The sequence below is a fragment of the Labrus bergylta genome, chromosome 9, assembly GCF_963930695.1.
Source record: "Labrus bergylta chromosome 9, fLabBer1.1, whole genome shotgun sequence".
Lineage (NCBI taxonomy): Eukaryota > Metazoa > Chordata > Actinopteri > Labriformes > Labridae > Labrus > Labrus bergylta.
This window is the reverse complement of record NC_089203.1, coordinates 10,703,420-10,958,931: the sequence shown is the minus strand read 5'-3', so window position 1 is coordinate 10,958,931 and position 255,512 is coordinate 10,703,420. Positions and strand designations below refer to the sequence as shown.

The 255,512-nt window shown below is 40.0% G+C and overlaps 13 protein-coding genes across 24 annotated transcripts; 7 read left to right on the top strand and 6 right to left on the bottom strand.

Annotated features, from left to right (window-relative positions):
- Positions 1-26,617: 26,617 nt before the first annotated feature.
- On the bottom strand, positions 26,618-36,221 carry si:ch73-43g23.1 (serine-rich adhesin for platelets). The gene is made up of 2 exons (XM_020639392.3): positions 35,872-36,221; positions 26,618-35,305 (listed from the first exon to the last, which is right to left on the bottom strand). Exon 2 carries the CDS (start codon positions 35,224-35,226, stop codon positions 27,127-27,129), a length of 8,100 nt encoding a protein of 2,699 aa, XP_020495048.2. The 5' UTR covers positions 35,227-35,305; positions 35,872-36,221; the 3' UTR covers positions 26,618-27,126.
- A 2,874-nt stretch (positions 36,222-39,095) lies between these two features.
- Positions 39,096-45,838, top strand: rmnd5b (required for meiotic nuclear division 5 homolog B). Of its 2 annotated transcripts, XM_020639420.3 has the most exons (10): positions 39,096-39,237; positions 40,719-40,895; positions 41,034-41,176; positions 41,252-41,389; positions 41,572-41,672; positions 42,036-42,202; positions 42,493-42,658; positions 42,824-42,926; positions 43,013-43,167; positions 44,909-45,838. In XM_020639420.3, the coding sequence occupies exons 2-10, from the start codon at positions 40,757-40,759 to the stop codon at positions 44,970-44,972; spliced, it is 1,176 nt and encodes a 391-aa protein (XP_020495076.1). In that variant the 5' UTR covers positions 39,096-39,237; positions 40,719-40,756; the 3' UTR covers positions 44,973-45,838. The 2 variants fall into 2 exon arrangements, with proteins under 2 accessions (XP_020495076.1, XP_020495077.1); XM_020639421.3 differs by lacking the exon at positions 39,096-39,237 and having other exon boundaries at positions 39,255-40,895.
- A 1,744-nt stretch (positions 45,839-47,582) lies between these two features.
- On the bottom strand, positions 47,583-72,089 carry n4bp3 (NEDD4 binding protein 3). 3 transcript variants are annotated; one of them, XM_020639473.3, is made up of 10 exons: positions 71,825-72,089; positions 52,588-52,868; positions 52,327-52,498; positions 51,676-51,888; positions 51,307-51,428; positions 51,002-51,197; positions 50,738-50,848; positions 50,411-50,662; positions 49,956-50,214; positions 47,583-49,358 (listed from the first exon to the last, which is right to left on the bottom strand). In XM_020639473.3, the coding sequence occupies exons 2-10, from the start codon at positions 52,833-52,835 to the stop codon at positions 48,988-48,990; spliced, it is 1,944 nt and encodes a 647-aa protein (XP_020495129.1). In that variant the 5' UTR covers positions 52,836-52,868; positions 71,825-72,089; the 3' UTR covers positions 47,583-48,987. The 3 variants fall into 3 exon arrangements, with proteins under 3 accessions (XP_020495129.1, XP_020495132.1, XP_020495130.1); XM_020639476.3 differs by having other exon boundaries at positions 50,756-50,848; positions 71,825-72,082; XM_020639474.3 differs by lacking the exon at positions 71,825-72,089 and adding an exon at positions 63,973-64,120.
- On the top strand, positions 70,412-74,182 carry LOC136180004 (uncharacterized). The gene is made up of 2 exons (XM_065959053.1): positions 70,412-70,434; positions 73,822-74,182. The coding sequence occupies exons 1-2, from the start codon at positions 70,412-70,414 to the stop codon at positions 74,180-74,182; spliced, it is 384 nt and encodes a 127-aa protein (XP_065815125.1).
- A 287-nt stretch (positions 74,183-74,469) lies between these two features.
- LOC109988091 (platelet-derived growth factor receptor-like protein) lies at positions 74,470-80,975 on the bottom strand. Of its 2 annotated transcripts, none has more exons than XM_029278377.2 (8): positions 80,759-80,975; positions 80,537-80,588; positions 80,171-80,337; positions 78,024-78,166; positions 77,746-77,897; positions 77,309-77,602; positions 76,255-76,394; positions 74,470-75,001 (listed from the first exon to the last, which is right to left on the bottom strand). In XM_029278377.2, the coding sequence occupies exons 1-8, from the start codon at positions 80,783-80,785 to the stop codon at positions 74,777-74,779; spliced, it is 1,200 nt and encodes a 399-aa protein (XP_029134210.2). In that variant the 5' UTR covers positions 80,786-80,975; the 3' UTR covers positions 74,470-74,776. The 2 variants fall into 2 exon arrangements, with proteins under 2 accessions (XP_029134210.2, XP_020495103.2); XM_020639447.3 differs by having other exon boundaries at positions 80,537-80,678; positions 80,792-80,974.
- Positions 80,976-81,690: 715 nt separating this feature from the next.
- On the bottom strand, positions 81,691-88,091 carry LOC109988081 (cationic amino acid transporter 2-like). Of its 2 annotated transcripts, none has more exons than XM_020639428.3 (12): positions 87,901-88,091; positions 87,216-87,589; positions 86,102-86,257; positions 85,856-86,021; positions 85,614-85,750; positions 84,819-85,041; positions 83,430-83,566; positions 83,230-83,332; positions 83,007-83,140; positions 82,740-82,906; positions 82,541-82,649; positions 81,691-82,460 (listed from the first exon to the last, which is right to left on the bottom strand). In XM_020639428.3, exons 2-12 carry the CDS (start codon positions 87,583-87,585, stop codon positions 82,330-82,332), a joined length of 1,833 nt encoding a protein of 610 aa, XP_020495084.2. In that variant the 5' UTR covers positions 87,586-87,589; positions 87,901-88,091; the 3' UTR covers positions 81,691-82,329. The 2 variants fall into 2 exon arrangements, with proteins under 2 accessions (XP_020495084.2, XP_065815047.1); XM_065958975.1 differs by having other exon boundaries at positions 87,216-87,629; positions 87,901-88,090.
- Positions 88,092-94,414: 6,323 nt separating this feature from the next.
- anxa6 (annexin A6) lies at positions 94,415-106,274 on the top strand. Of its 2 annotated transcripts, none has more exons than XM_020639430.3 (25): positions 94,415-94,836; positions 95,792-95,848; positions 98,195-98,279; positions 98,435-98,529; positions 98,619-98,732; positions 98,822-98,912; positions 98,992-99,071; positions 99,162-99,218; positions 99,461-99,554; positions 100,206-100,301; positions 100,403-100,461; positions 100,602-100,724; positions 100,817-100,875; positions 101,163-101,241; positions 101,862-101,943; positions 102,037-102,131; positions 102,277-102,390; positions 103,017-103,107; positions 103,202-103,281; positions 103,498-103,551; positions 103,666-103,759; positions 103,866-103,961; positions 104,046-104,104; positions 104,306-104,428; positions 105,814-106,274. In XM_020639430.3, the coding sequence occupies exons 2-25, from the start codon at positions 95,846-95,848 to the stop codon at positions 105,871-105,873; spliced, it is 1,983 nt and encodes a 660-aa protein (XP_020495086.2). In that variant the 5' UTR covers positions 94,415-94,836; positions 95,792-95,845; the 3' UTR covers positions 105,874-106,274. The 2 variants fall into 2 exon arrangements, with proteins under 2 accessions (XP_020495086.2, XP_020495085.2); XM_020639429.3 differs by having other exon boundaries at positions 104,306-104,443.
- A 4,554-nt stretch (positions 106,275-110,828) lies between these two features.
- Positions 110,829-122,811, top strand: tnip1 (TNFAIP3 interacting protein 1). Of its 3 annotated transcripts, none has more exons than XM_020639410.3 (18): positions 110,829-110,979; positions 111,984-112,166; positions 112,677-112,820; positions 112,922-113,007; positions 113,215-113,274; positions 113,955-114,164; positions 115,135-115,229; positions 115,602-115,764; positions 115,999-116,091; positions 116,214-116,279; positions 117,935-118,066; positions 118,196-118,324; positions 118,414-118,548; positions 118,786-118,911; positions 119,036-119,119; positions 119,696-119,821; positions 120,430-120,514; positions 121,132-122,811. In XM_020639410.3, the coding sequence occupies exons 2-18, from the start codon at positions 112,019-112,021 to the stop codon at positions 121,242-121,244; spliced, it is 1,995 nt and encodes a 664-aa protein (XP_020495066.1). In that variant the 5' UTR covers positions 110,829-110,979; positions 111,984-112,018; the 3' UTR covers positions 121,245-122,811. The 3 variants fall into 3 exon arrangements, with proteins under 3 accessions (XP_020495066.1, XP_020495064.1, XP_020495067.1); XM_020639408.3 differs by having other exon boundaries at positions 119,606-119,821; XM_020639411.3 differs by lacking the exon at positions 119,696-119,821.
- A 153-nt stretch (positions 122,812-122,964) lies between these two features.
- Positions 122,965-126,378, bottom strand: gpx3 (glutathione peroxidase 3). Of its 2 annotated transcripts, none has more exons than XM_020639434.3 (5): positions 126,223-126,378; positions 124,629-124,779; positions 124,420-124,537; positions 123,802-123,901; positions 122,965-123,496 (listed from the first exon to the last, which is right to left on the bottom strand). In XM_020639434.3, exons 1-5 carry the CDS (start codon positions 126,295-126,297, stop codon positions 123,266-123,268), a joined length of 675 nt encoding a protein of 224 aa, XP_020495090.1. In that variant the 5' UTR covers positions 126,298-126,378; the 3' UTR covers positions 122,965-123,265. The 2 variants fall into 2 exon arrangements, with proteins under 2 accessions (XP_020495090.1, XP_020495091.1); XM_020639435.3 differs by having other exon boundaries at positions 124,629-124,776; positions 126,223-126,354.
- Positions 126,379-128,549: 2,171 nt separating this feature from the next.
- On the top strand, positions 128,550-138,333 carry dctn4 (dynactin 4). Of its 2 annotated transcripts, XM_020639423.3 has the most exons (14): positions 128,550-128,739; positions 129,433-129,503; positions 129,637-129,815; positions 130,042-130,085; positions 130,624-130,731; positions 131,948-131,968; positions 132,544-132,617; positions 133,358-133,470; positions 133,563-133,672; positions 133,770-133,843; positions 134,298-134,352; positions 134,568-134,675; positions 136,782-136,879; positions 137,028-138,333. In XM_020639423.3, the coding sequence occupies exons 1-14, from the start codon at positions 128,605-128,607 to the stop codon at positions 137,245-137,247; spliced, it is 1,410 nt and encodes a 469-aa protein (XP_020495079.1). In that variant the 5' UTR covers positions 128,550-128,604; the 3' UTR covers positions 137,248-138,333. The 2 variants fall into 2 exon arrangements, with proteins under 2 accessions (XP_020495079.1, XP_020495080.1); XM_020639424.2 differs by lacking the exon at positions 131,948-131,968.
- Positions 138,334-166,022: 27,689 nt separating this feature from the next.
- LOC109988078 (synaptopodin) lies at positions 166,023-182,870 on the top strand. Its single transcript, XM_065958621.1, has 4 exons — positions 166,023-166,147; positions 169,789-171,040; positions 175,389-177,400; positions 179,766-182,870. The coding sequence occupies exons 2-4, from the start codon at positions 170,878-170,880 to the stop codon at positions 181,017-181,019; spliced, it is 3,429 nt and encodes a 1,142-aa protein (XP_065814693.1). The 5' UTR covers positions 166,023-166,147; positions 169,789-170,877; the 3' UTR covers positions 181,020-182,870.
- Positions 182,871-184,460: 1,590 nt separating this feature from the next.
- Positions 184,461-202,431, top strand: tspan17 (tetraspanin 17). Of its 2 annotated transcripts, none has more exons than XM_020639406.3 (8): positions 184,461-185,031; positions 193,565-193,615; positions 195,363-195,509; positions 196,246-196,416; positions 196,930-197,055; positions 198,760-198,807; positions 200,449-200,565; positions 200,805-202,431. In XM_020639406.3, the coding sequence occupies exons 1-8, from the start codon at positions 184,945-184,947 to the stop codon at positions 200,868-200,870; spliced, it is 813 nt and encodes a 270-aa protein (XP_020495062.1). In that variant the 5' UTR covers positions 184,461-184,944; the 3' UTR covers positions 200,871-202,431. The 2 variants fall into 2 exon arrangements, with proteins under 2 accessions (XP_020495062.1, XP_020495063.1); XM_020639407.3 differs by lacking the exon at positions 184,461-185,031 and adding an exon at positions 185,421-185,770.
- A 26,902-nt stretch (positions 202,432-229,333) lies between these two features.
- mchr2b (melanin concentrating hormone receptor 2b) lies at positions 229,334-235,200 on the bottom strand. The gene is made up of 2 exons (XM_020639396.3): positions 234,558-235,200; positions 229,334-232,394 (listed from the first exon to the last, which is right to left on the bottom strand). The coding sequence occupies exons 1-2, from the start codon at positions 234,959-234,961 to the stop codon at positions 231,755-231,757; spliced, it is 1,044 nt and encodes a 347-aa protein (XP_020495052.1). The 5' UTR covers positions 234,962-235,200; the 3' UTR covers positions 229,334-231,754.
- Between the last annotated feature and the right edge of the window lie 20,312 nt (positions 235,201-255,512).

The window sequence follows — 255,512 nt, the reverse complement described above, 5'->3', positions numbered from 1 at the left end:
TATCATTGCAATCTTTCAGTTAGAGATCAGATTTGGTTTCAAATTGACAGGTTTATATGCTTAGGACCCCCATATGATAAAGTCTGCCCCTGCTCCACACTGCTGCTTTCTATGTTGGTGGTTTTAAAAATGCAGCTCAGCTCAGATGTGTCCTGCTGCCAGCAGGAGTTGGGCAGGGATACCAGCAGATTCCCCTCTGCTTATGTCACCCTGCTGGACACACACTTGTTATGTACCATGGTCACACTATTAAATTCTCACTGGGGTCTATTTAGGCTCCGAGGAGGCTGATGGCAGCATCACATTACCTGCTGGGTAAGAGGAGAAGAGAGAGTTAGAGACAGGGAGAGAGAGAGGGACTGGGGTTGGCTTAAGAGGGGATCAAGGAAGGAGGCTTGGGATAGGACAGGAAGAAACTGGATGTAATTGACCATTCCCCCATCACCAATATCACTACCACACACACACAAAGCCGCACACACATAAAAAAAGTCAAACAAACAACAGCATGCCGGCAAACAGACAGGAAGACTGAATGACTGCATGCTTGACTCATCTGTTTTCTCTGCCCCATACAGTTCTCTGAACTAAAAAAAAAACCCCTCCTCCCATATCCCGGTGTGTGTATGTGTGTGCAGAAGCAGGCACATAATGGTGGTTTTAGAGGATCAGCCGAACGCGTGCTGCCCAGTTGAGCTGTCTGACACCACAGCTTATGACAAAGTAGAGGCGGACGGATGTCAGCGCAGACGGCAGCAGGCTCTGGTTACCGCAAGGAGTGGGCTCCAGGCATTCTTCTTCTCTGTGTTTCCTTTGTGGTCGCCTGCTGTTGAAATTGAAAAAGAAACACCTCACCCCCACCATCCCTCATCCCCTAGGCAAACATTTTAAGCAATCTTCATTTTTCCAAGTTTGATCTTGAAAGGGTTGTTAGGAAAGACTTCCCTTAAGGAGAAATACCTCTGTGTGCCTGAGATATTAGTATTTGAAACACAGGCAGAAGAGGAATCTCGCCCCTCCAAAGAATCACAGAAACAAGAATGGGCCTTTCTATTTCTCCTGCCAGGGGTCAGATGTAATCACGGAGCACTAATCTTACTGTCCAATAATACAACCCTAAACAATCAGTCTGGTAAATGTAGGAATGCTGCTATGCAGTGCAAAGACTCTGTGATGGTGACAGAGGTTTAGACAGCATCATGGCTGCTTGTGTCTGATTTCTGATCCTCGTCCTCTCTGAGTGGTGTGTACATGTTTGTCACCTTCAATTGGTTCGTTGTTTTATTTTTTACTTTTTGGCTTAAAGATGTCCTTGATATTAAGTTATTTTTGAGTGAAAATAATTTTGATCCATCTGCAGTGAAAGGCTAAAAGCTCTGGGATAACCAATAATTCCTCTTGATGGAACATAAAAGTATACAGTATGTGCCAATTATCCAAAACCTCACTCAAAACCGAACATGTTAGTCTGTTAGTTATTAGAGGAAAAGTCAGACTACATCCTCTGAGAGCCATGGCTCTATGTACCAAAATGTATGAATCCATTCAATAGTTATGTTAGATTAGTTAGATATTTCAGAGTTGACCAAAGTGGTGGACCAACCAGGCCTTGCTGCAAGTTTTTAAGTGTTGACTTTTTGTACAAGCCTTTAATAATCTGACAAGCTGTCAAGGGAGTTTCCCTGCCTCCCACCGTAAGATGGGACAACCATGACCGAAAACCCCAAAATTAAAAAGAAATGGACGATTTTCCATCTTTTGAATTCACATTCATCTGCCTTCATCACTCTGACTCCCATACAGATTTACATTCCCCCACATGAGGCCTCCTGAGCAGCCCACAGGCTATTAGTGGGGTCTGTGACCTCAGCAAGACTTTCCCTTCTGCTTCTCTCCGTCTGTCCGTCTTCCCACTGTCCCTCTGTGTGTTCCTTCTCTCCCGCAACAGCCTCGAGACAGTGTGGGAGCTGTTCAGAGAGCAGGAATGCAGAGGGAGCGCTCAGAAGCTCAGCCGCCGAAGGAGAGAAGAGGGAGGAGAGACAGGCAGGAGAGGGGGATTTTTCCTTGGATGAGGTCATGGATGATGGCTTCTCTCAGAGCAAAGGCTGAGCTCGTGGCAGACGCGCCCCTGACCTCCCTCTGCCAACATACACACACACACGCGCGCGCACACACACACACACACACACACACACACACACACACACGCACACACACGCAGACACATGCACACACACTACTAGAGGGAGAAAGGGCTGAGTTCATGGAAGCACTCGGTCTGCAGACAGATGACATCTAGTTTTCATCGCTGCCTATTACACCACAGCTAATATCCAGATTCATTTGTTCTGTCTTTAGCTACACAGCCAGTTTTGCACAAGTCAAACCTCAGCGGGCCACTTTAGCGTACTTAGCCATGTGATAAGCCCTGCTAAAATCTGTCCCATTACTAGCTGAGAGATGGAGGTGATTAGCAACACACTACAATTAGCGTACTCAGCACACACACATGCAGCGACACAGCTGATTCAACATTATTGTCTCATCTTGACGAGTGATCTGATTCTGTATTACTGTACTGATTGGGTAAGGAGTCCCGGTTAGAAGCAACTGTCGAGACGGCAGGATGACGCTGCTTATTATTGTGATTACTCAGCCCCTTTTCCTCCCCATGTGTGAGTCACGCAGGCCGACGCTCTGTGGCTTTGTGTCTCAGTGTGAAAAATATCACTCCTTCCCCAAGCCCCCCCCGCTCCCCAGCGTGGATTTCGGGAATGTGACATAGCACCAAAGCTTTGTCGGGGGACAATAGGGCCCCCATCTGAATGTGACACATCCCTGTGGGAGCTGTTGCTTTTATACCTCCTCTGATCCTAGGCCTGTGAGCTGGATTAGTTGGAGTCACTCTCACAACCCAACCCAAACTGTCAAAGTCTCAGTGTGAGAGAATTAGAAGTTTGACTGCAGCAACACTGAGCACTACTTCACACTTGTGTCAAAAACCTAAGAGTCCCTGCACATCAAGCTAACAGTGGACTGTGAAAGGATGTTGGGCAAGGTTTTGCACTGTGACTGGCACCATCTTCTTGCTTGTAACTGTCTGCTGTTTTGCCAAGTGAATATGTCAAACTGCCAACACCAGCTGATGTAGTTCTCTAGAGGAAGATTTAGGTTTCTTTTTGAGTTGAAGTCAAATATTGCCCGTTTAACATTTCACAACAGCATCATCACGAAGATCCCAGCCTTTATACTTTTTCTTTTGTACTTTTGCATTAAATCTGCTGTGGCGTAATATTAATGTGTGATTTAACATTAACATGTGTGATGGGCATTACATACCAAGTGGGAGGCAACGGCTGTTACGTGTTACAGGACAGTATATGCAGACAATAATCAACTATCAGTGATTTGCCCCATACACCTCAGAGAGACTTTTTCTGAGGATATTACTGTCCTTGATGGCATCAACATGGCTGGCAACCTTCAGCTGGTCCAAATGGCTGCAGCTCGTCGAATGACTACAACTTGGACAAGAGATCACATTACTCCTGCGTTGGCTTCTCTGGCTTCTTCCCTGGCTCCCTATAAAATTGTGAATACAGCTCTTAATGGTCAGGTACCATCATACATTGTTGCTAATGATACCAGTAAGCTTGTACCAAAGCTAACCCAACAAGGTTAGCCTAGCCATCGTAGCAAGTCAATATAATTGATGGCCGACGTGCGCATCATACAAACTCATCATATGTACGCACGATAGAAACCTCCAACACAACAGCTTTTAATGGCTAATCTGTTGATATCGACACAGTATTAACCATTTTTACTAGCATTTACTGGAGGTTTCAATGATGCCAAAAAGCATGCAGCCAAAAGTGCATCACAAAAGAACAACAGACAAGAATTAGAACATACATCGAAAACTATTGTTAAAATTTTAAAAAAGAAAACAAAAAAGAAAATGTAACAAAATAAAATTCAAGAAATGAACAAATAAATATTAAAAAAGTAACGTTAAAACAATAAAATATTGGAGATACATAAAATAAATTTGAATCAGTAAAAAGTCAATTAAGACAAAATAAATAACAGGGATATAACTATCATAGAAACATCCATAAAAACATTGACCGTGGCTAAAAAAATCAATCCAAGTGAAAAGCTAGATTAAAAAGATTTTTTAGCTTTTTAGAGTTTCCCAATCTGACATCCATAGGCAGTAATGCCAGAGTAAAGGTGCTTAAAAAAGAAATGTCTCTTATTGGTGCTTGCACGGCAAACACAAGGAACATTTAAAAGAGAAGCAGTACAACATTATGGCTGCATTTGAGCTTCCCACCTTGAGCACGAGGAAATATGTTGAGCGGCATCAACAGGATGACCTGGTATCATGAAAACAGATCGGGACTTTTAGTTTGCCTTTTCAACTACACACAGTGGTTTTGAACAGTGAACTCTGGAATTCTCTGAGTCCACCCCACCTGTTTTGATTTTCCCTTTATCTCTCACACAGACACACAAACACTGAGAGACACACACACAGGCTGCCTCCCCATACGGCCTCAGTGCTCTAGCCTAAGACAGTGATGTGATTGTTTCAGAGTGCAGGTGCGTATGCAACTCCGGGAGTTCCTGCCCACTAATTACAGACTCCTCTCTGACATATTTAGTGTCACTGGATCCCCTCCCTCGTCAAACACTCCCTCTGTATCTATGTTTTGTTATTAGGTTTTGACCCAACATTCAGGTCAGGAGCTGCTGAGCATTCATGTCTCAGCGCTGCAGAATCCTGAGAAGGAAATGAGTCTGGTAAACCGAGTGGCCACACTACAACCAACCACAACATCCTCCTGCTTCTGTGCTCATTAGAAGCCCTCCTTCCGACCTACGTCCATCCCAGTGGGGTATCACCTCGCCCCCTCGTCCACCAGCAGAGACCCCACATCAAACAGAGTAATGGCCTGCCAGGATGTGACATCACCACACCGCAAGCCTTTGTTTGAGGGGCCTGGTTCATCGTGGACTTACTTCTTTCCCTGCTGGGTTTCAACGTGAGGTGTGGTTGATGCAGAGTGAGTCGGCACTGGCTACTGTCCAGGGCTGACATTCTTGTCACTCCTCTGTGTGTAGTCCTCATTATACCACCTTATATAGAGAATACGGAGAAAGTATGCCACTGCTAGTGCATTCAGTGATTTTTGAAATGGTGGGAACTCTATTTCATCCTAATTTGACCAATGTATCAAACCATCCTCCAGAGTCTTTCTCGTCCATCTCTATACTGACAGCAGTGCCAAGCAGGGAAAACAACATCATAAAAGTAAATTGCTTCTTCGCTTTACAGTCATTATTGGATTCTATAGCAGGGTGGGTGGGAGTAATTGATTGCAGATGTTTCCTTGTGAGACTGAAAGAAGCATTTTGTGTGTCACAGCAGACTTACAGTAGACACTTAGGATGAGGTTACACTGTTCCTGGTCAAGGTTAGTCAGTCAGCTTCACGAGCTCCCACACCCATATTTCCAATAGTGTCTGTCTGTTATCATTTTGTAATTGTGAAAGCAAAAGATAATATTCCCTTTGTTCTGCTTTTATTTCTTTGCATTCGTCATTTTCCAGTTGCATTACAGTATAGATGTGCGTCAGTGTAGGAGTCTATGTCCTACGACAACATTTCTAAAAGATATGATGCACAGCAGACTTAGAAAACTATTCATTTCTAAATCTTTTTTTTTTTTTTTGTCTTTACTTGACATATATTACATTTTTGGGGGATTTGGTCAATTTACAACATATCCAATCAACACCTTTATATTAACAAGGGATCAAATATACAGCAATTTCTTTTGTTTTCATCTTCTTGTACAGCCTGCAACTTTCTTTCCCAATGCTTTAATCAACCTTGTTTGTTTTTGACCAAAAAAACAACAAAATAAACAACAAATGTTGATTTGGTTTACAACCAAACATTTTCACCAGCAGTGAGGGTAAAACAGGACTTTTGAGGTGTCCAAAAATAAAATAAAATAAAAACAATCCTTAATATATGCCAATATTTCTCATTGTCTGCTGATTGTCTAAATAGGCAGATGTTTGTTAGCACGTTAATCATTTCTCCTGGGATCTTAGGTGTCACAAACAAAAGTTTATCTCGACAATTGATTGAACACAGCTTGAACACAGCAATAAGCACACAAACTGTTAAACTAAACTAAAGAAGGTTTCCGATGCTTTTTAATTATTATGAAAACCAGTCTTTTTTTTTTTTACTTTAAAACACTGACACTTGAAAAATGACAAATATAGATTCTACATCTATGATTTTAAAATAATAAATGGCCTACTGCACATGCAGTCAAAGAATGTGATTGAGCCTTTAAAGTTAACACCCTTGGAAAGATTGTCAACACAACCCCTGGTACAAACTGTGCATGGAATTTATTTTTGTTTTAGTGACATTTATCTCACCCCTCCCAGGCATCCACCCTGCACGTTTCTCCATTTTGTCCTCTCCGACACAGTTTTCCATTCTCTTATCTCCATATCAAGTTTGTGTCAGAGTTGGTAAAAATAACCCTTCTGTCAAGACCAATTGTGTCTATTCATACTGTAGTAAACACAGTGCAGCACTGTTGTCTCACTTGTCTGTTCAGTTTGGTGAAATTTTTCATTTGCTTCTTCCTGGTATTTTTGATTCTTTTGTAATCTAATCCCACACATTGTTTTCTTTAGGCGGGCAAGTGAGGCCTTGCATGCATGTGTGTGTTTATTGTGTGACAAAAAGGGCGGACCCTTAGGCTAAGGGGAGATACGCTGTCTGCACATGGACAGGCTCTTCCTCCTGGCTGATTACTGCACAGTCATAAGGGCCACAAAAGGAAACACAGACAGGCGCACATAACACACACAAACACATACACTGACAACACACTGCTGATTACAAACCAAAAAATGGTTCTTTGTTTTCCTTTTTTTTTCCAGTACCCTGTACCTCACCAGGGTTTTATTCCATGTGCCTGTCAGTGTAGTGCTATTTCAAGAGGCTTTCTGTGACTGTGGGTGCTACAGGCCCAAAGAAACAGCAAACAAACTATAAATACTAAATTCTAAATGAACTAAAAATAAACAAACAAAAAAGGGAACAGGGGGAATAAGAGGATGTGGAGGGATACAAAATGTCTGAACATTATTGTGTGTTATGTTCAGAGTCACAGCTGTCATCTGTCTAAATAAGGACAGAAACAGACAAACACAGACACAGTGTATTCATGCTAGTTAGAAAGGAGTTGTTTCATAGTTATTTTTTCAAGAGAACAAAAAAAAGGAAGCCCATTTAGAAGTAACTTGTGATTCATAAAACGTTGTCATTTTTCTAAGCAGTCAGTGTTGAAGAAGTCATTGGACAAATTACTAATATGACATTTGCAGAATCTGCTTCTATGTGATTTTTGGTTATAACCTAATTCATCACATATTGCTCTTAAGCGTTCTTTTTTCAGTCTCAGGATCAACTGTCTCTATGATGGATCATATGCAGTGAAAACAAGTTTGTTTCTTCATCATGGTTCAGCATTCCACTCCCTTCTGCATCATAAGGATGGTTTTGAAAAGGTCTTGTGTAGAATTAGCGTACTATAACATAAGTGACTGTGACAAAAAATTAAGAATTTAGCTTACAGGGTAGATCTCCAAATCACTGTGATATTTGATTTGCTTTTCAAACAACTATAGAGTTAAAAACATTCATGTATTTCTTAAGTTCAAACATTGTGATCTCCAAGAATCACATCAAACACACTGCATACTTCCAGACTTCCAAATCAGGCATGCCCACATGCAAACATCAGCACTGGTGCGTTCTTCTCACAGAGTAAAAAAATGTGAGTCTTCGGCCATCAAAAATGTGCATAATCACCTGTTTTTTATGCCTTGCTCAATTTTGCAATGATCAACCTCTACCCAACCAAAACCTTCCAGCAACTACTGCAGATGAACCCTGTATTTAGTTTAAGGTGAGTGGGCCCTACTATTAAAGTTTCAACACATGGCCTCTTTTTTTTCTACATGGCCTTTCCAACTTTCCATCTGTCCACAGAGCCTTTATTGTCATTGTCAGGGGCAACAGCCACAAACATTAGAGCACAACTTCTTACATGAAGTTTACATCTTTCTTTAGAGGAGATGGCATGTTTCAAGGGAGTATCTCAAGAGTTTGAAGTGCAGATTCTGCATCTTTAAGAAAAGATGCATATCATGCAAGAAACACGGAAGAACCAGCAAAAGGCCTCATGTCAAAAGGGGTTGAAGAACTCTGTTACTTGTTCTGTTGTTCCTGTTGTTACCATTGTGTTTTGTTGTTGTTGTCACACCTTGCTAGAAAATGAGACATAGATGTAGGGGAAAATTCTTAATTGCTGCTTTCTAGTTAATAAATTATTACTTATAGACCCAAAGCCATTGTGTTTTTGAAGTGTGATCCTGGTGACATGGTTCCCTGAAAGTGCCAAAGGTCCAGTGTTCTCCACATTTACTACTTTTTGTTTCCCCCTCAGAGTCATAAGTTCACAATGTGACTTCAATCCAGTCTGTAAATATACACAAACTGCAGATATTATGCATCCTGGTGTGATAAGATGACAATGTGAAAGACTCGTGGTGGTTATACACTCTCATCACATGACACAGTGGTTACTTTATCACAGATACATGAGATATATTCCCTGTGACACTCTGCAATGAAAACCAAACAAGAAAAGCAGGAGCAATATCAAAGCACTTTCAATTTGCGCAGGTAGAAATATCTAAAAAAGAAAGAAAAAAAAAAAGGACTTCTCAATTTGACCCTTGATCAGCCCTCAAACCAAAAGCAGGATCCTGAATCAGTGTTAAGATAGAAAACGACGATACAAACACACACCTATAGGTAAGATATGCATACTGTGAAAGCTTGTGTGCACAAATGTGGCCTTAGCCAAAGTCTCCCAGCAGCTCATTGACACGTATCTTCCTCCCCAAGACCTTTTTCCTCAGTCTTTCCACCTCCTCTTCTGTTAATTCTTCTGTGTCCGAGTGGGTGCTCTGTCTGTGTCATACTGCTGTGACACCACATTCCTCTTTGACCAGTTCCTGTGCCACTTCAAAACTGTACCAGCGAGGGAGAAGAAAAGAGCGGAGAACAGAGCTAAGGCCAAAAGTAACAACAATGACAAATGGAGAGACGTCAACAAGAGGGTGGCCCAGTGAGGTCACTCCTGCTGTGATGCCATGGAAATGCTGGTGGCCTTAACACAGGCGCTGCTTGGCCATTTTCAGCTGAAAACATTTAAACCTTTAACGACTTGCGATTTGTACAGACTGTTTGTGCTAGAGTAAAAGTTAAGAGCAAGTGGCCTCAGTAGCTCCCCATAAGACACAAGTTCTTAAGTTGAACCAAACACAAAAAGCTGAAATAACAAAGTGTTTGAAGTGAGGAAGTCTGATTGTTGAGAGGATAAAAGGGAAGAGGAAGGGAGCTTTCAACCTGCTTTCTGGCTTCAGGCCTCCTCCAAGAAATCTTTGTGAGTTTTACAGCAGAACTCTGGACCTTGACAGAATAAATGGAAGCACTGCCTGGCACACTCATAAACATACACACAATGCCACAATGAACAGGGAGCCACTGGCATGGTAGTAACACTTTCCCATAATCCCCCTGGGTATGGGCACAACCATTGGGAAGCTGCTATTTCAGTTATACATCAGTATTTTTACACATACTGTGGGAGTCAGAAACACACTTCCTGGTTGTTTTTTGGTTTTCTTAGTCTGGAAGAAAAAGGCGTGTGATTTCTAAATGTTGTAGAGCTTTTCTTCCCGTCACAGAGAGAGTGCTTTACGAGCTTTTGCTTTGTTTCTATGGTATGTGTGTAAAATCCTGTGAGGGCCTTACTATATTGTAAAATATGCTCCTGGCTCAGCCAATGCACTGCTGGCATGCCGAGCATTACTAAGAGGCATTACTATGTAACATTGTTATGTTCAGAGACGACCAGGCACCAAGGCTTTCAGACCTGGATGCATTAATGATAAATTTACTGTGCAATTACACTCTAAGATAAACTCATACAAATGGAAAAAATGCAATGGACGCTAATAGGCATAGTCAATATCAAACTGATATTCCTTTTTGTTTCAAGATTGTAGTTGATGGGGTTTTCTTGAAGTTTACAGCTCATAGTTTAACATCTACATGTGTGTAGGAGACATGTGTGTCAACATTGATGTATTTTGCCGAGCAAGTTATATTTTTATTTACTTTTAAGTTCAACATCAAGTTATCTTGCTACAATTAAAGCTCCTGTGAGGAACTTTCAGTCAGGAGTTTGGTGTAGCAATAAATAAAAAAGCAGAACAGTAAGGAAGAAAAAGTTGAAGCGTCATATTGAGCAGCCAAATGTGATTACACCGACAAAATTATATATTTACAGCCTTGATTTTTCTCTTTTTCATGAGTTTGAATATCAGGAGGTTTGTTCAAATTGTTTTACATTTCTTAGCCATCAGAGTAATTCATTATTTTGTTCTTTAAATCAATGTGGCCATGTTCTGAGACCTCAACAATAGACTTTTGGCATATAGTGCTTTAAATGGAACATGTTTTTCTGATTTCAAACAGAACTGGCAGGATTTATAGTATGCAGGATATTTGCTTAGAGAGGGTGGATAGCTCACCTCCATAACATACATTCAACACAGTAATGCACTGGGACATTTCCGTTCAAATACAGGTTGTGACAGGAACACACAGGAATGTGATCATTGAGGCGTGGAGGCAAAGAAAGGAGGGATAAAGGGGAAGTGTGCTAAGTGTAGCCTGAGGCCACCTTCTTTTACCTGTGTACAGGTATCACCCTAATTGATCATAATTTACACAAGAAGGGCTGACTCACAGAGACGTTTTGTTTTACACAGCTGTTGGCCTGCCCCCTTTCTCCCTCTCTCTCTCTATCTTTCTGTTTGGCTCTGTGTGTGCAGAGCAGATAGAGTAACCTGAGTAAACGTATGACGAGGCAGCAGCACGCAGGTACCTTCAAAGCTCCTTTTCCAACAAACATATCGTGTTTCCCTCTCGGATTGTTCCACTGGCCACAGAAATGCTTTTAGCAGCTTTCAGGCCGTGTTTTAATTCTTTTTATCTGACATGAAAGAGAACCAGCGGTGAATCCTTTGATCGCTGTTAACACATATCTGTTTGTTCAGACTCTCCAGGGTGGCAGGTGAATGCCCTGTTGTGGTCATGTTGGGCTTCATTGAAGTTTGATCTCTCACTGAAGCATCTGGCAAATTTAAAGGATAAACTTCATGGCCTAAACAAGATGTTCATGAGCATTTTCTATGACAAAGAGCAGAGCACTCATGAATGTCTTTTATGAGGATGAAATATTTGTGAAGCTTACAGCATTCCTCTAAATACTTAGCAGAACAATCCCTGGATTATCTGAATTGTTTCCATAACATGTGTTTTCTCAGGCCTTGTAAATGCATGTCAGGTATGTTTAACATTTGAAAACCCTCATCACTGAAACTGTGACCAAATAAGCTTGAACCAGACTTCTTGATGATACTGGCAAACAGCAAGTGAATCACTGTCATTGCATCACAACAGAAACAAAAGTATGATGCAATGTGGGGACAGTTAAGAAAGTGACATGTCACAATCCAATAAATACATAGCAGTGGTGAGATACAGAGACAGAGAAACAGAAAAATGAGAGGTGGGGCAAACACTATTTCATTTCCATCTGTTTTTCATCCATTTCTTAGTTGCACGTTTAGAATAAAACCAAAGACTGCTTTACGGCTTTTAGGTCTGGTAAAGTGTGAAGAGATAAACAGTAAAGGACACTTTCTTTTCAACTATAAACACAAGTCCTACATATTTCAACTTTATTTCATAGATACAGTGTTTGTTAGTTCTACATAAAAAGGTGAAATTTGTCATCAAAGTAAGCAATTTATTTATTTGGATAAGAATGCAATTAAAGTTAGAAGCAAAGTGAGAAGGCCAAAGTCCCGGTGTACTTGTAGCATTTATCAAAAAATAAGCAAAAAAAAGTAAAATCCACCCATCCTAATCAGTAGCTTCCATCTTTTTTTTAGTAAAAATGTTGTTTACTGGATGTCTTTTTATTTTTTCCACAAACTTTTTATTTTTATTGTTTTTAAACCCGAACACAAAGACATTTTGTAGTGCATTACCTCATCCATTGTACTCATGAGTCAACCAGGGGAGTTTTCATGCCCATCAAAGTTTTGGAAATCTTCCAACTACCAGTCACCTCACATATTTTAGCTGGGGGAAAAAAAAGCTATACTTAAGCTAAGAAACCCAGCTCAATGTAAATTCATATAGCATTTTGTATCAGTGAGTGGAGGCCAAATGAAAGCAAACCCACAGTAAAGTCTGCTCCAGGTGCAGCTATATGTCACACCCTTAAAGGCCTGTGGATAGTGAATATTCATACAGATGCTACACAACAGGTCTAGGCTCTAACTGTTGTTAGCTGTAGAGAAAAACCAACCTCACTTTTTGCTCCATCAGTTTACAGTTGAGGGATGGGTTAGGAGAAACAGGACGACCCAGTGATTCAGGTAGTTTTAGTGGATTCAGGCACACCCACTGGAAGCATTACTGGGCATACCTGTGCCACAAACAGCTATCTCAGCTTTCTAGATAGAACTATCTATAGAGCAGCCCAGAAATTAATTTGGCCATGTGTCCATTTACAGAGTCTATTGCACTGGCAGTGCCCATAACCTCAATTACTGAGCGCTTCTCCCCTGCATTTACTGTTGCTAGGTTACGGAAGCTGTCTCTCTGGGCACTTGTGCTTCCCTTGGTAGTGACCTTTAAGTCTGCTGAAAAAATGCTCTTTATGGTTAATACATTCTTTTAATTAATTGAATGTAACAAAATAAATAAATAAAAACAAGTAGTAGGTTAGTTTCTTCTACGTCAGTTTTGTCGACAAACTTGATAATGGAAGTCCCGCCTTTATATCAATGCTATGTGTAGTTCATCGGAATCACACTATCAACAAAAGAGCGGAGAGCAACATACTGACGACCAGAAAAGGTGCACACTGTTTGCGTGCACACATACAGTTCCTCAGGCAAATATCAGGAGTTTTTCAGGAGTTTTCTGCAAGTGTGAAGGCCATATAATTGATGAGGCCTTCCTTGGAAAATATTTACAGTCAACCTGCTGCCAACGTTGAAATGTAAAGGTGGGAATTTAAAAAAATCAAACACTGTAATGATAAACTTGATCAATGGGTGGAAAGGCGTAGGGGATCAGAAAAGAGGAAGATACTGTCCTCCACCCATCCATCCAATTTCTACAGTATCCGGGGCTAAGCAAAACAGGAAGATGCTGAGGAAATAAAAGTGAAAGGTTGCTAGTTGTGGTTACTTTGGTATTGCCTTGTATCTTATTTTAAATCTCTGCCCAACATGTAGTTTCATTTCTTGAAAAAGAAACCTTTTCAAAAGGTTACAACCACTTCCTTATTCTTAGCTTTTGTAGCCATGGAACTTTGATTTGTTTTAAGACTTTTCTTTTTTGTTCTTTAAATCCACTTATTATCAAATAAGCCCAGTAACCACAAACATATCTGAAAACTGACCTATGTAACACTGTTTCGTGGCAGCCTTCTTGGGCACATACCGGACCTTGCACCATTGGGGTGTTGTATAAATTCACAGAACTGATGACATCAGCAGGATTAGCTCATAACACAGTTTCTGTATTGGAAAGTCATGTTGCATTCCTGAGACACTAAAACTATACTACCCCACTATAGTTGATACTTAAAAGAGGCAGTATCAAGAAGTCAATTTTGATGGAGTCTGTGTGGTCCATTAAAGAAAGACATCACCGATATCTCTATGTCTTACTCACTTATCTCAGATCTGTCTGAGAGGAAAAAAGTCATAATAAGATCAGAACCTAAGTAGTCACCGTCTCTCAAATGCTCTCTGTTCTTAGTTCACACACACACATGCACACACACACACACACACACACACACACACACACACACACACACACACACACACACACACACACACACACACACACACACACACACACACACACATACACAAACACATACACACACACATACACAAACACACTCCCATGCAGAGACATTTTTGACTTTGAAAAGAAGCATTGTGTGAAGGTCAGGAGAGTCTGATCTATCGTTGTGACATTCTCTGTCCTTTGTGGAAGGCTGGACAGTCAGCTCCAGTTACACAGGCACAGGAGGAGAACTGGATAAAATGCAGAGAGTGTAAGTGTGTGTGAAAGGGGGAATCCCTGAGACAAAAAGTGTTTTTCACAAGCCCAGCAATTTAATGGTGCATTTTGCCAACATAAGCATACTCTAGACTTTGCAGACTTTTTTGGACAGTGTGGTTTCCTTTATTTTATTTTACAAGACACAATAAAATAAATGTATGGAGCACAATTGTGTGGAAATAGAAGGGGAAACATTTTTTTTTTATATTAAGACAAGTCTGTCTGCCTGTGGTTCCTTGACTGAGTGGTGCCTCCCATGATGAAAAGCAACGTTTATTTTCTATCATAGACCACACTCTCGTCCTGCAGGGAGGGAATATGCCGGAGGTCTAAGCTGCACCTGAATGAATTATGTGAAAAATGTGGAGGATGTGTGGAAGACAGTCATAGTCTGTTTGAGGTGAACGATACTGGAAAAAACAACAACAATCCCAGCAGACATTCTGATGAATAGCTGACACACAGGAGCCAACCACAGGGATGAAGCAAGTATGGCTACCGCATTCAGATAATATCAGTGTTTATATTTGACACACAGGACATTTTACGAGTTTAAAATTTTTGATGTTATTGGCCCCCTGTAGTGACCCTTTAGATGAGCAGCTTTACAACAAGACCAGTTTTGACCAGATCTTAACAGCCATGCTCTCCAGGTGCCAGCTCTCCATCTGTACACCAAGTTAAATGTTAATGTCAGCATGCTAACCTGTTCATCATATGGACTGTACAAAAAGATGGACGACACAGCAGCTAACCTAAACTGAAGCCAAAACATTTGGAGTGGCCAATTAGGACCACCAATTTGCAAAGAGTCTCCCACCTATGCTGGTCACTTGTTGTCTTGAATTTTAGACAAACCAGCACTCCACAAAGTTTTTATTTCTAAGACAATATATCACTGTTTTCTTTGTAAGGATTATTTTGACATAATGAGGGATAGAAAAGATGTTAAAAAGTGACACATGCAGCACACTTCCTATAGCTACCATCCCAGCATGCTTGAAAGTTGCAATACACAATGAATGAGCAGGTATTGACAATTTTAACAATCTTACTTTACTTACTTCTTAAATCTCATCTAAGCAGTTTCCAGAAGGCTTTTAATGCTAAGCATTTAATTTAGCATAGCAATGGAAATTTGCTAGCAAGACTCTCTGGAGTGACAGTCCCCCCCCCCCACTTGAATCTAAGAAAAGCTGACCCCCCCCCAACACCCACATGAAAAAAATGATACATTGCTTTCAAAAATTAACATAAATTTCAAGTTTACGTTGATAAAATCATGTCAGAATGTGTCTACACATTTTTTCTTTATAGAATATCTTAAATATGTTAAATATGTATAAATATATAATAATATTAGCAAAACGTGATCATGAATATTAGTAAAAAAATATATGAATTCATTTGGATCCTTCTTACAGTTCTTAAGATATTCTACACACACAACAATAAGAAACTCAGATTTTTATGGAGTAAACGCAGGACATCCTCAAAGTCAATTAAAAAACTTCTCCAGAAAACAAAAGTTTCTAGCAGATATTCATGCTCATCGATGTTAACAGCTGTCAAGAAAAATTTAGAATATACGGCCTTTTAGCCTCACTCATAAAAAAAACTTGTAAAATCATTAAGTAAGACAGTGTCATAAATGGTTACCCTGCTGTTCAAATACAACTTCATCAATCATATCCGTTTCTTTCATGTTTCTTGAGTAACAATGCTGTTATCAAACTAAAGCTTCATTGTGGAAGAAATAAAACCTTCCTGTCCAGGTTAATGTGTGTGGTGAGGTGTTAACATAGGAGTTCTGCCTGGACATGTACATGAGCAAAACCTATGAACCTGTCATGACATCACACTGAATGATTGCCCCTCTCACAACTCAGGAATGCAGCGAAGGCTTTCCCGTCTTCAAGGAACCACAATCTGGTACTTTTCCAAAGCACAGCTGGAGTAGCTTTACAAAGAAATGCAATGGGGAAAATAACAGCTTGAATAAAAACAGTAAACAATAAACTTCATACACTTTTTATTTATATCTTTTCTGTATTTTTTCCCCCTCGTGCTTTTGCTTCCTGAGACGGCGAGAAACACCTCACAGATTACAGCCATCAACACATGCACGATTTATAGCACCTATGTATCTGAGCCGCTGTCTCTGTTCATAGCCCTGAGGCCATAAAACACAGTACTCACCGGGTGGAGCAGCTGTGGCTCAAGTTTATTGCCAAGACTATCCATGGTCTTTATATGTTACATTCACATTTTTTTGCCACAGAGCATCTAAAAATAGGCAACCTGCTCTGCAGTTTAGCAACGAAAAAGCTAAAGAACTATGCACTCACAGACAGTCCATTAAAGGTAGGTGTACTTAATAAAAAGATACCTGCGAAGGGAAAAACCATAGTAGATAGTATAGTGTGCATGCAAAGCCAAACCCCCCCCATACTCTGCTTTTAGCAGCTATACCCCAATGACAAGCCAAGAATCCACAGAGCGTCGTGACCTCACCATCAAGCAGGCTCGTTCACATGGTCAGGAACGACGGGGTAGCAGAGGTGTTCATTTACATGATGTCATTACACTGAACACACAGACATACCCTCATCACAGCCCAGACTTGACCCCAGCATGAACGTGAACCCCATGCACTGTGTGCAAAGAGTGTTTTCATCTTGAAGCACAGTATGCATGCAGCATCAATGTGCCTTTCAGACTATCATGACCCAAGTATTTGGCATGCAATGATACCTTTTATTAGCACTCATCAGAATAAAAATTAGCTTGAGGTCATTGTTTATCAGAAGTTGGACAGGAGTGAGCGTATGGGCGTGTTATTAATACCCCAGAGGGAGTCAGTTGGGAGGATTTGAGAGGCTGCTTGGGTTTCAGTGTTTCTAAACTCACAGACAAATGTCCCTACATGGCAGGTTTCTTCTCACCTTCTAATGTGCTAACGACTTGGCCCCACACGGAAAATGCCGAGCCATCAGAGCCCCACGCTGCGAATGCATTGATGCAACAAATACAATCTGCAGCCTTTGCCAGCAAACATGCGCGTCCACACGTAGTACCACAGCCATGCAGCAATTTGTATGCAAACTTGGTGCTGGATTAGAAGCTAACTTGTGACTGCGATGTCTGGGGTTGATGAGACCACTGTCATCTAAACTGACAATAGTTATTGTGGTAAACAAGGTACTTAAGCCCCCAACTGCCCCATTGGGACTGTTTGTGGTCAGCAGCAGAAGACTGTGGTTGTCCGGAGCAGCTCCCAGACATGAACTTGTATGCGCAGCAAAATTTTCTTTGACAATCACCCAAGAAATAAAAATATATGCACAAAAATGACAATGAAATTGGATATGTGGTCGCATATGGACACATTTTATTGTTTGAAGACGTTTTCTGCTCCATGTCTACCCTTTCAAATTATAAAAATACTACAATGCACTATTTTACTTTCACTGGCCGGGTAATAAAAAATAATATTTGTTATTTGAATAATGATTTACCAAGACATATACCATTGTATGGATCAATCATCCATCCATTGCAGTCTACCACATAGCACCACACGTTGTGACAAACACATAATGCAGGTTAACAGTCTCATTGCCCCTCTGTTTCGAGCTGTGACACAGCATGTCAGGATGTCTGTCGGTCATTCTCTGACCTTGTGCCTGTCTGTCTGTGTACTTTAACACTATCTGTCATTGCAGGCTGCCTATCTGTCTAGCCATCTATTTGGAGCATCAGACTGTCTATCCCTTCTGTATTTGACAGTTGATGTGTTATTTTGTCTGTGTGTCTGAGTGATGTCATTCAGGTGCAGTGTGCCAGGGCAGAAAGCCCAGGTTTTATCATCAGCTCCCCCCCCCCCCCCCCCCCCCCCCCACACACACACACACACACACTTCAGACATGGTCAATTCTGGGTTTCCAGGAATGCACGCACATGTGCATGCTAAAAAAAATACAATTAGATGCAATTAGAGCACAGGTATAAATTTATGATTATTAACGAATGCTGTAAGTAATCAGCTGTTTAACGCTACCCTGTAGGTCCTGTTGCAGAGAGTGACCTGTGGCACTGTTGTGGTCATACTGCGAGGTGATTTAAATAGGCAAGCCCTGGGATTGGACAGTGGTGATTGATGGGCCACACTTTCCCTTCCTTGCTCTCTGTCTGTATGTGCTTTTGCACTGCGATGATGGATGCCCAGGCCTCTGTAAATATAGGCCTGCCCCAGCTAGTTAGCATGGTTGGCATGACCCGGGCCGGTGTTCATGAGCTAAATATACATCCAAAATAAATACTTCCAGATTCAATTCACAACAGACAGGGTGTAGAATATATCTTACATAGAAAACGAGTTAGAAAACATTTTGCAATGAGAGGTGGTCTAAACTTACAAGTCAGAAAACTTTAAAACTGTAGAGAAAAACGTTTTTGAAAAGACCAGTGGAGAAAAACACTGTGGTTCTGCAGCCGTCTACAGAAGCTTTGCCCAGCACTGTGGTGACTGTACTGTGGTGGCGAGTCACTGCTGTTGTAACAAGTCATTGCCATGGTTTCCGTCCAAACTCTAAATTCTGTGTCTAAATGCACTGATACTGTGGAATGGAGGTTGTGGAAGGAGAAATGGAGATGGCTGCCAGTTGTGACCGCAGTATGTGACGCAAGCAGAGAGGCTATGATGTTAGTAGTGCAATGGAGAGTTTACTCAGGTATTTAACTGAACCACCACACCTGCCTCATGTGGTGCAGACAGGAGAACAATGGCAGTTCCCTCAGGTGACCTGTCAACACAGACAATTCATTTAGATCAAACATGTGTCAATTTAAAGTTTAAAGAGTACGGGACATTGTGCCACCATCAAATCTGAGAGCTGTTGTCTGAAAATAGACTACAGAGGTATTCAAAGGGGAGAAATCATTTTGATCTGGCAGAACAGGACAAGAGACTCTTTGAGAAAAGTTCAGAAGAAGCCTATCATGCTGCTGCCGTGCTGGTAGAATGGAATCTGACTGTGTGAGAGTTTCTATTCACTCCATAACAAAAGGAAGCCTTCTCTGACTCGCAGCACAACAATCACCCAAACAAATCTTCCGTTTTTTTCTCCAATGCTGCTGTTTGAATTTTACCGCACATTTTCACCTACAAAGACAAGTGCATTGCAAAGTGAGTTAAGCTAACATCTGACAAAAGTCATATCTAGGGTTCCTTCAGTATTGATTGTATGGTTACCTTGCTGCAATTACCCACTGACACATTGCCAAGTATTAATGATATAAATGCTTAATTCATGATATGCTAATGTGGCATCTTAAAGGGCATATTGTAGTTTTTCATGTCTGTATAAAAAGTGTTTTCATTCAAAAATCATCCTTGAAGTCTACAAAACTTACAATTATGAAATAATAAAACATTACAAAGCATTTTTATAACACTAATGCTATAAAGTTCAAATCAATGTGTTCTTTTATATCATTCCTTTGTCGACACATTGCTACACCTTTTGTTTCCGTGAATGTTTCAGCTGCCAACTTGTCGATCAGTGGTATGCCATGAAGGCATCAGGAATTTTAATCATGCAGCCTGCAAGCTCCCATGCATGCATATACTTCCTTGTATGCATGACTGGTACAAACAAACTGCAGCCTGCTCACAAAAACATTGCTCTTTAGCAGAATTAGTGGTCAACAACTTCACAAGGTACCTTTAAATATTTGAAATAAGACAACATTTACTTCCCCCCAACATTATACATTTTAACTTATTATTGTAGGAAATTGGAAATATGTGCAGTCAACTGCAATCTGTGAAGATAAATTGTATGCATCCTCGATTTTGTTTTGACTGTTGTTTGCCACCCAGCAACCATGCTTCAAGTAAGTCACCAAGATCTCAAACATTTTCCACAAACAGACTTGTTTGACTTCTAATGTTGTTGATTTTCCTAAGTTGGACCTAGATGACCTATCACTTCATATCTTAGACTTGCCTTGGCAATCCCGTTTAGTACTGAAGGGAAGGTATGACCGAGAGCTCATTAATCTGTTATCACAACGTACCTCCGCCCATTAACATAATAACATACCTGAAGACTTGTTAGAGCTGACTTTTAACCATGAGAGGTTTTCCATTCTATCTTGTATGATAACTGTGGAACTTCTCTGTTTATCTCAAATTGGAGATTATGGGTGACTTCTTAAGACTCAAAAACAACAACACACCGTGTGTTCGGTTCACGTAACAAAATTCATGTGTTAAATACTGCCTGGAAAAAAGGCATCAGCCTAGCTCAGGGTGGAAAAAACTACTTGAAAATTACACACACAACTATCTGATACCTACCACAACAATCCATGGGCAACCACCTGCATGACAAATTATCCAGACAACAAAACTATTAAGTTGATGTTCCTCCTTATAACAATGTTTGTTACTGTTCCTGCTTGTCTAGTCTTGTTAATACTATGGTTACTAAGACCACCAGGATCACACTGGCTATTCGATACAGTCCAAAGGGATCACACCTGCAATTAAGGTGCAGAAATCTGGAATTCAGAAAACCAAGTAAGAATGAGCCACCATTGAGTGTTGTAAGATAATAGTATTGTATAAGAATTTCTACTATGAACCCAAATGGAGTTTACAACCATAACACTTACAACAACAAATCTATGTATCTGTAAGATTGATAGGAAACTACAGATGTTAAAAATAAATGTAAAAAACCTAAATATGTCTACTTATTTGAATCAATTTAAAAGAGTATATTTCTATTGAAATGGATGAAATTACAGTATTACAGTATGTGAATTCTAAAGTGTGTGCATTGAGAATGTCTTCCACAGTTCTTCAGTTCCCCCTAGTAGTTTGGACATGTCCACGGCAAGATGATTATTTTATGCCTGATTACTTAAGTTGCATGATCATTTTCTTGGAGGAAAATAAAGCAAGAAGAAGAATGACACAACTCTCCTTAAAGAAAGCTGGATAACTGTATCTTCAAATAAATGTCCTATTTGTAAAAAAAAAAAAAAATTACTGTTTCACAAACGATCCATTTTTCAGAAAAAACAAACTTTTTCAAAATGCTTCCCCAAATAACTTTGGGATTAAAATCCAAAATTGGTTTCATTTATATAAAGTTAGAACATGGACATTCCACATTGTGGGATTCACAAAATGTTCTACCTGTAAACTTTGATCCACTTAATCAATCATCACTAAACATGATGAATAGAGCTAACAAATATTACATCAGCCTTTGTACCATCCCCTTACTGGAAATTTGTCACTTTCTATCCCTGTTTCTTGAAGCATCTCTGTCACCTGTTTGGTGCTGCCCTTGCATTGACCTGTTGTGACGCTGCATAGTTTCCTGTACTGTACTGCAGGATCTCAAGTCCTCTAAGCATACCATGGATTTTTCAGACCATGTTTGAGATTCCACACACTCCACTTGATGCTAAAGCAGCTATACAGTTAAAGAGACTAATGCATTAAAGTGACTGCTTTCCCTTCTTATGTCTAATAGCTGTTTTATTAACGTCTGCAGTCCGTGAGGCCTAGGCCACCCTGCTGTGACTCATTACTTTCACGTCATGCTTGAAGAATCCAGTGACCCATACACACCAACTCATAACGGACCTAATCACAGAACGAGACCAAAGGTTGATTCCCAGGAGATTCTCTCACTTTAATATCTGCCAGACCTCTCTGAAGTTGGCGGCAGCCTCTGTGTGTAATATCTCTTTCCAAGTTGAGCCAAGAAGCAGTATAGCAAATAGCTGACATGGCTGGTATCAATAAGAGTTGAGACATGTCATCAGCTCTGAGTGATTCAGGATGAAAGCAGTAAAGAGCCTGTCCCTCTCGATAACTCAGTTTTCCCTCACACGCTCTCACTCTCTTCTTCATTCCTTCCATTCCTCATTGATCTGCTACCCAGGTCCTGCGAGGAAGAGGACGACGGCTAAAGTGATCATGCTATGACATCATTATCTGGCTACCTCATCCTAGCTCTGGATAATGCGAGTGTGTTTTTGTGTATGGTGTATGTGCACCCTGGTCTAAGACGAGCAAAGACTCATATTCCAAGTAATAATTTCCTCCCTAGACATGAGGGGTCTGGGACACTAAAGGGACTAGACTAGTCTAGACTGATGATTTCCACTATGAATGAAAACATCTCTTTCTGAGCTTCTTTCAGTCAGTTTATATATATGTTGGTTATAATCTAGAGCTTCTCACTGTGATTAAGCCTTATGCCAATATCAATAATTACAAACACATGTAGTACAGGTGAGTCATGTTGAACTTGATTATTAATGTCTGATGAATATCATTTACAAGTGTTTTGGCTGAAGCAATCTCAGGACATGACGTGCAATCTACTCATACAGACAGGTAGGCACACCACCTGGTGGAGAGAGGGAGGTCTATATGACACACAGAGTCAGATCACGCAGTAACAGTACTTGCAACACGGAGTCATTATTATGGCTTGGTTTGCTAGGCAACAAGGTGAATGCCAAAGGTTTCAGGTGTACAGCGCCATCTCACATAGCGCTCCTTTCTCTTATCACCACTCCCATTGCTTCACTCTTGGGCTGTCACAATCAGCACGCCCATGTAACCTGTGATCCCCCTCATTTCCTGCTGGAGGAAACCCTTTTATGGGCATTAACCTGGGCGTGCAGGTGAGGCATCGCTTGAGATAAACAGGAGTGAATCTTTGCTTACTCTCTTTTGTTAAATGGCCTCTCTATGAGTCTTCTTCCTTTTTATCGAGTGTTATGGTCATAAAGCCACCGTCTGTATTGGGTGGTAGTCAGGCAATCAATGTGTGGTATACAAATGAAGGAAAAGGTGTGTTGGTAGACATCAAACAAGAAAGAAAAGCTGAACACTCTTTGATCTGTTCAGTTATTTTTTTCAAAATGTCAATTTTTCAGACTGACAATTTGCTACTCCTTTTCTTCTTCCAACTGCAAGATATGCAGTGAAATGTTTTCAATGTTTGGAAGATAATAAATCTGAGGGTTGTAAAATGCTAAATGTTTCAGAAAAAAAGCATGATTTTATTAAATAATTGACTTTGTCAATTGTGGGAACTTTTTTTCTTTAATCCTATTTTGTTCCTGTGAAATAAATAGTGGCCAACAACCTATTTCACAGGAAGGAACTGCTTAGTTTCAAGAATTCAAACCCAAGAGTGAAGAGCAGAGTTTTAAATAAGGTATTTGTTAACATGTGGCCCATATTGCTGATTGACCTCTCTCAGGACACAATGGGACCATAAAAGTTTCCACCCAGACAGAAATGACTAATATCAATGTCTGACAGGTATCCGACATCCACCTCATGCTCAGTTTGATTGATACATCGCACACATTCATAGACAGACACAATGACCTGCAAAACACTCTTTTAATTCTCTCTGAGTCATTCTTAGAATTTCACCTTTACAAACTTCTGTCCTCTCATCTGTGCCCACACACTCAGAGGGTACTCACTGGAAAGCGTCAGGAAGCACATGGCACATATTATTCCAAACATACTTATCATCACCTAAAACTCTGTTATCTGTTATCTGGCTGCCAGGCCCAAGCAACCCACTTTATCCACAATCTCGATACCGAAAGACAATGAAGAGAGGACTTTTCCGTTGACCAATCAGCCCCCCCCACACACACACTCACACACACTCACACACACTCACACACACACACACATACACACACACACACACACACACACACCCTAGTGGGTAGACTTCAAACGTGGCATTGGAATCAAACTCACCCACTCATCCCAGGATGCTGCGTGGATGAAGGACTCTTACAGAGAGAGTGTGTGTGTATGTGTGTGTGTGTGTGTGTGTGTGTGTGTTTGCATTGGGGGGGGGGGGTTAGAAAAGTGGTAATTTCATAGAATTATAACAATAACAGAAACACTGGAAAGAGTCAGGAGCCCTCCTAATGATGTCATGCTGTCTGTTTTGTGTGCATATTCGACTGGAATTCAACATAGTCACACACAAGAGGTGGAGGATGTGTCTGGAAAATGTGCATCAATCTTAAATTATTATTATTACGAAGAAGCTCTACTGATATTCTTATTGAATGTTCGCTCGTTAGACCTCAAAAATATTTGAGAGTACAATCAGATTGGAACGATCCAATTGGGAATGTCATTAAAACACACTGATTTTAGACATGGGCTCTTTGGCAGTATGGTCTCACATTGTTTGGAATTTGAGTGAGATCAAGCATTCTGAACAGTAGAGCCAAACTCTGCTGAGACCTATTTGAAGTAGCAGGTTTGCTTTGTTATATACATATATATATAAACGGACAGGTCTTTTATACATCACATCTGTGTGGATTTTGGAACAGGCCCAAGGTGTGTGGAAGGGATGTGTGGTTTGTCTGGAAGTGATTTAAGTGTGCTGGGGGGTTAAACAGATTAGTGTGTGTGTTCAAAAGGTGTGTCTGTAATCATTATTCAGGTTGTAAACAGGATCATGACAATAAACTTCAATGACATTGCAGTCCACTATCTGTGTCAGAAGACAAGAAGAGGAATGTGTCGATTGTTTGAAACTGTAGGCTAACATTGGAGTCATTTTGAATTTGAATTAATTGGTATTCCTGTTTGATATTACTAGTGTTTAACTGCTACATGTGGTTGCTTTGAGTTCTTTTGGCAGCACCCTTTTCCCTCACTTGTGTAACTTGGGATACTGGAAAAGGTTCAGTTTCCTTGTTCAGTAACTTGTTGGCTCTTGTTGGGATTAAATCAGCCTCCTTTTAATTCATAGGACATCACATCCTCCCTTTTTGTATCAAGTGCTGTCGAAGCAGGTCTCCAATGCACAAAATCTACCACATTGATTGCCTTCACACAGCACTTGCCATGTGCTGTCAGTGTTCCCCTCCAGATGTGAACGTACTAACTCTTATGTTTCCTCTTCCAGATGTTTTGTTTAATCATGCACGTGCGCATACATAGTCACTCACAAAGACGCTGAGGCCCCTCACAGCTACTGGTCAGACCTCTCATTAGTTTAACTGTCATCAACATCAAAGAAAAAGAGAGATTTGGTCCTTCTGGACTAACACATAAGGTCCTGGTTTCAGTTTAAAGGGTGAGGTTTTGATTAGGTAGTCATTAACTGTTTTTTACTGTGGCTGGGTCTTCTCACGAGAGGTAAGCATTCAGACATACCTTCATGATGGGACTTCCTGTGCTGCTTTAGTGGTCTGTGGCACCCTCCAGTGGTCACAGTACAACATTGTTTTACACACAAATTTACAGCAGAGAATAGGGGACACATCTTTGTGCTGAAAAATAATGTTTACTAAGTCTAAATATAATAGGGAGTAAAATGATTACTAAAAGGTTGAGAAGTTGGTTTGATTTAACTAAAGCTAGGGTAGGCAATTTATTTTAGAAGCATTTTTGTTAAATTTGATTAAATTCACTCTAACCCTGATTGCGTTTATTGATTTAAAAGCATTGTATGAATAAAATTAGAAAAACGGTTGTTATCTGTGTGTACATGCCTATAATGACTCCTTCAAATCAATGTATTTAGATTCAATCAAATGCTTAGATAGCTAATAATTCTGTCTGCCTAACTGTCTGCCTATCTGCTGGCCTGCTGCTATTGGGATGATTGCTCATAGGCAGTGTTCCACAACAAGCTAACTTAAGTAAGCTAGTCAAACTAGAAATCAGAGAAAGATAGATGGTACTGTTGTGCATGTGGCACTCACTCATGGACATTTCCTGCAATACAAGTCTGGCAGATAATTTTCAGGTGTGGGGATTAGCTTTGGCATTTCTTCATTTGGAAAATTATTTTTTTAACTTACATCTGCCAGTTGCTCTTAAGTTGCTTTCCCCAGCTTCAAAGTTTATTTATATTGTTTCTCACTGTCAATTGAGACCTTACGTATTAACATCTAAAAAACTGCAATGCTTGTGTCAAAGCAGGAGCTGGCCAACAGTTAATGAGGAGCATGGACAATTTCAGTGTAAATGCAACTTGTTTTTACAAAAATACTAAAGATGTTACAAAGTACAATATTATTTCATCTAAGTTCTTGAGAGACTGTTTAACCTAAAAGTACAATGACAGTAGAGTTTTACTCACATAATCTGACTTGTAAACAAATCATGGAATGGTTCATTTATTTTAAAATCTAAATAAAAAGTGATTAGGGCATGGCAAAAAGAGCAATACATGTGAAATATTTGATTTGATTTATTTTTGAAAACATCACCATTCAATATAACAGACACATAATAATAAAATAAATATGAGGTTCTTTTTTAATAGCATTTTCAAGTTTTTGGGAGATATTTGTTGCAAAAATAGACACATCAGTAAATCAGTAAACATGTTGATTTGTTGTGCCTGTGCATTGCATCTGTGTATGATGTTCTTACCCTGTATCAAAAAGGACAACATTGTTATGAATCATTTAAATTAAGGTAATGATCTTAAGAGCACACACAAAGAAAAGGCTAATTCTGTTGACTTTTCAAAAAACATTTACTAAGAATCATTTATATTGCTCTCTTAAAGCAGCCTAGGACAGAACAGGAAGCAGCAAATGATCAACAACCAAACTATTGCTGTCTTCAGTTGCTATGTGAAAACTCAAATAACATTTCAGGCTAACATTAGACAGCCCCTTTATACTCTGTGTATTTAAAACCCAACAGGCTCCAGGAAGGCGACCTCAATCCTCTATTTCAGGATCTTTTCCCCCCCGTTGGGGGTAGGTTAGGGGGATGTTTGTGGTAATAGTCTGGTGGGGTTGTATTGGGGCTTGCATTCATCCCTGTAGGGACATAATACATACTCTCTAGGTAGCTCTGGTCCAGTGGTGGATGGTTCTGGGGCTCTGGCTTGGACCCCTGAGCAGAGAGATTCCTGTAGCTGACCCCAGGTCCACCTGGGTGCATTGTTGCTGCAGCAGAGGGCTCCGGATACCGAGGTGGATGAGGTTCAGTCTGGGGGTGAGCTGGGGGAGGAGGAGCTGCATAGGGCATGTACTGTGGAGCAGGGGCATACATGTTGGGGTTGTGGAGAGATGGGTAGGGAGCTGCTGAGGGAGGATACAGGCCTGAATGTGACATTGCTTGCTGTGGGATGAGCACTTCCACATATTGGCCAGTCTCTGGGTCAAACAACATTTTCCTCAGTGGCTGAACAGGCACCTCAATATAAAAGTACTTCCCTGTTTCAGGATCCAGGAGCACTCTGCGAGGTGCTTGTCCATAAGTGCTCTCTGAGTATAAACTGGAGCTGTCACCCCCGTAGTCAGAGCCATAGGAGGGCCCCAGGCTTTGAGGGCCACAAAGATACTGGGGATCCATAGGTGGAAGGCCAGGAGAGTGGCCATGGACAGGATCACTGTAAGGAGCCCCAGCCATACCGGGAGGCTGTTGCTGGGGGGATCTGTGGACAGGGGCTCTTCGAGGGTCAATGTGCTGAGATGGTTGCAATGTACGTTCCGCAGGGCAAGCATGCATTAGTGAGGGGTGGGGAGGACAGGGAGGAGGATGGTGAAGAGGCTGATACATGACTGGTGGCTGACATGGACCAAGTGGACTTGATTTTGGAGAACCAGGCTGATAGGTCATTGGCTGAGGGTCAGGTCTGCACTGGTGTGAACGGAGAGGGGGCTGAGCAACTGGGTAGGGTAGTGCCTGGCCAGGAGAGTGTGTAGGGGCAGGAGGGGTGAGGTTATGGGGGCTGCGGTGAGGGGGAGTGAGACCAGGGTGGGAAGGGCAGCCAGCAGTGCAGGAGCAGGGAGGAGGGCGGGTGGAGGGTTGGTATCGATTTGTCCTCCTGGTGGTCAGATCTGGGAGCATTAGAGGACTGAAGCTTTCTCTGTCATCGTAACTAGGAGGATCATCTGAGGCATAAAAATGCATTTCTTCTGTCCTGTGTGCGCGCTCATGTGAGAGTGAGCGTCTGTATGTCTGGTGTGTGTATCCTGGCACTTGTGTGGTGGAAAAAGGAGTCAGTTGTTTTGTATTGCTTGAAGCTACAGGCATAGCTTGTTCATGAGCATGTGCCGTTCTGGGTTGTGGTGGTTGGATATCTTGATCCACAACAGCTGGTTGGTTTTGCTGGTTGGCTCCAGCTGGGACAGGTGCAGGGACTTGGTTTGCATGTGGATCAGAAACTGCCTCGGGATCTGAGGTTAAACCTGGGTCAGTGGATGATGTTTGAGCTACCAAGGTTGTGGCTCTTTGCGTATAACTAGAGCTCTGAGGGGGGGCTCTTGGCAGTTGATCTCTGTCAGTAGATGCATCTGTCTCAGATGATGCTGATGACTGATTTGAGAGATTGGTGATGGTGGTGGCCGTTGTTTTGCAAGGTGGAGGTTTGATGCTAGACACTGCAGACACTGCTAGCTTTCTTGTACTGTGTGATGTTGATGTGGCCTCATTTGAGATTTTTCTATAGATTGTGGGTGAGGACACTACTATTGTTTGAGGCCTGTCCTCACCTTGTGGCTTTACATTGGATGTTGTTGCAGATGGTCTCTCTGCATCATTTGGTATTGCTCCAAAATCTGCAGGTTTAAATTTGCAGCTTGGTTTGGGAGGCACAACTGGCTTTTGTGAATTTTTTGCTATTGATTTAACTTCTATGGTTTGAGGTCTGTTGTTTCCTGTAGGATTTGTGGACATATCTTGCTTTTGTGTATCTTTAGACAATGACTTAACCTCGATTGTATGAGGTCTGACTCTCCTTATAGCGGGGGACCTTGGGGGAAAAGTTGGATCAAGTCTTTTCACTGCTTCAAAATCTCCAAGTTCCTTCTGTTTGGTAGGATGCCGTGTTTGCTCATGCATACTCAAAAGCAGAGAAGCACTTTTCTGTTTAGCTGCATCCTTTACTGTAGGCTTCATGCTAACCCCTTCATCTTCTGTGGTCTTTGTTAGGCTGTCCGCATTTTCAGACGCTGCTGAGGGGCCAGACATGTTCGAAGAGGATGAAAAAGTCCTTTCTCTGTGATACTGGATCTGACCTTCATCTGAGGAAGAAGGAGCTTGAAGGGGGATCTCAAGGCAGTTTACATGCTTATGGGGAACTCCTTTACCTCCAGCTGCATTCTCCTTGTCACCTACCACCGCTCCAATGTCTGCTTGGTAGCCTTTTTCCTTTAATAGCATGGAAACTGAGTGACCAGGGGTACTGCTAGGGGTAGCAGGCCCAGGTGAGGGCGAAGCAGCTGGGGCTTGGCTTTTTGTAGAAATATCTTCATGTACTGAAGTTGCAGATGCCTTGGTCTTGCTGGAGCCATCCCTTATCAACACTACAGCAGTGGACACCTCTCTTTCCTTACTGGGCTGTCTGGGGAGACTTCCCAGCATGGGAGGTTTTCTGTCTGTTCTAACAGGTTTGTCCTCATTGGCTGTCACTTTATCCATTATTGTCACAGTCTCTTGTCTCACTGACGCCATATTTTGATCATCTTGACATGGAGTCAAAGTTGCTGTGTCTCTCCTTGAGTAATTCTGTGTGTTTTCATTTGATGACATCTGTGATTCCCTGCTTACCTCCATGGGAAGTTTTGGAGTAGCCTGAGATTTGTCATCAAGGCTCCCTGAGTCTTTCTTGTTGCAAGATATTTTATTTTTCTCATCTTTAGAGCACACAGCCCTATATTCTATTTGCATTGGCTGAGGACGAGACAGAGGATTTCTTCTTCTCTGAAGAGGCAGTGATAAGGTTGAGTCTTTCACTTCCTCTTTATGTTCCATTTTCCTCTGCAACCTGAACTCTTCTTCCCTGTCTTCCCTCCTCTCTGGCTCTGATTCAACCTTTTCCATCCTTTCCTCTTTCACTCTGTCCATTTTCTCCTGATTAAAATGTTGCATCTTTTCTTCATTCGCAGTTGAAGGCACTATAGGACCAGTTGCCTTGAAGGACAGATTATATGTGTTTTTTACAAGCCGCCTCACATCTCTTACTTTGTGAATGGGGACCTTTACTTGATTACTATCATTTTCTTCCTCTACTTTGTCATCAACACCGGCCTCTTTCCTTTCCTCCTTTTTTTGGGAAGATTTATCTGGTGAAGGACCCCTGGGCCTGTCGTCAGCCTCAGGGGTCAGGCAGACATTTAGAGAGGCTTTCTTTTTCTCCATAGCTTTGAGTGTGATCGCCTGTGTGTTTGATGTGTATGCGCCCTTGTCACCCTGTTGCAATTGTTTATGGTCCTCTGTGTTTTCACATTCCTGGTCTCTATTTGTCATCCTGGCCTGCATGCTGGTGGCTCTAGTGACAGAAGAAGCTACTGTATTCCTGGCAGTGGCATTGGCTGACTCACCACTCTCCTTTTCGTCCCATGTTTTACTGTCGTTCAATACTGCAGTTCTTGAATGTTTACTATTAACTTTCACTTCTGACTTACTTTCACATCTTGAGGTCGCATTCCTGCTTTCAGAATCAGCATCTTCACTCTCAGACTGTGAGAAAATCACACTTCTGCTGCTGCAGGATGAACTCGTCCTAATACTTGAAATCTCTCCAAAGCTTTTTGTTGTTTTAGCTTCATCCTTTATTTTTGGTTCTCCTTTCACAGAAAGAATCTCAGATGAAATACTGAAATCTGACTGAAGACTTGAACTCAGAGTAGGTTTTGGGGACTCTTTGAGCGATGATGCTACAGTCTCGGTTGGTGGGCTGTTTTCCTCAAAGGAGGGGCTTATATCTTCACCCACCAGCTCATCCGGTTGTTCATCAACACTTTGCATCTTCTTGGACAACACACTTTTGATAAGACACGTGGCCAACTTGGTTTTAGAACATGACTCATCCAGAGAAGCAGATTTCTGGAGTTTGGAGTTTCTTTCATGTTGTTGATTGGGCTCAGGACTGCATTCAGAAGGGTAGCATTCTTGCATTGCTGCTGGTGTAATATGCTGTCTCATGCATGTCTCACTAGAATGACTCTCTAGAGAGGGGCTTTCAGTCATAATAGGTACCCCAGGACTACTATTTTCACTGCTCTCATCTTGCTTCCCTTCAGCATTATTCTTTCTTTTCAGTTGGATCTGTCTCTTTGGCACTCCTCTTCTCGCCTTCCTAGAGTCTTCTCTTTCCACAGCAACATCTACACACTCAAAGCTGCCCAACTCATTGCGCCTTAATGGATCGAGGCCATCTGAGAAGTATGTATATGGTTCCTGGAAGGAGAGTTCATCATTATCTAGCTTTTGAGCAGAACCCCTGAAGTCAGCATAAGCAAGCCAGGCAGCATTGACCCCAGCTGGGCTCTCCTGTGTAGAAGGTTGAGAAATGTTGGTAGAGGAACGGTGGCTGGAGTTGTACATGTCAAGGTAATCTATGTCAGGGCTTGACAGGCTGCTGAAAGCCACATCTGTTAACCACTTAACTTCATTATCTGCCTCATCAAGCTCACTTCCCATGCTGGAGCTGGAACTCCGGCCGGGCCTGTTTGAAGCCACACGTCCTGGGGTAGTCTTCTTGCTCTGCAGAGCGGAAGGTTGAATCCGTCTGCTAGGTCCAACACTCCTTGGATCTTGTTGGGAAGAAAGCAGACTGTGTTGCTGTTGTCGTCTTGTGGCAAGCAAGCTCTCTGAATAGGATTGCACTGTTGGCAGTCCCTGACGAATCTCTCTGCTTGTGGGAGCTGTTCTGCGTGTCGCAGGCCCTTTTCTATTCCTGGCATTGAATGACAGCTCAGCCTGTTCCCCTCTGTAACTGGCGTCCCACTGCCAACCCTTCCCCTTTTCAAGAACCTGCTCCTCCCTTTTTCGCTCTCTATCCATCTCCCTATCTTTGAGCCTTTCCCTAACAACTTCTCTATCTTCCTCCAGTTGTATTTGCTTCTCCATCTCCAGTGGTGCTCCTAGCCTGACCCAGTGAGCCTGGCTATTATTGTCAATAGGGGCAACATTGGGACTTTCCCTTTTTGTTACCACTTTCTTTAAATTACCACTATTTGAAGATGTAACAGCCTGAGAGGGGCTACAGCTTCTGTTCTGCCAGTGTCTGTATGGTTTTTCAGGGGCTAGGATGTGGACAGGTGTAAACCTGGTGAGTGGGGGAGAGGGAGTTCGCCTTCTGTATTCATGGTGGGCCATGTCCTCTGTTAACCTCAATTTGTTTTCACGTTTTACACGGTTTGAGATCTGTTTTCTTGTGTGCTCAGGTGTACAAGCTGATTTAAATGAGCTGATGCTTTCAGAATTCAGGGTAGTGAATGTAGGCTGTGGGATTTCCAGTCCTTGTAGAGGGGAGTTAGAAGCAGCACTGTGCACAACAGAAATGTTTGGAGTCCCACCTTGAGATATGATCAGATTAGGTGAAGGAGACCTTATTCCAATAGGAAGGTTATAAATTTCTTCTTTCTGAGAAATAGTTTGTTTAACCTCAGAGAGAGGAGGTGTTTCCTCTCTCTCTGAGCTTTGGTGTTTTGGTAAACTATCTATCTTTCCCTCAGCTAAGAAAGGTGAAATAGATTCAGGTGAATGAACAGCAACAACTGGTGACCGGCTTTTGTTTTCAGCCACAACTGATTTTTCTCCGCTGTTCAATGCAAAGAAGGGTGACACACTCTCTTTTTCCGAATGTGTTGTGTAAAGAATTTCTCTAGAATCAGCTGAGGAGGAATTCTCCTCAACATCAGGTATATTTTTTAGAGGAGAGGTGGGCTGTTTATAATGAGGGTTATTCACTGTAGAGAGGTTTGCTGGTGAAAGCTGATGATACTTCAGCTCAGGAGAAGGGGCAACTGGTGATGGATCTCTACTTCTAACCCTGGGGGAAAGACTTTGATACTTGTCAGGTGAGGGGGTTTGAAATCTTGCCTCAGGAGAGGATGTTGAATGCTTTGGCGAAGATGTTTGGTACCTGTGTTGTTGTGTTACTTCAGGCTGCAGGACAGAGCTTGAGAAGCCTGATATATGCGGAGAGTCTTCTGGTGTACCAGTGGGTTCTGCTATACTGCTCAGTAAACTGTTTCTGCTTGTGGTAAGGCTTGCTTCTGGGGACACAAGTGTCCTATCAGGCTCAGGGGTGGAGAGACGCTGGAGTTCCGGAAATAGGGGACTGTCCCTGTCCTCAGGCTGAATGACAGAGTAAGAAATTCCAGTGATATGAGGGGATGAAGTGAGGCTTCTCAATGAGGCCGAACCAAAGTAAGACTCCTGGAGGGGAGAGGCCGATGTTGACTTCGACTCAGAGGAACGCTCTCTCCTACTGAACTCCGGTGAAGATGCTGTAATCTTGATTTCAGGTGAGGGACCAGTATGTCTGAGCTCTATGGGAGAGCAGTTATAAGTAACTTCAGGTGATGGTGATAAACTATAACTTATTATAGGTGAAGACACCTTCGTCTCGATTTCAGAAGGTGTTGAAAGGTGTCTTATTCTATGAGAAGGGCCAGGAGAGGGACTTCTTGATCCAGTCTTAGTTGGAGAAATAACACCAATCAGGCAAGGTGAGGAAGCTGTGTTTCGTACTCCAGATGAGACACTACTCTCCACAAGGTCAGGATATGTTGCTGTAGAAATGATAGGTGAGGGAGGTGTATATTGTGGGGCAGGTGTAGACACAGTACTGATGGGTTCAGTGAATAACCTTGTATCTTGGCACTCAGTAGTCGTGTCTCTTCCTGCAGTGGGAGGATTTGGAATCAGCTCAGGAGTTTGAGAAGAAGCTTCTCTATCTGGGGTAGAGCCTCGGCTGAATAGATCAGGCAAGGAGATCCTCCTTCTTAGCTCTGGAAAAGGAGATGATGCTTGGGTATCAGGGGAGTAGGACCCTTCTCTCTCAGGAGACTGAGCTGATGAAGCTCTTGAAACGGGTGATAACTCTGTACCACTGAAAGAAGGCAAAGGAGATGAAATGGTGGCGCTAGATTTTAAGTCTGATTCTGAAAGATCTGGAGAAAGATCTTTGAATGTGGGCTCAGATGGCTCAGATAAAAGACTTCTGTTTTGACTAAAGTAGTTGCTTTGTGGTTCAGGTGAGACTAGTGCTACTGTGACCTCAGCTAAAGATTGGGGATTTGATGATTCAGAGGATAAGTTGACACAATTTATAGGCAGAGGGGAGGAACTTGAAGATAAACACTGATATGAGGGATTATTGAGGGAACGGGTAATTCTACTTAATTCATCTTCTGAATAAACTTGCCTGGGATTCTGTTGTGATGTTGAATATCTGTTTTCAATTGAGGGAGAAGATGAGGATGATGTACTTCCAACTGGACTAAGTGTGAAGGAGCTGTTATGTCCAGGAGGTGGGGTTCTCTCACCATTGGTGAGAACTTCAGATGATGGGCTAACTGCACTAAGCTTGGGTAAGGGGGATTGGCTTTTTGGTTCTAAATTTGGGTTACTGTCCACAGAAACTTCTGGATACCCAGAGTTCAGACCTGGGCCCTCTGTCTCTGTCTTTTGCAAAGACTCACTCTGCAAAGTGGGGCTGTAAATCCTTTCTCCTGAATCTTCAAAGCCTTCCTCTCCTTCACTGGAGCCGTGTGCAGTGTGATAAGAACCTGACGAGTCGTTCAGATCATCCACCAGGGGTGATGCAGCAGCTGTCCCCTCCACCTCCCTCTGAGGAGGGACAAGAGGCACTACAGCAGGGTTGCTTGAAAGAGAGGGTGGCTCACAGTCGTCTCCAAAAATGTCACACAGGCAGGTGGTCTCTGAAATGACACTGCTTTGATTTGGGACGTTAATGATGTCAAAGATTTCAACGTGGTTAGGGGTACCGTCACGGTGACACAAGGACAAAGTACGGGGCGCAGTGCGCAGGAAGGAGTAGCTGTCCCCCTGGAGAGTCCAGCTGTCCATCGCTTGTCCACCAGCTCCAAGTTATCACCGTGGCCGATCCAGTCTGCTCTTCTAGTCTGCTCTGGGCTCTGTTCCTGGACTGGAAAAAGATATGTTCACCTAGAGTGTGTGTAGCTTAGTCATTTATATAATCAGTAACAGTGATAATATCACTACAAGTCAAAACTTGAGTAAAAGCACATGTAAATGTTAAACATTTTGAATTTTTTTCTGGGTTGTTCGCTTTCCAATAACAAATTTAGCTTAAATCATCAAGTATTTGGGAATACCTACAGTTCAAAGAGTAACTGTAAACCTCCAAAAGGTCTTCAGAACATTGATATAACTATGTTACTATGCCTTAAAAGGCAGGAGCTAGCAATTTGAAAGGGAATATACCAAATATACTTAGTATTAGTACTCAAAATGCACTGTACCTACACATGTGATCTCATCAATTTATGTGATGTGCAACTTCTTTTGAATGTCACTAAGATTTTTTAAATCTAACATATATCCAAAGTGACAATTTATCTAGATTATCTTTAACAACCACATACCCTGATCTGAACTTTACCAATAGCATAACCTTGGGTTAGAACTGACTAAAGAAAGACAGTCTGCTTCTTGTGCTAATACAGAAAGACAGAATGATTGGTACTGTACCTTTGGCCGATAGTGGGGCTTTCCTAAGGGCATTGAGTTCCTCTAGGTTGCAATATCTGCTCCTCATTCAGGGAACTGTCTCTTAACTCCACAGCTGAATCCAGGACTGAGCAACTTAACTCACTCAAACAGTGCAGCAGCTCTGGCTGGACAACTTCAGAATGCAAAAGACAGTGCCATGTACCTCACTTGAATAGAAAAAGCAAAGAGAGGCATCTCGCTTAGGCCCATTTCATCCTCCAATGCTCCCATCTCTATTTCTGCCCCTCCCTTCTGAGCTGGGCTTAGGGAAAATGCTTACCGAGTCTAGCCTGAATCTTTTTTCTTCTCCAGACAAGAGTTTGACTGGACATTGGCTATCCTGTGTGTGCTGGGCTGGTGAGCAGCGATGGGGGTGGGTGGGCGGGTGGGTTTATAGTTAGCAGCAGGTGCTGGTCCAGCCAGGATAGATGAGTGCGCCAGGAATCTGACACTTACAGCAAGCTCAGTCACAGGGCACCTCTATATTTAGACCCATACTATCAAGGCCAGATAGCCATAGCTCTAGCTTTTTGCCTGGGCCTGGTGGGTAAAGAAAGGGAAAATACCCAGCTCTAAGAATAGTCCACACATGGCCACTGATATTTTTGTGTTTAAATTTTAATTACTCTGGTTTATTTATTTGTGTATGTGTATGTATACTGTTTACGTTAATACGTTTTGACGCAAAGGTGTAGCTGAAGAACAACAGGTCAAAGGTTGACACAGACCATCCGACTTTGACAGCTAATATGCAGAGCTCCTGTGCTTGCATGGGAGCTGGTATAACTTTCATAAGTGAGGTTTAAAGTCACTTCTTCTTTCTTTTCTTTAATGTTTGGATATTTTAGCTTCACAGACTACAGGTAAAAAGGAAAGAAAAAAGCTTCCCTATCAAATGGCAAAAATAAGAACAATACTACAAGGATGGTGATCATGTTATTTTACTGAACTAATTATTTGTGTGATTATAACAGTGCCCTTTAGCCACGTTGAGGCTGTCTGGGTATGTCTGATTGTAGTGAGTTTTTAGATAAACCCTCTGTCCCTCACCTAATACCTCATGGGATTACCATTCATGCTCAGTGATTAAATATTTCAGAGCAAGCCGTTGGAAAATCTTTGATTGCATTCCAGACTGAAAGTTGCACAAGGCTGTGACTAAGGATTTATTATACTGTAATTTCATATGAAAAGGTTGAAAGATCACTCGTCACTGTCAACAATCTCTAAGATAGGTTCCATAACAATTACCTCTATTTGCTGCATTTACATTACATTACATTACAAGTGCAATGTAAATGGCTAGCTAGACACTGAGTCCTTACCTTGGTGGAGTTTTGCATTATGACTCATTTCACAGAGTTATAAAAGCTATACTTTAATAAACCATGAACTCAGTATAAACTCATAGCATTAATATACTCAAGAGACCCTTTCAATATGCGCCTAAATGATTTCATGTTTCACTTGAGGCTCTGATGGCATAACAAACATGAATTATTCCTCTGAACAGTTATTAACGATCTATAATTAGGACTTATTGGTAGTATAGCTACATGATTTCATTATGTGGTTAAAAATAAACAATAAAATGACTTAAAGAAAAACCTGATATTTAAGGAGAATAAGGTTGGGAAAGGTTGTGCAGCATAATTAAATGCAAATATATAAGTGGTAGGCTGGTAGGAGATAGTTTGAGCTGAAGTGTAGGGAGATTGAATAAATTGAGGAGGAGGACTCAGAGGGAAAGAATGATGAGCACCTCAGCAATGGGGAGCTTTAGTCCACATCACTGATAGATTAGTCAGCCTGCGCAAATCCAAAGACCTCACCCACCCTAACCACCAGCAATGCAACACACATTTCAGCGTAAGCAGTGCAAGATAAATGTTGCATGGATTTAAGTGTTCAAAAGTATTAAACCTTCTGAGACAAGAAGCTTGGTAGAGATGCTGATGTTCACTGTCCCCATGCAGAGCACAGGTAAATGTTGTCTTGCAAAGAATCTCCTTCTATGTGATAAAAAAAATACATGACTTACCATGTCACATGGAGAGACCAGTTTCACGATGTTGACGTGCTGGTTATTATGGCAAACAGTAAAAATATGTAATCACATTACAAATACATGTTTTTTTTTTAATCTGACCTAGTTGCTCTCTCAGGTTGTGTTTGAGTATTAAGTGGCCACGCTCTATACAAGTTGAAGGTCTTATATTACTGCATTTTTTTGTTAGTTATGAGTAGAAACACGATTAAGATACCTAAGGTAGGCTATGTTTATCACGGGCTACTTTATACTTAGGCTTAAAATTTCATCTGAAAATATCCACTACTAACTCTGGACTGACCTACTTACAAGTTGCTTTGTAGATGATAAAGACTTAGCATACAAAACATGACCGACTAAAACATTGTGTTTCACACGTAAAATAGTTAACATTAGCTTTGATTGATTAAGTTTATTTCAGACATATCAAATAAAATCAAACATATCAGAAATACAAAACAAAATGAAAAGCACAAAAATACAAAAAACAAAAAACAATGTTCAAATTATTTAGCAAAAAAAGGAAAAAGAAAAAGCAAATTACATATATTCAATTGATATGCCTGAAAAGGAGCAGGAAGAAGTATAAAACTTATTTAATCCTACCCCTTTTCCACAGTTCAATAATTAATATTTATTAAATTAAATTAACTTCCTGTGTTCCTTATAATCTAATCTATCTATATACAATTTGCTATACTATATTTATGATATTATATTTGATATTTACAATCCAATGATTTTCCATACATATATACAACTTGATATACTATGACTTTTTTTTAAATAATTTGTATATTATACAATCCATATATCTATATCTATACATATCTATTTGTACAATTTGATGTACTATATTTACATTTTATATATTTATACAATCCTTATATCTATAAAGTTTGGTACAGTATGTTTACAATTATACATTTGATACAATCTATATCTATATATACAATTTGATATAGGCTACTATATGTACAATTTACATATATATAATACACATTAACATACACCTGTGTATACAGTAATTAAGACATTACGTTTTGTTTACACTCTCTTCCCACCAGAAAGTATGACATATGACAGCATGCTCATGACAAAAGTGTGATTTACTAAATGAATCTGATGTGATCATACTGGAGAGCTGTCTGTCTTACAGCAGGGCAGAAAGCTTTTATTTTGAAATATCAACGCACAATGCGACACAGGAAGCTCCGCATTACGACTGCTGCTCAAGTGTTGCCATAACAGGCAAGCGGCTAACGCTAATGTTTGCTAACTAATTAGCAGAATAGGTGAGTGGTATTTGTTTAAACATTTCATACATTTACGTCAAATGGTGAAAGCTGCCGGGCGTGTTAAAACAACAACAAAATGGTGATGGCAAGCGGGTTGTCACTCTTTTCTATAATTATTTGGGCCTTGTCAGTCAGCTACTGCCCAAAACCTACCAGCTAGTCGAGCAGCTGCTAGCCTTTGTAGCTAGCCAGCGACTGTCATAGCGTTTGTTTATGTTAGCTGTTCGACAGCTGGTGTTATATTTATAAATTACATAATCTAATTAAACTGCGTAATTAATAGCGTGCGGCTATTACAATGTGCATTATCTTTATTCAGTAGACTTAAAAGCGTTTGGTTATTTGTATTAAAATGTTAGCTGTGTTACGGTCTCTGTTAGCTGACTGAGTCAACTCTGAAGCGCTGAGTTTATACGAATTGTATTTACAACACGAGATTAGGTGTTTCTGTGATCACACCAGTGGCTATATAAAGTCTTAGATTAACATAATGTTTATTTACCTGATGATTACCTTGATTTTAGAGACGGTAGTGGAGAAACACGGAGGTAAACAGCAGGCCACAGAGAACACAGTGTCCCTGCCTTTCGTGTCGTCCAGGCCTTGTTAGTTGTTAGCAGTGTTACAGCAGGCCAAACTTTTAATCTGGGCGGTGTTGTGTTGTGTTTTCTCTCTTCATGACACCTTTTCTTTCAGCTGTTAAAGGTCATTTTTAACATTGCACCTTAGACCTTGGGTTGTCTCGTTCAAGAAACATCTGTATCTGTATCATGAGTGTCAATATTAAATCAGTTCAACCAAACCCTGCAGGACACTGATTTGTGACCATGATGTAAGAGGATCCGACTTTGTCATTAGGTCCTCAGTCTATTTTTACTTTTTTTTTGGGGTGATTATATTGCTGCAAACTACAGACTTAATAAAAGAAACATTAGGTGGTTAAGTCTGACATTTCTATTAGATGGGCTTATGTAAGTAGTTGAAGATTTTGAGGTTCTTTTAAATTATTTGTCACATAGAGGGCCCAGAAATGTGTTTTTCTAGTACTTAGTGACTATTTCATGTAGAAAAATAATTTGTTATGTTAACAAATGAGAGGAATCGACCGACCAACAATATAATTTGACATCTAACTATTTAAAATAAAGTTTTCTTTTATTAACTTTGTGGGCGAAATTGACTTACTACTTCCAGCTGGTCAATTTTAAGAAAATTAAAATCTTTCAGTTTCAAGCTGTTTGTCAGACAAACCAAACAAAAGGAAGAAATGGCAAAGGGGCTAAATGTAACTACAATCAGCATTAAACATTATTTAAAAAATACAACTAATTGTTTTTTCCCAACAAATTTTAAACCCCTTTTAAACCCTTTTATTTGGTATGGATTTTTGCCTCAGAAAAGAAGTATATCTTTGGCCATTTAACAGTTTCGGGATTAGATCTTTTTCCTTCTTGTTGTGTTTTCTCTTTCATGTCTAGGTGTTGTTGTTGTGTGCGTGAGTGTTCCAGTCTGAATCATGGAACAGTGTGCATGTGTTGAGCGGGAGCTGGAGAAAGTGCTCCATCGTTTTGTAATATACGGCCACCAGTCTGAGGAGAGGCTAGACGAACTCCTGCGCAGTGTTTGTGAGATACGAGGACAGCTAGTTGCTTTCGGTAAGGCTACCTGACACATTGATATCATATTTGGGTGGTAAAATTATTTATTCTCATTTTATTGTGGTTAACATTTTCTTTAGACATAGAAGTTGTGCTTTGTAATTGATTTAGTAGAATCTTTTTTCTCTTCTTTAGGAGTACAAGATGCAGACTTATCAGTGCTATCTCAGACTATGGCACAGTGTTGTAAGAATATCAAAGAAACAGTGCAGATGTTAGCCTCCCGACACAAGGACATCCATGGCAGCGTGTCAAAAGTTGGCAAAGCCATTGACCGGGTAAGGACAGTTGACCACTTTACTTATCATTTATCATTCATACCATGTGCTAACTTTTGATATTTTTCTCTGCAGAATTTTGATGCAGAAATCAGTGCTGTGGTCGCAGAGACGGTGTGGGACACACCAGAGAGACAGAAATACCTGAGTGAAACCATTGTGGAGCACCTGTACAGACAAGGGATGCTCAGTGTAGCAGAGGATCTCTGTCAGGTAGACGACTTCAACACCTGGTTTAAACATAACCAAAATTGGCATTAAGATAAATTCTGTTTTGAAATGTTGAAATGCAGAACAATTAATGCAACTTTTCTGATTTTCAAACATTATACTTTTTTCTGTCTAATTAATATTGCAAGTCCTGATCATTTAAAATGCCCCTGTCTGTTTTCTAGGAGTCTGGTGTAGTTATAGATATGAGCATGAAGCAGCCTTTCCTGGAGCTCAACAGAATCCTTGAAGCACTGAGGATGCAGGACCTCAGGCCAGCACTAGAGTATGCTTCCTTTTTCTTCTTAGCATTACCTTGGAATAGACTGTCATTATCTCATTAGGAAGAATAAAATAGCTTGACTTTTTACACACATTGGCACAGATAAATATATACTTTAAGTGAAGATAAACATTCACCATCATAAAGTTACTGTGTCAATGTTCTAAAAAGCCTGGCAAACTCCTCTAACTTTGGGGACTCTCAGGCATCATCGTAGAAGTTACCTCTTCTATAAAAACCAAAATAGCTGAGGCATTTGAATTGAGAAATTACACATTTCCCACTACTTACACCCACAAGCTCTTGATCTTATTATGTCTATTTCAACATAGTTAACTGTACTTATTTACTTCTGTTATGTCTTAGGTGGGCGGTGACGAATCGGCAGCGGCTTTTGGACCTGAACAGCAGTCTAGAATTCAAGTTGCACCGCTTGTACTTCATCTCCCTGCTCGGTGGCGGAATCAGCAACCAAATGGAGGCCCTGCAGTACGCCAGGCACTTCCAGCCATTCGCCTCCCAGCATCAGAGAGGTACACAATATACTGTAAAAAAAACAAAAAAACAAAAAACACAATATATATATATATTGTGGTGTTTCAGATACAAGCACACAGGGATGCTAAACCTGAGATGTGTTTAAATTGTGTTTCTTAAACCTGATATTCTTTGGGCCCTTTCTACAGCCCATACAACACTTGGCTTTATATAAAAGCAATCAAGTAGGAATGGAATATTCATTACGCAAATGCATGGTTATTGAGCCCAAAAAATAGTTTTTTGGGGGTAATATTTCAACACCTGTACTTTTTTGTCTCTCTAGATATTCAGATCTTGATGGGCAGTCTTGTGTACCTGCGTCATGGCATCGATAACTCTCCGTATCGCAGTCTGCTGGAGACGAATCAGTGGGCAGAGATCTGTAACATCTTCACCAGGGATGCCTGTGCTTTACTTGGCCTTTCTGTAGAGTCTCCACTCAGTGTTAGGTTAGAACACCATGTACATCACAGCACACATCCCCTTTGATTTCCTTTGAAACTCTTTACATTTATACCAGAATTGATCATGAAGTACAAACAGTAATGCATAAGTTTCAAGCCTGTGTTCTTGATTCAAAGGTGATCAATGCTGCTGTGTCTATTTCTCTGCAGTTTTGCATCGGGCTGTATGGCCTTGCCAGTGCTGATGAACATCAAGCAGGTTATCGAGCAGAGACAGTGCAGTGGAGTCTGGACGCACAAAGACGAGCTGCCTGTAAGGCCATCTGAAAGTCCAAAATTGCTCTAACACTTCTTATCTGTCTCTTCTGCCATTTAATTGACTCCTGTCTGGTTATTCAGATCGAAATTGACCTCGGGAAGAAGTGCTGGTACCACTCTGTGTTCGCCTGCCCGATCCTCAGACAGCAGACCTCAGAGAGTAATCCTCCCATGAAGCTAATCTGCGGACACGTCATCTCCAGAGATGCCCTCAACAAGCTGACTAATGCTGGGAAGTAAGTCAGCAATATAGCCTCAAATATTAATGATGATCATAATAATGGGAATGTGAAAATCATGGATCACATTTAAGTGTCAAAATCTAAATCATTATACATAAAAAAAAAAGATGTAAATGACAATACACTAATATCGAAAGTCAGCAGCCAAATTAGCATTTTAACCAAGATCTACGTAGATTGTAAAAAAGAGTCTAGAATGCAAACACGGAAGTTTGAAATGTTTACTGAAGTGAAATTAAATTAAGAAACAAATTGAAAAACAAATAATTAAGGTAAAGAGCCCCCTTTTATTAAAAGTGGTTTCATGCATTAAACTATTGAAGCACACAAAGTTACTGTGGACACTCAGACTTTCCAATGCCTTTTTAAGGTTGTAGACATACACAGATCAATCATAACATTATGACCACTGAGAGGTGAAGTGGATAACCATGTAATCTTATCACACTAGCACCTGTCAGTCGGTGGGATAACTTATACAGCAAGTAAACATTTTTTCCTTTAGGTTGATGTGTTTGAAGCAGGACAAAGTGGGCAAGGGTAAAGATGTGTGCAACCTTTATGGGCCAAATTGTTATGGCTAGACAACTGTGTCTGAACATCTCAGAATGTGCAGCTCTTGTGGAGTGTACCTGGTCTGCAGTGGTCAGTACCTACTAAAAGTGGTCTAAGGAAGTTCTAAAATGAAACAGTGACAGTGTTAGGGGCGCCCAAGGCTCATTGATACGGGTCGGGAACAAAGGCTGGCCTGTGTGGTCAGATCCAACAGAAGAGCTACTGAAGCTCAAATTGCTGTAAATGCTGGTTCTGAAAGAAAGGTGTCAGAACACACAGTGCATCACAGTTTGTTGTTAAAGTCGCTGAATACCTGCATACCACTCAGGGCGCCCATGCAGACCCCTGTCCACTGCTAAAAGCGCCTACAATGGTCTTGTGAGCATCAGAAATGGACTGCAAAGCAATGGATGAAGGTGGCCTGTTGGAACACAACAATAAGTTCAAGGTGCCAATAGAGCATCTGTGGGATGTGCTGGACAACCAAGTATGATCCACAGAGGCTTCACGTCACAATCACAGGTCTAAAAAGTTTCTAAGACCTGACTTCTTGGTGCCAGATACCACAGCACACCTTCAGAAGTCTAGTGGAGTCCATGTCTGGTCAGTTCAGGGCCGAACATCCTTGAATTGACGAGATAGGCGCCTACACATTATTAGACAGGTGGTCATAATGTTATGGCTGATCGATGTAAGCACCAACTTTACAAACATGCTCCACTCCTCAGTAGCTGCCCTGAGAAGGGCCTCTATGCTATGACAGTTCCATACAACTCCTTAATTAGTGCTTTACATAAATCCATAGTAGCAGCTACCTTCACTTGTCAGTACTCGGAGGATCAAGTCAAAATGTTCTAGCAGCGTCCTCCTACAAGCTAGTTAGCCCTAACCCTAACCTCTATGATAGCTTGGATTTCAGCTCAATAAATGCCTTCAACGTTGCAAATCAACTGGATAACCCTCTTTTGGGGGTATCTCATAGCTGACTGTTTATACTTTTAGCAAACAGGGTGAGGAGGGATTGCCTGTGACCTGTCTCTAATTATTTGTCATTGTGATTAATAAATGGGTAAAGTTTGACCGATTTAGTTTTTCTGTTTTGGTCCAACTGAGGTACTCAAGAACTCATGCCCCCTCATAACATCCCGTTCCCTGTTCCCCTCCCTATTCTCGTCCTCAGGTTGAAATGTCCATACTGCCCCATGGAGCAGAATCCATCACATGCCAAGCAGATCTACTTTTGATATCGCACACTCTCCTCCTGAGTAAGGATGAAGTTCCCTGGAGCTCTTTGCTTTTCCAGGACCATTTGCTCTGGCCCTTTTTCTTCTGTCCCTGGCCTCTTGGCCTATTTCTGTAAGCATTAAGGTTTTATCCCAGTGCTCCTCTGGACAGCCTTGGCCACCCTTTAAACCCACCTTGGACCATCCAACTTTGCGTAGTATACAGAGAGAGTCCAGCGGGGAAGGTCCAACTACAACATTGTAGTAGAGTGAGGAGTGTGTCAGTAATGAGAACCGCCTCACAAAGATGCACCACTGAAAAAGGATCATTCATTGAAAGTCATTTGCAAATGCCTGGAAAGTTATAGGCTTATCTTTTTAAGGTGTGTTCTACTTTGTGTTTGTTTTCTTTGCTTTAGCGACTGTTTGAGTTGAATGACTGCTTCCTTTTTTTCTTTTGTTTTTGTGACAGAAGCAGTTGAATGGTTATGGATGGGTGAGTGTGGGTATGAATGGCATAGATCAGCGGTTTCTGATTTCAGAAGGTAATAAACTTCTATTTAACACAAGGAAAACTACAGAGAACAAATGGTGTTGAAGCTGTATTATTTGCAGGTAAAGGGACATGTGGAGGTCTATCTTGAATTGAGCTCTATTGTGACCCTGGTTACTTAATGTTATAAAGGCCTCACGTAGCTTGAAACTCACTGATGGAGGATGTTGAATAGTAGAAAAATTCACTCATCAAAGGTGGAACAGCTTTTTTTCTTTTTGGACTGACTGCACCAGCAAGATTTTCCTCATTGTAGATGCCATTTGTCTTGTTCCATGTATGTATTTAACAATGACTAAAAGGAAACAAAAAATATATACTACTGTGAAATGTGCTTTGTTTCTACTTTTCATTGCAACTGCCACATGTAAAATAGTCAATTAAACTCAACAGCAAAATACATTTATCAACCCCACTGCGTAACTTTCGCAATTAACGACACGACAGGTAACGACTCTGTTGTGCGATCACGTCACACTGCCCCGCCTTGTGTACCCTAAGCTTGCACACCATGTGATTTGGAGATGTAAAGTGGTGTGATGGTAGCCGTATGGTCTGACTTGCAGTGGCTGTAGGCTTGTGATTCAGCTTTACTCGTCGTGGGTGGGGACGTCCTATTATCATTGTGGCTGTTGTTTACTAATATACTTAGAAAATGCCTCTGCTGCGTAGGTTTTTGCTTTTATTTGAGAGCGAGTCAGAAAAGAAACATAGAAATCCATACATTTCCTCAGGGCTCATTGTTACAGTTCATACCACACTTTGCAGTTAGTATTAAAGGTGTAGATTTATTTAAGGAACACAATAAAACAAAGATTACACAGATTTTACTATAAAGGCTGATAGTTTGGGTGTTACAGGACTTTGTATATATTATTCAACTGGTGATGTGTATGCATACACTTGGGTAAAGCGTGTCACAACGTCTAAGGCATTTGTCTGTAGAATACTTGTAGTGCAAGTTCCTGTTGTCCTCTTTACAATCGTGATGTCAACTCACACTCTAGTGAGGCTCATTTGTTCAGCAGTGCACCAGCATAGCTCACACAGACGATGCAACTTCACAATAGGTTTAAGTTCAGAGTTTAGCAAAAGCCTTTTATCTTGGTTTCATTTGGAATGCGTTAAAGCACATGTTTTGTGTGGACTTTCACTGAATTTCCTCTGTTTTTCCTTCTTTCTTTGACAATCATTCATCGCTTCTTCGAGTGAGTGTTCCTTCAGATAGACCGCTAGCGCTTCATACTTCTGGCATTCATTTTGTTGAATGTTTTTTTTTTTTTTCTTTCTGTTTTTGTGTGTGCAACTTTTATTGTAAATATTTATCCTCTAACATGTTTCATATACTTGCATCTGAAATTAAAATAAAAGTTTATACTCCAAGGGGATATTGGAGGTGTGTACTGGCATTTGGTGGTGGCCTGCTATGACCATAACTAAGTGACCTGCTCCGTTGTGGGTGAAGAGCTGCCCAGCTCTCCTTTCATCACCACTTGGTGGCACTATTGCTGTATTTTTCACACTCTGACCTAATAGCCTTAATGTCTAGTAGATATCAGGCCAAAGGGTTTGAATTTGAATGATTTAAAAATGGACATTTGCCACATTTTGTAATACCTGACTTCAATAACCACTAAATTGGATAAGCATGTTGATTTATCAGATAAACTGCACTGATGGTATTTTGCACTGCATCCCTCCTACATAGTGAAAGATAATGTGAGGTTTTCTCATCCCACTTCTGAGGACTTGGGGGGCGTGTAAAGCAGGGAGGGGCCCTAGGGGGAGGCTGAGATAAGGATTGAAGGCTAAACCTCTAAAAGCCACATTAGTCCCAAAAGCCTCCACTGCTCTGTTCAGTCTGTCATAAAGCTTCTGTCCTTAGGTTTTTTATTGGCACGCTCTGTGGAGATTTTAAGCCAACTCAGTGCAGCCGAATGTCTGAGCCTCAGGGTCAAAGCCCTCAGTTACACCTCTTCCATACCTTTTTGTACAACAGTGAACAGAAAGGCCAACTTCTGAGCATTGTGAAGCCTTGATTTACACCAAAAAATGAGACAGGAAAGCACCCACTTACATATTTACACCACTTTATAAATGTTTATTTTGAAAACAAACCAAACATATATGCATATACTGTACACTTTAACTTTCAGTAAATAGACAAGAGTCACAGTATGTCAAAAGGTCGATTGGGAGCTGGCTTTTAAACGTTCATATGTTAACAATAAACAACAGCGGAGAACATCTTCATCTAGGTCATGCACTGGATGTTATTGGCTGGACGCGTGCAAGAAATTGCACCAATAGGAAGAGCAGTCATGTTCATCACCTATTGATCGCTTCCATTGCAATGGAAAGATGCAAAAATATACCCACTTAAATAAGACAACAGTGTGCTTAGAGTTTATGGAAAAAAGGCCAATAAAATCAAAAAGACACTTTGTACATACTATAGAGATCTGACCTGACACAGGCAGAAAACCAAATGAAAAATAAAGTTACTTTAGTAGGGTGCAGAGTTGTCTTAATGACAAACAAATAGTATTTGCACCTTGGCACCAGAAAGCTCTAATCCACAATACCCAGAGATGCAGCCTTCCTCCATGAGTCCAGGTGGATCCTTAATCAACAAAACCTCCTGCATAGACTGAACAGGTGCTAAGATGTAATACATCCCTTTGAAGCCTTTGGTTACTGTCAAGACCGTACAGCAGTCCAAACCAAGAAGTAACTCAAAATGAGCACACAAATTGTTAGCATATCAATCAAACATTTACAGGTTTATTACAGATAGAAGTCAGTCCAGGGGCCACTTCTCTTCTGCTAAGGAGAAATGAGGCAGAAACAGTATTTCTGTGCAGCTTCCCTCAGTAACAAGAGCACACTGCAGAAGGTTATTGGTCCGCTCTTTGCAGGATAAGGGCTTCACACAATCAACAGGGGTGCAAGGGTAGAGAACTGCAAAAGGAGAGGAACCTATTAAACCCATTTTAACAAGGGTTTTGAAAAAAATATGTTATATGATTAAAAAATAAGAATAGTCCTCAAGTAAAAAAAAAAAAAATTAGCTTAAAATCAGACATTTAATTCAACAGTTTAAATATCTCTTGATTGGATGAGTTCTAGTTTTGACTTTGAGTGAACAGTTTGACTTACAGTAGTTTCATGTTGCTCTGCATGTTTGATTTAGTAAATCATACTTTCATAAACCTTTTTTTGTAAATTCTAAATTTAACTTATTCTTGTAAAATTAACAACTTCTATTCATCTTTTTAATATAGATTTTTACCTAGTGTAATCTTGTTTCCACATTGTTGTCTTGGTGAGTTTTCTTTTATACTTTTTGTACTTATTTCAAACTACTTTCTTTCGCATGGGTCTTAACTGTGAAATAGTTACCCTTTTTTTTCTGGCACAAATGAGCTTCCGTAGAATCCATACTACAGGGAGAAAACAGTTTGCATTGCAAATCAGTCACATTCAAATTTCCGATGATTCAATTCTCTCTATCCAGGGCAAACCAGAGGCAGGTCTCTCCTCTTGTTTTTCATCTTCCCTCTCAATCCTCAGGTCCGGTACTTCTTTTTCCAGTGTCCCATTTCTGCTCCCTCCTGCTCCTCCCCGCTCTCTGCCTACACTCAGCTGTTGCAGATCTTTCTCCAGCTCTTCGTTGCGGTAGTACATGTCTAAGTAGCTGGCCTGCAGCTCCTTCTGGTAGCGGATGACCTTATCCTTCTCTATCTGCCATGTCTTCCTCTCTTCCTCAAAAGCCATGGCCTGGGCCTCGCTTTGGCGTCGCTCCAGCAGGAGCTCAGCGCGCAGACGCTCCTCTGTAGGGCCCCCGCATCCTCCTGCAACAAAGTTCACATGGCTTTAACTTAAAGTTCAACAGAGCCTTAGGGAAAATATAATGAAAGACACGGGCTGCTTTTTAAAAGGGCGCAAAACTCTGCTCCTGACCTGGTTGGTGAAATAACCTGATTTAGATCCAAGTATGTAGACACCAAAACTCAAAATAGTTCAAACAACCTCCTGCTGTGTTGATAAGAAGCCTAGATTAGATGCCTTACTTACTCTGATGCCAGACATGCATCTGTGGCATATTATTTATGCTACAGATCACTTATTTATTTTAATTTTCCAATGTGTACAAGCTGGGTTTATGCCTGGATTTATTAGGTCTTAAATAGCTTAGTGTTTGGCAATGAAAAGGCCTCAAAGATTGTTTTTTTTCTGAATGAACTCTGATCATTTCAATCTTGCTTTAATGATAAGTCTTTGAATCTTGCTTTATCTCGTTCTGTCTCGTGCTGTATCAACAAATGTTCAAACCTTATCTTTGACCTCTGCATGACTAATGTACGGTGTATTTATTTCAAACATCCAAGCATGTGACTGAAACATGAACAGTGTGGATATGTACACACGGGTAAGAGACGTTAAACTACCTGTCGCCCCTGCTGGATGACTCTCATCAGATCCTTTTTCATTGTCATGTGCAGTCTGAGAGGGGAGTCTGCGCCGCTGTGTCCCCTGCAGGACCAGCTTCAGTGCATCTACCTGGCCCTCCCTGTTGCGCAGCTCTGTGCGAGTCTCCCTGAGCTGTGTCTTCAGCTGAAAAAGCTCACTCAGTTTCTGGGTCACCTCCGCCTGGGAGTCCCTCAGCTGCTGCTTCAACAGGGAGATCTCTCCTGACTTCTGGCAAACCTGCAAGATGAAATATATGGGGAAAAAAGGACTAAGGAATGGAAGAACATACATTTTTACGGGCCTTGATTGGATAATCTTTAAAAGGACAAACAAGTAAAGAATTCAGTTATCTCCACTGTCCCCTGTAATTACTACTTTTTAAGTGCTTCTCCAGCCATAAACGTCTATTTCCCCTGACTTTCCAGGGCCTCACCTCCCACTGCGTCTCCTCCAGAGTGGGACTGGTTGGCTTTACCGTAGCTCCAACCTCTTGGCTCCTTTCCCTCGTCAGGCTCTCGAGCTCCTCTTGCAGTCGGGTCTTTTCCTGCTGGGCCTTGAACAACTGCAACTGCAGGTTGCGTTGGGAACGCTGTGCATGCTGGGAAACCTGACGCAGCTTGGCAGCATATAGGCGTTTTAGCTCCTCTACCTCCTTCTCCCACAGACGCTGTTTGCCTTCAAATACCTGCATGTGACAAGCAGATGGGGGTCAGACTTCAGAAGGGAGACAGGTGGATGTCTAGATTGATGATTAACGGACCAATAAAATGGGATCCACCTGAGCGATGGCTCCTTCACTCTCATCCAGGTTTCTTTTCATCTGCTTCAGCTCGTGCTCTTTCTCCACCAGGCGCTCTTCAAGATCACGCACCTGAAGGGACAGTGTAAATGATTTACCAATCTTTAAATCATACCCTCCTGCCATCCATCCATCCATCCATTCATTAAGTCCTCAATTCAGCTATCCATCCATACAAATCCACCTGTCCATATCCATCGATGTGTCTGCCTGCCATGCACTCACCACTTCCTCCACGGACATGGAGAGTGTCCATTCATAAGGGGGTGGAGCCTCTCCTCCATATGGAGCCAGACGACTCAGAGTTGCCATGCTCCGACAGGCCATCTCTCCAATGGCCATGCCCCCTGACCCAACGCCTTTCGGGCTTAGACAGGTTCGATCCAGGGAGCCGATGGTGTTGATGTGGCCCATAGATGCACTTGAGAAAAAAACAGAAACAATTGAATGTCTTAAATCATCACTTCCCACACAGTAATTAAGTAGAAAAAAGTCAACACTGAATATGAAGTAGAGCTGCAGTGGCAGACCTGATGTGGGTCAGGTGTGGGCGGAATGGAGGCCTGTACGGCGGCAGGCTGTTCATGGAGTTATGGCCCGAGTCTGACAGGTTATCATCCTCCTGGCTTATCCCACGCACAGAGGACACAGCCTACATGTTCAAAATTATACAGTTATGATTCACTGTTAGAGAAGTAGACTGAGAAAAATAAATAATTATCACAAATTCTGCCTGAGTAAAATGAAAACTAATGAGCAGTGAACTGCTTTGCCTCTGTTCTCGATGTAACTTAATTATAACATATTTATTCCGTGGGCTAAGGCTCAGTTTTCAACTAGTTTTGTTGAGGTCAATGAACATTTTTTTTTCTTGTGTGCTATGACAAATGTTAGGCTACCTTGTTACCACTGGATGTCGGTCCTGCATGACGGGAAGGTGAGGATGAGGAAGAGGACGTGGACACAGCTTTAGTGACATGGGCGTAGCCTCTCTGCAGGCCGTTGGAGAGGCCATGGTCCACATCCTCTGACTTGGAAGACGGATAGAGGTTTTGCATGGAGCTGAAATTTTTGGGGGTGACAGGCTTGAAGGCAGAGGACCTAAACCGAGCCTGTGAAGAAAAAAAGAAAGTTTAGGGCAATTGAAGTGGATGAAAAGATAAAACAAAGTAGCTGAGAAAATACCTTATTTTCAGCAAAGGGGGCTGAGCTATGAAACATAAATCTTAATGTTTCTATGAAATCAATACTGTTCGACTCTGTGTTCTTAGTGTTGATCAGTTCAAGAGAAAAAGGTGAGATTTTATTGCTGCAATAAATTAAGAACACAGCTAGTTATAGATTCTCAATCTCGGCTGGTGAGCTGGAGGAGAATAAGGTTGATTTATGCTGGTGAGATGTTGTACTGTGTGGTTGCTGCATCACACTGCCAAAGATGTATAAATGTGATACTGAACAATTTAACGGCCTCAGCAGTATTATGGAAAGTCATTCAACTGAATTGGTGTATGTTGCGTTAATAAATTACAAGAGAGTAAAACATCATTCACCTTTTCATACTTGCCAGAACCTGGCAGTGAATTTTTAGTCAAATCCACTTCAGTGCCGTCTTTATTGTACACTTTGGCGTATAAGTTCTCGTCCTCCCGGCCACTGGTGGAGCTGAGACCAGAGATGATGTCCTTCTTACCGTCGCTGCTTTGGCTTGCTTTAGGCTCTTTCCTGTTGCAAGCACAGTAACTAAGGTCAAGCCCTGCCATGTTTTAGAGTACCTTGTAATCTGAAGCATGCTTCTTAGCAGCAGTGCTCACCTGGTGATGTTGAGGTAGTTGAGTAGCTCTCTCTGGGTGAAACCTTTCTTCAGGAGGCCGTTGGTCTGTTTGGGTCTCACCTGGGGAACTGCACGGCTGCCTTTCGTCGGAGAAACATCTGGCCGCTCCACCAGACTACCTACACTTCCCATGCCGCAGCGGGACGAGAGGGACGAGGCTGGGAAGGGGTTACGGAAGTTTTTACTGGGACCACGGGTCAGAGGAAGAGTCTGGACTGAGGTTGCCATTGGTTACAGGACTCTGTGGGGGGGTGAGGTGCTCTGTGAAAAAAGTAGAAAAAGAACTGTGTGATTAAATAATTAGTTGACAACCATGCTTCTTTTGGCAACATACAATTTTAGTCATCTGCAAGCTGTTTTCAAAACATTTAACTTTTTAAATGAAAGATAATTGTTCATTCTAGACTCTTCCATTAATTGCAGCCCTTAAAATGTCTAGAATCTACTACTTGATTTACTTGTGTAAATCAGTGTAGTGATACAACAGAAAACTCAAAGTACTTGGTCTTTTTCGATTCTCTGATTTTTTTTTTTGAAATTTTCAAAATCCAAAACAAAAAACGCCAACCAGAATTTACATTTTTAGACACTTCAAATCCATTATTACCCCTTTACCTTTTCTGAAGATTATTTCCTTTTTAATATAGATGGAAATGGAAATAACAGGAGCAGCATGTACTGTTTCATACTGAAACATTTAGAAGTGACACAGTGACTGCAGTGTTAATTTCCAATCAATCTGATGATTATAATCTTAATTGCTTAAGGAATGTCACAGCTGTAGTAAAATGGCTGTCACAAAGCTCCCAAAAAGACTTCTTTAAATGTCTTGACTTTACATCACCACACCTATACATAGATAGATATAGCGAGCCAAACAAATGATAAAATGATAAACCACTAATCTGTAAGGTTTGCGACAGTCATTTAGTAAAGATGCAGAGTCTACATCAATGCTAGCAGCTGTGTGAGGTTGTACTGACGCACAGTCTCCTTTGAGTTTTATTCTAACATCAGCATGCCAACATGTTCACACTGACGTGGCTAACTTGTGGAGTGTAGACGGATATGTTTAGTATTTGTTTTATATTTAAGTGTCTGAGCAGGCATTAACCTCACTGGGTTTGCTAATTAGGACTACACGGAGTAAAACATGTTTTTTCATCACTAGGGGACCTTGAACATTCATACCTAGCTTTGTGTCAATACTTTTACAGATTTTGAGACGACTGCCCTGTTAGTGCCAAAAGACAAAATGCTATTTGCTAACCATAATATTTAGGATTCATTCTTTGGGTGCCTAAAATATCTGTAACAACCCATTCAATGGTTTTTCCTCTTGAGACTGTAAATGTTAGTGCAAAATGTCATGGCTATCCATGACATAGTAGTAGAGGATAGAGAAGTTAATGTAGTCTGGACCCTAGAAAGATCCCTATCCCACTTTGCTGAAATAAACTCTACTTTGTGCCAGTTTACCACCCTGGGAGGATGTTGAGCTGACGTTTCATCAGCTGTGTTTCTCTGTACAGACAGCTGTCTCAGAGCACAGCTAGAACAACTCTGCTTCTCACAACACTACAGCTTTGCAAATGCACACAGACTGACCTCAACCAAAGCCCTGTTTCACCCAAAACCATCCCAATCCAAAACCAATTTTAAAATGTCTGTTTTTAAGAAGCAGATGTTGCAGCATCGTGTCATTATTTCTAAAGGGCAGATAAAAAGACTACAGGGTCACTAAAACATGTACTCAGTGATGGTTTGTTTTTCTCTGAGGATGGGCAGCATATGTCCCATCCCAATCCTGTTACATAACTCTTATCCAACTAGGCTACCACAGCAGGTCCCATTTCCTTTACAAACCAGAGAACAAAATCAGACACAAGTGGTTCAGTAAGCATACACATTATGGACGATTTAATCAAGTTCTGTGACGGCTGTTTTTCTGTGCAGACTTCCTGTCTCCATCGATAATGTGTGTATCCAAATGCACCATATACACAGTGTGCCCAAGTCTAGCATGGCTTGAATACATTTTTAACTTATTTGATGTCTGGCTGTGTGAGATTAGGTTTGCAAGCTGTCAGAAAAAGCCAACATTTTTAAACATTTTCTTTGTTGACCAATAAAACTGAACCAATTTCCAAGTTACCCCAACACGTATCTCAGAGGCTTCATAGTTTATTTTGTCTTTTTTTTTTTTGTTTGAGCCTTTTCAACTCTTTCTCTACTCTTCACCTCTATTCAGAATGGGAGAGACTATATTAATCCCCGGGGGAAATGTGTGAAATCTGTAATCATCCCCATATCCCCTCCCTCCCTTCTTTTCAGACAACCTCATTAAGGATCACTATTGATTTCACCTTTTTGACCCTCTCTCTTTCCATGCATAAACACCCCCAGCAGCCATAAAACCTTCTTGAGACCATAAAACACACAAACACGCCGCAGCGCATCGGACTATAAACAGGACCAGAGGGAGGCGACGACTCATTTTGTGCTAAACCAGTTTATGTGGCATCTATGGAACAGGTAGACATTAAAGGCAAAATACTAAATATTAATGCTCAGTGCCAAGCATTTCCAAAATATGTCTTTGTTGTTTAATATTTTTGCAGGCCACTATTAATTCTGACTCATTTAATAACACGATCAAAATAGTTCTATAGTAATAACAATAATCTGTCAAAAATATTTTTTATCAACAATGTGTGACATTTTTATTTGTGCATTCAGGGACATTCAACTTCTTATGTCATGTCACGATCCAACTTGAAAGATTACAAATGTGCTAAAATGAAAGAAGTCAAAGGTGTTAAAGATACAAAAGTGTCTCAAGATACACCAACAAGATGAGCTCTCAACACTGTTAACTTCAAGCGAATTTCAGGTCATTTGGAAAAAAGGTTGTTATTATTTGAAAAGGTTATTAAGTCCGCTTACCCAAAGTTAAATTGAAAACACCATGTGGCTGTCTGGAGGGTAGAAAACCAAGCTTTGTATATTTTAGAGATGATTTAAGGGATAAAAATTGCAATAACCCCCAGAATGGGAGAGAGTCTTTTGGCAGGTGAATGACTTCATGGGAGATCAAACCCGGACTCATCCAAACTAATGACTGGGCCTTCCTGCTGCCTCACCATCAGCTCACAGTATGTGCACACTCATCATGACACACACACTACCTTAAAGCAATCTCTCTCTCTCTCACTGTCACACCGATATATATACATATACACTATGTATGAGCACACACACCCTCGGTGACACTCTGGCATCTCTTCCTGCTTCTAATACTTTCCACATTTATCAAGTGTTTTGCGCTGCCGGCCTCAACAGTTATAACAATTATGCAAATGGTTGAAATAGGCAGAGAGAGCTGTGCAAAGGCAGCTCCAGCCCACTCCACTCAGGGCTCTCCGCCAGGCTGAGATCAAAGCAGCCCAAGTTGCTCATGTTTGTATTCATGAAGTACTATTTCCCCCTGATGTAAAACTTTCCACTCAAGCATCCGGCTCTTAATAAGCCCATATCATACAGCCAGAACAATGATCATTAATGTAATCAAATAAAATGTTTCACTCTGGGGACTTAAACTTCCTCTGACCAGGAAGTCTTCCTGTCTCGCTGTTTCCCGGGTCAGAGTAAGACATGATGGATACGGGTTGATGCAGGTCATGCTGAGTCTGTATGTGTCTGACACCATATGAATAAACCATGAGTGTGTCAAACAAAATGGCCACTGGCCAAGGTCTGATACAGTATCTTTAGGTACGGTATTTTACTCTGTATATGTCTTGTTTCTATCTGCAAAAGACACGAGAGGCCAATCGATGTTTGACGTGATGCCGGGGTGGAGGAGAGGGCGGGTGAGGCAAAGCAATTCCTTTCGGGTAGATAGGGGAGTAAAAATCCTGTCAGGGCTGCAACCACAAATCTTACAGGACTGAAGAAATCTTGCATCCAGTTGTTTTCCATAATTGCCTTCTAGTTTATGGGCCAGAGTAAACCAGGAGACACAGCGAGATTTACAGCCCAGTCTGACTGATCAAGGGGCCCTGAAATGCAACACACCTCCTTAAATCACACACACACACAGACACACACATGAACACACACATGAACACACATGCATCAAAGCAGTGTTTCCTACCAGCCTTGAACAGTTACTGTCTAATTGAAAAGTGCTCTGTTCTTGATTTACGCTCCTCTCAAAGCAGTGACGAGCTCTTTCAGAAGCTGCTACCTTTCATCACGCATAAAAAGTTTAGGATCAGTGGATCAAAGTGCTGCGTAGGTAACAGATGAGCCTCTCTCACCTTCTCATACTGTCCACTTCTACCTTCAGCTGCAGAGCGAGTTTCTGACAGCCTCCCAGCAAATGCTTCATTTGCTGTGAACTGGACCTCGAAAGTCAAGTCAGTGCATGGATGGAAAAGTGTTTGTGTTTGTGTTGGGAAAAGGCTTTCAGTGAATACAGTAAAAATATTTTTTCTCCAGTCTGGTGGAAGTATACTCATGATATCTTCCAAAACATGATGTTTTTTAATGTAATTTTCTTGTTTCTTGCATCAGACCTGTTTTAATTTCAGTATAAGGGTGTCTAGCATTTTCCCCCGATGCATCCACTCCATATGCATCGTAGATACTCAAGACTTTGCTAGTGATCTAGAACAGTGCATACTTAAAAGGAAAGATATAAACTTGCTGCTGGGAGTTGTGCGTCTCTAAAGGCTTGCTTTGAAGCTTTACAGTGAAGGTCTTGGCTTGAGTTTTCTCAGGATGATGTCCTAACTCAAGCTGAAAACCATAAAACTGCCACTTCAATGCAATCACAATGAAAACAAAGCATTTCACCTTCAAGTGTAGGATTGTGAAGGGTGCTCTCTCCTTAAATATTGTAATCAGGTGTCCTGTAGGGAAAACAAAGCTTCCAATGAAATGCTTGAGCGTGCAGAGGGGACATTTCAAACCCTCAGAGACACACAGGTCAGCGCTGGGACTGAGACGGAGGAGAGAAGGACGAGGGAGCCAAATTCCAAAGATGCTTTGCACAACACAAGCTCAGGCTCGTCCGTTTTTTTTTTTTTTTTTGATGAACAAAACGCTCACTCCCACGGACGCTCACTCACACTGAGGGTCACACAACACAGCCCCGAAAAAAGCCTATACACGGCTCACAGCTCTGGATGCTCTGCCCTCTTCCCTCAGCGCTCTCTCTCCACGGCTTCACGATCAAAGTTTGTTTACGTTTGTGGGGTAACTTTGCAGGTTACATCTAAAACCTCCCACGCATCGCACACTCTGTTACATTATATAAGCTCTATCAAAGCTGTGTGTGCTGGTTTTCACAGCTGTTAGTTGTGTAAAGGACTATAGAGCGATTACCGATTCAGCCATTGGCCTTCTTTAATCTATTCTACAGAGATCTGCGGTATTATGCTTACAGACTTACCAACCTACACTGTCATTTCTAAAGATAATGTGGCTGAAGAGGGACAATTCCAAAATATGGATCTAATCTGAATTCACAGGCTGTATCATGATAATGATGAGTAATCCTTCATCTGATAAAAACTACAAAAATAGAAAAAAACGTTAATTGGTTTCACATTTTCAACCACATGAGCAAAGGTCCAGCTCTCTAGAGTGCAGCAGGAAGCTGGAAGTATCATTTCTAGCCTACAGTGGTGCGTTTACAGTGATTTTAATCAATTAATATTATTCTTGTGAAGTATTAGAAAATAGAAAAGAGTCATCATCATCCATGCCTTCTAACAAGTAACACCCAGGCAAAAAGTACATGATATATCCAATGTAATCCTTTGGGGCAACTGAGCCCTATAAAAGTACAAACTTGTTTTGACTCAGATGTTAGCATGCAGCTACTTCCACCCAGGCATTACAGTCAGCATGGAATTTCCTGCCGATCCCATCATATTGTGAAACATAATCTGAAATCAATTTTAGCAAGCTACCTAGCCGATGCTAGGCACTGACATGGCTGATGCCAACATTAGCTGTTGACTAATGATAGCTTATGAGATATAAACATAGTTTTAATGTTGGCCAATGTTCCTCCAGCCCAGATGAACTTTTCCGACATTTTTTTCTTTTCAGTTGTGGATCGATCAGAAAATGTTTACTGACACAGAATGTCAGATAACTTTTTAGTTTATACAACTAACTACTGACATAGCACTACAACTTATAATAGAAATCGATTAACCCTGAGCTTGAGGTGAGAGAATCATGGCTACTGTGTGCAAATGGTGAATTGCAGCCCATATTACAACTGCCAGCTGAACATTTAGACTTCACTCAATGTAAAACTAGCCCCTCAGTTTTAAAATACCAGAATCACATTCTTCGCCGACCAGTGCAAACTTTTCAGCATGAAAAAACAGGGTTCTCATTGATCATCCTAAACAGTGATGGATGTTCTGTAAGATCTATTTCTGGCACAGAGTGCACAAAATCCATTTCATACAAAACCAAAGCAGGGCTTTTATGTGATACCATGCTGTTTTCACTATCGACATTCGTCAGCAGTAGCAGGGTGAGCCACACCAGAGGCCAAATGGGAAAAACCATCCAACAAATAAAGAAAAGGAGAGCTTCACTCTCTGACTTTTACACTCTAGCGTGTAATGAGTGAGTGTGTCTCTGGCTGTGGGGCAAGACAGCAGAGAAGTGCTCCGCAGCAGACTCTAATTGTTGGCAGATTATTCATTATCGATGGGAGACAATCAGGCAGACAGACCTCTTTCCTCTCTTCAGACCCCGAGGCCTCTCTGAGAACTCAAAGTGTTTAAAAGCAGGGTCATGAAATGCTCCTTCTTCTGTGCACTCTGAAGGCAGTCTGTGTGTCATGTAGCGTCATAAATCTACCAAATCTAACAAGACACAAGACACACTCAAGACATGGAAATCTGGTCTGACGCCTCAGGCTTCAATACCTCAAGGTGATTCTTGTCTCCTGTTTTCTGAACGAGAGCAGACAGAATTGTGCATAAAAAGGCTGACTTTCATTTCATGACACTTGAGCGGAGGAGCGATCACTTAGTGAAATTTGGGACATAATTCACTCACTGTTGGATTTGCTGGAGCTATAGCTGAAGACTCAGTGTTCACACTCACACTGTCTCCATTGATGACCAAGACTTTAGCCTTTAGGGAGGTCAAAGGTCATTTTTAGTCATGGTGGTGGATACAGGGCGCTATTCAACACACAGACAGTTCAGAGGAGAGGCAGACGATTTAGTGTGCGAGTTCTGACAAGGGAGAAATTACACATTTGTGGGAATATTGGAAACGCTGCAGTTGCTAAACAGCTTTCCTACTTCGACAGTTTCATCACATCACAGGACCTACCTGTTCAAAATGAACTGTCACACAGCCTGTGCAGAGCTTGCTTGACTGAAATAAAAGTGCATCTGTTCTATCAGAAGTGTAAGACAGACGGGCACAAATGCTGTAACTAAGCAGTTGTTTTTTCTGCTTCAATGTATTTATCATACTCCCAGGAAAAAGAGATGTAGCCATCAAGTCCAAAACTTGCCAAATACCATAAGCAATGTTGTTTACAAGTAAACCTGCAAATTACGAGAGGATTATGTGTTGTGCGATCGCATTGTTCAGTATTACTACAACAATATGAAGTGTGTGAAGTAACACAAATTAAAGATTGCATATTAGCTTTAGCTTACACTTAATCTGTCTATCTGCTGTTCTTCATATTATACACATACCTGTGTTTGCAAAATGACGCTCCTGAATCCAAAAAGCTTATTTTTTTTCTCACCTTTTTTTTGCTTTTGACAAAATTGGCACCATTTAATCTGAGATTAGTTGACAGCTCGTGTAAATGATGTGAAAATATTGCCAATATCTTTTGTTCATTGAATGTAATAAATTCTGATATGTTTTGGGTTTATTTTTAATCATTTGCTTGTGCAGCCCTAATTCAAAGCCAATACTGACTGTCACAAAGTGTTGTTGAATTTATAAATGCTACTTTATGATTGTAGTTATCAGTATCTAAGAGAAAAGCACACGATACGCACAGGTTAACATGTGATTCTTGGGCACATTTCCAACCTCTTAGTCTCATGTGCCACAATTTCATTAACACAAGCCATTTCCCTTCAGTTTCATGGAAAGATATCCCTGCATATGACTTACATTTTGTAATAACTATCCATATATAGAGTGCCTATTCAATTTTCAATGTGTAAAAACTATTCAAATATCATCCTTCATTTCTTTCATGCCTGTCATCCATATCACTACCTTAATTTCAATAATGTTTCTTTTGAGATGGATATGGCCTGACTAACTACCTGTCCAAATGGGTCTTGTTGTTGAGAAGATCGATTTCACTTTTTTATTTGAAAACTAAAACTTTTAATTTCCCCAAAGTTTTAACAATTACTGATCCAGAAACATTAAAACCTCTAGAGGAGTTACACCAGGTTGAACATGTAAGAGTCTTACAGTTCTGTTCACTTGTCTCACTGCCCTGATCCTGACAGGCCACACTCCCTCAGAGGTGGGCTTCCTCACTTATCTATTAGCCTATTGATGGTGGTCTGCAGTGTGCCACTGGCCTGTACTCTGCTGACTTAACAGTATTGTATTTCTGCTTAGAATTCAGTTACTGGCCCTGACTACAGTAGCAGTGTTAGGGTTAACTGGGGTGACTGGCTGCACTGGTGTTTCATGGAAGCTTATTGATCTGGATCTGGCTGATGTTATGTAAGTCAGTGGGAGAAGATGGCATGCTGAGGGAGTGTGCTCAGGAGGTCATCCCACCAATGTATTAATACATGTGTTATTAATGGGGACATTTATTCAACAACAACCCTAATCCCGTTCTCTTCGAGCAGAGAAGAGAAGATTGAATTTGTTGTGTTTAAAGGGATTCATTGCATAATCCCTCACGCTGTTTCGATGAATGTCTGTGTTGATCCCACTGTGAGGTAACAAGTTCAACCTCTATAGATGTGTGTGTTTGTATGTCTGTCTGTGTTCTATGTGTGATAGAAGGATAGAGTGGGCTAACAGCAGCATATAGGTGCCTGACCTCAGTGTTGTTTTTAGTGACATCCACCTGCACTTAACTCATCCTGCACACACACACACACACACACACACACACACACACACACACACCTCAAGTGTTAATATGTGATAAGTTCGTGGCATGATGTCAGTGCTAGAATGTACTCCAACATGTTTACTTCATTTAAGTTTTAGCTTTAACCATGAGCTATGTTAAAGACTTGTCAGCCCTGTCTGAGATATCAAACTGGATAAACACACATCACGAGTCTTCCCATGATGCTATAAAGGAAGTCAACAACTCTGATAAATCAGAAATATTTTTTCACCTCACTTCATTGGAATTCGTGAGAAAACAAACAACAGAGTGGAACGGTATTCATTTCCCCCCTAATGTCTAATCCAGTTCAAGTTCCCTGTTTGGTTTCTGTTCACCGTGTTAGCTATAGCACAAGTACAGTGCGCAGTGTTTGCCAACTGCTGCTATCAGCAGACGTGTTATAATTCAGAGCAGAAGTTCAGAGTGAAGAATGAACAGGGAGAGATGTGAGGGGGAAAATGCGCATTCCTTACATTGCTCACTGGGTAATTATTAATGTGCCTTCACATAATATATACAGCAGTGATATGGGTGAAGTGGAGGGTCCCTGATCTGCCTGAATCGCTGTTGTGTTGTTTTTAAGAAATTAAACAACAGTGTCTATTGTTAGAATCGCTTAGTTCCCATGAGAGTCTTGTTGGTAATATTAGACATTAAATGGCTAATATCTCATAATCAGAGCTTGGGAGTCATTAGAAGTTAAATTGAGCTGATAAAGACAAAAGCAGAAGAGCTAGCTTCTAATTAAACTCATTATAGTGATGATGGGGTGGGCTGAGCAGAGACTCTCTCTCTCTTTCCTCTCTGTGGCTCCTTTGTTTCCTGAAGCGGTTCATGTAGGAGTCACCATTTGTGATTACAGCCATACAAAAATCGAGCTGTTCCCACGTCGACCCACACCTGAACTAGTTCCACTTAACTGCTAAAGTGAACGTGAAAGCATCTATCCTAACACCCTCATCGTTCGACCATACACTCAGCACAAACGCACACAGGGAGAAGTGTGCACTGCAGCTGAAAGATTGATTGGGATTCAGAGAAACATGCAGGTAGGGGTTGATCCAAAGCATGAGTGCTTGAAGTTTTAATGCTTTCAGATTTAGGCTGAAGTGAAACGCACAAGTTAAAAAAAAAAAAAAAAAAAGCTTTACTGATCACATCCCAAACATTTTCTTTGATCTCATCTACACTCTAAGACCAGAAGAAGAGCAGAGCGGGCTGCGTGTCAGGTAGTAAACACTGATGCTGACGCACGCTGACACCCTGTCAGAGCATCAGCACTTTTTCCTCCACTTGAGTTTCTATGTAAATAAAGCGGCTGTTTGGTGTTTGTTAGTGCTGAGAAGCAGAACAGTGGGAGCTACTTAATATCAGCTTGTTCGGCCAGCTCAGGTAACACATTTACTGTTACCACTGACCACAAGGCAGTACGGCTCTGACATTTCTCCTCAAGTAATACAATTGATAAAAAAAAAAACACAATGTGTAAGAACAAAGTCATTCCAAAGAAAGCTTGTTACCCAGCATGAGTACAATCTTGAGCTGTAAGTAGTCCTTAGGGGGAATTCCAGGGACACAAATAGACCATCAGACCAGCAATCATTGGCCAAAACAAAAAGAAGGCATGTAATGGAAAGAGGGTTTATTGAGGAAATCAAGAAGTCCAGCTCAGCGGAGCAAATAATCCTATATATAGTTCTTTAAGCACAATGTGGCTCCATTCATGCACGTTCAATAATTAGCAGATAATTAGCATAATCGTTCTGTGCTGGGAGTGAAGAAGAGTCTGAGGATGCTGCTCAGTGTGACGTCTCTTACTCAGGAAAAAATAATTCGTTAAAAAGTTAGCTAATTCCAATGCAGCACCACTGCAAACAATCAAACCCTGTGGGCTGAGTAATTAACAATCAGGCTGCCTTCTTCTTCTTCTCTCTGCAGCTTTCTCCTGTTTTTGACAATGCAGCCTTAAATCACTGCCAGTTCAGAGCATTTTGAGCGTTCTTGCATATAAATAACCCAATTTGTCCCAGCAGCAAGCTCACTGATGTCTGAAGTAGTTGCAGACAGGTTAGCTGAGTGAATTCCAGATACCATTACGATTATTTGACTGACTTTAAAAGGACAATTTCACAAAAAGTAAATAATACCCTGAGGCAAACAGACATAATCTAAAGTAGGACAAGGAAAAGACATATTTACCTGTCTGTTTGTCCACCTGAAACTTCCCTTCTATACCCCTGATGCTCACTCTATTTCTCTTTCTTATCTGCCTCATACTCGCGATACTGATTATCATGCCACATGACTTCCTGTTTCTCAGTCTCAGATGGCAGATGGGAGGTGTGGACTAGAGGGAGCTGCGTGGTCCTAACCGCTGACCTGCAGGCAACGACAGAATGACTTTGCATGGATCTAAATAGACGACTAAGCTGATCCTAAGCTGCGCGTGAGGATGGCACCAATACAGGCAGCAGCAACACTGGAGATATACCTGGAAACTGGCAGAAATCACTAAGTTGACCTCTGCAGCAGCAGATAAAAGTCTGTCTATAAACTCCCTTGACACTTTCTGGTACTTTCCCGCTCACACTTAACCTCCTTTTCCCTTTCCCTGTCTCACCTGCTCATCTCTTTGTGCACATTGAGTTTCTCAGGAGCCTGTGTTGTCAGACCTGTTCTCCCAGTTCCAGAAACAAAAACCCTGCATGTGAACCAGCTTTGAGGCAGTCAATCCAGACCCTGTATTGACATACGAGAGCCAACGTCACCGGACAAACACCAGCAATGCAATCTGTGTTGTTTGTTCACGGATAATACAACAATGATGAGGAATCAGACCTTGGTTAAAAGATAGACAACTTGGACACAAGTGGAAAATGAGAGCATGTGGGGGTTGTCTCAGCGTGGACCGTCTGGACAATAGTCTGAGTGTAAGTCTCCCTTCCTGGAGCTGGGTTACTGGACTGGTTCTGCACAGTGTCACATTACATAACTCAAACTAGACAGTCTTGCATCAGGGGAGGGAGAAAAGAGAGGGCATTGTTCTAGGCTCCTTGACCAGGGGAGAGAAACTCCTTGATTCTTTCACCCCCATTAGATGTAGGCTGAAGACATGAGGGGAGTAAAGGAGGTATCTGGACCCCTTAAAGCTGGCACCAATAGGTGGGCACACAGGAATTCCAGCTAATAAAGCACCTTGCCAACCAGAAATGCACAATGTAGAGATTGGCAAGCTTGTAAAGGCATTCCAGAGCAAGTATGTGTTTTCTGTGGCTCCCTTTGGCCTGCCCGTGCAATTCGAAGAACAGTTAGCTAAAAAAAAATTTAAAAGAGAGGATAACCCCAACAAAGTCTTGCAGCCCAATCTAACACATGAACAGGTGCTGCTGTACCCCTGTCATTACCTCTGGGCCCCACAGGCATGTCCAGGCTCAGATTCCTCAGATTCCCAGTTGTAAGTCTCCCAGCTGACAGACACAGCAGCTCCAACATGAAAGCTCCGGAGGAGTTGTAAAGCGGGTGCAAGTGTGTTAAATGTATGGGAAAATGTCAGCAGGAGGACAGGGTTACAAGAGAGTAAGAATTTGAAGATCAACGGATGGAAATGCAAGGCAGAAACAACGGAAAGACTGTACCTCTCTGACCCGTCAACTAGACAGGACGACAACCTGGGCTAGACTCATTTCCTCTGCCTAAGCTCTTCAGGACAATAAAATCACAGGAAGCAGCTACGGGAGGCACACTGGATGTCTGGCTCTTGTGAAACAACCTTATCTGGGGGGCGGGCAGACACTTACCTGAGCTCAGTGTCTCTAAATTTGGCCAGTTCTTCTTCAAAAACGGGAATTCAAATTGATATTATGTCACTGCGGATTCAGAAGACGATCGCAAGAATAGCTTTGTTCAAAGAGACAGAAAGAAAAAGAGAGGATTTGGTTAAATGTTTTTCAGGATTGGAGAGACAGATAAAGAAGATTGATGCTACTTTCATGTCCATGCTATAAACATAACGCCAATTCCAGAAAAGGTTTAGCACAAAGAAAAGAAAAGTGGTAAAACAGCTAATTTTGCTTCATAAAAAAATCTTCCCACCAGCAAATCTAAAACTCACTAGCTTTAAAAAGTCCAACTTAATTTGTTTGATCTTTTTTGTTAAAAAAATGACCCTTTCTATGTTAAAGTTTCCAGCTTTTGTGTGTGCTAAGCTAACCAACTGTTGATTGTATATACTTTATTTAAAAATATATTTGAATGAGGTATCACAATTTTAACTCACAGAAATTGTGTAAGTCCAAAATTGTCAAATTATGTCTTTAAAAATAAACTAACTAAACAGACAAGTAAAAGATGAGTAAAGCTGTTTTCACATATGCACTGCTGAAAATGTATAGACAATCTCAGGCAGACTGCTCATGAAATCTTCCAGAATTGGTTGTTCACACACGCACTTCACAGCCGTAGACTATCCCTGTTGGACGGGAGGGAGGAGGGGGGGTCTCAGGAGGCAAGACATGAAGTAGGAAGAACGACGCAGAAGTGGCAAATGTAGCAACAGTCTACTATTCTACGCTTTATTATATATCTTTTTTTGCTTAATATCAATGCTACCTGTAGTTAGACACAATTACATTAAGTCTGGGCAATATGGACCAAAAATCAAATCTAGAAATATTTTTTCGATGAATGCCGATAAACAATGAATCAATATTTTCTTCTATAAAAATAAAAAAAGTCACCTATTATACCAATCCACCTGGGTCAAAGATATGAACTTGTGTGCACAAGATATATATTGCTTTACTTTTTGGGACTTCAGGGCCTCCGTAGCTCACCCCGACTTTACGTGGAGCATTTACTAGGTCACTAACAGGAAAAAGTCAGAGTAAAATAAGAGTGAGAAACGTGGCTGTTTGCGTTCACGCATGCAGTGCACCCCGAAAACTTCATGAACGTTTTCATGAGTTTTGTGAAAGTATATTAAAAGGACCAGTAAGTGTTAAGTGTTGCTCCACTACATGAGTGACCTGTGTGAGACATGCATGCAGCATGTTAACTGGATGTAACCTTTACATCCAAAGCATTGATTTGACGTAAAAGAACACGATGTGACAGCAATATGAAATGTTGTTTAAGAGAATAGAGCTGCTGCTGCCTCGATGACTGCTACTTGTTCACACTGATAAAAATAAACAACAATGCCCACTCACAGAGGAGGGCTCCGACTCGTGGCCTTTTGTACCACAACGCTACAATTCTTCAGACTAAATAACAGAGGAAAGGGCCAAGTACTCTTCACACACATAATTCTTCCCAACACACAGACATATGCACTTACAGGGTAACCATTGCTGCGGATAGCCTATCTATAGAAGGCAGGTGAGTGCGGGCGCTCCTCACGCGAGGAGATAAGGCCGATCAATACACAAGGAAACGATACGGCTGAGCTGAGGTAAACACGAGGGAATAACACTACGTTCGCTAACAGGACAATAGTCCCAAGATGAGATGTTGTTCCAGTTAGAGGGATAAAGCGGCTATTTCCGTCTGCCCTCTCAGTTTGTGACACTCGGAGACAATAGTAACAGCAGGGGTCTGTCCACCCTCCTGCACTCACAGACCTTTCCCCTCTGAAGGTCAGGGGGTCCCACCTGTCCCACAAGGTTCAAACTATTGTTCAGCAGCGAGGTGTGGAGTCAGACAATCATACACTCGGAAACAACCCAGAAAACACTAACAGTAGACTGTGATTAAATATTAAGTATATGGTCCCCTTGGTAGAGCATGACATTTTGATTGACAGGAATAAACATGTGGGCTACGAAGCTTTTTCCTCTTCAGGCCAAATCCACCCATGCATATTCACACCTACTCTTATATAGCATCAGTCTGTGATGCTTCAAGCTTTCCATGAGCTATTTTGTGAGAATATTCAAAAGTAGTTACTTTTTCTTGCAGATAATTTAGCTACAGTTGAGCTTCATCTACTTTTTCCCTTATAAGGGGCACTTCAAATCATTAAGGTGTTAATGTAATAATCCAACAGTAGCTTAATTACAAACGTAGAATATACAGAGTGACATTAGCATACATGTCAAGGTCTGTTTTGTGCACTTAATGAAAATAGGTCCATTATTCATTCACCTTCTTGTTTGGTCTCCACCAATTCCATGTGAGAAAAAACTAGCTTGTGGCTAACTGTGTCTACAGTTGGGTGTGGGCTGGGCTTGTTTCTGAGAAAAGCATGGCCCGCTTGAATCAAAGCTGTAAAATTATGGACCTAAAATCAAAAACGAGCAATCAAAAATGCCAAAAGTCTTCGTGGAGCTGTTTTATAGCTGGTTCTTCTTCGTGGGTATTTCACAATGAGCATCTCTTTCTAAATAACACAAAGTCGAATTAGAAATTGTTAAAACAAAAATATTGATAATTACGTTACACAATTTTAAGTGTCTCTGGGACAATAGCTTCTCCTTTGTTTTTAATTTGTAAAGAGGCATGTCCTTAGTGGAAACATTTCCTCAGAGATAACTCTGCATCCATAAGGAAACACCTGCCACTTTAAGGTAATGATTTACTGAGGTGTGTTCTCTGTCTTGACATTTGAAAAATAACTCTGCTTAAGCCTGTGAGCTCTGCATCTTGACCCAGCTAAATTTGTTTGTAGTAAATCAATGTTTTACCAAGGATAAAGAAACCTCAGCTGCTGTCAAACTCAAGCCTGCATAAACATGTCATTCTGTGGAGAGTTCCTTCAGTTAAACGACTGATCACCTTGTTCAAAACTTTATAAGAAATATGTATGTGTTAACACTTTGATTCTAGTTGTTTTAATGAATGTGATGTATTTATTGTCATGGCATTGCCACTAAACAGCCTCATATCAGACAGTGGCAGAATTCAGACAGGCAACCATGCACGCCCAGCCAAATCCCACAGTGATTTTATTAACCGGGCCAGGCTTTAATCGCAGCGACAGACGGCTCAGAGAGCGTATCAGGCCAGCCACAGGCAGAAGGATGACCGCGTAGTGAAAGCTCGAAGTGTAAGAGCATGACACTTTCTTCTTTGAGCGATCAGGCATGACCTTGTCTATAAAGAGTCTATGTGATGAGTCCAGACAGGAGAGAGAGAAAGGGTAACAGGATAAGCCTAAGATTGGGAGTGAACAATAAGATAATTGTGGAGAAAGGGGGAGATAATCTAAGAAGCTAAAGAAACTGAGTTCTAGAGGGGAAACAGACCAAAGCAGTGAGTGCAAGAAGGGCTGATTAGTGTTTGATTAGCTGGTCTGCCTGAAGGGACCGGCACAGAGCCTTCACAACTGTGCTCTCCCTGCTGCACCATCTGGACTGCACCATGCATGACTGACCTGCTTTTCACCTACACGCAACAAGAAAAGAGCAGAACGTATTATCTTTATTTTTGAAGGTGTTGACAGTAAGTTGGCTTTTATGCCTCTGAGAGGTCAAGCTATTTAATGGAACTTTTATCTAAGTTTCAAATCAGGCCATGAAAAAAAAAAGGGTGCTGTTTATGAAAATCTCTGTGCCTGATGGAAATGAGTTTGTTTCCTCCGCTCTTTATGTAAGCAACAGTAAGCAAATGGTCAGCAGACATCCAAGCAGAATTAGTGTTTCATCAGCTGCCAGAGATTTAAGGAGATGCAGTATGCACACACATGCGCACACACACACACACACACACTCACACAAGCACACACATTGACACACTCACACACACACACACACACACACAGGAGTGTCAACCCCCTGGGAGCTCAAACAGCTGAACGACTGAAGAGCAGGGAAGAGACGCTGCTAATAGGTTGTTGTCAGAAATTTTCCCGCACTGCTTTTAGCGAACAGATGGTCTCGGATACTTTTACAAAACCCCTCACCATGACGCTGTTAAATAATATCACTGTTTATAATGTGACAAGTATCATACATTAGCAAAGTAAACCATACAGGAGCCCATTACAAAATGTTTGAGAATTATTAAGCCATAGTTTATTTTGCTTTATTTCTCTGAAACGCTCCAAAGGGTGAAATATGGCTTTCACAAGTAATCACCAGCTGTAAACTTTATCATGTGTTGCTGTATTTGTTTGATAAATGAACTCTGCACCAAACAATCTGCAATTCGTTTTCTGTAAATCCGACAATCGGGTTCATCAAAAGAGAAGGCCTTTTGGGGAAATTGTCAGTTATGCTTGTGAGACAAAAGTTTTGTCAGATGCTAAAACTGATCATTTTAAAGAAGTTACAACAGCTCATTGGATTTACTTGATGCGAACCCAAAGGGCCATTACACCGATATTACAATTATAACAGATCAGCACAATATGAAAAAGGTGGACTGTGTGGTTTCATTGTTCAATAAAATGATAACAATATGCAGTGCGATAAACAAAAATATAGCTTATATTCAAGTCATATTTGCTTTCACTACATTTTTGTCAACCTGCTGTTCTTAATGTTTCACAAAATATGTGTTTGCAGCATGTCCCCCCTGAATCCAAAATAAATCCAAAGTATTCTTTTCCCGCCACTAATTGGCATCAAATAATCTGAGGGTGTTTTATGACTAGATTGACCTTTGTCTGACATCATCAAAATGGTATAAAAGTATGGCTGTAATGCCTTCCTCCATGGGCAAAATGTACACATGCTGAGTGAGAATGCATTTCATAAAATCACTTTTTTTTCATCGTGATAACTGTGATTTTTGCAATATGTTTAAGCAACAACTCATATCCTGATAAAAAATGAAGCTGTGACTCATTGCACAGCCCTTGGTTGTGCCAAGAAGATTAAAGTTACGGAAGATGCTTAAACTGATCATTTTAAAGAAGCTTGAACAGCTGATTGGATGTATTTGAATGCAGACCTAAATCAGTCAGTGTATATCACAGTTATATCATCATTCGATCATATAACACTAACTGGATCCAGCCAGATTCTTGAAACGGCTCAGTCTCTGCACTATTTGATTGGGTTTGATACCTTTTCGCCTTTAATGATGAAGGAGAGCTGACGGCACAATCTCCTTCATCTCCTCCTCTCAGTCACCCCCTGTGTCACAGTGAAGTGGGCTGGACGAGGTGGGGGAATGCATTTTTTGTGTGGTGACTTTAACCATAAACAACACTTAAGCTGCCTCTGTGATTGCCGTGCAGTGATCGGTCAAACACATTGACATGACAGCAGTATATCACAACACTGCATCCCCTCTTTGAATCCTCCAATAATCCATCCCTCACCTACAGGAGCGGTTACCATGAAGCCTCCAAAAACAGCTCACACATCTTCTGTGTCTCTATTGTCAGACAGGCTCCTTCACTTACGTCAGCACACACACATAACCACAATACTATAGGTCTCTTCCTGCAACGCTTCATGAGTCCTCAGGTCAGAGGTCACCTGTGGCCTCTGGTCTCCAGGACAACAGTCTGGAAGTCCCCAAGACTGGGCTGGTGTCTCCCCCCCCCCCCCCCCCCCCTCCGTCCACCCACCCACACACACTAGTGACTCTCACACACATAGAAGCAGCTTTTGTCCCTTAAATCTTGAGCACCAAAGAGACCCTGGAGTGTGAGCGTCAACCCAAACATTTACAGCCAAACACTTCTCAATACACTGCAGTGGAAGTTAAGGAGACCACCATAGCTGCAGAGTGGCTAGGTATTCATAAAAAAGATTGTTCATCCATCAGTTTTCTTTTTTTTTTTTGTCTCCCTCACACACTCAAACGCTTTAAAATCCCAGAACAGTGAAAACTAATTCTAAGGATTAAGACCTGATTTCGGGACAAACACATTGATCCATCCAAAGCAACAGTCTGGCATTTGGCATCAGGCTTCTATGATTCTATTTTAACACAGTCTAGCATCTTAATAAGTTAACATGTTCAGGCATACTGTGCAGAAAGTTTCGATCATGCCATCTCCATAGATCACAAACCCACACAGTAGTTCTGACACAGATTCCGGCTGCATGTGCACTGCAGACAGAGAACAGTTCACGAAAAGCTTAGAAAAATTGGAGCTCACCATGTTCTGCATGCAGGACATCTCTCGGACCAGCTCTGGCTCTTTGCTGCAGTTTGGTCTCTCGCTTTCGTTATATAACAAAATAAAGTGAGTTTACGTGGCTCCGCAGGATATTTTTCCAGGACTTAAAGCGGAGCAGCAGACAAGGATAAGAGCTGCTGGCGGCGTGCAGAGACAGCGGCACACTGGGACGGCCTCCTTTCCCTCTCGGAGATTTGAACAGCTCCAGGGGCAGAGTGAGAAGAGGGTGCGCACGAGAGGCAGAGGCACATGTGCCCCGGTGACTGGACTGACACACTGCAGAGGATGAAGAGAGACAGCGCCATCTAGCGACCAGGCAAGATAGTACACTCACTGTAAATACAATTAACAATAGCACTGAAACACAGTTCAGATACTAGTGTAGGAGCCAAGTTACATTCATACATGTTAACGTGAATAAATAAGCAGTGCAATTTTGAGTTAATCTTTATTATAGGGATTTCATTGTATAAGTTAAGTTGTAAAATGGATTAAAAGTCAGCTAAAGGTAATTTGATTTAATTCATGTGGATTTTCTGTAGTTAAAAAGCAGTATGGTATTGCTGTTAGAGCAGTGAGGTAGGTTACTTTAAGAGAGAGAGAGCTCTTTAGTGCTGGGGGAGGGTTAGACCGGTTTCAGGCAGTTGAGGATCAATTAAGGACCGAGCCACATGGTTTCTTTACCGTAGTATAGTTCATTGATTAGGAGAACTTGACTTTGAATCATCCAGTAAGATTGTTTAACAAAACTGTGGATTAAATGAATTTGTTTGATCAGTTTTACTTCGGAGTCCTGTGGAAGTTTGTTCCTCTTCAAGTGAACATAGACGAGTAAATCCAAGGCCATTTGATCTTCAACCCACCACTAGGACCCATCAAAGATCCCACAAAATAGGTTCATCACCTGCCTGCATTTTTGGTGATTTGATGATTTATACATTTGAAATTACGAACAACCAAGATATCATAAAAATGATTTAGCCTTCTACATTTTTTTTGCAATATTACTTCTCATTGTGTTCAAATAGTAAATTACATCTTAAGAGACAGCTTTAGGGGGCGGGGCTAGACTGTAGGCTAGTGTGTCAGGTCAGGCTGCTGATTGATTGATTCTGAGTAAATCAAGAAGCTGTTCTTAGTAGCCTACTTTGTTCGAGGCTGGAAAGTAACTTTAAGTGACTGTTATTTAAAACAAGTGGACCTATTTCCATTTTTGCTTCTTCTCCACCAAGGCTCAAAGGCACGTTTTGTAATTAACAACAAAACATTTATTTGACAACTTTAGTTTTAGGGCTTCGGAGTAAATAGATTGTCAATACAACATTTAGGCTATTTGAAAAGTTCTTTGCGTTTTAAAAAGTTCCACTCGATAGTCCGTTATTTAGGCTATAGGAGTTCAGTACTGAATCAACAGCAAACAGCTGTAGGCCTACATTAACAGATATTCTTTTATTTATTGGAGTTCAGAACAGAATCGTCTGCAAGCAGCTGTACATTTACATTTTTAAAATGGAGCCAGGAGAAGCTTCAGTTTTAAGATTTACTTTTAAGATTTACTTTTATTGATCCCCGCAAGGGGAAATTCTGTTTTTTACACCCTGTAAGTCATACAACACACACACAGGCTGAAATATACACACACATGCACAAACAGGATCATATGGACATGCACTAATGGAGAGATGTCAGAGTGACGGAGCTGTCCACAGCGGGCGCTCCTGAGCTGGTGGTGGGGAGGGGGTTTGGTGCCTTGCTCAAGGGCACCTCGGCAGTGCTCAGGAGGTGATCTGGCACCTCTCCAGCTACCAGACCAACTTCCAGATTTGGTCTGCACCTGGACTTCAGCCGGCGAGCCTCCAGTTCCCAACCCAAGTCCTTACAGACTGAGCTACTGCCGCCCCCCCCAATTTTTTGATACATTTACAAGAGTGTACGGACAGTGGACCTTATCGCTCTCCCTCTCTCTTGCTCTGAAGCCCAACGTCGGGATCTCACGTCAGCCCAACGTCAGGATCTGACCTAAGCCCAACGTCGGGATCTGACGTCAGCCCAACGTCCGGATCTGACGTCAGCCCAACGTCGGGATCTGACCTCAGCCCAACGTCCGGATCTGACGTCAGCCCAACGTCCGGATCTGACGTCAGCCCAACGTCCGGATCTGACGTCAGCCCAACGTCGGGATCTGACCTCAGCCCAACATCCGGATCTGACCTCAGCCCAACGTCGGGATCTGACCTCAGCCCAACGTCGGGATCTGACGTCAACCCAACGTCGGGATCTGACCTCAGCCCAACGTCGGGATCTGACCTCAGCCCAACGTCGGGATCTGCTATATAAATACATTCCACTGAAATGTGGCTGTTAACTGAGTACTTTACGTTTTGAAACAAATGTGTAGTATTTGTGTTTTTATACTGTGATCTTCACATTTTAATTTATTAAACATCTTTCTAGTTCTTTGGTCAATACACAGTTCCCAAAGGGTTGGGGTCAACAGGGGTCAACTGTGGACAATCAGCAAACTGTTGCCACTGGACCCCAGATCAGACAAATACACCTTTACCTTATGTCTGAAGACATAAAATAACAATATGTCATAGAAAAATAAACAATTATTTCATAACTTTGTTTTATTGTATTTTTATTGTCTACATCAACATCTTTGGCAGGGTCCGGCACAAAAAGAACTCATTAGAAAAAGCAAGAACTATCCTATAAAAAACATATAATACACAAGCTTGATGCACATTACTTAATATACATTCATCTACACAACAGAATCTCTATTATCATTTTATGTTTCCATGACTCAGACTGACAGAAGATAGGTTCTGTAACTGTCACTCATAACATGCTGTTTAATACGGCGACAATGCAAGCTATTGCACCTGACCCCCCACCCCACCAACCCCTTATTTCCCCTCAGTATTATCATTTAGTTTTGTTGGTTAGTGGTTTCTTAGGTTTGACCTTTGGGACCACTTTAACTGTGGTGGACACTGATTTAGCTCCTTGCAGGTTCTGGGCGGTACAGGTGTACATTCCCTCGTCCACGTCCCTCGCTTCATCCACTAGGAGGACAGATTTAGACTGCTGTCGGGCCGATCCTCCAGCCACTGGACTGATGTTCTCCTGTGTGTACAGAGGCCTCCCAATCTGCAACCAGCACAGGAGTTTGGTTCAATTAAAAACCAGAATCATATACAGCACGAGCGATGTTGAGCTTTTATGTTGAGTCATTGATAAATAGTTATAGGCCTGGATCCTCAGCAGTTCATAGGTTGTAAAATACAAACAAACCAACTTATATATATATATATATATATAACAAATAATGTTTTCAAAGCCCCAGTGTTATGGCATGTGTTATTCAATTAATTGAATTCAATTCAGCCTTCTGTTGAGAGGAGGTATGAGATGAATAATGAGGTGTAGAGAGATAGAGGAAGTGCATCAATACCAAATATATTTAGCTGAGTTTTTTGCAGGTGGAATTTCAGGTAAAAGTAAGAGTTGATAATATGGTAAACATGGGAGGAGAGTTTACTGAAATATAATATGTGTATGTCTAAACTTGAAGCCATGGGGGTCTGTGTTGGCAGACTAATAGAATACATGGTTGCCTTAGTATTGCTGACTAAGAAAAATCAAACATTTACTGAAACGAATACAGGGCCCACCTGATGCTCCATAGCTTGACTTTTTATTATGACCCTATAGTTGTGCTCCTTACTGTCTTCTTGGAGAGGGTTTCTAACTGTATTAGCAGTGACCCACAGTACAAAGCTAACACCTAGTTCATTGAATGTATAATTCATTAACTGTAATCTCTGTTTGAACTACCTGTAGTCGTAAGCTTGTTTTAAATATTTGTATCTTTATGTTCATCTAACAGTGTCACAGAAGTTGTCATTCTGGGCCTAACATTTTATAAATATTGCCCTTTGGGATTTTCTTTCTGCCTCTCTAAAATCCTCTAATTGCATAGTCCAGTGTGTCAAAGGCAGGGATGAGCTCTAAACCAAGGTAACCAAACTTTAGGAGTTGCCACAGATGGTGGTAAATTTAATAGTGGTCAAGGGTTATCAAGTTAGTCGTATAAGGCCCAGTTTATTAAGTAGGGGTTGAACTACAACCTGTTTTAACCAGTGGAGGAGAGCTAATGATATAGAGAATGCTCATTTACGTTCCTATCAACAGCTCTCGCAGTAACTTTGTTGAAACAGCATGAAGACAGCTGGTAGCAGTTTTTAATGGAAGAAATGATTTCAATGAGAAAGCCAATGGAGAAGTGTTTGGTTTGCATGCTCGTCTTTCGAGTGAGGCAATTGAGTCACAAATAAAGCTACAGTATTGACTGACCAGAGTGAGTGAACAAACTGTTCGTTCACTCTTCCAAAGAGTCTGACCTGTTGTCCTGGGTATTCCCAGATGAACTCAACGCCCACGTCCTGCTCTCCAATCACAGAGCAGCTGACCTGCAAATTGTCCCCCACACCCACCGACCCTGATGAGGCCTGGATCACTGGAGCAGGAGGAGCCATGGGATCTGAAATAGAGATTACAGGTGAATTATACTTTTTAATAATTTCAAAGTGACTCTTTTTTTCTTGTGCAATTTAAAGTATGCATATGAAGGAGGTATGGACTACTGCCCTCTTCGAGTATTAAAGTGGTAGACCAGCCAACAGTGATAACACAAAGTGTCACATCTAGAGCAGTTTTTAATAAATATATACTTTGCAAAGTCTATAAAATTGTGTGTAACAAAAGTGCAACCAAAATGCTATCTTCCCGGGAAATAAATTGCTTTTGATTTTTCTGTTGAAAGTGGAAGATGTGGTTGCAGTCTAACTACTAATCCTAAATGAAACTGAATTAGCATCTTAAAATAGAAGTGCTGAATTAGGTTGGATAGTTAGTTTAAGTTTAAGTGCTCAGGGAAACTGAAACAGTATAAAAATGGTTGAAGATTGACCTAAAAAAGTGTTAATGTCAAATATTTAAATGCAATATTAAAATGACTAGAAAGTCATTTCTCTCCACTTGAGAGAAATGAATGCCAGTAGTGCATAAAGAAACAACAACCAGTTCAACTTTTAGCAGCTGTAAGTATTATTGTTTAGTTGTTTTTACAGGTAGCTTGAAAACCTTGGACTTGAAAGGATTTGTAGTGAATGTCAAAGAGTAAGCTTTGCTATGATTACAATGTAGATGTTCTGAGCCTACAAATGGTTGGTCTGTTTGACTGTTATACTCGTGGGAGGGGAAAACATGCTATTTTACTCAGTTGTCATCCAGAATAGTAAGTTTTCACTCCTGCATGTAAGATGGGCAGACTGCAGTCTCTAAATGGTTTGATCCTCTATAACTATATGGTGCTGGTTTATGTCTAATGCCAAGAGAGGCTTTGACGCAGAATAATAAAAGACAACGACGGGATAACTTATTGGAGGCACTCACAGTTGACATAAATAAGCATGTATTTGGTGGAGCTCTGCCTCAAGTTGCCCAGACTGGCAACACAGAACAAGGCTCCTGCGTGATAAGGCCGAGGTCGATGAATGGTCATGCCCTTCCTCACATTAAAGGAGATCTCCGTTCCATCCACTGCCACCTCCGCTGGTGGAAACTCCCTGTGCAGAGTTACTTTAGCCTCAGGTGATGTCACCTGGCAGGGGAGGACTGTTGGCCAGTTAGATCTCAGCTGAATTACCTCGTAGTAATCAGATGAAGGAACAAACAGTTCATGTGGGTCTGATTGGCACAGGGAGAAGATATGGCAGATTGATGATAAGATAAGTGAACGTAAAAAGGCTTTCTATCAAGCTTATGGCAATATAAAACTTGTGATTCTGAGAAGTGTGTGTGTAAGCATCAATAAAATGTGTTCACTGTACCGGGAAAGAAGACAAAGACTTTATTGGCTTTTTGATACTCCTTCCTGCAGTCTGTGTCTTCACAGTACATAGGAAAACATGTGTACTCCCCTGTGTCTGCACCAGTAGTGTTGACTAAAGTCAGGACACCATATCTCTCCTGTTGGACAATTCTGCAGAGCCAAAGCAGGAAAGTTTCAAAGAACATATAACATATTGACTTTCCAACAGATCGTGTAAATCTGAAGACTTGAGAAACACATCATGTATTATAAAGATCAATAGACCGTGGAGTTTACCTTAGCCTTCCATCATCATCCTCCTCCAGGTACGAGGGGACGCTCCACTGCACAGGTTTGCCTCTGCACCTCAGCTCCAGAGTGTCTCCTGACTGCACACTGATGGTCTCGCCGACCCTCTTAAACTTCCCTCTGTTTAGCACCTTAAAACATCAGATACATGATTATGCAGTTGTGTATAGAAAAAATCATCAAAGCCACCTCGGCAGTGCTCAGGAAGTGAACTGGCACCTCTCCAGCTACCAGACCAATTTCCAGATTTGGTCAGCACTGGGACTTGAACCGTCGACTCCCTGCAACACAAGTCCTTACAGACTGAGCTACTGCGTCACATTAAGTTGTGTGTGTGATAACAAAAGAGGATGGAAGCAGCAGATTGTTTTTTATATTTTAAGTTCAAGCATGTTGGATCTTATTTAGGAGGGAAGTGATGAGTTACATTTTTTTATCTTTAATAAGGAAACAAATAAATCCAATGTCCATTACATAATAAGCTTATGTGTTACATTGTATAATTGTAGCTGGAATTTATAATGTTTTCAAAGCCCCAGTGTTATGGCATGTGTTATTCAATTAAACTAATTTGTTGCCACACAGTTATAGTTACTTAACCATACCAAATCTGAATTTATTTTATTGCCTGTCACTTAGTAATTCAGCCTTCTGTTGAGAGGAGGTATGAGATGAATAATGAGGTGTAGAGAGATAGAGGAAGTGCATCGATACCAAATATATTTAGCTGAGTTTTTTGCAGGTGGAATTTCAGGTAAAAGTAAGAGTTGATAATATGGTAAACATGGGAGGAGAGTTTACTGAAATATAATATGTGTATGTCTAAACTTGAAGCCATGGGGGTCTGTGTTGGCAGACTAATAGAATACATGGTTGCCTTAGTATTGCTGACTAAGAAAAATCAAACATTTACTGAAACGACTACAGCACCCACCTGATGCTCCATAGCTTGACTTTTTATTATGACCCTATAGTTGTGCTCCTTACTGTCTTCTTGGAGAGGGTTTCTAACTGTATTAGCAGTGACCCACAGTACAAAGCTAACACCTAGTTCATTGAATGTATAATTCATTAACTGTAATCTCTGTTTGAACTACCTGTAGTCGTAAGCTTGTTTTAAATATTTGTATCTTTATGTTTATCTAACAGTGTCACAGAAGTTGTCATTCTGGGTCTAACATTTTATAAATATTGCCCTTTGGGATTTTCTTTCTGCCTCTCTAAAATCCTCTAATTGTATAGTCCAGTGTGTCAAAGGCAGGGATGAGCTTTAAACCAAGGTAACCAAACTTTAGGAGTTGCCACAGATGGTGGTAAATTTAATAGTGGTCAAGGGTTATCAAGTTAGTCGTATAAGGCCCAGTTTATTAAGTAGGGGTTGAACTACAACCTGTTTTAACCAGTGGAGCAGAGCTAATGATATAGAGAATGCTCATTTACATTCCTATCAACAGCTCTCGCAGTAACTTTGTTGAAACAGCATGAAGACAGCTGGTAGAGGTTTTTAATGGAAGAAATGATTTCAATGAGAAAAGAAAGGCAAATAGAAAGAAAATGGTCAAATTCTGGTAGACGCTTCATTCCATTAACGTATGGCAATTATCTTAATGAAGGGAGACATTTCTAGCCTAATTAATCTTACAAAAAACTAAGAGTAAAGTCCAGAAGTATCACACACCATGCTCCCCCATTTCTCTTGAATTTTTGTTCTTGGCTAACACTTAAATATCACTATTGTTGTTTCTCTTGTATTGTATCTCTGTTAAGAAGAGACGAGAGATAGAAGGGTTTAGTGTTGAATACAATTCTTGAGAAGTGACAGCCATAGATATTAAAGAAGCTCAAAGGCCCGTCTTATCTGTACTTTTAATTATTTTTTATGGAGTCATTGCCAATAGATCAAGGGTGGCTGATAAGCCAATGGAGAAGTGTTTGGTTTGCATGCTCGTCTTTTAAGTGGGGCAATTGAGTCACAAATAAAGCTACAGTATTGACTGACCAGAGTGATTGATTCTTAAGTGTTTGAAGATAAGGAGGATTTCATTTTGGAGAATAGTCAGTGGAGTCTTAAGTGCAGGGATGAATATTCCTGCAACATATCCTGTAACATATCAAATTTTAATTATGGTCAGTACCTGTGTGAGTACAGTCTGTGCTGGGGCTGCAGGAGAAGCTTTGATCTTAGGTTTGCCTGTTGCTGCTCTTGGTCCTTTATCTGTGGATTTCCCGAGTTTGGGTTTGTTTTGCTTTGGCCTCCTCCCTGGAGTGGTCTGCTTTTGCTGGGCATCTTTTTGACAGTAAGCTACACAGTGTACAGAGCACATGATGACACATAGATTATTACAAATAGAGATATGGTTAAATGTTTACTGCTTTGACAAGTTAAAGAAGGAACATAAGAAGGAACATAAGAATGTTCTTAAGAATGGATTACACCAATATTGCTAATTCTAGGAACACTTGTTTACAGAACTCCTCAGCAAGTGAATAAAATCACTTACCTAACTCGAAGATTAGGCCACAAATAAGGAGAGCGCTCAACCTCAGCCTCCACTGTGACCCAAACATTTTCACAAATAGAAGGATAAATCACTGGAGTATTACAACAGTTTGGGGATTGTACGTTCATGCACAGAGAACAAACTGCAGAAACCAGTAAGAGGCAAAGAAAGAGAGAGAAGAGTTAGGGGCAGAGCTTGCCAAGTGAGCGGTCAACTGTTTACCACAAATTCCTCCTCTGTGAGCGGCATTAGTACCTCAAATTCCTCCAGACTGGCTCAATGGAGGCTTTCAAACCTGTCCGGACCAATGAGGGTCCAGACATGAAGGCCTCTCCATGTGGAATCACACAGCCATGTTTGCTTAGCTGCTGGACTGGGAGTGTGCTTGCAGTGTGAGTCTGGTCCCGAAAGGAACACCATGCAGCCCAGACGAAGCCTGTGGCGTTGTTATTACAGGCATTTGGTGCCCAATAAACCTTCTGTCGCTCATTAACTGACTGACTGCCCTCAGGTCAAGCCAATCACAATCCTGAGCAGCTTTATATGAACATAAAATGAAGAAGGTCATGCATTAAAAATGCTTTATTTACTGGTAATCTAACTTTTGACTTCCCTTTGGAGATTTATCAATACATATAAATATTGAATATTAAATATTCTTAATTTTCATGTGCTGATTCAAACAGCCTCTTTGCCCTGTTAGAGACTGACATGAACATCAATACTTTTGTGTCAAACAAATCTGTGCAAACATAATGTGAAAATCCAACAACTTAAAATAGTTTATTTTTCTTTTCTTTTATATAAATCCCCTTGGTAAAAATCTACAATGTTGACTTTCTTTTTAAATGGACTAGCCTTCACTTCTTGGCATATACTAACAGATTATTCTTGATGGAATGATGTGGGACAAGAAGGAAAGGTACATGTATGCAGGGTTGGTTCACTTTTTCAGACTTTTTCCCAGGAAGAACAATGTAAATCTTTTCTTTCGAGTGCCTTGAAAGACACAGTTTTGAACATGACAGATAAGCTGCTGTGAAAGGTCATTTTGTTCTCAGTGAACTCCGAGTAATGAGCCACCTCTGGCTCTTTATCCAAGATTACAAATGAAACTTGAACATTTTTGAATAAGACGCCTCTCAAAACATCCAGAAAGTAGTAGGCTTTTTAATTAAGGAAAATATTTACAATATACAGTATATAATTAGAAAACATGTACAGTCTCTTTATTTACATTGATCCAACATCTTATTAACAAAGTACAAGTTAAAACAGAGCAAAGTATGACATTTCTCTATCTACACTGTAAATACTAAACTCTATATTTTGACATATAGAAAAAACAACTGTTGTTATCATAATCACACTTTGTTAGAATTGTACAAAATTACAATAATTCCTAATTTTACAATGGATATTCAAATCTTATACTTGTCATTGAGATGTCATAAAACAGTTATCAACAGGAAAGAGTCTGAGCCCTTTAATACAGGTGATACCAAGTGCTCTGATAGAAGATTTTAAGGCTCCAGGACAGCATCACAGGAACAGGTACAAAACATGTCTACTATCATTTCAATGTTTGCAGTAAGAATAGGTAGAAAAGATATAAAGTCCATCAACGTGTCATAAAGTGTCAATGTGGAACAAAAGCTGAGAAAGTGGCCCATGTGTCCATGTTTTTCCGATTCATCACGGAACAGGTGAGCATGTCAGCACTGGTACATTTCAAACATTAGTTAAACTCTTAAAGCTGTATCTCACTGTAACATCTCAATCTTTTTCAGAGCTCAGAATCTTTCCTCTTTAATGACCATGGTGTCTGTTTTTTCGCTGACAGTTTCAGTGTTCATGTGGCCGGCCCTGATACGCTTCCTCTGGACGCTGTGACGTAGACCGTAGCCGAAATAGATTAATAACCCTGGAAAAAAAAAACAAGGAGATCATTTAGCAACAAACTCAAAAGGACTCTGAATCTTTCAGTCAGAAACACGGCCTTACCCACTGACATCCAAATAGCATATCGTAACCATGTGTCTGCTCCTAACTGGACCATCAGGTATACATTGATGAATGTGCTAACTAAAGGCAATGCAGGGAGTAAGGGCACCTGTGAAAAGAAAAAAATATTGATGTCTGTTAGCTCTTAAAGACAAAATGTGGGTCTAATATTTTGAATTCACAACTGATATATCCTAACCATAAAAGTAGCCTTTGTTGGATTTTGTGGGTGCCTCCAGATGATCAAAGTGTTGACCAGCAGGATGAGCGCGAGGATGCAGACGATGGCCACACTCCATCCTTCCAAACGAGACAGAGCGTCTAAGGCTTGGGTCAGGGTGACACACAGTGCAACCACACATGCAACTGCAGAAAAGGAAAAGTCAATTGTTGGTGGTCAAGGAAAAATTACAAACACATGAGACTGAAATCTAACAAGTGCCTCATTAATGTTAGCTGTTTGTACCTGAGAAAACAGTCAAAAGTGTGACTGTTTTTGAGGTGGATGAATTCGGGGAGGAAGGAGGCTTCAGGATGTTGAACTTCTTTGATTCTGCGATCTTCAGGTCGCACTCTGAATCAGATGGACTCTCTTGGTACCTTGAATACAAAATGAATTACAACATGAATTAAGTTTTTGTTCAAGTCGTTAAAGCTTTGTGTCAGTGAAAATGGATAAAGTAGCCTACCTGAGTATTAAGATGCATATGGCAACAAGTGTGTAAGCAAACAAAGTCCCGATGGACATCATTTCCACCAAAGCTTCCAGGTCAAACAGCAGAGCCATGATGGCTGAAGGTGACAAACAGAAAGAAAGAATTACTTTATTTCTATAAACCTTACAGCATGCATGTATATAGAAGCATGTGAACAGCTGGAGCTTCTGTACCCGCAACGACTCCTGATGAAATGGTAGCTATAGCAGGACTGCCCTTGGCGGTGACTTTGGTCAGGGGTGTGAAAAGCAGGCCATCTCTTGCCATGGCGAACAACACTCGGGGCATTGGGAACATTGAACCCAGCAAGCTGAGGAGAAAAATGCAAATACGGTCTGTAAAGCCACATTCATTCTTTTAGTATCAAGCCAACACCATTATGTATTTAATTTAGAGACCAACAGACTATAATCCTTGAAACATAAAATGTCATTCTCTCTTTACTAGGCCACAGCTCTGGACTGACGATAAAATCTGCATCTGACTCGGACTGCAGTCTAATCTGAGAAAACACAAAGGCGTTTTTGTTGTGCTGATTGATGGCCTGTTGGATTCCTGGCCTGTTAAATAAAATGATGTAAATGAATGTATTTCTTTTCAATTTTTGATTTGAACAATCTTTTATACATATTTCACCAATGTAATGGCTAGTGAAAGGAAGAAGAGTTTCCTTCTGCTAAGTGAAGTCTCCTAACTGCTCTTAATTGTGAATAAACTACTTCATACTCACAAGTCATGGCAATCTATGCACACAAGAAGTAGAATCGTTTTCTAGCAGACAGCGCTGCCTTTTGGGGTTTGTTTGTTTCACAAGGTTTTTAAAAATCTTTCAAGCTTGGGTAGAGCCTTTGCATTAACTAATGTAAAAGACTGAAACAAAGGAGGCGATCATCTTATCTTAAGCTGTTAACATTCAAATATGAGTCTGTGGATAAAACTATTATGAAATATAGAGTGTGGAGAGTGCAGCTTGTCTGTACTCTGACACATTGTAGCTTTACTAGCACCATGCTTATATGCTTAAAAGGACAAGCATAATGTTGAGGTAGATTAATGTTTACCATAGCATGCTATGTTTTCTGATAGCATGCTAACATTTGCTAATTGGTGCCACAAAAGACAGTGTGAATATCGTTACAATTATAGGTATAAAAAAATTATGTTTGGGGTGCCGGTGGCCGAGTAATTAATTTGCCCCATGCACAGAGGCTGTAGTCCTCGAAGCAGGCAGCTGGGCTTGACTGCGACCTGTGGCTCCATTCTAACTCTCTCTCTCTCTCTCTCTCTCTCTCTCTCTCTCTCTCTCTCTCTCCAAATTCCAAATCTATCCACTGTCCTTTTCTCTCCAAGAAAGGCACAGAAAGCCCAACAATAAATCGTATTTAAAAAAAAGTACAAATATGAGATTTGACCTTAATATATTAAGGTCAAATAATATTTACTGTAATATGTATTTACAGAGACAATTCTCTCATATTTACACATTTCTAACTCATGATGGCACAAAAAAAAGTAGTTGATCACAAAATTAGCTGGGAATAATCCCATGTGTTGTTTCATACCTGGTGGACAGAGCACACAGAGATCCAACAGCCACAACATATCTGGCAGGACCCCAGCCCACATATTCAAATGCCACTGGCAGGGGGCTTTTTTCACTGAGCATGTAGTATGGCATCATCAATGTGAGAGCAGCAGACACAGCAAAGTAGGCCACGAAACAGATCAGAAGAGAGGCCACAATACCAATAGGGACAGACTTCTGAGGGTTCTTCACCTCCTCACCTATGAAAAAAGATGGGAAAGTTCATTGTACTTATATTTATTCCACTTTTTTTTGATTAGTTAAGTAGAAAAGTGAGAAACACTTCATTAAATCAGTGTTCTGATTAAGATAGCACCCTTCAAAGGACTTTTGTGTCTTCTACAACACAAGTTGTAACTTAAATGTCAAACAGAGGGTCAGGCTACTGTATCATACCAGGCTTCTTGCCAGTTAAGCTTGAAGGTTGAATACTGAAGTTGTAGTTAGACAAAATCACATACATAAGTAGGGAGGATTTCAGGAACTTTAAGTCACATCTCATGACATTCATCATCATCATCAGCATCATCATCATCACCATCAGACTTTAAAGGAGCAATATGTAACTCTGACATGTAGCGTTTCAAATTGTCATGGGAAAATGTATTAACTGTATTGATAAATGTCTGCCTATGGGCTTCCGTAGATTTCTAATACTTGACAAAAGCTTGATTTTATTGGTGAATAATGAAAGTGTATATTTCTTTCAATTTGTACAATTTCTGGTGTTCTACTTGGCAAACGTTGTAACGTTTTGAAGTGGTTTTCTGACCTGTTGTTGCGATGCAGTCAAATCCAACAAAGGCGTAGAAACACGTTGCAGCTCCAGCCAGTGTTCCACCAAATCCATAAGGGAAAAATCCCCCTTCTCCAAACACACTCGTCACATTGGCAGTGGTGCTTAGGTTTCTGCAGAGAGGAGAGTGCATTATCATCATTCTTTACACATGTTACTTCATTTGTGTGAGACAGGCTACTCCACACAGACAAGATCGTTTTACTCTATGTCGTTACTTGAGTTCTGCGGTGGCGTTAATCAGAGCCTCCTCACTGATGTTCCAGTTGATGATGTCACCCTTGATGAATCCAGAGATGGTCACAAACACCAGCACTAGGATGTTGATTACTGTGAAAATCTTGTTGATTGTTGTTGACTCTTTAACTCCAAAAGCCAGAACACCTACACAGAAAACAGTGTGATTGGAAAATGTTTTTATATGCAATACTGCCACCATTTAAAACCATTTTCAAAAGTTTTACCTGACAGAAGAAGCACCAGAACAGCAGCAAACACATCCGGGTAAGGAGCCAGGCCAGTGAGGGCCATGGGTGCATTTTCTTCAAAGAATTTGGATATGACGCCCCCAATGAGATCATCAAAGGTCCCACTCCATGCCAGTGCAACACTAGATGTCCCTGAGAAGATAGTGAGAGAAAGAGGCAATGACCTTATCAGCATGAGTCACCACTTTACTGTAGCCATAAACATTAAATACAGAGATGTTATTTCCGTCCTTGCCACTATCACACTTTATGATTCTGTTGTGCAGCAACCCTGTTTTATGGGATTATATGTGCTATCAAGGTGTAGAAAAAAAACATTAAACATACTATTTTAGAGGAAACAAATTCCTTCTAAACTGTCAACCTAGTCTTTCACTGTTAAATGAGTCATTTTTAGAATCGGTTTCTCCAGCAGGTAAAGGTCACTAAAGGCTCCCATGTTGATGGTTGATCATTTATGGGTTTTTAGTGTTCCATGTGAGAAAGCATGTTACAAAGAAGTACATTAGTCAAAGAAAAACAAAATCAACACAACAAAGTGACACAATGTTCTTTCCAAAATTAATCTAAGAGACCTTGACTAATTTAAAGCTTCTGAGCTTCTTTGCTGATGAGGAAAATGTAAACAACAGGCTGTTTCTGACTGTTTTACACCTACCCCACGGTCGTGTTTACAAGCAGAAGAACAACTCTTTAGAGATCTGTGGAGGTTTTCAGTCATGGTTGGCCAGTTCAAGGTTGATCACAAGCAAATGATCAACATTTCTAGCTCCGTCCACCAGTTAGTGTAGAACTGAAAAAGCCTTTCAGAGCAGAGGTATAACGTCTTCAAGAACTTCAACCAAGTCCATTTGCCTTTGGATCAAGCTTAGAATTAACTATATAGAAATAATATATAGGCCTATATATTTATTTATCTATTTAAGCTGATGGTCTGCTTTGCTTTTGTAGATTTACTGAGGCATCAGTATTAATTTAATCTGTTTTATAACCAGCTAAAAAAAAACTCCTCACAGTATCTTTAATAATAGAAAATGGTTATTGATTGATATTGAAAATATATGAAAAATCCATGCAGTTTCAAACTTACCTATGACGTAGGAGAGTAACAGATTCCACCCGGTGATGAAAGCCAGCAGCTCCCCAACAGTCACATAACTGTACAGGTATGCTGAGCCGGTTTTAGGAACCCGGGACCCAAACTCTGCATAACATAACCCCGCAAATATGGATGCCAGAGCCGCTATGAAGAATGATATGATGATGCTGGGTCCAGCTGTGTCTCTGGCCACCTCTCCGGATAAGACGTAGACCCCGGCACCCAAAGTGCTCCCCACACCGAGGGCCACCAGGTCCAGAGTGGTCAGGCATCGGTTAAACGTTGACTGCTCCCCGTCTGGCTCCAGGGGCTTCCTCTGAGATATGCTCCTAAGAAAAGACTTCACCACACCGCACGGCATGTTTCTGAAGAGATTATGCAGTGAGTGACAGGTGGGAGTGCAGGCTGATGTTAGTAAGAAATAAGGAGTGAGGGGTGAGGAGTGAGGGAGAGAGGGCGGATCAGTGAATAATTGTCAGATCGGAAGAACATTTTCTCATCAAAGAACAGTATTTGTTGATATTAATGAACTACACTGGCACAAGAAACTATTTATTTAGAAAATTAAGTTAACAAATAACCATACAAAGTTGGACAAATCCAGTTTTTTTAAATGCTCATGTGATTAAGTGTAGAGCAAAGAAATCAAAGATGAAATTATACTGAAATCACTCACCTCTGCTGTGTTATCTCCTGTCTCACCTTTGTGCTATGAAGAGATAAATAGGATTCTTCATTCACTTATAGTTTTATGTTTTCATAAATGCTTGTCTGTATCATCCTTCTGATATGAGAGTGCTGACGTCTGGAGTTTTCCTCGCTGCTCCCCCGGCACAAAAACAACTGCACGATTGCACTTTACTCAACCTTCAGGTACACGCACTGCCGCTTCCGTGAACAAGTCGCAGGAGTGCAGGATAATCTTATGCAATATCTTGTCATTATGGAAGTAAAAAAAAATGTTTTCTTACCTTATCAGAGTCATGTGAGAGATAACCCCTCCTTCCTGCTTAATTTAGAGTGATCAATCAACAAATAAAACAATTATAGAATTAAAGAGCTTTGGCTGCACAGGTTTATATACTGTTGATATATGGTAAGTGATTTGGCAATTCAACCACACATTTCCTATCTGATACATCAGGGATAAAAAAATTAATAAATGAGAAAACAACTAAAGAAAACCTTCATCAAACAGGATCTGTTTCACATTTTTTTCCCCTTTTTTGTTTTCCAAGCAAAAATAGGCGTAGAAACTTGTCACATGGTGAATTGTATGTAAAGTTATGAAATAAGGCTTTTCCTGATTATGCCTTCAATATAATACAAGATTTAGCTTTGGATTGTGTCCTTGAAAGAAAGGATCAAATGAAAACAAATCGTCCAATGTCTGACGGACATAAAAGGAAACATGATTGTCATGATAAAATGTATGTATGTAGAGATTTTAAATATAACTTCCTAACTGTATGTCCTAAGAGTGTGCTAACTTGTATGTGTTGACCTCTCTACCTGGAGGTTTGTGCCTGTAGGACCTGTGAGTTAATGACACACAGGAGGACAAAGCGGCTTTCATGGCTCATGAATGCATCAGTCTACAAACTACACTTTTTGAGAGGAAAAGCTTTCTCATTCACTACTGCAATCAAGGGATTTAAGCTCTCTTAATCCCTCCTGGCATCTTCTGCAGCCGGAAAGAGGCGAGCGTATGTGGACGCTCAGAGTACCTTTGACTGTATTAGAAGCCCAGACTTTGTATCTTAAGATCTAAATCATGCAGATAGCGTTTTCAGAGGGAGAATAGAGTCACGCTAATCTTAACTCAAGCTACTACACACGTGATGAACTCATGTGCTTGTTCATGTGTTTTTATGGCTGTCAGTCATGTATTTAAATAAACTTCTCAAATGCAGTGTTACAAGTAAATATTTCTTATTATTGCATAAAACTTCACAGATCTAAGTTAGAGGTCAGAGATTTAAGTTTGACATCATAGAAATCTTAACTTAATAGATACACAAATGTCTTTACCTTGCCTTCAGTTCCACAACAAGGGACAGGTGCCTGTGTGCTGAAAACAACATAAAATATCTGTGCTGGTGACTCTGATGAAGGAAACATGATTTCTTCTGCGATATATACAAGCCTGGCCTGTGTGACCCTCCCACTCGACAGAATTACTCACAAAGTAGCCTTTCCAGAGCAGTTTGGATCATAATGGGTTCATTATTGTAACGAAGGCAAAGGGTGAGAACTGTGAACTGCAAATCCCATTCAGAATGTCAAAAATGCTTTTGTGCTTGCTTAGTTTGATGTTTTGTTTTCATAATTTTTCATTACATTATTTAAATTCACAACATTTTTGGAAAGATTTTAGGGACTGCATCCAGTTTCTTGGATTGAGCAGTCCCAGGGGAACAGTTGAGGAAAAAAGAAATAATCAATCTGTTATAAATAAACTAAGTCTTCACATGCCTTGAAAAAATAAACAATCACTAATCAGTTTCACTATAAATGTGTGAGTTCAACAACCAACAAGAAGACTGAGATCTGATGGATGCAATCTAAACCTGTTAGTTTAAATCATAAAATGTGAGAAAAAAAAGTGGTTTAGTATCGAATAGACATTCTCTGTTAATTATAGTGACCGTATTAGCTATTGGATGTTACTGACACAATTATATTAATTGTATATTTAAAGTGTTGGTGTGATCCCAATGAGATTCAGAACTGACCTCGGAACAGAAAATGGGACAAGGCTCGTCAAGCCACAGTTACGGCTCATCAACAGGGAATCAGCGTAGCCAGTCCTGGTGGTCCTTTTTCAGAAGAGGAAGGTATGTAACTATGTATTGCCTAGTGATCAGATCAATTATTCAATATTCACTATTATGAATTATTGTTTTCAGACCTCTCTTTAAAATGCTGATAACATTCCTCATCTCAGCCCTCTAGATTATTCAATCAATTCAACATTTCTCCTTGTGTGTAAAAAAACCCAAAAAACAACAACTTTGCATTTAATGTATTCCTAGGTCTCAGTTTTGGATGGACCTGTTTGGAGACCTAAGAGACTCTGGACACTTCAACGGTTGCCATGAACACCAGTGCTTACTGAGATTCTGCTTCAGTAATGTTCTGCAGAAAGACCTGGATGAATGTACGGACCTCTGGAACAAGCACAGGATTCGACCATCCAGACTTGCCTCATGTCCTGGAGGGATTCCAAACAAACTCTTTTTGTTGCCTCACAGGTAATCCACATCAACTCAGAGTTAAATGATCATAAACTGAATATTGTATTTTAACAAATTGCATTGCACTCGTTATGGTAACTATATTTGGATTATTGTATATTTTTGTAAATTATAGTATTTAATATAATTTATAGGCTAGTTGTCCTGCCTTTGTTTACTTTCACATTTCTGTATCAACAAGCAAACACATCTTATTAACAATGGCCATTTCAAACTACATTTCTAATATCTGGTTAAAAAACCCTTTCATGATTCTATAATTGTCTGAATTTGCTTTCTTGAAGACAGGAAGACAGGGAACTAAATGTGTTTCCAGAGGCCAGGCAAACAATTGATTCATGCTGTGACCCAGACATTCAGGTTTATCTACAACAGGCTGTGGAACAAAATAGATTACAGCAGCCACAAAATAACTGGGCTATAGATGTGGACTATACTGAAGCCCTTACCACATATTCCATGTTACAGTAAACCTATAGCTGAGAAAAAGAAAATTCTGCTTTAGCAGGAGATGGCTTTACATTACATACATTACTGATTGGACTGTAAGTGCTTATATTTTGGGAACTGAGTCTTAATTGTGAACTGACATATAAGTGGCATAAAGGGTTTTAATTGTTAATAAAAGGACGATCTACCAAAATTCTCAAATGTGGTACTTTCAATTTTCAGGTTTGGTAACTGGAATTCTTACAAGCACAAAATATTTTATTCTGCGTGAACTGATATCACTATTTACACTACATGTAGAACATCTAGTAGTTAGTTTCCTTGTATAGTATGCCATGTTAACAGCAGATACTGTGCATTAATGCTACAGAAGTCACAAGCTAAATAATTCACAACAAATTACACAATTGACATCTGTACACACCAGTATTTTACCCTCATAAAGGTATTTGTTTTATTTATTGAAAACCAACATATGTTGCTGGAAAAAAATGCAGAATACATCATATTTGTTAGTAAATAAAATGTCATAGCATTTTTTTTTTATGAGAGTAATCCATGAAAACAAAGACACAGCAAATTAAAAAACAAGGAGCTAAAATCAGGACAGGAACCATGAAGTGTGAACCGTCTCCAAGGTTTGAAAACTTCTAAATACATTAACAGATCTGGGGCCCGTTTCTGAAAGAAGGTTTTGTGTAAACTCTGAGTCAGTTAACCCTGAAATGAGGGAAACTCTGGGTGTTCTGTTTCAGAAGAGGAGATCACTCAAACCTGAGAAAGAGGGGTAACTCCAGCCCGTTTCAGAGGGAGAGGTTACTTTACCTCTGAGTCAGTTACTATGGTAACTGAGTCTGTGAACCTAACCTGGTCGGGAACAGGTTTTCTTCAATGATCCCAGAGTTTCTCTAGGTCTCCACCCTCTTTCAGAGCCAGAAACGCCATTTCATTTCCTCATTCTTTCATTCAGTCCGTATCACGCCGTGTCAGTGAAGATTCGCTGTTTGTCTGAATAAAAATCCAGGTTGTTTTAATATGATATGTTAGGGTGGCAATAGCCTACTACAGCGTATAAAACAAACTATTTCATCGAACATGGCATGTCTTTAAGTCGGTATGAAGGGACTGCATTACTCCGCAGGGAATTAGAGCCTAGGCTGCATTAACGTCGGGAGATGTTGATTTATAAACTAAACAGGATAAAGGTGAGAGGACATTTAGCCTATGTGTGTGAATACAGCTTTATGTTGAGGATAGAGTTAATGCACATTCAAATAAACTCTGAATGAAGTTAACTTTAAATCTATATGAGTCTATTATGTTATTATATTTCATTTTGAGCTGTTTAAAAGTCGATTTTCTTCTGCTGGATTGCATCTTGAATGAATGAAAATAAATTGTATAGGTTTAATAGCCTACCATTCCATCAGTTTTGACCTGCAATATTATAATTCTGATTAAATATTACATTTATAGACTTTATGAGCAGCTGTTTGCTCTTACACCACTTTTCTCTCCTTTGCCGCTCCAGCAGTGTTACTTTTTTTTCCCTTCTTAAACCTGTTCATATTCACCGTGGCTTGTGGCCACGTGAAGATATTGATATATTTCGAGATGGTTAAAGTAGGAGGATCTCTTTTTTGTCACCTGTTGCCGTGGTGAATCGTAGTATCGGGGCTCCATTCATGTTGGCTTTTTATCGTTGTGGTGCATGCGCTGAACACCGAGTGGACCTACTCAGAGTTAATTTAACTTATTCAAATCTGCTGATCTGAAACCGAAAACTCAGAGTTTCCCACCTGAGAGGAAATCAACTCAGAGCTCAGGGTTAGACTGAGGGTTTGTTCAACCTTCTTTCAGAAACGGGCCCCAGGTCTGTAAGTGACTGCCTCAGAGTCAAACAATGTTTATCAGCAGTCACAAGGGATAATACAATCACTCTTAATGGATGTAAAATCTCGTAAGCTCTTGCCACAACCACTGCAAACCACGGTCGCAAATTTTCTGGGAGCTCTTTGCCACAATTTGGGCAATACATCATGAATTTTAAATCTCCACTTACTTCATTGACATTTCTCTGCCTGGCTCCAAAGGCGTATGAAGCATTTACTTCATTACGCCTTTGGCACAGCACGTCTCACCTCGGCTAGTGGAGAATAGTTCCGTCGTCTGTACAAACCTGCTTCTTTTAAACGTGCGTACGGATACTCATATGAATGTTGTGAAAGGTTGACAGCATATCCAATATCACCTCATATGTATGGCCTGCATCAAAATATTCTCTGAGAGTAGAGAGTCTGATTCTCCGGTGTCGCTCATGTTTTGAAATCAACTCCAATCAGCGACGATCCTTGTCGACTGCAGGTACCTACCTTTTCCGGTTTAAGTTAATGTCATCGTGTTTTCTTATTTGTTGTTGTGTTTTGTAATTTGTGGTTGTGTTTTCTTATTTGTTGTTGTGTTTTGTAATTTGTGGTTGTGTTTTCTTATTTGTTGTTGTGTTTTGTAATTTGTGGTTGTGTTTTTTGATTTGTGTTTGTGTTTTTTGATTTGTGGTTGTGTTTTTTTCTTTGTTGTTGTGTTTTGTGATTTGTCGTTGTGTTTTGTGATTTGTCGTTGTGTTTTTTTATTTGTTGTTGTGTTTTGCACTTCTGGGCCACCGTAGCTCAGTGTGCAATGCATTTAAAAAAACAGAAGAGGTCAGTATACAACATGTAACACTCTTCATATGTTGCTTCCCACCTTAATATCTGTAATGTATATGTCTTCATCTCACTCTGAACAGTGTGGGACAACAATAAAGCCTTATCATAATGAAGACATTAAATAAGGAGGCAAACAAATAACCATATTTCATTCATAGTGGGTTAATGAAATAGACTGTTCGAATAGAGGCTTAAACAAAAACTGTCCTTTGTGTTTTTACAGTAATCTAGGGTCATGTCAAGGGAACACTGATAGTAACCACAAATTACCCATGAAGTAAGTGACGCATGAGATATCTCCGGTCAGAATGAACTGTATCCTACTGAGTCATTCTTCTATTTTTGGCTCTGGACTGTCAGTAAACTCTTTACTTCCTAGAAGCTATCCTTCCTCTCATCTTTCTGAAGCCCAAAGAAATAATTGCAATAGTAAGCTTTCATCAAAAATGCAAGAATTGCTTAAAAAATACTCTGTGCATATACTGTCACAGAAACTAAACAGTTAAGACAGAATATTCTTCCACTTAAAGGTAAGTGTCTTATAATCATAGGTAGGCTTCGTCAGGAAACCAGTTTGTATCAGTGTTTGTTCCACCACTCTTTGAAGCTGTGAGTTATAGTCTGTGATTAATTTGTTTCATCTTTTCACTTTTACACTCTGGCCCACAATGCTGACATGCCCCCCCCCCCCTCCTCTGAAGTGCACTGCTTTCTCTCCCCTCTTACTGGAAGAGACGCCTGACTCGACTAAAATAGAACAGACAACTCTCACATCAGTGCCAGCAAAAAGAGCCTCACATTTTAACTTTCAGTCATGTGACACACATTTGTAAATTCCGACAAACTACGACAGTAAGAGCCTAGTCTAGTCGTGATAGTTTATACCTTTAGCGAGATAAAAGCTTACATTTGAAAAAAAATAATAATAATTGCACCGCCTGAACTACTTAGGACTAAATGTTCCCCGGTCAAATACCTATCTTAATAGTTTTCGCTTTGCGGTAAGACATTTCTGTGGGTCTCTCCCACACGCGCTGCAGAGACGCCGCAGTCATTACGTCACGGAGGACACGTAACGGGACGGTCTGAGTCTGACGGAGGATCCACACAGACGGAAAGACCGGGTGAGCAGGGACAGGCTAGTAGACAGCCGGACCGGACTACTCTCACCGGATACTACAGACTTCCTGCACAGTAAAGGTGACCACTTTGACACATTTTCTGTCCGAAGATAAACTTCCTCTGTAGAAACTGGCCGATGGGCCCTTATTAAATGTGACATTTACATTACTAAGCAGGATAGCAAGAGATGAACAACACCGTTGTAATTAAATCAAGGGGATTAGTAACTTCAATTTACTGAGACAATGTATTTGTTCTGGTGAAAGAGCACAGTTTAAAATTTGAGAAACAGCAGGTTAGATATTAAGGTATAAAACCTGAGAAGTTAAAACTGTGTGGTGGGTGCAGGGTGTGGTTCAATAGCGGCCCAGTCCCCCCCCCCCCCCCCCCCAGACCTTGATTCTGCCAGAAGTTAAACTGTGCATGCTATTTTGGGAGAGCTTCACTCCTGTCTTAAACAGTATGGCTACGACGTTTAAAAGCTTTTTAAAAGAAGTTTTATCTTGTGTCTCTAGAAAAGCTAAACGAATAGGCTAAAAGTCTACATTTATCCTTTCAGCTATTTCTCATCTTGCCTTCATTGTGGCTTGTTGTGTTGCACTACAATGCTGAATTCAATTGTATGGTGGGCCTAAGTGAGTGAACTAGTTTTTAACAGGGCTTCAACGTGCTGCCTTTGTACAGTGTATGAAAGGTTGCATTATAGGTTAGGCAGTATGGAAAATATGACACTACAGCTTTCCTGCTAAACTCAATGATGTAAATTCTGATCAGCAGCATGACATTTTAGCTGAATTTAAAGTCTTAAGTGTCTCCCTGTTCTTTTTCCTGTGCTGTTCTGCAGAATTGCTGTAGGATGTGGACTGTCAGGCTGTAGACTGAACAGCCTGCCTCATTAGGTTTAATCAGGAAAACGAGGAGGGGTCATCATTTTGAATACTGTCTCTTTTTGACACGAGGACACCTTCACTAAGACATGGAGGCTTTGTTTTGCTGCTAACCAACCTCTCATCAGCATTTCCTCTCTCTTTAGGCCACACAACTTTTGATTCCTGCCCAGTGAGGACACAGAAGACCAAATATAGAAATGGTAAGCGGACCTTTCTGATCTTGCATTATGTAAGTGCTGTGAGATATTCATTGTATCGTACTGCTGAGCAACATGGAGGGTTTTGTGCACCTTTGAATGAGGTGTGTGGATAGAGAGAGAGAGAGAGAGAGGTCATTTTCCTGCCACCTGTCACCATGTGTCCTCCCCATTACGAAGGCAGTAGTGTAGGGTGTCAGTGCTACATGTGGCCCCTGCACATCTGAGAGACGCACTTCACAGCATCTGTCAAAAACAATAGCTTTGTAGAATTATCAAAGGCAGGCATCCAAATGTATTGTCCTGTTTGTAAGTCAGTGCCCCGTTGTCCTGGTTTTCCCTGAAGTGAAACACACACCTCTTCCTAATTAAACACTGCAAAACTGTGGCCTCAGCAACAGAGGAAACATGCAACGCCTACTGTACTTAGAAAGACATTAAGCCAAATAAGACATTTGCACTTTTCCCAATCCAAAGAAAGTCAATTACTTTGGTTATAGGCCTGTTGTTAGGGGCTTTTATTTGTGGTTCTGTTGATATGTGGGTGAGGCTTTCCAGCTGTCGTGAGGAGTGATGGTTGCTGTAGCGAAGCAGACGATCTGAGCATGTGCAGTGGCCCCTCAGCAGGGTGGAGAGCATAATTTGGCTGACTGCCTCAATGCAGTAATCTTCACTGGAGCAGCTGCAGTTTGAGTTTCAATATGAAAGGCAGAGCTTTTTTTGTGTGACAGGGCCATAATAGAACTGATGAATGTCTTCGTTTTAAACACTGACTTGTGACAATGTTCTCAGAAAGAGATTTTAAAGTTAATAAAATACCCTGTGCATTTTGTATGTATTTGGGGGACAGACCCCTGCAAAGGGCGTGACCATGTGTGCAACCTGAACCCACACTGCTGATACACACCTACTGCCCCACCCCTACACAAATGCACTCGCACACACACTGCAAGATTCAGTCTGATCCGCTGGCAGTGAGACAGGCGCAGAAAGTCAGCTGCTGTAATCCCTTGGCATCACCTCCTCTCCCTATTTTCTAGTCAGTGCCACTTTTGCTAGAGTCTACTTCCCATACTGCTTGTGGGTCAAGTCAGTCCACTGTTAGAAAACCAAAGTGTCATGTGAGTTGAAGTCTTCTGACCCTTGGGAGGGTTCAAATCCAACCTTATTTCAACTTTTCAAGCTGGTTGTGTTGACGTAAGCAGCAGCTGCAGGGTCATAGCAAATGGCTCAAGCAGCAGGCGCTGATAATCACTCTGCTAAAGAACAAGATTACAGCCATACTAGAAGGCTGTTACAGTGATGCTTCGAAGTAAATGCTAAAGTCAGCACGCTAACATGCTCACATTGCCTCATTCTATCATTTTGATGATCAGCAGGAATAAGTCAAGAGAATCACAAAAACATGTTGGCTTTGGTGTTTGGAAACCATGATAGTTTACACCAAATGTTTATTGTAATACATTTAAAGGGTAGAGAAATCAAGCCAACCCTGGAGAATTATGTGGCAAATTTTTTTTACCCAAAACAGTTTAGCAAACACTCTCCCAAGAAAAACAAACACGTTGCTTTAAATGAGGGCTGTAAATATTCATTTTTTGGTGTCTTTTTTTGTTTGCCCCAATTGTTGTTGGTGGTGCTTTTAGACTTTATTGTGCTGTGGCTACTCAGCTCATTAGCCAAATCCTAGCTACCCAATGTCAACAACAGTACTACACACACCTAGAGGTAGGACTAAGAAATCTAGTACACTGGGTTTTTTAAAAAAACATTCAAAGATGCTGGTATATGTTATTTTTAATATTATGGTTGAGAACTGTTTCGACATATTGTCAATTTGTACTAAAAGACTGTACCGTAATATACATACACATAACACACAACAGCCACACTAGAAGCTCTTTAAGACACTGCTGTTTTGAGCTTAATGCTATTGCTAACGAGAGCATGCTAACATGTTTAAATTGACGCTGCTAACATACTGCTTTAGAGGTTGTACATGTACCATGCACATCATCGTTTCTGGGCTTTTTATGTGACAATGGGATAACTAGCATTAAACCTATAGTACTACTTTAATATCCAACCAAAAGATGTTAAGATATTTCCTGTACTGCAGTCAGTAAGGATGGTCAATCGACTAGTTAAGCCAAAAACATGAAACTGTCAAACCGAATTTGTGTTTTTTTATCAATGTATATCATTAGTAATAATAATAATAATAATATCATTAGTTTACTTAAATCAATTAAAATCTGCTTGCAATAAAAGACTTTAGATGTCTGTGTATTTTTTGTTCTTGAGTTGTCCCCATGTGAAAAGCCACTCCTCTAATATTGTCTCTTACAGGTGTTCAGAGGCACAATAACAGATGCTCCGGACTTTGATCCAGCTGCTGACGCTGAGACCCTTTACAATGCCATGAAAGGCTTCGGTGAGCCTTTTTGACCGCAGTGTCAAAATCTTTCATCACCTGCATAGGATGAATGATCATTCAAATACTTTAACGCTCTAGACTTGACAGTGATGCTATCAGTTAATAAGTTAATGTGACTGAGGTTGTTGAAAATGTTGCTCTGTGTTCTTCAGGCAGTGATAAAGACGCCATATTGGACCTGGTCACCTCGAGAAGCAATGCACAGAGGCAGGAAGTTATTGAAGCATACAAATGCAGCTTTGGAAAGGTGCAAGACTACAAATCCTCACCTCATTCATTTTTTTGTTAAAGGTTAAATTGTGGCTACAACTCACATTGTGTCTGCTTTCTCCTCAGGACTTGATTGAGGATCTGAAGTATGAGCTGACGGGCAAATTTGAGCGTCTCATTGTCAGTCTGATGAGGACACCAGCCCACCATGATGCCAAAGAAATCCATGATGCAATCAAAGTAAGACATAATTAAGATTCTTAATCAACCTTTGACTACATTTAATGAAAATAAAATCCTCCACATTTCACTTCATGCTTTGTCTTAAGGGAGCTGGAACCAATGAGAGATGCCTTATTGAAGTGATGGCATCCAGGAACAACAATCAGATACATGGCATGGTTGAGGCATACAAAGATGGTATGGCGTGTTAAAGAGTGTTCTCAATAAATGTAGTATTATTTAATTTCCTTAAACATTTGAATATCTTTTTCCTCAGCCTATGGAGGAGACATTGAGGAGGATGTGATCGGTGACACTTCAGGTCACTTTAAGAAGATGCTGATTGTTTTACTGCAGGTCAGTGTACTGAGGAGTTGAAATTAAGACCATTGACATATCCATAATCCTTTACAATCGGACCTTATGAGTGTGTGAATCTGGTTTCAGGGGACCAGAGATGAGTCAGGAGTTGTGAATGCAGACTTGGTGGAGCAAGATGCACAAGTGAGAATTTACATTAATGATTAGTGGAAAAGTGTAGCATGATTAGGAATGCTGACAATTTATGGCTTTAATTAAAAAACTGAAAGACTTCTAGATATCTCTGACCTTTTTATGGATATTGAGCAATAGATGACACTTAAATGGCCTTATTTGAATATATTACAAAATAGTACCATGCTGTTACTTAATCCCTTTTTTATTATTGTTTAACTTGTCAACATTCCTTTCTTCCCTCTGCGTAGGACCTGTATGCAGCTGGTGAAGAGCAGTGGGGAACCGAGGAGGCCAAATTCATCATGATCCTGGGAAACCGCAGCGTGACCCACCTCCGCATGGGTGAGAACAGCGCTCAGGGAAATTAACAAGAGAGTGAGGCATCCACACCTTCCCACTGTGACCTCAAGTCTCTGAAAAGTTAATGGCACATTAAAAGCTTGTTGGATTGTTGCGAAATGTAATACCGTAACACCCCTTTAACACTAGAAACAGTCTGAGGCTTGCTGTTCAAAACTGCAATTTATAAATGGGCAGAGATGAGTTCAAGGCAGAACAAAAATGCAGGTTGTCCTATATGACTGTTTCTTTGAGAGAAGGTTTGGGGAAAATGACATGGGAATAAGTGTAACTGACAAAGCTTTTTTTATAGTTCTAGTGGAATTTCCAACATACTGATGTTTAGCAGGTGATATTGACAAGGTCTAGCATCTCGTGTAGCTTGGTAACATGCTAAAATAAGCACCAAATACTAAGTACAGCTCAATTTGTATGAAATGTCAAACATGTTGCTGATGACTGGTCTAGATTTGAAGTTAGAGGATTTATAAGTTTATACTTTAGCAACCTTCACTATCTGAGTAAGTGGAATACTGCACAGCTGAACTTAACATTTCTACTTACCTGTCATCAGCACAACATTAAAGTGCACATATGCTTAATCAAAAAGCACTAAATAATACACTCACTTCATGTTGTCTTCTGTTTGTTTAGTTTTTGACGCATACGAAAAGATCGCCGAGTGCTCCATAGAAGACAGCCTAAAGAGTGAGCTGTCTGGAGACTTTGAGAGGCTGATGCTGGCTGTCGGTAAAAAAAAAATACACACACACAGAGACAAATTGCCTTTATGAACACACACTCAAAATTTCAATTTGATATAAGACTCTTTTTCTGTTATTTTCTCACAGTCCAGTGCGTAAGGAGTGTTCCCATGTTCTTTGCCAGGCGCCTTTACAAATCAATGAAGGTAAACATACTCTGTGTAAAAATGGCTGTAACTAATAGTCAAATATTACAGTCTAAAATGATATATGATATTTGAGATGGATTATTATTATTCATAATCAGTTTCCTGACCCTCACACTTGTCCTCACCTTCATTTTTAGGGTCTGGGTACAGCTGACAACACCCTGATCAGGATCATGATTTCCCGCTCTGAAACAGACATGTTGGACATCCGCGAATGCTTTCGTTTAAGATATGAGAAGTCACTTTACAACATGATTAAGGTTGGTTGAACACTATAGGCTTTTAAAAAAAAAAACTTGATAGCACTTGATAGCACTGTTAGACTCATTCTGTGTGTGTTCAAACCTATCAGGATGACACATCAGGGGATTACAAGAGGACTCTGCTCAATCTGTGTGGAGGAGATGACGAGTAAGTTAATATATGACTGCAAGAATAAGCAGCAACCAGATGAGGGCGATAGAGCCCAGATTTTCAAGAGTTTTCGTTTCTAAAGGGACTATAAATTTCATTGGCCTAATGGGAGGGGACTGTTTTAGTACAACAGTAAAGAAACCCATGAACATTTTGTTCAAGTTAATGTGTGAAAGTAAAACAGCAATGATTAATCATAAACCCATGTTCTTAAAGATGTTCCCACTCTGTTCTGCTTCGGGCTTTGCTGAGTGTGCTGTCTTCTGTCAAACTGATCATTACAGCTTAGCTGGAGAGTTCTTCCCTGAAGCCGCTCAGATAGCCTACAAGATGTGGGAAATAAGTTCCATGACCAAAGTCCAGGTTTGGGCCCCATCTGCTCTCACATTAGATGTGTCGTTGCATGTTTATCCTGGCAGTGGCATGCATCCTATTTACCTGCTGACCCTGCAATGACCAGCTTCTTGCAGTGCCTAAAACTTGTGCTGATGACAATGCTATGTCTCCACAGTGAAGGCTTTGTTTGTGTAGCTGTGGATAGGTTCAGAATGCTTTTCTCTCAAAAACAAATCGTTTTTGTTATACTTCCCTCACCAAAACCCTGTTTGCCTCGCTTTGTCGCAGGAATGAAGGTCAGAAAGATCTCAGCATTTGGAAAACAAAAGCTTGTCTCTCTAACTCTCTATAAAACTGAATAGTTTTTCAGCCTACACACCTTTTCATTGTTGGTGGTGTCATGGCCTCTAACCTTGAGAGCGTACGCTCCCCCGCAAATGTCAAGAGATTAATATCAAATATCTTAGTCTGCTAGAATTTTGATATTATTGAAATGATACCTCTTGTTGCATAATAGTTTACAAGGAAATTATTTTTAATTTAACATGAATTAATACAAGCAATATTCTTAGTCTGCTACTCTGGATTATGTGTGTGTTTAAAGGATTGACTCTCACAATTCTTACTGTGTCATCTCACTACCTTAGCTAAGACCAACATTGCGTCCTGCTTCCAATTTTGACCCTGCTGCTGATGCACAAGCGCTGAGGAAAGCTATGAAGGGATTTGGTATGTGACCGTAAAAAAACGAAAGGTAATTTACACTGCTAAAGTTTTAGAAAATGTCGTTTTTAAATGTTACCACCTTTTTACTGCCTACAGGAACTGATGAAGATGCAATCATTGACATTGTTGCAAAAAGAAGCAATGCTCAGAGGCAAGAGATCAGACAGACCTTCAAATCCCTCCTTGGAAGGGTGAGAGAATAAGATGATTGAAAACAAAAAATGTTTTATTCACAGGGGCATCTACCCCGGGGTTATGTTAAATATCTTACAGGCCTTTTGCTTTCAAACTTCTTCCTGTAGTGAGCAAGTAACAGCTGTGTGTGTTGGTCCTCAGGATTTGATGAAAGACTTGAAGTCTGAATTGTCCAAGAACTTGGAGAGGCTGGTCATTGGGCTCATGTTGACCCCTGCAGAGTTTGATGCCAAAATGATGAAGAAAGCAATGGAGGTATGATTCATACAAATGACCTAGTTGTAGTAAACTTTTGTCTTGTTCATCTTTGCACACAGTATTTATTTAGTAGAAAGAGAAGCTCATGGTTAAAATTAACCCTTTGCTTTTTTTTAACATATTTCATTTGTTTCTGTGTTTTACTCTGAATGCTGTGCTAAAGAGGCTGGTTAGAAGCTTCAGAATATAGAATATATAAGAATCCAAATGACTTGCCTTTTAGGTGTTAAGAACACATCAGACATTAGTTAAACTTCCTTATTTAGAAACTAGTATAATACTTAACTCTGAACTGTGAAGAGTGCTCGAATATAAACTCACTAATGCTGTGATATTCAATATTTTTTCACATTTTGAAGGCCTTCCATATCAGCACAGTACCTCCTGGTTTGAGTTTTTCTTCTGTGTATCTTGAATAATCAAAAACACTCTTTGGTTAAGTTTAGACTTAAATAAGTCATGGTATCCCTGTACTTATCTGTGAGTCAGCCTATTAGGGTGAAAAGATATAGCATATCTGCTGTTAAAATACAAATGGATATTAAAAATTAGAAACAAAAACTGTAAAGCATAGTGTAAATTAAATTCTTCCTTTCCTTGCTGTGTGCTCTTCATTCCCACAGGGTGCTGGGACTGATGAACATGCTCTGATTGAGATCCTTGTCACCAGGAGCAACGAGGAGATACAGGCCATGAACGCAGCTTATCAGGATGGTGAGTTGATACTACACTAAGGCTTAAACATTTATTTATTTGTTTGTTCTGGAAAACTTGATCATGGAACTATTTATGTACCCACACCGTACAGGGTATAAGACGTCTCTGGAGGAAGCCATTCAGTCAGACACATCAGGCCACTTCTGCCGCATTCTTGTTTCTCTTGTGCAGGTAAAGTTCATCACCATGAGAACTTACACTGTGTATAATTTCCACGCCCACACACTGCAGTCTGTCTGCTGACTGAATCACAGATTAAACAACTCACACTCAAAGTTTTCTTTCACACTGTCTCACACAACAGTTTGGTGAAAATAGTGAAATGAAAATTATGAAACACATTTGTCAAAGTTTACAATGATAAATAACTGTCTTGACTCTGTGCAGGGTGCAAGGGAGGAGGGTCCTGCAGATATCGAAAGAGCCAATGCAGATGCTCAGGTGATTAAGACTTTGTGTATCACAGTGTTTAATATTTTACTGTGTTACATGTAGTATGACATGGAAGACTTATTGTAAACGTTTCCTACTGTGGTTCCCCTATAAACTCATCAGGACCTTGCTGATGCATGCAATGCAGAGTCAGATGACATGGAGATGAAGTTCATGAGTATTTTGTGCACCAGAAGCTTCCCCCATCTGAGGAGAGGTAAAATCCTGTCAGCTGGATCACACTGATCCAATCATCTAAAATGTGTTTTATATCAGAAAATGGATCCAGAATATAATTACTGAATTTGCTATTCATTCAACAGTATTCCAGGAGTTTGTCAAATGCTCCAACAAGGATATTGAACAAATTATCAAGAAGGAGATGTCAGGAGACATCAAAAATGCCTTTTATGCAATAGGTAATGACTATCTTTGACCTTGTGTGTGTCATAGAGCTGAAAATCTGTACATTACTTAACTCTTACGCTCCTTTTCCTTCACAGTTTGCAGTGTAAAGAACCAGCCTTCTTATTTTGCAGACCGATTGTACAAAGCCATGAAGGTATGTATTTACAGTGCTCTTAATATGTTGATATAGATGTATTTGCAGCTACAGTCATGCTGAACATCATCAGGGCCTTGAATGCCACACAAAGCAGGTGATGAGGTCACAATTGTTGGTGCATGTCATACATGTTGGTTTTTGTTCCTTTTTCTGTTCACTGTTCAGAATAAACCAAGCATCTGTTGATCTCCTGTGCAGGGCCTTGGTACAGACGACAGAGCGCTGATCCGCATCATGGTGTCCCGTAGTGAGATCGACCTTTTCAACATTCGCAAAGAGTTCAAGGACACACATGATGTCTCCCTCCACGAATTCATCCAGGTAGAAACTATGCTCGTAAGTCGCAGTCTTCGTCTACTAACCCTCCTGTGTGGTTTGCTGTGTCCTTGTCTTACTCTCTGTGTGTCTCTGCGGGAGCTTTTGTCTCATACCTTCTGTCCTGCTCTGCGTGTTGCACATCCCTCTTCTGCTGCTGCAGTGGGGTGGTGGGGAATGGTAATCTATAGCTTCCTGCGGTGGACTACGGGCTTGTGGCTTTAGCACAGCTGTTTAGGAATTTCCCTCCCGTGCTTAACTTCCTCTCTGTATCTGCTGCGTGATTGGCTGACAGCCGCAGAGACAGGAAGCCAGCACCCAAAAAACAGTTTGAGAATAACTTACAGATCAAATCAATGTGACACAAATACAAACAAGCATGTAGGGTGCCCTGGATTGGCTTTGCAAAAAAAAAAACACCAATCTGATTATTTAACAGCAAGGGTCGCCTTATACTGTTTCTTGTTTAGTAGGTGGAAAGTTGTGTACCAACCTTATTTTAAGAGTTGTGTAGTTCTGTTGAACACGGTGATGCTTTTAATATTATATTTCTATGTTGTCTATATTCATTTCTAATTCAAGCACTTCTAAAAGTTAGAATTTTCATAATCTATATAAATTGTAACTTCCAATAAATTAGAGAATAAAATGAGAGCGCTCTGACCTTCCAGACCAGGCAGGTGCATTATTTAAAATATATTTAAAGAAGTTTGAGAAATACGGTACTTACTTTTTCTCTTATAGTTAGATTAGGCAATCCATAAAACTCCCTGGTCATAAAATGATAAAATCCAGCTACTGGCATCTCTGAAGGTGCCAGGCCCTGCTTTATAGAATCCTGGTCCGTGGATTGTGTTTCCTTCAGGCAGAGCCTAAATACTAACTGGTTAACCTTGTTTCCATTGTGCTAAGCTAAGCAGCTAAAAGCTGCTTTTTTTTTTAGCTTTAATTTACAAACCTTAACACTCACACTTAAATTACTGTGGTTTTGAATCTGACTCAAAAATCATCTTAGTTTAAATCCAACAAATAAGTAACTGTTCCTTTAACAGATATTGTCACATAACATTGTGCTGCTGTTATAAAGATAGAAATCTTTACGTGTAAGTGTCAGCTGATAATGTTACACAGAAGGGTAATTCCACTTTTTGCTCCCTCGATGATTTCACTGGATTTTGACCGCATGACCGGTATTCATTCAATATAAATGAAAGATAAAGTTTTCACCATTTTTTACGGAGTCAGCAAGATAAGAGAGAAGCAAACCCTGATATCATGTGTCCTCTCTGTAATGACCAACTGTCAGTTGACAAAAAAGAAAAGAAAAATATCCCCACATCATTTTCCACTAATTCTTTCTCCTTCTCTGTTTGTTTTCCATCATTGTTCAGGGTGACACCTCAGGAGACTATCGTAAAACCCTGCTGACCCTCTGTGGAGGCGAAGACTAAACTTTCTCTGTAGACGTCATTTAAAAAGCCAGACACAAGCCTGATCACAAAGTGAAACTGGTGGTTTAATGTCAGTATCAATAGTAAGTGTCCTTTTACTGATGCCATGTCTCAGCCAAACCATGTGATCTTCTATCTCCCAACTATACCAAGCTAGTTTTCGGCCCTCATGTTTGATCTGTCAGTCCGTCATGGTAATGTTTTTTTTTTCTTTTTTTTTTTTTTCTTTTTTTTTTACAGTTAAACACCTTACAAGAAGATGTTAGTTTTTAAAGGTGCTTAACATGTACTGCAGATTGTAAAACTGGCAAGTCAGCTAGTGCCTTCAGACTTTAGACCGTCCAATGATTACTGTGATTTCAAGGCGTCAAAGACACCTAAATAAAATGATTAAAAAACAATCTTTGGGTCTTTTCGTCTTATCGTTATATAATACATCATTTATATAAGATTTTGTAACTATGAAATATTTAAATTCATTAAGTTCATGTTTAAGGGTTTACCAGCGACCATATTTGTCACAGTTTCTTCTTTTTTCTGTATGTGTTCTGGGTGGTGATCTGTTTTTTATTTGACAGGTCAGGTCAACAAAAATGATTAAATGTGTTGATACTGGCAATATCAGAATGGGAACTAAATAATATATTACATCAGGAAAACCTACTGCATATCAATGAATCTTCTGAATAACAAACTCAGAAAATGCCCATACCTTACTGTGGTTCTTAATTTGATCAATCTTCTCTCTTGTTATTATTTTATTATATTTTATGTCTTTACACTTTAATTGGGGCCTCTCAACAAAATCATTTACAAACATGGTACCTGTATAATCAGTTCCAATAAAGATTTTGAAGATTGGATCTTTGTTCATAAAGGCCAAGTATGAACGTATAAATGAAATAAATATTAGCATAAAAACCGTTGTTTTATTACATTTCCACAATAAAATAAAAAGATAATTCAAACATTAGAAAGCAGTCAGTAATGCTAATGTCAGTGCTGTAGGCCTAAATCTTCAACTCACACTTTTGTTGTAGCTATTTTGAACACTTGCAGAGAATTTTTTTTTCTTTTTTGAATGCCTAACTGTTTTCACACCTCATGTCTCATGAATCTCAGTTAAACTTGTTAGTGCAGTAGAAAAGTACAAGACAGCTGCCTCTGTTCTTGTCAGTGTCTCAGTTCATTGAATATGTGCAGCTGTTGTCAGGCCATCTTTGAGTTAAAAGAGGAAAGAAGAAAAAAAGATGTATGTGGCGAGGAAATCCCCTGCAGTACGCCAAAAATCCAAGGCAACAAACAGAGGCTGCTGCAGCATTCAGTCGGACACACTCTGGTTTTAATGGCACACCCAGCCTGAAATTGCTCCATTTGATGATAATTATGAGAGATTAAGAGATGATTTTAATAGCAGCTGATTTCAAAACACACCCTGTTCTTGGATTTCCCTTTGTGACAAAAGGGGGAAGTTTGAACTGTGGTGTTTTGTTCAGAACATCTTGTACAGCAATAAATTAAATTGATTGAAATTGTCGTTCACACATTTTAAAGGTGACCTATTTAAAGAGAGTTATGAGTTGTGGTTCAGCACATTGTATCATCATCATTATGCAGTTCTGTGACCACTATTTCAAGAAGTGCATTAAAAGGATCTACCTGATGTAAATGAAGCCATTTACACAGTTAAACAGTAACTTACACAATAAATGACACAGTTATATAATTTAATGTTTGTTTCAGCATCTTTTGCACTCCTCACCACTGCACTATTGTCTTCTGCAGGCTTGTACACATTAGTTATTATTTATTTGTTTGTTTATAGTTGAACATTTAATGTTTTACTTTAGTACATAGAGAGCACAGTATGTGTGTGAGCATACCTGGCTAATAAAGCTGATTGTGATTGTGTACCATACTGCTGTATTCAAAGTCAGTCTGTTTTGAAGGTCAGCTGTACATTTGGCTTTTTTTGCTGTTCCCAACGTGCAGTGTCATGTTTTTGTGGCCTCTTCTCTTTAATCACCTCTTTGACATGCAATCAAGTGGCATGGTGTGAGTGATGCAAGTTGCAATTCAAAGTCATGTATTTATTATTTTTTTAGATATTTTTTTTTTTGGTAAGTACAGCACGCACACACTGGGTTCTGTTGAGGCTCAGCGTGTACAGTATCAGACCAGGCCTTTTTCCTGGGTTGTGGGAATTCCCCAAGCCTCAGTGAAATTGCTTCCCCCATTATTCGCCAGTTTCCTTAAAAAGTGCCTCTCCGACACAAGCTGAATGTGTGGGTGAGTTGTTGCTTATTTGTTTTAACATTGAAGGTGTAGAAACAGATCTATTGGATTTAATATATTAAAACGTGGCTTTTTATTTTACAATTCACGACAGGTTGAATAATTTATTTCAGTGTCACTGAAGTGAGTGCTAAAATCTGTTTTGGCAGTATCTAATGTCCGAGCGTGACATGTTTGGCAAAGGCCAAAAAAAAAGATGTCTCGTTTAAAGCAAAAAAAGAAAATTCAACAGTTATTTATTTTCTGATATTTTCTGCCTTTAAAGCCAAGGAAGTGGTTGTTACAATGTTTATTATAGTTTGTTTTTTTCAAACCTGACCAATATTCATTCTGTTAAGTAAGGTTTTTTTAAGCATCACATGACAACAGATCATACTTATTTACAAAAAAGATTAAACATGATTTTAGACGTTTTTGAGACAAAATTTAAGACAAAATAAAACATCAAGAGTTTAAGAATAGTTTTTATTCATTATGATCATTATTTATACATATGCCTTAAATAAACCACTTCCTGTCAGTTCATTCTGCTGCTAACTTGAATGCAGTTTAAGATGAAATATTTTAATATATAACCATGAATATCGAGAGAGGCGGTTATCTGGCTGTCCCTGGTTTAAGGCCTTTAGAGGATAACTGTAGTCAGTTGTCGCCTTGAAAAGGATGTTTTGTATTAAACAGTAGAACTAATGACTATCAGCTGCTGCTTTTCTGCTGCTAATGGAGATTGGACTTTCCTAATGTCACAGCAGAGGGAATTCTTTGTACTTGTAGGCCTCGGTGTCCTGATAATGACCCTCTCCCGCATGTCATCTGCTCTCTCTTTTGTCTTAGTGGAATAAAACAAATGTTTTTAATTTTTTGTTGTTGTGTGAAATAGTTAATGTAGAGAAAACAAAGCATTCTAGTTTGCCTAAAAGATGGGGACATTTCTTGTATTGTCAGGCTTTTGTTTTTGTGTCGTCGCATCACAGTCCACCCCACCCCCACACCTTTTTTGTTAACACATCACGGCAGCCTTGGACGGAAACAGTGTGCACCTAAAAACAAGGATAAGGTGTTTGGTGGAAGGACTGAGGAAAAAACAACTATATTTGCTTTTCCTGTGACAGGCTATTGACTCTTGGGTATCAAAGCCACATATTTCACCAGGGTTTCCTAGCCAATGTGAGACTAAATACAACACAAGGTCTGGGATATTCCTGTCTATTGTTTTGCTATTGTATGTGGTTTTAAATGAAGCACTTGACTAGTCATTAAAAAGTAGATGATGTTGATTTAGATGAAGTTTCAAACCTCCCCCAACACACACACACACACACACACGCAGACATAGATTTAAAGTACACCCATTAAAGTGCGTTCACCCTCTCTCTTACATATTGTCATATTAATGAATTGATTCTATGTCTTTAAAATATCAGCTATAATCGTTCATCATAGTTAACTGATGAACTAAAATACAAAAGGTATTATGAAAGCTATATGTTAACTGCTTTTCTTGGTAGAGCAGTCACAACATGAGCTGTACCTCTGTGTATACTATCACTCTGACCCTTGATGTGTGCCAGGAAGTAATGATCCACCATATGTAATAAGAAAAAGCAAGGTGTGATTCTGATTACTTCACTTATCATAAATCACATCATAATGCAATAAGTGAAATGGGTGTTTCCTGTTTGAACACAGCAAGACATGTGAGGCTGATGCTCTGAAATCTCAGGACATTTTGGAGGTTTTTTTATGAACATGCAGCTTTATGTTTTTCCTTTTTATTCCTACAAAAAGTAGACTTTAGATTAACGGTTCAAAGTTATTATATAGCTAATACTTTGTTTGGACCTCTAATTAATTTTCTGTGTTTCATTGCTATGTTAGGCCTACAGTGCACAATAACAAGCTGAATGCTATCAGAAGTACTTTGTTGCTCAGCTAACAGAGGATTGGACTTTTTGTCACTCTCCAAAGAGAGGTTCATTTTACCAGTCTTTAAAAGTTTAGTTTTGTACCTTTTCCATTTTGTACTACAATCAAAGCTATTTTTTCATGGATAAAAATATAGTTTTAGTAGCTTTAACCAACTTAACTTACCTGTTTGTTCATTCCCACAAGATGTCACTGTTGTTCTATATTATCCAGTCTGTTCCGTTATGAGGCCTGTTATAAAGTCCTGAAAATGTGGAAAAAAATAAATATATTCATGTGTGTGGAACAGTGATTTTCAAATGTGTCTGTTATGTAAGAAAATCCTACATTTAAACTTTTTAGAGAAGCAAGAATGGTTCCAGCTCCTCGAGTGTAAACATTTAGTAATATAGTGTATCGTGTGTTTCTGTTTCTTGTTACAAAACTTGCTGATTTTCTTTTGACTTTTTAAGGGAAACAGCAAGCACTTTGAAATGCCTTTCTCAATTTGACATAAATTAAATTCTGATAGCATCATCTTTAACTAAAAAAAACGGAATTTGCTCTTCTTTTTTTTTTTTTTTTTTAACTTTGAACCGTGTAATCTATTTATATCCATGTTTAAGAGTCCATCCTGTGATCAGGCTTGAGACTTTTGGTAAAATCTCTACCATGAAATGAGAATAAGTCATGCATTTTGCCTCAGTGTTTACATTACGGGCGCTGACTCCTGTTGGTGCCCCTCTGACAGAGAGCTCTACCCTGATTGGCCCTCCGTCCTGTCAATCATCGCTGTTTACATCAAACGTTGTGAGCTGGAATTTCCCAGGTTACAGCACAGAGCACTAGACCACTTCCGCAATAGATGTCTGGGCAGAGAGACGAGAGGCCACAGCGAGCTGAAAGGTATTCAGACAAAAGACACCTCTTTGTTCTTTGATTTGTCGTTTAACTCCGTTTACCGACTGACTTACTGCATCGATTTAAGTATCCGCACTGGTTTAAAAGAGGATTCAGCGGCTTCCTGTCCCGCACTGTCACCTAGTGTTAGCTAGCCGATTGCTAACGAGAATGTTGCTAGCAATTTGCATGACAACAGCGAAAACTAATATTAGCCTTCTTCAGCCAATCAAGGTAGCTTTCATTTGCTAGATTGTGCTGTATTTGACTCTCGCCTATTAAGAAGATGTTTGTTAGCAGGATTCGCGTTACATCTTTCGCTTTTCCTCTGATTTTGTCCTTTTTTTTTTCCTTCGGGTGTGAATATTGTGGTTGTCATATTTAGCCATCACAAACGATAGCAGGATATTGCCATATGTTTCTCTCAGTGTGGCTTTATAGTGAAACTGTTGCTGCTTTTGTCCACTCTAAGCTGTCGGCTCATCTCTTTGTCGGGTTAAAAGAGTACTTTACGATCGTCCTGAGATAAATAACAAGCTGTGGGAAAGGTTACTAACAGCAGCGTGTCTGAGTGGGTGTAATTCATTTCATCCAAAGTAACAGAACAACCAGTGTAATTGTTTTAAGTGTAATATTGCTGCAGAAGTAGTGATTCAAGGGGGTTTCTGAGATACTCTTTAGTTACTTTTACTCATTCTGTATGATGATGTTTAACTTTTCACTTCCTCCTGGATATGGACATTGGATGTTGGTGGCCTTTTAAACTGTACCGTTTCATTTCAAATGTACTTTCTTCTAAAATCATGTTTAAATGTGAATGTTTGCAATGTGTACATGGATTTGCCACCAGATGTTTCTCTTTTAGCAAAGAGTTATCACCTCAAAGTCCTCTCCCTCTAAAGGCTTTGTTATCAGCACCTTTTTGTTTTTGTTGAAGGTCAGCAAAACCCGTTGATTTGTGTTGGGTACTTTTTTTTTGTTAAATAGCAGCGTTTGTCTTCTTTCCAAAGTTTAGAGGACCATGTCTAGGAAGTGAACAACGGCGATGGAAGGGAAAGGCCCGTACCGCATCTATGATCCAGGTGGGGGAGAGGTCAAGACCAGGGAGGAGGCTGGTGGGGGAAGCAGCTACCGACAGCTCCTGGAAGAGAACAGCATACTGAGGGAGCGGATGAAAGGACTTAAGAGCTTAGGTAGGTGCCGAAAGACAGCGTAGGTACCTCAGTGCTGCATGTGAAGAGTTAATGCTAGCTCCTCTGTGGCATTTTACATATGTTGTTAGTCACCTGAGGATTGTGTTCATACTACAGCACTTATTTTTCTAGAGTCCTTCTTTTCTTTGTAGTTTGTAAAATGTGGAATTGAAAACAGTCCAACATTACTTTTGTAGCAGCAATAAACACACCCATAAAGACATCATATGATGCCCTCAATGCTGCAAAACCTGAAGATCTTCATTGGTAGCTTGCTGAATAGCCTAAATACCAGTGATCTGATTGCTCCTTTTGTGACTCACAAAGAGAGTGCTTCTTGCACGTAATGTCTCGATGAACTTATTTAGTTCAGTATTTGATGACTGCACATGCAGATAGGTCGAGCCTTTTTGCCATTTGTTGAAAGAGAAAAAAAACAAAAGAGTCAGATCCAGTAAAATTCAAGTGAAGGGCTGCTGGACATTGAAAAGGTCGCTTTGAACCTTGCAGGGGATTTGCTGGAGGAGTCTCAGTCAGAGGCGTCCAGGCTTCGGCAGCGAGTGGAGGAACTTGTTAGGGACAACGAGGCACTCAAATCCTCCAGTTTTGCTGCCAGTCTGTGTACCGGAGGGCCCGTTCAGACAGAGACGCAAAGTAAGTCATTATGAATTATGAATCTAGCCTTGAGGACATAACTTTCCGTATGTTTTTGCTGTCACTTGTATTAACCTTGTTATTGGTATGGCTTATTTCAGGTAAACCCTGTTTACAGCCCACTTTAGAGCAGAAGGAGGAGCAGTCATGCTGCTTGGGGAAGACCCTTCAGCCTGAAAAGCCCAATGTAAGTAGTTAGGGATGTGTTTACAAGCAGAAACTGCTTTGAATGATTTTTAAATTTAAAGAAAAGATGCAGCCAACATGACCACCTAGACTACAACATCTGGCTCCCTGAGACTGATAGATGTGTTCTTTATATTTTATTTTTAGAAATAATCCATCATATGGACACTCTGTGTTTTGCTTCTACCTATTTTTTTGGTCTTTCCAGGAGGCCTTAACAGAGTTTGAGGTCGTAAATATGGAGGGGAAGACTTCTGATGCCTTGCCCGTAAGTACCAAACCTATCATGACACAATTTAAGATAAGTGATATATTCCAGGAACTGAAAGTTTTTAGGAAAATCTCAATGTCCCTTTTGCAAACTTTTGTGTGTCATTATTTTGTGTAATTTCTTTATGCACGATTTAGCTTTCCTCTTTATAGCACTGTCCTTAATATTAGGAACATGTCCTTAGTGTGATGACTCACCAACCAACATAATACTGGTAGCTCCAGCCTGAGTCAGCCAGGGGAAAGTCCAGGATTATTACTGACTAGAATTACACAGCTGATTCAATCACTCACTACATCCAAGAGGATGTGTTGATAGCACACTATTCCGACATATTTCAGGCACACGTGTTGAAACTTAAGGTCACTCTTGTGAAAAGTTAAAGCATATTTTGGAACACTTTCCATCCCTCAAAAAAAATATTTTGGGTAAAGGGTTTTACCAGCTATAGCCTGAAGATTAAAAAAAAAAAAAGAAATCAAACAGGTAAAACTGGTTTGACTTTGAAGATAAATCAGCTGATGCTTTTTATAGAAATAGAAAGCACCATGACTCTATCAGTTTGTTAATGTTTCAGTCTCGTGCTATTTGAAATACATAAGTAGTTGCTCACTCACCCACTGAGTCATCTTGAGAGGAGGGACTGACGGAACGATTACCTGTCTGGGGATCTCCAGGTGGGGTCAGTGGCAGGAGTGATCCCTCTCCTGCCTCAGGAGAACAACGAGCTGGCGAGCCAGCTGAAGAGACTAGAGAGCTCCTTCAGCATATTCGCAGAGGAGTCCAACCCCAACCAGCTGCTGGCTCACCTCGGTCGCATGGCTGTGGAGTTTCACCACCTCTCCTCTAAAGTCCAAAAGAATGAACAGAGGACCTCCCTCCTACAGGTATGCAACGCAACGACTACATGATGAATGAAAAGAAATGCCAAAGCAGCAATAAGGCTCTTATAATCTAAAAAAACTCCTCAACATGCATTCAAAGTCATATTTACTTTAAAAAGTTTTTCTTTAATTTCTGTCATAAAAATAAATGTTTGACATTTAAATATAAAATATATTGTTTTTAAGTTTCCACATATTTGCGTGTGATCGTATCATAATTAAAAAGCTGCACTTACAGCAAACTGCTTTCCATCTCTGTGGAAGGATTCTTTTTATTCATGATTTATTTGTAGCTCCTAGAGACAAAGTAAAAAGAAATCATATTCCTGTCCTCAACGCTGCACAGCACAAGCTTTGACTTTCTGTGCACATTGTAAATGTAACTGCTGAGATGTTTTGCTTATTAACATTCCCATAAAATGTCCCAGTACTTTTTAATAAAGCTAACGCAGCAACATAATGTAACATGCTGAAACGAATGATCAGGACGTTTCGAAGCGTTTTGATTACATTTCATCGCCGCCGTATGAAACTTATCATGACTCAATATTGAGTTCTAAAAGTAAAGCAGTATTTTCTTAACTAGTTGAATGAACGAATGAGCGACTTTCTTTTGAACCAAAAATTAAAATAAGAAAACAAAAAAAGACAAAAGGAACAATGTCCGAAAAGGAGTAGGAAGAAGTAAACGTTCATTATTTTTTCTTTAATTATTTATTGATGAAAAAGAATAATATCTGAAGAGTTTGTGGATATAATGTGAAACTGAGTACCATGTATCTTTTTGGGTCAATGGGTGGAAACTATTTCCTCATTAAATCTGCAGATACAATATTAAAAACACAATATTCACGCTTTGTGTTGAACCATTGTCTTTAAGAGAAATGCTTCTGGAATATATTTGAAATAATGTAGGTGTTGTTTTAAAGAGAAATGCTCTTTATCTTCACGTCTGTGTTTCTTGTTTCTGCAGACTCTGTGTGAGCAGCTCAGACAGGAGAACAATGAGCTTCGCAAGAAAATGGAAGAGGATCATGATATTAGGAATCGAGACTTGGAACAGCTGAGGTAATGTTTTCCTTCTCCTTTATTTTGACTTGGCTTTGAGTAATTGTTCGGACAGTAAAAGAGAACACAGTAAGATTTGGAAAAGATTCCCTTCCAAGTATCTCATCAAAAGAAACTCTCACATCTCTTTCCCTGTGGTGTTTCTTGTTTTCACATAAGCATTACTCATGAAAGTAATGTAAATCTGCCTCCGATCAGATTTTGATCTTGGATGTTGACCATGCTTTCACTTTGATAGGGGATTATTCTGCTGCTTTCTGTTGGCATCACTCTTCTCAGTGGGTTTGGTAGGGTCTTCCCAAAGGAAATCTGTATCAACAAACTCTGGGAAGAGACCTTCCTGACCAACACTTTTGTTTCTAACTGATTCAGACAGGAGAATCACAAACTTAAGGAGCTCGTCACGGGAGGAGCAGTGGCAGCGCCATCAGCTGCAGCCCAATCCGACTCCGAAGCTGCCGAGGCCAAAGAGGAGCCTGTGAAGGAGGAATCGGCTGCTGCAAGACCGAAGATGGAGGCCAGCACACCGCAGAAGGTAGTGAAAATTCAACTACAGAAAAGAGTTTTTAGATACAGTGCAGACATACTTTACTTAATTTGCATTGATCTGCCACAGCTTCAGACTAAATCTATTTGAACTCTATTTTCTTTTTTCTAACGCTAAGCAAATGTTTTCTCATGGAAAGTTCCTCACTTCTGAATGTGTATGATATGGAGTTGGAGTAAAAGATTCATGATGTGGAATTAGGAATGTTTTGTTTGCCCCCAGAGCGGAAAATGTGCAGAGAAAACCCCAACCAAACCTTGTGATGTAGAGGTGTATGAAAAGAAAATCAAGCTTTTGGAGAAGCAGAGGAAGGATGTGAGTCTTTTTCTGCTCTTATTGCTCATGATCTTTTTTTAACGTGGGGAAAGTCTCTGTGTATTTAGTTTCCTATATATATTTGGTGTCATTTGTTTCACTTTCTGGCAATGTGCTCACAGGTACTGGAGGTGAACAAGCAGTGGGACATTCAGTGGAACTCCATGAAGTCACAGTTTGAACAGAAGGTACAGTAATGACTTGACATCTGCTTTTAAAGGTTGAGTAAAGACGTCGCTGTGACCTCCACTCATATCATTTCTGTGGGATAATAACAAATGCCAAATCATTGTCAACTGCAGATGTAAACTAGCTCTAAGCTAACTCTGGTACAATGCTTCAAATGGCAACATTCATGTTTAATAATGTACAAGGTTCCTTTACAAATAAAATACATTTAAATAAAAAAGCTCACTTTTAAAAAGTTTGACAAAATTGTTCAGTCTAAAAACAAATCTTTTTAATGTCATAAATCTTTAAATTAACTTGCTACATTTTTCATGCAAACTATGCTAAAAAAAGAGGTACACAAAAAAACAGTGATATATTTAAATAACCATTTACATAAATATGTTCTCACTCTATACAAATAATGTTTTTGCTGAACTTTTACAGTCTATCTCTTTTTCCACATCCTTTCATCAGTCTCTACTTTTACTAAACAAGAAATGAAAATGTGTTTTTCAAGAATCTATATTTAAAATTAAAAAAATATATATATATATATGCTTATGCTAAAAATAGATTAACATAACCGAACACTATACTGTGAGAAGAGGCTAAATGAAATGGTTTTCCTGCTATAAGTCTTTAAGAGGAAGAGATGAAGCACATTTTTTAGTCTGCAAATGGGAAAACCTTCATCTTGTTTTTTTTCCTCAACTCAACCACTTGTATTTTAATTCAGCACCTTTCATACAAACATGCTGACCAGAGTGCTTCAGCGAGATCAAAACAAACCGTAGAGACAAAAATAAATGTTGTCAAAGACATCAAATGTGAAAAGTAAAATGTTATAAGTCAATAGAATAACCAGATCTACTTACAGGTACAAATAAAGTGACTTAACCTTGTAATGAAGAGACACACCTGATGAAACAAGTGGAAACACATAAAAAAAAATAGTAAATTCCAGCATTCAAGTTAAAATATTTTTTTCAAAAGGTGAACTGACAGATGGCAGGTATTGTGTCATTTGGAAATATTTTTGAGGAACACTGGATTCTTCATGTTTGTTTGCATCGGTGTTGCCGTGAAAGAGCTGTGTGTGTGTTATTTTATTTGCGTTGTTATGCGTGTCCAGTGGAAAAAGTGCAATTTTGCAATAGCTCGCTATCTGAAAGCGCACTCACCATGAGGCCTGTCACACCTCAGTAAGAATTCCCCTCACCTCACTGGCACCCGCTGACTTCCTGCTGTGGTGCAGTCAGAGGGCAGCAGAGACACACAAATGTACACACTCTCACACACAGACTCACACACCTATGCCTGTGCAAACCCACAATCACAAACAGACCTACATTCACACTTTGTTGGGACAGGGACACCATGCAACCTTGGGTTTAAACCACAGAACCCTAGATAGATCCATTTGCGTCACTAGGTCTGCTCATATTTTACATAAAAACATACGTGTATGTGTTTGCAAAAGTGTCCGTGTTGCTGTGGCTTGGTTTATAACTCGACGACACAATTTTGCAAAAAGTCTTTGTCTCATCACATGCGAACAGCTGATGTTTATCTGTATTAAAGTTTTTATCACTGAATCAGGTTTTTATGCTGTGTTTAAAACTTTTGACAAATTGTCATCAACTACAACTAATGTTTTTTTATTTTTTTGCAGATCACAGACCTCAGACAACGGCTGGCTGAGTCCCAAAAAACTGTGCTTGAGCTAGAGGCAGAGAGAGAGCAGAGGCAGCGCGACTACGACAAGAAGCTGCTGCTGGCCAAGTCCAAGATTGAAAATGTGCAGGTGAGACGGGCACAAGATCCAAGTGAAACTGAGCTAGTGTTTGTGTTTTTTTTTTTATTTATTTATTTTTTAAAAGGACCTGGAAAGACAGAAAAGTGTTTTCAATGTTTCTGGTGTTTGACGTTCCAGGGGGAGAAGGAGTGCCTGAACTCTGAGACCACTGAGCTAAAGCAGAAGATCCGCTACCTGCAGGACCAGCTGCTGCCCCTCAGCAAACAGAGGGAGTACCAGGAGAAGGAGATCCAGCGCCTCAACAGAGTGAGTTTGAATGAGATGCAGAAAGAGAGAAGGCGCTGAATAACAAACACTTGATCTTTGTGTGATACTTGTTTATGTTTTTACGTCAGGCTTTAGAGGAAGCCTTAAATCTGCACACCCCGTCATCCTCCCAACAACCACCTGGCCAGGCTAACTTTGCCGATGCAGCCAATAACCTGAAGAAACAGGAGCTGCTCACTCAAATCGCTGTACTAAAGGAACAGGTCAGACGTCCAGCACATGAAATCAAAAGTCTGTGGCAAACTGAATATAACTTTACTATATTTATATAGTGAAGTTATTTTCAGTTTGCCACTGACTTTTGATTTAATTTTCCAGGTTTGTTCCTGCTACCTTGAGCACCTGAGCACGTGTTCAGGCTGTGTTTCGGCCATTTTACATGTATACCTCCATTTGTACATGCAATCTAAACTGTTTGTGATGATTGGTTTTTGCTGCAGGTGAAGATCTTTGAAGAAGACTTCAGAAAAGAGAGGAGTGACAGGGAGCGAATGAACGAGGAAAAGGAAGACTTGAGACGGCAAGTTGAGAGACTCCAGGGCCAGATAACTAATTTGACAAATCAGGTAAATTGTATTCTAAAATGATGTTCTCCTGTATGCACACTCAAGTGATTGTCTTTTAAATTAAATTTAAGACACACTTGTTTGTTTGTTTCTTACATTAAATGTTTGTGCGCTTGTGTTTCAGCTTCATCAGGCACAGAATGAGTGTCAGAGAGAACGAACAGAAAGGTGTAAACTGGAGCGACTGCAGATGCAGCATCACAAACAGGTACTGATGCAGCTCAGATCCGAGCCTGATAGTGTTGCAGTCAATTTAAATATGAAAATAAATGTTGCCGTCAGCCTGTAGAGGTTAGATGTCCAGCCTTTTTGCCCACGATTGTTAACATAGGAGCAAGGCCTTCTGTAAAAGTTCCTCTTTAAGCCTTTTAACTCACAATGCAGAAGGATAAGAGGTGTAAACCATGCAGAATAGCGCCCCCTTGTGACATAACAGTCACTTAAATGTTTACAGTTAATCAGTTCACACTGGGCGAATCAATACTGCAGGACAAGAGCCTCACTCCAGCCAGTTTGTTTGTCAGTGCGTTCGGGATCAACAGGTGGAACATTTACTCTCCTCAGTGGGAGGCAGCTGCAGTGTGCAGGGTTGAAGGTCAGCAGTGGCCCATGCCACGACGGGGCCACTGCGCTCGCTGAGAATAGCAGCCGTGCACTGATTGGGGATCACGTGTGTACTTGTGATCCCTCGTAGGGGCAGCAGCAGGAAAGACGTACCTCAGACCCCACATCAAGCTCAGTGAACGGCCCGCTGAGCCCTCCCTACTGTGGTCCCTTTGTGCAGGTGGGACCGCAGGGCCTTGAGGGCTGGCCCGTACACTTCCCTCCCCGGATGCCAAATGCAGCAGGCGCCACAGCCGCAGCCACCGCAGCACCGCCCCCTGTACGAGACTTCCAGCCTGTTACCCCGGTAAGGGTCCTCTAAGGCCCCTCTGTGTCTGTCTCTGGAGTGACTCTACTTCACTGACGAAAGGCTCTTTTCTCTTTCCTGTAATTAGGTCTAACTTGTAGCTCAGCCTAGCCATGCAATAATACTCAGTGTGCTTACGGCAAAGACTTGAGGGCTGATGGCTTATAAAAACTATATATTAAAGGGATAGTTCAGTATTTTTGAAGTGGGGTTTATTAAGTACTTGTGCTCAGCACCTACAGTAAATAGAGAAGCAGGTTGGAGTGCCAGCACGGTGAGGCTATACATCACAGTAGATGGAGACGTTTGTGCCGCTGCAGGCGGAAGAACACTAATGTGGCGCACTAAAGTAGTGCTTAAATAAATTGGCTTGCCGACGGTAAAGTAGAGTACTGACATTCTAAATACAGCATACACATCTACATGTATGCAGCGGTGTATAGCCTAGTCTCTGTGCTGGCACTCCCAACTAGTTTCTCTATTTAGAGCAGAGCTGACCGGCATCTCCTGTGACACTTACTATTGTCAAGTACTTAACACAACCCCACAAAAATACCAAACTATCCCTTAAGTGAAATGATATAAGGTAGTGCTTTCTCTTTGGTCAGGGTTTTCCTTGGCAGTCATCATTCCCTCAGCCCAGAGGGGCCAGAGCAGTAGGAGAGAGTTCCAGACCACCACCAGAAAATGCAGGTATGGTACAGCAAGCCATGTAAAATGTTTATCCTTTTGAGTCTTTGATCAGATTTTAGTATACTGCTTTACTGAATGAAAGATAAAGTCTTACTCTGCATCTTTACTACATTTTTTTAAATCAGCAAAAGGCCAAACATGTAATTAGTAATGGTCTGCATTACAGCTTAATGTTAAAAGGTAAAATGGTTTTCTAATACAGAACGGTCCTGTATATATTAGGTCACATTACTCAAGTATGAGTGAATACTGTTTTGTTCAGAACTACTTTCAGCAATTCATTCATACTGCTAGTGAGTCTCTTTTAAACTAGGATGGTGTATGTTGGACTTTAACTTTTATAAACCATATTCATGTATATGAAGGTTTTTAAAAGTTCAGATAAATAAGCTATAAGATGAATTCAATCTTTGTCATGGTGTTTTGATGATATTTGTACAGAAGGAAAATATCAAATATTGCGAGCATACAAGTCTTTGATCTGATTGTGAGATTGCAGCACAGGTTTTTTTTTTGTTTTTTTTTCTCAGTTTGTTGTATTCATGTCAAAGAGAATGTATGAAGCAGCTCGTATGGTGGGTGTGAAGGTGACAGTCTTGTCTCGTGTGTGTCTGTAGATCAGTCCGCAGCAGCAGCAGCAGCCGCAGCAGCAGCAGCTTCAGCAGCAGCCGCAGCAGCAGCGGGGTTCGGAAAAAGGGAGCGACAGAACATTGATCCTGGAAAGCACTAAAGCATCACTGTACCCAACTCCAAATGTCTGGGTAGTAGCATGAAAATCAGTTTGTTTTTGAGTTGACAAGGTGTGATTTGATCTATAATTTTCCTACTGAACTGTAGATATCCTATTGTAATGTTGTTTATACTTGCGTTTTATAAGGCTATTTGTGAAACACTTCGCTATTCTGAATATATATACATGAAATATTATTTTGTTTTTGTTTGTTTTTTTTTATCAGGAACTGAAGTCATTTATTAAATAGGTTGGGATAAATCAACATTGTTCTTCTTTTTCCCAGAAAAATAAACCTTTGTGATTGTCTCTCTGCAATGACGTAACAACTTGACACTTAGTTTGTCACTTGTAGGGTTACAGGAAGCCATTCCCCAATAAGACTTAAGGCAACGTATAGTCATTCCAACAAAGAGTGATTATATCGGTACATTGAATCATAGGATTTGCAATGTGAATGTTAATTGATTTATGAAGACTGCTTCAGTACCATCGATGTTATAGGACTGTCCCATTACGTGTAACTGTTCAAAAAGTGGTTGTTGAAATACAAAAATTTTGGGAAATGAATTTTGATGGTATCATACCAAAAACATGATTGTGATTATTGATTATTTATTTATAACTATTGACTACGTGTAAATCATTGTCTTAAGTAATGCTGTTCTTTCTATGTTGTTAGTGTAATCCCAATATATTGTAGCTATTGACATTGTATGTTTGTATCAGACACAATACACAATGCACACAACATACACACCTTTTTTTCCCCATGATGATGGACCTAATCTCATTAAACACAACACTTCTTCTTGACCACACTTGATTTGATGATTTGACCACTCATTCTGAAATTCATACTCATCTTCCTGCATCCTGTACTCCGCTCACAGTTCAGCCCCGACATGCATTACAAGAATTTACCCCAGCAGAGATGACGGTCTTCCTCTTCTTTCATTTAAAACCTAATGAGTTTTAATCAGTGCAACCTTTAACTCCAGCGCTGAAGTTCTGCGAAAACAACAGGAAAAGGAAGATTCTCATCCGAAATTTAGAGGCCCTAGATTCAGCGTTACAGCAGAACAGCTGCTCCTCAGAGGGAAATTCAGACAGCATGTCTGGCTTTGCTCTCTGTCCACTTCAACAACCAGCAATCCATGCCGTGTTGACTGACCTTTGACCTGTTGTATCACTGAGTCAAGAGCCTTGAAAACAGTCACACCTCCAGTAATGTTACCATTTCAAAAAGGCCGATCCAATCTCAGATCAAGCCGCTGTTTAAAATTCATACCCAATAACATAGTATTTATCAGGTAGTCAAATGAAGGGCTCCAAGATGTTAAAAAAACAGCTCAATTTTATCAAAATAAGTTTTTAAGTTACAGGGAACCAAATCCTGATGAGTGAAAGCAAAATGAGAAATTAGCGGAATTGCACTTTGAAAGGTTCGCTGTAATTACTGGCAGTTGTATTTTCTTGGTTTTAGCCCTTTTTTCTTTTGCTGTAGGCAGAAGCACATGTGAGACTTTTTGTATTTGACTGGCTTAATAAATCTATTCTAAATGTCTGCTATTATGTTACCCTGCTTATTCATGCTCATATCTTGTCCCATTTTTATTGCAGGAAAAAAAGAATAGAGCACACATTTCTCTAAAGCGTTTTCATGAAGTGGTGCCCACAGTGTTAAGAGTCGGTTCTGGTAAACAAAACATCCACGCAGTGTGTTGTCCACGTTTATTGGAAGTATTTCAAATGTAAACTGTAATAGCTAACAGGTGCTGGGATGAGAAGATGACATGGTGTGGTGAGATTGCAGGGCAGCCTGAATGCACTAAAGAGCTGGCCTGAACCACACATTCCAAGGAGGCTCCACAGACTTCCTGCTTTCAAGCCTCCTCTTCATTTAACATGCCATCTTCATGTGTCAGAAAATGTTAACATTACTCTTTTACATTCTACCTTAACCCTACTGATCATGTAGATGTCATGACATTAAGTTACATTTAAGGCACAATACTGGATTATAAATCCGTCAAATCAAGAGCATCCTGTGTGTACAGTATGATCAGGAGTTTGCGGATCTCAGCTCGGACCTCTGAAATGGTGACACTTGGGTGCCACCTCTTCAACGGCTTCCCGTCTGGCCCCACCAGAAACTTTTCAAAGTTCCACTTGATGTCGCTGATTTTCACAGGTTCCCAGAGCAGTTTAACTTTTGGGGCGAAGTAGTCTCCAACAGGGGGGCAGGAGCTCTGCGTGACAGGAAGCAAAAGATTATAAAGAGCGACAAGTGTGTGCAAGATAAACTCTGAATCACAGAACAGTGAACAGTATGTAAGGTAAATTAATAAGAACACATATTCATAGCTTTTTTATATTCCTGAAATACTCCACACTTGGATTTTCAGTGTGACTTAACAGGTCATAGTAGTGTAATTCACATCGTTTTCTGAAGAGTGGATGGAGAAAAGCAAGAAAACAGGCTACCTCTATAAAAGCTGTACAATTGAAAGTTTTCTCATTCCTAAAAACACTTTCCAGGTCAATTATAACATACCTTAAGGAAAGTGAAAACTTCTTGTTCGTCGTTTCCGTTCACATCACCTTTCTCAAACAGCAGGAAGTTTGGAACAAATCCATTGCCTGGTCTAACATGCCTGGAATCCAGAGAGAGGGCATTTTATCAGTGGACGTTCCTGGCAGCTGCCCGGGACCCAATTTAGGCCGAGCAAAACACCACAGTGTTGTGAAACAACGTCAATATGGTTGTAGGATGTGATAGAGACCCTGGGACACTAAATCTATTGATGTCAGAGGGGCCAGTAGCAGTAAACTGATCTTTTTTTTCCAAAGCATGTATCCCCCTGGTTAAATGAAGCCTTGCTGATTGATAAGAGGATTTACCTTTATTGCAAATTCCTGTCTACATCCTGCTTTAAGGCCATGTTACATTACTTTACAATATATATAGTGTCTTGTTAGAAGCTTGTAACTTCTCATGTTTCCTTCCTTTTTCAGACTAAAAAACAAATCCAAACTTGTTTTCCAGTGTAAAGCAATTTCAGTAGCAAGATGTTTTTTATTTAATAAAATGCAGCTCTGACCTAAATTGGCTGAATATTGTGAGTGAGTGAGAAAGTATATTCATTTTTATAGAAAGGGAAACATTTCTCACTTTAAACCTGATAGAATCTCATGTTTTAGCCCTGGCTCCTGTCCCCCAAACTGGTCGCAGGGAAAGCCGAGAATTGTTAGCCCTAAAGTTTTCATCTCCTCCTGTAGTGCATTCAGTTCTGCAGATAGAGAGGTAAAGGAAATGTTTTCATGTGAAGAAGCTTGTTTCCAGCAACACAAAGCAATGCAGCCCGCGGTGCTGTTTCTTACCCACATACTGAAAGGTGTATCCTCAGTACGTGGCCACGTTGATGAAGAGGACAACCCTGCCAGCGTAGTCACTGAAGTTCACAGTGTGACTCCCGTTCAGAGTCTTCGCCTGGTGTTTGTAAATGGTGCCATCTGTGGATGAGTCACACTGCTGGGGGTTTAAACACAAGGCCGAACAGGTTATATTTCTTTACTCTGGTATTTTTACTGATAAGAAATTCTTAACTTTGCCAAAAAAAAGAAAGAAAATGTCATTCACATCTGTTTATCCTGCCAAAAATGATGCCTCCACTATTGGCTTTCTGTTTTTTGTTTTGTTAACACCTGTTTTCTAGCCAATAAAAGGCCTTGACCTGGATCGGACCGCTGCATTCATACAAATGTTTGTTTAAGGATACTGTGTTTTGGAACATTTTGATGTACAACAAACCCAGAGCAGCTTAAACATTAGCCACACACTTATTGGTTGCTTATGAAATAGTATGTGAATAATTAATCAGAGAATAACACAAACTGTTGATGCATAATTCAATTATCCTCTTTTTTTGGGGGGGAAATTACAAACATTATTCATATGTTTAGATCATGAACTCTAAATATTAGTAACACAAGATGTTTTGCTTTTCTTTGTCTTGTGGTATAAAGTTTAATTGAATAAGATTTGATTTTGAAACTATGTTTTCATCTAACAGACACGAATGAGACATTGATTTGTTACGGGCATGATGCACATTTTGTTGACGTTTTACGAGAACAACTTAAAAAAACAATGCAGCTTCAATAGTCAAACCATTTCTTGCAGCCCTACATTGACTGTGTGATGTATTTAATGTGTAAATATGTAGATTCAGATCATATGTTTGCTGAGCAGAACCTTTGTGAAAACAAATCATCTGAATGTTCGGAGAATGGTAATGGCCCCCGAAGATGAACCAAACATTGTTTCTCCTGTCTCAGTGTGTCATATTTACAATGCAAATAACAGGAATTATAACTCATTTGTGTAAGCATGACCTAGATTGTAAGGGTCATAGAGTTAAGACTAACAGGTGTTTGCACAACTTAATAAAACATTCCTCAAATTCGAAAGGTGGGATAGTTTCAACTGGTCAAATTTACTAACCCTATATGGTCATTGTCATTTATGTTAAGTACAAGGAAGAAGAATAAGCAGAACTAAAGCTTTCAGTACACAAAACATAGAGCAGTCTATGGCACAAACTAACAAAGTCTGACAATGGAAAATCCTGAAAACATGCCAAAAACAAACTGTGAGGGAAAGAAGAAGGTGACACTGAACATTGAAGTGTTTTCACGCATTTCATGAGCTTTAATCTATGTCCTGCTCTACCACCTGTTTTAAACAATGAAGTCGGCAATGGCAACATTAGCTGTAAACCTGAATACAGGTTCAAATTACTGAGACCTAACATCACTTTCTGCTGATTGAACGGTGCATCTTAAAATAAAGCGACGTCATGAGGTAGCCTACAGTCTCGGTTCAGTTTGTCAATTGTGTTCTTCTTATCTGTCCACCTGCGGAGTCCTACTTTGAATATGCCTTCTGTGTTAGAACACTGAACAGGTGGCCTACCTGTGTGAACGAGCCTCCGGCGGTGCAGGGTCTCAGCAGGGCGAGCAGCAGCAGCTGTAGAAAGGACCACTTCATCCTGATGTTCGCTCTCTGTCCGCGTCTCCCTCAGGACGAACTTAAGTCCTCTGGCAGGGGGGGGTGGGGGGAGGGTGCACAGCTGGAGGAGATGACGCCCTCTGCTGACGTAAGTGCGCACAGGGCCAAATAGGTCTCCAAACGAATAAACAGCCTAGTTTTTAACATTTCTTATTATAAACTGCTAGGCCCGATTGCTTCTGTATTTCTATGTACATTTAGTTCAAAAGAATGAATGAATAGTCTACTGCATCTAAATCCGTTACTACTCAGGTAGCCTAACACAAACAGTGTTTGGTTTATCTTCAGTACAACTCTTTTAGGGACAGTTGACCTTTTATTTAAGTTCAGTTATGATTATTCAAATATGAATGAATGAGACGGGCTATTCTCTCCCAAATGAACACGATTAGCCAACAATGAAGAAAGCACATCTGACTGAGCCTCAGCCTGTGTCTGTCACTCTGAGCATGTCTGGTGCTTTAACCTACGGGCAACACTCATTAAAAGGATTCATGAGACTGAGGGGGAAAGGATATTTAAAAAAAACAAAAAAAAAACACTTAGAGTGGAATAGAGTGGCATGTTGAGCCTGATGAATGCAGGCTGATGACTGACTGTCACTTTCTCTAAAACAGGATAAAATGCTGTTTGTTTTATTTTTATTCATGGATCATTTCTCCTCTCCCAGATCAGCTGTTGCCATGGTGAGCTGGCACTTGGCCACATGTCTTGTTGGTGGCTTATACAGGCCTCTTTCCAGTCCTGTTAGAGCACCTCCTTGACTATATGTTTTACACAATGTTCAGCTCAGAACTGTATAAACACAGGCTTTTTAACCAAAGGCAGCATGAGTAAATAATAAGATTAAGTCAAGGGGGAAGAAGAATGAACAAGGCTTCATAAGCAACAATCAGTGTTGTCCTATTTTTTTATGTTTAATTTATTTTTTATTGTCCATTGACAAAGCACATGCCAAGTTTCAAATTTGCTTCAATTTCCCATTCTCACTTTAGTTCACCTCTGGATTAGAGAATGCTTCTCTAAAAGTGTTTGAAAAAGTAAAATATATAGTATTAAATATCAAATATAGCCTATTTTATATTATATAATAATATAGTCTATACAAAATAAAAATAGACACACATTTGTTTTGATCTAAAGCCCAACACCAGATCTATGGGCCTCTGCTGTGACAAACTCAAATGTTGGTTCATTGAAGAGTTTTCAGCTGAAATAAGTCTGGTCTCTGCATGGATGGATTATGGACAAGGCCAAGGAGTAAGCAGCTCTCGAATTGTAGTCTTTGGTTCATATTGGAAGACATAGTTGTATGCTAAATGGAGCTCAGCGTAAGTTCAGACAGGAAGACTGGCTATATTCTTTCACACATTCATTCATCCTTTCACTTACCTGCTCTGGTGATCAGCTGATTATGGGCGTTTATTCTTTTAAATAATTAACCAACCAGATTCGGGCAAAACCTCTCTCAACCAATCACCCTGCTGAGGCAAAATGTTAAAACAGTTCTCTCTCTTCCACAGTCATTCTGTCATTTCAGGGCCACCGCTGCAACCCACCACCGCCCCAGTTACCTCCATTCCAGCTCAGCAGAGTCCAGATTCAGGCTCTGAAACCCACTCCTCATCACAGCCTCCATTCCTCTTCACCACCATCAGGGTCTAGACTCCATAGGGGGGGGGCGGGTATCCTATCCTGCTGTCAGCCTCACTACCCTTCCAAGTACATGAAGTCGTCACGCTGGAGTCTAATCCCCCAAAGACGTTGCACATTCAAATCTAAATTGTTGCACATTTATTGTTAAATAAATAATTGTTAATTCTCAATTAAGTCTCTCCTGATTGAATACCAGTAGGCCTACAGTATGCATCTTGAAAAAAACATGCAAAATACTTAAGAGTGATCCTATTGAAACAAATAAATGAATTATAATGTGGTAGGCCTACTGATACTATTTCCCAATAGCCTCAATTTAAAAAAAAAAAAAAAAGACTTCTATTGCCCTACTTTGAAGGGTCCTTTCTAAATCGGCTTGTTCTTTGTGTGTTTGATTAGAGAGACAAATTGATCATCTACTTGATCCTGGTTTAACTGGTGCATGTAGACCTAGACTTCTGAATCTGTAGCCAACCACAGACTTCAAATAAACCATGGGGAGTGAGGTTGCAGTTTCACTTCTAACCACACGAGGTCGACATTGAGCCTCTGTGTGTCCTCAGACAACCAGATGAGGACGATTACTAAGCAGAGCTCAGTGAGGACTGAAGTGGACTGAGGTGGTCCGGGATGGCGTCTCTTCTGCAGCCGGACAGGGTCGTCTATCTGGTCCGCGGGGAGAAAAGGATCAGAGCCCCTTTGTCTCAACTTTATTTCTGTCGCTACTGTAGTGAGCTGCGGTCTCTAGAATGTGTGTCTCACGAGGTACGTAGATTTCTTCTCCTTAAAATGCTCGATGTTAGCTTAATTTAGCCAGCGTCTACTTTGTTGTTAGCCGGTCTTGCGCGCAGCTTTGACAGGTAGGCGGGAGTAGTGAAACCACCTCGTTGCGTTGTATGGCCAGGCCGCTTGTCAATCAAATGTTTTTCCAGCTGTCTCGCCATCTGATTGGCTGAAAGCGACGTTTACTTCCGCTGGAGCTGGACTTAGTATTATGGCTAACGGAGCTAAAATGGTTCGCGAACAAGCTAGGTAGCGTTGCTATTCTTTGAGTTTAACGTACTGATTAAGCTCTTAAAAACATTATTTCAGTCAAATCACACCATTAGAAACTACGTGTTACTTCGTAAGTCCACCCGAATGAACGTGTACACTGTAAAAGCCCTGGTTGTGAACGTGGCTCACAGTTATGGACACCACACCCTGGTGATGTAGATATTTAATCAAATGTAATTTCTGGTTTATAGTCAGTGCCCTTCTTGTGATTTCTGACTGTTTATAACAAACAAACCTATCAAGTTGCCCCCTCTAATTCAAAATCCCATCCGCGTCATCTGCGCAGATTTGTACTATCTGCAGGCTACTTGTGAATAATGAAGTAGGAAGCTGATGTTAAATAACGAATAAATAAATGTTCAATACCTCCCTGTGTACCTGTGTCCTGTGTCTGGTGATCAGGTGGATTCACACTATTGCCCCAGTTGTCTGGAGAACATGCCTTCTGCAGAGGCTAAGCTGAAAAAGAACAGGTGAGAGAGAGAAAAGGAAAATGCATGGAGAAACCTACCTGTGTGGTGTCTTTACCTTCATCAGATCAATCATGTTATCAGATTTATCTCCTTTTTAAATTGATTTCTGGGGTTTTTCTGTGCTTCACGATAGATGTGCCAATTGTTTCGACTGCCCGTGTTGCATGCACACTCTGTCTACCCGAGCCACAAACATCCCAGCTCCTCTGCCTGATGATCCTACCAAGACGGCCATGAAGAAGGCCTATTATTTGGCCTGCGGCTTCTGTCGCTGGACTTCGAGGGACGTAGGAATGGCTGACAAATCAGTTGGTGGGTGTTCATACAGCAAAGATGCACATGTTAGTCGCCATACCTCAACAAGTTTTCAATTCAAATAATAGTAAGAAGCATTAACGGTACTGAAATGTGCAATGTGTCCAGCTGTAGGTGTATTGTTTGTCTCTAATTTAGCTATCTATCAAAGCTTTTATCTACTCTGTGATTGTTCCCTTTGGCTGTCTAAGTCTCGTGTTTTTGTTAATTTTGCTCACTGCAGCAAGCGGTGGATGGCAGGAGCCAGAGAACCCTCATACTCAGCGGGTAAGTTTCCCCCTGTGGTCATTGATATGTTCTCGAGTTACTCACATGTTTCCTCATCACACATGACTTTATTTTGAATAGAAGTGTCTCTGAGTAAGTCGCACCCACACTTCGCCAGCCCACGGCCAGAGCACACATAATGTTTGCTTCTAGTTTAAGGACACACATTTACTCCAAATAGAATCATAAATACACCCTTAACATTTAAAAAAAAAAAACTCAGATTTAAGCAGATTATGTGTATTTTGTGCACCTTGTATTTAAACCTTTCGTTACTGTACCAAATAATTGTACTTCATTTTACTTTACTCTGTCTGAAAAGTGAAAACAAATGTTCTTATGAGAGAAGGCCTTAATGTTTTTACCTGTGATACCCTTACATAGGGAGTTTTGTTACTCAGACTTAAAATCACTGTGTATTGTACAATAAGTTACATTTACTCTTAAAAAGTATTTATGTGGGATCTTAGGTTACCCTCGCCCAATTCTTTATCACTCATGTTTGATGAACGTTCTCTGCATGACATTTTTGTTACAGATCAACAAGCTGATCGAGTATTACCAGCAGCTGGCTCACAGAGAGAAACAGGAGAGAGACAGGAAGAAGCTGGCCAGGAGGAGACAGTGCATGCCTCTGGCGTTCTCGGTACACCTCTCTCTCTCTCTCTTTCTCTGTCTCTTTCTCTCTGTCTCTATTTTTCTCTCTTTCTCTCTCCCTCTCTCTCTCTCTGATCCCAATTCTACTTTTGCAGTGATATCTTCTTTAACCTTTTGAAATGTGAATGTCACTTTAATTTTCTTACAAAATATGCAGGTACTGTTAGAAAGAACAAACAGTTATATGCATTAAATATATTCTTATACATCAAAGGTTCAAACCTCAAAATATTTGCCAATAGATAACTCACTGTGCCATAGAGCAGTGGTTCTCAACTGGTCTAGCCTAAAGACCCACCACCAACTCCTTCATGAAAATCGTGACCCACATTTCTGATTTTCTTTCAACCAGTCACATTTATTGAATGAAAAACAGTGCAGTTTGGACCTCAGATGGTACGAAACATGTGACGGAACAAAAACACAAGTTTTCAAAGGGCTTGACAGACTTTTTGACACTTTGTTTCCCCACTCACATGTCCGCGACCCACTGAAAATGGCTCCCCGGCCCACTTTTGGGTCCCGACCCAAGAGTTGAGAACCACTGCCATAGAGGATAGTCTATGATAATCCATCTGTTGGCACATCAGAATGGATCATTTAGCTGTAACAGCTGCTGTTGTGTTTGGATGGAGTGGACGTTTGACACCATGTTTATATAATAGTGGTGAAACGTCTCACAGTTTATCCGTGATCCGTTTGGATCCACAGATCGATGTAGAATTTGTAGACATGGTGTAAAATGAATGTTCTTCTGCTAAATCCCTGCACAGCTTCTCCGTTAAAACAGGGCAGTGTTTAAGTGGTGCCATGTAGACCAACTGTACACATAGGAAGACATTTCAGTCTCTTTTTTTTTTATATACACTGCTCCAAAAGGCAGGGAACAATTCCAAATGCACCACATGGTTTTCATGCCTCCTGAGCTCTTTGGCACATGTTTTAACATCCTACATTATCTGTTTTACAATAATTAACACCTAATACTGCAAACCTTCTTTCCTAATGCGTATTGAAACCATTTAAAACAACTTGTACTGTGACGTCCTGCTGTTGTTTGCTGTTACTGATGCATTTCTGTTGCTGTTGCATGTCACCAAATGCCACTAATGTTTGCTAAATTGCTTTGGTTTTTTCACCTGGTTCTTTGTTCTCTCTGTTTTTCTTTGCTTATGCACTCTGATATTTTGGTTTTTACCCCCCAGCAACACACTATTCATGTGGTGGTGAGTTGTACTTTTTCACAACTTGGGTCATCTCATCTTTACAGTAGCACTGTCCTTTCCTGTATCTCTGTTCCTTTCTGATCTCCTACTCAGTGACCTCACAGATCACATGAATGTCTCCTTGGGTTAAAGAGAGAGCCACATAATGGGAGCCTTTTTGCTGGTTAGAGCGAGAGAGGGAAAAAAAAAAAGAGAAGACTTTGTTAAAGTCTCTGTCACCAGATCTAAACATGTTTCATACTAACTGAGCTCTGACCTTCAGTCTATCAGAAATGATCCTCACACTATCCTGTGCAGGAAGGCTCCTGTTAGTGTCTCTTACCACAACACATATTGAACTGTTTTTGTTTGTGGTTATGTGGCTAATTTACTTTTTTATTTATTAAAATACCATTCTGTGCTTTTATTTTTTCCATTAGCTTTTAAAGATTCCCCTTTTGGGTTTAGGTCTTGTGTTTAACGTAGTGCTTTAGTAAATGGTTGTAGATTCATTGAATAAAGTGTCTTGATTCCTCTTTGATTTTCAGCTTGCAGACTGCTTTAACTTGTGCTTTTTCCCCCTTAAACTAACTCAGGAAAAATATGGTCTTGGGACCAGACTGCAGAGGCAGAGGTCTGGAGCGCCCATATCAAACCTGGCTGGCCTCTCGTGAGTGATCTCTTTTTCATAAATTAAGAGTAACGTGTAAATGTGACTTCATGCTCCGAACATTTGATCCCCTTTGTTTAAAGCTTAGATAAAAACCTTATGAGTGTCCATGTTTCAGTCAAGTACACAATGTGAATATATATAGTACTGGTGACTAAACTTTATAGATTTCTATCTTTGAACCGTCATTGTTTTGATTTCAGTGTGAAACTTTGCTTCAAATATATGAAGTTAATCAATCAATGTGAACGGTTTTCATTAATACATTTTCACAGTTAAGAGTGAGAGCATTTTTATATATATATATATATATATATATCACACCTCTGGAAGTCGAGGCAGACTGGCAGACAAAAGGCACTGTAATGACAAAGTCTGCAGATTAATCCAGGAGAAAAAGAAACCTAAAGGTTGGTTGTCTGCAAAGTCTGAAACCTCTTAAAGCTGCAGACACACAGATAACCCACCTTAAGTACTTTGTAATGTGTTTGCAAGGCGTAGTAAACGTTCACAACCAAGAAAGTACAAATTCAGTGTAAATCATCAGTTTTTTTTAATTTGGAAACACTAGGTGTCAGTGTTACTGAGCTAAAGCTTCCAAACACATCCGGACTCTTTAAAAAAAGTGTTTTCAGTTCTGTAAGAATAGCCTGCAGTGTAAACCTTCAGTTAATGTATAATACCATCATTGTTAGGGGATCACACAGATTGTTGAAAACAGGATTTGTGTCATTCACTAGCCTTAAGGAGGGTGAGGACCAGAAGGAGATCAGCATTGAACCTGCCCCTGCCCTTGATGAAGTGGAACCACTGCCCGAGGATTGTTACACCAGACCCATCAGCTTACCTGAGGGTAAAAGTTTAATTGGATATTTCAAACAATTTTGATCATTTTGTCTGTCTAATTGAGGTAAAAGTTTGTATACATTTTGTTGTTTCTTGTAGTAACCACACTGCGCCAGCGGCTGCTGCAGCCTGACTTCCAGCCTGCGGGGGCGTCTCAGCTCCACCCCAGACACAAACACCTCCTGATGAAGCGTTCACTGCGCTGTAGGGTCAGTACTGCTATGGGGTTTACTGTCCTCTAATCCAAAGTTGTTGTTTTTGTGTGAATCACCTTTCAGATGACTTTCGTCTTTAATCCTCCCACAGAAATGTGAGCACAACTTGAGCAAGCCAGAGTTTAATCCCACTTCAATCAAGTTCAAGATTCAGCTGGTGGCTGTGTGAGTATTTGTCATCACATTCTGTCCCAAACATGTGTTCTCACATTGATCTTGATCTTTATTTAATTGATTAATAATACAAATCGGCCTGAAGGCTGACATAGTTTAATGAGATTAAGATCCCAAAGTTTAATTTTAGCAAAGTGCAATTATAAGCACATGTTCAAGAAATTATTCACGCAGAAGAGCCTTAGTCTTCTTGTTATTTAAAAATGCTCTTCTAGAGGTTCAGCTGCTTCTCTTGTTTTGGGGCCTTTTCAGTCCACTCTCTTTAAAAATGGCGTGCTGATGATGCCGTCAGGGGTTCATGGTTTGTGAATGCTGTAACCTTTAAATTGAACAAAGAGAATCTCACAACTTTTGTTGATGGTTGTTTCAAGCTGTGTGAATACTGTCAATGTGTTTGGAGTGTTTCAGTTGATTGACACGCGGTCTCTGTGTGTTCACTTCACAGGAGTTACATCCCTGAAGTGAGAATTATGTCAATTCCAAATCTCCGGTTCATGAAGGTCAGTCTGCACAGGCTTTGGCATTCTCAAAATATCTTCAGCATGTTTGATTTGTTCTGTTTATAACCTTTAACAATTTGTTTGCACATTGAATTACTAAGGTTAGACTAATACGATCAGAGCTGCACTGCTTTTCTTTGTGTGTGCGGACTAAAACCCCACCAAAAGATTTTCTGTGTTTACATGTGATCTTTTTCCTCCTTTGGTCTGTTTAGGAGAGTCAGGTGCTGCTGACGCTGACCAACCCCGTGGAGAATATCACCCACGTCACACTGGCTGCTTGTGAGGAGGAAGATCCTGATGAAATCAACAGCACTGCTAAGGTACAGTCTCTTGTATACAGTATACATATAGAATATTATAACATGTGAAACAGTTGGCATCGTTGTAAAAAGAAAACAAGTATTTGTGCGACAATGTCGACTTGAATCAGGTATTATTCCTGTGTCATAAATACAACCACACAACGACATAATGATTTAAAAGGTCATTCATAGTGTTAATACTGCTTTTTGTTCTTAATACTAGGATTACAAGATGCTCTATGCCTGTTTGAAGTTGCGTTATTTAAACACGAGTAATGAATAAATATATTTGATCATACACTAATTGGGCAGTTTATAGGCAGTATATCAATATTTTGAGGTTTGAGGGGTCTCTCTCTCTCTCTCTCTCTCTCTCAGAACAATCCTGTAATGAATTTACACCCAGCCAGAAAAGAAAGATATTTGCACTTGGTTTCTTGATGAGTAGCAAAGAGGCGAGAGGCGCTTTGACTCTGAAACATGTTAATAAAAAGATCAGTTGTCTGCTGATCACAGTTGTTAAACCATGTCATGAACGTGTATGTTGGGGTTGTGTGTATTTGGGACTTTCTCTGTCCCACATGAATGCCCCACATCAGTGAAAGGAGCTTTGACTGCTGAAAGGAGCATCACAGCTTCAATACTGAATTTTAGATGTGGGTACAGTCACAGATTGTGGCTGTTGTTTACCACCTGTCTTTTCCTGAATATTTCATATTCTTTTCAAACGGTATTCCTGCACTCTTGCCAGCCCGCTTGAGACAGCGCAGGGTGGCGAAGCTCCTTTTATACAGCATGCTCCTTATGGAATAGGTAGCCTTGTCATCATCTCATATGCACAGCAGTTGTGTCCCATTTTTACCTCCATCTGTCTGCTGTCGCACGCACAGCTAAGAGTGCTCCCATGGTAAATGGTCTGCCGAGCTGCCTGTTGCCAGCAGCCGCTGCGAGGCTCTCGGAGACTGCAGGCTGTTTGTCTTGGCCTCTTTAATGATGAAGTCATGGGCCAGGCTGGGTAAGAAAGAGCTCCTGGCAAAAAAACAGAGCATCTTCATGACCCATTTCCGTCCACGTTAAGGCCAAACTGAGAGTGTGTGGTCCTGTCATTCTGCTTGATCTGATATTCAAACACCTGGAGGGCATTGTGAGCCAATGAGTGCCATGCTTGGTTGATTTCATCAACTGGCTTTTTCCTAGGACAGCTTAGTGTAACTCTTACAAATGTATCTTACATTTTATCTGAAAAGTCAACTTACTGATGACTTCAGTGTTTAATTGACCTCTTAAAGATCTTTGAGGAGGTTTAGCTGCCGATGTAACAGAATGAATTTGATACTGTTGCCTGTATGACTCAATAAAAAGCAAACAACAACAACAGGAAGAATATTAATAATATTTACATTTTTTTTAAATCTGAAACAACCTTTGTTTCAATATCAGTTATTCATAGTAGTTTTTTTTTTTACTTGAATCAATCAATCTCTATTTGTATAGCACCAACTCATAACAAATGTTATCTCAAGACACTTTTCATAAAGCAGGTAAAACACCTTACTCATTGTTATATTAGCTACAAAAACCCAACGTTAATCCGTCATAAGCACAGCACTAAGCAAGCCGCATGACATTTTTCACCAGAATGCAAGACTTATGCATGTACAGGACAAGATCAGCAAAGAGATAACATGAACCACTTGGGCCACAGGAGGCAGCGAGTTGGACATAAACCTTGAGTTCCTCACAGTAGATTTAAATACGACTGACTTGTCTCCTGAGCAACTGCAAACATGGAGAAGAATATTCAACCTTGATTGTATTTCCAAATGAGCTGCAATGACTAAAAATGGTGAGTTCTTATAACCACCTTAGACTGCCTTTTAAAATGAGCACTGTAAAACTTTCAGCCTTCAGCAGATAAATATTAAAAAAAAAACAGCAATCTAGTGACTCAATCTGCACAGTGAAGGTCAAAAATCCAGGAGAACTGTCAGTAAGCAAAACACATCTTTCAGTTTTATTTTTCTTTACAAAACCTGTACAGTAAATCGACATAAACAGAGAAGGTGTGAGGTTTAAATGTGATAGTATAAAAAGTCACTGAATGCTTTGAATGTTTTATTCTAGGTAATGGTACCAAGCAAGGAGCTGGTCTTGGCAGGAAAGGATGCTGCTGCCGAGTATGATGAACTGGCTGAACCTCAGGACTTCCAAGATGACCCAGAGTAAGCTAATACACGCACACGCACACGCACGCACGCACGCACGCACGCACGCACGCACACACGCACACACACACACACACACACACAAAAACACGACTTTAAAGTGTGAGCTGAATCTTTACCTGGCCTCCTCTGTCTTTTTCCACAGTGTTGTTGCCTTTAGGAAATCCAACAAGATTGGTTTCTTCATCAAAGTGATCCCTCAGAAAGAAGAGGACGGGGATGTCACTGTTTCATTCAAGATCAGACATGACTTCCGCAACCTCGCAGCTCCCATCAAGCCGAGCGAGGAGGGCGGAGACACCCCCGCGGAGGCCATCTGGCTCACCCACCACGTAGAGCTGAGCCTGGGGCCGCTCGCCCCCTGAACATGAATACACTTTGCCATCAAACAGTCCTAGTGTTGGGTTCTTTGAAATACTTTCTTTAAAAGATGTGATTTAAAAATGACTTCTGATTCTGCTTATTGATATGTAAGGATGGTAAGAGATCTAAACTGTCGTTTCTCAGTTTTGTTGTTGTGTGTAAGTTAAAGTTGTATCAACAGATTCATTACCGAACATTCATTGATTGTATTGCATAGTCTTTGAAACTTAAGAACACAGGCTGACTGCTGAATGCCTGAAAAGTTTAACTTTAATGAACAATTTATTTTTATTGTCTGTTCTTATTGCAATATCCAAACATGCACATATGCGACATTCACCATATCATACTTAGCTTTAACACTGAACCACTTTTACTGGGATGTTCCTGACAGGAAACATCCTTCTTGTATAGTGATAAACATTGGGTATCTCTCAAATTCATTTGTTAAGTGTTGCTCGATGTCCTTAAACAGCACAGTGTCTTTCCAAACACTTAAGTGTTTCTTTTTTTGTCTTAGTAATTAGATGAGCTGTTGATTTTTGTGTGTGTGGGACTTTGTGGGAAGGTAACGCGTGATGAGCGTTTCCAATGAGCAGAATCAGAAATCATAACTGAGAACAATCCAAACTATTCCAACAGCAGCACACACCTGCGCTTTTAGCCGATGTATCCTTGTAAACATCCTTTCAAATCCTATTAACTCGCATGCTTCAACTGTCGTATATATTGCACACGTTAGACATCACGGTTACTGATCCTGTGCGGTTTTCATACCAGAAGGTGATTTTACTATTGTTTAAAGTCAAACAGTTATTCTTATCGACACTATTTGAGAGGATGTAGAAGAGGCTCTGTAAAAAGCATAAAGTACAAAGTGTTCTTCATTTAAACCTACCGAGACACTACCATCATTTTCTAACTTAAATGTATTTTGTTTGGTAGAGTTCACTGACATCTCTGTCGGTGCATATCGAAGCTGCTGTCCTGTTTGGTCTCACGTGTGTTAGTAAGTCGGAGCCTTGAAACAACAACAACAAACACAGTTAATCCTCTGTACATGCTAATAAAATGATGTGATACTGCAACAGATCTCTTTGATTTTGTCCAGTTGAGTCAGTTTGAGACTTGTTTGACTCTGTGCTTTGTGAGGTACACCATCTCAGCACAGGGTGGCGCTACAGTCAAACAAGTTTTAGATGGCTGCATGGGGAGAGAGCTCCAGGAAGACATATTGGAGCAAACAGGGACTTGCATCCTTTCGTGTGATCTTGAGTTACACCGCAAACAACATCTGATTATAAATGTGTTTAACTGAGGAGGCACAGCATACTCTGATCCAAACAGGAACACTTTATGATAATCCAAGAAAAGATGGAGCCTGGAGGGCTTTTTTCAATAATATGTTTCATGAGGATAAGAGAAAAGAGAAAATAAAAGATGACTTGTGTATTATTTTGCATTTAACACATGTTCGTCTGGGATGTTTTGCACACATGAGATAGTTTACTGCGTCTGTTAACGCGTATCAGCTATGAGAGATCTGGCCTGTTGCAGCTGTCCAGTGAAGTTGCTCTGCTGTGTAAACAGACCCACTCTTCCTGAGCAATAAAACCATGCTTTTCTTTTTATCCTCAGCAGATATAAACATCTCAGAAGAGTGGCCTATGGGAGAACCATAAATCAGCCCTAAAGATGAGGTAATAAAACACACATGGGGCGAGTCCGTGCCACTGACACAGCCCAGACTTCCACTGAAACCTCAGCTGATGAGAGCAAAAGCTGGTTTTCTGTGTACAAGCAGTGGTGGACTCTACCTGCACTCCCTGGGAGGCTGCTTTCCTGCTAGGAGTACCATAGTGTTATGTTATTATTGGGCTTAGTATGAAATATGTGCAATGCTTTATAAAAACAGAAAAGACATTGATTGAAAATGACTGAGTTGAATGTGGCTGTAGATTGTTTTTAATTGCAGAAATGTTATAACAGAGTTATAAAAAGACCTTGAATGATCCCCAAATCTCCCATCTGGAGGAGAAATTCTGGATTCTTCTGGTCAGGATAATATTTTCCTGGATCAAGACTTGGATTATGATATACTCAGCAACAGCACACTCTTATTTGTAGAACCTCATACTGCAAACAGGACAAGAATTTGACCTGTGACCATGTTGTGGGGGGATTATGAATTAATATCAGGGTGTTGCAGCAGCCTTGAGTAAGTTCAGGAGGGTTAAGAGAGGACTTTGGTGTCTCTACTTCTCTCTTCCTTCTGTTTTTATTTCCTCCTTTGAGAACTCACATCTTTATTTATAAAGACATGTTCGGCCAGCCTTGACCAGATGAAGCATTCCTCACTCAATTACAAGTCTGACTGCGCTCAGGACCTTTCCACAATTACGTCATGGCACAAACCACCAGTAACTCACCCACAGAGGAAGCATGACACAAGCAGGCAAACAGGGTATGGAGCTACACCTCAACAGAGGCAGTAAATTTGCTCTATTTAATGAGAAGATGGCAGCTTGTACCCTGCACAACTATTATTTCTCCCTGTATTACCCTCCTCAGTATGTAAGAATGAGAATAAAAGAGTGTTCTTGGAGGAGAGATATAGCGAATTGAATCCCCAAAGGACGCTCTAGTTTTCCTGCTGTTAGACCAGAATAGTTTGGACATTTCTGTACCTGGGAATGAGGAGCAGAAGAATAAAAGACCCAAGAGCTCTTTTTGTTCTCATCCACCTTTTTTTAGGTTTAGCTGTAAGCCGGAGGTGATCCCTGTGATTAATCGCCTCCTTCATTTTCTGCTCACCAGACCATCATCTGGTTAATTAGAGGTAATTGATGATGTCTACCCACATGAATCACTGTAGGCATGTGGGCCTCCTAAGCCAAACCTGTGAAACTTAAGCTTTTCAGGACCAAGAAAAAACGGCCTTGCTTTCCATGGTAGCCTTTTAGTCATCTTCTCTCCATCTTCCTCCATTTCCTCTCACATTCACTCTCCGTCTGCACTCATGTTGACTTTGGACAGCAGGTTGAAAAAGATCGCTCTGAGAAAACAGCTGACCCTCGACACCCCCTCTCAGCTGCAGTCAGAGCTGCAGACTTTAGCCCTCTGCTCTGTGCTTTCATTTATTATTTGCTCAATTGCTCACCAGGTGCATTACGTGTGTGAGGGCACAAGTGTGTCAGCACCCCGAGCTAAGGTGCGTGCAAAAGATTGGGGTCTCAGAGGGACCAAATACAATCTTCTGTTTGCACAAGAGCTTTTCCATTTAATGGAAAGATCAGAGTAGAGGTGAAATTAGACGATCAGGATAAATCCACTTTAGTGAAGGAAACAATACTCTAAAAGGAACAGTGGACATTTGAGGGAGCCTCCCTTACTGAACTCTGTACATTTCTCTCACATTGATTGCTTTCCAACTATTAAGAGAGAAATAATAAGTCAATTTTATTATCACCTGATCCATGCCTGCCCAAAGAGATCAAATGTTTGCCCAGTGTGAAGTCAGCGTTTAAATCCAATAATTCTTCAGACTGCAGACTGACATCCAGGCTACAGAAGCAGGGTGAAGCTGTTGGATTGAAACGTTGGTTTTGTGTTGTACAAACATTTTACCTTTTAAGGCAAAAAGAAGATGGGATGATGTAATCTGCTGCTGGAGAAGAGATGAAAGTATTGACTTCACCAATAGGTTTAATATGATTCGAGTGTGGCGTGCTGTCGTCCCAAAGGGGGTAACATTTGGGGAAATATGCAAATCTAACAAGCTCATTTTCCAGAAGGAGGACTTTTTAAGAATAGCTTAAAGACTTAATAATAATAATAATAATATAATAATACTTATTACATGTTAATCAGTGCTTTTGTTGATATTTTAAAGAAGCAATATGTCACTGTGACACCTAGTGTTTAAAATGAGTACAGCTGTCCAAATTCAAATCATTATTGAGAGCTGTCTTCACCCCTCCTCTCTAGAGTTGATGTGCACACAGGTTGGCATGTTTCAGATACTGAAGCTTCAGTGATTAGCCAGCTCTACATCGGTTTTGAAACCTTTCTGTTCTTCGAACCTCTTTCCATTATTAAATAGCATCTCCACTATTTATCCTCGTTGTACCTCGTTTTTTGGTCATGGAGCTTATAAAATAAAATCAGAGGCTTTTGAGGTCGCGTAGCATGTTTCCTTAATGTCTAATGATATAGAAAGGTCATTTTATGATTTAATTCAGTAAATATCTCACATATTGGACCTTTAAATAATGAAGCCCATTTAGCTTGTTCCCTCGTTTCCAGTCTTGATGGTGAAAATATGTTATTATATTTGAGTAGTGTTTTCAGGTATGTGTAACTACACTCGCTTATTTAAAATTTTCAGAACGTTTTCCCTCACCCCCGGTACTACACACTCTGTACTATTTACATTTTTAAAACATGCTAGTTACTTTGATGCTTTGATGTATTTGAGAGAAATTCTTTATTTTGGTTTCAAGTATCTTCACACAGTATCTTCTGTGTGAAGTATCTGGACTAAAGAACATGTCTCTTTGCCACCTGTGATGGTGAAAGACTGAATCTATCTTCTCATGTTACGCTATGGAAGTAAGTGTATTCCTCGTTTAAAATTCCACTGGCAAGTACACTAGTGTGTGGCTGAGTTGTTTTGACACCTTGAAGGTCAACATGAGCTTCAGCTTGACACTGTAGTCGAACCTAAGTTTGAATTTTCCAAAAGACTTTGGGATTCTTTGGGGAAAAACAACTCCTGTATGAGAACATTCACACAGGAACACAAATGAAACTCACTGATTTGCTGATATCAGCAAACAGATCAAAGCTTCCTCTGACATTAAAAGGAGTGATGCAATCTGACTCAGCAACACTAAGATCTTTGTTCAGTGATGCCCAGCACCAGATAATCCTCTGTGGTCTAAATATATTCTCTCAGACAAGGTTCATTAATTACTAAAATGAATTACATGCCCCAAAGAAATTTAGCCACACGCCGGCAATAATGCAAGTTCAATAAATAAAGGATTTCAATTAGTGCAACACTTGTAATAAAAGCACTATTGTTGTCGAATACAGTAAAGCCAGAGGCTTCCTGAGCAGCTAAGCTCCATTAGGTCCGGCTGATAATGTGTGGATAGATGGTGAAGACGGAGGCGTCTCAGGGCGCGCAGCCAAACCCAAAGAAGCCCAGCCGAACATGACCCACCACCACAGCAAAAACACAGTATACCCACATCTAATACATACACACACATACACACCAGCTCATATCACTGAGTGATAGTGACTGACTGAGTGACTGAGCCATGCCGTATTTCACCCAGGAGAGGCAAACTTAAATCAATGTATGGAATCAATGAGAACTTCATTGGATTTACAGGGCACAAATATGAAATGTCAAACTGTAGATGTGGATTTCTTAGAGACTCTATCAGGGACACATTTCATTGACTAAGGACCATAAAAATCCTCTGCAGATGAACTTGAGTCCACCGTAGTAGCAGTAAACACTGGCTCTCACTGTTTGTGTCCCCCCGTGAAACCAGAAGTTATCACTGACATATTAAAGTAGTCCAGACTTTGAATCTTTCCTGAGTGACAAATAAGTTTCAGAGCCTTAAATCCCATTTACATCTGGTATCAAAATGCTGACTCATTATCCAGATCATTATTGAGAGCTGATCTCTGTTCAACTGAAAACGATCAGAGGTCAGATGTCAGAGCAGAATTAAGAACTAGATACAAATGCAAGGATGTTTTGAGGCTTGTGTTTACACCTACATGTGATCCCAACACACTGGGAGCCTCCCTCCTCCAAATAGTCAAACTGATCACATTCCAATCACTCTTATTCTTAATCCTTTCTGCCACTCCATAGGCACGCTACATGGACTTAGTTACTCTTTAAACTACTGTATACAAAAGAAAACAGCACGCAGAATGAAGAGACAAAGGCTGGTTTATATCTATCCTAGATCATTTCGACCTACATTGTAACAGCTAATATGTTTTTCCCCTTCCCATTCCCCTATCTCAAAGCAAATACTAACAAGCATATGTTTTGTGTTTTAGCTTATTACGTGCCGTAGTGCTGTATATATTTTTAGTTTTTTCCCCTCTCTATGCTCTGTGTGTTTTTGCTCTGCCTTCTCTCCTCTGCATCTGGTGATTGAGTTCACCTGATACCAATTGGCAATCAAGGTCCACAACATAAAAAGCAGGAGTGTGGGGGGAGAGGGGGAGAGTGGTTCTTCAGAGATTGTAAGTGGTGGAGTAGGAGCTGTGCTTATGGCCACTGGATGAAGGGTCTTTGTGGACGTGGGGACATAGTGATTTGTTGATTGTGATTTTGTGTTAGTGATAAATCTGAACAAGGTTTTTCAGTGATTTTCACTTCATGTTCTGGTTATTTAGAGCAATCTGTTCACAGCAAACAAAGCTAAAAATGCTACCTCTCCCAGGCTAATCTTTTGCCAGTAAAGGGCTGTTAACTATTAATAATTTTCTTATTTTAACTAACCTTTTTCTTTGTGCTCTTCTTATAGAGCAACTACATTGCTGTACTCATTTTTAAGAGCTTAGAGATTACGTAGTACTTGAAGCCATGGGGATACTTTGTTTCTTTTGGCATGAAGGGTGATATAGCTGATTTCACAGTTGGCCTACTTTGGTTGATAAATCTAAACTTGGTAAAACAATCTGTAACAGGGCCTCTTCAAGTTGCGCGTACAAAAGAACATCCGGGTCTTCTTGTTGTGGAAAATGCTCGGAAGTGAAGGAAGATTCTCCACAACCTGCCGAGGACAAAATTGACTGATGTCAACAGACGTGTTTTTCATAACCTCAAGTTCGAAATTTGAAAAGGGTCTTTGACAAATGATATTTCTACAACTATGACGGTATGTCAGTGGATGTAAGGCTAAAAATAAAGCAAGCTTACTGTTTTACCCCAGCAGTCAAGGTAAAAATCAGACCCTGACACTTGCAAAACGGGTGTTAGAATCTAGGTTGACAAATGGTCATCAACATCATCTATACAAGATCTTAATGCTCAGTTTGTGAAACAGAGTTTGACTAATGATCCTGCAGGGATTGTCAGCAGAGAAAAGAGGGCTTAGTTACAAATTGCATTAATGTCTGGTGAATTCAAGACAGATTACTGTTTGCCATCCCTGCTAAAACAAAGAACATATAATGAGACCCTAATGACCTGATGTTTGTGTGATAAGGGAGGCTAATTGGATTCAGAAGGAGGTTGTGGATATAAATCAAGCCACTTAGCTTTTTTCTTTCTTTCTAAAATCCAATTTTTCATGATCTTTACTTTATATTGAATGTTCAACCCAAAAGTGATGAGTACTAATTTGTATCGTATAGCACATATATTCTCATCTAGACTAAAAGGATGTCTGTAAAATCCCATGAAGTGTTTATCTGCAGATGAACTCTTTGTCTTTGGACTGAATAAACATGTTGTAACAGTAAATGTTGTGTAAATACTTTTTATAATAAAAGCTTTAGGCATTCAAACTAAACCTTTACAAAAACAAAATCAGAGGAAGAAATGAAATGAGCCTAAGTCTCAAAAAAGAATAGAGACTTACACTCCTGGTGTTTGAGGTAGACATTTGCAAAAACGCATTATTTACATGAGGATGTCTGCTGTCAGATGGATCTGGCTGCTGTTTATCTACAAATGTGAGGAGTGTTTCACTGTTGTAACGTCCAAAAGCGCTGCCAGCTCTCCTCACTAGTGGAGTTTGCTCCTGAGAGGATCTGGACAGACCACGGTTTGTTGGCTTTTGTTTAAGCCATGTTGTCCTCTTTAATTTCCTGTTGATGTGGCTCACGGATCTGATTTCCTGCCTACGCGGGAAAGATAATCTTGTTGCCAATCTGCTGTCTTTGGTTGAAGAATTTCTCAGCTGTGAGCCAGGAAGACTTTAGACAAGACCCCCCCCCCCCCCCCCCCCCACACACACACACACACACACACACACACACACACACACACACACACACACACACACACACACACACACACACACACACACACACACACACACACACACACACTCCACCATCTCCTCCTTTGCTGTTTAAAGGCAGGCCTCATTGTAATTTTACATCTGTTTTGCTCTATTTTGTTAATTATGAGATATAGAGAAATAGGAGCAACCATGTAGGTAGTAGTACATCCTACATCTTTATTATTAATCACTTAATTTAGATAGTAACATAATTAATAGATTCACAACAGTAACAACCTTATAAAATCAGGTCTGACAGTGTGCTCTGTCAGAAGTACAGAAGTGGCTTGGCCTTGTTCCAGGATTGAAGAAGGTCAAAGAAATTGAGGAGATATAATAAAGATTGAGGATGGGAAGGGAGAGAGGAGAATATTCTGTTCTGCGACATCCCTTCCTGTGTAATATCCCTTCAATAAAGGTCATCATTTAGCAACATGGACTCCACATATGCTTGGGTTTATAAGTATATCGCCTTTGCATGTGTAACTGCAGCTGAACTATTATTAAAAAGATGTTAATTACTAAGCGTGTCACATCCGATCTGAACAATAATAGCAGCATTAGCTGGGTGATGAAATGGAAACGGCACACTCCGACTCATACCCCGGGCTACAGATAAATGGATCCAGTCTGCAGGACGTGCAGTAGTAATAATTCCTTGACATCTTCCAATTTCTGAGGATGGATGAGCTTGACCTCTGAGTACTTGACCTTGTTCACCCTGAAGCAAGAAGGACATATTCTCCTCTGTATCAACATCACTGTGTTCAGGGTTAAAAAAATGTCCAAAGAGGACCACCTTTAGGACTGCTTTTACACAGATCAGATGCACATCGGGAATTTTTCCGCTTTAAATGAATAAAACAACATGTGGGTGTAAGCCTGAGGACTGACATGACTTCATGTTTCTGGTGTTGCTTGCACAACATCATTAGCAGGAACTTATGCCGGCAAACTTTCAACATGATCTGTTATTAGGGGATTTTTTCTTCTCTCACTTCACTGATTTCTGCAATGTTTTCATGCTGAGGGTTATCATAACATGAACCTAAGAACTAAACAAAGCATTCCTCCTTCTGAGCAGAATAAAAATAATCCATCTGTCTCAGTTTGTCTCATGTATTTTCATTTTCTCCCATTTCTTCGCAGTTTCATTTAAATCTTTCCTTTTATTCCCCTTTTCTTTACTTTTACAGATCTCTTTCCATTTGTCCATCCTTTCTTTCTCTTCCTCTGGTCCACAAGACCTCTAATTAGAGGGGGAGTAAAATGAGAGTGGTGTTGCTAAGCTAGCCAGTTGAGTAAACCAGGTTGGCTGCCAGAGGAGAAACCTTTTGAGCATGTTTGCCAGCACATAACACAAAACTGGGTCACGAAAGTGAAACCCAGGCATGGCTTTCAAACAGCCCTCTGGAGACACAGAGCTCCAACCAGAAGGTCAAATATTCCCTAAATCAAGACCAGCAAATCCCAGACACCTCAGGGACTGTGGTGTTGAATTTATTAGCGAGCTCTTACTCTGGCTTCATTACCTGGGCCGGAACAGGAGAGGCTGGTTTTCTTGAGTCAGTCTGAACAGAACTTCGTACTGCTAGCTATTTATTTTCAAATTTTCTTATTCAGCACTGAAACCCAATAGGTCCAGCTAACCTGGCCAGATGGCTGTCCCTCACTCGATTGGCAGGCATGTATGTCAGGCTGTTTATATTTGGGTGTGTCTCCAGGGATACACTCACAACTTGAATGTTACATCAATATGCAATGAGTTTGAAAAAACTATGCATGCCAAAGATGTTACTTGATGTCATTTTCTATGATGATAGTTTAATCTGCAGAGGATATTAATAAATCAATAAAACGTGATAGACGTATACTGTTTTTTCCTGATTGTAGATGTTAAAATAAACACTGTTTTCTGGCCTTAGTTCCAAACCTGTAAGAAAGAAAAACACTGTATTATTTTCACCTACAATGCCTTGTTATTGAGAAAACATTATTGTATTTTTCAGCCAAATATACTGAGCTGAACGTATTTCTTCATACAATGTTTTCTTCCCCCTCTGCAACCTGTGGGTGTGCAGTTTCTGCAAAGAGAGCTATTTGTCACATACATTTTCTCCGCTTGTTTTAACAGGTTGCGTGGTGTTGTGTTGCATTACTGAAGGTTTATGAGGGGGAATATGGTAAAAACCCAAACACTCAGTTAACCATGGCTGCAGTCAGTAATTAGACACCATTGGAAAGCACACGATGGGTACTGAGTCAGATTTAGGAAGCAGAATGCTGGTTTGGATTTGATCCCAGAAGAAACAGTCCTGTCCTTTCTTTGAGTCTGCAGACAATAATAACATTGTTATGTCTCTCTGGTGTGGCTTGGTAGTCTTGTAGGGACTTGATTGCTCACATTGCTTGCCTTTTTTGTGGTTTGGTTTTTGTAACGCGAAACTGTCACACTCATTGCACATAGAAATAAATTTAAAAAAAGCTTTAAATGGAATAATTTGGCACTTCTGGAAAAACTCCTTTTGCTTAAATGGGTAAAACGAGAGGATTGATATTACTCATAGTTACTTTTTACCCTAAATTTAAGCTGAAGCCAAAAGCAAATTAGCTAAGTTTAAAGTAACTATGAAACTACAGCCAGCAGCAGGTTAGCTAGCTTAGCATAAACATTTGAAACTGGGGAAACGGCTCTGTTTGAAAGAAACATATTGCCCATACCAGCACAGACAGTATACTGCACCCATCCAAAAGACAGTCTTTCCAGGCAATGGAAAGTTTGGCAAACTTCTCATGGCTGCTAACCAACAGCTTCAGGTATGGAAACTGCATCTAAACAGCAAATGTATTTTATTTTTCATTTTTTGAACAGCAAATACAACGTGTTCATTGGCTCTTTGGCTTTTGTTGCTGGAAGACAATGCCAGTAAGACAAAGAAATCTAGGCAAGCTCTTTACGCTCTATATGCTAAGCTAGGCTAACAAGCCATTTGCTGGCATTGACTTGGTTCTTACTAAACCAAAAGCACAAGGGTGATATTGGCTTTAGCATTTTTCTCGGAAACTAACATTTTCAAACACTAAGGACAGATGAATTTACTTTTCCTTAAAAGTATCCAGCCTGGATTCTTTCTTGGCTCCTGAACTTCTGCTAAACTTCCACTCCTCCTCGAGTAACTTCCTTAACATCCATTCCCTGACTATTTATGGTCTGCAAGAAGTCTTGGCTTCAGCCGAAAGTCTGAAAATACAGCCCACACATTATTCAGACATTGCTCAGTTTCTCAGGAAATGTTTGGTGGAATGACTGGGTTACTGTGTTTTTATTTTTTTTACAAATGGAGTCTGAACTCAGGCTCAGTTGGAGGAGGAGGAGGAGGAGGAGGAGGAGGAAGAGGAAGAATAGGTGTTGCAGGGGATGCTAACGTAGAGAAGCACAGTGCTTTGCTATTCAGTTTCTCTGGCAAACAGGTGGTCAGGAAATTACACAGGGAAAGTTCCGCAATCACACCTAACACTATTTTATTTCAGCTGAAAACCACATCCTAATGTACGGCATCTCTCGACACACACCCACAGACTGTCATCACGTTTAGCCCACACACCCACTGTTTATCCGGTCTGTATCGAATCAGTGATTCATACATTAATCCATCACCTAAGCGGTGTACTGCCAAATGTAAGTAACAATCCATTGTAGTAGGTGTGTATTTTGGCTCATGGTTGCAGCTTCTATTAAAATTGTTATTTTGTACCTACAGTATAACTGACTGACCGGATTGTATAGTAGTACACTAGATTATGTTTTCTCATTACCTTATTGCCTTTTAATACATTCATGATTTGTGTTGTCTTTCTAAGTTTGCATTTTGGCTTGCACAGAGGAAAATACATTTCTTGGATTTGAATTCCTCAATGACAGCCCAGGAAGTTATTTCTCATCTGGAAAAGGAAAGATGGAGAATTCACCTGGCAACACTCACTGCTGACATCTTTCTCAGCACCATTTTAAAAGACATATTTTTTGTATTCAGCTGCCATGATGACATAATCTAGATGTACTACCCGTCAACAAAGCTAACTTTGCCTGTCAGCTTTGATGTCATCCATATCACTTTTGGTGTCTTGCCTCTTTGACTTGTCTTATTCCAGAGATGTTACATTTTCCATGTTTTGCTCGACAGAAGCAGTGTCCTTAGGGAAAGATGAGTCAAAAGAAATTAAATCCTCATTGTTCCCCTCTTTCTGGAATCCATGAGAGACAACATCAGGGCTGATAAGACGTTTGGCCACCTGCTCTGTAAGAAACATAAGGCTCGGATTTCCAAATCCTGCCATATCATTTTGGAAATACCCACAAGGCAATGTTTGAGTCTACTCTCTTGAGGGACAGGAAGCAGACGTGAAGGCTTCATCAGGCTACTGTTGAAAGGAAGATTTAGCACCCTGCTTCCAGTTAGACAGACAATCCAGCCTGGGCCTGCTCCATGCCCACTTTCTCCACACATCTGTAAAAGCTTAAAAGTCACTGGGCTGGATCACAGAGACAGAGCTGGGCTTTGTCAGGCCACGGATTCTCTGCCAGGACTGAGTTCACTGCCCCCGACCCGCAGCCACAGTCCCTTCAGCTCATCAGAGTGCTGGTCTGACCAGGGACTTCTTTCTATCCCACTGAAGGGGATTTCTTTGAGAGCACTGGAGAGGAGAGGCAATGCAGCCAGCAGAATCATGGGTATGAGAACAAAACAAAAGACAAAACAAAGGCTGTTGAGGGTGGTAGAAAACAGGCGACACAAATGCCTCTCTAATTTTGATGACTTTTCAGCAGCTTACCCTGGTACTCCTCTCTTTCTCCTTGTTTCTCCAGGCCCTTCACCCCTGCTGCAGTATAATGGCATGTGTTTTCATTGGTGCAGCTTGGGGAAGTCGGGTATTGTCTGAACAGGATCTGAGATCAGCAGATAGATCGGGTGGTGGTTCAGGGCAGAACTCAAGCTACCAACGTCATCTTTGTTTGAGTTGGATGTCGTGAACATTTAGCTAATCCTAGAAGAGAGCCAGACATGCAGGAAACTGGGATTTATAAAAACAAGCAACCAGTCTGGCAATATTATTATGTCCAGCTCATTCATTAGAAATATGTATCTATTGATTAGGTGTCCAGATCTTATCACACAGGCTGTTTTCATTTTGAGAACACTGAATGAAATTTTATCAACAAAAATGATTAATAACCTGCTTGAGTGCTTTCCTTTTTCTTCCAATCCATGTTTTTCTTTTAAAACTTGATCTGAGTTTTCCATCTTACCTTTTGCTTGTTTGTTGTCTGAGTGTCTTGAATGGCTGATTTCATGTTTGGTTATAGCCCACCCCAGCATTATAATTGTCAGGAGAGCACAAGCCTGCATGGCTGCCTCTCACTGTGAAGAAGTGGACTGACACTGAGAGGATGCAGACGACTGATTTATGTTTTCTGGCAATAAAGCAGACAATTAATGCCTGGCGACGGGCTCAAATTACAACATGCTTGGGTTGTTGTGGCAAGGGTGCATGACCCTGAAATAACTTGCTTTTCAGTGCCAGGAATCTGCTATGATATAGAAGGGCTGGTAGTCAATATGAAACAGGGCATGGATGATAATATATCCCATATGGTGCACAATGCTTTGATCAATTCAGAGAGAAGCTGAAATGTTTCAAAAATCCATCTTCACATGAAATAAATTGTTTGCATAAAGAAAAACAGACAGACTTGTGTGATTTATACTACAATATATATATACATTGCACAGTTTATAGTACATGTAGAATAAACCAAATTGGTGCATCCGATTCCCGTTTGACAGCCCTGACCAATCATTTCATTTTGGATTGTTAATTCAACAGTTCAATATAAGTTTGTGAAAATGTTCCCTTGAGGGTCAGGTGTTTGATCCCCAGTTTCTGCGGTTACATGTCGATGTGTCATTGGGCAAGATACTGAACCCCTAATTACTCCCACTTCTCCACTACATGAGCAGCCTGTAAATGTGTATGAATGGATTAGTTAATATTGATGGACACTTTACATTGCAGCCTCTGCCATCAGTGTGTTAATGGGTAGGCTTGACCTGTGGTGTAAGAGCGCTTTGAGTAGTCAAGACTAGAAAAGCACTATACAAGCTCAAGTCCATTTACCAGATTGTATTTGATATTATGTTCCAAGTTTAAATAAATCAACTACTAAGATATTGAAATCAAGTGGCTGAATGCTTTTTGCATTTGCAACTTTAAAATGTTAAACAGAGACGATATAAGAAGGGAACTTGTTTCTTGGTTGTGGTGAGAATGCAAAAACCTTTATTCTTTCTACTGGCCAGCAGGAGGCGACTCCACTGGTTGCAAAAAGCAGTCCAATTGTGACCACATGAGGAATTAGTCTGCTTATTAGGGGGACTACATGGATAAAAAATGTCCTGCTGACTTTATGGTCTAGATCTATTAAGTTTCAAGCCTTCTTATACAGCTTCATATTATTCACTTAAAGTAAAAGAAATGACAGAGAAAGAATATCCTGAGGCATGGCCGGCTGTTATTCACAATCAAAAATCCAGACAACCTTTCCCCCAGGAAAGAGATATAGCAATGCATATCCAACCTCTAAAATATGGTTACTTCACAGCCATAGTTCACAAACCAATGTTGACATCTCAGTGGCTACATCCACTTTTGGATTTGAAAGAATATCACCTATTCCCAGCTTGCTAGAATTGTATTGTGCATTGCACCTATGTGAGGCTGCTTTGCTTTATTCTGCAATGTAATGCATGTCTGCATGCTTAAGTGTTAAAAACTTAAAACTGGCATGATGATGTTAAGTAGTTTCCAAATAGACCAATTTTCAAGTTTTTCCCTTCAAATGAATATTAAACCAAATACAAAAGACAGTCCTTCCTGTAGATATGTAAATATCTGATTGGACAATTGTTAACTTATTATTTGAGCCAGAGGAAACATCATGGAATTTTAAATCATTACAAATCCCTGGACAGACAAACAGACAGCTTGACATTAACACAGTGCCCATGTGGCACTCAAACGGTTTCAGTAAACATATAGAGCTGGGAGGTGTAGAGCGCTGTTAACTGAGCTGACATGATGTGTAATTTTCACTTCTTCCAATCCGTCAGAAGTCATCTCTTGTTTTACAAACTGTATGACTGTCAGAGTGACAAGCTGGCCAGAGGGACAGTTTGACAGGATTCGGTATTTGTGCCCAGTTAGTGAAATAACTTCCTCTTCTTCAGGGGTGGATCCACACTGCCTGATGTGTTAGATTCAAGTCCTCTGAGGCTTTCCACACTGTGTCATTTCCTCTCTAAAATCCGTGGATTAGTCATATCACTTCCTATTGTCCTCGCCAGGCAACCGTCCACTTGGCTGCAGCTCTTCTTTTGTCCATGGCTGCTTTATGGTTGTGCCACAGTCAGCATGTCCAACACTGTCAAAAACATTATTTGCTTTGCTTCTCTCTTTCCTTTGCCATTAAACTGTTGGAAAATTAAAATGTGAAATTTGAGTCTAATGGAACTGTCGGCCATTTCAACATAGGCCATTTCCCAGGCTTTGAATGACATTTGGCGGCAGACTTTATTTTGTGGCCACAGGCGGACGGCACACATTCAAAAAACTTACAAAACCAAACCCTGAATATGGTGTTGGTTAAATCATAAAGAAGCCTTTAGTTACTCATTTGATACTAAGTTCAAGTTTGAGTGATAAAAACCTTTGGAGAGTCTCTAAAACTGCAGTGTTAATGAGAAAACAGTTGCTAAATTCGTACATACTGCTTTCTTTCTTCAAGGCTTGGGTTAGCCTCTGGTTGGTCAAAAAAAATAAAGAAAAATGTCAGGGAGGAAAAAAAAATACATTTTCCATCCAGCTACAGAGCAGCCGCTGGATCTGCATGTGGAAGTTTTAATGGGAGCCAGATGTGCTCCTAATCAAAGGAGTATGGCGGGAAATGTTAGTGAGCCTGAAAAAGGAGAAATGGGACAACAGGAAAAGTGATAAGACTCAAACGACAGAAACAAATTACTCTTTTTAACTTCAGAGGCAAACAGCAAACTGAATGTAGGCCAAGAGTTGATTTTACCTCTGGAGAAAATGCGGTCATAAGATGGTGTTAAATGCCATTTATGAGGTGCTGTGCATTATGGGAGTAAAGACTAAATAGCTTGTAAACTTTGAACAGGCTGCAGATCTTTATTGTAATTGCAATATAAAGGTTTCAATGTAAAACAGTGCAATTTTTTAAAAGCATCTCCACTCAATATTTTTTACTATAACAAAAGATGAAAAAGGAAAATGTAGTGCAAAGATTCAACCTAATCCATAAGTTATTTAACATATTTCAAATAACTGTTTTGCAAATAGCTGCAGGACAGAAACAGAGCTAAAGGAGAGAAAATAATTAGCTGTCATGGCTTATTTTGGATAAGTAATTCATAAAGTAAAACTGTTACAGATATAATTACTTTTGTCATTACTCAGAATAAAGCTTAATTTGCATTCACAGATACTCTTGATATTTTTTTGTCATCTCCCTGTGCGTTAAGTTTTCAATATCATACTTTTCCACCACAGTTGCCATTTTTATTTTTACCCTAGCATTTTTTTGTGCTGATGTTGCACATGTAGTTAAGACTCTGTTAATACCAGAGAAGCACTCTCTATCCTGTAACAATGGCATACCGCCTATCTAATCACCCACTGCACACGACCTTGCTCCGTCTTTTTCTCCCTCTCTCCTTTTTCATCATACTTCCTACTAATTATATATTATTGTATATGGGCATGCCCAGAAGACTTTGACCACAAGCTAGCCAACAGTATAAAAATATAAAAGTGATGATGTCATGTCCTGATACGCATTCACAGCAGAGAACAAAATGGGCTATTTGTCTTTGTCAAACCACAAGCTCCTTTCCTCTGCCTGTAGACTAAACACACTCGCACACAGACAGACACACATTGTTTGCATGCATGCTATTGAGTGTGCACAATCAAATGCCACCATATGCGCAGACATTATTAAAACACAGTGCAAAGAGACCAGCAGTCATGCACAAAGTCTGCAATGTGCCAAAACATCCACTTGAAAGTACTCTAGATCTAATTTGTCGCACATCTGCCAGTCTTTGGGGTCCCTCCCTTCTGTGGTGTCTTTTACTGTTTCTGAAGTTATTTGCATCAATCTGACGCTCACAGACAGAATAAAACATCGAGCTGTGACGGCTGTGACTTTAACTCCATTAAATAACCCTAGATCATTGACGAGGAGTTCATGGGAAAGCAGCAGTGAGTTGTCAGCTCTTTCTAACTGCTCAGCCCTTGATTTGATTATAATAGGACATTTCATTGCAGTCCATGTCTGAACCATAATGGCTCGGTTCACAGAGAAAATCTGTGGTTATGAGAGTACTAATAGAGCGGGTGGAGTTTGCAAAACCAAGAAAGATGGCAAAAACAAGTAAAAGAAAGAAACTGACACAGAAATAGTTGACCATGTACTGTAGGACGCCTGTGGAAGCCTGTCCAAGCATGTTTTGTCTATTTACAACACACTCTTTGCTGCTGTCTGGAATGCCTGCATTTGACTTGAAAAGCAATAATCAAGATAGCTGCAGGCTATTGCATCCACACAGGAGAGGTAATGGTTATACAGCAGTTTGCAAGAACTTTATTCCTCATCCAGTCATGCCAGTTGTGCAAAAGCTTAAATTCAGGCTTGTGTGGGATGCTCAAAAAAGAGCCTGTGAAGTCTGTTTTTATTTAGTGTGCAGCCTTTCCCAGCACGACAGGGCTACAAAGTTATCATCAAGGTTGGTGGTTGGTGGTAACAGTAGTGGATGAGAGGTTTTCTCCAGGCGTAAATAGGTTTTCCATTACAAATTGTATCAGGTGAAAAAACATGTTTTCTTAATTGGTCTTTGTGAAGAGCGAAGACTTTTTCCCTCCCAAAACGCATATGCCAAGCAGATGGGATTAAACCCAAGCAGCATTCACAGGCAGTTATACAGTACATAAACAACTCGGATGGCCTAAGGTGTAACCTCCTCTTTACAATAACAAATGAGTTCACTTTAAATTGAAAAGGACACTTCCTCTGCATGCTGGGTGAATAATTCGGGTATTGATTCCCCATTGGCCTACCTGGTTAAGTGTCTGTCGGAGGTCAGGTGCGGACGTGATGAACAATGTGGTATTTATGGGATGAGACGATGATGTCAGAACTCTAGCGTCTTCTCCAGACATCCGGCTGAGGCCATGTCTGCTGTCAGTAAACGCAGCAGACTGAATACACCTGAGGCTGATTTAACCGTTCTGGAAAAGGTGTGTGTACATGTATTCACACACCCACACAAAGAGTGAGCAGCAGTGAAGCTGCAGTCATCTGAATCACCTGGCAGGAATCTCACAAGGTGGTGTACTGAGCTCACAAAGTTTATGGTCCTCCACGATGTGCTTTCATAGACAGAATCAGCCCCCTATGGGGATTAAATAATGTTTTCAGTCCTGTCTGGTATTGAGTTTCCCCAGTGAGCAGTTTGAAGTTATGTGTCATTAACAGTCTCAGTTGATGGAGATGAACCAAGGAGCAGCTTGAGCTTAATGTATCTGTGAAGAAAAAAAGAAGACTTAAAATCTGTCATCACGTCAGAGGCTGTGTGTGGCTGTATGTCTCATTAATAGTCCAAAAATGGAAAAGTCATGAGGGTGAAATGCACTGAATATGTGCTCTTTAAAACTTTTCCACTTTATGTTTTTTTGTTTTAGGTGGAAGGCCTGAGTCTTTCCTAAATGAAAAGAAAATATGTTAATAAGAGCCTTTGTTTTCCTTTCATAGCTGCTGCCATATGTCTCATCAAGCTAGGATAACAATGTAACGTTCATGGTAAATGCTGAGATCTACAGACTAAAATAGATGCAACAGAGCACCAGGCATGAGCACTCAGACTACAGTAAAGTCTCTAAGGAAACTGAAGTTTGTCAAACTGGCTATGACAAAGAAAAGGAAAGGCCCATCATAAAATGGGGCTCAGACAGGCCATGGCTCAGCGGTAGATTTTGACTGTCTCTCATCAGTAAGGTCCGGGATTCGATCCCCAGCTCCTGCAACCACATGTCACATGTGTCCTTGGGCAAGACACTAAACCCCAAGATGCTCCTTCTGCTTCGTCTGCGGCGTGTGAATGTGTATGAATGGATATACTGATGGACACTTTACATGGAAACCTCTGCCATTAGTGTGTGAATGGGTATAGGTGTGACCTGCAGTGTAAAAGTGCTTTGAGTAGTAAGACTAGAAAAGGGCTTTACACTGCAGTTACCATTTACCCAAACCTTCCACTGAATATATTTCATATATTGATATATTTATAATAAAGAAGTGCTATCAGTTTGACTTCTGTAAGATTTAAAAACAGTTGCTTGTCTACCTCTGAATGTCTGACGGCTCGTGTTTTGTTGCCCCTTGGACTTTTTTTCTTAGAAAATGTTGTTATAGTGTGAGCTCAGTAGTTATTGTGGTTGGTCATGATAATGAAACTGCAGCATTTAGAATAAAAAATAATTAGCTTAAAGATTTTGCACAGGGTTTATTTTGTACACAGTTGCCCTTTTAGTGCATATCTCCTACTCAGGCCTGTCAGGTTTAGCTCTACAATGTTAGGAATGGCTTAACTTCAGTTAAAGCTGCAGTTTATGTAAGCCACTGCTGTATCCAGGCTCAGGTTTCTGCATTAGCAGCCCTACATGTCAGTTTGCTTGATTAATCACCAACAAATCCCCAAACTAAAAGTCTAATATCAGAACATCAACAACTACTTATGAGTCTCATGCAGAGTAGACTGACATATTCACACTGCACTAAAAAGTCAGGGTGCGGCATTATTATTTTATCCCAAGAAGAATTTGTGTTCCACCCTTCTGGCCTGGGATTGGCAAGGAAATCCTTTCTGGCAAAAAGCTCTGGACAGAGGAAGCAACTGGTTGAAGTAGGTTGTGTTATACATAGAGTGTATTGATGGGAACAAGTTATTGATGGGACTAACACTAGACTTCCATCCAATAGACATCTGTTCATATCTTGTGGTCAATGTTTATTACTATTTGAACCCCCACTATGTGCTACCAACAATTATTTTGTTTGAGATTGTAACCATTTTTTTTAGGTTTAGACACTGAACGGCCAATGACGATAAAAATATTCTCAGTGTTGTTTTCCTAGTCCAGCTCAAAAGTTATGTTGTTTATCCCAGCTGTTTTAATTTTTGTCATATATTAAAAAGTGTACGAGGAACGGCAGGAAGGGCGGGATTCAATCTTAAAGGTCGCCATGGCATAGCATGTATGCAGAGTCTAAATGCTTTGAGTCAGACTTTAAACCCTGCAGTACAGAGCATACTGTTGTACTATTCTTGCTTCTTAAGGATTACCTGCTTTGATTAAAGATTACTGTAAAGAGTTAATCAAATAAACCTCATCTGGAATAATATGTTACAGAGTGAGATTAATCGTTAACTGTATCTTTAAGAAACAATCAGTCGGCCATCGAGCTGTGACTGGCACTGACAGGAGTTCAGAGAGGACACTGACTACACCAGAAGCTCAGTCCTCTCAGCAGGAGCCCAGTGTAATAACACCTCTTAAAACACAGAGGCATATAAAGCTGATTAGTCAGCTAACAAATCTGATTAACCCCAATACAGATTCAGGGATAAAATAATAGACAAGAGCCAACAGATACAAACACCGACAGTCACCATCATTTTAATATAAATGTCCTCTGCTGGGGACGTGAAAGACTGTCCAGCTTTAAAGGAAGGAAGTCAACACCAGAGGAACCAGTCCATTCCCCTCATCACACACACACACACACACACACACACACACACACACACACACACACACACACACACACACACACACACACACACACCCCTGTTTCTTCATTCATGATTAAAAGCAGTTCAAATTGGATCATGTTCGGTTTGAATGTTTAGATAGTAAAAACAAAACAAAAATCCAGGGGTGCACATTTCTTTAGACTATACAATTAAAATTTTTAAACAGACAAAATGTTCAGACTTTCTGACTTTAATACCAAAGAAAAGAGTAATGCATGGACCCTCTGCTGTTGACAGCCGACCAAACTGACCTTTGTCAGAAGCCCTTGAATGTTTATCCTCTGAGTTACGCCTGACTTTACCTCAAAAATGTAAGAATCAAAACAAGATGTCAGCATCTCATCATGTTTAGTATATGATTATGATGCCTTTGATGATGTCAAATTACATTTGAATTTTCCCCTGGGTTTTAATAAAGTAATTCTGATTTATGAGTATTATCCTATTAGCTCTAAAACTTAAGAGGACATAAGGAGATATCATTTCAGTGGTTTTATAACTTCATGACATCAGATTTTCATCAAATAGTCAATACTGCTTTTCACTCAGGTACTTCAATCAGTCCCTGAAAACTGCTAATAACACACCACTTTTTAAAAAAAAATCTAGTCACCTCACTTTCTGATGTTTTCCAGTCAGGACTTGGATTACAAAGCACTGACATTGTTCTAGGTTTTGACTGACATCAATTTGAAAACAGAGAGTGGAAAAGTTACCCACACATTAGTTTTCTAGACAGAAAGTGGTTGGACTTTCTGGCTCATGTGCTAAACTGGTTTAAAATCCTATTTGATTAATCTGCTGGACTTTCCTTTTCCCACATACATGCTTACAAAAGCGTAGAGAGTATAAAGCAAAAATAAGTAAACCATCATTATGCAGATGCCCCACACATTTATATAGCATAATCAAATGGTAATGGACTGAACTTTCTTTTAGCGTTTTGTCATTTTCCAGCACCTGTTTGAACTTTATTTTATCTTATTTTACTTTAATATAATCCTAAGTGTGCAGAGTGTCTCCTACTATTGCTTCCTCAGCCAATTCATCTCAACAATACTTGGTAGTTATTGGTTGTCCTTACTGATGATTGAATGCAATTTGTCCAATCAGACCATGAGTTGAGACTGGTAACCGCTGTGAAAAATTGTATTCTCGTTCTGGGACAATGAAATCATTCAGAAATGATAGAGGGTGTATTCAACTAAACGTCACTTCATCCAAAGACACATACCTTCACACGTACACTCCATGCAGTATTTAATTATCAGACAGCTGTATAAATATATTTCACATTGTACTATTGTTCTCCATTGCACTTTTATCACTTCACCCCCTCTGTAATAGCCTACTTGCATATTGCTCTGTGTACATTTGTCTAATGCTGTTAGTCCAATCACTGCCAACTTATGTCAATAATCAACTTTATCTTCATTATATTTTAATTTTGTATTTAATTTTATTTAGTCTACCTTGCACCATCTTTGCTGCTCCTCATTTTTGTCTTCATTATTCTGCTCTATGTGCCTTTGAATTACCCCCGGGGACAAATAAAGCTTTTTGAATTGAATTGAATTGAAACCCCGAAGTGATGGCCAAAATTTTGACAGTGTGGTTGCCTAACTCTACAATGATCTTCAGCTTCCCTTTTATTGCTAGAAGTCCTGTTAGGGACATCAGACCTGTGAATTGATGTCCCTACAGATTTACTCTGCATGGGAACTCCTATGAATGTGTCAAAACTTTCCCTTACATCCAACTGTGATCAAGTTGCCTGTAACTTTTACTGAGAAAATACTTTCCAATGACTTTCTGGGGTTTGATTTGGGGATTTTTACATCTCTTTTACTGGCACAAACCATCACTGAATAAGTCACTGTGGTGAGACAGACCAATCACTGAGAAACATTTAAGAGTTTACTAAGCTCTTGCTGCTTGTGGTGAAGTTCCATGATGCTGACGAGATTGATCATTACCATTCATGACGAGATGCATGAACAAATGTTCATGTCTAAAGGGGTATCATGGAAAATCTTATGCTTAGCACATAAGATTAGAAACTCGTCTCTCATGGCTGGTTCAACTCGTATCTTTCTGTTAGTCATAGTTAAACACACTTTTTACTCATAATTGTTCATAAAGGAAGTGAAACTAATGACAGTGAGATTGGAGAGTTATCAGATCTTGATTTGTCCAGGAAGCAGGAGCGGTTTCCTCTGTCTCTGTTAGTCTAATCTGTTAGGTGACTGGTGGACAGCTCAGAGGGTGTCTCTTCAGAAACCACATCTCTCATGGGGTCTTTCGGGCCTGGCCAAAGAGGATAAATAACCAACTCTATCCTCTGGTAAAGTATCTTCACCATGACCCGTCCATCAGACTCCATCGACTCTTTTAGCACCATCTTTTAACGGAAAAGTCATGTCATGGCCAGTATCTTCACTGAGCTCAGAGTAATGGGATCCACTGCAGGCCAATGAAAGACATTTAAACCTGAGGAGTGACAGTGATGAGCGGAGCACACCGTGGAGCCTCTGCTTCAATGTGAACAGCAGAAACACGTCTGCCTGTCTGACTCACTGGTTTGGCAAAACTACACGTATATCTGGCAACTAAAATCACACCAAGCTTCTTTTTTTTTGCCATTTGATGACATTTGCCTGTGAATCAGCCTTGTGAATGGATTTTGCATTATGAATGAAATCATTCAACAGACTATGGCTCACTTTAAACCATCTGACAACATCATTAAACATGAATGTTTCTGCAGCTGCCTTATTTGTACATTAACTCAGCAAATCTTGTTACAGTGAGTTATTCCCAGGTGAGATATTGAAAACTTCACCAGTGGCTTATTTTCTCTGAGAAATGTAGAAGGAGACAAAGAAAAAACGGAACATACAAAGCCTCTACATTCTTAAGAATAAATATGAGCCCACAGAATGGAAAAGTGATTCAATCTAGTCTCTTTATTTAGGAGTACAAGAGCAAAAAGTCCAGACAGGGCCAAAAAGGAAGGAGGTATGAAGGAATGGATTTAATTGCTTCCAGACAGCATGCAAGCAGAGGGAGGTACAAGGTACAGTAACTACATAAATACATCCTGAGAGACTTCTGAAGGGGATGAATATTATTACAAGTCACAATGTCTGGAATGACTGAAATTAATTGTGGCATTGGTATGATGAACGCCAACTTACACAGCACTGATCTGAAACCTCAGCTGAAAATGTTGAGTGTAAAAACAGGTAAGATTAAGACGGCAGAGAAAAGTTTAAGTTTCTCTCAGAATGATCTTTGTTTAAAACTACAGCAACATGTTTACTGCCTGTGATGACAGCTATCCAAGACATCACCAAAATGACAGCGTTGAGTTTCACTATTCATAAATCTATTTTTTAACTATTTATCAAGTGCCTCCCATGTTCTTATGGTGACTACTTGCAAGTTAAAAAAATTGTGAATAACATCAGGTTGCATCGTAAAAACATGAGACATTTTTTAGGAATGTTTTTACTCAAGTTCAAAATCAGTTGTTAGGAAACATCATAATTGCCATCCAATCAAAAGCGATAAGCTATATATACAGGAAGTGTTTGAAGCTACACAAGTTGTAGCATAACTAGTGCGGATAAAAGGTTAGTCACCCAAAAGAAAATTAATTAATTATTTGATAAATGTATGTATAGAATTATTGCAATTACATAACTAAAACACATGTTCATTTATATAGGCACAAAGTTTGGTGATTTGAAGCATATTGTTTCACTTTTAAAGATATGATGTCAAATGTTCCCAGTTAATGTTATTAACATTTTATCCACTTTTGAGTCAACAGTACCTCTTTTACATTTCATTAAAGGTAAAGGTAAAAATATCAATAAAAAACACCTTTATAATTTGGCTAAATTTGAGCTTCAAAGAGTTGGAATTTGGATTATGATAAATGTATTCTCTCACAATCTCTTTTTTTTTGTTGTATTTCTTTTTTATTTCTTCGACTGCTTTCTTTACTTTCTCACACACACTGGGGTCTCCGATTTCCTGGCATCTCACCACATTACACATTCACAATGACTGCTGCAGATATTTTGGGCTCGCTCACTAATGTCATTTGCAGGAAGGATAGCTTTTGCCAGGTCCTCCCATTTGTGACACGGATTAAGTCCTCAGAAGCTTGCGTGGCAGCGGACCGGATCAGAGTTTGGCATTTTGTTTTTGTCTCCTTGTAAATTTTGATGACATTGAGCAGAGCATTGATCCAAACAAAGAGCAAGCTTCTTGTTGGGAAAATAATTCCTTCCTTGTTCCTTTCCCATCCGTGGCAAGGCCGGGCTACTAAGCATAAAGGCATTTAGAGGAAATGTGTTGAAGAGAATCAGAAGGGAATGTTATATTAATCGATACACATGCTTGTGTGGACAGTATGTTGATTAGATGGATAGAATAATTATTTTCATTAATTGTGTTGCTTACATTTTCCCTGTTGGAAGGAAGCAGCACAGAGAAGATAAAGTCTGGCTGCAGCAAAGCAACAATTCAGTATAAGTGTGTGAGGCTTTATTTTATTACTTTAACTACTACCCACTTCCAGTTATTCTTTAACACTTAACACAGCGTTAACGCACATAATAATTAAATGTGTTTTATGGCATTCCATTGAATTAAGTAATGTCCTGCACAGATTAAACTGGACGCATGCGAGAGACCTTGAAGCTCTTCAAGGTCTCTTGTTCAGAGCTTCTCACACGCAAATTGCATAATGTGTCATGCAGACTTGTGGATATAGTTATGTTTTACTAAGAAGACGCTTGTTGACTTCATAAAGCAGGACATTAATGGTCTATTTGGTACATTATCTAAACATAAAAACATGGAATCATTAAGCATGTTTGTTTTGACACTAATAAACTAAGACTAAATCTCCCCGATCGTTTTTTTTTTTTTTTTTGCAACATCCTGTGTTTGTTTGTTTGTTTTGGCTGCCAGAGCAATGTGAACACTGCTCAGTGTGATTTTAGACTGAATGAAGCCAGAAATGTATTACATTAAAACATCCCAAATGAAAACCAGACAAGCTTGCAGTGAAGGAAACTGTGATTGTGTGCAGGGCAAACCCCTGAGATTCATTTACAATTAGTCCTAATTCCCCCACGTCTAAGCAACGTTGTTGCCAAGAACACATTAGGAGGGAGCTAATGTTGCCATATAGCTGATATGTGTTTTTTCATGCTGTGTGTAAGCAGTACGGCTGGGTCTGTGTGTGTGTTTTAAAATCACCCAGACTGACAGAGAAGCAGCATGAGCCAGCTAATTGTGGTTTGGGCTCAGTCTTATTCTGTTAAATAATTCACCAGGGTTCTCACCAAAAGAATACGACTAATAAATGAACACAAAAACAACAAAAAAGTGCCCCATGAAGCTCAGATGCCTCGCCCACTCCTTGGAAATAATTTAGTCTTAGTGGGATTTGTGCCAAAGAGTATATTTAGCATATATGTTGTTGTTAGCATATGTATTCAGGAACGTTTCTGTTCATATAGAAGGCACCAAACTGGCATGCAAGCCTGCTTGTATTAAAAATGTGGAATCAGTGCAGTTTATAAAGCACCTCTAAGGACTGATTCTGTAAAAGAATTTGAGACTTTGGCTGTTTCTTTTTAAACGTGGCCTTACAGTAGTATACATCATCCAACCACAAGTGGACACACCCTGATTCTAGTAGGCTTTATTCATCCCTGCTTCAAACCACAACACCCTCTGAGGTAGTTTATGAGAAATACAGATGTCTGGTGAGTGAAAATAAACAGAGGCAGCGCCGAAACCTTCGTGTGCTTTAACTGAATTAGTCCCACATACATACCGTTGAAGACTGGCAATGAACACAGTCAGTATGGAGGAGTACTTCCATGCAGACTATGGGATGTGAGCTCACGCCTCATAATCATTGAGAAACATCTACCCATCAAAACATCCAAGAGCATGGTGGATATTCCCCCTTTGCCTCTCTGTGTTTACACTAAAGCTGTGCCTTTGAACAGCCCCACAGCCGCCTGTATCCCATTACATTTAGAGGGATGAGCTGACAGTTGGTATGGTGAGCGAGAAAGCAGAGACGGCCTGTGTATGATTCTAATCAATTCAAGCCTCAGCTGCAGCCGACGCTCTTTAATAACCTCTGTAGATAGATCCGATGTGAGAGGGAACCAAACCAGATCACTTTGGAAATTCCACCATGCTCTGTTTGCAGCAAAAAGCCCCTCTTCTGAAGGAATGTGCGCTAACATTTTCCCTCAGCTCCCACACACACAGCTGCCCTTCAGAGAGTCATGCCAGAGGAGCACAGTCAGGCCGGCCGCTGGAGTCACAGAAAGAAAGACAGACATGGCAGTTAATGGCTGCTCTCACAGCTGCACTGGGTCCTACACATATAAACATGCCAGGAGAAGCTGGGTTGAAGGAGAAATAACACAGGAGTGGTGGTGAAGAGAGGTAGATTTAAATGGAATACAGGAATAAGGAGCCTGAAGTGGGACCATAAGGAAAGCAAATAGATAGATAAGGAGAAGGGAAATCAATCTGGGCAGAGTGATATGTGAGGAAAGAGGAGAAAATAAAATAGGTATTCTGAGAGAGAGAGAGCGAGAGAGAGTGGGAGCGGGAGGTGTTGAAGGAGGAGAGGAGGTAGTGCCGAGACGTTACTTAGCGTAGCCTCGAGGTGATGGATAGTCTGAGAAGTTTGGCAGGACCATCCATCAGGTGAGGAGAGCTGGGGAAAAGACAAGTTCACCAAAATCACCAACAAAAACAACACCAGACTGCTAGAAGATGCTTCTCATGGTCCCCGCTGATTTGAAAATGTAAGGGTTGCCTTTTGGTAAACTTTGTGTGACCCGCAAGTTGACAGAGTGGTGAACCACAAGCATAATAACTGCACCATTAAGTAAAGTTAGCTTATCCTATGGCTGAAGGGAGATTAAGATGTTACTCTTAAAGCCTGGCAGCACTTCAAGATACATTTTTCAACCCTATAACTTAGCCATGCTGTCTCCACTGCAAATCCAACAAAACCCAGTACCCAAACCATGGCCTCAGCACACTGAGGACCAGCAGGAACCAGTCAATAGATGGGTGAAATATATCCCAATGTTTCTCTGCAGAACTATATATCAGAACAGTACTGTGAGCCAGATGTTACTTGTGTTTTATGGCATTGCGTGGTCATTTTATTAAATCCATGTTTAAAGATACAAAGAGATATTGGTGATCATATCTTCTGGTGCCTGAAGGGAAGCCAAACATGGTATACTGTACAACAAATATTAACTTTGAATCCATCCATATGATAAGACACTTTTTCTTTCTATTGGAGGTTTCTTGTCTTGTGTCCCGAGAGGAAACAATATATTGAGTTTAAGTTTTATTATTCAAAACAGCAAGAGTCTGCATCAACAAATTCTGTGTATTTAGCCGGAACTCAGTCCACATTTTTCCTGCATACTTTCACTTCTTTATTTGGACTTCTCTGTCCGGTGTGCATGGCAGGAAAATGGGTCAAAAAAAAGGGAAAAGAGACGGGGGAGAAAACAGAGAGGGGCCCACTGGTCCCTCCACATCACTGTGTTGAATATGAAAATATATTATAGCATAATGTGTTCAGTATGCAAGCTTGAAGGAAACCATATGAAAAGATCCCAGACAAAGAGCCCACTGTGTTCCAGATGACCCCCCCTTCCTCACCCCACCCCTATCCTTTCGTCTGCTTCAATTCAGAGAGAGAGAGAGAGAGAGAGAGAGAGAGAGAGAGAGAGAGAGGGGAGAGGTAAAAGGGGGAGGTGAGTAAAACTGAAAAGGGGCAGAACACACATTCACCGTCTCACACAGACAGACCCACCGGAGCACAGGTGAGCAGCATGACACACACACACACCAAAGGGGAATGACACACTGAATGCTAAAGTTTATAACAGTCACTGTGCTACGGTGAGCTTTGCAGACTTTGTCATCTGCAACCCATTATATTTATCTCTACAGGGTGAGACTCTATCTTTGTTTGGAGAGAAAGAGAGAGAAAGCCAGGGGGATGCAGGGTGAGAGAAGAGGAGGGAAACTTTGAAAGTCTTTGTTTGAGTAGATGACAAACATCTGTGGCCGCTGTTTTTCCCTCGGTGCAGGCGTGCAGGGTGTAGAGGAGGTTTGGCTGGCTATATTAGCTTTGTGGTCACTGATATCTGAGCCTATTGTCCTGACTGTGTGGAGCCTGCTGTGTAGCCAGGTTATAGACTTGAACAGCACTGTGAAACACTAGCGGGTGTATCCAATTAAAAGACCTGGCTGGAGCTGTATTGACTTACGTATAAGTAATTGCTTCCTGTTAACACAACAGGTGAGGCACACATTAACTGCTTTACAGGGGGCAACTATAGGTTTTGTTCTGCCATATGGTTCCATACATCTTAAATATTCACTCATGATACCTCTCGTTATGTTAAATGTCTTAGTTTGTATGAATAATAACATTGAAAGATACCATCATCACAAACATTTCCTGCAGTATTGATAGAAGTTTGCAAACATTTTTCATTCTAAAAATGTTTTTTTTCTTTCTCTGTTCTTCTAACAGTTTTCAGATTATGACTCTGATTGTTTTAGATGGCTCCTCCCGCTTGGCACCAGATCATAGACACCTACTTCAAGTATTTATCTTTGCCTCTTGATGTTCTCCACCTGTGAGAGTAGGATGAGGTGCACACGAAGCAGACACTTCATTACAAGCTTCTCCTCTTCCTCTGCATGATTTATGAGTGCACATGCACGATCCTAGAAAGGGAAAAGAGAGAGAGAGAGAGAGAGAGAGAGAGAGAGAGAGAGAGAGAGAGAGAGAGAGCGAGAGAGAGAGATGCATGAAGACATCCGCGACTTTCATTGAAGTCTGTGCCTTGCAACATTTTAGATGTCACTCATCAGCCGACACAAGCTGAGGCATGTTGACTATCACAGCCTCCAGAGGAATTATGAAGCAAGAATGCCAATTTTGGAGCACTACCGAAAATTTTTCATAGTGCTGCGAGGGCCCTTGAATGGCTCTTTGTCTTAGCAAAGAGAGAGACAGAGAGCGCGCAAACAGCCCTGCTAAAGCCTTTAGCATTTACAGATGAATGACTTTTGCCTGGGACACTGTAAAAGATCCGGGCAAAAGGCAGGAGACAGCAGACACATTGCAGCTTGGCCCTTAAGGTATTCAGTCATAAACGCGCTTCCATTCAATGCCAGACCCCATGCTTTATTATAAGCCTGGTAACTGATACACTTACAGTGGGTGGAATGCAAGCTCACCTGACCATTAACATCTCACTCTACCTCAACACATGTACGTCCAGGGCGGCTGATGATGTACAGATGCCATACCTGAGGTGAAAATGCAATTCAAGAGTATGAGTTATTAGGTGGCTGACAAGCTTTCTACAAGTCAGCTATTGATGCATATGTCTAACAAATGTACAAGAAAATGGCCATGAGGAACAAGTGAAGGATTACAGTTTGCATGGCTGCCAGAGCCGTTTCTTTTCTGCATCATCACTTTGCTGCAGAGAGAGAGAGAGAGAGAGAGCAAGAGAGAGAGAGAGAGAGCAGTGGGATAGATTTGCTGTCTGCATCTGAATCCATCATATGTTGACGATGTACAGGAACGCTGTGATTACACAGTAAAGTGGCCTACGGGCCAGACTGTAAATGATATCCTTGGCTGTAATCATGGAGGTCACTGGGTGGCACAGGGAAACTGTGCAGGGGTGGGGGCTGAGCTGGACAGGTGGGCACCATAAAATACCGTTTGAACTTCAAGGTAATTGGAGGGTAGAGGTAGGAGGAAGGATGACATCAGATCTTAGGAATGGAAAAATAGAGAGGACACGCTAGAGCGGGGGAGATATCACAAGTGAGTTTGGAAGAAATACAACACCCAAGCTGGATTTTAACAAGCTGGGACCAATGGAATGAAAATGAAACAGATTGTGGCAGATGAGGATTTCAAGAGTCCATATGTGGCAGTTTTTTGAGCCAGAGTTCAGTTTGCATCCTTTCTTGGGTCACTTTTAAGTATCCTACATCTGTTCTTTGCCCAGAAGTTAACAAATATTTGCAGACTGAATCTGAAGGAAGTAATAAAACCATATTTTAATCAGGCAGTGAAAGGACTCGGCATATGTTCTGTTTTCAATGATTAAAGTCAACATGATCTTGGAACAACAACAACAGCGCAGAATTAAAATGCAGCAATGAGGCGCTAATCTAAAAAGACAATGTCAGACTCCAAATTTATCCGAACACATCTGGGGGAATCAAAGAGCTGTTGTCAGAAAGTCTAAACAATAAGAGCCTTCATCTCCATCTTCGCTTGACACAATTGCCCCCGTAAGCTAAATGGTGGAGGATTTGTGTTGCTTTTCTGCAGGGAGGTGGGGCCATGTTTTGTTTGGGATGATTGTGCTCAGGGGCCGATGAACGAGCGAACCCACCCTCAGATTGTCATGACTCAGCTGTCATGTCTGAGAGCGTCTGCACAAAACACATTCTTCCAGGGGGAAGGGATGTGAGCAAGGTTGCAATGCCTGGAAGATGCATTTCGAAAATAAAGATTGTGTGGGTATTTCAACTCCTGAGCGGTGACTCAATGCAAAAAAAAACAAAAAACAAATTAAATCACAGACGAGCTTCAAGGAGAGACAAGTACGATCAAGGACAAGGACGTGCAAACACTGGTGTACAGTTACAAACTTTGCCGATTGGTCTTATTAGCTGTGAAGGGGGAACATGACACTGTTTAACTAATGAAACTCCTCATCAGATAAGAGGGTGGGATACCATAGATGTCAGTGTAGGACATGACTTTATACTTTATACTGCATGGGGATCTTTAATCCTAATCCATTTCTCAGTGTTTTAAATTAAAGCCTTAGAAACATTTGATATTACTCTTGTCTTCAGAGTAAAAAAAGGGAGTTATTCAAATCTAGACTTAAATGAATGAAGATGTATTCATATTCCTTTTTATCCTTTTAGCCTGATGACAGTTACTAAGAGAAGGCTGACTTTCATCTTTAGGATGAGATTGAGATTGGACTGTCTTTGTCTTTTAAATGGACACAGGTTTGAGTTTAATGCTTTTTTGGAAGCAAACCAATGTCCATTAGGCATCAGATGAGCCAAGCTGAGTAAATGAATGTTCTTAAAGTCACTTTCTCAAAAAAAAAGAAGCCATTTAAACCTTTGTGTTTGTCCAAAGGTCATGTCTTTGGACGGCTTTCTTGAAACCATTACTGATAATAATTTAAATCCTGTACAAACCAGCGTCTTTAACCTGGTGACATAACACAAAGGGCAATGATGGAACATTGAGTAAGACACTTGTACTGGTTGTTTGCCAAAGATGTGTGACATGTGGGTCTGGTTTCCAAATGTAATATTTAAAAACAAACCTAAAGATAGTTTCTCTTAAGTTGCTGCATAACAACATTTTAATCACTACCTTTCTCTTTTTTTGCAGGTGGTTCTGCATTGAAATGGGCGTGACGATTGCATAACTTGAGTCCTGTGATCTGAAGTTCACAGACATCAACTTTTCTAAAACATGTGCATCTGAAAGGTGGAACTGTTGACCACAGGTTTCAAGTATTCTTGGTTTGAGTAGTTCCATATACTTCAGTATTAATCAGAACTACTTTCCCTCTAAATTGTGGTTCTGTGAATAAACAAAGAAAGAAATTGATTATCCTGCCTACAGACACTGTATCTGGCTTTAATGTATAAGAAATAAACCAGGAAACCAGAATAAAGAGACTCTAATTGAATACATCAGAGCTCTGAATACAAAACAGCCTGTGGAATGACCTTTGCAGACTGAAATGTTATTCTTCGCATGCACCTAACAGCAGGAAGCTGTATATATACACAGTTCCCTTTCACGTCACTGCAGAGTTATGACCTCCAAGATAAAGGGCAGATCCCTTTCTCTGAAAGAAAAATAATCTGCAGGCTGGAGATTGGGATGCAGACGAAAAGCATGTTTTTGTGACAGAAATAGCAGAGGTGGAAGAGCAACATCTGGGAAAGAAAAAAAGGAGAAATTAGAGCGATGCAAAAAGAAAAGACTTGAGTGTTTCTCAGCACACTTTGCCAGATTTTTAACAGAGCACAACAAACTTATGAAATTTTTGTGGAAGTTGTCCATGGGAACTCATCCAAGGCGCATCAGAGTTGACCCTCCTGGGAGGTCCTATTAGACCGAGAATAATACTTCATGAAGACTAAAGTTAGAGCGCACTTCTTCCTCTTCTTCTGACTACAGGACAACATTTGGAAGGATTATTGTCGAAATGGGATCCACAGCCGGAAGCAGAAGCCTGGAAAGCTGAACAACTCCTTTTCTTGTCCCCTTTTGTGTGCTTTCTTGTATATCTGAACTAATTCACTGCCTGCCAATAAGGACGGAAACTTCCATTTTCCTTCTGGACCACAATTTCATCTTATCGAGTGAGGAGATTGAGCCGACTGGAACTAAACCCTCACACATCCCCCTGCTGAGGGCTTTTGTTTCTGCTGCAGCTGAGGCATTTAACCGGGAGTAGTGGTGGAGATGGAGAAGGGACATGTGCCAATCAGGAGAGGGGTAAGCTGGAGTCCAGGAGGATTGAGAAAACCTCTCCAGGCAGCACAAAACATGCACGTCCCTGGGACCGAATTCAATGCATCATGGGAGAAGACAGGATTCAACTCAGAACAGATGAGCCGCAAAACAAGTGAGTGTTTGTTTGTAGCGTTTTTTGCATTTTCTTTTTTTTATTCCAGTGGTTTGTTTTGGGTGCTGCCTTCATGGGAAAGTATAGCTTGAACTGCAGTATTAATCATCATATTAAAAAAACCTCTTATTTATAGGAGTAGATGGAGAAAACAGGCAGTCCTCGTCAGTGCAACTTGAACCAGTGAGGTTCTCTATGAAACATCTGTTTCCACACAGAAAAAAATAGAAGCAGCCGCAACAGTAATGGAAATGCAATCAGGCGTCTTTGCTAAAGGGCAGTCTCAATATACAACACAGCCATTTACAATAATGGGTAAACTATTGGCATGAGCAGTTTGGTAACTTCTTCAGACGTTTCTTTTACTTTAACAATTCTTAAATCAAAGCAAAGCAGAAAAAAGGAAGTTCACGGCTCATAACAAGAAGAAGAAACATTATGTGTTTAAAAAGCAAAATAGGAAAACAACTCAACTTGAAAGAGAACTATTACTACTACTGCTAAAGTCAAATGCTGGATGTCGAGACAGTGGAAAAACAACATAACAGAAAGGTCATGGCCATCAGATAATTTTCCCTGATATAAATCTATGGCCTCTGAACCTTCTACACTGTTCCCATCTTTCATTACTCACTAATTGGTTTCCTCAAATGCAGCTAAGAACACCAAAAACAACACAAAAGCACTAAGAGCGGGCTGTGCAGAGGCCTTTTTCTTCAAACACAAAAGTAACAATATGAGCTGCAGGGCTCAATTTTGCACCTCTGAGCTTGTCTTTTATTTCTCCCATGGGATCCACGCAAGGTTTAGGTCACATTCAGTTGGGTTAGATCCCAGGACCTCTGTTAATCCTTCTCTTTCCATACTGCTTCACACATCACCCACGGGGGCCGGTGCTGTCATCCCGCTCACCCCACAGCCATTGCTTGGAAAAAGATAACATCCGACAGGGTAATCTGACCTCCGATACACAAATGCATTGTTGCCCCCCCGCCCCCGCTGAATGAAATCCTCCTGCTGCAGGGGAGTTAATGGTTTTGCTTGTTTTGCCAATGCATAGATGATGTGAGACTGAGGTAGAGAAAGTAAGGCCCTTGCATCATTGCTTAAGGCTGAGTTTTTGTCTCTGCTGGAGGACAGGAAATTCCTCTCCTGCCCTTGCAGGTTGGAGCTCAGGCCCCTGAAGGGTTCAGAGAGGGCAGGCACTTGGTTTGTGGGTGGGGGGGGTTCACAATAAACACACATACTTACATGGTAATATCCAGACAGACACGGGGGATTGGAGGGGTCAAATGCCAGATCAGTGGTGTCTCACTGGCCTAATCCATACACACATCAACTGGAGTATCTATGGTCTCCATTTTCCACTTCAAAGACTGCAACAAGAGTCAGACACTTCCTTGTCATCTGAGGACATCAGACAGAGATAAGCAGCTCGATACTTGCTATTGATCGGACACCTCTTCAGAACTGTCAGAACAAAGTAAAGCTGCGTGTTCAAGTGCTAAATCATCAATACTTTTTTTTGCAGTAGAAGCCCTGAGCTTTTCTGACCAGAGGCAACGGCTCTGTTATTTATAATCAGTGGAAAGTCTGCAACGGAGGTGGTGCGGATTTTGGAAAAGTGAAACAGAGCTGGAGGCTGGATGACAGACAGCACAGCCTCCAGCCACAGACCTCCTCCCTCCCTGTCTGTGTGTAGACTACTAGACTGTGAGAGTGTGCGCTGTGCCGGACTTGTGGAGGAAAAGTAACACGATCCCGTGTCTCACTACAGAAAGGGGGTGTGAAGCTCTCAGACGCAGTTAGATTGAAAACTCTTGTGGAAGTCCGACAAAACAGCGGAGGTCTGAAATGAACTTTAAATAAGGTAAGAAATAAGGATAGAAAAAAAGGAAATACAGCGGTTTTAGCGAGCTAAGATAAAGTTTCAACTCACTCGTGAATCATTAGTTAGTTATAGTCTTGATTCAAAGAAAGGAAAACTGCCTGGTATGCCAAGAAATGCGACTGTTTTGCTAACCGTGTGTTATTTTTGTAATTGAATGAATCAGTTTCCTTATTGCCAAAGACTACATATTATGAAACTCCTCGTTAATTAAAAAAAAGTTTAAACCGAAGTTTATTGAACTTTTTAAACATTGCTGTTATAGCCTAAGTAGGCCTACAAAGTTTATAACAGTTTCTCTTTAGACCTTTTTCTCCCCTTTTAGTTGTGAATAATCATCTTCTGTGTCGTCTTTTTTTTTATGACTTAGGGATGGGCGTCGTTTTATTAGAAAATAACCAAAGTTGTCCACATTCATGTTAAATTCGATAATAGACTTGGGGAAAACGTTTTTAAAAGTTCACATTTTACGACGAGTAGGCTATCACTTGTTTTCACAAAGATGCTTTGGTCTTGGTGTCAATCACTGATGAGATTTGCACCTGCGTGTCGCTTAATAACCAGTCTGGCTCCCACTAGAGGTGACATGTTAACAGGGAGAACATTTCATTTCAAGCCTCACTGCTCCTCTGGTACATCCAGGTAGCTTGAATTATTAAACAATTAAATAGCTAATAAAAACGTCACTGGGACCCATATGGAGTACCTGAATAACAGGCACTGAATATACAGTAAGTACCTGTGTGATAGGTGGGCTCATTTCTCTGCAGCAGCCTGTAAAGGAGGCTGATTTATGCTCATGTCAATAGTGCTGAGAGGACTGCTTGTGTGATAATGCTTTCATCCTAGTTATAATGTTGTCACAAATATGCAAGGTGGTCGTTCTGTCTCTTACAAAAGTGTCACATTCTTTCTATCCTGGGTCAGGTTGTTTGAGTTAAGACTTGATCTGAACATTGATGCATTTCCTTGCAAATATATAATCATCTTCATCATCAAAAGGTATAGTTCCTGTATAAGAGTCACAAAAGTGTTTTCAATCGAAATAAGCTCAATGGGGCATCTTCATGAATTAAATCAATATGTTTACAGGATGTGATAAACATATTGAGCCGTGGAAGGGTTCATGTAAAACTCAAGGGTCCCCCGTCAAATAGTTAACTCAATTAATGTGAGGGTATAGACTTAAAAGTCTGTCAAATCAATGGCAGAGGATGCTTATTATTCCAGATTATTCCTTCGATCGTGTTGCCGTTATACTGGGTGCCAGGAAAAGCTGCATGCAGAATGAGCTGTATAGCTTAATAAGTGAATGATCTATGCACATTGATTGGGATTGGCACATGATTACATCAAATAATGTAGCAGTCTGGATCCATCATCTTATTAAGCGAGAGTCATGGGTGTGCCAGCTGCTGAGAAAACTCCTGAAGGAATGTTGAATATCTTCTCAGCTTTATGAATGAGATGAATAATGCAACAGATGTGTTTACCATGAGACTTTCTCTCAGAAAATGTCCATCAGAGGATCTATGACTTTATATTTGGTTAAGAAAGAAAATGTAACACTTTTATTTTCCTCTAATTAACTTTAAAGAGTGATGTATCATCTATATTTAATATGGGAACACTTGATTGTAGTGTAGGTTTATAGACAGCAGTGGAAAGACGTCGTTTTTGGAAGACCTGGGTTGTAAAAATGGTCTATTAAAGGTCTAAGCTGCAGTATTGCACAAATTAACTTGAGAGAGAAACCAAAGGCATGTTGGAAGCTGAGGCAGGGAGTTTTTCTCAGCGGTGCAGGAATGCTTAGGGAGGGACGGCTGCAGATGGCAGAGGAAATAGCTTCTCTGCCTGGAATTGAGCTCTTAAGCTCAGAAAACAAACTGTCCATTTAAACACAGACATGTCTTAGCTCATAATTTCAAGGTAATCAGCAGAACTGCAACTCCAGCGATACAACTGACTGACAGTAGTTTCCTATACAAGACAATGACCTAGACATTTTTATTTACTTTAGATTTTTATGTCTCTCCCTTAAAAATGTTTATTTGAAATGTTTTACCGCCCTTGTCTGTTAGATCTCGTTCTAAAGCTCTAGTCTGCTGAGTCAAGTGTCCACAAAGCTGTTTTCTCGCTTCATTGGTTGGAATAAAAAGAACTATACGACCAACAATCAAAACCATATGATGCAGAAGCAATTATGTGGTTTTTTTTTTTAAAGAATATCAAATCCAGTCAGACTTGTAAAAAATGTGTCCTTGTTAGTTCTCTCTACTTGTACATAAAAGCAATATGGGGAGATTTTATTAGATGTTGAGGGAGTTTTCTCCATTTGAACATTGGATTGTAGCACATTGTAAAGCCTCACAGCTGTTGTGACGAAACAAAAGCAACAATCCCTTATTTCTCATTGATCAGTCTCTCTCCTTTTTCTTTTCCTTGTCTCTTTCACTCCAGATCTGACCCGTAGCGCCAGTTTATCAGAGAAGGAGCTTAAGGAGGCCCGTGTGAGGAGTCATATTATTGCTGCTCAGCTCACAATCCCTTCAAACTCCAGCTCCAGAGGCGTGCAGCTCTTCAACCGACGCAAGCATAGGGTGAATGCCTTCACACTGGAAAGCTGCGGCGGGGGTTCAGAGGAGGACAGAGCTGAGAATGTGAAAACTGACTCCTCATCTAACCATCTAACATGGGCAGAAAGGAGTAGTGAGGAGAAGGATAGAGACCTAAACTTTAAAAATAGCGCTACCAATTTGGCACCACCTGGGACGGTACATTCAGTAAGTGATTTGATGGAGGACCCAGGTAAAGATTTCCTAAAAGAAGAGGACATGGAGGAGCGTCTTATCCAGGAAAGACATTTCCTCCCTGTCAAGGAAGAGCAAGAGGAAGAGGATGAGGCGAGAGATAAAATCAATGAGCCTGTGGACAAAGTCAAGGAAGAGATTCCCCATGGAGGTAATAACACCGATCCAGTTCTGATGAAACCAGTAGAGATAAATTGGGGCCAATCAGGGCCAGTTCCTCCTGGAAAGCTTCCTAATGGTTGCCACAGTAATTCTGGACCTGACAGGGCGTCTGTGCCCACATCCAAGCAGACAAGCACCATCATCAATCGTACTGCCAGGCCCTTTTTCTCGCCGCCGACAGTGCAGTCTCCAGGGACAGTCAACCCCATCATGGACATTCCCCCTCCTCCTTCATATGCCACTCCTCCTCTCCCCTCCCAACCTGTTGCTTTCTCCCCACTTCCTCCACCTCCATCATATCCCACACCTCCTCTACCCAGCTTTACAAACCAACCGATGTCGCCTGTCATGTCCCCTTCATCTCCTCCACCTGCCCAGTTCTCTTCTGTATCCCATTATCCGCCCATGCCCCATTACGGCCCTCCAACAGCCCCAAAGCCCTCCACCTTTGTTCCTCAGCCTGCCGGAGAAAGAAAGCAGATGATTCCGATCAAAACAGGAATACTCGAGGAGGGAGCTTCTAGAAGGGCAAATAGGAAGTCAATGTTCACATTCAAAGAGAAGCCAATCGTGGCTCCGAACCCTGAGCTGCTCTCATTGGTGCAGGGGACAGATGAAAGGAAGAAACATGGACTCAGATCTGTGCCCGAGCCAGCGTCCGAGGAAGAGTTGTTGGCGCTCGGTGCAGAGGCCTCCAACTTTCTTGCAAAAGAGGAGGACAGGGCTGAGGAGACCAGAGCTCCGGAGTGGGCTTCGTGTCTCAAGAGTTCCAGAACCAGGCCGAGGTTGGAGCACAGGCCAGAGCACACCCTCACTAATGTTTCAGGGAAGGGGGCGGAGCTGTTTGCCAAGCGACAGTCAAGGATGGAGAAATATGTCGTTGAAAACCAAATTTCCGGACAAATTAGGTCTCCCTCTCCCACTATGTCTCTGCCACCATCTTGGGTGTACCAATCAAACATGCCTGGCAGAGTAAAGGCCATTGCCAAAAATTCTGACATGAGTGCTCAGCTTTCACAAAATCTAAAGGCCCAACAGGCAGTCAAGCAGAAACCAAGACAGAAAGCCCCTGCACCGGAGCCTGTTCCTGAGCCACCTCCTTTAGAAAACGGCTGCTCCAAGATAGAGATGGACCTGTCAAGGCACCGGCCATACCAGCTGAACTCTTCCCTCTTCATCTTTAACCCAACTAAAGACCCTCTTAGCACCCTGCCCAGAGGAGCGCCACAGTCCAAGAACCTGACGTCCACCCAGTCGTTCTCCAGACAGACTTCCCTCCCTCATAACCCTCCTTCTCATTTCAGAACCCAGTGTTTGTCTCCACAGCTGCCTCTCAGCCCCACAGGAGGATTAGAGTACCCTTCAAAAACAGCATCTGGGCAGCCGAGGATCAGTTCTCCAATGTCTGCCTTCTCTCCAGAGCGGATGTCATCTCCACGGTCGGGGGTCCAGGCACCCAGGCCAACATTTTCTGCCAAGAAGGCAGGGATCGCAGCCCAGGTGTGGAAACCCTCTCCGTACTATTTTTAGGAGATTTGTTTACATCAGAGTGGTCTTTTCTGGAGATAATACAAATGGTTGGAAAAGTGACACTAGTTCTAATAGTGCTTGATTTACAGCTTTCTTCAGATATTTCTCTTTGCATTGTCGGTATAGAATAGATTGGAATCTCTTTTATGTGTGAAATGTTTTGGTCTCTTTGTTTTGGGCCAGACCTTTTCTGTATACTACATTACAAAATAATCCCAAAAAGCAATATCTTTAACAGTTCAGGGAATATAATACAGGTAAAGAGATTATTTCCATAGAATAAAAAAAACAAACATCAAAACACCCTTTTTTTTTTTTTTTTTTTTGCCTTGATGTAATTAAATACTGCGAGCTGCAGAGAACGTCAGCGCGAAAAACCTTCAATTATCACGACTTCAAATAATATGATGAGTAACAACCTCACACTTTTCCACTTTGTGTCCCATTTCTGTGGGCACCAGGGTGATACTGCTTCACAAAGCACTTTAACAGATGGTCTGGCATCTGCTTTATGATCTACGATTTGCAATTTAATGCTGCTCACTGACTAGAGAGAGGGAGAGCTGCTTTATATCTTTATTTCTTCAGGGTAATTTACTCTGCTTTCCAGCCTTTTCTACCAAAATATATGGTCTGTACTTGGATACTTGAATGTTTCAAATCTGCAGACTGCATACTAATTTGCCTCATGGACCTTCATATATATTGGTTTCTTCACTTAAAGCAGTATTTCTAGAAGTGCGTTTTCAAAGGACTTCAGTCACTGTTGTTTCAGACTGCACTTCTATTTTAGACTGTCTGTTTCATTTCTGTTCTTTTCTGCTAGTTTTCTGTCTGTTATGACTGACTTCTTGTGTTGAAGTGAATCTCTCTTTCTCTGATTAAAGCTTTATGTTAACTCTCTGCTGAGGCCTTCTTTTTTTTCTCTTTTCCTGAGTTTTCCTGAATTCTCTAGCTTCTTCCAACCATTCATTTCACTTTTAAATATTTGTTATTCCCTTCCCTACTTTTCCTGCAATCACTGCAAACACGTGAACAGTAGGCCTAAATAATGTTACATATAGTGCATATATAATTGCAACAGAAGACAAATTTAATTTGAAAATAGCATGTGACATTTAAAGCCTAGAATGAATCAGTCATCACTTCCAATTTCAATATATGTAACACTTAAGTCAGGAGTTTAGTTATTTGTGTTTGTAGGAACATCTGACCCTTGGTCCTGTAGGTCTTGAGGGACATCCAGAGACATTGAAGCACCCTTAACCTGGGCCTTGTGTCTTTCACAGATGCCATGAACTTTTGAATTGTTATCAGTTACATAAATCTTTACTTCTCTGAGTAGTTTATTTTTTAACATACAAGACAGTCATCATATTATTATGTGGGGACAATTTGCTCTACATTAGTTGGTGCAATAGATGGAATCATCTATCATTGCTTCAGTTAAGTAACCTCATATCCCCGTAAAGGTTAACCAGCTCAGGAGGCTCAGATGGCAGTAACCTGAGAGAGACACTGAAGATCAGGCATATGTGTGCCAGTGTTCAGGTTTATTAAAAAACACACTGAGATGACCTGAATGCCACTGGGGCTCAGATTGAACACATAACTACAGTTTTATCAAAACAGGTTCCCTTATAGGGATGTCAAGATATCAGAATTGTTAACTTCAATTTGTTGCTAACAAATAAAACAAAACCTGTATCAACACCACACCAACAAACATTACCAACACATTACCAATATATTTGTGCCATTTAGAGCTCATCTTCTCTCTCTGTTTGTATGAGACGTCATAATTTATGCATCTGAGAAGCCAAAAGGACCTGAGCAATGGTAGTATTTGCCGACCTTTGAATTTTCATAAATCACTGCTGCTCTCTCTTTCTCGCTTGCACCAGCTTTGGGTTCAAATATGACTAAAGTATCTGTAATCTGTAGTATTTGAAAGCTTTGTTATCTTTCAATACTATCAATCATTGAAAAAAGGGAGATTATATCCTGTTCAAACACATAGTATTGAAAAGTATCAATGAGCCAAAGATGTTGACAACCTTGCTCTCTTAGAATAATAGAAATCTGTCCTATGGAATAAAATAATGAACTGTCAAGTTTCCACTAAATTAATTTTTTTCCTATTTGGCGTTTTGGAAAGCAAATGTTGTGTCATTGTCAAATTAAACCCTTAGAATTAGATAAAAGGAGTTTTATTCATACAAAAGTTTAACAATCATCATCAGTATACTGCAATGTCCTATTTTGCAAGTTTGTGTGTTTATTTCTGCATTTATTGTACCAAGAGTCTAAAAACACATTTGTAATTGTCCCACAGATGCCACATGACTCTCCAGCTAAAACTCCAGCTCAGACTCCAACGCCAACCTGCACGCCAAGCCTTACCAGACGGTTCAGCAGCCATGAAAGCCCTGCCCCTACAACCTGTCCTGCTAGCCTCCAAACCAGTCAACCATCCACCACCATCTCCAGTCGCTCAGTTACTTCCCCTTTTTTTTCTCCCAGGGGTTCAAGATGCCAATCTCCTATAGCAAGTCAGAATACCCAACTTTCAGCTGTTAACTCCCCCCAAACATCTACAGTCACCTCTCCACGCTCTCCTCCTTGGAGCTCAAGATGTCAGTCCCCAATGCTGAGCCAGAACAACCAGTCCTCCCACAACTCAACCAATCCTGGTTTCAGACCAACCCAAACTTCTAAAACTACTTCTCCTGTTTCCCCCCCCTGGGGTTCAAGATGTCAGTCCCCAATGGTTAACCAACATGCCCAGTCTTCCACTGTTACCTCAATTCCCACATCCAGACCCTCACAATTCTCCACAGCCACATCCCCACGCTCTCCTCCTTGGGGATCAAGATGTCAGTCCCCTATGGTGAACCAAAATACCCAGTCTTCTACCACTGGTAACAGACCTTCCCAAACTAGTACCACCAGTTCTCCTTGGGGATCCAGATGCCAGTCCCCAATGGTAGGCAATACTACCACATCCAGACCGCCACAAACATCTTTTGCCACATCGCCTGTCTCTCCTCCTTGGGGCTCTCGTTCACAGTCTCCTGCACTCTCGCAAACAAGTTTATCCTTCTCTGCCACTAAGCCTCAGTACACATCCTCTGTTTCTACATCCAAAGACAGTCGCTGCATGTCCCCAATCGTCAATAACCTGGACTCTAAAGCCAATCATCGTCTCCTGGCAAAGAACATCATCAATGCAGCCAAACGTAAAAACAGTCCTTCCCCTGGAGCACTGAGCGGTCAAAGCCTTCCAATCTCACCTTTGGGAAATTCCCACCATGGCTACGACTGTCACAAACCGCCCATCAGCCCCTTCCAGTCACGATCATTGGGGGCCCAGTCCCCGGCCTTCACCAGCCCTCCTGCCACCCCAACGCAGAGGATCTGCTCTCCGGTGAGGCTGTACAACACTCGCTCTCTCACTGACTCTGATGCCTCTGTTGAGTCTGAAGACTCGGGCCTCCGATCACCCGGCTTCCACTCGTACAACACCTGTCCCAGAGGCTGGGGCGGGAGCCTGAGGATGAAGAGAAACACTGTCTCCACTGACCTGTAAGGATGCTACAGGCTGATTGTTAAATCATAATTTCAGCCTTATAGACTTTTGTGGCATTGGATCAACCAGTGAAAGCATTTCTGGTGGCATTTTATAAGACAAGACAAGTTACCTTTCTGTAACTTTCAATACCAACCATGGACAATGGCATATGTTTTAATGAGGTAGTATTAGTATATTATATATCACTTACATTTATAATAGAGACTGACAAGAACAAGCTTTTTACAAGACGCAGTTACCATGGCTTGTCTGCTTGACTACCAAAAAGTGCAAAGACTCAAAATAACCAAAGATATTTTAATTTTAGTTCAATGAATGTTAAACTTTCCTCACTTTCAGAGTAAATGCATTTTCCTTTTACTTGGTGTTTCTATGCTTGTCAGTAGGTGGATACTTAAAATGTTAAGGCATAGAAAGGACATGAAATGTAGGACATACGATTTGTATATACTTAGCTCATGAACTTCACAGACATTCTTATTCATGATTACAGTAAAGGATCAACTATTGCTATATAGTTAACAATTATTTAGATCACACTGCAAAATAACAGTTGGATACATGCTATTATTAATATCATACACTGTCCACTGTCACCACACTTTTTCTATTTCAATCAATGCCAAAAGACACATAATAATTGCAGTGCAATAATCCAATTTAACACAGTGTAAATATGTCGCTTTATTTACTGCATTTGCTCAAATGAATGTGAGCTTTACAGACAGATTGACAGAGCATGAGCGGAAAGGAGAGCCTGTGTCTGAAGAGATAATAAGTGGTTCGATGGGGCATTAATGTTCAATCAAACACTGTTTCAGTAGAAAAAGATTAAAACGTTTTTACTAGCATTTCAAAATTGATGACACGCAGTTTGGTTAACAAATGTGAGAGGTTTATATGCAAATTAAATGGCCTATTGATTGTAATATTCATATTGGAGATTTGGGTTTGTATGCCTAAATTGTGTTTGCTTTATTTGGACCACACATGGTTGTTCTTTTTTATATTGGTTATATGAGGAACAAGTGAAGATATTTTGTGACTGTACTTATTGTACAAAGTTCCTGTTTGGATGAGGTTTAAAAGCAAATGTGTGTCATGTCAAAACAAGGGGAGAGGGTTAAGGTTGGGATGAGGTTGAAAGAGGTTTTAAGAATGTTGAATGTTGGGAAATATGAATCTTACTGTTTGTGAGAAAAAGAGCAGAGGAATTGATTGTATTTTAAATACATGCAAAACTGTAATGTACATTCTGTTTAACTTTTAAAGTTTGTTTATACTTGATTTGCACTTTTATTCATTACATTTCATTAGCTTAGTTTGCATTCCTTAAACGTTAATCTTAACATTTAAAGTAGAAGAACATTCCTGCACAATACAGCATGTTGACATGATGGTGTAAGATAACTGCTAATACCGATCTGCTGCCTTCAAACCACAGTAACCTTTCACTAACAAGTGTGTAAGCCTGTGTCCCAGCACACAAGGCACCATTCCTTCTCTCCTGGGCATGTAGGCCAAAAGCATCAGCACATTTCTCAATATTTACTCTTGTGTGTCTGTTGAGTGACGGGGACACCTGCTACATGGGGACCTGGCTCCTTCAGCAGGATTTAAGCCTATCACTGTCATGGATTGGTATCAACCTGGGTCACGTCTTGACAAGCTAAACACTGCTGACATCCTCAAACACAGAAAATAATCATCACCTTTCAGTTTTGCTAGCAGATTTCTTCTTCTGTGTTTGCACGACTCCATACATCGATTTTTTTTTTCTTTCATTTGATAACTGTAAGTTGCCTGAAAATGAATGCAGAATAAAAAGGGATGACACGCCAATTTAAATATTGTTGTTGCTTGTTTTATTTTTATATTCATTAACACCATGAACTGAAAATGATTTTAAGGTATGTAACAAGTAATCGTCACATTTGAATGCACCAAAATAAGTTATGCAATTACATTTACATCAAATCATGCACTAAACAAGTATTCTCACATTCACACTATAATTGGTTATCTAATTAATACACTTTATTCTATATGGATGGCAAATTAAAAATGTATGACTTCAGTAATCCAACACAGGGATACCTTATAAGGACTAATTTCCTGTCCTTCCTGAACACCCTAAGGCAATTCAGAGAAACATTTAAAGAGACGCAAACAAAAAGTTATTAGACATTACTCATATCTAATTATTTACTAATTAGTATTAATTAATTTTCTAATTTTATTTACTAATTACTTTAAATGTATGCAGTCCCACACATCTGCTCCTTGTACTTTTACTGATTACTTTATGATGACATGTAATGGTAAAACACTTTAAGAGTTATTTCACTGTCAGTGCAACAAACTAAACATTTGTGGCAATAGTTTGGAAACTGACATGTACCCAACAGCAACCCTGGAGGGTACAAAGGAAAGCAAAGCCCCATTTATCACAGGTTCATAGACTGCCATCTGTAGTTCAAATGGAGGAACACGGTTTTAACTCATCGTTTTAATAAAACTGATTTCTGAAATAAACATATTTCTAATGACTGAGCTCATTTGAATAGTTTATCACAAGATCAAAGTCTGACAATATATTCTGCAAGAAATACAACAATCAAAAATCTGTAAATGAAAGGTAAAATTTCACATAAGTAACCCTGCTTCAAAGTAAGTAAGTCATTCCTGAAGGTCCCCTTGTTTTCAATTGCATTCTAGTTGACCTTGACTCCTCTTGTTCATTTTTTTATTTCCTGTTTTTTTGTAAGATTACTCTGTTTATGGTATTCAATCTTTGCCATTGTTCTGCTCTCATGTTTCATTTTATGCAGTATCTTTGTTTGCAGAAGCTCTTGGTCTTTTACTGGGATTTTATTTCAATTTGAAAGTTTCTCTTGTTTTACACAACTTTGTTCAATACGAGTTGTATTGTGCTTTACAAATTAACTTGACTTATCTGGATACTCACATACTTCATGCATCCCAGGATCTCAACTCATGTGATTCTGGCACAGCTGGGGGGGGGGAAGGTGATATCTGCGTTAGACATCACACATATCATTCAACTCAATTGCAAAGGGGACATAAAGTCAGCAGCTTTACAGTAGGTTTTTTTTTTTAGATCATATCTACAACTGTATTCATGCTTTATTTTGTTAGCAGATTTGTATTTCAAAATATTAAGTACAATGTATCATAAAAAAATTGGCTACTTCTGTACATTGTTAACTGTGGTTGGTTCTTTTTTTCTTAAATATAATGTCTTCTGAACTGAATTATTAACATGCTACATATCATATATATACTTCACACACCTGATCATAGTAATGCTGCCTTTCCTTACTGTGTTGTGAACAGAGAAAACCTTTACTTTAGACACGAGAGGCCGCTCTTGAGGTGAAAAGGGTGAGAGGCAGCGGAGTGGTTTTCCTCGTTTGACAGCAAAGGGGCTTGTTTTCACAGCACAAAAAAAACAACAAGGATGAAGATTTCAAGCGACGATGATGTAACAGACATAACCGAGGGGATGTTTAGGTAGCAGAAAGGCCATCAGCGTTATCCCTCTTCCCCGCTGCTGCGCGCTTCAAAATAAACGCCGAGGAGGCTTGAATATCGACTGCACTGCAGATGAATGTCTGTGTCTTTACGTGCCCCTGCATTTGTTGTTGTTAGCTGCTCATGCTAACCATAGAAGTTGCGAGCTAGCTGGCCTAGCAAGCTCATGGTTAGAGAGAGAAGAAAATTTAGCCTCATATGTTTGATTCACTTAATATTGTCCGGCGAGTAAACTCGGCGTTGTGTGGCTGATGGAGCCAATAAGTATTGGCGCCAGTAGTCCAAGAACTGCAGATTTGCCTCATCTTTTTAAACACAATCCGTAGTAAGGTTTGTTACCTAGCTAGCTCTTTAGTTAGCCACCACTATGAGTAGAAAACACCATCATTTAAAAGGAGCAGAAGTCAGCTGCTGCGTCAAATACTTCTTATTTGGATTTAACATTTTATTCTGGGTAAGTGAATACAATCAACGACTCGGTTGCATGTTGCTGTTGTGAGGAAAAAACAACCCAATTATGCTCACTAAAGTCTTATTTACATCCTGGCAAAGTTATCTATAAGGCGGATTTAAACTTTTAATTGATTGAGTCAAGGAAGAAAAAGTTCATCATAAGTTTTGCCACATGTTGTTTTAAGACGTGTTGTTTTAATACATGACAGGTGAGCTCTTTCATTGACCGTCCCACAGATAAAGTTAGTAAGTTATTTTTGAAAAAGGAAAACAGGGATCTGGACTTTTATTCATTAAAAGTAGGTTACTTTTAAAAGTTAACTTACTTATCACGACTTTAACATTTTACTTTAAGATTATATATTTTATTCTGAAGTCCTGTCAGCTTTTCCTGTCATGAAAGAAAAACGATTGCTTAATTGTGGGCAGCAAATCACTTTAAATCGGCTTAGTTAAGTTTCAGTTTTGATTGTAAGTCAGAGGAAGAGCATGATAAAAGTGCTCTGATGTTAGTCCCTCTGTTTGGTTTGGCAGTAAAGATTATTATCACCGAGTTTGAGTTAATATTTGTCTCGTCTGGCTTTTCAAGCACTAGCCGTAGTAACGCTTGCTGTGTAGTTAGCTCTTGAGTTAGCCACCGATATCCTGTGAGAAAAATGGGCAGAAAACATCGTTTTAATGCGGCCGAAGTCAGCTGCTGCCTCAAATACTTCTTATTTGGGATTAACATTTTATTCTGGGTGAGTAAAATCTGTTTTAGTGCCGTTTGCGTGTCGAAACGACCGTAATGATGCTACCTTAAAGATGTGTGATATTAGGGCAAAGTTAGCATAGCACTGTTGTTCTCTGGTAGCTTTAAGTCAATTGAGTCCACTATAAATGTTTTTAAAGAGTCTTGTCCTGTCATATGTTGCTGCTGTTGTTGCTGCTGCTGCTGCTGCTGCTGTTGTTGTTGTTGTTCTTTTCATTTGCTCGTAATTTGCATAACATATTGACTTGCCTTAGCTTCACTCCCAGAGGAAGTTAGTTAAGCAGAGAAGATAGAAAGTAGTGAAGGTCGGTGGAGATGTTTATTTAGCAAATAAAAGTACATTTGTTAATATGACTTGTTTTATTTTATTTTAGGTAATTTACATTTACCTCTTTTCTTATCTTATAGTCCTTTTGTAATTGTATGATGTGTAGGTGCAACAGTTCCTTTAATGAAATACTTTGTTTTTTTATAATGGCGAGTATATTAAGTAATTTTACTTCCTCCCTTTGAGAGTCAGAAAGTTCATCTTAAATTTCCTGGACTATTAAAACCTGGAAACTGGAAAATGAGCCACCGTGTTGTTTATGTTTACTTTAACTGTGCTATATGTCCGTAAACCAGTCAACAATTTGTTCAGACATGTGTGCAATACTGATAAAAAGATGGATAACATTATCGTTGAGCCTCAGACACACTGTGTAATATCTACACGGTTCAATACCACATTGTATATAGTTATATTTGTAAATATATTCAGTTCCCTGTGCTAGTACAAAGCATGTTATTCTTCAGATACTCTTACTTGGTACTTATTGTTTATCATTTACGATTGTCTGTAAGAGAAGCTGGTAGAGGAAGATCGTTGCTGATGTTAGTTTGTCTTCCTGCTCTGGCTTGGCAGTAAAGATTAGTACCATTGTGTTTGAGAAATGGCAGTCTCATCTGTATTGTTTGACCAGTGGCAATTGAGCCCACATCTCCCTTACAACAGCTCCGCTCTCTCCATCAATCTTTATCCCTCCTCAGTCTGAAAAGTTCCTCTGTTCAGTCTGCTTCACCCCTCCCTTCTTCCCCTTCTGCATTGCCTCTGTGCGGCTGGCATAATATAATGTCTTTGGGTGAAGGAATGGCGTGTCTGTGGCCCCAGAGGGTCTTCCCACACACTGTTGGAGGGAAAAGGCCAGATAGGCCTGAATACCACCCAGCCCTCCTCTTTTCAAAGCACCCTTTTCACTCCCTCCACTACTATGGTGCTCAGTCTCTGCAGGAAACCATTGTCTCTCTCACTCACACACCCAAAAACGCACAAAGAGGGCTGGTAATAACAAAGACTGGGGGGAGGAATGGGTGTGATTCAATATTTTCTTCCCCTCGTATGTTTTAGCTGACGACGGCACATGGCATCCACATGCAACTGGCTCTATTCCTCCCCTTTAAGTCACAGCCTCTTCTTTCCTCAACAGCCCTCTTACAAATGTATTGGTATCACGGGGTGTTTTTTTTTTTTTTCATGAAACTGAGATGATATGAATAGCCAACATGCCCAAAGCGGGATATTTTATTTAAAGACAGCTGCACAAATACATTTTTCAGTAAGCTTTTCAAATGAAAAGTGCTCTTTAATTCAATTTGACTGAGCAATCATCGAGGAAATACTGAGTCATAGGGCGATAGTGTTTTGTCTGACTCATATTGGGCTCTTTCAGACTGTTTTGCCATCAGGCCAAGCTAACAGTCCTGTGTCTAGGCTCTTGGTGAAACTGCAGAACAAGTTCCAGCTCGACGGCTGTTTCCGTTAATAATCACAAGAAGATGTTTCGCTCTTGTCTGTGTGCTGCGAAACCGCATTTGACAGACAAGCTGGTGCATCGCCGAAATAGAGAGAGATGAGGTTTATTCTCCACAAATCAGCTCATTTGTCTTTCCTACAGTGAGCTTGTCAGGCTCGAAATGCTGCCTAAATTGAGACAGAATGCTTGTAGGACCCCAAACATTGTGAACAAAATGCAGCTTTAAACCAAGTGTCTTTTTCTCTGTGTGAATTCTTCCAGTGCCCAAACTCTCTGTCGACACATAGGTAGTCGCACTCAACAACAACAACAACAATACCGTCCCTCGACCGTACAACACACACATTCATCACAGGCACTTATTAATCATATTTTCTGCCTGAGCTGCTGAAATGTTTGGAGGCCCTGCATGCTGTAATTAAGAGCTTGTTAAGCTGTAACCCAGTTGCTGAGTTGGTTGGATTCAGTCAGTGTATTATTAGCCAGCTACAGCTCAGAGTGTATGCTCACATTTGGCACCTAAATGCATGTTGGGTGATAACATCACAGGTAGATGGCTGTGAAGAATGAGGTGTCTAAATGCAGCTATTTGGTGACCTGCCACTCAAGCCACAGTTTAAAGGTATTTAAGGATTGATTTGTCCACATACTTTAAAGCGGCTCTAACTGGATTGGAGGGAAGCATTGTAGATTTATACCTTAAGGTGAAAAATAAGTATAAAATCAATTGATCCAACACTTTAAACGTCTATGTTTTTTTTTTTTTGCAAAAACAATGCGGCAGAATACAACATCTGCAGCAAATTATGTTAATCTGAATTTCGAGGCTTTTCTTTTTTCAGGTTGGATTCTTATTTTATATTTTTGGAATCATTGATCATACAAATCAAGAACTTTTTATTATAACATCCTGTGCTCTGTGACCCAATGTCAAATAACACCTATTTTGCTGTCTTCTCTCTGAGGGAAAATATTAGCTTTTGGTTCTATTTGCTGTTTCCCTCAGATAAAATCAAATGTGAACAGAGAGGCAGAGTCCACTCACAGACGAACTTTACTTTTCTCAATTATCTGATTTGTGTTCTGATAGTCCGTGTCAATCGCAGTCTGTCTCAGTTGGGGTCTACACTATATCTTGATGTATATCTGGCTGCAAGAAAATGGCTTTGAACAGGATTTAAACTTCTCTGGATTATAGACTCAGGCTCAAGTGTTCAAAGTCCAATTCAGCCTGACGCATTTCAGCCCTGAAACTGGCTGTAGTTACATGCTGTTGCAGTTAATCAGCCAAATGAATATATAGATTTTTCAGTAACAAGTGTAGAGAAGTGTGAATGCGGCGAAGTATTGCCTTGATGTGGTATCAGAGGAACTGTTGGCCATGCTGCTGATATCATATCATCAAGTTTCACACGGACGGCCTGTATTAGAAAGTCTGCTTTTCAGGGAGTCATTGAAAGGGCAGTCATCACACTCGAGTAAGTCTTTACCCTGTGTGTGTGTGTGTGTGTGTGTTTGACCAGGCAGCGTGGAGCCTGGTTTGTCTGCTAGTTAGTCGAGGTTAATGGGATCAGCTGGCTTAGGGAGGCATCTCCTCAAGTGTTGATAATCTGTCTGTCCACATGGAGAGAACCCCCCCCCCCCCCCCCCCCCTTCCTCAAGGGACACACACATCTTCAGCAGCACTTGACAGAGAAATAACCAGGGTGCTTGATTTGAATAATGAACACGTATACAATGACATCTAGTTCTAGATTTTGTCTATTCGCTCTGTGATAAAAGATAGAAGTACAGCGATAAAAGCACAGGAATTAAATAGAGTGATAAGAATTTACAGAAGAAAGGAAAATAAATTACATACCAGAGCAGGTGAGATTTAAAGAAGCAAATCCTGAGGGGCTTTTAAAACGTCTTGCCTCCAAACAAACAAAAGCATTGAGGTATAAAGTAAGCAAGTACAAACAAGGACACATAGTATTGTGTTTTTTTAAGAAATAATACTTTATTAATCCCCTTGGGGAATTTTGCTTGTTTTTATGGCTTAATTGTTGAGGGACACCAGAAGATTTATGCGGTCCTCTGTGTAAGATTTAACTTGAGTGTTTACTTACTTCTACGGAGAGAAAATAACACTTATACAGAGTTGCACTTTGACAGTTTGGGCTTAGAATTGCAGTGACGGAGTTTAGCACAGGTAGGTAGGCTACTAGTGTATTTCATATCCAGGGACTTATCTAGATTTTATTATTGCTTCCCAAATTACACTGTGTTAAAATTAAATAAAAAGGAATGAATGTGAACTCTATACAAAGACAGCCATAGTAGATAAGTTTCAGTGTGCTTACTCAGGGTGTATTCACACCTGAGCCCTAACAAAATCTGTGCTTTTCGTCGGATACTTTGTTTGGTTCTGGGTGGTGTGAAGGCTCAAACGAACTCTGTTCAGGACCAAAGAAGTTTGATTTGCTTAAGGTGAGAAAGCTTTCTGTACCAAAGGGAAGTGAACCAAAATGCAGCTCATTGTAGGTTGAATTTGGCCTTCTGTATCAACGTCTTAAAGGTCTGCCTAGCGTGGCTAATGTTACCAACCGTCAGTCCTCCTAACAGATTAACATGCCTGTACGTGTGCTAAGTGTGGTTTCTCATCACTCCGGTTGATATGCCAGTTATACCTTAATCTCCAAAATACTGCCAAACTGCTATTGGATGCCATTCTTCCACTGTCCCGCTGTCTACTTTCGGGTCATAGGCCGGTTGGCTGTAGCCACTGACCAGCGCTGCAGCCGTAACTAGTGACTGGTGGCACTGGATACGGTACACAACATTTGACAGGTTTTGGTGTGCTTGACAAAGTGCAATCTGAAAGCAAATCGAACCAAAAGAAAAATGCAACAATGTTGCAACTTCACCCCTGAATTGCACAACCGGAGCTAATATGTGAAAGTGACCTTAGTCACATTCCCTCCAGTCCAAACCTTATCATATCAGAAGGTTGGTTTTCAAATGGGACTTTAAAATTTGCACAGAAAATACTTTAAAAATGCTTTTTTATTAAATAGGCAAATACACAATGGCAGATAATTGACTTTACAATCAAGTACTTTGTTAAGCTACATTTTAGTTGTTATTTTAAGTCTGGATCAGGTTGAGTCTTCTCTGTAAAGGGTCAAATCTATTATTTGTTCCAAAAACAAAGTTGATGGAAGTATTGCCTGACAGAGAAAGAGATTCAGAAATGCTGGAAGAAATAGTAAATCAAAATGACAGGCTATCAGGCATGGATGCCTCAAAGCTGTCTCACTTTTAATGCTGCCTTCGAGGTCGCCTCAAGCTGTGACAGTGGGAAATGCAACTTGACACGCATTGAAGTACTTCTGACCGAAAATAACAAGAAAATATAACAGACGTACGTTTCTGGTTCAGTGTCTGGTCGGTGTTTTTTATTTTAGAAGCACCAGAGTGAAGAAGTTAAGTTTTTTTTTTCTCTACCTAGTTTATTGGACTGTTCAGAAGAAGACACTTCTTGAAAGTTGGGAAGAGAGAACTGAAAAGAGACCGCACTGAACTGTCATGGTGTCCTGTAATTGATTATACGAACATCAGAATTACTTGTTTAATTCTAGGTGTCTATGATTTTTTTTTTGTTGAATTCTTACACATAAGCAGTTTAGCACCTAACGTGAGTCTGAATCAGTTTTGATTGTTGTAGTTCTGATACCACTGTATATTTCTACTTTCCCTAACAATGCTTGGAGCACTTAAACACAGCTCTAGATTCTGGGGATGGTCCAACTTAAACCTAGGTTTTTTTTAATCATTAGGGTTGTAATAATACATTCATGGTCAACAAATTAATATCTTCCACATGGTCATCTTAAAGATCTGCTTCTATTTCGAAAACGATGGCTCGTCATCATGTTAGGGTTAGTCGTTCTTAGCGGGCCTGCTACTTTTACAAATAAAAATCCCCCATCCATATTGACGTTGCAGAATCTCCTTATTTCCGCCTTAATGTCTGAGTAATGTTGGAAACAGAAATTATTATGCAGCCCACCGAGCAGTCATGTTGAGTGATTTCTTGGCATCTCGTTTTTAGAATTCAGACCACTTTTCTGCACACGGGGGCCACTTCCTTCTGATAACCTCAGGGGAATTTTAAACTCTAAAGGGCTGCTTTAATGCAACATCACTTTTTTTGGCTATGTTTTTCCTGTATGGAATGATGATGCAGGTGCAGTGTGGCCATCAGGTTTTCTCAAGGTCACTCCTTTTGTGGGCTGCGTCTTTGGCTCCCAAGGCTCTGATTTGAAAGTAGTGAGATGAGAAATTGCGGCCAAAAAGTCCCGCCCTGTTATATAACACATGCAGGTGTTGTGCTGTCCCAAAAGTATCGGGGAACTCGATGCTGTGGCATCCAGACATAATTATTTTCCTTTAAAATAATTAAGCCAAACTGTGTGCTACCACATACTGCAAACTGAACTTCTATCAAATACAAAGTAGGTACTATCTGTGGACATAAAATACATACATCAAGATTTCTGTTACTGGGTTTTGCATTTAGTTTTCAAGAAGACTAGAGGAGATTTGCTTTGATTTATAGTTGTAGTCAATGCAAGTCTATGATTAACCATGATTCAATTCTTGCATTTTATAATCATTCAAAATATACAGTGACACGTTGAGAAAAATTATACTTTTGTAAGAAATGTGTAATTAGTTCCACGCACTAAAGTGAGAGTTGTTTGCTACAAGTTTTTTTCGCGCTCTCTTTTTTTTTTTCCATCCAGGTGGATTGTTTAGACTCAGGGGATAAATTGTTTAATACTCTGTCAGTCTAATCTCTTCTACCTGATCTCCGCCTCGCTGCATAGCGTGACTCTTCCTGCGTGTCACTTTCCCAGCTGAAGCCACTGCACGCTTCACTACAACCACTGGCGTAGCTCACAGGCCAGCCCTTCAGCAACCCCTCACAGCAGCTGTTGTTGTTTGGCATACTGTCACATTGTTGGGCTTGTTAAGCAGGCTGACGGATTGCCATCAGTTTACCTGTTTCTCCAGATTTAATCGGCTTCCCAGTGATATGATTTACCCCCCATTTCATTGGGACTATTATATTTCAGACTCTGCCTGAGCAAAGTTCATTACCAGCTTAAATCTCTGCGGAAGTACTTTTTGTGTTAGCGGAAGAAGTGTATCAGACAACATTATTTGAGCAAAACAAAGCTGCATGGTAATGTGAGTTTTAACACAGCCTGGTCAGAATAATCCTGAATGCTTAATGTTGTGTTTTTTAGTGTATTTTTTTACAAGGTGGTTAAGTATCATTGCCATTCAAGTTTATCACCCAAAGCTTTTTTAGTCTGTTTGTTTGAACTGTAAGCTAGCTCCATGGGGCCCGAGGCTAATACTGGAGGGATTTTCCTTAATTCGAAGGATATCAGCTCCTGCAACCTCTTAAGCAGCCCGGTGCAATGACTCTCACCTGTAGTAACCTTCAGTTGTAATCATTTACTCTGTCCAGAGCAAGTGAAAAGAATTTGGTGTGGATTACAGGCAGTATAAGCACACTTGATCAGTTAGCTTAATTCTATAACTGATGGAAGATCTTCATTTCCTTTTTACTCGCTACTGGTTTTATTTTACTTTTTGTGTTTGGCTGTGCTTGCTGATATGAGTTAGGTTGTAAGGAAAATGTGTACCAGAAAATATGTAACAATCAAAGGTTAACATCTTTAACAGTCCGAATCAAGGACAGTTGTTTGGTTTGCTTTTACATGTTGTCATGGAGACAATGTTGTAAATCAAATGTGATTAAACCGCACCCAAGCTTCCGAGATAGGAGTTTTTCCAATGTGAATGTGTCTCATAAAGTCCCCTTTCTCTAACTTTAATCGATGGTTTATTTGATTTAAGCTGGTTTGATTTGATTATTTCACTCTTACTTTGAGTCTTACAGCAAAGTCTCCTCTGTGTGCTTTGTCTTACAGTTACTCGGAGCAGCATTCTTGGGCATAGGCCTGTGGGCATGGGCGGAGAAGGTAAGTATAAACACATGCACGCAAACACACAGTGTTACAGCATAGCTAAGATTCTTTTCCATATTCTGGCAGGAATGAGCTGGTAGTATAATTCACGGGGCAGACCGGAGATGAAAACAAAGCTTTTTGAGAGAGGTGCTGTTGAAAGTGAACGCATCCCGGAATGCTTTGTAGCACTTAAAGGCATATTGCTTGGTAATGGTCTTAGTAAACATGTCCCATGAAATGAATTATGTTGAGGCAGCTTTAGCTAAGATGTGTGACTGTTGAAGTCATGCTGAGCCAACATGTTTTTTTTTTCTTCTTGTTGTTGCATAAGTTAACAGAGGCCTAAAATGGGCACGCAAACAAATAGAGAGCTGCAGGACCACAACTCATTTGCCTCACTGCTGTCACCGAGTAAATGCCTCACATTTGCATGCAAACTGGTTACTGTTTATCTTCCAGTGGACTAGCTACAAAGGCCAGGTATTGCTCTCAACCTCTTGTACAGTGGCCATTTTTAAACTCCAACCAATTGAGAAAGCAGTCAATTTGTTCATTAATTATCAAGAAGTTGTACTAGTCCAATGAACAAATGCTGCTCCGGCGTGGAAACATGTACTGATTAGTAACGTCTTGGTCCTGAACTCTGTGCAAATAGGCCTGCATTGGAGTACCTCAGTGGAACAGCGTGAATAATTTAAAGGGATTAGGCCCAATGATGAATAGTGGGTACTGGAAAGGCATATTAGTGAGTTTTGGTCTCAGTGACTAAGATGATTAATTTCCTGCCGGCTGCGTTCTTCCAGACTTGTTTATTGTCTCAGGGCCTTGTGCTTAAATTCAAATGAAGGCATTTTATTCTGCACCATAAAAAAACACAAGCATGCAGTTATAACTCTGTCCTATAGAAGTCCTTCAGCTCAGCACAGTGGGAGCTTAACTTAAGTAGGGTGAGATCCCGGATTCCTGGGCTTTAGCTGCAAGTGTTTGACATGTGCACTGAACGTGACGATCAAACAGCCTGTCGGGTTCGAGAGCAGTTGCCTACATTTACACAAAGTAACACTGGTGGGATCCCTCTCAAGATGGTGAGAAACATGGAAAAACAGAAGGAGAAATGGTGCATGAACCAGAACATACTTCAGATTCCACATGCATGTTAGGTACTATCCTTTGATATTAACACATACTCCAGGAGGGCCACTATTTTTGCATCAAGCCGTAATGTATGCAAGGGTTAGAGAGAAATTTGTAAGAGTGAGGCATGATGCAGAAGAGAGACTTGACAGGAAAATATGTTGGATGCACTGTGGCCTCAGGCTGTGAGGGCAGGATATGCAGAAAGGAAGGGCAGATATCTGTTCGGTAATGTTTGCAGAAGGCTCAGCGCTGTGCCTCCTCTGATCAATGTAACCAGTTTTGAAGGCTGGATACAGAAGAGGAAGAAAGAAACATTAAACGTCGTTTAAACAAACAAACATCAAGGGACGTTGATTTCTTTTTTTAGAAAGCTACAAACTGGTTATATAAGACAATTCAAATAAAATAACAGCATTGTCTTTCGATCCCTGGACAGAGCTGCCCCAGCTTGCCTCTTAGCTGTGGTATTAGTCAAAATCTGTCTTTTGAGTTCTCGTCAAGGTTATTCGTGTTTTTGTAGAGTGAGAAATGTCGCTGGGAGTTTGCTGGAGAGACAGTGAAGATCGATTTTTGAAGTATTCGAATTTAACCCCTCTCTTTTGTCTGTCTTCCTCTCCCTCAGGGTGTGCTGTCCAATCTGTCATCCATCACAGACCTGGGGGGCTTCGACCCAGTATGGCTCTTTATTGTTGTCGGAGGGGTCATGTTTGTCCTCGGCTTCGCTGGCTGTATTGGAGCGCTCAGAGAGAACACCTTCCTACTTAAATTTGTAAGTCAGAGCCCGTACACGGAGCACAGACACCATTTCAACCACTTCACGCCCCCTTAGATTTGCAGTTCACACCAGAGCTGAGGCTGTCAGAGCTGCAAGTATCACTTGCGTGACTCATTCATGCCGGATGCTATGGAAAGATGCATGGCACAAATATGTGTAATAACTGAACATGGCCTTGTTTAATCACGCCATGATCAGAATCCCTGAACTGTGCCTCTTTTATAAGCGATCAAAACACGTTCTCCCCAACATGTTTTTTCCTAGCTTTAAGTTACTCCAAAGCCCGACACCATTCTGGGAGGTTTATTTGTATTCAGCTTTATTGATAATAACATGTGACTGACGGAGACAAACTTGCCTTGCCTTGACTTGGCTGTGATTCTGAGTAGCTATTAACTCTAGCCGAGGTCCATTAGCAGCAATAAGTCAGGCGTCAGAGTGAGGAGCTAATGTGGCTGTTGTGCATTTATCATTAGCCCCTTCTCCTGCATTTACCGTAAACGGATGATATAACGGTACCCCTGGGACTGCGGCTGTTGTTGCCGCACTTTCACTCAGCATACCAGCAGAGGCCTCACAGCCAGACCCTCAAAGGGACTTTTCATCAGAGCTGTTTTCCTTTAATTCTTAAAAGAATCAAACAGGATTCTCTTTGGCACACCCAGATTCTCTGAAGTAACATATTTATTGTCTTCTATTTGTGTGTTTGTGTGCATCATATACTCCCCAGTTTTCTGTGTTCCTGGGTTTGATCTTCTTCTTGGAGCTGACTACGGGGATCCTCGCCTTCGTCTTCAAAGACTGGATCAAAGACCAGCTCAACTTTTTCATCAACAACAACGTCAAGGCATACCGCGATGACATCGACTTGCAGAATCTCATTGACTTTGCCCAAGAATATGTGAGTCAACACATAATGACTTAAAATGTTGTAACACTAACGGTTAAAATAAATCCAACTCCCCTGTTTTTTAGCCAGAAAAAGTCACTCCCTTCTTTTGATATTTTTTTGTTTTTATGAGTTTGAACAGGGATCTTAAATCCTCTCAGTTCTGGCCAGACAGGAGAATTAGTCAGCCTCTGCCATTGTGTAGTAAATCTCTTGATTAATGTGATTGTATTCCCCTCAAATGATTATCCAATTATATGAATGAAGCAGTTTAGATAATTAGCTCCCGTGTGTAAACACCGGGCTCTGCCATGATGTACTGTAAAGGCGATTACATCCACTGTTGTCTTGCCATTTGTGTCTCACTATTTGTCACTGCTACCCAACACAGTAAGCTGGCTGCCCACCCAGACTGACCTGAGTCATGCTTTAAAGAGCTGATTCAAGACCAGATCAGAGGAAATAAATCTGTCACTTAAGCAGAGCTGGCTGTTTAATCTCTCCCTGTTGTTGCTGCTGTCTCAGTGGTCATGCTGTGGAGCTCACGGGCCCGACGACTGGAACCTGAACATCTACTTCAACTGCACTGAGCTGAACCCCAGCAGGGAGCGCTGTGGAGTCCCCTTCTCCTGCTGTGTGAAAGACCCTGCAGTAAGTTATTCAATGATTATAATACAGGAGAAATCTTAAATAGTTATATATATTGTTAGCTTAATTCTTAATCAAGACAAATCACTGAGCTGTTGCTAAGACTTAATACAAAAGTGTAGACACGACTTGATTGCAAAATTCTTTTCAAAATTTTACTGCTTTTTAAACAATGAAAATGGATTTAGAAAGTTCTTGAAACAGAAAATAAAATATACATATCTTCCTTGTTGTGGATCCACGTTCTTAAGTCCATTAAATAACTTGTTGTTATCTCTTCTGAAACCAACAAAAATCTGAATGACCCAGAGACTTTTTGGAAAGTCATGAAATCCTCTTCTGGCCATGTGTCAACCAGTCATGTTCCACCATACATAGTCAAAGACTTTTGCATCCTGACTGACAAATCAGCCATGCTTAATTGTTTTAATGAACATTTTATCTCGGCTGGCTTTTAATTTTACTCCTTGCATGCTGAATGGGCATAGTCTGATAAAAATTATGAAAATGCTTCTCTGGCACCTGAGGTTGACAGTCAACTTACTGATCATCATTTTCAATATATGCCAGTGTCTACCACTGAGGTGCAGAGAGCATTAAAGAAACTGGACTCTAGAAAATCAGCAGGTCCTGATAAACTTGAGCCGTTCTTCCTGAAATTGGCTGCTGTTTTTATTGCTGAGACTCTTTCATATATTTTTTATTCGAGTGTTATGTGTCTTAATGTGTCTTAATGAAATCACAAAAGTCTGGAAATCTGCTTTGTTCTTGCCCTGTTAAAAGGGGGTGAACCTTCAAATTTGAACAATTACAGGACAATTTCAAAGCTTTGCATTCTGGCAAAAGTGTTTGAAAAAATCGTTAGTGATAAACTGAAGGACCTTTTGGATGCTAATAATGTCCTATGTAAATATCAGTAGGAAACAGCATAGCACTGTTACAACTGCTTTTAAGGTTTTAAATGACATTATTAGAGCAATATATTGTAAAAAATATTTGTGTTGCTCTATTTATCGATCTGTCAAAGGCATTTCATACAGTTGATCACAGATTATTGATCAAGATCCTCAATCAAATTGCCGTATCAAATCAAGCAGCATCCTGGTTTAGCAACTATCTGTCCAACAGAATGCAATGATTGCAAATGGCAGGATCCATATCTTCCTCTTTAGAGATCTCAAAGGGGGTGCCCCAAGGCTCGATTTTAGGACCTATTTTATTTTCCATTTTTAATAATAACCTGTTTGAAAATTTGTGGAATGCCATGTATCACTTTAATGCCGATGACACCATCATCTATTGTTGTTCAGGTTGCACAGGTATATACACTGGCTTAGTCATTTTTGTGAAGCTCTTCTTAGTTTAGTTCCTTTGTATTTATGTTCATACCTCCAAAGAACCAGGAGCCACTATGCCTTGTGTTCCTGGGATGTTTTTAAACTGTCTGATCCTCGTGTCCGCACTGAGCTCAGAAAAAGAGTGTTTAGTTTTGCTGCCCCCTCTGCATGGAACTTTCTCCAAAATGACTTGAAACTAGCAGATCTCATTTCTCTCGAAGCCTTTGGCTTGATCGTTATAGACAAAAAACGCATGTATGTTTACATATCTATTTTTCCTGAAATCTGTCAGACTTCATTCACCATCTCTTAACACTAAGACTAGAAGCAGAAACCTAGAGGTTCTGACATGTTTGTGTTGCTCTTGCAGGAGGATGTCATCAACACGCAGTGCGGCTATGATGTTCGACTTCAAGGGGTTCGTATCCTCAGACACATTTCTACCACTTCTGTTGATCTCTGCACATCCCTATAGCCTTGGTTATGTTTTACTGCACTCTCCAGTTATTCTCATTTTTTAAAGACCTTTCTGTCTGAAAAATGAATATTACATGTTATATGTTTCAAATGAACCTAAATCTTTTTTTAAAGTCCTATTCAATTATAGCAGAACCAATTCTCATTCATATTAGAGTCAGAGGCAGGAGTGGGGCATGATTGGCAGACAGTGTCAGCTGTCTGGCTGAAATGACATAAGCTTCAGAGTGGAATTACTCCTGAGGGCGCGTTGATTGACACGCGGCAGACCAGTTTGATTGAAACAATCTAAGCTGTTGTTTGAGGCTAGAGTGGTGATCTGCTATTATTCACCTTGATTGCTACTCTCAATCCATATTAGACATTGATTATTGATTGAAATAGAACTTTGGAGTCCTAATAAGATTTTAATAGCATTTGTACTTAACATTTTAAAAATACCAAATGTACTGTGAAACTGTTGGCCGACACATGGAGATATGAGATGCAAAGGGTTAAATAGCACACAGGCTACTCTGCATGCTTCTTGCCTTAATAACAGATTGTTCTTCTAACAGGGGTAATTAGGCTCCAGTTATAGCCTCAAGAGAAGCCTTACTACACTCTGTAATTGGCGACTCGCTGGGTTATGCCAGTCCGTTCCCTTTTCCTCTGTGTGTGGGTGTGGTGGTTACAACTCACTGCACTGCAGTCAGAGAGATTGCTGTTGCTAGGCATACTGCAATACAGTGAACCACCTGCCACTGAGTTGGTATGAATTAATTTTCTCTCCATGCTCTATTGCTGATGCCCTGGCTGTTGACATTTTTGTTGGAACTATCAGTGACGTGCACAAGTTCCTGTGCAGCTTGTTAGTGGAGAGCAGGCTGGGAAAAGAGGAAGAGCAGCAGACATGGGGAGGACAGCAGCAAAACAAAGACAGAGGGCTGAAATAGCTTCAGAGGAAGTCCAGAGCACTGAACAACATAGTGTTTCCTGCTATTTTATTGGTCGAAAAGGGGCTCCCTTTGCGTCCCATTGGTTGAAATGCTAGCTTTCAGATTTCACGAGAGAACAAAGGGTCTGACTGCTTGACTCGTCTTGAAGTGCAACAAAGAGAGCATTGTACATACTCATGTTCACACCCATCCCCAAGTTTAGTGTTGTTGCCACTCTAAATTACACCTTTTTTCCATCTGAAAACACCACATACATCATTGGCTGAATCTGACAGCACAAACAGCCATCTGTCTGGTAACAGGAAACAGCTTCTGCCTGTTGGCTCAGTCCTGACAGGATCCTCTAAGAAAACTGAACACAATGCCTTGATATTCTCCAGACACTGACATGTTGTAATCTAAGAGTGACTCAGCTATCACTCACTCCTCATGCCCTCCACCCAAGTGAAGGAGTCAGTGAGCAAAATGTTATCTGTGTTTTTTTTGTTTTGATTAACATTAGTCATAGGGCACAGTTGGTATGCTGTTTACAACATAAAAAAGGGCGATGTCTCCTCTGTGAACTGTTCATTTCAATTTCAAACACATGCATTTTCTTAAATATATCTCTAATGTGTTTTTTTTTTTTTTTTTTTATGAAAAAGGAGCTGGACCGGCAGAAATATATCTATACCAAGGGCTGTGTGGGACAGTTTGAAAGATGGCTTCAGGACAACCTGATTATTGTTGCTGGAATCTTTGTCGGTATTGCACTTTTACAGGTAAGAAAAATGTGTTTATAGACTTTTTTTGTGTGAGGAAACATTTACCTGAGGATCCCTGGTGCATTTGAAATGAGGTATTTACATACAACGCATACAATGCCTGGGTTCTGATCTTGCATCATCACTGCCATCTAGTGGTGACTACTGATAACAACTCTAAATTAGAGAAGTCTGCTGTAACATGCTGTTGTTTTTCTGAAACTAAAAGTCTAATGTCCTGGTGGTTTCCTCTTCAGATTTTTGGTATCTGCCTCGCTCAAAACCTGGTGAGTGACGTCAAGGCCGTCAAAGCCAACTGGTGACAGGAGAGGAAGTGAAGCAAGGGAACCCCGCCTCTCAGGACCAACAAGGTCAACACAGCACACAAACAGCCCTGTCCGCTAGAGGACGGAGAGCCGAGAACGTTCAACTCAGTCCACATTGCCACTGAGTTAAGCAGCACACATGTACACACAGCCTAAAATAAGTTTATCTTCCTGATGATCAGTGACACTTGAATGGGGAGAACAAAAATCCCCACACAAACCAAACAGTCAACACTTTGTTTACCACTCAGCTCGGATTTTAACCCAAATATAGAGAGGATGATCCTGCCTACTTCAGTTAGATTCTTCTTCTTTTTTTTCCTATTTCCTCTCATTTTGTTGTTGGACAAGTGTATTTATCTGGGGCGCAGTTGCACTCGGACTCCTGTCAGCCAGGAGATTGGAAGCCATGGACGAAAATAAGAGACAACAAAGAAACAAAGCAAAAGGGACAACAGGTCCCCTTTTTAGGTGAAGCGTTACATTGTCAATGAGCCCGTCTCCACTCTGCGAGGAGTTGAACATCTCCTCCTACAAACACCCTGTTTTAAGCGTGCTTATCTCCACTTGTTGCTTTAGGGCAAGCGTGCTTGGCTGGCCGGGCGGGAAACAAGAACAAGGAATCCTCTGCGTGTAATATTTTTCCATTGTGACCTTTTTATGACCACTGAAAGACTCCGGACACTGGCTGGACAAGTCTGCAACTTCAAATCATTTCAGGAGATTTAACTCCAAATGTAAAAAGTGCCATTAATTTTCAGTGACATTTTTGTCTTCTTCTCTTTCTTTACATGGAAATTCTGCTCCCTGCCCCCACTGTACCTCAGGGCCTCCCGAAGATATATGCTTTATGCCACCGGTTAAGAGCATATCTTTATTTTTTGTTCCATCCATATCTGTTGAATTTAGATAGACTAACTTAAAGCAGACAGTTCCTCGTATGTGGTCCTGTTTGCCCTGCAGTGATTGTATTATCTGTTGATTTACTGAAGGATTTATAGTATAGAGAGCAGCCTGGTGTGGTTAGGGTGGCAGGTCTTTGCTATACAGGGAAAATGGTTTCATGATAGTCGAGAGAGTTTTTATCTGAGCATCCCTCAGGCACATGGGATTGCTGGTTCGGGGCCTTTTTACTTGACTATGTTACCACACTTGTCTTATATTTTGTCCTTTTGCTTATTGAAATATTTTTTTATAAATAAGATGAGCTCTATTAATACGTTTCTTTCCTGTCATTTCAAAGACTTCTATTCTGAACTGATTGTTTGACTTCAGCAGGCACCTGTTTTTACCTCTTGACCCCTCAGTCAACTGCTATATAGCTTCCTAATTTTGACGTTGTTAGCAGTCCTTATGGAGACCAAATAATATCAGCTGGCCACAAGATAACTCCCAAGGTTTTGTCTGGCTTCAATTCTGATTTTTATGAGGAATGCCAAGAACAAACAAATAGCGTTTCTAGACAGCCAAAATGTGAATTTATTGTCCTTTCATGTTGGAAGTGCCAGTTGAAATGAGAAATCAAACAAAAAAATTAAAAATGACAATATCGCTTTTATCTTTGATTCATTGTTTTGTTTTTTGTTTGAGCTTTTCAGTAGAGTAGTGAATAAAAGCTTTGTATTTAATATTAGCATCAGCCTCAGTGTAACATGAATGCTGCTTTAACAGAGACTAGAACATTGTTGTTAAGTACAATAACCCAGCTAACAGCTAGTCTCACATTATGGCATTTCAACAGCATGTCGTGTTGTTATTGTTTCCATGCTGAGCGGATATTCAGATAATTAGTTATTTCCTCACGTTTACACATTGTTTATGTTTCCCTGTTGATGTCCCTCCTCACATTAATATGCCACCGTCCCAGCTTTTGATCTTGTCCATGTTCCTCACAGGATGTATTTGCCTAAAGACTGGAGTTCACTTTATAATGCTAGACATCAGATACTCAGCACAGGCAGGATTTGGGTGGGATTTACTTGACCACACACAGCCTCATATATTCACACACATGCACTTGGCCAAAAAAAACATCTTATTAATTGCACCGCAAAGAGGTTGAAAGATAAGTCACATTAATATTCGGTGAACTGGAGACCAAACATTTCCTGCTTCACAGAGTGTCTTCAGAATATATATATATATATATATATACACATATACATAAGACTTGCTTCTGCAACAGCAACGTATGATCCCCGCTGTTCGTACATGTCACATGGTGCTTTCATCCACACACATCTTCAAAACGCTACCTTATATGACTGCACCTGTTCCCCGAGCCTGTCATGTAGATGTATTTTTAAACTCTGCCTTGTTTGGAGGGGAAAAAAAGAGAAATGTAAGACAAACAACCGTCATTGGAATTGAGGCGTCATGAATAGCAAAGACCCAGTGGAGCACAACACATCTGCACTTAATGACGTCTCACAGTTGAAGTGGGTGAGTTTCCATAGGAGGAGCTCTTTCATATCAGCTCTCGAGGTGTAATCAGAGCCTCGAACGATCAAAGAGGACATGTGTTTTTTCTCTCTCCCTCAGATCAAATATAGAAACATTTACAGGATGAAACGGCTCGCAGCTCTCGTAAATTCTCAGCCGAAGCTGCCACGTTCGCCTGATGTGAAATTATTTTTGTTTGTTTTAGTTTTTTTTCATCCTGTTTTTCTAAATGTGTGTGGGCCTCTTTGATTTCACTAACTGCTGAAAATCAATCCGTCCCACTCGAGTCGAGAAGATCAGAATGAAACCGGTGCTGTTTTTCTCCATCGTCCAAACCTTACGATCTTCATCTTTTGAAAACGTGTGATGGAACATATAATGTTTGATTAATTAATTTAACAAATCTTTGAAGTTTTCGTTTTTTGACATCAAATCACCCTTGATTGGAAGTGTCTGCTCAGGCTCTTAAACAACCCGTCCCTGCATTATAAAACACTGAGTGCTTAGACATGCAAGAAGATTTTACGTTGTACGTGCTAAAGCGGACAGCTGATTTCTTTTGAGTGATGCTGAGGATCTGGCTGAAGGCACATGGAGGCCATGGGTGTCAGTTCTGCTGCAGTACAGAGCTGCAGCTCTTAAATAAAAAGCCCTCCTGCTCTCTCTCTCTCTCGCTCTCTGCAGCCACCGTCGTGTCTGGATGGGCATGCCAATAATCAGACAGTCACCTTTGTAATAAGGACAATAAGGCTATAATAATCTCTGATAGCAGCACGGCAGGATTTTAAACTGTAGACTCTATTAAGGTGGCTACCTGCTTGTTTGAACAGCATTGGGTTATTCTGGGTTGTATTTCTTTAATGTGGGGGAAAGGAGGGGGGAAAGAAACAATGCTAATTAGCTTTGTCCTTTATCATAATGGCCTTGCATCACGAAACACCCTCTTAATTTCTCTGCTTTCCCCAAGGGCAGTTAAATCATTCCCGAGGAGGAGCCTTATGCATACCATGAATGTATAAGTCTTAATCAGCATGGACCTAGTGCTCCACGCTCTGTTAGAGAATCTACTTACCCTTATGCAATGCAATGCACAAGACAAATGAAGTTAAGGAATGTGGAAGAAAGAGTCGTCCTTAGTGATGCTTTCTTTTCTGGTTTTTAATTTTATGTGTGTTTAAGTGAGCGTGAAAGCAGATGAGCATTCCATTTCTTTCTGTTTCCAGGCTCGTGTGCAGACCGACATGGACGTTTTTATATGCAATCACAAAAGCATTTTAATCACCAGAATCAACCAGTTCAGTGATGCCTGTCTTCTGTAGATGCAAACAATGTGGATGATTTCTGAATGTTAAAAAATGATCAGTTTTGTCCAGGTTTTGATAATCTGTTCTTGACATGATGCTTCTTTTCTACATATGCATTTATGAATGCTTTGACTGAAACTTTATTGCCTTTATGCATTTAATCCAAAATGACTGTCAATGTGACTCCGTTTATCTATCCTGTGATTCTTTGCCTGCTTGAAAGTCGGCTCATGTCTTGAGGCATTTTTGTTGATATTTCATTGCGCATCAGACTTTCACAAGTTTTACCTCATGGTGTGCAGACGCAGGTCACATCAGAGCACAGAGAAGCAGAACATATTAAGAGCAATATAACCGTTTCTCAGACTGGTATTTCTAAACCTGGTCGTGACGTCTAAGCAAGACACAAGTGGGATCGTAACTTGAAGGTGTAGAAGATTAGTATTTTAGATTTGCTCGCAGTAAAAGACCAGGGATACAGAAGTAAAGGATCTTTTAACCACGCTGAAACCACTAATATACAGGTATATCTTTTTGTTCAGCTGGGCAACAAAAACATTCGTCTCAGTTTTACTCATGGTTTGTAGTTGTTGTTTTTTTTGTGTGTGAATCAGAATACAGCAGTCAAACTATATTATCTATCCATTCTCTCAGTTTGGACCTGTCCACTCAGATGGGCAGCCTTGTAAAGATATGTTGTATATGAAAACTGTGGGACATGGTCTGTTACACTGTATATTGTGTTAAAATATGCCTCTTTCATATATTAAAGGATTTATGATAACAAAAAGGTGTTGATGTTTTTTTTTTTTCTTTTTTTTTTTTTTTCATACAAGCAAGGTGGCAGTAGCTCAGTCTGTAGGGCCTTGGGATGGGAACCGGAGGGTCACTGGTTTAAGTCCCTGTACAGACCAAGACTGAAAATTGGTCTGGTAGCTGGTGAGGTGCCAGATCACTTCCCGAGCACTACCCAGGTGCCCTTGAACAAGGCACTGACCACCCCCACAGCTGACCAGCTCTGGAGCGCTTGCTGTGAGCAGCCCCCTCACTCTGACATCTCTCCATGACTGCATGTCACTAGGATCCTGTTTGTGCACGTGTGTGTATTTCAGCCTGTGTGTGTGTGTGTGTAACATGTTTAAGAAAATAATGTAACATTGAATTTCCCCTCGTAAGATTACCAAATTATATCTTCTAATATGCAACAACTAACCTAAGTGCTGGACTAGTTAGTGCTGGACTTTGGTTAGTTTTCCATTAGTACTCCATAATGTTTCATATGTGTATGCTGTCTTTTAGCCCACCACTTTAACTATCAAACGAAACTCATGAAGAGGGTTAACCTGCTACATTTAATGCTGGTTACTTGTTGGTGTATCAGTACAAAGATACATAATAATGTTATATATTGTAATTTATCAGTAACTGTAATCTTAGTTTTGTTACTTCAAGTGCATTTTGATAACAGGATATCTGTATGTTTATATTTTCTATGCAGAACTTCAACTTGCAGTAGAATATTTTTCTACTTTGGTATAAAAACATTTTAGTTCTACATACTTCCAGCACATAACTCTGGGGGTGAACATTAAGCAACTTCACACTCTGAGACACTGACTAAAAAATCAAGAATGACTACAACAGTAATTGAACCATTCACAATGCAACGTTTTAATTGAAATGCTGTAATTGATCAGGTGATTGATGAGTCAGCCAATAGAGGGAGACAAACAGTTACAGTGAACTCATAGACACTGACACACTTCTGCTGTGACTTCATCTTTTAATCCCATGAGGCAGCACACATTTGCTGCCAAAACTGCAGAGTAAATTAAACAGATATGAAAAACATAGCATGCACACAGCAGCAATGTGTGTTGTGATCTTGCTGTAGGTGGGTCTCTGAATACAGCTTGACGGTTTCCAAATCCATGCAGTTACTTGCCATTACGGCTCTGCCTGAAGATGTGAAGATCAAAGAAAATAGTACAACAAATTAATCCACATCATACACTGATGACATTTTTCTTTACCATGCATCGCATGAAACACTCCTCCAGCATGCTGCGCAAAGAGGAGCAGTTTCCATGAACAACTCAATGGACACCAGCTTTTATGTTACAGATTCGTGCTAAAGGACAGAGCAGGCAGTAGTCATGAATTTTGTGTCGTATCTGTTTACGTAAACCATGCAGAAAAATGGCTTCAGGGACACCTGCTGCAGCTGAGATTTTCTCTTTTTTGATTTGACTGAAAGCAGCTGCTACCTGAAGCATTATCTGTCCAATTAATAGGATTGGCCTTGTGTCTATCTGCACAGGAAACATCATGTGCAGTATGTTCCAATAATCGGCTTCCACTAATCCGCACAGCAGTTCATCACTCAAAAGAAGACCTTTGTATTATTTAAAGGATACAGGCAGTGATATCCCTGCTGAAAACATACCATGAGTTTAAAATGTAATCATTTGATTGATTTGTCGACCAGCAAAAAAAACATCAGATTCTGCATCCTCACTACTTTGAGCTTCTGCTCCAACAGTTTTCTTATTGTTTTGTTTTGCTGAGCATAGATGTTGTTGCAAATGTGACATTGGTAAAATGTAATGTAGAGGTGGTTAACTTAAAGATGCAGCTCCAGTAAAAATGTACATTGCTTCGGATGAAATTGTCTGTTAAGTGAATTGTAGAATTGGAGCCTGACTCTATGAGCTGGCAGATTGTTGATCTGTGAGATTGTGGTTAAATCAGTATCTTCAACCATGAGGATTTTTTCTTAGCTCAAGGATATCTGTAATCTATAATCTGTGGCTGGAGTATGTTGGCCTTTTAAAAGCAATGTAAACATATTTAATTTATTATTTGGCTGTACACATAGTGAACATGAGTGCATTACCATGAAAAACATATTTCTTTTGAAATTGTATTGAGTTAAATAGATGTTAAATTATAGAAAAACAATATGTCACCTCAAAAGCCATGATATCAACAGAAAGAAAATGTAAGTCTGTGTATATGTTTGTATGTATATGTATATATAATTAATAAAGTAATTTATAAAATGTGTATATAAATACAGTATATGCACACACAAACACATTTTTATACAATATGCACGTACATATATATTCACACATACAGAGCAACACTGTTTCAAAAAAGCGTAAAAAATGAAAATTATTATTATTTTGATTTCCGACACCGTTTAACCCCCATTTTTGATTGAAAATAGCACAAGGACAACAAAACAAATACATTTAGAAAGTGGAATGTTTTTCCATTCTTGCTTGATGAAGGATGTTAGATGTCTGTAGCTGTTTTATATATTGTACATTTCATAACGGCCCAAACAGTCACCATTGGTGACAAGTCAGAACTGCAGAAAAGGCCTGTTTAGCACTTAATGTAGCTGTGAGACGGTTGCTGCCAACAGGCCGGTCATGTGTGGCAGCAACGCAGTGGCGCAATATGGCGATATTTGCGTCACTGGAAGCTCCTTTTCAGACTTAAAAATACAGAACTTTCCAGTCTCAGGGGGAAATGAGGGCAGGATGCACGACCATTCAAAAATACTACCAGTTTACTACTGATACAATGCTTAATGCAAATGGGTGAAGTATCCCTTTAACTGTTGCATTCACAAATGAGCAGGTTACCCATGCCATGTGCACTGATGCATCTCCTCACCATGAACTGTGTACTTGAAGCAAGCTAGATGGTCCCTCTCCTCTCCTCTCCTCTTCTCCTCTCCAGAGAACTTTTATTGCATGTATGATATCAGAGCAGAATTTCCAATTTCAACTTGTCAGACCACAGGTCAGTTTTCAATCCATTCAGTCACCTAACTCCATTTTAAATGAGCTCAGACTAAGAGAAGGCATCAATGATTCTTGATCTGGTTTGTATACAATTCCCACTTTGTATGGTTGAGTTTCAGCAAACGTTTGTGAATACAGTGATGAACTGTGTTCACAGACGATGGTTATTGGAAGTGTTGCAGAGCCAATGAAGTGATGGCCACTTCAGAACCCATTCGTGTCTTTTATTAATGCAGGGCTGCCTGAGGGCCTGTCCTCATGGACTGTTAATATGAAGGAGACATCTTTCCCACTTTGAGTAGTACTGATGTAGCATGCCCACGGGTAAAAACCATACCCATTCATATGTCACCACCGTAGCAAATAGGTCTTCCCGGTCAGTAGCGGTGCGTGAGCTGACTTTTATTGTTGGATGAACAGCCTTCTAGCTTACATGATGATGTGAGGTCTTGAACCATTTACCATGAAAAATATCTAAATCTCAATTAGTTGGTAAATAATCCCTACCCTTTCATTTTCAAAGAGCTTTATAGTTTTTTTTCTTCACGACAACTCAACAGAAATAATACAAAGGATCAATCCAAAATGATCCTTTGTATTATTTATTTTCTTTTGCACCTTTGTCAATTCAATGCACAACACTTAATGCCTGTCCCCAACCCAGTTTAACAGAGAAGGATGGTTTTAAAATGACAAAAGATCTAAATTTGACAAATAATAGACAAAAGGACAAGATGAGAAATTAATAAGTTCAATTTGAACATACACATGCACTGTAGTATTGCGTGTATAAAATAAATGTATTGTATATTCTACTTATACAACAATATAAAATAAAAATTAACTTAAATATCTCAGTATTTAATAACTGATTGACGGATAAACCAACATGTACACAGTTTTCTTAATTCTTCTCTGATTATTTCTTCTTTCATGTTTACTAGAAAGCATCACCTCATTCAAAGCTGCTTCTTAAAAACTACTTTGATATTTTGCTTTGCCTGATCTGCACCTTATCTGACTTTGACTATTTAAAAAGTGAATGAAATCCAAACGTGAAGCAGTGTAGGGGAGGGTTAAATGAAACTTAAGGTCATACAAATTTCAACAAAAATGACAGAAAAGTAAATGACTTCCTCTTTAGCCAAGTCATCCTCCTTCTCCTTCTCAAAAGGATTCTCTTGGGTACTGTAACATATGTTAACTTTCAGGCATCAATCTTTGCACAACAAAACAGATCGTTCTGGTATTCAAAAGCTCCTGTCCTAGGTACAGGTTACAACACCAACCCTCCCTTGATGTGCTGTGCACAGCCCCCTCACCGGGCAACATCAGCTCAGCGGCAAGCTTGTAGCGGGCTGACTGAACTGAATACTGGTACTTTTAGCTGCCCATAGATCCCCCATTGCTTATACACTGGACCTTTAGAAAGTCATGATCTTTTTACATAAGCTCTTTGTGTATTTACAATTAATACTGATACATGTAATCATTTTTGTATATTTAAAAGCCATATGGTCATGAAATATATAGATACTGATTTATTTAAAGTTTACAGATCTTGGCCGCCGGTAGCCTAGTGGTTAGTTCCTGTGCAGCATGAAAGGAGGATATGGTGTCCCGGGTTGGAATCCGTCCCTTGGCTCCTTTACTGCATGTCATTCCTCACTCTCTGTCCCTGATTTCTGACTCTATCCACTGTCCTGTCTAAAAGAAAAGTAATAAAAAGTCCCCCCGAAACAAATGTAAAATCTGGCTTTTTCTAACACTCATGAACAGGAGAAGACGTTGTCCAGTTTAGTTATCTGTTCAGTAGAGTTGTGACACTTTCCTGAGCTGTAATGTTAAAACTTTCAGTCTGGGCTTTTACCTATACCTGAAGACAGTTAGTAGCTCTGCCAAGTAGGGTCTAATCCTGGATCCCTTTGGACATTTTTAAAGTCTGTTGAGTTTTTTACTCTGCAGAATTATTAGTGAGATTTCCACACTTCATTGCACCGCAGATACGACCATGCCAACGACAGAAGGGGATTGGCCCTGGTTATGTGTCCTCTCAGGGCCTGCATGTGTGACTCAGTCCAGAGCCCAGAAGTCTGAACATTAGTGTTCAGGATTTCACCGAGTTGTTTTAATCCTTGGCTGAGCAGCTGAGTCAGATCCACACAGTTTGTAATTAGCCAATTAAAGGGCACGGTCGGGTCGCCGTTTGACATCTCAAAGGAGCCGACTGGCCTCAGTGCGACACCTCGAGAAGAAAAATGACTTATTCCTAATGGTGTGTCACTCAGAGCTCCACCTGGATTCACTGGATTTAAGTGGAAAAAGTCAAGCTAGATAAGATGATTGTCGCTTTAAGAACTATGCAGTCAATTTAAAAATCCTGAGTACAATTTTTTTTTTTTTTTTTCATACCATGATAAGCCCCTCCCCATTCTGTTAATATGCACTATCTGATAAATCCTAACACAACTTTGGTGAGGATATTACTACAAACTGAGAAATTATTTCTTGTGATTCACACTTTAGCAAAACCCTCAGCTTTGAGTAATAGGCGAATACCCACAACATTTGATTCTAACAAGCATCAGTCATCTGGGAACACTGACTTATTAAGAAGCAGTGGGAAAAAAATGTCTGTGGTTCTCCACGAGGAAAAGGACCGTGTCAGCCTCCAGATAAGGCAGTCAGTCCCTTTGGCCAGGCATGCAATTGATTTTATTGATGTGTTCTGGGTAGCAAACTATCCCCGCTAAACCGTCAAAGGCATCCATTCAGAAGCGGGTGACGTCACATTTGCGTCAGCTAACTTGGAGAAACAGACATCACATGACAGTACTCAGCGCTGCTTTTCGTGTGGTGTGTTTAAAAGCTCTCTTTCACAGCAGCTAGAGCAGAGATGAAGCTGTATGAGGAAGTTTATTGACTTTCCAAAAGTCCCTAGAAAGATAAATCTTTGAAGTATTTAAAAAAAAAACATGAATTTACATTTGTTTTCCACATCTTACTTATTTTCATATCTAAGTTAAACAACAACATAATTTGATTTTATCTTTTCTCCTTGAGCGTTGACCTCAAGGGGATCAAAAACACTGTTAGCAAGCAACAGCCTCCTGACAGATAAGACGAATAGACACAGACTTCAAATGATGTCATGTCTGAGCTGTGTGCTGTTTGTTGTGGTCTAACAGAACCTGATTGGTTGATGGTGTAGTTGAATGAGTTTCTGTAATTACCTGAAAAACTGTGATTGAATCAGAGCCCAATTTAATTAATGGCAAGAAGGATATTGGCCCAAGCACAAAACTCACGGCACTGCTCTTAATCTATTGGCAGCTCTGTCACAGGAGCATGCCGTGGGCTTAGGTTGAAGGAGAGAGCTTCTCCAGCCAGCCATAATTCACCCGAGTGGCTCTGCTTTAAAGACAGAATCACACAAGAGCTAATTGCATGTCACCCATTTTTAGCTGGAATATTTATCTGTGCTATATATATATTAATAGTGCTTTCAAGGTGCTTGCAAGAAGAGGATGTACATGCACGTGTGTGTGTGTGTGTGTGTGTGTGTGTGTGTGTGTGTGTGTGTGTGAGTGTGTGTGTGTGTGTGTGTGTGTGTGTGTGTGTGTGTGTGTGTGTATGTGTGTGTGTGTATGTGTGTGTGTGGCCACTTGTAGGAACACGTTTTTCCTTTTAAAGTGGTTGTTGTGTCTTACTAGAGACTCATTACAGTTAATGGAATTTAAACTGGTTTCTGTTTGCATGGAGGTTAATCTTAGAGCTGGGGTATTGGTTATATGTCTTGATATTTGGTTAAGGCTATATCTTCCAGACATGAGCGTACCTGGTGGTTCTCAAGTGGTCTAAACTCAAGCCCCACCACCAACTCCTTAATGAGTAATTGTGACCAAAACTTCAAATTTTTCAACCAATCAAAGGTATTTAAAGAAACATTTGGCAGTTTGGACCTCAGGTGGTACAGAAAATGAGACAAATCAAACATGTTTAAAAAGTTCTTCATAGACTTTCTGACACAATTCTTTTTCCAAGCGCACATTTGCGACCCACTGAAAACATCTCTGCGACCCACTGTTTGGTCCTGACCCTCCAGTTGAGAAACACTGCTCTTAGGCAATTTAGAGAATTGTGGACGTTTTCTATTTTTTGTTGAGAGTCTGAATCAGAGAATCGGATGATGCCTTACTCTATAATATCTCAATAACAATTGAATCGCAATCAGTGTTATGGATAGAGTAAGCATGCTCTATAAACCTTCCATGTCTTCATTGAAATCTCTTATTTTATGTCTTTGCTGATCCTGAGCTGTACATGCATGCCAACAATTCTGTTTAAGATTATTCCCTATTATTATAAATGTTGTCCTTTAATAGTAACAGAAGATAACTTTTTAAGGAGGCCAGATATCGTCCTGTTCCACATTTAAAACAGTTTTTTCATTAATGCTGTTCATTCGGTTATCAGGTCCTTGACCCAGTCTTTGTCACCACAGTCCATTTTCGTTGGTATTGTTTTTTCCATCATTATAGAGTCATAACTGATATTAGGAGAGAGAGGTGAGACGAAAGCATCCCTACAGAAAAAAACGTGAGATATGTAGACTTTCTACCTCCCATTCTCCTTTATTCAGACCTCTTACTGATGGTCCCTGTGAGGGAGTTTGCCCTCATTTCTCACAGGAATTAAGATGTTCCCTTTGAGCCCACAAGAAGTCGTATTTCTTGTCAGAAACAGTGAGGAATCAAAGAGTAAAAGTAAAGCTTTCTAAAGGCCTTGAATAGTGTTCATTAACGCTAATGGCTGCCTCTCCAGAATATTAATCATCTCAAAAACCACCATGAAGGAGTCAGCTAATGGCACCCTGCAACCAGCTCAGAGTGAAGAGAGTTCTTTACACAGAGTTCAGGCTTTATTTAGCATGAAATATGGAATCCTATCTGTGAAGCCTCATGTTCATAATCACATCATTTCTCTACATATCATCAAGGCAGGCTGACATAATGTGAGCAGCTGCCAAAAAGCCCTTCTCAATCATATAAGTGAGAAACAGATTCTTCAATTCTTCTGGCTTCTTCTTCACTGCCCTATAGTGCTGCAGATTAGTTTTTCTCCAACAATGTTTATTATATGTTACATAACGACAATCATGTTTCTTTTTCAGAGAAGTTTTATTGAAGTCATGGACAGATGCTGAGAGCAACACACACTGAATCACTCTTTCTTTGTGTTGGAGTGACATCGAAACACTGAGGCTACCTTGTTGAAAGGGGCCTTTGTAGTTGTAAAGAATGAGAGAGGGGGATGGAAAAACACATGTAGTGCTGCACAAAGAACATGTACAGTACACACCTGCTGCTGCTCTTTCACTGAAGGTTAGAAGAGAAAAGACACTAAAAACTCAAACCAACTTGTAAACAAATCAGATAAAGTAATATTCATAATGTGTTTAATAATAACTAATCACAATGGCAAGTTACGGGCTTTCATGGTGATTTCACCATTACCCTGTGAAGTTCACCAAAAGAAATGGTGTCGACAAGTTCTTCAATTAATGGAAACTCAAGCATCTACAATACCATGGATACTGGAGCAACACCGTCCCCCTGATCAGGATCATGTGAAGCTCTAGAACAGTAACTAAATTGACCTCGTAGTATATCCCTAATGTTATCTTTCTGAACGTGAGAAGTAAAACACAACTGGGATAAATGTATGTACATTTTAAAAAAAAACCTTTAAACCTTTTACTGGAAGAAAAACTTGTTTTTTTATGATTTACTCTGATATGACATTTGTTTTTGTTTTAAAATCTTTGAATTCAAATTGTTTATAAATATTTATTAAGTCTTCCTTTCTGATAATTATCGTTCAAAATATCTTTAATATGCACATAAATACCTTTGCATATTTTTTGCGACGTGAAAAATAAACCTGTTTTCTAAAAGTCTATGAATGCTAATTTAGCTTTTAAGTCATTTTGAAAGCAGTCTGCACCCTTTTAAAGGGTTCTTTGCACATCCAACTATCTCATAAAACTGTCACAAATCCTAAACACTGCTGATGCTCCAGACTGCATAAAAGGCAAGGAAAGTTTATTTATATTGCACATTTCAGGAACAAGGCGATTCAAAAGTCCTCACACAAAACATCAAAAGCATCATGACTTTTGCCATCTCTACACTGAACCTCATGACAAAATTTGTTTTTTTGTTGTTGCATATTTTAGAATAACAGGTTTTGGGTGGCTGAACTTGTTGAACCTTTTTAAAAACCCAATCAATAACTTCTTTATTCACCAGCCACACTTGAACCAAGGCAATTTAAGAAAAATCTCTAAAAAGTGTACTTTTCACTGGCATAAAGTTCATCCATAAATCCTCTCGGTCCTAAAAACATTATGAGAGCCGTGCATCTGTAGATATTAACTGCAGCCTACATGCATTGCAATTGAACCAACACACACACACACACACACACACACACACACACACACACACACACACCATCAGCCTGACAGGCCTGTTCAAATGATGTGTGGTTAACAATCTGTATACAAAATGATGTACTGTAATCCATATGAGCACATCAGCCTTGGTCATGGCATTCCTGCTGGACGTATTTATCCTTTAAGCTTCAGAGCAGATTTGTGGGTCTGCACCTATTAAACCGTTGGACTGATTATTGCTGCCAAAACTCTCGTCTCCTGGCCTTTTATGGCCTCATGAACTCTGAGCCAAAAAGGTTTAATATTCTAACCTTTAAGCACCAGGATGCAAACAGTTTGTTCTCTGGCAACTGCAACCAAGACAGTTTGAGGCTTTTTCATGCAGATTAACATGCTGCCTAAGGTAAACATTGCTAAAAGTAGAAATGAAAATGCTAATCACATATTCTCAGCGGCTATGGAGGACGAACAAAAGTTGACCTTTTCATCGATGTTCTCTTAAAAGCTACCTCTTGTGAATCTAATTCTGACTTTGTGTGTGTTGGTCAGAGTTTAATAGAAAAAATAGCATTCAAACAGCAGCAAGCAACTTTTAGAAACACATATTTATTGGCTTTAAAGGCCTCTGCCTCCAGGGCACAACTGTGTAAGACCTCAGCAGGAGTCCCTCTCAGCAAAACAAACACCTCAGCGTCTAGCTGTGCGTATGAAAGCGGAAAAGTGTTTTTCAGTGCTGGAATTGAATGTCGAAATCGATGTCCTGATTTACTTTTGATATGGCAGAGGGTTGTCATATCACATTAAGATGGATGCCTTGTGGGAGGTGTTGCAAGTAAGTGTGATGAGGAGGATCCTTTCGTCCAGGAAAGGCTAATCAATATGCCTCTCAGACCACACTCTTTTTCAGCCTGAGCACCACTTTTTTTTTCCAACACTGCTGACACAGTTCAATTAAACCAGTACCGCTGAGGAAAAAAAGTCTGGATGGAGTGGATGGAACTTCAGTCTAACTTATGTAAATTTCAGTGGACTCCAACTTCTCCCCTCCTTCCTATTTCATCTACGTCTCACACCTAAATAAGCTGATCAAAGCTATTAAGTTATGATGCATCTGGATCAGCACTTGAGTGTAACCTTAATCACACTCTCATAACTACTTTCTGTGAGTCAGTGTGTGTTCGTGTGTCCACTGAATTATGACAAATCACACCTTCTGAGCGCTGTTGCATCCGCTGTCATCACTCCATCAGCCACGCTCTGAAGGAGACAGAACAAGTGTGGAAGTGATTATATTGAGGTGCCTCAGGGCTGTACACAGGCACCTAATCAATATTCAATCTCAGTTATTTCTCCCAACATTTCCATCCCACACAGGGCTGCTCGATGACTGGAAGGCCCACCGCTGATCATCGGGACTGAGTATCGCTTAATCAGAGAGAGAAGCGTGATTCAGGGGCGTCAATAAGAGCATGTTAGCTAATGGCTTTGAAGCAGGTGGCGATATTCTGGTGAGTCTTTAATGCAAGATGACAAATTGATTAGAACTCCTCCAGCACCTCGGGGATACAAGGCAAATCATTTTCAGTAGTTGTGCCAGTGTGTGTTTATGTCAGTTGATGTGTAATACATCAGTGAATTAATACTTGTTTTATGGATAACTTAAGTCAGTGGATAGATGGATAACAGACAGCGACAGCTTGTGTGATCACTCTAGGTTGAAGATGTCGCCTTTTTTAGTTTTTAAAAACACAATCTTTAAAAAGTCTTGGAAACTGAAGTTTAACAAACAATCTCAACTAAACTTGTTTATCAGATATTAATAAAAAAAACATTTTTTCTTTGTGAAGAATCCCTTTGAAAAATAAAATCAAGATGTGGAGGTTTATTTTCATAATTACATTTTTTTTTTAATTGTTTGATTAAAATGTCTAATCATAATGTTCGATTGCTGAATTTTTAAGTGTAGCTGGATGGCATGTCCTGTTGGGTTTATTATCAGTTTATCAGGAGTATTTTAGCACGGACAGAAAAGTGGTCATGTAATGAAAAACGTTCCTGGATCGTATTAATTAGTATGAAGGTCCTCAATTGGAGTTTAGGAGAAGAGCAACTTGACCTGTCCCTAGTATGAATGGAAAGCCGATAAGGAAAAGTTTGCATGGCAGAATATATTTAAACAGGTAAAGAAACTTGTCACAATACTTGTCACTCAAACATAACCCACTCCTCTACTATCAATCTGTACATTTTCCATGCAGGGATTAAACAAACAAACAAAGGATATTTTTGGTAATGTTACAGTAAATCAAGGAAGCACAGGATGTGTTGCTGCACTCAGGGTCAAAGATAACATTCTAAAAGTAGTTCATATACAGTCTGCTATCGACAAACACAATACCACCATGTTACATTTACTCTTTATTTACATTCTTGGCCATGATGTATGTAATAATCTTGTTAATCTGACCTTTGCAGGAAAACCTGCTGAGCAGATTGCTGCTGACTTTGACTCCTCACTGTTTGCTTTATAGGAAGACGAGAGCGGGGACTTCCAATCTTTAGTATGATCTCAATAAAAGTCTTAAGACATCAGTCAACTGTATTGATCCTTAAGTCATGTGGGAATTGAACAAAACTTTCTTTCAAAGAGATTTCTATATTTATTCTTTTGTTTTGGCGTGCTTGGAAACTGAATGCAGGCTTTGCTTCATAAGTGCAGATTCATTTTTGGCAAGGCCTGGAGGAGTGAGTTTATCAGCACAAGGCCGGTCATTATGTCTGAATGAATGGAGAGCATATGCTTTTAAGTTCAATGTGCCAACTGCTCTCATTGTGGAACACTGATGATCACAATTATCATAACAGGCAGCTTTGTCAGCTTCATCTCTAATGCTGGAATATTGTTTTTAAGAAACTTAAATGTTCACATATTTTCTCCCTGGGCACTTTTAAATCAGCACGCAGCATAAAAAAGGATTAATCGCCTTTCCATCAGAGCACTTAGCAATGTTCCTTTTCTTTAGTATCAAAATGAAATATAATTATACAAATTTGGATGCGCTGTCAGGTCAGTCCTTATATCTTGAAGCAGGTGATGGCAGGAAACATCACCTAGATTTACAGCACACAGGAAGGCTGAATCACTTCTTCTTTTTATTTAATTACGTACTCAAACAAAGAACGCATTTACCCCGCATGGCTTCATTAGGTTTGGCTTCTTGTGTGCGGCGAATCTTCTCATTTGCTGTCAATGACATATAATTACTTTAGGTCCAGGTATAAAACTTCTCAATTAGTATTGCTGGAAATACTTTCTAAGTTTCTATTGTGCAGGTATTTTTATTTTTTTTTACCAGATATTGTGATTTTTTAAAGTGATTGATCAATATTGATGAGTTACGTTGTATTCATACATGAAAGAATCAAGGAAACTTGGGTAAAGGGTGAGAAAGGAAATACAGTTGTAACATCAGTGAAGGCCAATTTAACCTTATTCCTTCTTTTATCGGGCTTTCACGCCTGCAGAAATCTCCTGAAAAACTCAAGATATTTCCCAGAGGAGCTGTATATGTGAACGCAAACAGCCAAATTTTCCGCTCGGACTTCACCCGGAGTTTCTCCTGCCAGAATTCACCTCGAGCCAATAGGAGGGGGAGTGATGTTTCTACACTCTTACTGCTGCACGGTGCATAGAGTGTCTGCACGCCACCGCTAAGATCTCAGTGCTTGTAATTAAGCGGTTGCATTATGTTTTTTGTTCACCAGTAAGTAAGTAAGTTGTTTTCCACTCTTTAGTTGATGTTATCATTTCGTTGGACTACACATTGCATTCATATAAAGGAAATCATTGTCTTTATAGCCTCGTTTACCGGACTCTGTTGCTTTGTCCGCTACTTCAGCGTCTTTTTACTGTACGTCATGTCTTACCTCAGGAGAGCCCCCCCCCCCTTTCCGTCTGATAGGCAAAGTCTCCAGCTGTGAGGAGCACATGTGAACAACCAGGTGCAGAGAATCTCCGGAGCAGTCCTCCTGAAATGATCTAGATATTTTCCGGAGTGCATATGTGAAGACTGCTTTAGTTACTATGAACATTTTCCAGTTTGATTAGGGACTTTCTTAGAAATATACCCTACTGTGCTTTGTTACATTATCAAGAACATTTAACAAAGTACGTTTGAGCAGAGTTGTCCTTTTGAGTCCCGAAACTAATCTCAGCGCTACACTCCTAATTATTATGAACATCAAATTGACAAACGTGACAGTGAAGGGATTTTACATCAAAACCTTGAACAAACAGCTTACACAATATCTGTATTCAATATACATCTTGTGATACAAAGCCGGTTGACTAAAGAAGTTGTGTCCTTTAAGTGTGATAAGACAAATTTAATGGCAGAACGTTATTTTTTTTTTGTAGCAAGTACAAATTCATAAATAATCTTTGTATATAGCCCCAAGTTATCTCATCAAACTTAAATATAGAGACGGTCTACAGTACAAACTACATTATTCATAGAGAAACAACAATTCAACCATGGATAAGCACTCACACATGCAAGTGAAAACCAACTTATCAGTTAAAAACACAGGTGGACAGCCGTCCTCCATGACCAGTGAAGAAGAATGAAAGAGAGAGAGACTGAGAAAAAGAAAGTCAAGTTGACAGAGAAACAGACAGAAGCACTGACAGCAACATCAATATTAACACTATCAAATATGAGGTAAGACAAATAATGATATGAGTGGAAGTCATGCAGACCAACAGCAACAGGTGGTCTACAACAAAGATCTTTAAAAACATGCAAGAAGAGATAGCACAAAAGTCCTGTAAAGAGGAAATCTTTATTAAATGCATTAATCTGATATTAATCAAGCTGCAACGTGAACACAGCTCCTTCGAGAGGATATTGGGCACGCATGTGACCCTCATGGAGTCTCTACTGACAATTTGATCAGAAACATGTACACCAATAGCATGCTGGAGGTCAAGTTGTCGGGCTCTTGCAATGCTCCTCCTGTTCTTCCTAACGAAATTCAGAAACACTTGAACTAAATGCACATATTGATATCCCTTAAGTTTAACTGACTTGGTTTTACACTGTGACGATTCAGTGATCCTTTCATTTTTTGAGCAGTGTACTAGTATAATTAGATGTCTTATCCAAAGCAAGTTCTGATCCAAAACAAAATATAAACTATAAACTTTAGATGTTCTATGTTTTTATTGCCTTGCACTATAACGTCACTGATGTCTGAGTTTTATAAGAAAATTATGGTCATCCAGGTACATTTCTTTACTGCTTTTAGTTAAATATTTAAGTTAAGTGTTCATAAACTTATTGGTTTCACATGGCCTAATTGACCTGGAGGAAGAATGAAAGAATATTGGCTCAAGTACAGAACATTGTGGAACTCCATAATTAAGTAATCAATGGGAGATTTATTATTTAGACGTAGAAACTGAAATCATTTTGACAAATTGGACCTGGACATCGTGAAGCAGTTTTTTAGTTGCTTAGTGAGTGTTCAAGTATCTGTAATAGATTATGATCGTCAGTGTGTCAAATGCAGCAGGATGGTCTTACAGGACAAGAACAGACAGAAGCTCTCTGTCTGTAACAAGTAGAATATTATTTGTAACTTTGGCCAGCGCTGTCCTGTGCTGTGGTTTACTAAATCCTGAAAGAAAAAAACCTCAATTAACTTTGTAATCTAGCGAGTCACAAAACTAATTGGCAACAGCTTTCTTAAAGATCTTAAAATACAATTTTAGATAAGGGTCTGTTATTTGCTTAAATGCCTGAATCAAGATTAGATGTTATTAGAAGAGATCTAGTTAGAGCTACTTTAAAGGGCTATGGTAAAGAGCCTGTAGATAAAGACGGAGTGATCATATCTAATAAAGAAGTGCTTACATAGAGTAAAAGTTCCTTGATGGTTTGGTAGAAGAAGTTGTTTAAGAAAAATGTTTGACTCTTAGGTCAATGCAAGAGTGTTTTTCTGTGTATTATTAAGTATTAACGGGAAAAGGATGTTAAGCATGTTTAGAGTTGGCGACTTTCTATGGATCTTCACCTCCCCCTCCAAAGGGAAGTACAGACCGTTACAAACAGGCATGAGGTCAAGTTATTTCTGCCTGAAATAAGTGTTTCTGAGGTTTTGTTTTACAGGAAAACTAAACATTCAACACAGCTTTCTACTGGACATAGTTGAAGCCCAAGAAATTGCAACAAGTGTTTACAAGCCTGACTTTCTGTAGTCACAAGATTTCACCCCCACCCCCCACCCCACCTCCACCCCCCACCAACCCTTGAACTTCTTCTGGTAGTGTAAAAGTAATTAAACCGTCACAAGACCGTCTTTGGGATGCTCTGAAAGAGAGCTGGTATGTGGGGATTCAAAAACTAAAGTTGTAGTCTGAGCTCTGAAAAAGAAAGAAACTAGATTATATGGATAACTGAGTCAGAACAGGATGGATATAAAGCACCATGGAGTGAAATTGTCATTGGGCTGTCATTGACATTATTACATTGACATGCTTTATACTTTGGTTTAGCAGCAATGTAAAGCTGTCATTGATAACATGCCTCATCTTGGTGAAGACGACTACATGACTTTAAGGTGCTTGCATTGATTCAATGTGGCAGCTCAGGCACTGTTGTTAGCCTTGGTAAGGTAGCATCATAACCATTCGTAAAGGTGCTGTAGTCATTCAGCTACAAAATCATAAAGATGAGTCGCATGGAAATCAATAATTATAATAGATAAGTAAAGAAGAGCGTTTTAGGTGACAGAGACAACATTTATCCTGCTGATGCAAGAGGATGGAGGAGACATTCAATTATTTTGCTGTTTTTTTCTTTTTCTAGATTATTAGTGAAAACTTTTGAATTGATGAAAATAACTTTTAAAGAGGTTTTTTTTAATGGCTTTGCTTTTGCATGGCCAGGACACTCTTGTAAATGAGATTCTTAATCTCAATGAGGTTTCTCCTGGTTAAATACATTTTAAATAAAGTGAACAGTAACAAAGTAAATTTACTTGGCCACTCTACTGAAGTAAATGTTGTAAGTATCTGTACTTTAATTGAGTATTATTTTGGGGGGAAGTGTATTACTTAAACTCCATGACATATGAAAGACACATATTGTACTTTTTTTATGCATATTCGCTGCATATGCATATTTTGCTGAAGTCCGCTGATTAATTGTATTTTCTAAAATCCAATCTGAAAGACAATAGGCTGTCTTCGTGTAGTATGTGTCTGTTTTTTCTAAGTGAAGTTGTTCTTCCTGTACGTCCAATTTCTCCATGATTGATCGTAAAGCAAACGCAGAGAAAAGGTCACTCAGATCAGGTTGTTCATTTAGTGCTGGTAAAGACGGCTATGGCAGAGAGGGATGACGATTCTCCACCTGAGCCATATTTAAAATGTCAATGTTTCTCACTGTTTGAAGCCTGGCTGGTCATCAGGTATTTTTAGATGTTCCTGTTGTTGTTCCTATTATTCTGGAGCTGTAAATCAGGAAATCTGTAGCATAAGAGTTTACATTTTTTTTAAACAATGTTTAAATCAACATAACATAGCAGAGTGTACACAAATGCATTTTGACTTTTATTTTTAAGAGTAGTTTGAAAATGTAAGTATTTCCAGTACTTAAACTTAAGTAATCATTTGAATGAGCAACTGTCTTGGAGTAATATTTGACTATAGGAGAGTACCTATATTTTGAATCAAGTAATGAAGATGTACTTTGTCCACCAGTGGATATGAATATATGCTTTATCCAAGTTTTTTAACCTCATTTCAGGAATCTGTTTTTGTGTAAGCGTATGATTAACCATGGTCACTCATCGGTCTTAACATCACCAGCTTTGATTTTCTGTTAGTGCTTCAATCTAGAGAAGCACCTGTGTCAAAGCTCACTGCCGTGTGTTATAAGTCAGTTGGTTCATTATTTTGTGCAGAGAGGTGCTCAGGGTTATTAAGCCGATGCCCTGAAGTCTCTGAGTGCTCTCATGTTTAATTTGTACATGAGAAGAAACAGTTGTTGAAAATCAGTCACACAAGAGCATCCCCCCTTGCACCACAAAAAAAATTATCTTTCCAACAGCAGTCCGAAGTACAAAATATCTACTTTATATTCACACACCCAACATGAATGGAAGACTATGAGCTGCAACACTTAACAGGGAATACTCCATTAACTAAAGCTAACAGTTCTTGCTTTTGCTGCCATACCTGTCACCCCACATTTCTCACCTCAAAGCTCTGATATAACTCTGGGCAGCCGCCCGCATTTCTAAAGCTTCACTTCCACTCCAGCATCTACCTGTAGGCTCTGAGTCTAACCTTCCCCTCAGAGGTCAGAAAAAAAGAAAACACATAATCTAAACTCACAGGTATCATCTTTGCCTCAGCTATTAGTCACAAAGCAAAATTGTTTTATTCTTGTTTTGTGGTGAACAGAGCTGTTTTCAAGAGGTGCACTTTTTTCTGAAAGAGATCACGTGGATTTGTTTAAGGGACAAGGCAGATGTATTTCCATTTTGCTTCTAATTGTCAATAAATGCCATGATAAGACCAAAAATAAGGTTAAATCAGGGAGTATTCTTATTTGATTATGTATTGTAACGGATCAGATTGCATGCTGTCAACTGTTGCGTTAGTTAAGATAACGACTGTTATGGCAGTGACTTACCTTAATGTCAGTGAAAGCATTATATCGACAGCAGAGTTCTGGGAGGTCGTAAGCCTGTCAGGTTCCTATGACAGTGTTCTTTGCAGGTTGTCATGTGTGTGATTGACAGAGAGCTTGAGGTTTGTTATTTTGGCGTTGGCTCATCCTACAGTAGGCTGTGTTGAGTCTGTGAAATAAAACCCATGCAAGCTGAATAACGTCTCGTATCTTCATTGAGCAGAACGTTACAGTATGTTATGTATTTTTGTTGTTCAGTCATCTTTTTTTTTGTTTCTGCAATACTTCTTTCTTGTGTGTAATTTTACTTCATTTGTCTCTCTTCCCACCTTTGTGATCGAGTGGCCCCGCCCTTCTTGTTTTCACCTGCTTCTTTGTTTCCCCTGTCCCTGATTATCTCCAGTTTATGAAAAGCGTATTGTCCCGTTTCTTGTGTGGGTGTTCCTCGTGACTCTATCTGAATTTTTCTGCCCTTTTGTTGGACATAGTCATTTTTTCCTTTAGATGTTTAATTCCATGGAGTGCTCAAAGTAAGTCTTTTTGATATTACAAGTCTGCACCTGGGTCACCTCTAATTCAACTAAAACCAAAAACCTAATACTTTGTGTCAGCTTGCATGATAGCCAACACATAGTAGCACATTGTTTCCTGCTAAAGATGTACATTTTCAAAAAAGGATCACAAAATTGTTAAGTTGTAGGGCTTCACTATTAAAAAAAGTAGTCTGAATTGTCCTAAAATAGCGCGCACTAGGTGGTGTTTGACAAATGTTACTCAAAAAGACTCTCCATTATGAGGGACTATTTTTGGGGCGGATTATGGTTATACTCATTTTATGCTTTATTTAATGAATAGAATAGCAGAACGGCCTGGGGTGGATTTTCTAGGAAATATCTATCATTCACCATCCAGAGCAGTCGACCTACACAAACATTACTTGATAGTAGTATCATTTGTGGAAAAAACATATCAGCATTATCCTTCAGTTAAGTTATTTAACAAAACTGTTCTCATTATAAATTTAACAACACTGATTACACAAAAAGAGAGCCATTTTGCAGAGGAGCGTGCGTAATAGGTTGGTGTAATTTGGGTGTGAAAATTGGAAAAGCAGCTTTCTTAAATTGATAAAGGGCCACTGTTCTTCTACAAGGCAATATTTCCCAGTGTCATATCAGTGCTATTGTGACAGCTCTAGGCTGCTGCAGCGTTTCAGTTTTAACAAGGGACGTTTTTATAGTCAGCATTGGTTCACCAGCCATAACTCTTCACCTGAGCACCTGAGAAGCGCTGTAAAAGCCAGCCCACTTACTTTACATGCACTGACGTTTGTTTAATGTTTAATCAGCAGAGCAGAGAATTTGTCACATGTGCATCTTTCATGATCTTCTGCCCATCGCTCTTCCTCGAGTGCAGAAAAGTTTTTTTTCCCCCTCCAGGCCCTGCAGACATGAGTGTAAAGAATCTATAATTTGATTTATGTTGTCTGCAGTCGAAGTCGGAGGGATCTGCTTCACTGAGATAGGAAAGAGAAGTCAGTGCAAATAAAAGGTGAAGAGAAAATCATGTGATTTATGTGTTTCCCTGAATTATAAAGAGACTGCTGTCTAACCATTTATTAAGTCAGGGCTGGAATTTGTTTTCTGTACAGGACAGGTGCTGCTTGTACCGTGAATGTGTAGAAGAGGCTAGACAACATGTTCCACAATTACTAATGAACTGCTAAATAATGAACTGTCAACACACATTTCCAATAACAAACAGAGGAGCTTTATTTTTTCATTCAAGATAAAATGGCTCATTTTCCTCAGGAATGTAACCACACAGTGAGGTCTCTTGCCTGACTTTCCTCCGAGCTGCTGTTTGTATGTTTTGTGACTAATGCAAAGATGAATAAAACATTTTACCATAATTTCAAATAACAAATGTCAAGAGTCTGAGGAGAATTATTGTCCTCAGATGAACATTCTGCCAATTTAATTCAATTTGCCAGTTTAATCAGAATTTATGCTTTGGCAAAGTTTGACATTTTAGGAATGCTGATGCTTCATTTTTAGAGTTAGATAAGAAAGTTGAAACCACTCCTCTGTCTTTACAACTACAGCCTGCACCAGTTAGCATAGCTAACAGGAGGGAACATCTCTTCCAAATGTAAGGAAATGTGTTTATGTTCATCTAACACATTATACAGTATGTTGTGTTTTTTATTTAAAAAAAACAAAAAGAAAAACCTTAAAGTAATGCAACATCTGTCTGCGTAGGTTCTTAGTCATCCAGGTCATGGGAAATTTTATAAGTTTGATCCAAAGGCTGGACTGGACTTGGTTGAAGATCTTGAAAACTGGGCCCCAACCCCCCTTAGAACATGTGACCCCAACGGCCCGTAGACGACTGGGAGGGTTACCGACTCCAGACTAGGTCAGCGACTCAGCTAACGACTCTCATGTGAGTCATCCTTTACCATGAGCATGCTGATGAACCACAGAGGCTTACATTTCTAGCTCCATCCACCAGTTAGTTTAGAACTGAGGAAGCCTTTTGGAGGAGAAGTGAACCATCTTCAAGATCTTCAGCCAAATCTCGTTGCCTTTGGATCAAGCTTCAGACAATGAAAAATCGAAAATACGGTTTTCTTGAGATAACTGTACATGCTGTACCTAGTCCTCTGTTGTTCACTGGTAACATTGAGGAGAAATTAATCAGACAAAGTACAAATTGTTAATTAGTTTGCTTCAGTGGTGCTGATGAATATATTATTAATCAGATATTAGTCAACGTCAGATTAGCTGTAGCTCTTATGTCTTAATGCTAATCTAAGAGAAGCAAGATAAGCTCATTGCCCTGTAGCTTCATATTTAACACTAAAAGTCAAATCCCCATTACAAACGCTAAACTACTCTCTTTGGTCATTTTTTTTCTTCTATTTTCTAAATCAGATACTGGCTGATACGACAGTTTGGGCGCACATAAACAATTTGCTCCACTGTGTCCAAACTTTTAAATGAAATTACACAGAAGATCCATAATTCGCAGGGCCTTTGGCTTCATGATGGAAAATAAAAATTCCATCATTCATAAAACTGCTGTGATGATAAAATGGTGCCCCAGATGAGTTTTAATACAGTTTATGAAATCCTCTGCAGGCTGAGTCTTCAGATGCTAACGCAAGAAACAACAACCAAGGTCCAGTTTGGGATGACGACAGGGTCACTGAAGAAAAGGTCACATTGATCCATAACATGTCCCACAACATCAGGCTGTGGTTAACACACTTCCACACCACCATAAAAGACAGCCCTTCTTATTTTCCTGCAGTCCTCTCTTACTGCTTCACTTGGCATCCGCTAGCAGCCTGCTACAGCTGTAAATAACTTATGAAGAGCTTATGAAAAACACTGTAAACAGCAAAGTCAAGTGTTTTTGTTCCCTGTGCGAGAGGGAAATGAACAATAAATCTTGAATATCACCACTGCACCAATTGCTGATTAAAAGCCCAAATCTCATCCCCATATTCTTTACGGTCGGTAAAATAAGAAATAAGAGCACTGATGGATCTAATATAAAAATTCAAAGTAGTCTCTGGACAACAGTTTGTGTGGCACTGCTTATATCAGTGACTGTCAAAGTACAGACTACAACGACAGAAAGTAACACACAATATCAGTCTGAATCTTTTACGAACAATATTTACATTTAATTATACAACTCATTAAAAGGTTCATTATAAAGCATGGCATTTATGTTTTACAACGGACTTCAGTACAAGGCTTTCATTGGTGGATTGATACACATACTATAACACCAACATCAAAAAAGTGACAACTTTTCAACAATATCAAACACAGAGAAAGATCGATTAAAATCAGGACCACAACAATAAGATGTCAGATGAAACCTGTAAATCTCATCAAAATGAACTTTACACAGATTTATACAGCTTTTTCTTTTTTGAACATAATCTTCTGTGGATTGAGGATGTGTGGAGTTCAAACTTTGAAACGTGTGGGCATAATTGGGACTCCATTAAAAACAATGTTTCACTTGGATGGCTGTAGCTCTGCAGAAAGCAGCAGCTCATTATTTGGTAAGATGAAAATCAGAAGTCTGACTGTTTGGCAACATATTAACGAGGTTATTGTCAATAGCTAATATGGATCAGTTCATTTGATGCATTTCAAATATGAAGGCTAATAGAATACTTTATTTGTGCTCTTACAATGCAACCTCTGCCTCTGATGCCTGATAAGACAGGTCATGTGCTAATTCAAGATACAACAGATGTCGGACTACAAATCCGAGTGATTTTTTTGTTGTTGACATAATTGAGTCTTTATATATGAGCACTGATTAGTGCAATACTGAGCACTGATTATTGCAATAGGTGGCCCCAAAAGGCAAAACAGAGCGGTGTGTCTGGGGGCTTTGATGACATTTCAGGTTGCAAAAACTCTGTATATGTGTTGGCATTTGGAATCAGCTGACAAGTCATTCGTCACACTCTCCAAACATGTTTTGACGGTCTGACGCGCTCTCTTCTGAAGGCACGGGCTGCAATTTTTTTCAGCAAGGCTAGATCTCTAAACTTTCTTAGACGTAAATCACAATCATGTATGTCTCCTGCATGCTCTTTAATAGGCTCAGAATAATCAGCTGCTTTTGGTGACAGATGTGATATTTCATGGCACTAATACGAATACGAGACGATTTAATGAAAGTCAAAATACATTTCAAAATGTACATTGTCATATTCTTGATTGTAAACTCTTTCATTTAAGATGAAAGATTTACGATTTTAGATTAAAGAAGAATAATAAGGATGGGAAGGCATAAATCTTTTGGTTATTAAAATGCATTTGGTCAATGCATTAGTAAATTCAATTTTTAAATTCTTCTAAATAATATATTTTTTTTTAATAATTTAGTTTATTGAATTAATTTTTAATATGTCATGCATTTAGTTAAAATAATGTTTGTTAACATTTTCTGAGAAAGCACGTCCTTCATCATTTGTGCATACGCATGCTTTAAGGAAGTTCTACCACAGTAAGAATAAATTCAAGTAATAACATGAATCTCAGATTTGTGCGGCAAACGTTCGTACGAACGGTTTAATAACAGATTTGTGCGTACGCACTGTTTGTGAATGAGGCCCAATGAGCGTTGACAAGAATAAGCATTGTGCAAACAGCAGTGAGACACAGGAGCTGGAGCATTGTCCCAAGTGAAATATGAACTTTTAAGGGAGTCCCTGCGTTCACTTAAGTTTCAAGCTTCTCAAAAAAAGCAGGTGCATTTTTTTTAAACTCTTCTTAGTTTTTACATTGACCAAATGAAAGAGTCTTATTTCATTGTTTAGTCTCTAGTGAGTCTTTATGAAGTGAAACATCAGAGTGCTACTTTAAAGTTATATTCACTTGATTTTTACACATGAAACATTTAGAACACAGGGTCACAAAATAATGTTGAAACACGTGTCCTCTTTTTGGGCACTTTATACTATGTGTTAGTGGTCCAAAATAAATTCTTATTATAAAAGGCTTTGCACAAAGCACAGAGAAGAACAATATGTGACAGTGTAGAGCATTTCTGCTAGAACAAATAGTGATTTATCAACATGGACACACATTATATCACATTTAGTGCTCCAGTGCCATTGTAAACATACTTAATAACCGTGAGGACAAAACGTAACACACACATCATTTTCCTGTACATTGACTTAACACCCATTATGCAAATGTTGAACCGGGTACATGACTTGATGTGGATGCAGGAACATCACCTGTCCTTCACACGGTCTATTATGCCTATTATGTAAAAATGTCATAATGTTCATGTGTTAATCCGTATTTAGGAGCTTTCAAGCTGTTTGGGTGACAACATATTAATTTCTTTTGCTTTTAAATTAAGAAACAATAACACCTATCATCACACTCTGTATCACACTATATATTACAAACAAAAGCAGGAGAACACCACTAACAGTTATGTAACTATTAAAAGGTAATACATTTATGAGAACAAATGTTGGGAAATTAAAAAAACACAACCTTTGAGCAGTTTTGCACACAAACAGGACAAAATCTACATCACAACTTATCAACATAAAAAAAAACACATCAAACAATGCATACCAAATTATTCTCAAAATCCAGACTTCTTGTTAATAAAATAGAAATCACTGAGCATTTTCTAGTTTTGTTACATCAGTTGAACAAAAAGAAAAGAAAATCAGCAGCCTATTAGATTTTTACAAACTCAAATCCCCTTATTTGTTTCAACATGATCTCAAACTGGATCTTAAACAGTTCAATATTACCATTAATATTACCCATTAATAAAGCCATTGGGTTACATCTGAAAGGGTTGCTTGTTAGATGGATTTTGGACTTAAGGTATCACACTGTGTGAGGCTCAAATTTGCCATCGAACAGCCCAGAGCTATATGGACAAAAAAATCACAAGAGCCCTCATGAAACAGGCCCAACTGTTTTCCAATGACAGACCTCACAATGTGCTCTTCTGTGTTGTCACTCACTGGCATGGCACTGGATGAAGCCTCTTGTTGATAAAGGTTGATGTGTCCAAAAGAAAAGAAGCACCACTGAGTCACTCCTCAGCTTCCTTTCTCATCGGTGTGTTTTCAAAAGTCACGACTGATACTCCCTGCAGTCCAGACTCAAAGACTCCAGCCAGCTCACCTTCATCTGGGTGCTAGATCTGTTTCTTTTACCTTATTTAGTCTATGAAAAATGTTGTTTTCTGTTTGTTTATATCTTCATCTTTGTACAAAAAGACAGTACATAAACTCTGTCAGCGGTAGAGGCTGAAGAAGACATTAAAAAATATGTAGCAAAAAATGTAACATACAGCAAAATCAAATTGAGGGAACACGACGAATCATTAAAACAAGATAAGAAAATAAAATAACAGATTTGACAGGGATGATGATCAAATATATCATGTAGCTAAACATTCTGATCGTGCAAGCCAGTTTTGGTTGCTATAAAGGACGGGCACGTCTTTGAATAAGTGTTTTTATAACTGAAAGAGAAGTGATAAAGACAGACGACAGAAGGGAGTCACAGCACATAAAAAAAAATAAAAGAACGCTAAACAGTTCTGAACAAATGTTGGCAGCAGTGTAATTGGCACCTCTGGACTCAGACATTTGCAATGTGGGTGTAATTAAGCCAACCTGCAGTCAGCTGGTTTAGGTCTGCAAGCCACACAATCATATCTGGATCATCTGCTCAGACTATTTTCCTTACAAACATCTGTCCACACATCCACTTTTTTTATCAAGTGGGTAGTTTAAGATGAGGTTTTAACATTTACTCTTCATTTGTGGAAAGTTTGGATAGTTTTATTTATATGTTTGTTTATTTAAACCAGAGACAGTGCACATTAATGAACATAAGCATGTACAATAATTTCAATGAATGCACATTCAGAGGATTTTTTTTTCTCTGTATTTTTATGGATACTTGTTGTTATATTTATCTTTATCACTGGACAGTTAGGCTCTTTTTTAAAGTGTCTTTGACATCGTTTTTATATATTCAGCTTGTGCCAATATTGATTTTACCTCTGATTAGCGTGGTTAACCCTCCCTCATTTTCAGGGGCTCATGTGGGAAAATAAACAGTTAATGAAAATAAGAACAGCAGGAAAACTGCAATCATTTTCTTCCGCAGTGGCTGCTAACAATAGCAGTTAAAACAACATAATTGGAACAGCAAAAGTAAAGGGAAAGCTTTTGGTACACAAACACATACAATAATAATTATAATGACAACAATGGTCCATGATTACCGTGGAATAGTAAGTAATTAACATTATCATATTGAGTGTTTACTTGCATGCACGTGCAGGTCTCCTGCCGGGGTGGAATTGTGAAATTCAGGCTGGCACGGGTCAGCTTTCACCTGCAACAATTGTTGGTTGTTCTTTTGAAAATCCTGTGACATTTCCAGTAATTGCTTTCAGTCTTGTTTGATTTTGCTGCTCAAGCTTCATACCCAGTCTTTGTCATATTCTGTCTTATTTGCTAGAAAAATGACCTCTCAGGAAACACATTTTGACAAGCTTCTTCCTTTGTTTTATCAAGGAACCAAAAAAGTACATGTGCATATACAAAAAAGCATGACATCTCTACTGATCAGATGACAGTGCAGCGGATGTTGGTGTCGTTGGTTGTACTAGAGCCGTCTGCTTTGACCACGGTGACCTTGGACGACTGCTGTGAGCTGTGCAGCATGTTTCTGTGGCAGAGACGCTCGCGGTAATTCTGCGCAAAGATAAGTAGCATGAGCGGGTTGATGCAGCTGTGTGAGTAGCTGAGGCAGATGCTGATGTTGTAGGCATAGACGAAGGCGATGGTTGGGGTGTTGTTGGTCAGGTTGATTACCTGGATGACGTGGTAGGGCGACCAACAGATCAGGAACAAGGCGATGACCATGAGGACCATCTTTGTGGCCCTTTTGGCCCAAACAGACTGCTTACGTTTGACACGGCGGATGGAACTAAAGACATGGTATAGTGTGAGCGTGTAGAAAGTGCTGATGATGATGAGGGGGATGATGAAGCCCAGGATGGATTGGTAGAGAGTGTACCAGTACATGTCCTCGGGCCCATCCAGGAACATCATGCACACCTCCAGATTCTGTCGTCGCACAACCTTGGCGTACATCATGACGGGGACGGTGAGGAGGAAGCTGCCCAGCCACACCAGCAGGTTGATGATGATGGTCCACTGGATGGTCCTCCGCTCTGAGGTGGGGTGGACGATAGCGATGTACCTGGGAGGAAGAAGTTATGTTTTGTTAAACACAAATAATGAAAGCATCTTCGCTGACGAGCATGTATAGTACATGAATGCCGGTTTATTATTAAAGGATTATTTCCATCTGTGAGTCAAGATCTGAGAAACAAAAGTCAGGAGAGAGAGTATAATGATACCAGGTCCCATAGCATGTCTACACCCTGAAAATAATAACAAAAGCTGTGAAAAATATAATTTCAAACAAGGTGATAAGCAATGGCACAATTCCAGTTTGTTCTCGTATTTTGCATTTGATTGGGTTTTGATGTTTGACTTCTGTCTTTGGGACAATTTCCCAGGAGATAAATTACCATCTTGACATTAACCCCACAAATTGTCCTGTTCGTGGAGCCAATTAGGCATTTGCAGCTGATGTCTACATGTTAATCGTTGGGCCAGCCCTGTCTGGTGACATTTGACAAGCATTTGAAGTATTCAGAGGCCAACAGTCTGGGGTGTTTTTAAGGACAGCCTGCTAATTTGCATTTACCTGAGACTTTAAATCAATAGTTCATACATTTTAGATCAACAGAAGAGGCTGTTTTCCACTGTTGAGGTTAAATACATATACCTTTTGTGTGACTGGAATCAGTGAATGCATACTAATGTTTTTTCTTAGCTGAGCCAAGTAAGATATTGCTGTTAAAGTTAACTTAATGCTCTTTTGTTGTACATACGGCCTCATCCTGTTATAGAGAGGATGTTAGGGTATATAAGTTGAACCAACCATGTCTGGCTGCAGGGGAAAGAAAACCTTAGAGAAGAAATATACGAGGTGAGGTCATTTAAGATTTATTTTACTGAATCTATTCAATGGCACTCTTTCTTATGTTATATATGTGATCCCTTTACTAACATTTTAGAGATTTTAGATTATAAAACCTTAAGTGTAACATTGATTACTAACTGATATTTGTTGAACTTTTATTGGGATGAAAAGGGTCTGGTTAATATCCCTAACACTGCCATGAAATGGGATAACACAGTTCTGTGGTGTAAAGTGGGACGAGTAGAAATAACTTCTGAAACAACCATGTCTTTGTGGCTCTACATGTCATGTACACAGACTATAATATGAGTTAGGATCTATTTACTAGCTGGTGGGAAATAAGTAGAGAACGAAGCATTGGTGACGTGCTTTTATCAGATAGATTTGGTCAGATGTATTTTGGAAGTTTACTTTTTCACTCTAACTACGCTGTGCTACCCAGATAAACAACTAAAAAGGTTGCGTGACTTTGATTATATAAGACAGGCGGCTGAGGTCATTCAAGCTGTCTAATGGGGAAGTAATCGCAATTTCTCATTGAATTAGGATGGAAAATGGGATGCTTAATCAGGCATTTGAATGTGTTAGAACCTACATGGATAGCATGAATCCTATAGCTTTATTGTGTGCTTGTTTGTTTGTTTCAGCTTATCAGTCTATTTGGTCTCCGTTTAGATTCCAGCCTGATATGACTTCTTTTGAAGCTGTTGGCTTTGATAATTTATCAGTGTTAACTGCAACAAACTTGTAACTTTAAAAAATGTTCAATCTAACTTCAAAGGATAGAGTGGAACGAGATGTCGAGGCAAAATTATACAATACAGAATAAAATGACAGGAAAATAAAAAAAAGAGCTCTTGATGAGCTTGTAAAGGATTTGTTTTCTGCACGTGTTCCAGCTCAACAGAACAAAATGAGCTGTTCTAGTGTCCTTACAGAATTCATTATGTATATCATTCTGAACAAATGTCACATTATAGCTGTGATTACCTCCAAATGGGGATGTTCACTGGTCTGACTCTTGGTTTAAAGACCTGTTTAAATGTCTTTCCTGTGTTCACATCATAAACATGACACAAACATGATTTATGATGGGAACATTTTTGTCTTAATGGGCTGTTGCACAGAGATGGTTATCATACTTGAGTTGTGCATTTTTAGCTTGACTTTTAAAATGACACCTGTAGATACTGCATTAGTCCTCAGAGAAAATTATTAATAGATCATTTACAGATATTTTATTTTGTTTATCAAAGTGTGGAAGTACTGTTGTGCATTAGATTAAAAAAAAACAAGGCACACTTTAAGAGAATTAAAGCAATGGTCAGAATTAGCACCAAACATGTCATATGTATAGATCATAACACTTACCGGTCAATGCACAGAACAGTAACAATTCCCACGGTGGTGAACTGGTTGCTGACATCCACCACCACCACTGCTTTGCACATAAAGTTTCCAAACACCCACTGTCTGTCTCTGACCAGCTGGTGGATGTTGAAGGGCATCACCAGCAGGAACAGCATGTCTGCTATGGCCAAGTTCAACACGTAGATGTCCGAAACCATTTTCTTCTTGCATGCTTTCACCGCGTAGATGACCAGCGCGTTGGCTATCACTCCAACAGAACACAGGATGCCATAAATTGTGGGGAAAATGTGCATGAAAGTGGTGATGTCGATGTGGCTGTAAGGTGGACGACTCGGGCTCAGACATGACGGGTCAGTGGAGTTGTCTGTTTGGTTGTTTTTGCAGAAGATGGCCGTATCATTCATCTTCGGATCCTCTGAGTAATCTCTTTGGTGTGGTTATAATAAGTCGGCTACAGGTCTCCAAACTTCAAGCTCCAAGCTCTCCAAGAGCGCGAATACTCTCCTCTTTCCGGACGTGTATTGCTCGTAAAATATTTGATTTAAAACAGGAAAACGTAGAATCGAATCAAGTCGGAGTCTTTGAACAGTCTGCTCTCTGCAACATGTTTATCTCTGGAAGCAAAACATGATATGGCCATTTATTGTGCGCACAGCGCTGTGCGCTTTACCAAAGGCAGAGAACGCCTCAGGGGACACTAGTTCCCTCCCTTCAAAGATTATTCGCTGTGACATGTAGGAAGATAAATCTAAAGACATGTCAAACGGAAACTCGTTTTCATACATTCTGTATGCTTTACTTCTGGACGAAATAGGCAATGAACATTTGCATATATTAATCTCAACTACACGTTTATCCTAAAAGAAATTAGATGTGTTAACCTAAAAATAAAGGCAGCAGCTTTTTTTGTAAAATGTTTAGATAGTTAATTTAAGTAATTCTAAAGTTGAAGATAAAATTACATATTGAAAGTTTCTTTGGAATGGTTAGAGCTCTGGGAGTAACTAAGAAATCTCAGGGACTCTTACAACTCATCATGCCTGTACAAATAAGCCACATGGTTCAATTAAGTGATTTTAGTTCCTGATTGTGTTACATTAAAAAAAAAAAAAAAAAAAATCCAGCAATCTTTAAACACCCCTCTTTATGTGCTCTGATTTGTTTCAGCTGTCAGGATTTGAATTGATTTGGGTTATCTCAGGCAATTAAGTATTTTAATTGATATCTTGCCCTCAAGGCTGCTTCGGAAAAACCACATCAAAGTTGTGATTTTATGCAGTGCTTTATTCTGACGTCATGAGAATCATCTTTTAAGGGAAAGCAGCTGATTCATGGTTTGATGCTCCTCAGCAGACAGATCTCTGCTGGATCTGACCACCAGTCAGCAGGAATACATGTGAACGCTCCTCCTGCTGGCTTCAATGTTTGTTCATCTCCTGATGCTTCCTTTCTATTCCAACTAGTCCTCAAAGTAGACTATTTTTGTAATTATTTTCACTCAAGCTTTCATTGTGGGAGTTTTGTACTGGTCTGGAACACGTAAAAAAGGGGAGCTTCAATTGGCTCTTCAAACTTACCTCTGTCCTCTACTGACTGAAAAATCCACTCTGAAAACAGAAACTTTGTATTTATGTTTTCCGTCATCAAATGTGCAAGGCTGAAACGGTTTGTTACTAAATGGACTCCGGAACACAAGAGAAATAAAGGGCTTTGATTTGATGACCTGCTGACATCCTCACATGATAGAAGAAATCTGCTTTGCTTTAGTGGTCATGAGCAAAAACCTTGAAATCCAATTCTAATTAATTTTTCTATTCATCATCAATTATGACAAGATTGGACAATTGGATTGGCAACCTACTTTTGAAAGCAAACAAAGACATTCAAACACTTCTTGTAACACCACTAGCTAGTCAGGGTTTCAGATATTCTCCAAAGTAAGATGGACTAATGTAACAATTTTGAACAAACTGTTTTAACCTCAGTTCAATTCATGGTTTGGGTTAGTAAGAGATACCTGCAAATTGATTTCGTTAACTCGTCTTTAGCAACTTTGGTTTCAGTGACCAGAAATTCAAGGAGAGCCTGTATGATGTTAACCTATATTAGTGGGCATATGTCTTATGACAACTGGGGGGGTTAATACACAACATTGGTTTAATCTTTAACATTTTGATAATAGATACATTGAAACATTTTCAAAATTAATATGTTCAGGCCTGCAGACATCTATTGTACATATACATGGCCAATAAAAGTAAAATAAACTAGGGTAAATCTCGTCCTAATCCTTTTCTAACGTGTATTGTTTTCTTTGTGTTGAATATGGCAGCGGATGCTTTTCTTGTTCAGTAATTTAACTACTTTGATTTTACAATGTATTGTATGCTAAATAAATAGCAGTCAATTAATAGTCAATGCACCAACTTGTTAGACTTTGCCATAAACCCTGTTGGTTGATTGATTGATTGGTTGGTTGGTTGGTTGTGTTGGATGGTACCCTATGCCTGTTATACATCACCATGTGCAAAATGCATTAGGACTCTGTAGGGACTCAGATTTGGAACTAGAGGGTTGCTCGTTGTCCCGGGATGGACCAAGTGTGAATTTTAGTTGGATAGGTGCAAATCTTACTCCCTGAGTGGTGCTGTAGTGCCTTCAAGCAAGGCACTGAACTCTGAACTGTTTGGGGCACCTGTGCAGCCCGCTAAATCTGACATCTCTCTGAAATGCATGTCTATACGTCCTGTTTGGGCATTCGGCCAAAAGTGTGTGAATTTCCATTTCCTAAGTGTTTCAAATAAAAAAGTAATTGATTGCTGGTAGCTTTAATTTCTGTAAATATTTATTTATTTATTAGCACACATGAAAGAATACATCAAAATAGGATTAACAAAAACATAAAGGTGTGTCAGGAGATTTCCCTTTGTCACCTGCTGTTTAAAGCTGGGTTCATCATCAAATATTGTGAGCCTGGTTTTGATGATGTGAAAACAACAACTAACTGATGAATAGATGAAGGCAACAGCAGAATACTTCTCCACAGCAGCCACGTTTGGAAGTCGTGACAAATGAATGCCCAGCATGTGGTGTGTTCATGAAGTCATTCACTGGAAGGGTTCATGCAGATTTTCTCAGTGAAGTGCAGAGAAGAACGTGATGGAATAATGATGCAAAACCCTAAAGGGACTCAGACTGTTGCCAAAGTAGTCAAATGTTAAACTCTATTGACAGCAGATTAAACTGTCTCTGATGCACAGTACTCAGACTGTCACACTCAGAATCATTATAAGCTTACAGCAACAGTCAGTTTGCTGGAAAATGTGGCATAATTCCAGTCAGATGACAAAGTCAAAACTTAACTCATAAACTCGTAAACTCAAAGAGAACATTTTCTTCACAATCTTAGACTCATTTCTAGTTTTCTTTTGTCCCCAATCTTCCTGCTAATGTGATAATTATAAAATCAGAAGTCTCATATTTGTATGTGAATAAATGATTCTTATTCAGAGAACAGTGCCTCAGACCTGTCAGTACTTTGATTATCTGTGTCTATTAGGGTGCTCGTACATCAGCTGTTAACAGCCACAGTACATGGTAAAAGCCGGTAAGTCAATAGCTTTAAATCCCATTGTCAGGTTGTTTGAAGCCCATTATCTACAAGACTAGGTTTATCTCTTTTTACAAGACAGCACTGTTGGTAAAAGCATTCGTATGTAGGAATGCAGATTCATAATGCCTTAATAACTAAGCTTCTAATGTCTACATCTGAGCAATGCATCTTTTATTTCCTGCGAAATCTGTCACTGTGAGTCCTTGTGCAAAATGGGGTGAGCAGGGTTCATACCTCCCATCTGCTCAGCAGCCGACAGTGGAGGACAGCGCCCGCCCCGGTCAGCTCCTCAGTGTGAAGGTGTCCACCTGTGCCAATGTGATGAGTATTAGCGGCTCAATAACACTCCCAAGCTTAATCAAGCAATGAAAAAACATGACACAAATAATGACAGCTTTCAAGGATTAGTTACTTCTTGACAAAAGAGGCCTTGGCCGCTAATTAAAAACACCTACAATATGTCAGTATTCATTAATGAGATAAAAGGCACACTGCTGTGGCCTGAGGCGGCTATAAGAGGTGGATCAAGTCCACAATACTATGGTATCAAAGGAGTAAAAACAGACAACAGGGGCAGACAAAAGCATCAAAACACAAAAACCTTTAAAATGAACAGCATGTGGGGAGGAAATATCAGTGTGTCATTTTTGTGACAATCGATGTCTACAGCCTTTTCTGTCTGACTGTGATAATAGAGCCTGAAGATAATTTCAACTGAACGATTGTGTGGGTTTTTTTTTGTTGTTGTCAAAAATCAAAGATCTGGCTCTTACATATGTGCGATCCTTGTGACAAACATGATTATTCTAAAGATAAAACTGCTTATTTACAACATGATGCCTTCGATACAAATAATAAAAATGGTACAGTTAATTCATGTCTGATGTAAATCTGAAGCGCAATGTTTGTGTCAGTTTAGCTGACCTATAGCTGTATTACTTAATAAGCACCTTTCAGAGTCACTGTTGCTATAATGCACTTTGGAGTTTTAAAGACATCATATATATCAGATGGCACTTAGATTTGGAAGATCCTTTTCTAAAGCTGAAAGAGTTTTTAAAGTGCATTACATGGTGAAGCTCTGCAGAGATGATACGATTTATAATTTGACAAATAATTTCACTTTTAAGGGCTCATTTTGATTGTAATAATAGCACTCTTGCTTTAAGTGTTTTTTCAGTTTCAGTGCAAAAAAAGATTTTTTTTTTTTTAATAAGGCAAAAGAAAAGATAACCTCTCTCATTATTCAGTTTGGCCGTTAGCGTAGCTCAGCATCAAGACTGCAGAGAGTTTTTCTGGCTCCTAACATCTTAGTTTTATAGGAGCACTGAGTAACAAGAAATATCACTTGATAGTTACAAGTGTTTTTTGACCACTGTTCACCAAATAGAAACATGTAAGCCAACATAAAAAAACCAAACGTGTTACAGTATATCATGGATTTGATATGAATTAAACAAAATATATGATATTTATGAGATGGTGTAAGAGATGCTGGTATGAGGGATATTCAAATTCATATTCGGTTTTGAAGCTGACCAGTGGCTCTTTTCCTGAATGTCGTTCCCCACTCTCTCTCTCTCTCTCTCTCTCTCTCTCTCTCTCTCTCTCTCTCTCTCTCTCTCTCTCTCTCTCTCTCCATATTGAAAATGGTTATGAAAAATGTGCCTGTTTTTTCCTATCACACAGGAACACTAAATAATGTGTACATTTATATGAGTATTGAAGCAGAAACATGTAACTAGTTACTTTTAATGATTTCACTCGGTTAGTAACTCAGTTACTTTGTGATAGCAGTAACTAACTGTTACAAGTTACTTATTTTCAGTAACTTGCCCATCACTGAAACTGAGTCCTGAACATGTAAAACAAACTTTGTACAAAAAAAGTATACTCCAGGCTCAAAAAGATATCTCTCCCTTTGCAGAGTAAGTAAACCAGTGTTGATTTAATGAAGCATAAATGTCAACACATGTAGGAATAGACGAGCTCTGCAGAGACTACACTGATTCTCCAACACAGGTCAGAAAGCTTGTCTTGTTGTCACTGTGGAGGTTGAACATCCTTTTTCGTGTTTTTTTTCTTTCAGCCGTGATGAGCACTTGTTATTTATCATTACTTGTGAAGTTAATTGACTTTATCATTTATCATTTGTTTTGTTGCGAGAGTATCAATGTTGCTACGCAAAGGTAGCATTAAGGTCTTAAATGATTTTATAAACGCACTGTATAAAAGATGCATGTGAACAAGATCACCTAAGTAACCAGTGTGGTCTGCATGGGTGTTTTGGGGACTTTTTGAATTGGAACTATCCAAACAGCAGTTCTCTGAGAGCTAAACACCATAGGGCCTTTTTTTGGTACCTACTCTGAATCAGTAGCTCAAAAGTTTCCTCTTTTAAGGGGGTTCTAGGAATGAAAATAGTTCATAATTGCTGAGGTGCGGAATCAATAAAAAAGGGGGATGGTTCAAACAGTTCCAAGGAAAAGTTCCTGCTGTAGGGTTAGGGTTAGGGTGCACACAGAAAGACAAAAATATGAATGTACATGCAGAGATCCATTTTTAGACATTATAAGGAAACACACAATATTATACATATACATATTATACATTTTGGTCTTATAATATCTAAATGCCAAAATTAAACCAAAGATCAGTGGTTAGATGTTTCTCTATATTCTGCAAAAACATGCTGAATATGTAAGCATGCATTTCCATTTATATGGGAAGCGTACTGGTTTACATTGGACTGGTAGTCCAAATTGAATTGTTTCCTGGTGTATCAGCAAGCTTTTGCTGTTATGAGGATAACAGTCAAATGTGGAGATGAAAAAGGGTGGAACACAATCCATAGTAATCAAATCCCAGAACTCATAAGCTATCATCTGACAAAGACTTTTCTTCTAAACAAACACTATAACCACTTATCAGCATGCTAGTACAGCTAACAATCCACTCTTGGATGTCCTCTCTCAACTTTGACACTGTGCTTGGTTCAATAGTTGCTTAGTTGCTTGTTGGACTGACTAACACAACACAAGGACAAGTCTTTGCTGGAAGTACTTCATTCAGTAGCTAACCGCCGACTACATCAGAAGCCCCAAATGTTGACCTTCATTCCCAGAGGCTAGATAGTTTGTTATCATGTGTTAGAAGATGGGTTCTGAGATTGCAGGATTTATTAGCAAAAGAGAATTAATCACAATGGATTCAGTACACAGAAGGTCTGTCCATACAAGAGGGAATGCTTGAGAAAAGGCACAAACAATCAGGACAAACTGGGACAGAAGGAGATATAGTAGGGCAGCAAGTAGAGAATCTAAAATCAAGACATAAGGTGAGTATTATATTATAAAGAAAACATAACACATAAGGGTAATAGAAGGGTTCTTAACTAGCCCAGAGACGCGACACCTGAGGCACCTTTCTCTCAAATGAGTGAATACACTCAACACTGATCAGCTACCTTAACTTTCAGAAACTTGTGCTGTTGGGTATAGCTACATTTCTTCTCACATCAAGGGGCACAGGTTCAACTGGGCACTGAGCTTCATGTCCATAAATACACTCTTCAATCATGGGTCTAAAAAAAAAGTGAGTGAGAAGTGCTTCCTTAAAAAACAGCCGCAAAACGAGGTAACAACGAAGCACTTAAGTAACTTTTCTCGGACCATCGTTTATTGAATAGTTGATGGTATGTCTGAGGGCCAGAATTTAATTATGTAATTGTGAACAGAGATGCAACAGTGTCTATATGTGTCATATGACGAAGCCATCATGAAATTAGTATATATTAATTGCTTATCAAATTACCATAGATGTAAGTCCACACTGGTTGTAAATTACTGTGCAGTAATGGTCATTTTAAAGTCGTATTTCCCTCTGCTGCACGATTCAGACTGAAAGTATCTGTTGTTGTTAAAGCTGAGCATGACTTCTAAGAGAAAATATGCAGCAACAAAAACTAACAGTAGCCTGCCCTGTCTGGTTCACAGTTAATAGTATCACATGCCTTAGATGTCATATGATTTTTTTGTTAAGATTAGATAAACATCTCAATAAATGCTCTGGGCATTTATAAATGTTAATTGCATGCTTTAGTTAGTGCGCTAGAAACAACAATATGAAATAGTGTTCAGGGTGTTAAGACTTAAAGAGCCCAATCAGAAAGGCCGAGATGAAGTGAGGGGAGTCCATTGTCATGATATATCCCCTTATTTGTTTAAGAGGGGATTCCTTTTGGTTTATAAGATCATGTTCATATCTCCTCTGGCTATGTATTCCAGTGTAGAGTTTCTTTCATTATTCCTCTTTTATGTGCTCATACAATCCCTGTTTAGCCCTTCACATGTACAGTACTTTATAAGGACAACCTTTGTTCACAATCCTCTCTGGTTAAACTCGGTGAAAAGGTCCCCACAATGATTTAAATGGGAACAACATAGACATCTGCAACTCTATCTCAACCTCCTAAAGAAAAGATGGCATTGAGGATGTTTTCTTCTGTCATAAAATATACAAAAGAGAATTTCCTTTATATTCCCTCCCATGCAAGTTGTCTTAACAACAGCAACATTTATCTGATTGAGTGGTCGATCAGATGATAACTCAATCCCTGCAGCACAGTTCTCCCACTACAATATGAACTGGCAATAGGTCAGAAAAACTCTTTATCCAATCATATTTATTATCAGATTGAATAGTTATGCAACTCAGACTCAGTTCAAGTTGGATTGATGTTTTCTTTCAATCAGAAACAACATGAGCTTTGACAGGCACTCCCCTGAATTGAGCCTGGCTGTAGCGTTTGTCCTGATATACTTGTTCTCTGCTGGCTGAGACAGATCTTGTGAAAGGATCTTTGGACAATCATATGATCTCCCTCTGCTGCTCCTCCAGGGTATCCAGCACGACTAACTCAAATAGAGTGGTGAAACCATTGCTTTATAGAGTAACCACACATCTCCAATGTTGCATATACCTCACTAGACTCACTTTCTGAGAATAAACAATCATAACAACATTATTACCTCCTACAGGCTACAGACAGAGTCTGGGTTTGCTGACAATTTATGATGTACTCATTTCAGTTCAATTCAAAACAGCTTCACAGGAAGGAAAGTTTTTATAATTAAAGGGATACTTCACCCGTTGAAACATGAATCTGTATTGACATTGGGTCATATATGTAGTAGAAATGTGAAATAAATTTTGAAGTTGGTGCCTTCTTGGCTGGGAAAAGGCAGAAAGTGTCTTTTTGGCTCATGTGGCTAAAAGACACCAAATCCCAGAATGCACAGCACCGCAGGCCACTCCCACTAAGGTCCTCTAGTTCAGAATCAGAAATACTTAAATAAAAACATTTACAGACATATTTACTTCAACACATAAGACCGTTTCCTCAACTGATTCAGAGATTTCTTCCAGAATTGATCTTGGAAATTCCTGGCAGAAAACAGACTCTATGTCTGTGTTCATAGGCAAACAGTGAGAGCACCGACACTACCAGTCCACCCCAGCTCGAGCCGACCCCGACTTCTCGTCCCCACCGCCGCCGAAAGGCAGGCATCATGTCTCTGCTGGCAGAGCTGGCAGCGGCCAGCGCCGGCAATATAGCAATATAGCCGCGAGACGGTTGCTGCCAACAAGCCGGTCTTGTAATATAAATATAACGGCGAGACGGCTGCTTCCCGCAAGCCCGGCCGTGGCGATCAGCCGTCTCGCTGTTATATTTATATTTTTTTGCCATTATCAACTTTCTCCATAGAGCCTGTTAGCATAGCTTCCAAGCAATATGGCGGACGTTAAGTTTCGATTCTGGGAGTGAGGTCCCACCCACTGATCTGTGATTGGTCTGTAGCTTCAGTGGTCGAAAATATGAGGAACTAGCGTTGTAGGTTCACCCTGCTAACCACAACAGCTTCCAGTGATGCTAAAATCGTCATTTTGCGTCACTGGAAGCTGAAGCTCCTTTTCAGACTCAGAAATACAAAGATTTGCCATTTCGGGAAAATGAGGGCGGGATGCACGACCATTCAAAAATACTACCAGGTTTCTAATGATACAAAGCTTAATGCAAATGGGTGAATTATCCCTTTAACGTTGCCCATAGTTAAAAAAAATTATTTCCCAAGTAATTGGCCAGTAAACGCTAACCATAATTTGAGCATGAACCCACAGTATTATGATATATTGAATTTTACACTCACAGCATATAGTATGCATGTATTCATATGAATATATGCATGTGCTGTGTATATGCATGTGCCTTTCAATTTCCCTCAGGTTGTGACATGTAGACCCATATAAGACTTCAAGATATGCCAAGGTTCCTCTTCCGAAGAGTATTTTTAGATGAAAGAGAACTCAAAGTATAGTTCTTCTTAGAATTTTCTTCATGTGAGGAGCCTATTGAGCCTATTGTTGTGAGCTCTGTTTTCACTTACACATGATTATTTGGTTTGATAGGGAACATTTTGGTTTAGGAAGATGAAAACTAAGTTTTGTCCATAACACTAAGCTAATTATGGATTTGATATTTAACTGGAATGGATTACGTTTGCCCCAGCAGCTATCCAAATGCCCAATTTTTTATTTTATCATCATGTTTCTTTATTTGTCATTACACACTGCAATCACTTATTTCAACCTCATGTTATCCATTGAAAAACCTTTGATATGGCTTGTACAAGCCTAAAAACTGGCTTTCATAATACGAGATGCGTTTTGATTGATTGATTGAATTATTGTCAAAGTCCAAAATGTGTCTTTTTATGTTTTCAGCGGCTCTATTTGCAACATAAAAAACACCAGGTATTGGTCACAAGGACACTCTGAATTAGGCTGAGAGTAAAGCTATACAGAAAGTATAGAATATCAGAAAAATTTAAAATAAACATTTTCTGTAGTACTCTGCTTTTTTAGTGTAAGCATTCACTTTGTTTGAATTCACTTTATTTAAAGATGTCTTTGTGACAAAAAAAAATCTGCCTGAGCTTAAAGTCAAATTCTCAATATAAAACATATCAGGTTCAATGATGATGCAATCCTGAACTTTGTCACATTAATAGTGACTTTGCAGCATTAGATACAAAGAACATTAGTCACTGAAACCGACAAGTTTATAATGAAGTCACCAACAAATCCCTCCTGCCAATGTTGTTTTTGAATCTTATCAGATGATTTATGTTGTTTTGCCTATTTGGAGAATCTTATCAGATGGGGTTGTGTTTCCCTTGAACAGTGTTTAGATTTTTTTACGTACAGGAGAATGAACGCTCTTCAACTTTTGGGAGCAATGCTGAAGAACATGCATCATTTTCCTGTCAGAACTGGCGCCAGTCTCACTGCACAAGAAAGAGACTCTTTAAATGTGCTTTTTAAAGTAATCTTTGATTTAAAATGGAACTTGTTGGCATACTTGTATAACCAATACTGAAGACAAAAAAGACAGTTGCTCAGATGATTATTAACCTCCAGGTAGTCGCGAGGCTAGAGCCAATCCTGGCCTATTTGATTTACCAAAGTAGGAAAAACCCACATGTCATTCATCAGATTAACATTGTTACTGTTCTATACAAGTGTCCCAGTAAACATTGTGACACAGTTTGACATGAGTATGTATTACTATCAGGAAAACTGACACAACTTAAAGGAATTTATCCTCACCTTAATTTAATGTTTTAAAAATGTGGTTTTCCCTTTGGGGCAAAGAATACCATTTATGTCTATTGGTGGTTCAACCACTGTACGTTTTTCAGCGCCCAGTTGTATCTTTTCTCTAATGTCTGTTAAAGATAGAAACAAAACTGGCTTTTTTAAATGGAAAATGTTTGTCTCTGATTTAACCAAAGCTTGACAAACAAGAAATTCTACTTTTTCCTTTACTGTTATGAAAGAATACCAAAATGTATTATCCAACTTACCAAAAATGTTAAGCTAGAGCAACAATATCTACATTTTGGGATCCATGCCAAGTAACTTCTTCAATCTTGTTTTTTATGTAAGCAAGATTACCTGACGATTTTAAAGCGGTCATCCAGTATACACCAAATTTTTCAATTTTCAGTCAATTCATGTGAATCCAGCTGAGGATTAACCACCAGAACAGGAAGTGTTGTGTTTACGTGTTTAGTGAACAAGTCAAAAGTCAAAAGTAAGCGAAGGATGAGCAACATGACAGAGATAACAAAAGCTTGGGACTGGAAGCTGTCCTCAGCAGGTAAGTTCATGTTGTCTCCATTATTTGTGACATAGCAGAGAGGGAAGAGAAACAAGAAAGTAAGCAGCACATGCCAAGGTTACTTACTACAAAATATGAATTATTAGCCAACAGAAAACTGATTAATGCAGGATCCACCAAGAGCTTAATCTGCTTATAATAATGGTAAAAATGTTGAATAAGACTGTCCTTTAAGAAACAAAAAATGTTTTATGTTCAGGTTGTATAGTTCTTTAGAACAAACAAACAGAAAAAGCAAGAGATAAATGTTAGCATTACTCACCATCATGAAGTCCAATTGGCTCGACTTTACCTCTTCTGAATAAAATACAACTTTTAGCTTACCCTTCCTCTCCGAAGTAGCTTTTAACTCTTTATTGACACATATAGTTGATCATACTTCAAGAAAGCTGAACACACAATGAGTAAACCATGTGAAGAGGTGTTAACTCCTCATCAAGGGTTAGTACTCGAATAAAATGAGACATCAAAGTTATGGCCATTGACATGTCTGAGGGCAGACTAGGAGGTCCAATCTGTCCTTAATTTCTCTCATTTGACACCACATGGCAGCCAGCGACCAGACCCTCACAAAACTCCAGCATTTCCACCAATAGTTAGCAACAATCCCCATTTTACCTGCTGCACCAATTCATTTTAAAGTCTGCAGTTTCACGTTTCAAGTGAAATCTTTTCTTGCGAGGTTCTTGTTTGTTTTTTTCTCTGCAGCACATGGTGGTTTGTTAGCGATATAAAGACACCTATAAAGACAAAGACTTCATGTTAGTGTTAACTATTAGTGAGTTGTCTGGTTCATTTCTAGAAACCAACAGTATAACCACTTTGTAGAATGTGTATAAAAACGTGTGTTTGAAAACTTTATGCATGACACACACACACACACACACACACACACACACACACACACACACACACACACACACACACACACACACACACACACACACACACACACACACACACACACAAAAGACAATTTGTCCACAACTTTACCCCTTGCCTCTGGGGTGTCTCCATAGCCTTCATCACCTATTTGCAGGTCGATATTTGATCAATCTTTTAATACCTATGCTTTCAATAATCCTTGAAGGAACAAATGTTTCTGGGTAAAACCCCACCATTTAATTTGACAACTTTATTTCTGAGAGATTACTTACTCTTATCTTCTGGTTAAATATTCCAACAATGAGCATTTGCTATAACATAAGATACAAAAAAGCAACAAATAGCTGTGCTCAAATTATCAGTTAGAAGGTAATTCCTGGTTGCCACTCAAGCCCTATTCTGTTTTTGTTCATAAGATGAAGCATGACATCAATAGGCACTTAATGATGTTCCCACAGAAATGGAGGACCTGACTGTTGTGTTAAATTTAGGTTCAATGTTATTGGAAATCTGAGTATATGAGATATAGGATGTTTGGAGGCCATAGGGGGACTGATGTTCCTTTATGCTTGTCAAGGGGGAGGGGAGGGGGATGCCTCCTGGATGAACCTTAGCAACTATTTCAGACATATTTAACTAGAAGGAGACCCTCTGGTAGACTTAAAATACACAGGATAAATCAGGAACACCTTAAGGGTCATGAAGTGCTACAGGATTTGGTTAGAAAATGGGACGGAAACAAGTCTGCTTAAGCCTTAACGTTTTTAGCATGAACTGACTCATCCCTACAATGCTGCTCTTTATTATCCACAGATTCCTTTATTCCGCAACCCACTGCATAACTGGAAAACCATGAAGAATACCAACTGAGTCGTAAGCAACCAGTTGAAAGTGCAGATATGCAAAAAATGTGTGTGGTCTTATGTGCTTGGTGCTCATCTAATGAAGGAGCCAGAGTAGACATGCATGCACAATCATCTTCTAAAACTGTGCGTCAGTCATACCAGAGCACATATCCTCCATGTTCAAAGAGCGCTAATCAACTGAGAGGGAATTACTCCATATAAGATTGTGCAGATTTGCTAAATTAGACTTACTCTATATCTATATTGTTTGCCTTCCTGGCATGATAACCAGTCTGTGCATATAGTATGTTTACTTGTCTGATGAAAATATTAAAAACACAATCTTATGATATTTAAAGTTACCTATATGTATGATAAAAATGTTTTCTGCTAAATGAACAGACAAAAATTGGACAGAATAATGTTTGAATTGTATTGTTGACCTGGTTTGAACAGGCAGCTGAAGTGTAGCAAACCATGGAGAAATTTACATTAATTTAAGTCCATTAAGAATTCACCTTCTTTCAAATTTCATTACAAAAACCAGAGTTCATTTTTATACATTCAAGTCCACCGTTCCAAATTCAAATTGTTATCTGTAACTGCTGAGTATTACCCGACACATGCATTTTCTGATCTATGGCATCACGGTCACTATCTCATAGGCAGGCTATTGGTTCTTTCCAGGCCGCTTTGCACTTCTAGCCTTCAGGGGTTTGGTCTGAGACTTTACTTGATGTCTTGAAGAAACTAACAGTTGACTTACAACATTCAAAGTAAAAAACAAAAGTCATTGATAACCTTAAGCGAACTAAGAAAACAAAGACTGATCTGATCTTACTGCTGAACCAGTTTTCATGAAGAAAACTGTTTGAGTTCAAACATGACTTGAGACTTTATGGCTTGTATACTAACTTTTATATTAAATTAATTTCCATGCTTTATTTGAGTTGGTAGATGTGAGTCATTGGGAAGTGTCCAAGTAAACGCAACCTGAATAGAAGTCATTTATAAGTATGTTTCTTTTTCCTTTTTTTCTTTCTTGTGTGACTTCATCAGTTATGTGTGTGTGCTGAGATCTTTCTTCTCCTCTGAAGAGGCTGCTACAGCCAACTGATGTCCAAACCTAGTAAACTTAGTGATCCAGGAAAGTTCAGATGAATCCAAAAAAAAAAAGAATCCTGGGGTTTTATGTATTTTTAGGATCCTAGAGATCAATACATTAGATACTGAACCCAGTATGGAAAGCATCCCCCTCCTAGAGAAAGGTTACATCAAAGGTTACGTTATATCAGATATGTTACTTCATCATTTGTTGGTGCCTTTACAAGTTACAAATAATGACATAACAGTTGTGTGATTGAAGTGTCAACAATCTAAAACATATTTTTGTGATGCTGGTGGTTTGGGTAATATTTACTATGTTAAGCCTCATTGTCATGGTAGCATTAATAACCAAATGGTATTCATGTAGGCTACTTTTGGACAACATTAACTGACAAATTCCCCCAAGGGGACAATAAAGTGTGTAAAGTGTATCGTATCAATTCTTATTGAGCATTGGAGCACAGTCGCCAATCACAACTTAATTCACACATTTAAAAAATATGCGTACACATATTGAGTAGACATACATTTAGGGGTGGAAGTAAATCAGTCTGTAGGGACTTAGGTTGGGAATGGGAGGGTCACTGGTCCAAGTCCCAATGTGGACCAATGGAAGTTGGTTTGGTAGCTCGAGAGGTGCCAGGTCACTTCCCGAGAACTGCCAAGGAGCACTGCAAGGCACCAAAAGCCCAACTGCTCACTCCCTGCGCAGCAGTGTATAGCAGCCCCAATCTGACACCTTTCCATTAATGCATGTCCATGTTTTTTTGGGGCTTTTTGTGCCTTTAATGAACAGATAGGACAGTGGATAGAGATGGAAATCAGGGAGTGAGAGAGAGGGGAATGAAATGCGGGAAAGGAGCCACAGGTGGGATTTGAACCTGGGCTGCCCACTTTGAGGACTACAGCCTCCATACATGGGGCGCACGCACTAACCACTGCGCCACTGCGCCACTAGTGCCCCAGGGATTAATAGAATTTAAAAAATAATGTGTAAATGACCATAGACATTAACAAAGTATTGAGCTACATTTCTCACTTTTGTGCTGTATACTTTGCAAACCAAAATTGCAGGATGCCACCAGACTACATCAAACACAGTCTCCAAGGAGCCCTTCTCCTCCCACTTTAAGTCATGGAAAAAACATATTTGTCTCATAAGAAGCTAAAATGGCTCACAATGCATTTTTCTACATACACAAACAAACCCAATGAATTGTTTGTCCTATTCAGCACATGACTATTTATAACCAGTTACAGCACAGTTAATTCCACAGCAAACATAGTTATCTATAGTGTTTTTATGAACCGGATCCCTGATATATGCTGTGTGTGGGCTGACAATATGTTCATGTGTGCAATATAAACAGTTGCTGCCTCCAATTGTGAGTCATTCCAGTAACAAGCAAGCAAAATAAAGTTACAGCCGGTGTTAATGGGCCAAACTTGTGTTTGAAAAGATAATTTCAATAATAACAATATGGATCTACTCCGATTGAAGTTTGACTTCTTTTTAAACTCCTCTGTGATGACAGTCATGTCAGTGATTTTCCTGATGGAAACTTCTGATCTATTCTTCTTCAATCACAGCTTCTGAACCGTCCTCTTTCATCTCTATATTGTTATCCCTCCTGTCTGAGCTCCTTTAATGTCTGACTGCTGACTGCAAATTGATGCACCCGCCAGTGACTGATTACCTTCTGATATTTTTAAGAACAATACCCCGCAATATGTTTGCCAAATTATCTGCAGATCTCTTAAATTGATTTACATTGTTTTTTCAGTTGTTTTTTCTGTGTATAAAATAATTATTTCTGCCTGCCATGCCCAAATGCTGTTTCAACATGTGACGTGCCAAATACAGCTTTGTTAAAGTGACAAATTACCAAGTCATTTTGAGATTTCAAACGCACAATAACTCTTTTATTCAAGCTGCTGGGAGGACATGGATGTTTGTTCCTAAGTGTTTTTACTCAAACCTCTAAAAGGCCTCCATGCAGTTTATCTGTCCAGTCTCCTGATGGTTTCATAACGAGTGTAAGTGACCATCACTCTGCTCTCCAGAAATAAACAAAACAGCTCACTTTCACCTTGAAGATGTTAAAAAAAAAACCTGTATGCTGTATTGATCCTCCTGAGCCTGGTGGGCTTTGTGAATTAGTGCTCACTGTCGGCTCAGCCAGAGCTCTCACCTCTGTGTAGCATCTGCGGATTCACACAGTGTCCGAGGGCTTTCAGCATTATCAGTATGCAGCACGCATGCTTGCAGGTCTGCAAATAACTCTATGGCACACCCCCTTCCACCTACCCACCCCACCACCCAGCCCATTTGTTGATCTCTACTTTATTGCTATATTTATGAGTAATACACAGGCTCCAACACAGTCGTTCCAATCAACCAGGGGCTGTGCAAAAAAAAAAAAAATCCCCGCCAGCCATAAAATTTAATGAATAATTTGAATAGATGCTGATGCAGATGAAGCTGCAGCTGGTCAAGTGGGTTTATCTGATCTGCTGTGATTCAGGACTCCATGCTTGAGTATTATGAACAAAGAATTAAATCTTGTAAATTTGCCAATTTTACCTGTAAGCTCTTAGATCAAAGATGAATATGTCAAACAAGATGTGATCCAAGATACCGTGTCATCGCAGAAGTAGATACTGCCTCAGTGCAAACGGTCACAAGCAGATCAACCTGCAGCTAACATAATCCTCTCTGTGGACAGCAGTAATTTTACCAAGGAGACACAATCAAGCACTAAGCTTATGGCGCAGCAGGGATCAATAGTATATTTTTTACACCCGAAGGGAAGGCTTTATATCTGACAAATGACAATCTCCTGTTAGATATTCATTCATTCAACTCAAAGTGTTACTCAGACTGGGTTTTAGTGATTTTTCTTTAGTGATAACTTCATAGATAGATAGATAGAGAGAGAGAGAGAGAGAGAGAGAGAGAGAGAGAGAGAGAGAGAGAGAGAGAGACAGACAGACAGACAGACAGACAGACAGACAGACAGACAGACAGACAGACAGACAGACAGACATATAGATAGATAGATAGATAGATAGATTAGGTTATAGAGTTATGAAAGTAAATGAAAGTATCTTTTTTGGGGCGCAGGTGGCATAGTGGTTAGCTTAGAGGCTACAGCCTTCAAAGCGGGCAGCCCAAGTTTGAATCCAACATGTGGCTCCTTTGCAACATGTCTTTCCCTACTCTCTCTCTCTCCCTGATTTCTGACTTAATCCACTGAGCTATCTCTTGATAGTCATAGTGATAAAACATTAAGTTAGAGGCACACAACTATCAGAACAGGACAGTAAATGATTTTAAGAGGACTTTGGTACTGTCAAAAACATCAAAACTGGCAAGTGATTGGACCTTGAGTTGGGTCCTTTAACAAAAGGCAAGCTCACTATTTCTGTTAAAAATGGAGGGGACATTCTTAACATTTATTTTTCCATGGCAATTGAACAAGCCCAATACCTGGCAAGGACTATTGTGTGATATGATTAACTGAAACTAGACTAATTTAAAGGTAGTTTTATCCTAATTATAAAACTATATGGTAAATTGACTGTACAAACAGTATCAATACTTCTTCAAAATACTGAACATGCTTTTGCACTACATGTCACATCCAACCATTCAGACACATTCACAAACTAATGCAGTGCCATGCTGGGCCATTAATCCGCTAATCATGTTTTGCACACAATCATATATAGACTATGCATTCAGATTTTGTACAGTTTCTATGTTTTGTGTAATCTTGTGCCTGACAAAATCTGAAAAATCTCTCTAATGTCCCAACAGTCTTTCAGTAACATACTGGATATAGTTTTATTCATATGTTAAATCAAAATTAAGTCAAACCCGTTTTTATTAGGAACAAAATAGATTTTTTCAGTATTTGTTTGCTTTTAAACTGAAGTTGGGCTTCTTGTCTCTAGCTCTGCAGTAAAAGCTGATTGGCACTGACTCAGCCACTTAATATGCAAGTATTTCCACCTACTGGACAAGTGCTCACACTGCACAACATCCTCATCCCCTTTTATTTCCCCGTCTTTATGATACAAATCTAAATTACTGCTTCATAATAGAGATTTGGGCAGATACTAGACATGCATGTAAAATTTGAGCATATTTATACCATAGATTGCAGTCAGTGGAGCATATCACTGGCAGCCTCTGGGGTTTATAGCTGTTATCAAACAGCCTGGTTCAGACCGGCGTTGATTTGTGTCTCTGTTCTAAGGTATTCCCGCGTGTAATTCAGTCTAGTGCGTCCCTTGATCCATGCTGCCAATTTCCTCTGCTGAAAAAGCACAACAAAGCATGGCGGCAGTTCTCGTTGTGCATTTTGCATAAAGTGTGTCATCTAAACCTGCTCTGATGTTCAGGGAATAAGGTGGTGTCTCCCCCTCTTGTGGTTTGATGCATTATTACATTGGTGTGCAGATGCAGTTCTTAAGGGTGCCCACTCATTACAGGTATGATAACCATGTTTGGGCTTGAGAAATGCTTCAAGATCTGCAACTCGTAATAAAAATGTACATGCATGGGCAGTGCATGATTCATCTGAGCACTATACCAGACACAATAATTTCCTCTTGTATAATGTGGAGCTATGTGACCGTCAATGATCATGTAGACAATGTTTGAGAGGGACGAGAAAGAAATCAATGTCAGGATTGAAGTGGTTTCCTTATTTCCTTTGGAGTGCAGTCTATTGCTGATTGAGCGTTCAGACCCATTCAGAACCAAGATTGCCTCTCCTTTTTATAGGCAGCTCCAGCTCAGATTGACTCTCAGTCTCATGATGCTGGTAAAAATAGCTTTATTCTCAACTGGCTCGATTTAATTTAGCAGGCCTGTGTCTCCTCTGTGATAGCTGATGGGGGGAAGTAGATTCATAACGGAGGAGTGGATGGATCAGAAATGTATAAAAGATCGCAGGTTTTTGGGAAGAATTGTCTAAAAAGGGAGCAATTTGCAACATCAGGGTTTGGCAGAAAACACAATATTTACTTTTTGCGTTTGTGTGCGTCTGAGCAGATACATTGATGTGTCATTGTTTTCCTTTGACAGTGAAGTCGAGTGTTCAGAGTAGCAACTGTTCCTCCATGCGTTCAGAATTTTCTTCTTTAATCTCCTCCTAGGAAGCTGCTGGGCTCTGCTGTAAAGCATGGATGGCTGTGTGAGTTATGGCATGCGAGCTGTTCGGCAGGGTTTAGGAAAAAAATGGATGAAAGAGAGGATTTCACCCAAGAAAATGCTAATTGTTAAAACTTATCACATCTCTGTGCACTCCTCCCAGATACTTAGCAGAAAAAGCTGTAATATAGGGCAGACGGAATTGAGCGCAGGGGAACACTGGTCCCTGGGGGTGACAGTAAAAAGCCACAGGACACTATGTTTTCTCTGCCAATGAGATGGTGAGGAAGTGTGCCTCGATTTCTTCTTCTTTACCTTCCTAAAGGCTGAATTCATGCCTCACTTTCTCTCCTTCCCTTTTCTGTTGGGTGTTTATCATGCATGCTACACACTTGTGTGTGTGTGTGTGTGTGCGTGCATGTGTGTGCGTGTGTGTGTGTGTGTGTGTGTGTGTGTGTGTGTGCGCGTGGGGTGACTGTGGCAGGGCATCATTGGGTGGAAGCAGCGTAGAATGAAATTTATCAAAGTCAGTGGAGCATTGTGGTGAAAGCTTTGTGAGGGAATTTAAACCACGACTATAGCCAGGGTCCATGCAAAGTGGTTAGCTTTCTCTTGCTTTTTAATGAGAATTCTCCCCAGCTATTTTGGTTCACAGGGTCTCAGCATGGCTTTAACCTTTGCTGTTTATACTGTCAGCCGAACTGGCCAGCTGCATGTTGTGAGAATTAGAACCATCTCAAAGTTGTTGAGCATGCTGAGCATCTTACCAAGCATCTGTCTATCTGCCACCTTCCCTTGAAACAATTTCCCCATATTCAATTTGTATTTGTTCCATCCACTTCCCATTTGGAAGCAGATTGACTCACAGCTTCCCCGTTCACGGTAATCACCAAATAATTTACCTTGCTGTTATCAAGAGGCAGATAATGGAAAAGGAAATAAATCCCAATCTTTACTTTGTTGGGGCAGAACATTAAAATCAAATCCCGGAGTTGTTTGTGAGGAAACAAGAAAGGAAAAAAGGAAGAAATTGCTCTATTTATTTTTGTGATTGCTTTTGTGGTATGTTACTTGTGCTTTTTGTCTCTATGTCCAAATGGTT

Bases quoted from the DNA above. Each gene is read 5' to 3' on its own strand.
- rmnd5b (XM_020639420.3), top strand. From the start codon at position 40,757: ATGGAACAGTGTGCATGTGTTGAGCGGGAGCTGGAGAAAGTGCTCCAT. The intron at 42,659-42,823 runs GTTAGAACACCA...ATTTCTCTGCAG, and splicing joins GAGTCTCCACTCAGTGTTAG to TTTTGCATCGGGCTGTATGG. The intron at 42,927-43,012 runs GTAAGGCCATCT...CTGGTTATTCAG, and splicing joins CGCACAAAGACGAGCTGCCT to ATCGAAATTGACCTCGGGAA.
- LOC109988081 (XM_020639428.3), bottom strand. From the start codon at position 87,585: ATGCCGTGCGGTGTGGTGAAGTCTTTTCTTAGGAGCATATCTCAGAGG. The intron at 83,567-84,818 runs GTATGAAACAAC...TTTTCTCCTCAG, and splicing joins CTGTGTGCTCTGTCCACCAG to CTTGCTGGGTTCAATGTTCC. The intron at 83,333-83,429 runs GTACAGAAGCTC...TGTCACCTTCAG, and splicing joins TTCATCAGGAGTCGTTGCGG to CCATCATGGCTCTGCTGTTT.
- si:ch73-43g23.1 (XM_020639392.3), bottom strand. From the start codon at position 35,226: ATGGACAGCTGGACTCTCCAGGGGGACAGCTACTCCTTCCTGCGCACT.
- LOC109988091 (XM_029278377.2), bottom strand. From the start codon at position 80,785: ATGCCGCTCACAGAGGAGGAATTTGTG. The intron at 80,589-80,758 runs GTAAACAGTTGA...TTTGGGTCACAG, and splicing joins TCACAGAGGAGGAATTTGTG to TGGAGGCTGAGGTTGAGCGC. The intron at 76,395-77,308 runs GTGAGTGCCTCC...TCTCTATTTCAG, and splicing joins CATGCTTATTTATGTCAACT to ATCCCATGGCTCCTCCTGCT.
- anxa6 (XM_020639429.3), top strand. The intron at 99,219-99,460 runs GTGAGAATTTAC...CCCTCTGCGTAG, and splicing joins TGGTGGAGCAAGATGCACAA to GACCTGTATGCAGCTGGTGA. The intron at 103,108-103,201 runs GTGAGTTGATAC...CACACCGTACAG, and splicing joins GAACGCAGCTTATCAGGATG to GGTATAAGACGTCTCTGGAG.
- tspan17 (XM_020639406.3), top strand. From the start codon at position 184,945: ATGAGTAGAAAACACCATCATTTAAAAGGAGCAGAAGTCAGCTGCTGC. The intron at 185,032-193,564 runs GTAAGTGAATAC...TTTGTCTTACAG, and splicing joins GATTTAACATTTTATTCTGG to TTACTCGGAGCAGCATTCTT. The intron at 197,056-198,759 runs GTAAGTTATTCA...TTGCTCTTGCAG, and splicing joins GCTGTGTGAAAGACCCTGCA to GAGGATGTCATCAACACGCA.
- LOC109988078 (XM_065958621.1), top strand. From the start codon at position 170,878: ATGGAGAAGGGACATGTGCCAATCAGGAGAGGGGTAAGCTGGAGTCCA. The intron at 171,041-175,388 runs GTGAGTGTTTGT...CTTTCACTCCAG, and splicing joins ACAGATGAGCCGCAAAACAA to ATCTGACCCGTAGCGCCAGT. The intron at 177,401-179,765 runs GTGTGGAAACCC...ATTGTCCCACAG, and splicing joins AGGCAGGGATCGCAGCCCAG to ATGCCACATGACTCTCCAGC.
- dctn4 (XM_020639423.3), top strand. From the start codon at position 128,605: ATGGCGTCTCTTCTGCAGCCGGACAGGGTCGTCTATCTGGTCCGCGGG. The intron at 130,086-130,623 runs GTAAGTTTCCCC...TTTTTGTTACAG, and splicing joins AGAACCCTCATACTCAGCGG to ATCAACAAGCTGATCGAGTA. The intron at 136,880-137,027 runs GTAAGCTAATAC...CTTTTTCCACAG, and splicing joins GACTTCCAAGATGACCCAGA to TGTTGTTGCCTTTAGGAAAT.
- LOC136180004 (XM_065959053.1), top strand. From the start codon at position 70,412: ATGCCTTCCTCCATGGGCAAAAT. The intron at 70,435-73,821 runs GTACACATGCTG...CTTGCTCTGAAG, and splicing joins CCTTCCTCCATGGGCAAAAT to CCCAACGTCGGGATCTCACG.
- n4bp3 (XM_020639473.3), bottom strand. From the start codon at position 52,835: ATGGCAACCTCAGTCCAGACTCTTCCTCTGACCCGTGGTCCCAGTAAA. The intron at 51,198-51,306 runs GTCTGCCACTGC...TTTTTTCTCAAG, and splicing joins CCACACCTGACCCACATCAG to TGCATCTATGGGCCACATCA. The intron at 49,359-49,955 runs GTAGTTTAACGT...ACTTTGTTGCAG, and splicing joins TCATCCAGCAGGGGCGACAG to GAGGATGCGGGGGCCCTACA.
- mchr2b (XM_020639396.3), bottom strand. From the start codon at position 234,961: ATGAATGATACGGCCATCTTCTGCAAAAACAACCAAACAGACAACTCC. The intron at 232,395-234,557 runs GTAAGTGTTATG...TCTTCCTCCCAG, and splicing joins ACTGTTCTGTGCATTGACCG to GTACATCGCTATCGTCCACC.
- tnip1 (XM_020639408.3), top strand. From the start codon at position 112,019: ATGGAAGGGAAAGGCCCGTACCGCATCTATGATCCAGGTGGGGGAGAG. The intron at 112,167-112,676 runs GTAGGTGCCGAA...TGAACCTTGCAG, and splicing joins GAAAGGACTTAAGAGCTTAG to GGGATTTGCTGGAGGAGTCT. The intron at 120,515-121,131 runs GTATGGTACAGC...GTGTGTCTGTAG, and splicing joins ACCACCACCAGAAAATGCAG to ATCAGTCCGCAGCAGCAGCA.